Genomic DNA, 285,896 nt, shown 5'->3' with positions numbered 1-285,896 from the left:
TCTTAATCCGGGTTTACCTCCGGTACTGCTTTTCCTAGAATGTGTGTAATTGCTTCGAAGCGTGCCAATGGTCCCTAAAGAACAGTGGTCTGAGAACTCCGGTGCAAAAAAAAAGTTACATTAACATTTGTTTTCCAATCAAACTTCAACCACTTCCCATAGTTTAGCTGGGAATTCAGCCCACTTTGGAGCCCCTCGGGAGCTTACAGGTTCCAAAATAATTGGAGGGGGACCTCACATCTGGCTGCTATTTCCCTCCTAACTTGTATGTAACTTACTCTGTGCCAGACACTTCTAAGAACTTCACAAATATTAGCCAATTAAAATTTCCCCCACCGCGTGGTATAACGGATTTTGTTATCTCAGCTTTACAGGTGAGGCAACTGAGGCCCACGGAAGTCAAGTAACTGCCCCAGGCAGAAAACCTGTTGAATAGTATTGTTGGGATTTGAACTTAGCCTGCCACCGCACATATTGCCTCTCATTCAAGTATTATTGTTTCCATTGCTTTTTGTGCTTATGATATTAGCCATCAAGTGTTAATCCTTTCCTTCATTCAGACATTGGTGGTGGGGGTAGGGAGCAGAGGCCAGTGCCCTCATTGCAGCCTTCCATGGTCTGAAGGGCCAGTATGTAGCCTGTGTTACCACCCATAGTTGGGCCATCTCTGAGGCATTGCATTCCATCAAGGTCCAGGAGTCCACCACCCCCAGCTACTCTCCATATCACTCTTCACCCCCATACTTTCTTCCAGACTTGGAAAAGCTGAATCTTCTTCATAAGTTTCAGGCTACATCCTCTTCTGGAAGCATGAGCCATCATTCTTTCCATCTTTCAAGCAAGTCCAGCTTATTTTTTAAAATATTTTTTTTATTAATTTCAGAGAGGAAGGGAGAGAGAAAGAAAGACAGAAACATCAATGATGAGAGAGAATCATTAATTGGCTGCCTCCTGCATGCCCTCAATAGGGATTAAGCCTGCAACCCAGGCATGCGTCCTGACTGGGAATCAAACCTCTGACCTCCTGGTTATAGGCCAATGTTCAACCACTGAGCCACAGCAGCTGGGCTCTTAATTTTTTGACGTCTTGCCCTTCCAAAACAAGAAGCTTTCCCTCTTCCAGGAATGTTAGTTTCCCATTCACTCCATAATAATTCCTCTCTCCCAGTCTCAGCTCCATTGTCACTTCTTTAAGAAAGCCTTGTCTGAAGCCAGCCTCCCCTGCCCCACTAAGGGAGGTCCTTTGTCCCAAATGAAGGCTTTTACTGTACCTTAGTAGTTACCCCATCAAATTTCAAATGTATTTCTGTTTATTTGATCACATTTTCTCTCCACTATAAGCTCACTGAAGGTGACACTTTTGTTTCTATTTCTCACCATGATATTCCCAGCCCTTCAGTGCCTGATGTTCAATTTATTGGTGTAATATGTATTAAATTAATGAACAGCCTCACAGGAAAAGCAGCCCAGAACTCAGGTTAATGATCCAATTACTTTCTCTTTCTTATCCTATATAATAAAAGCCTAATATGCAAATTGTCCCCTCAACTGGAAGTTCAACCGGGAGTTCAAAAAGGGGGTGAGGCCAGCCAGCCAACTGCAGGAAGGGAGGCCTGGCCAGCAGCAGGCAGCCACTAGGGCCTACCCATGCACGATTTTCATGCACTGGGCCTCTAGTTGTTTATAAATGCCTAGCAGCACATACACATAAAATTAGCAAAAAACAGTGGATCACCCTGGCCAGTGTGCAAGTGTGGCTCAGTTGGTTGAAGTGTTGTCCCATACACCAAAAGATGTTGGGTTCAATTCTCTGTCAGGACACATACTGCAGGAGGCAACTAACAATGTTTCTCTTTTCTCTCTCTCCTTTTTCCCCTCTCTCAAAACCAATAAAAAAATACCACTGTATCAATAACTCATGCTATTTATGGAGGTTTTCCTGGTATAACCAGGTAGATGCATAAAAGTTAGCAGTGCATATCCTGGCAAGGTAGTACTATCTCCTTTCTTAAGTGAAATACACATACCACCCTTTACCTTTGCCTCCTGAACTTTGTATCCTCTCGGGGTCATTAACTTTACTGATTATCATGCTGCCCTTCAGAGGTGGACTCTGGTGTAAATATAAATATGGACATGAACACCTGTGCTTGCTGTCTTTTGGTTGATTGACTTTGACACACTAGGAGAAAGCTGAAATTTTCTAAGACTTTTACTCTAAAAGGGAGAACAACAAGAAAATAAACCTCAGGATTGCAAAACTGCAAGAGACATAAACACAACCCAGAAATTGTGCTAAGTCCCAAATCCACTAGAGTCTGTATTTCCCTGCTCCAGTCTGTTTCCACAATGTTACATAATCACACTCTGGTCTTGGGCTCTTTGTGGAGAAAAGCAAGAGAGCAAGGCCTTGTCTGCATAGCTCCTCGGGTTCTTTAGGTTCCAGTGTGAGGCCAGAGAAGAAGCTGACACCAAGAATGACCTGCCTGCCCTAAGCCAGATTCCACACACCGCATCCAAGGTGTGTGGCTCTCACCTCAGTCAGTCAGTCATCACATCCTATAGAATAAAAGGCTAATATGCAAATTGACTGACTTGCGAAATGACTGGTCACTATGACATGCACTGACCATCAGGGGCAGACGCTCAATGCAGTAGCTGCCCCCTGGTGGTCAGTATGCTTCCACAGGGGAAGCACTGCTCACCCAGAAGCCCTGAGTAGGACATCCCCCTAGTGCTCCCAGACTGTGAGGGCACAGGCAAGGCTGAGGGAGCCCCCTGAGTGCACAGATTTTGTGCCCTGGGCCTCTAGTCTTTATATAACAGGTCTGCATCTAATACAGCAACAATACACACAGCCTACACTTAAGAAAAGAAAATTGACACTGAATTGAATTGTAAAGGATTGTGAACAGGAAATAGAGGGGCAGGATAATAAGATATTGCCACCATTACATAAAGTTGTATTGGAAAATGTTGCTGTAGAAGTTTAATAGGTTTAGGTTTTACATTTAGGTTTATGATCCATTTGATACAGAAATATCACTCTTGGGTATTTCAATTAAAATGGAAATATGTGCACAGAAACATCTCAAAGCAAATGTATATAGCAGCTAAATTTTAAATTGCCAAAACCTAGAAGTAACCCAAATGTCCATCAACTGTGAATGGATAACCAAATTGTGGTAGAGCCTTACAAAGAGATGCTACTAAGGAATAACAAGGGAGAAATGAATAACATGCAACAGCATGGACAACTCTCAAAAGCATCATGTTAAGTGAAAAAAAGCCAAATTCAAAATTTGCTTGATTTCATTTATATCACATTCTGGAAAATGCAAACTATAGGCATAAAAATCAGATTAGATGACAGTGATGTGGGTGGAGTAAAGGATTGTTTACAAAAGAGCATGAGTTAGAAATATTCTATCTCTTCTTTGTAGAGGGGATTATATGACCATATATATATATATATATATATATATATATATATATATATATATATATATATTGTCAAAACTCATAAAATTGTACCCTTAAAAAGGATGAATTGTATTGTATATAAATTATATCTCAACAAACCTGACTTTAAAAAATAAGAACTGTAGCCCTGGTCTCTGTGGCTCAGTTGGTTGAGTGTTGTCCTGTGCACCCAAGGGTCACTGGTTTGATTCCAAGTCAGGGCACATATGTGGATTGTAGGTTTGATCCCTGGTCAGGGCATGTGTGGGAGACAACCAGTGGATGTTCTCTTTTACATCAACGTTTCTCTCTCTCTCTCTCTCTCTCTCTCTCTCTCTCTCTCTCTCAGTTCCTCTCTCTAAAATCAATAAAAACATGTTTTGAAAAAAAGGAGGGCTATAAACAAAAACAAGGGTATAGGTATATAATTATCTATTGCTATGTAACAAATTATGACAAAACTTAGCAGCTCAAAATAATAAACATTTATTATCTCACAAATTCCTGTAGATCAGGAATTTGGGAGCAGCTTAGCTGTGTGGTGGTGCTCAAGATCTCTCAAGAAACTGCAGCTAAGCTGTCAGCGGGAGCTGCTATCATCTGAAGGCTTGACTGGTGCTGGAGCATCTTCATGTTAAGCTACTTCTGTTTCTTGTAAGATAATAAAAATTTTTGTTGTTTTAAGCCCTTAAGTTTTGGGTTAATTTGTTACACAGGAATAGGCAAGCAATACACATATGAGTGGCAGAGAGAAAATGGGAAGGGTTCAAAACAATAGAAATACCTTAGTGCCTATAGAGGTTTGGTAGCAGAGGCAACCTCTCATCTCTGAGCTCAGCTGAGAATTTCCAAGGTGCTCAACTAAGCAGGGCTAAAGAGGGGTTCCCTTACTGTTTTTGGAAACAGTGGAGAATTAGGCACAGGATGAGAAGAAAATAATGAGCATTCTTGAGACTTTCCATATGCTTGGGCTTTACTCAGGTCCAGGGTCCTTTAAACTTGCTCATCCACCCCATGATGATGTGCATGGTAGAAGGTACCACCAAGAAAGTCATGGATGGTGAACTGGCAGGTAAATAGCAACTTAAAAAATAAAAAAGCAATAACTACAGAGCCTCTGAGAGCGAATTCATCTTGTGGGAAGAAAAAGTCAGGCACGCTGAGCAAGACTCAGCAATAAGCCTAAGGTTTGGAGGAGAGCAGCAGCTCCAGGTAAAGCACAGTGATCATTACATGAGCCTGTCCTAGGCCAGTCCCCTTGCTAACATATTAGCTCTAAAGAAGAAAAAGATTGTGAAAAATTAAACCATTCACCTTATTAAACTCTATAGTACCTGAGGCTAAAGATGTGTCCCGGAGGCCTCCTAAGAAGGTAAGCCAAGAAGAGCAGTATCCACAAGTCATTACCTATTACATAGGATGATGCCCAACCAACTGAACCACATCAGCCAGGGCAGCAGTCTGGTTCTTAATTGCAGCAATAGAAAGTAATTCTGGCTGATTTATTTAGAAAAAAAAATGAATGTATTTTAAAAAATATTGGATAAATAAATTCATAATAATTTGTTAATTGATAACAAGATAAAACATCTGGAGAGGCAGAATAAAAATGTAGAGCTTTATACTGTCTATACATAACTTTTGATGCAGAACAGGATATTTCAATATTTTCCAAGTACCATGCTAAAAAATACTTATTATGCCTAGTATACATCACCTAATCAAAGGGTTGAAAATAGACATGATCAGTAATGGGACAATCAGAACTTATAGGATGTAATCACTTCCAAAAATGATAACTTAAATTTAATAGTGAGGAAACATTAGACAAACCCAGTTGAAGGATATTCTACAAAATGACTTGGCTCTTATCTTTGAAAAGTATCAAGGTCATGGTCATGAAAGCCACTGAAAGACTAAGGAACTGCTCCAGACAGAAGGAGACTAAAGAAACACAGCAGCCAAATGCTTTACATGATCATGACCTGCATGCTTTAGCTGTGAAATTCATTATTAGGTCAAATGAATAAACTCTAATAGGTCTGAGGATTAGGTGGTAGTGATGTATCAAAGTTAATTTCTTGATTTTAATTGTTGTCCTGTAGTTATGTAGGAGAATGCTCTTGTTTGTAGGAAATATATACTAAAGTACTTGGAAATAATGGGACATCAGATCAGCAATTATTGTCAAATGGTTCATAAAGCTAATTGTGTGGTACTCCCAATTTTTCTGTAAGTTTTTAATTGTTTCAATATTTTTTAAAACATAAAAAAAGATCTTGGCTAGCAGCTCTATTATATCTGGAGTGGATGGTGGGGAGATAGCAGATAGGCAAAGAGCCTTTATTAGATGTTCCCTCTATTTTCGCGTATGTTTGGAAATTTCATATTTAAAAGTTAATAACAGCAAAAGAGTACCAGGTATTTCACAGAATCACTGGGACCAAGTTTGAGATCTCTGATCAGGAGCAATATTCAAAATCCTGCTACAGAAAGAACACCTCCATAGCCAGCCCCACTGGGAACCCCATCTGAACTTGAGCTGTGGACTCTGCTCATTCTGGATATGGATGCCGCCACAGCATCCCTTTCTCTCCTGCCCAGGGAGTTGAGCTTTCACACCCTTCACCACTGTCAGAGAGGTTCCTTCTGGCCCCTTCCTAACTCTGCCTTCCAAGTCCAGTGCAGGTGCCTTGGTCTGGCACTGTCTGTGGCTGTGTCCTGGGAAAGTGAGAATCTTGAGTCCAAGATAGACTCTGCCTCTTATCAAAATTCCTAAGGTGGGAGAATTCTCCAACAGTGGAAGCAGGTACAGATGCTGAGCACCCAAAAAAGGGGGCAGTATCCACTGTGACAGTAAACACCAGTAAGTGTTGTCTTAAATTGGCCTCCTTTGGTCCAGTAATGCCTCGCATTACACTAGCACTTCTACACATCTTGCAAAACACTGAGATGCTTGACAGGGATCCACTTGCCTGTCCATTGCTTCTTCCACATACTCTACTGCAGTTTCCAGACTAGACTCTTACATACTCCAAACCAGCTAGCATTTTCTGTTCCAATTTGTTTAATAGTATAAGCTTTGCTTTCAATTTTCTTGGTCAAGAAAACAACAAACAAAAACACACAAAACAAACAAACAGAAAACAATGGCAATGAGGAGACCCCAGACTTTTTGACACATAAAGACAGATTTGAATTACATCAAATTGTTCCAGTACATGCTGAAATCGGTTTGGCTCAGTGGATAGAGCGTCTGCCTGCGGACTGAAAGGTCCCGGGTTCAATTCTGGTCAGGGTCATGTACCTTGGTTGCGGGCACATCCCCAGTGAGGGGTGTGCAAGAGGCAGCTAATCGATGATTCTCTCTCATCGATGTTTCTAACTCTCTATCCTTCTCTCTTCCTCTCTGTAAAAAAAATCAATAAAATATATTTAAAAAAATATATTGTTCCAGTACAACCACAGGGAAATGAGCAGAAGGCAAATTCACAAGTGTCCACTTACTTTGATGGATTTGTCCTTTGGCAAAAACTTTGTGGTGGAAAAGGGATATATATTGTCCTTTGCTTGAATTCACAGGATGCCAAAACAGCGCTTAAGTGGTTCGCTTCCACTGTGGCAATTGGCTATCATGCTTCATTTAATGCTATTTGTATATTATTGCAGAAGAGATTTGTATAGTGCTTTATGAGTCTTAAGTGCTTTCAAATCATTAATAAGTTATTCTTTCCTGAATTTCCAGGTCAGTGTTAACATCTTCCACTTTAAATGCAGCCACTTGGACATGGAGGTTAAGTGACTGGCCCAAGGTCTGGTGGTGAGGCACTGTCAAACCTGGGGTTGCATAGTATAATTCAATAGAAAAAGAAGAGTCCAACACTATATCATTCATTGGAAGAAGGCTGCTCTTGAGCCAGGCCACTCAAAGGAAAGAGAAAGATTAAGTGATGAGCTGTTTAAAACTTGCCTTAGAGGAGTGTTAGCCAAGAAGGGCTGATAATCTTGCTGTGAAAGACTTGTAAATCAGTGCGGTTCAAAGCCTTAAGCTTAGACACTGAAACTGTTACTTCAGACATTTCTCCCTGCGTTTTTATATATTCACACTCATGTTCTGAGGTGACTTAGAATGGAAGAGGTGACTTAGAGCTAGGGTCACTAAAATTGATATTAAAGAGAGAGAATTTTAGCCCTGACTGAGTAGCTCAGTTGCTTAGAGCGTAGCCCCATAGATATGCCAAGGTTTCGGGTTTGATCCCTGGTCAAGGCACATACAAGAAGCAACCAATGAAAGCATAAATAAGTGGAACAACAAGTCAATGTTTCTCCCTCTCTCACTTTCTCTCTCAAAAATCAGTTAAAAACAAAATTTAGCTTAAGCTAAGGAATCATTTCTTAAGTGTGATTAGAAACTAATTTTCTATTATGCTTTTCCTAGTAGCAGTGTCTGTTTAAAACATATTTGGCAAAAAGTGCAATACATTTTTGTAGGACTCTCAAGCAAGGGAAGGTTAAAAGCACTCCCAGGCAGCCAGGGCCCTGCCATACAAAATCAATAGTTGCAACCTCCGGGCTTCAGCATCAGAACAGTGTTTGTCTTCCGATTTTCCTTCTTATGCTCCTCAGAGAGGCTGAAGAAAACCTTTGGGAGGGAATTCAAACTTGTTTCCTTTGCCTTTCAGAGAACCCTGTAATTAAGCAATAGGGATTTAATGAGAGAATTGAAGAAAATGGATCTTCTGCAGTGTCAGTAGGAAAAGCTTCAGCCTACATCAACTTCTTGGTTCACTCTTGCATTCTGTCCTCTGGATACCCATTAACCTCTTAGCTGTCCGTGGTTTATTTCTGAGACAGCAGAAAGCAGTATTCTAGAGAAGGCAAGTGGTATAGGGTCATTTGACCCAGGGCAGGTGGGAACAGAGCCTGTTGAGTGTGGAGAAACAAAACCCAGCAGCTAAACTAATGAAAAGTCATTTTCCAAATTGACCATCCAGTAATTCTGCTGCTGGCTCAAACAAACAAACAAACAAACAAACAAACAAACAAACCCCAACCAATTACTTTGGGCTTCTGCCACATTTCAGTGTCCAGGTCACAGGTAAGCTGTATGAGTGTTGGGAAAAACGCTTAACTGGAAGTCTGAGCTGAGCATCGCCATGTTCACAGACATATTTCCTGGTTGGTGAAATCCTCTTTTTGGGGAACTATGTTTAGTATCCAATGAAGGTGACATGAGACATTTAATTAAGCCATATAACTCCTTTCCTCCTGACAAATATTAAAATGGGGACAGGGAGGGAGATGGGAATGTATTTCTTCTTCAGGCCAAATAAGTAAAACAAAGCAAAAGTTCCCTTTTTATTTTTAATTTTTAAATATTGCATGCACTTTGGGAAAGATGTCCTAAAAATAATAACTATTATTTGTTGAAGGTGTCATAGGTGCCAAACACGATGCTAAACATTTCACATAATGCGTTAATGGAAACTTCCATTGCAAGAGGCAGAGACCTACTTCAAACCGGCTTAAGGAACAGCGACTTTTTGTCATCTAATTGTGGTTATGTGTGTGAGGACTTTCAGAAATGATAAAGTGCAGAGACATGCAATTTTTGCTTCTTTTTGGTTTTATTCTCAGGCAGGCTCTTTCCAGGCAGTGGTAAAGGTGGCCACAAAAGGTCTAGGTTTACACCGGTAGGAAGAGACTGTCTCTGCGCCAGTGATGCCACCAGATAGGGGCTGAATCTCATTGGCTTAGCGTGGGTCATGTGACCACCCTTCAAGTAATCACTTGGGCCAGGAGGCTGGAAGATGATGATTGGCCAGAGGTGGGTCACAGGTCCCCCATAGTGTGGAGAGGCAGGTCAGCTGCATCTAAGGCACATGCACTAAATAAGAATGGAAGGGAGTGATCACCCAAGAGAAAATCAATATACTATTAGAAGTCCACTGGGAAATGGAAGCTGGGCAGCCAAAAGCAACAGATGTCACTACAGAAGCTCATCTAATGTACGAGGAAACTAAGGCTCCGGCTGTTAAGTAACTTAGTTAAGGTCATAAGGTAGTGAGTGGTTCAACTAGGTTTCAAACAGCTCTGAGCAAGGATTAACAGTCTAAGCGTTGCCCCACTGGCTGCTCTGAAAAGACACATTTGCATTGATCCTGTGTCTGCCTCTCCGTTCGCTGCAAGCACCTCCGCTGACTCCAGCAGCTTCTTAGCCAGAGTCAATCCAATTCTCGCTTAAAAAAAAAAAAAAAAAATCCTCTGCACAGGATCACCTGTGTGCTCAACTAGGTCAGACACGGCCATGGACACCAGCTCCGAGATCACCACCAAGGACTTAAAGGAGGAGAAGGAAGTTGTGGAGGAGGCAGAGAATGGAAGCGATGCACCTGCGAATGGGAATGCTAATGAGGAAAACAGGGAGCAGGAGGCTGACCATGAGGTAGATGAAGAAAAAGAAGGAGGGGAGTAGAGGGAGGAGGAAGAGGCTGATGATGTTTACACCAAGAAGCAGAAGACCGATGAGGATGTCAGCAAAAAACAAAAACAAAAACAAAACAGAAAACAAAAAAAAAAGTTAAACTTTAAAAAAGGCCCCTGTCACCTATTCACCCTCCACTTCCGGTCTCAGAATCTAAACGTGGTCACCTTCGTGTAGAGACTCCCGCCCGCCTGCCCACTACCCACCTGGGCAGTGCCACCTGCAGTGACATGCCCTCGCCACCACCCAACCAAAACCACAGTGTGAATTTGCAGCAGGGGAGGGAAAAAACCAAAACTTCCAAGGCCCTGCTTCTTTTTTAAAAGTACTTTAGAAAGGAAAATTAGTTTGCATTTTTTATTTACATTTTATGTTTTTGTACATATTGTTAGGGGTCAGCCATTTTTAATGATCTTGGGATTAACCAAACCAGCCTTTGGAGCGTTCTCTGCCTACTTCTGACTTTACTTGTGGTGTGACCATGTTCATTACAATCTCAAAGGAGAGAGAGAAAAAAAAAGCAAAAACAAAAACAACAAAACATTCCAAGCGTTCCAGTAACTTTTTGTGTATGTTCTTAGTTGTACTATAAGTAATTGGTTTGTATGAGATGGTTAAAAAGGCCAAAGATAAAAAGGTTTATTTTTTCCCCGTTTTTTGTCTATGCAGTTGCTGTTTATTTATGTTTTTGGCCTGTTTGATGATGTATATGTGAAACAATGTTGTCCAACAATAAACAGGAATTCTATTTTGTTCTAACAACAGTTGTTCAAACAACAACAACAACAAAAAGAGTCTAAGCTTTGCCCTAGCCGGTTTGGCTCAGTGGATAGAGCTTTGCCTGCGGACTGAGGATCCCAGGTTCTGGTTGCAGGCTTGATTCCCTGTAGAGGGCATGCAGGAGGCAGCCGAACAATGACTCTCTCTCATCATCGATGTTTCTATCTCTTGCTCCCTCTCCCTTCCTCTCTGAAATCAATAAAAATATATATTTTTTAAAAAGTCTAAGCTTTGGTATTAGCTATGAATTGAAATCATGGTCCCACTGCTCACTGACTATGTGGACTTGACTAAATTAATTTCTCTGAGCTTTAGTTTCTTTATCTGTGTATGTTTGATTTCAAAATGGGAATAATACCTGTTTCACAGAATTGAATAAAATCATACATAAAGGATTTGTTAAGATGGGTGGCACTTAGTAAGCTGGTGGTAGTGGCTATAATTTTATATTTCTCCCTATCCCACTTTTAAATCTTTCTAAAAGCTAGGACCTTCCTTCTCTTTCCCTAAGCAGATGAAGGTACTGACCTCTTTTTGGGTTACATTGAAAATGGCCTTCACCTCTGAGCGAGGTTTTTGCAGAGCATTCGAGCTCTCACGGCATCCATTCTTAATTCGATTTTAGTAACAACTAAGGTTGTCAATTGTTGGAAAGAGAAACTTCCTGTGATTTAAAATGAAAACTACGTACATTTTTCAGGTGAAACAGCAGATATCAAGGCCCCTCCATTTTCCAGTCTCCAGCTCCTTTATTATTAGTTTCCAAAGTAATAATGGTGACCTCTACATCAGATACAGAGTGACATAGGCTTATAGCGCTATTATTTGTATTATTCTGATCTTTCCTGAGGATACTTTAAGGATGGGGGCATGCATGCTGTTCTCAGACAATATCTCAAATATTTTGAGAGTTACCTTACTATAAAGTGCATACGGGACTATCTGCTGACATTAATGTATCAACTTATGGCAATGCTAAATATTTTCACTGCTAATGACGGTTATTTTTGAAACTGGATGATCTTCAGGTCAATGCCAGCTTGTGAGCCTCACCTAGCTAGTGGCTGTGCCTGGAGCTCCTGGGCCTGAGAACTCAGTTCCGTCAGCAGCCAACCTTACCTCTCTGGCCTTGCATCTTTGTGTCAGCCTGTATCTACTCCAGGGAGAATAAAGGACACCCATCTCCGGGTGAGCCAAACTGTAGGTGAGGGTGCTAAGTGACGCTCAGCCCACCCTGAGGTTCTGGGGCCGGGGGACCGAGGACACAGACTGTCTGTCTCAGTTCAGAGACAATGCTTGAATGGGGACCTGGAGCGCCTGGAAGTAAGTTAGAGAGAAACACAGAGATGATCAAAAGAGTTAAAAAAAGAAAAAAGAAAAAAAAGTTGTTAGCTCATTTAACTTAGCGAGGGAGCCTGAGAATGCCCTATTAGAGATTTTAAATATAAATTTTAATCAAGAACTATTTATTGAGAGCCCACCATGCACTGGGCAAGCTCCTCAGGAGGAACAGTTGCCTGGGGAACAATGCCCAGCTGTTCTGGCTGTGCTGAGATGGAGCAAAGGCAACGGGTCTGCAGGGCAGAAGAAGAGTTTCACGTGAGCTGTTACGGAGAATGTTCGACTTCACATGATGCGAGCCCTTCCACCCTGGAGTGGCTTGCCAGGGGAATGCAGGAGCCAGAACTGTGCCCGGGGCTGGCTTGCACAAATCAGTTCTGGTTGGTTTGAAATCCACAGCTCACAGCAATCAATTTTTCAAGTAAAGCTGGGGTTGAGATAGGGGTATGTTGTTTTCCTCTGTGTTATTTTGAACCTTAATTTTTATAAATACTACTGAGAAATCTCTCACAAGTATTAAAAACAGTTTACTTGGAGAGAAAAAAAGGAGTGTCTGAACTCTACATTGAGAGACAGCACAATGGAAAACACCGGGAGGCTTAAAATAAACATTTCTAAATGTTATGACAAAAGTAATCAAATGTAAAAGAAAAATAGAAACCTGAGGACAATACTAAGACCATGACAAATGACTACATATTTACTATGTAATTATTCACTTAATTGGGTTGGAAAAACATTAAAACCCCCAATAAGTAGTTGGATGAAAAATTTCATAAAAAGAGATTTATTTCTGGCCAACAAATGAATTAAAATATTTTGATGTGGTTACTTATAAAGCAAAATTAAATTCAACCATTTAGTATAAATTTCTTTCTAAAAAGTCAACTAAATTATTTTTCAATAATAATTCCCATTGCTCATAAAGATACAGAGAAAGGGGCCTATTTGAACATTAGTGTGATTCTCTGAGTAGAACTCCTTACACACATTTCTAGAAATTCTTTTTTTATTTATTGATTGATTTTTAGAGAGAGAGAAACATCAATTTGTTGTTGCACTTATTCATGTACTCATTGGCTGATTCTTATATATGTCCTGACCAGAGATTGAACCCCAAACCTTGGCAATGCTCTAAACAGCTGAACTACCTAGCCAGAGAAATTCTATCTATTCTTAAAATCTAAAAATAATTTTGCTCAAAGGTATGTATTATATTATCCACAATCATAGGTAAATTTTAACATTACTCATAATCACAAGGAATTGGAAGCAACCCAAATGTCCAATGATAAATAAATGTTTTATAAATCATGATATAACAACTCAACATATTGACAACAATTAAAATTATGTTTAGAGTTCTAACAAGGAAAAGGTCATGTTCCAAGTTAAGTGTGAGAAAAGTAGGATATGCTTAGTTTTGCCACTTACTGTGTGGCTAGTAAGAGACTCGGTATCTAAAAACTAAGCTTTAAAGAAAACCTGGAAAGACATACATCAAAGGCAAGAATTGTGTCTGTGGGTGATCAACTATGGGTTCAAATATGGTTCAAGTATTATTTTTCTACTTTTAAATTTTTCTGAGTTTTTTCCCCTTACACATCTCTACTACCTTTACAATACATAAATAGATCAAACTATTTAAAAAATATCTAGACATATATGATTTAGTTTAGTTTACTATATTTTCCAATAGAAATAGATGAAGTCACTAAAGTTTGGATAAAAATTACAAACACTATCTGGCAGTCAATTCAGGACTTCACTGCAGACAATGAAGTCATGGTTGCCACGCCCACCCCCAAACCCCACCCCTCACTCTAAGGTTTTGTTACTTAGGCTGTGCTAGACCACAGCTGAGCCTAAAAGGGACTTTCCCAGTGTTTACAAAGCTGTGTGCAGTCTGGCTTTTATGTTTCTTGCATTCTTTTCTCCAGCAGGCAGAGAACTGCTAAGACAGATTTTCCAGAAAAAGCCAGGCTTTTGTATAACCAACAGCCTGATTCATCACACTTGACTTAATGATGCATTTTTAATTTTTAAATTCTCAAAAACAAAAAATGAAAAAACCCTGGTCTCTATCCTTGAGTCAGCAGTTAGTAATTTAAAAAAAAAAAAAAATTTATATTCTTTATTTTAAAAGTTAATAAAATAAAGGGGAGAAAGAAAACCTACCAGTAATTTCCCCCCCAGGAACATCAAAGCCCACAAACTGGGTGAATGAGGATCCGTGTTCATTCTGTTTGCAGACACACCAACATGTGTGAGAGTTTGCATTTCTGCTATGACCAGAGGTCTGCTGGGAGGGGAGGAAATTGCAGAAAAGGAGCGATGACCCTGAATTCTAATGTTTGGGCATTCACGTCAAGGACAACTGTGAATAGGGCTTGGGGTAAATATCCTCAAATAACCTCCCATGAATTTATACACCAGAAAACCTTCCCCGCCCCACCCCTTTGCTTCCTTCCTCTCTGTTCTTTTAAACGTCATATAACAGCTATGGCTTACCATCCCCACCTTCTGCTGCCTCTCCCTCCCGCCCCGGCCTGCAAAGAAAGCCTCTCTTCATGAGCAGTGCAGCTGTGTGTGGCCGGCCACGTCCCTCTCCTCACCACCAGGAAGGTGGGACTTCCCCCCTGAATGTGATGGGAAAGCTCCTCCAACCGCTCCCCTCTCCCCCTCTCCTCCAACCCCCGCCCCCAGCTCAGGGCTGCTTGTGAGGCTGGCATTACCAAGGAAAAGCTCAAGGAGCATATGCACACTGGCCCTGGTGCCAGGGACTTAATGCAAATGCTGTCTCCTCTTGGCCAGGGTTTCTGTGGTCTGCCTGTTAGCGATAGAACACTAAGAAGAATGTTTGATTTTTTGCTATGACCATGGAAAATAAATTTTGCTGAGATTTAAAAAATAAATGAGTGTGCCCCACCCTCAGCACAAAATGTCAGGCGGGAGGTTGGGTCTTTATTCTCAGAAGCTGAAAGGAAACAGCTTTGCCTTAGAGCAGGGTTTCTCAATCTTGACTCTCTTGCCTTTTTGGATCAAATAATTCTTCGTGGTGGGAGACTGTACTGGGCTTTGTGGATGTGTAACAGCATCCCTGGCCTCTACCCACTCTTGGAGTCGTGACAACCAAAAATGCCTCCAGACGTTGCCAAATATCCCCTGGGCATAGGGTTGCCAGATAAAATATAGGCTGTCCAGTTAAATGTGAATTTCAGATAAATCACGCAGTGTTTGAAACATACTTATACAAACAAATCATTCGTTGTATGTTTATTTGCTGAATTTAGCAACTACCTGGGAACAAAATCACTCCCCATTGAAAACCACTGCCTTAAAGATACCAGGAGCCAAGACAGTCTTCAGGCTTGGGGTCTCACTTATATGTGGAATCTAATAAACTGATGAATAAAATAGAACCGGTGGCATGAAAACATGGAACAAACTGATGAATCTCAGAGGAAAGGGGGGTGGGGGGAAGAGATTAACAAAAAACATATGCATATATGCCTTGGCCTTGGACACAGACAATAGGTGGTGAAGAAGTGGATGGGGACAATAGAGGGGAAAAGGAGACATCTGTAATACTCTCAACAATAAAGGTTTTTAAAATGCAAAAAGAGAACTATAGAGATACCAGCCCTGACCAATGCCCAGCATCTGCCTAACACCATATTTCTTGTTTAGTTAAGCTTTTTGTGACTTGTGGCTGAAAATATTCCTAACTGATACAGAGACCAAAGTAAATAATTCAGGAAACAGAAAAACAAATAAAACCTCCACAATTTACTCAAATCCATTTCATATCCTTAGAGAAATTAATCATTCCTCCCAAAGGGAATATATTTTATTAGTTTCTTACTGTTTCTTAATGTAAATAACAACAAATATAATAGATATTCTTATTTCACTATAAGTAGCATGTTCTATACATTCTATATACACTATTATTCACTGTTTTGTACCTTCATTTCATTACTTAATGATACAGACTTGTAGATAGGTCTCTATCAGATCAGTAGGGGGTTTTCCACACTACTTTTTATGGCTACATACCCTGTTTCCCCGAAAATAAGACAGTGTCTTATATTAATTTTTGCTCCCAAAGATGCGCTAGGTCTTATTTTCAGGGGATGTCTTATTTTTCCATGAAGAAGAATACGGTACACATTTATTGTTAAATGAAAATAAAGGAAATTTATTACCTGTATACGGTATGGTAGTATGGTAGTTGTCAACACAAACCAGACAAACTGTGAATCCTACAGTACGTATCAAGAATTTACTCACTTATTCAATGACAATCATGTAATCATCTTCTGGAACATCATCATAACAATCTAATTCCTGAATTTCCTGGTGAATTTCTTGTGACTCCATTTCTTTCAGAATCAGTGGGCCAAATCTCTCATGTTTAGCCTAGGGGGGCCTTATTTTCGGGGGGGTGCCTTATATTTCACTCAGAAGGAAACCTGTAAGTAGGTTTTATTTTCAGAGGATGTCTTATTTTTGGGGAAACACGGTAGTATTCCATCAAAAGGGTGTGCCTTCATTTATTTAACTAGTATTTAACCACTAAATATATGAGTTGTTCATAATCTCTAAATTTTACAAATTATGCCACAATCAATAAACTTGTGCATATGTTAAAACTTACTTATGGAAAAGATTGTGTAGGCTATATCCTATAGAAGAGAGATTGCTGGGTCAATGGGAAAATATATATGTATTTCTGGTAAAATTGCCAGATTCCCTTCAAAAAGCAGTTGAATGATTTTGCACTAACAACATATGGGAGTGCTTATTTCTCCCCAGCCTTTCTAATGAAGTGTGATACCAAATTTTTAGATTTTTTTTTTTTTGGGGGGGCGGGTGGTGTAGAGGGCCACTGGGAAGACACATGGGCATTTCTTTAACTTGCTGTCAAAGTCACATCTTGCCAAGATGGCAGAGAGTGTAATCAGCTTGGCCTTCATATCAGCCCAGGTGTCGGCAGGGGCGGGTCTAGATATGTAAATCCAGTCAAGCACTAGGAATGCTAGGGCCTACTCAATAATGCAAATAAGCTTCTTTGATCCTAAGTTTTGGTGTCTCTTCCTGGTATTTGGGGGTATAAAATAAATGTGCTGTGTGGGCTCAGGATCATCTCTGCCTATTCATCAGAGAGAATGGCATCCCATCTGGCGTCTTGCTCTCTTTCTTTCTTTCTTTCATTTCTTTCTTTCTTTCTTTCTTTCTTTCTTTCTTTCTTTCTTTCTTTCTTTCTTTCTTTCTTTCTTTTTTTTAAATATATTTTATTGATTTTTTTACAGAGAGGAGGAGAGAGGGATAGAGAGCTAGAAATGTCAATGAGAGAGAAACATCACCAGCTGCCAATGTACATGCCCTTGACCGAAATCAAACCTGGGACCTTTCAGTCCGCAAACCGACGCTCTACCACTGAGCCAAACCGGTTTCGGTCTTTCTTTCATTTCTTAATCCCCAGCTCCTCCACTCAGCAACCAGACCTGTTCCTTTTCAGTGCTGGATGCAGAAAAGAGAGAACACCTCCATAGGAAGGTCAATTTGATAGGTTAAAAATGGCATCCTGGTGCAGTTTACATTTATATTTTTCTTTTTATAAGTGAAGTTGTTCATATTTTCATATGTGAAAGGGTCATTTATATGCATTAGAAAAATTAGTCCTTTATAATATAGTTTACAAATATTTTCCCACTCTATCTTTTGATTTTTTTTTTAATCAATCTTTATTGTTCATATTATTACAAAGGTATCTTTTGATTTTTCTTTTGGTGTTTTTGCCATGTAAATGTTTTTTGTTTGTTTGTTTGCTTTCTATGTAGTTAAATGTATCAATCTTTTCTGTGGAGACTTGTGAATTTTTAGTCATAATTAGAAAGGCCTTCTCTATTTCTTAGTTTAAAAAAAAGCACCTCTATTTTCTTTTATTAGCTATTTGTATGCTATACAGTTTAATTCTTTACATTAAAACTTTGATCCATTTTGAGTCTGGTGTGAAGTATAAATCCAACTCTAGCTTATTCCAAATAGCTTCCCAGTTACTGCAATATCTTTTTCTAAAAAGCCTATTTTTACTATACTGGTTGGAAATGTTACCTTTTTCATGAATTAAATTTATTTATAAGATTGAACCTGTTTCTGGACTTTCTATTCTGCTAAAAGGCTCTATCTGTCTTTCCATGCATAATACCACATTGTTTTTATTATTAAGGCTTTGTGTATGTTTTAATATCTGACAAGGCTTGTCCCCTCACAATGTATCACTTTGCAGAACATTAAGGGCTTTTGTTGTTTGTTTATTTTCCCATATAAATGTCAAAATAAGCTTGAATATTTCCAATTTTTGTTGTGTTTATTTAAATAGCATCAAAAAGAAATTAAGTGTTGTCTGAAATAAGAAATTTGGTGATATGGTTGGAAAACAGTCAAAGACATCTTTGGGGGGTAAATGGAAAATTTGAAGTGAGAAAAATGTCTGAAATATCAAATCAGGAGGTCAAGTAATCAACAAGTAGGAGTCCAGAAAATGAACATAGAGAAAATGGAGAGAAGGAAATTATTAAGAAAATAATTTTTGAAACATTTGACATGAGTCTCCTCACTGAAATGGCCCAGTATATTCCAATATAATATATAAACACAATCTCTCTCTCTCTCTCTCTCTTTGTTCCTCTCCCTTCCCTTCCTCAGGCTTAATTTCTAAACACCACAGATAAAGAGATAAAACTTCCCAGAGAAAAAATAATAGATCCCAGTTAACTGAATGAGAACGAGAAAAGCAGGAGGCTTCTCAATAGCTTTATAGGATACTCTAAGAATCTCCAAGAAAAACCCAGGATTCCTGAGCAATGCTTTAAAATTCCGAGGGATCATTATTGTGACATAAATTTCTCTGCATGGGCAAACTCTTAGTGCATTAGTTCATATAGTGAACCATTAGTTCATCATACTTCAGTGAAGGGTGAGAACCAAATAAAGGCATTTCAGCCATTTTTAAGACTCAGAAAATGTACATCCTGTGCACCTTTCCTAAAAAGCTGCTGGAGAATGTATTTAATCAAAATGAGGAGGTAAATCAAGGAATAAGATGAGTAGAGGAACCAGTGGCTGCACAAGACCTCAGCAAGTCACATGATTCTTATCCCTGGCAGCACACTAAAACAGCCTGCAGAAACAAAGAGCCCAGATCCTTTGAGCTCTTCACCCACTCTCATCCCCCAAATTTTGATTGATTTAATTTATCTGGAGTGGAGCCCAGGTGTTTTCTTTTCTTTCTTTTTAAGTTTCTCAGGTGACTCTATTGTGCACCGATTATGAAGAAAAGAACTTTTAATCATGATGGTTGGAACAATCATCTGCTGCTCTCATGGTGTTTTTCAGCCAGATCTGCAGGTCAGAGCTTTAAAACACAGGCGAGTCCCATGTGCACAGAGCTTTTGTGTACTCACTTCTAGCTTTAAATGATCAAGACTCAAAGGGGGAAATAAAATTTTAGAGTTCTTCAATAAGCCAGAAAGGAAACAAAAAAAGATAGGAATAGGATGTAATGATTAGGCTGCTGCCAGTTCCTAAACTTTGGAAGAAAGTTGGGATGTCTTTAATGCTCCTCTGGGGAAGAAGACTCTTCTACCCTCCATGTTCTTTCGGCTGTTCTAATGGTCAGACAGACATGAGACAGATTAACAGAAGAAAACAACCAAATTTAATTACATACATAAGTATGGGAACTCTGCTAAGCACAGTTACTGGGGGATGTTAGAGGATTTTAGGCAAGGGACTAGTGTCACACTGTTGGACAAATACTGGTTTCTGTTCCAAAGTCAGATACTTAAGCAGACGAACTTCAGTGTCATCAGCTGGAGGGCTTGTCAATGCCCACAATGCTGGATCCCACTCCTAGAGTTTCTGATCAAGTAGGTCTGGTGGGGCCCAGGGAATTCCCATTTCTAACAAGTTCTCAGGGACCATACCTGGGGAACCGCTGGCCTAGAGTGTAAGCAGAGAGAACAAGGAAGGCTCCTTGTGGCCCGGCACCACTATTCTTAATTCTCAGTGTTCTCTCCCTCAAAAAGAATATTCACCAACCATATCAAAATTCTTTTACTTTTTTACATGCCTTCATACACAGGTTCTGTCTAATTAAATGTGTGGCAGTATTTTAGCAAATGATTTTGATTTTGGAGATTTTAAAGTGTGAAAAGAATGGTCAGCGTTAATTGTATCCCAATCTCAAGTGTACAGGTCCACAAATTTTTATAAGATTTTATTTGCACCAAACTGACCACAATGACTAGGAAACAAGATCTCAAATGCTCTGGAGAATGACAATTTGAAGTTTCTTTTATGAGTTTGGAATTAAGGAGAGGACATAAGGTAGATTACAGGAAGGAGGGAGAAAGAAAGGCCAGGATTGGATTACAAGACAGTTAACAAGATTGGGGCACCCCTAGAGCCAGCATTTCCAGAGGCCCCCACCGGAGAATTAATAGTTTGTATTCTCATGTCACCCAGGCCTGACTGGGCATGTGCCTATTGTCCAGTCCCTTTGTTCCTTTCCAGTTAAATAATAACCAGGTTTATTATAATGGTAACATTCTCTTGAGGTGTTATTTCAGAAGTGTGTTAACTTAGACGCACAAAAATAATGGACAGGCCTTGCTTAAGGCAAAGATAAACCTTTTACTAAAGAAGTTATATGCCTGGGGAATGACCACCCACCATGACTTGCCTAGCTCGGGATTTATGATCAGATCACCACATAGTGAGGTTATGTTCTCAGAACTTCTTTTGCATCCACACTTCCATGCCTCAGCTTCTTGATCTTTATTTATTTTTATTATTTTTTAAAAAATATATTTTTTTTATTGATTTTTCACAGAGAGGAAGGGAGAAGGATAGATAGAAACATCGATGAGAGAGAATCATCGACCAGCTGCCTCTTGCACACCCCCAACTGAGGATGTGCCTGCAACCAATGTACATGCCCTTGACTGGAATCAAACCTGAGACCTTTCAGTCCGCAGACCGATGCTCTATCCACTGAGCCAAACCGGTTTTGGCAGCTTCCTGATCTTTAGAATAAGGATAGAAATAGTACTTATCTCACAAGGTTATTGTGAAGGTTATGCCTGTCTAGAGCATTGCAGAATGTCCGGCAAATATGTATTGTCCAATAAATGTTTGTTACTACATACAATTCTTTCCCTTGACATTCATCTCCACAATGCTTTATTTGCAATTACCGAATTCCAAAAATCTCTGGATCCTAAATTTGGTGGTACAACCTGGCCTGATTGATAAAAGCTGCTCTGAGCTTTCTTCACCCCTTTGGTAAAAATATTAATATGTTTTGCTGCAGAAATATTAATGTTTTACTTTTCTAAAATCTCCCCCCACACACACACACATTTAAATTCCAAGCCACTCTGGCCCCAGAGGTTTTAACTAAGCAACTGTGGGCCTATTTTAACAGATGCCAACACCACACAGAGAAAATAAACCAAGTGTGGATTCACAGACACCTGGCTTTGAACCCAGTCCTGGCATCCAATTTGAAGCCTCAGGGAAGCCATTTAAGTTCTCTTAAGGTTCACGTGGCTGACAGAGGACTGATTCACTGCATAGGGTGAACCTCCTCAAATTTCTGCACGTCTCACCACTCCAACAAATGTGTCTTTCTCTTCATTTGCCCTCCCTGACAGCCTCCCAGTTTTGGAGGCTGCTACATGCCTGAGTTGTTCGAGGCCACTCTCCCACTGCATGCTCAGCTAACTTTACTCAGAGGATGGCGTATGAGCAAATGAGAACTTTCTGTGGAATTCAGAGAACTGGGAGAATGGTTCAGACAAAGGAATTGAGTTGATTTGCTGTTGTTCCTTGACTTTTTCTGCACTTCTGATAGCCAGTTAACTTCCCAAAGGGTTGATGCCCCAAAGATAAGGAAGGGGTCAAAGCACAAAAGTATATTAATAAATGGCTGACGGTTTCATGGACATGGACAAAAGCATGGTGATTGCAGGGGTGCGAAGGTGGGTAGAGGAATGGATGAGGGTATGGGTGGGATAAATGGTGATAGACGAAGACTTGACTTGGGTGGTGAACACACAATACAGTGTACAGATGTCTTGTAGCATTGTGTACCTGAAGCCTGTATAATTTTGTTAATCAGTGTCACCCCACTGGTTTTACTTCTCATGGAAATTAGCAGGGAAACAAAGTGGAGTTTCTTCTCACCCTATGATCATTGGTGGCAGAAAGCCACAGTAGAAAATTAGAGGTTGTGGAAAAGGTAAGACTCAAGGTTGGTTCATTGGCCTGGACTGATTTGATGAAGGGACCAGTTTTAGGCCAGAGATTCTCCATTCTGGCTACATAGTAGATGTGCCTGGACACTTTAATAAACTGTGCAGGTCCTCTGTTGATCACTTGGGTCAGAATCTCTGGAGAAGGGGCCCAGGCACTAATGTTTGTTTATTTTTAAATCTCTTCAGTCCAGCTGGTGTGGCTCAGTGATTGAGTGGCGACCCATAAAGCAAGAGGTCATTGGTTTGATTCCCTGTCAGGGCATATGCCTGGGTTGCAGGCTCAATCCCCAGTAGGGGGTGTGCAGGGGGCAGCCAATTGATGTTCCTCTCTCAATGTTTCTATCTCTCAACCTCTCTCCCTTCATCTAAAAAATAAACAAACATACAAAAATCCTCTCCAAGTGACTCTATATTCAGGGCTGCCCTAGTCTGTGAGCCACTTTGGAGACACCTAGGAACACCTTCTAACATCCCTGCCTTTCCCTCCTCTCCCTGGCCCCAATGTGCTGGACTTTATTCCCTTCTGGACCAAGAAAGAACACCCAGTTATTGTAGTTTGGGGGTAACAGGCAGGGTCTATTAAGTATCTTCATGTAAAACAATGATAACAATCATTGAAAAATGGCTGAGAATGTTTTCAGAGAGAACAAATTACCTCCAAATAGATTAGTGGTTGTGTCAAAGTGCCCAATTAAGAACCATTAGGGACTCCTCTTTGGTCATTTATTAGGACCAGATTGTATTCTTTGATAGACTTGGTTTAGAAAAAATTTCCTCGTACCTGTAGTGTTTTTCTGACACAGAAAAATGAAAACTGCCAGCACCAGGGCACCTTGGCCAGGGTAGTTTGGGGAGACATGGGGTTCCCTAGAGTTTTCCAGATCGCAAACTGGGGGAGCACTAAGTCAGTCCTCTCTGAGCATTTCAATCAACCAAGATTTTAGTGGCTTCTCCCGTCATCGGCAGTAGGACATTCCTCACCAGGTCCCCCTGGCTGGTACACCAGGCTGGGTGTCTAACGAGGAGGAAAGTCCTGTTTCCTTCCGTGGCTCTCTCTGATGGTGAGTCCTCACTTCTCCCGTACTTCGGGTCCTCCGCTTTAATGCCTGTCTCCAAAGGTCAGGAGCATGAAGAAATGTCTCCCCTACCTGAGACCTGTCCAGCCAGAGCACCCTCTCTCCTCTTGTCTTACAGCCAACCTCTCAAAGGAAGTGCCCAAGTGTGTCTCCACTTACCTCCCACCGCTCATGGAGTGCCTGAGATCTGATCTGTCCCCAAAACGCAGCTGAAAGCTCTGCCAAAGGTCACCAATGGCCTCCAGTTGCCGCATCCATGGGTTTTTTTCAGCTCTTCTCTTTCTTGCCCTCTATGCAGCATTGTGACAGAATGACTGCTGCTTTGACTGTTTTCTTCTGGTCCTCAGATCTCTCTCCTCCCCCCACCCCCTCTCTCTCTCTCTCTCTCTCTCCATGTTTAGAAGCACTCCCAGAGCCTCTTTACTGTTCTCTCCTCTGTTTACCCTTAAAGGTTGCTGTTTCTGGTTGCCTCCTCTCTTGATTATCTTGAAGCTTGCCAAACCCAGACCCCCAGCCTGGGTCTCTGCCCCAACTCCAGGACCCTGAGTTATGCATCTCCCGCACCCTAACTTCCTCATCTGAAAAATGATTGGCTGGACCCTCAATGTTTTAGGCATATTGTTTTTTGTTTTGTTTTTGTTTTTTTAATATATTTTAGTGATTTTGTACAGAGAGGAAGGGAGAGAGATAGCGAGTTAGAAACATCGACTAGAGAGAGTCATCGATCAGCTGCCTCCTGCACCCCCCCCCCCCCTGGAGATGTGCCCGCAACCAAGGCACATGCCCTTGACCGGAATCGAACCCGGGACCCTTCAGTCCCCAAGCCGACGCTCTATCCATTGAGCCAAACCGGTTTGGGCGTTTTAGGCATATTGTTATGTTTAAGCAAGACATAGCACAATCTTTATGAATGCAGAGCTTCATGTTGGTAGAAAAAGGCTACCCTTGGAAAATTGCAATACTCTCCGCATGCTAAGCTTTGGCTTATCTCAGAGACCTGCCTATGGCTGGGTAAGCAGAATTGAACTGTGTGCACACGTGTGATCCATTCACACATGCTAGTCGATATATATTAATACTTCTTTTGGGGAAATAAGAATTAAATCCCTAGTCCATTTATTATTCAACCAAAGTGTATGTTGGTTTGCTTAGGGGAGCCATGGTTTATATTGAGCTATGTTGGCATTTTAGCTTCCCTAGAAACAGGGAAACAAGGGTTTTATATTTTTTTATTAGATAAAAACATAATTCAAAATAGTAGGCAGGGCCTTTTAGGACCCTTGACTGATTCAACTCATTTGTGAATGACACAGTTGAAATAAATATGCCCTTTTTCTTTTCCAAAGTAATTTCATTAAAGACAAGTCAGAGAAAGACAAGTATCATATAATCTTACTCATATGTAGGAATTTAATGAACAAAATGGATCCAGAGACATAGAAGCATGGAACAGACTGTCAAATCTCAGAGGGAAGATATGGTTGGGTGGGTGGGGAGAGATTAAACAAAGAAGTTATCCACATATATGCATAGCCCATGGAAACAGATAATAGTTTTGTGAAGCTTTAAGGGGAGGTTCAGGGTGGGAAAAAGGGAGCATCTGTAATACTTTCAACAATGAAGATACATTTTTTTTTTAAAAAAGAAAACAAAATAGATACATAAAACACAATTGATATTGGATGGGTACACATTACTGAACCCAGACAGTGTGGGTTCCAAACCTGGTCCTAGTACTTATTAGTTTTGTGACTGTGGCTACACATTTATTTATATTTTTTGCCCCAGTGTGTGTGTGTGATGTGGGGTTAAAATTCTAAGCTCTAATGAACTGGACACCCACAAGTCAGGGAGTGGTTAAAGGGTTGTCACTCGCCCTGTGCCTCATCCATCACACCACTGTCCCTGGGAGAGACACCACAACCACGTGCTCGCTCTTTATACTATAATCCATTTCCTGTCCTGAAATTCATTTCCTCATTTCCTATCCCACCTGATGACTGAGTTAGAAAGCTAGAGCAAGCGGAGAGGGCCACTTACCTGCCTCTTTCTCTGAGCCCTACACCCATTCCTTTGGTTCTTAAAAGTATAAGGTATTCCAGCCTTGGCCAGGTAACTTAGTAACTTAGTTGCTTAGAGCCTCATCCTGATACACTAAGGTTTCAGGTTCCATCTCCAGTCAGGAAACATGTAAGAATCAACCAATAAATGAAGAAATAAATAAGTGTAACAACAAATCTCTTTCTTTCTCTCTCTCACATCAATCAATGAATTTAAAAATAATAAGCTATTCCAAACCCCATAATGTACTTCAACCCTCAGATTACAAAAGATTATTGTCCAAAAAGCCTCCTTCCCTAATATATATTAGCTTTAAATTTTTTAAAATCTTTCTTCAGATGTCTTACCTCCAGCCAATTTATTCAACCCACCAACCAACCAACCAACCAACCAACCAACCAGTTTGCCTGAGCACCATGCTCTCTATGAGAAGCCAATTCACACCCAGAGTTGTGTGCTAGTTTAGTAGTGAGCTCTGGTACCCGGGAGCACAGAGGAGGGACATCAAGCCCAGAGGAGGGGTGCAGGGGTGAGGGAGTAGGGGAACTGCTGTCAAGGAACGCTTAGTTGAAGAGATCACTGTGCGCTGGGTCCTGAGGCTCAGTGGTAATTAGCATGCGAGGGGAGGGGGTACGCAGAAGAGGTCTTCCAGGTGGAAGACAAATCGATCATATTTGAAGGTAGGGCCTGGCCTCTTCTGGGAGCTACAGAGCCTGAATTCAAACCTTGGTTCTACGACTTCCTTGCCATCTGACCTTGGGAGTGGTAGACACAATAACTAAGGCTACCTAAAGATGTCCCTGTATCCTGTGACTATATTACCTTACACGCAGGTGACCCAATTGTAGCTAATGAAGCAGGAGGGCAAGTTAGTCCACCCTCCTTGGAGAGCCACGGGAAGAGAAGGCCCCTCTTCTCCCTCTGGCCCTGTAATGTCTGAAGGCGGTGCCTGGAGCTGCTGTGGCCACCTTGCTTCTAGACTTAGTACAAAGCAAAATGAGATAGCAGAGAGAGACATGGGAAGAAACTGGGTCCTTGATGACAGTCTCGAACCACTGATCCTAAACCTCTGAAGTCTTTTCCACAACTGCAATTAAGCCAGTTTCTTTTACCTAACAGACAAAAGCAGCTTCACGCATACTCTGGGATTATTTTATTTGTTTACATATCGATTATTGCCCTACCTGATAAAATTGTAAGCTCCTGTGAGGTCCTTAAGCCTATAATCCCCCATTACCATGATTTTGCGTGGCACATCATAGCTGCACAATAATATGTTTTATTTGCCTTTTCAGTCAGACTTGATGACTGGTGGACTATTGCATGTTGGGGGAAAGGGACAAGTCCAAGATGACTTCCTGGTTTAGGGTTCGAGTGATGAGGCTGATAGGCACGTCATTAACAGAGCAATACTGAAAGTGGGACAGCCCAGATTTTGGCATGGGCATTTTATAGTGATCTTTTTGGTCTCTCTCTCCACCGTGTTAACCTAAATATAAAAGGACTTTCAAAGAGAGAGGCAACAAGCATTTACTTAATATCAGTAAGAATAGCTACTCAGAATGTACCGATTCAGGCAGAAACCCAAATAGTGTTCCAATTAGGAGACACAGACAGTGGTATTTATGAGAAAGGGAAGGGGGACAATTAATTCAATAGAAGAGAGGCATTTCTATTTGTGCAGATAACATAACACAGTGATACTAATTCTAAGCAATTAAAAAAATTTTCAGTTCAGTACTCATAATAACTGCTTTCTTATTATCTTTACAAACAGTTATTTGCAGGCACAATGTTGCTTTGGTCCCAATCCAAAGGTTATTTTGCATGCACTGTTTAACATGTCAAAGATTTGAGCCATAAGACATACAAGGCAGTTCCTCTGGCATGGCAGCTCCGCTCCACTTTAAAGTGGCTCCATCCATTCACTCACCCATTTGTTCATTCATCCATCCACTTGTTCATTCATTCATTCACTCATTCATTTGTTTATTATCACTATCATGGATCCTTTGTGTAAACAATGAGTAAAATGAAACATGTGGGACCCTTAAAAACCAGACTAGGAAATATGGTTGGGCACTTATGATTCCCTCCCCCACCCTCCCCCACACTCCAGTGTATGTGTGACTTGCTCATCTCTCATATGGGCTTCATCCTAACTTGCCATGTTGTATAATTGTTCTCCACTTATTGAGAACAATTCTTGAGAGCAGTTCTTGTCAAACATTATTAAGATTCTGATCTTCCAGGCATCTTGGGAGATGAAGCTGAGTGACAAGTCTAACAGGGAGGAAAGCCCCCCTTCTTCCCACAATTTAAATAAAATCCACTTTACCACTAAGAGATACAACATGGAAACTCCTCTTCCAGCCTGCCCCCTCCTTTGCCCACCTAGAGGCTGCAGGGCAGTTGTCACTTGAGTTGTGAGATCCTGGATCTTCTAAGGCCGGGCATGTGCCGGGAGCCCCCCCCCCCCCCCCCCACACACACACACACACACCTGCAGGCTGCTTCGGCCTGTGGCTCACACAGCAGTCCCTCCAGGGTGGGTATTTGTTTCAGGCTTGGAGGCTGCTTTTGTATAGAAGCTTACATCTTCTCTTCAAGTTCTCTGGATTCTCAGGAGAAAACCCTTCCTCTCCTCTTTCCGTGGTAACACACGGAGCTCTGCCTGTGACTCCCACCCTTTCCTTCCCTCTGTCCTCGGCTGAGACGCTTGGCAGGCTCACCTACCTGCAGATACAACCATAGTGCTCTCTACCCCACGACTATGTGAGCACAAAAGGCCTGGAAAGTCATTTGCTCTTTGTTGCTGCCTTCCCCTTGAAGTAAAGTGGTTTAAAAAGTTAGGGAAGCTAAGGGTTAAAAGACAGGTGCAGAGAAGAAAGACAGCTCTGGGATTTTGCTCACTCATCCGTGATGAAGTGGGGGAAGAACTCTCCTCTGGATGTCACTGGGTTGCGGGCTTTGCGGTGCTGATTGAAACCAGGAAAGTCCCTGGGAAAGAGACTGATGGGATTTGATGCTCCCTGTACTATCTGGTCTACTTAAAACAGCTGCATTTTGGGAGAAAGCACGAGCCAGAGCATGTTGGCTCTGTCAGAGGCAATTGGAGCTCCAACGCTGTCTGGCTTCAGTTAATGCCGTGTGTGGACAGACTCTGGCTGTTCTCCACTTGCTTGCCCCACCCCTTTATTCTCTGTCTTTTGCCCCGATGGTGGCCTGCGAGCTGCCTATGGACAGCCTCACTAAGGGGGGCTCTCTGCTAATGGAGGGCACCTTCAGGAGATGGGGACGCTCACTGCGTCTGCTAACACATTTCCTCCCTTTACCTCTACAGTCCTGGTGGTGACAGCTTCAGGCCTTTGGCGGTTCTTGGTGTCTCAGCACTCCTTGTCCCTTCCTGTAATCCTGCCCACCCTTATGTAAATAGCCCCTTTGTTAACTTACTAGAGGCCCAGTGCACACAATTTGTGCATGAGTAGGGTCCCTAGTGGCTGGCGGCTGCCATCTGGGGGGAACTCCCTTCCCCTGGCCACCTGCCATCACCTCCACCAGCCCTGCCCCTCATCGAACTCCCAGTCAACTCCCAGCCAAGGGAACAACTTGCATATTAGGCTCTTTTTATATAGGATTTTTAAACACTTAGGAGTATACCATCTGCTTCCTGCCAGGGCCCTGGCTGATACTCTCACCAAACCTTCTTCTCTTTTAGGTTAAAATGTATTTGTGGAGCCTGTACCCAGATCTAGCAGCAAACACCTACAGCTCACTGCTGTGGGCGGAGCCTCTGGACCAGCACCTGAGGGTAAATGACTGTTGATGTTGAATTTCCCAAACACTTAAATTGGGTCCTTATCTACCTCGTTGTTTCCCGCCTGAGTCTGTGATTTGCAATGAAGTGTGAATGACGAGGTTTTAGGCAGGCACTGGACTGCGTGATCTAGCTGTGTGATCTTGGGCAATTACTTATCTTCCTTGTGCCTCAGTTTTCCTTGTGTCTAAAATGGGGATAATAATATCATGACCTTATAGGGTTTTCATGTGGTTAACTAAATTTAATGTGTAAGCACATAGGATAGGGCATGGCACATAGGTAGGAAATCTCATAATTAGTAGCCATTATTATTTTTTTACTAGAGGCCCGGTGCACAAATTCATGCAAGAGTAGGCCTTCCTTCCCCTGCTGCTGGCACCAGCTTCCCTCTGGCACCCGGGACCCAGGCTGCCCTCACAGCCCTGGCTTTATTTGGAAGGTTGTCTGGGAGGACGTCAGAAGGATGTCTGGTCTAATTAGCATATTACCCTTTTATTACTATAGATTACTGGAGAAAGGATTTTACTTGGAATCCAATGATGAGGTTTGAAGTCCAGCACTGTCACTGGGTAACAGGGTGACATTGTAACTGTCATTTAAACTCTTTAAGTGATTGGTTCTATATTCACAGCAGGGGATTAATAAAACTTGCCCCCAGTCTGTAGTTGCCAGACCAAAATGTGCTGCTGTCTGGGAATGGTCTTTACCAACTTGAAAGCGTTGTGCGACTCTAAAGGCCATCTAACCCTGAGCCCTGTGGCAGCCTAAGGTTGCTGGGGGTAGCGGTGCTTGCAATTCCCCTCAGGTGGGCCTCTCTCCACCAGTCAGTGTGTTGGATGCTGCCTGCTGGGTCAGCTTCTCCTTGGAGCTCCGGCTCCAGTCTTCCATGGGGAGTAGCCAGTCCTTGCTGTTTCTGGGAAGTCCTGCCTGCTCAGCACAGGCAGTGCCCCGGGGCTCCTCTGAGCGAGAACCTGCTGGTTTCTCACAGCGTGGCCAGTGGCCAGGCCCAGCCGGCCCCAGTGCTTGCAGCCGGGCTGGTAGGCCTGGCGCACAGGCTGCTGCCCCTGGCAGTGAGCCAAAGGCTATCTGTGAGCTCTGCCAGCACCTGTCTCCTAAGGGCTGCCGTGCCCGCGTTTGACCCAAATACACGTTTCTCTGTCCCCAGGCTCTCCTGGCGCTGCTTCCTTTCCCAGTTAGCACTCTTCTGGGCCGGGATGCTTCTGTGCCCCTGCCATGGTATTTTCAGATGATAGACAGACCCCTTTGCCCCTTCCCTAGTGGCTTGTCTTTGTTTTAGTCAGCTGCAGGGACGCCTGCAGGTGCTGCAAGTACTGCTGCCTCACCTGTCACACAGCCCTAGCCACTCAGCGCTGTTCCAGATGCAATGCTGTCAGGCCTGCAGGACCCGGAGCCCAGGCCCGCGACCTGCAGGAGAAGCTTGGCTCTCGCCTTGCCTAATCCATGCCTCTCAGAACAGAAAAGGACAATCAGAGGTCGGAATCGTGGGCTGAAATGTCAAATCAGGGCTCTCGGACAGCAAAGCTCTTATTTTATGGGTCAAGCTTTCCTACCAAACAACTCCCCGCAAAACCCAATTTCCACTTTCACCCAGAAGCAGTTACGCTGAGTCCCATTTTCCAACCTGTCTGGGCCGCACCCATGGAGTGCCGGGGGGACAGAGCAGGTGGGAGACTCTCCCTTTTGGGGAGATGTTCTCTCTGACCCAGTTCTACCTGAGCTGAGAAATGGTAACCATTTTTTTATTTGCAAATTTTAACATGGAGTATGAGGGTTCTGAACATGCCTATTCTTCAAATAATGAAAATGCTCAACCTTCAGAGGGCATTTTTTATTAGATGAAAAGGCTTCTGTTACACTTAAAGGGGAAAACAAAAGATCGCAAGTAACAGCCTTGGTTCTGGTTGTTTTCTTACTGATGACACCCTTAGCATTCACTTAGGTAAAACAGAAATGTAGCAGTAGGAAGTTGTATTCGAGTATTTGTATTTATATACAATTTTAGGGGGAAATATTATTTTACTGGGCAAAGTGTGAGAAGTATAACTATGGCATCTAATGCATTTTGAGTCTCGTTACAGGGATTTATATGTTAATGTGGCCCATTATCTAGGTCTTCATTCCTATTAGCTATTCCCTTTCAGTTGTTGAAAACCCTGAATGACATGCTCTGCAGGAGATGGAATTTTTGGACAGTGTTCTTCCCACTATGTGATATGACGATCATTTTAATGAACTCTATGTCCTTGAGTTATATCTTAATGAGAAGTTGATGGCTGAATAGAAAAAAGGAAGCTGCAGATCAGAGCGGGACAAGAGTAAAGAATTTCATTATTAAAACATTCATATTCCAAGTATAAAGGGGCATGAGAATTCTTCCTGTCATTATTGGATTGGAACACGACAGTCTCTAGAATATTTCTTTTAAATTGTTTATGACAGAAAATTTCACATAATAATGTGATGAAACTCCACTTACCCATCACCTAGTTTTAACAATTATCAACATTTTGCCAATCATATTTCATCTATCTGTCCTGTTTTTCTTTGTTTGTTTTTAGTCTTTTTTAAAAAAAATATATTTTATTGATTTTGTACAGAGAAGAAGGGAGAGAGATAGTTAGAAACATCGATGAGAGAGAGTCATCGATCAGCTGCCTCTTGCACACCCCCTACTGGGGATATGCCCGCAACCAAGGTACATGCTCTTGACCAGAATCGAACCCGGGACCCTTCAGTCCCCAAGCCGACGCTCTATCCATTGAGCCAAACCGGTCTCAGCTGTTTTTAGTCTTTTAAAGCAAATTCAAGATAATATAAATGCCTGTGTGATGGTTAATTTTATGTGTCCAGTTGGCTGGGCCATTGTATAAGTCTGCTCAGGCTGCCATAACACAATACCACGGATTGGCTTAAACACCAAACATTTATTTCTCACAGTTCTGGAGGCTGAGAAGTCCAAGACCAAGGTGCCAGCAAGATGGGTCTCATTTTGAGGCCTCATCGGTTGGCTTGTAGGTAGCTGCCATTTGGCTGTGTGCTCACATGAGCCAAGTGTGCATCACCAGCTTCCACAGTGAGTGATATGTATACGGAAGATCTCGTTTCCTGTACACCTCCTTCCCCACCTCCACCTGCACCTCTATGCAATGTGCTAAAACAAGTCCCAGACTGTCCATAATTTCAAAGCTAAGTACTTTTAAAAAATGTATTGATTTGAGAGAGGGGAGAGAGAGAGAGAGAGAGAGAGATTAATTTATTGTTTCACTTATTTATGCAATCATTAGTTGATGCTTGTATGTGCCCTAACTGGGGATGGAACCCACAACCTTGTGTGTCAGGAAGACACCCTAAGCAACTGAGCTACCTGGTCAGGGCTGGAAAATCCTTCTGTATGTACCTCTAAGAGATCAGGAATGTGTTGTTGTTGTTTTTTAAAGCATAACCAGAACATCTTTGTCAAATCTACAAAAATCAATAGTAATACCTTCACATTATCTAGTATTCCAATAGGTGATACTAAGATTTATCTGATTGTCCCATAAATGTCTTTTGGCAGCTGGTTTGTTGCAATCAGTTTCCAAACAAGATTCACACATGATATCTGGTTGATATATGCTATGATCTGAATTATGTCCTTTCCCCCAACACTCAAGTCCCCGTGTTGAAACCTTAACCTCCATGTTGCTGTATTTGGAGACAGGGCTTTTAGGAGAAATGAAGGATAAGAGAGGTCATGAGAGTAGGGGTCTCAATCCACTAGGCTTGGTGGCCTTATAAGAAGAGGAAGAGAGATCAATCTCTCCATCCGTGTGCATATACTAGGGAAAGGCCAAGTGAGCACACAGCAAGAAGGTGCCATCTGCAAACCAGGAAGTGTTCTCCTGAGACCCAACCCTGCGGGCACCCCGATCTCAGACTTCCAGCCTCCAGAACTGTGAGAAAATAAAGTTCTGTTCTTAAAGTTTATGGTATTTTGTTATGGCAGACTGAGCTGACTAATACAATATACTTCAAAGTTTCTTACATTCCCCCATGATGACCCCTTTTTATACCATTTATTTGACAAAGACACTGGGTCATTTGTCCTATAGAAATTCTCACACTCCAGATTTGACTGATTGTATTTTCCTGGTGTCATCTAATATGTTCTTGTATCCCCTCATCTTTTTTTTTTTTTTTTAAATATATTTTATTGATTTTGTACAGAGAGGAAGGGAGAGAGATAGAGTTAGAAACATCCATGAGAGAGAGTCATCGATCAGCTGCCTCCTGCACACCCCCCACTGGGGATATGCCCGCAACCAAGGCACATGCCCTTGACCGGAATCGAACCCGGGACCTCTCAGTCCCCAAGCCGACGCTCTATCCATTGAGCCAAACCGGTTTCGGCATATCCCCTCATCTTTTTAAAACAGGTATTTAAACCTAGAGTCTTGAGTTGATTCAGGTTCATTTTGGCAAGCATTTTTTTAAAGGCAGTGCATGTGCATTTCTATGGCATCACAGCAAATAAAGGATGATGTCTTGTGTTTCTATCTTTAGTGATTTTTAGTTGACAGGTGGTTCTGGATGATGGCTGGCCTGATCGAATCATAATAAAGAACTCCATGAACTTTTCACCTAATGGCTTTAGCAGCCATTGGTGTCCACAGACTAGATCATTAATTCAATAAAGATTTGAAAAGATGAATTTTTAATTCTCTTCTTTCTTCTGATATTATTAGCTGTGATTCTTATATAAAGAAAGAATTTATCGCCCTAACCTGTTTGGCTCAGTGGATAAAGCATCGGTGTGAACTGAAGGGTTCCAGGTTCGATTCTGGTCAAGGGCATGTACCTTGGTTGCAGGCACATCCCCAGTGGGGGGTGTGTAGAAGGCAGCTGATTGATGTTTCTCTGTCATCATTGTTTCTAACTCTCTCTCCCTCTCCCTTCCTCTCTGTAAAAAAAAAAATCAATAAAATATTTTTTTAAATAAAAGAATTTCTCATATCACTTACTAGGTTATGCTGAAGTTCAGTTTATACAGAAAAGGTAGGATAAGACTTCTTTATTTTATTAGCAGCCTGTCAGGAGTTGGTACACTAGCAACCTCCAGAGAGTATCATTAATTTATTTTTAAATTATCATTATGTGAGCTATTGGGTTTTATTATGCTTGATGTGTTTTTTCTATTATGATTATTATTTTTTATTGGTGTTCAAATGGATTCAACCATGGCCGGGGAGAGCCCCTTTAAGGTAGTTTCTGTATCCTTTGCCAAGATCCCAGGAGTCTTTGACAGTGGCTTCAATTTTAGGCATAGCAAATATCCCAGCCCAGAGCTTGAATTAGTTGTTTCTCCAAGGATCCCTGGTTTCTGTTAGTGAGGAATGTGTTTAGAAACCACATCCAGTGCTAGAGTTGCTTACTGCCACTACTTTGTTCTTCTTGGTCTGATGAATAATGTTGAGGAAATGAAAATGTCTTCAATAATGAATGAAACTGCACTATCTCTTAAATTACTCAAAGATTGTTTAAAATATGCCTTATTTGATTAAGAAAAAAAGTAATTAAGGAAACAGTATTAGTAGAAAATAAGTTGGGAAATTAAACATAAAAACTTAGATTAATGTTTTGTAAAAATGATGGCACAGCCCTGGCTGGTGTTGCTCAGTTGGTTGGGCCATAGTCTTGTGTACCAGGAGGTTGCTGTTTCAATTTCCAGGTCAAATGCACATTTCTGGGCTGCAGGTTCCATCACAGGCAGGGAGCCTGCAGAAGGCAGTCAATCAATGTTTCACTCTCACATTGATGTTTCTCTCTTTCTCTCCCTTTCTCTTCTCCTCTCTCTAAACATCAATAAAGTATTCTTTAAAAAATGATGACACAGTATTGAATTAAAAGTTATATATTTTTGCCCTGGCCAATATGGCTCAGATGGTTGGGTGTCATACCATGCACTGAAGGTTCGATTCCTGATCAGGGCAAATACCCAGGTTTAGGTTTTGATTCTGGTTTGGGCTTGTACATCAATATTTCTCTCTTTCTCGCTCTCTCTCTTCCCTTTCCTGTCCTCTCTCTCTAAAATCAATTATATATATATTTGCTGAATGTTGTATTTCATATTATTTTATTCTTTCTAATAATGGTGGTTTATTCAAACATTATATATATTATAACTAGAGGACTGGTGCATGAAAATTTGTGCACTTGGGGTGGTCCCTCAGTCCAGCCTTCACCCTCTCATAGTCCAGGACCCCTTGGGGAATATTCACCTGCTGGCTTAGGCCGGCTCTCTGGGGAAACGGGCCTAAGCTGGCAGTCAAATATCCCTACATCCCTCTGGCAGCCTGGGAGCCCTTGGGGGATGTCAGACTAATGGCTTAGGGAAGTGGGCCTAAGCCATTAGTCAGACATCCTTAGCACAGCCATGGAGGTGGGAGAGACTCCTGCCACCACCACTGCACTGGCTTCTGGCTGAGCCGCACTCCCCTTGTGGAAGTGCACTGACCACCAGGGCGCAGCTCCTATGTTGAGCATCTTCCCCCTGGTGGTCAGTGGACATCATAGCAATCAGTCATTCCTGCTTATTCTGCCGTTAGGGCCAATTTGCATATTACCCTTTTATTATATAGGACTATATGATCATATAACATGGTATATTAATTATATTATTCAATTATATTATTATAAAGTTATTAAGTAATATTATTATGTATTATTGAAGGTCCGATAAAGACAAATAAATGAATGAATTAACTCAAAAATCAGGTTGCAGTTCTGTTAAGCACTGTGTTTTGATCTGGGGCCAAGAAAATATGCTTACCTCTAGTCACTAGAGTCTAGTGGAAAATGGTGCATTAAATGGTCATATCTGGCTTGTCCCAATTTCTGCTCACCCATTAACCTTCTGATTGGCATTTGTCTTCCCCTGTAGACTGTTTTATAGGGAAGGGAGTGAATTGAACAATAGACATTAACATTTCAGTTTGCAGGCAGGTGTATTTCTTATGGCAAATTCATACACAGGCATTTTGATTTATATTTTGTTTTTTGTGACTTAGGTCAATGTGACTCAATCCCCTGAATTTGATTGACTGAAGGAACTGGAAAAACTGAATCACTGGACATTCTCAGATAAAATTCTGGATTGACCACCTCACCGATATTCTACCATCATCAAGAGATGGGCCCTGTCTGCAAAGCCAACCTATTTTCCTTTTTGAGGTATTAAATTTATTTTTGTCCTCTTGGGAGGGGAACCTCTCACCATCTAGGACATTGAATGGTGCACTTAGCTTTATTTTATTTGTTTCTAATCACCTTAGCCTTCTTTTTTGGGCTCAACTGTATTTCCCATGGCCCTGCAGTTTTCAGCCTCCTTCCTCCATGGGTCCACCTCAGTCTTTGTTCTGCTGTTTCTTCAGCCTGAAGCCATCTACCACCTCCCCACACACGAACATAATAACCTCCTACTCACTTTTCAGATCTCAGCTCAATTGTCACCTTCGCAGGAAAACCAGCCCTCAGACCAGGTGATGTCCTTCTGTTCTATGCTCTCATCCCATGCTGTGCCCAACCTTCCCAACTCCTGTCACGGTTTGTAATTAAACATTTACTTGCATGATAATTAGTTAGGGTTGAGAGATAGGGACCACCTCGGCCGTGCTCACCTTTGCATCTTCCGTGCCTGTCACAGGACCCAGCACAACAACAGGTGCCAATCATTTATGTCAGTAACTAATTGAATGCCTGGCCTCTTGCTGGGAGAGGACAGTGAATGCTGCACGCTAGGAAACCACACAGCTGGGCTCACACCTGGATAAACTCTGCCTCATCCAGAGTCTTCCTTTCTCCACCTGTAGCTCAGCACCCCTCCAGACTTGGCCAAGGCCAGAAAAGGTTATTAGCATGCTTCATTTCGGCAGCTGGCTTGTCCACGGAGCGTGACCCTTTATCCTGAGTTAGTCTCATGCTGTAGCTGTATCCACTGTGTGTCGGGGGTACCTTAGTTCATGCTGACTTCTACTCTCACCATATTGGCCTCTGGTTTCTGACCAAATTGCCTCCTAAAGCTCCAATTTTCTTCTGTGACAGCCCACTGGATGCTCCTCTTATGGTCCATTGTCCCGTCCTTCTGGGAACAGGCTCCTATCGTGTGATGGGGGTTTTAGTCTGTCACTTCTTCGCTGTTTGATCTTGAACATAACACACCAGATCTCTGAGCCTTAGTTTCCTTAATTAAAATATAGGCTGAGAGCAGGGGTGTTTGGGGAACTAATTAGAGAAAACAGACCATTTTGCTGAAAGTAAAGAAGGAGAAACTGGCAAGTCTATATTTGGGGACCACATCCGCAGAGAGGTGACATTTGAAGGATAAATAGGAGTCATTTTGAAAGGTGTGAGATGGCTATGATGACAACTCAATTCATTTCAATAGTTATTTTATGGAGCAATTGCTGTTTCCAGACTTTGATTATTAGTTTGGAGAATGCAAAAGGCATAACCTGTTCCAGGCTTCACACTGCTGACAAGTTAGTTAAGATACCACATATAAAACAGTGATTCTCACCAGCGGTCATTTTGCTTTCCAATGGAGGAAAAGCTGGAGATTCTTCGTTGTCATAACTGGGGAGAGGGGTATGCTAATGGCATCTAGTAGTAGAGATCAAGGCTGCTGGTAACATCTGTACTGCACAGGACAGTCAGTACAACATATGTTCGTGGTATTGAGATTGAGAAACCCTGATACAGACAAAGCAATTAGCCAGAAATACAATACTGAACAGCAAGTGCCAAAAAGAAGACTACAGACATTACCATGGCTTAACATTTCACTCATTTTTCAAGATTTACCTCATATATCCTCTCTCCCTTGAAGCCTTCCCCCGTGGCCCCAGTCAGCCTCGCTATGGCTCGGCTAAGACATGGATGGCAAAGGCAGGCACACCTAGGCTCACATCCCAGCTGCACAACTGATTGGCTGGGGCAGAGGTTAGCAAACTCATTAGTCAACAGAGCCAAATATCAACAGTACAACAATTGAAACTTCTTTTAAGAGCCAAATTTTTTAAACTTAAACTTCTTCTAACGCCACTTCTTCAACATAGACTTGCCCAGGCTGTGGTCTTTTGTGGGAGAGCCACACTCGAGGGGCCAAAGAGCTGCATGTGACTCGCGAGCCGCAGTTTGCAGACCATGGGGCTGGGGGACTTTGGGTGAGTGATCTTATCTCTTAAAGCTTCTGTGTTCTCATACACGAAACAGAGATGATATTCCTATCTCGCAGCATGAAAGTGGTGATTGTACCCGTAGATGACAGTACTAGGTGTGTTTACTTTTATTATATTTCAGGTGTAGCTCAAAATGCCTGACATATTTCAATCCATTTAATTATCATAGTTAATAAGAACTGTAAGTCTGTGTCCTCCCAAAACCCATGTGTAGAAGCCCTGACTCCTAATGTGATGTTGTTGGCAGGTTGGCGTGGGAAGTACTTAGGGTCAGAGGAGGTCCTGAGTGCTGAGCTCTCATGATGGGATTAGTGCCCTTGTAAGAAGAGGAGGGGCCCAGAGCTCCTCTCCCCGTTAGGCTACAGCAAGAAGGTGGCCATCTGCAAGCCTCAGCAGGACTTGACACAAAGCCGAGCACAAGGTTGTTATTCCATAAAATGGTAATTATTACCGCTGATGATTTGAGGAGGCTTTGTACTCTTGAGTGAGGAGTGGCTATTTAACACCACCCAGGATTGTGTAAAAATTTGCAGTTAAGGTCAGCCCACTTTTCTCTCAACAGCAACTAGGTTTTTCAAAAAATACTGGACCATCACACACATAACAGAAAAACATACAAATCATAAGGATACAGCTTGTTAAGCTTTTACTAACGAGCTCACCCATGTAACCCATATTCAGACCAAGAAATAGATCCTGACCCGCTCACCAGAGTCCCCCCTCCGCACGTCATTCTGAGCTGGAAGTGTAAGTTAATTCTGGCTGTTTTTGAACTTCTGTGTTGGCTTCTTTCATTCCACATTATGCCTGTGAGCCATAGCTATGTGGTTCCTTGTAGTTGCAGTTCTTTCACCCCCATTGTCACCTAGTGTTCCATTGTGTGAATATACTGCAATTTATACATTTTAATCATACACTCTAAAAAACATTTTTTAATGTGGAGTACCTGGGCAATTTTCTTAACTTGCTACTTAGCCTTAATATGCTTTACACACACAAAAAGGTTAGGTTCTTACACTTTATTACTCTTGGCACAAAACCTGTTAAGAAACCTAGGGGGCACTAGTGAGCCCCTAGTCTCACAGTCCTGCCAGAGCTTGAATTCCTAGTCTCGCTGGGGAGGAAAGACAGCTCTACAGGAAGGATCCAGGTGGCAGGGGACAGCCCAGCACGCACTATAGTGGCCTTTGCAAAGCTTCTTCCCCTCACTCAATCGTTTGTTTCTACCTGTCTTTCGTATCAGAGAGAAGAAAACTTCCAATACTAGAAACTTTCTTTTCTTTTTTAATCTTCAAACCTGCCCCAGTTATTGGTGGAACTATGGCTATATTGAAAATGTTAGTTTATTTGCTTACGTTCACAGGGCTGACATTGTTGTTGATACTGTTGCAATTATTAATAACTAGAGGCCTCGTGCACAGATTTGTGCACTGGTGGGGGCCCTCAACCTGGCCTGCGCCCTCTCACAATCCAGGACCCCTCGGGTGATGTCAGACTGCCAGTTTTGGCCTCCGCACATCATTCTGATCTGTAGGGATGTAGCAGTGCGGAAAGCAGCAGGCCCCTGGGGAGGAGCTGGGGTCAGGTGCTGCTCCCACTCATCCCAGCCCTTCTGTGCCTGCCACTGCCACCGCTTGGTAGTGTTGCTGCAGAGGCGGGAGAGGCTCGCTCTGCCACAGCAGAACTCACCAGCCCTGAGCCCGGCTCTCCTGCTGTGGGAGCACACTGACCAGGGGCAGCTCCCACATTTAGTATGTGTCCCCTCATGGTCAGTGCATGTCATAGTGACTGGATGACTGATCATTTGGTCGTTTTGTCATTCGGTCGTTTGGTTGCCTAGGTATATATATATATATATATATATATATATATATATATATATATATATATATATAGCAAAGAGAAGTCCAGACATTATAACTATATTCCCTGCAAAACATTCGTGGAAGGGTGTAGGGAACAATTATAGGGTTAAGGCTTGGGCTGACCTGCTGGCAAAGCTGCAAACAAGTCCCAGCATGGAGGGTACAGCCCTCTAAGCATGATTAAGCTTGATCTTGTGACTGCTCCCTAGATCTTTCCTGAGTAGCTAGTGAGCTGTGGGAGGGGCAGAAAGTGATGCCAAAACAAGTGAAACTTATAAGAACATTGTAGATTACCTTGTTTGTCCCTGACTATAAAATAAAGCATCAGCCAAAACCGGTTTGGCTCAATGGATAGAGAGTCGGCTTGGGGACTGAAAGGTCCCAGGTTTGATTCCCGTCAAGGGCATGTACCTTGGTTGTGGGCATATCCCCAGTAGGGGGTGTGCAAGAGGCAGCTGATTGATGACTCTCTCTCTCGTCGATGTTTCTAACTCTCTATCTCTCTCCCTTCCTCTCTGTACAAAATCAATAAAATATATTTTAAAAAAATAAATAAAAATAAAATAAAATAAAGCATCAGCTTGCCGTCTGGATCTGTTCTATGGCCTCAACCAGGCACAGAAGGTCCACCTAGACTCAGCTTATTCTCTTTGTCTTTTCTTCATCCTTCACCAGCCCTCCCTCAGGCTCGCCGAACCTTTGGCTGTGCTGGTGCAGCACAGAAGGGGACTAGACAAAGGGAAGATAGACAAATGACCAGTAAAGTTGAAATGACTAGGGAAGGTGCTTACTGTCAGTCACACCTGGGGACAGAAGTGGTTGGCATGGCCACTGCAAGCATTTAAAGATTTGGGATACTTAATTCTTGGGCTCTCTTGGCTCCTCTTGGCATGCTTGGCTCATGGCTCATGCTTGGCTTCCTGGCATTCTCATGTGTGGCCCACGACCATGTGGACCTCACACACAATGGACTAATGGACTGCAACTAGTCTGAAGCTGTACTGGACCTGTCTCTAACATGGAGAGGAAACTCTGGACACGGGCTTTGCTTCTAGCTTACTGAAACCCCAGCCACACGTCCATAACTGGACTAAGGAAATGAGACTTTAGAAACACAGGGAGTTAATTCCACACAAATAAAAATCACTCGTTCTCCTGTGCAAGTCTCAGAAAATTCTTTTTCTTGGGATATAGTAAGAATCCCACCCCCAGCAGCACCCAGTGGGGAAGAGGATCCCCCACTGTGTCTGGCACCACTTTGATATTGGGGATCCTAGCTTCTCTCTGTATTTTGTTTGTTTATTTTATTAAAAAAAAATCCCAGGATGATGTGAGGTCAAAAGTTGTCCAGCCCAGCTGTGGATTATTTGAGCTGAGCAGCTGGAATTACTTTTCACATATTTTGGCAATAAGGAAATCCCAAATGTATTTTGCCCCAAGTGCTTTTATACTTTTCTTTTTTAAGTGTGTAGTTTAGAAATTTAATCCCTATACCCTTAATTACTTTAAGCTATACTCATTTGAGTAGTGTTTGTAAAAAGGTATTTTGTTCCAAGAAACCTGTAAGACATTAAAAATCCTACTTTATTTTCTCTTGCCAGAATAGAAAAAGAGTGACTGCCAAGAATATAAGAAGCTTCACAAACACTTTGTAAAACTGTTTGGCATTCTTTCTCAAAATCGAACATTCGTATAACCTATGACCCAGCAATTTCAGTCCTGAGTATACATCAACAGAAATCCATGCAGAGATGTGCACTCAAGTCATGGGCCTGAATGGTCACACCAGCACAATTTCTAACAAACTCAAATATCCATGAACAGGAGGATGAATGAATAAACTGTTGTACAGTCATACAATGGAATATTATATAGCAATCAGATGATAGAACTGTAGCCCAGCCAGTGTTGCTCAGTGGCTGAGTGTTGACCTATGAACCAGGAGGTCTCGGTTTGATTTCCAGTCAGGGCATATGCCTGGGGCGTGGCTCGACCCCCCTTTACGGTCACGGAAGAGGCAACTGATCAATGATTCTCTCTCATCATTGATGTTTCTATCTCTCCCTCTCCCTTCCTCTTTAAAATCAGTAAAAAAATGCATATATATATTTTTAAAAGAGTGTACTAGGTTGCCTAGGCTTTTATATATATAGATAGGAACAGAGCAAAGGGAAGTCCAGTATATAAATTAACACTGTGGATGAATCTCCAAAACATAATGTTGAATAAAGGAAGTCGTACAAAAAAAATACATTTTATATCATCCATAAATTTTTTAAGTCTTAGAAAAACTAATCTTTGTTGTTAGAGGTGAGAATAGTGGTTATCTTTGGGGAGTGAAAGGGAGAGAGATAGAGGGGGCTTAGGGAGCCTTTTGCAAAACTGGGAATATTCTACTTACTGACCTGGGAAATGGTTACACAAATGTGGGAACCTTGTGATAATGCACCATCCACTTTTGATTAGTGAGCTTTCAAAATATATTTTTAATTGATTTCAGAAAGGAAGGGAAAGAGAGATAGAAACATCAATGATGAGAGAGGATCATTGATCAGCTGCCTCCTCCACGTCCCCTAATGGGGGTCAAGCCAGCAACCTGGGCATGTGCCCTGATTAGGAAATGAACCAGGATCTCCTGGTTCATAGCTTTTCACTCATCCACAGAGCCTCACACCAGCTGGGTGATTAGTGAGCTTTTTAACTAACAAAAATTTTTTTAAGTAAAAAATTTTTAAGTAAAAAAATAAAAAAAAAATAGCATTCCAAACCTCATAAGTTTTAATATTTTAGGAGAGTGATCTAAATCTGAGAAAATAGATGCCTTTCCCCCAAATCTCATCTCTCTTGCTTCATCTAATTCTAAGGCAGCCTCCATTATAAAGTACATAATTGTGTATTTGAATCATTTGGAATAATCAGAATGAACATCACTATGACAGTATAGATTAGAAAATAATTAACTGGTTTCCTGGTTATATATAACTCTTATTACAGATAAGATGCAGTTTTCTTATAATTCATTAAAAATATCCTCTTCTCTATTAGTTAAAAAACAACAACAAACAACAACAACAACAACAAAAACACACCACACACACAAAATAATTCACCTTTAGAACAAATAATTCTACTCTTTACTAGTGCAATATGGTTTTCTGAATCTTGACACAATCTTGACATGGGATTGGAGCTCAAGCACATGTATAGAAACTTTTCAAGTTGTAAAATGACAAAATATTTTCTGGGTATTTTAATTTGCTTACTGAGGAGTTACATTCTCCTGCCCAGAGTAACTATTTATTGAATTCCTGAAGGATTAAAACCAACCACCCAAAATTTTCTTCCACAGCCACTATGTGTTTGGTAGCTCATGAATGTTAATGAGTTGGCATAGTGTCCAGGACAGGCATATTTGGGTAGTTAGGTCCACACAGTCGATATGGCAATAAGTGCTTCCATTGTTCTCAGAGAAAAAATGTGGTCACTGATTTTTGGAGCTTGTTTTCAAGGTGTGTTCTGCTTAACCACAAAGCCTATGCAGAGGTATAATAAAGAATATGTTGTGGTTAGAGGGAATCACAGGGAGAAAAAGTAAAGGAAGTCTTCGCCCTTCTAGCTCAAGACCTGGACTGGTCTGTAGTGACATCACAAACCACTTATTTGTGTGTTCATTACACAAAACCTGTTGGGTCCATTATTTTTCCAGTTTCTCTTCTCTTTTCCCCTATGGCATAGGTACATCAGAATGGTTAATACTGACTGCTTGTGGAATGAGTGGATACAAACAATGGATATTGGTTTATAAAAACTGGGTGGGACCTTGGATACCTACTAACACAAACCCCTAATTTTTCAGGTAAAGAGCCTGCAGGCCAGAACAGAGGCAGAGAGAGGCTGCAGGTTCCCCTTCTTGTTTACTTCTCTCTCTCTTGCCCCTCTGGCGGGTAGAATAGGGCTGCTGTATGTCGCTCTACTTAGCAGAATTTTGGGTAGAGACATGCTTATCTGAGAATCAGAGTCCACAGTAGAGGGTTTCTCAGTCCTTGTCACCCCTGCCCACACATACACAGTACAGCTTACTTTAGAAACTTCTCACCTCATCCTTCCATCCCTGGGGCTCTACCCAGAGCCCCTGTTTTCAAAAGTTGGCTTTCAAGTGGCTGTCTCAGATGTTTCCAATAGAAGTCCTACATTCGTCTCTACTGCATTCTAATGAACGCTACGGTTTCCATTTGCCCTCTTGTCTCCATTCTCCGGAGTGTCTCCCCCTCAATGCTGGACAGGTCCCAAGATGCTCCAGTTGCTGCCCTGAACTGTTCTACTGACTCTTTCTACTACATGAAATAAAAATGTGGCCTCATTTATGTTTCTGTAATGTCGGCAAGAAGAGAGAGGCTTGGCATTCAGGCAGAGTGTGTTGCAAGTTGAAAACGATTGAAAACAAAAGTTGTCCATAGAAGGAAGAAATCCTGAGCAGTTGAACAATTAATAACAATGAAACTGATGTTTCCACCTCTGGGGACTTTGGATAACATGGCAATGCTGCCACTGGGGTAGGTCTGGTCTTCAATCTCGGGCTCAGTAGTTCCTGGTCCACAACCTTGCAGGGGCACAGCAGGTCCTTTACACGGATGCTGCCACTAAAACCTCATAAAACTTCATGACTTTTATGAAGACAGGTCTCATTTAAAAAAGGAACCAGAATATGGTTAGCAATTCTAGGAGCCTTCAAAGAGTGTTTGAATGGAAATATATGACTTCTGCTCAGCTGATGTGGCTCAGTAGTTGAATATCCACCAATGAAGGTCATGTTTGATTTCCAGTCAAGGCAGTATGCAGACTCAATCCCCAGTAGAGGGCGGGTAAGAGGCAATAAATGATTCTCTCACATCATTGATGTTTCTATCTCTCTCTTCCTCTCCCTTCTTCTCTGAAATAAACAAAAATGTATTTTAGAAATTTATAAAATATATATGACTTCTAAAACAAAAGGAAATTCTGTTTGTTTAAGTGGAAATGGGACTTTAGGACTACCCTAAATGTACAACCAAATGCCAATAATTGTAGAATCATGAATAATTTTTACTTTATTCTTTATAATTTACTTTCTTTTTAATATTTTTTTGCATGAGGGCAGTTTTTAAATTTCTCAAGAACTTTAAAAAAATAGAGAATAAAACATTGAAGTTAAAGTTGCTAGTCCCACTCCCTTTACCTTATTTGGATAAACAAGCACAGGTATTTATTGTTTGTCTTGAATGTGTCAGGGTTTCTCAGAGGTGTGTGTGTGTGTGTGTGTGTGTGTGTGTGTGTGTGTGAACGTTCTATGGACCTGGGAGTTGATAAACAGATGTAAGATGCACATACGTATGCACATACACAAACACACATACATATAAAACAGAACCAATAGAATATATATGAGAGAGATTTATTATAAGGAAATGGCTCAGGGGGTTATGGAGACTGAGAAGTCCCAAGATCTGCAGGATAACTAGGCAATTGGAGACTCAGGAAGAGCTGATGTCTCAGTTCAAGGCCAAAGACAGGAAAAAATTGAGGTCCCAGTTTGAAGATAGTCTGGCAGGAAAGAATTCTCTCTTACTTGAGCGAGTCTGGCAGGAAAGAATTCCCTCTTACTTGAGCGAGAGTTAGTCTTTTTGCTCTATACAGTGTCCCAGTGATTGGATGAGGCCCACCCATATTAGAGAGCATAATCTGCTTTACTTGGTCAACCAATTAAAATGTTAATCTGATCCAAAAACACACTCACAAAAATACCCAGAATAATATTTCACCAAATATTTGAACACCCTGAGGCTCAAATTGACTCATAAATTAATCATTACAGTCTTCCCAATCTATTTTTAAAAGTCTCATATTGAAATTTAATTTGTATACTGTTTTAATGTATAGTCATAAGAGCTCTTCCAATGTTTTTTAAACATATGCAAACCACATATATGTCCATAAAACATAGAGAATTGTTTGCATGTGATTTTATTATCAATATAAAAGTAATTATATTTTTATTTTAATCAACATTATGTTTCTGAGGCCAATCAATATTGATATTAAAAACTGCACATAGCCAGGACCAGTTTGGCTCAGTGGATAGAGCGTCAGCCTGCGGACTGAAGGGTCCCGGGTTCGATTCGGGTCAAAGGCATGTACTCTGGTTGCGGGCACATCCCCAGTGGGGCGTGTGCAGGAGGCAGCTGATTGATGTTTCTCTCTCATCGATGTTTCTAGCTCTCTATCCCTCTCTCTTCCTCTCCGAGAAAAATCAATAAAATATATTAAAAAAAAACAAAAAACTGCACATAATGAATGGGCTTGCCTCAGAGTGGGAATGGCTGGAGCAAGGGTGGGGGTGTCAAGTGGGATAAAAGGAGACATATATAAAACTTTAGACAATAAATAAATTAATTAATACAAGACCAAAGCAAAACTGCAGTTTATTCCTTTACCCTGGTGTGGTATGTCATTTAAATACACCATCTTTTATTTATCCACTAGAGGCCCAATGCATGAAATTCATGCAAGCATAAGCCTTCCTTCCCCTGGCTGCTGGCACCAGCTTCCCTCTGGCACCCGGGACCTGGGCTTCCCTCGCAGCCCCGACTTCATCTGGAAGGTCACCTGGAAGGATGTCCGGTCTAATTAGCATATTATGCATTTATTCATATAGATTTTATTAGTGGACATTTATGTTGTTTTACATATTTCTATACCTCAAGTAATTCAGCAATAACTAGCCTAGTATGGGTCTTCTTGTGAATGGTGCCAGGGATTCTCTCTGGAAATTCTAGCATTGCTCTAGTGGAGTTGTCAGGTCACAGTGTATGTACATATTTAGTTTTACTACAGACTGCCAAATTGCTTCCACATGGCTACATACTCCCACCAGCTACGTATGAGAATTCCCATTTGCCCACATGCTGGTCAAACCTTGATATTTTTAGATTTGTTAATTTTTGTCATTCTGATGGATCAGAAATAAAATCTCATTCTGGCTTACTTTGCATTGCTCTTGTTACTAGTGAGATGTTTTAATGCTCATTTAGGTTGCCTCTTCCATAAATTACCTATCTATCACTTTTATCTACTTTTCTATTCAGCTGCTTGTCTTTTACTTTATTTGGTGGGTTTCTTGGTGTATTCTGTGTACTATATGTTGCAAATATCTTCTCCCTCTTTGTCATTTATTTTTAACCTTGATTAGAGTATCTTTTTCTTTGTGGCATGTGCCTTTGTATGTGTCTGATTTAAGAAATATTTTCTATAATCATAAGAAATATTGTGATGCACATACCCACAAACACAAACATATGAAACAGAACCAATAGAATACATGTGGAAAGTTCTAAAGTTTCGTGTGTGAGGCATGAGGAAGGATGCAATTCTATTATTTTGGTGGAGTGGTGGTGGTGGTGAGATACTGTATCAGTTATCTGTCGCTGTAAAACAAATTACTCCAGCAATCGGCAGCTTAGAAGCACTGAAATTTGTTATTTCACAATCTCAGGTGGTTGGAAATCTGGGAACAGTTTAGCTGGGAGGTTTTGGCTTAGGATCTCTCCTGAGATTGTAGTTAGATGTCAGTCAAAGGTGTAGTTGTCTGAAGGCTGTTCTTGCAAGATGGCTCACTCACATGGCTGTCAGCAGGAGGCCTCAGTTCCTCCCCATGGAGGCTCTCCACAGGGCTGCCTGACAGTCCTGATGACATGGTAGCTAGCTTTCCCCAGAGTGAGTGATCCACAAGAGAGAGAACGTATGTGCAAGCAAGAAGCTGCAATGCCTTTTATGATATAGTCACATGCTGTCACTTCCACTGTATTCTATAAATTTGAAGTGAGCCTCTTCACTAAGTCTAGCCCACATTCAATAGGAAGAAAAAGACACTGAACATCTTCAAGACAGGAATTTCAAAGAAGTTGAAAGCCACCATAAGTATAAAAAGTTATTTGCCTCTTCCCTACGTACTTTTAAAAGCTTACCTTTTCTCACTGATCTATAGTGACATTTCTAATGTTTACCAGGTTCTTGTCTATCTATAATAATAAAAGCATAATATGCTAATTAGTCCAGATGTCCTTCTGGACGACCTTCTGGATGACCTTCCAGAGGAAGCTGGGGCTGGGAGGAAAGCCTGGGTCCCAGCTGCCTGCAGGCAGCAGGAAGGAAGCCCAGGACCCTGGTGCCAGAGGGAAGTTGGTGCTGGCAGCTAGGGGAAGGAAGGCCTACTCTTGCACGAATGTCATGGATCGGGCCTCTAGTATATATATAAAAGTCTAAAGCATTAGGTCCAAATGATTGGAATGACAGGAATGACCCGTCAACCAGTCACTATGATTCATACTGACCACCAGGGGGAGCTGTTCCCTGGTGGTTAGGACACTCCCACAGCCAACCTCCCATGGCACCTCCCCGTGACTGGCCAATCCCCCCATCAGCCCTGATCAGAGGACAGCCTGCCAACCACCCACTGTCCCTCCCCCAGGACTGGCCAACCTCCCTCGTCCCCTCCTCCCTACCCACCTGCCCTCCCGATAGGTCCCGATCACCAGCCAAGCCGAGGGACTCCACCCATGCACAAATTTGTGTACCGGGCTTCTAGTTGTCTATAAGAGCTCTCAGCTTTGACCTCTTGATTTGTTTATCAGGTCCTGTACCAACACTATATGTTAACTTTACAAATCTTTATATATATTTTATTGATTTTTTACAGAGAGGAAGAGAGAGGGATAGAGAGTTAGAAACATCAATGAGGGAGAATCATCAATCAGCTGCCTCTTACACACCCCCTACTGGGGATGTGCCCACAACCAAGGTACATGCCCTTGACCAGAATCGAACCTGGGACCTTTCAGTTCGCAGGCTGATGCTCTATCCACTGAGCCAAACCAGTTTCGGCGAACTTTACAAATATTGATGTGTAATAGGTCCCTTGTGGTACATAGCCCACGGACCATACCTCCTATATATAAACCCTTAAGACAACTCTTAAATCTAGGTTGGCTTGTGATTTGCTTTAATCTTAGGATGAGACAGAAGTATACTGTGTCAATTCCTGGTCTAACCCTTAGACCTGTAAGTTTTTGTTTTGTGCTCTTGGGAGCTCTGAGCAACCATGTAAGTGTTTGCTTGCTGGAGAAAAACCTGAGTCTCTCTCTAGAGAAAGAGGAAGCCTAGTTATCTTAGCAGCTGGCTGAATGCAGCCCAGTGCTGAGCCCCCCGCTGAGCGTAGCACCTGAGTGACCACCTGCAAGGACAGCAGACGTGCCCAGCTGAGCTCATCCCAGACCCCAACGTCACAGTGATTGTTTTAAGCCATTAGGTTTTGGGGAGATTGTTATACAAAATAAAGAACTAACACATCCTTGCTCTTTTAAAAAAATTACCTCATATTGGAATCATAGATGAATTTGGGGAAAGAAATATAGAGCCTTCCTTTGTGTCTATGTATTCAGTATTTCTTTTTTTATTTTTCAACAGCTCTTTATATTTTTCCTATACAGTTCTAAACATCATTTGCTTAAATGATGCTTAGATTCAATATAATTGCTTGTTGCTATCTTTTTCTACTGCATTTCTGATCAGTTATCAACAATATAAAGGAATGCTAATAATTTTTATAAGTATATTTTATTGATTTTTTACAGAGAGGAAGGGAGAGAGATAGCTAGAAATGTCGATGAGAGAGAAACATCGACCTGCTGCCTCCTGCGCACCCCCCACCGGGGATGTGCCCGCAACCAATGTACATGCCCTTGACCGGAATCGAACCTGGGACCTTTCAGTCTGCAGACCGACGCTCTACCACTGAGCCAAACCTGCTTCGGCATTTTTTTTATGTTGACCATGTATGCAGCAACCTTGCTGAACTCTCTTATTCATTTTAATAGTTTGTCTGAAGAATCTCTTGGATTTTCAAAGAAGACAATTTGCAAACAAATTCACCCGGATTCTTTTGTCTCTTCTTTTCTTGTCTCTTTTCCTTAGTAAGGAAGGACCTCCAGTCCAGCGTTGGGTGGTACGGTAATAACTTGTACCTGAATGTAATAGGTATGTGTTTAAAATTTTATTACTAAGTATGATACCATTACAGGTTTTGTTGGAGGAAATATTTTTGTCAATTTAAAGAAGTTTCTGTCTATGTTGTTTGTTTAAAATTTTATTAAAAAATAAATTAGTATTGAATTTCCCCATATTTGTTGAAATAATCATGTGGTCTTCTTCACTTTAACTTAACATCTTCATATTTTATAGTAACTTGATAAAATTTTCTCCTGTTATGTCATATATATTTTTACAGGATAAACCTTAATTATATGATGCTAAATTAGATTTGCTAGTTTTTTATTTGGAATTTATATAATTTCAATTCTTATAATTATTAATGATAATGAACTAAACTTTTGTTGTTTCTAAAAAAAATTACTATTCTTTTCTGTTGCCACTAGAGACCCGATGCATGAAATTCGTGCCAGAGTAGGCCTTTCTTCCCCTGGCTGCTGGCACGGGTTTCCCTCTGGTACCCGGGACCTGGGCTGGCTTCCCTCCTGCCCGGCTTTGTCAGGAAGGACATCGAAGACATCTGGTCTAATTAGCATATTACCCTTTTATTATTATAGATAGGTAGCTAGGACTTAACAAAAGAGAAGGTAACTAGACTGGCTGGGCCTGGGCCTGATTAAGCCTGTAAGTTACCCTTAATCAAGCTATCAGGCTTAAGTCTGGAAATTATAGCTTCAGACACACCAGGGGCTAGCTGAATCCCTGCCAAGGGGATTAACACCCTCTGTTGTTTCCCCTCTTCTCTCCCCTTCCCTACACACCTTGTGTAGGGAGGAAGGATGGGTTTTCCAATTTCCCTAGGCTTCAACTGGTCCACTTACCTGGACTATGGGGGTGGGAGGGAGAATAAACTTAAGGGGGAAATTCCTCTACTAGGTACATGCCCAGTAGAAGCCAAGATGGCCCTTGGGGAGGTGCACTAGGAGCCAAGATGGCATAAAGGGGAGGTGTCTGGCCTGGGAAAAGGAATGGATTGGATGAGGGCATGAAACCTCAGAAGATTTAGGACAGAGACTAGATAAAGGGAAGACCCAACAGAAGCCCTCAAATGCCAGGAGAGATTGGTTAGTATGAAAGAAAGCTCATGCCTTCCCAAGCTGGGGTAATATAACCAAAGTTTAACAAAGGATCCTCTCAATAGCACAAGCATTAGTTCTGCGCTTACCCCTTCAGGCATTCTCCTTCTGTAGCAGCCAGGAAGGCCTGACAGCGGCATGGGCCCAAACTGTGGGTTCCAAGCGCAGGAGCGCAGCCAAGGACAGAGACTTAGCGGAACTGAGCTTTGGTATGACCTGAACTGAACTACAGCAGCTTCCTATGCCCTGCCTATGCCCAGTGATGACACAACATCTCTGGCCCCTGGCCCTTCTTCTGGGCTTAGAAAAGACAAAGCTGGACTTCTACAGCAGGATGGAGCTGAGCCACGTGGTCTTGGATAAGACACTAGGCACCTGGGGACAGCCCTTAGTGTTTGCTGCAGCTCTGATAAATCTTACCACTACACATCCTCCTCCTTGAAACGCTTTGCTTGCAACTCCATGGAAGAATCCCATTTCCACTGGTAATGTTTACACTCAGATTAACCTCATAAAATAAATTCTGTAGCTTTTCCCTTTTTTGCCTGCTGCTGGAATTATTTGGCTAAGATAAATTTTCTGTTCCTTGAAAATTTGGTTAAACTTGCCTATAAATTTGTCTAAACCTATTGCTTTCCTTGAGGAAAGATATTTGACTACCCATTCACGCATGTCATTTATTTATTTATTTATTTATTTATTTACTTACTTACTTATTCTTTTTGTTAATCCTCATCTGAGGATATCCCCCCTTTGATTGATTGATTGACACACACATAGAAAAAAGAGGGGTAGGGGATGAGAGAGAGAGAGAAAGAGAGACATCAATATGAGAGACACAAATTGATTGGTTTCCTCATGCATGTACCCTGAATAGAGCTAGGAAACAACTCTGCAACCCAGATACAGGTACACGCCTTTGACTGGGAATGGAACCTGAGACCTTCAGTACTTACTCGGGCTGAGACTGTCCTACTGAGCCACACTAGCCAGGGCCCTATTCACACTTTTCAAAAGTTACAGGCATATTCAGATTTTCTATTTCCTTGGGGTCACTTTTTGAATTGATGTGTTTCTACAAAGTTGTCCATTTCATGAAAGTTTTCAAAATTATAGGCAAAAATTTGTTTATAGCATTTTTATCCCTAGTTCATTTTGCTTTTTCTCTTTTTTTCTAATCAGACTTTCCAGAGACTGACCTATTTTATTATTGTTGAATTAACAGTATTTTGGTTTCATTGATAATTTTCATATTCTTGGTTTTAGATTCTATTATTTGTTTTATACTAATTTCTCATTTTAAAAATTTCTTTCTAGATCGTTGAGTGTTTAATCCAATAATTTTTTTAATCCAATAATTTTCAGATGTCTTTTGTTTAAAAAATTCATTTAAGCTCTAAATTCTCCCTTGAATATAATTTTAGTTGTATTGCTTTTATATACATTCTTTCATTGTGTTTCATTTCTAAATATTTTTTTTTATCTTCATCATGGTTTCGTTTATAATCCAGAGATTATTTAGAATATTTTTATTGTCTAGTTTATAAAATGGGAGACTACATTCCTATTGTTATTTTCTATTTTCAGTGCATTGTGGTGAGAAAAATATAATTGGTATGACATCATTCTTTTGGAATTTGTTGTAATTTTCTCTGTGGCAAAACAAATGGTCAAGTGTGTAAATGTTCTGGGTGAGCTTATAAAGGATCTGTATTCAGTGAAGATTTGTTTCTAAATCTCTATTATTATATGTAAATATCATGTATTGTTTTCATAAGTAAATGTTTCATTGTTTGAAAAAGAGGAGTTAAAAGAGGGATCCAGAAGCCAAACCCGAACAAGATCCTGGGACCACAGGGCCCTTAGCCTTCACCTCACCCTGGAAAAACCAGTCCCTCTCTGACTCCCAGTTTTTGAGGGTCTAATGTAATACTTCCATCCTTGGAAATGCCAAAGCACTTTATGGTGTGAGTGCTCTGTGCTCCCAGTGACCAGGCAGGTTGTGCGGAAGTACTGTCTGCCCAGACAGCACAGTTATGTTTCACAGGCTAATTGGACCCTGCCTGCTTTGACTATTTCTCCTTTGTCAGTAACTGATTGGGTTCTTTAACTTGGGATGTTATCTGATTAGATCAGATTGGATTGAAGCGAATTAAAGTGAACTGCATATTCATTTAGCCTGGCTGAAGGTTGGTGTTATACCTAAGCGTGGCTAGGGAAGGTCTGGGTCCTATAACCAACCTTTCCTTCAAGTCCATTGAGTCCTTGTCGGGCTGGTTCTTTCCTTTAGCTAAGAGAACTGTCACAAGGAATCCACAGGGCAGGGACTTTTTGTTAGTTTAGACTCGCATAGACTAGGCTTTCCTCAAGTATTGTTGTAGTATTCTTCAGTAGGCAGGGGCTCATTTGCTCGCTTGTATTTTCCTTTTATTTCTCTGGCTGTGATTTTGCACATGCGCTAATGCCACTCCATCGCTAGATGACATTCTTCCAGTTGGGTAGAAGCAAGCTTTCCAGCCCACAGCCAGCGGGGCCAGCATTCTCCAGTGGGTGAGAGACTTGATTAAGATCTGGTCTCTCCTCCCTTAGGGCACCTCATGGCCCCACCTTGTAAATGCAATATTTTTTCTGGCTTTTTAAACATAACATCCTAATATATATAAAAAGCCAGGGCCCTCACGACCAGACTGGATGACCGAACAGTAACAGTAACAACCATACAGCAGTTGTGTAGGGCAACCAGGCAGGCAGGGGGGTTAGTGAGGGACGACCAAAGGACTGACCAGCAGGCTGTGTGGGGTGACCAGGTCGGCAAGGGGAGCAGTTAGGAGCAACCCAGACCGGGGGTGGGGGGTGGGGGTGGGGGGCAGATGCGGGGAGAGAAGGGTGGCAGTTGGAAGCAATCAGGCCAGCAGGGAGGGGGTTGGGGGTGACCAGGCAGGCAGTGGGGACAGTTGGGGTGATCAGGCCAGCAGGCAGTGGTGGTTAGGGGTGATCAGGTAAGTAGGCAGATGAGCAGTTAGGAGCCAGCAGTCCTAGATTGTGAGAGGGATGTCCGACTGCTGGTTTATGAATGTCCCCGGGATGGTGCCTAAATCAGTAGTCAGACATTCCAAGAGGTCCTGGATTGGAGACAGTGCAGGCTGGGCTAAGGGGGACCCCCTCCCCATCCCCATACACAAATTTCATGCACCGGGCTTCTAGTTATGCTATAATCATTTTCCATGTCATTACATATTAGAAAAATGTTTAATGCTTATGTGGTTAATTTATTCATCCAGCAAAGATTTACTGTGTGTTATCAGAGAGGTACCATGTATTGTTTTAGCCTGTGAGGAGATTGCAATAAATGAGACCCACAAGACCCCTGGACCCATGGAGCTTATATTTCAGCCAGGGAGATAGGCAATGGTCAGGGGAGCAAACTCAAGAAGATTGTGTGGAGTGCTGTGAGTGGAATTAACAGGGTGGTGTTGGAAAGGGAGTTTGGTAGTAACAGGTACCATTATGGGGGGGGGGGGGGGTGTGTGTGTGGATGCAACATGTAGGTTGAGCCCTAAGGCTGAGAACAAGCCAGCAGGTGCATGAAGGGCTGAAGAGCATTCTTGGCAGAGGGAACAAAAAAGGCAACTGTTGTGAGAGAACCAGACAAGACCACAGAATCAAGAAGAGGTGAGTGTGCCTGGCACAGAAGGGCTGACAGTCAACTCAGGAGTGAGTGATATCTGACAAAGGAGTGGGGGACACAGAAGAGAACCTCCTGGGTCATGTTGAGGGGTTTAGATTGCATGATAAGAGGAGGAGGACAGCAGTGGAGGGTTTTAAACAAGTCAGTGACTTGCTTGGCCAATGTTTTTATATTTTAATTTATTGATTTCAGAGAGGAATGGAGGAGATAAAAACATCAATGATGAGAGTCATCGACTGACTGCTTCCTGCATGCCCCTGTGGATTCCTTGTGACAGTTCTCTTAGCTAAAGGAAAGAAGCAGCCCAACAAGGTCTCAATGGAACTGAAGGAATAGCTGTTTATAGGACCCAGACCTTCCCTAGCCACGCTTAGATATAACACCAACCTTCAGCCAAGCTAAATGAATATGCAATTCACTTTAATTCGCTTCAATCCAATCTGACCTAAATCAGATAATATCCCGTTAAAGAACCCAATCATGCCTGCAACTCAGGTATGTGCCCTAATCAGGAATAGAATCGTGACCTCCTGGTTCATGGATTGATGCTCAACCACTAAGCCACACCAGATGGGCTTAAATAATGCTTTTAAAAGCTCTGCTGAGTCCTGCTAGGAAATTACTGTAGGCATCCAGGGAGAGAGTGGTGGTATTATGGTCCCATCCATGCCCTTGTCCTGGAGAAGCAGCCTTTTCCTGACTGAATGGCTGCACTTGTGAACCTCTCCCAAGGGAGTCAGTTGAATGGAAGAGAAACCAAGTGTGCTTCTTTTCTCTAGAGGGCCAAGTGCCCAGTTGTGAAGGCAAATCAGGGCTGTGGGTATCTACAATAACAACTTCAAGGGCACCGGCCTCAGTGGTTACATACTCTGATTTTAGAGTCAGGTGATTTCACTCAAATTCTTGCCTGTATGACCAACCTCAGGCAAGTTAACATTTTTCTGCAGCAGTTTCTTTATTTGTAATAATGAGTTTAATTGCAGGTGTCTGAAAGAGCTGTGGAGGAAATGCAGGCAAAATGCTTAGCTTAGTGCGTCATCTATAGCCAGCACTCAAGACATGGTAGCTATTATTAACAACAAGAAAACCCCTTGTTGTTTTGAAAGTATAATGATTAATGGAGATTTTTAAAAAAAACCTCTGTTAATGAAAACCAGTTCAAGAATAAATTTCAGCACTATGCATATTAGAACTCCTCAGTAGAACTGCTCTAGGGTCTTCTGTAGTTTTTTTTTTTTTTTTTTTTTTTTTTTTTTTTTTTTTTTTTTTTTTTTAACTTGGCAAAGCTATATTTCAAAAATGAGCAAAAACATTTCATTCCACAACTATTAATATTTATAAGGATATTGTGTATTTACTAGAGGCCTGGTGCACAAAATTGGTGCACTGAGGGGGGAATCCCTCAGCCTGGTCTGTGCCCTCTCGCAGTCTGGGACCCCTTGCTTCTTACTGCCCATCTGCTAACTGCTCCTTACTGCTTGGCTCACTGCTCTTTAGTGCTGCCACTGCTGTGGAGGTAGGAGAGGCTCATGCCACTGCTGCTGCACTCATCAGCTGTGAGCCTGGCTTCTGGCTGAGCGGTGCTCCCCCTGTGGGAGCACACTGACCACCAGGGGGCAGCTTCTGTCTTGTGCACCATGGCAACCAGTTGTTCTGCCCTTTGGTCAATTTGTATATTAGGCTTTTATTATATAGAATACTCAGCTAAAAATAACTAAAACCTGTTTTTAATTTGTATTAAAAAGACCTATAAACAAATCTAACTAAATAGCAAGACTTTCCTGTTTATTTTTCATTAAAGTATTAAAATATTTCCAAAATTATGGAAGCAAATAAACCAAATTATTTACAGTGGCTATGTAAGAATGGAAAGATTAAGGTAGAAGGCATCTTATTTTCTGAAACTTCTGTAATATGTATAAGTGACTTTTACAATAAAAACATTTTAAATAATCATTAAACCAAATTATTATGAGAAATTTCATTGTACCATCATCCTAAAGCTAAGAATAAAAAATGAATCCTTCCTATTTTTATTTCTAAAAGGTTTAAAATGTCCTTTTTGGAGTCACATGACAATTATCTTTAACTAGAGGCTCAGCGCACGACATTCCTACATTCAGGAGTAGGGGTCTCTCAGCCTGGCCTGCACCCTTTTGCAGTCCAGGAGCCCTCAGAGGATGTCTGACTGACAGCTTAGGCCCTCTCCCCAGGAGTTGGACATCCTTAGTGCTGCCTTGGAGGAAGGCCACAGTGCTCACCAGCTGTCAGCCTGGCTTGTGGCTGAGTTGCCCTCTCCCTGTGGAAGTGTACTGACCACCAGGGGGCAGCTCCTGCATTGAGCTTCTGCCCCCTGGTGGTCAGTGCACATCATAGTGGCTGGTTGTTCTGCCGTTCAGTTGATTTGCATATTACCCATTCATTATTATCTTCAATGACATTAAAACAGGCAGAAAGTCTTCACCCAAATACAAATAGAAGTGGTTGAATCAAGGGAAAATGAGCCATATCCAATGAACGACCAGGCCAGGGAAATTTCATCTTCTTGTTATAGCACCAAGAGCCCTGTATTATCTCAAATACCTGTCCCCCTATGCCTGTCACCCTTGTTCAATCCTCCTCCCTTTGCTCTTAGGTTATTGCAGTGGCCTCCTTACAGGACTCTGCTAAATTTGCCCTTGCAATCCACCCTCCATAATGCAGCCTGAGTGATGGTTCTAACATGCTGAACTGATTGTTCACTGCCTGCTTTAAGTCTTTCAGGGATTCCCTATCACATCCTGGTCTCCTTCACATACACCCTCCACCCTGGGTTAGCCGTTTTTAGCTTCCCTCTCTCTAAAATATTCTCCCCTCTTTCTTCTAGCTAACTTCAGCTAGTCTTTCAAAACCTGGATCCAGCCCACTCCTCTCTCTGCAAGTCTTTAAAGGCTTCCTGTTCTGATTTCAAAGCCTTCCTCTGCTCCCAAATCTTCCCTGCAGCCCCCCTCCCCCAACTTTGGCATTTGCCACTCTGTATTGTCAACTCAAATCCCTAAGCAATAGGGCATCAGGCAGAAGCAACCTGAGGTCAGAGGCTCTGTCATACTCAGCCTTGCTTCCCAGGTCCTCAACTTTTCTTGCACATGGCACTTGGCAGAGTTTTCAGGAATTTCTAAATACTAACTCATACACTTCTCATAGTAATACATGGTTATTAGAAGAACACATATAGATTGAGCATCCAGCATGCATTGAATACTATTTTAAGTGGGGGAGGGGGGGAGATTCAGAAGTGAACAAGACACACAAACTTTGATGTCAGTGAGTTTATAGTATGTTGAGGCAAATGGATGAGAAAGAACAGGTATCTATATATATAAAAGGCTAAGTGACCATATGACTGTCTGACTGTTAGCTATGACATGCACTGACCACCAGGGGGCAGACACTCAATGCAAGAGCTTCCAAGCTGCAGTAACTTGGCAATGGTGGTTCTTGGGTGACACAACCTGGAATCAGAGAGGAGGGAGCCCAATTTTGGGGTGCATTACCCAAGAACCACCCTCTTGCAATCCAGGACCCCTCAGGGGATGTCAGAGAGCCAGTTTCTGTCCAATCCCCACAGGCCAGGCTGAGGGACTCTACCTGCTGGAGGGATCCAGCTCACTCCACAGATGCCCTTCGTGCCATTGTGCCACCACCCCAGGTGTGACCAGCCGGGGAGGGGCCATGGGAGGTTTGCCCAGTCCTGCCCTGCTGGCCACCTTCTAATTGATGCCCAATAGGCATTCCTGCTTGTGTTTTTTTTCTTTTTCTTTTTTCTTTTCTTTTCTTTTCTTTTCTTTTCTTTTCTTTTCTTTTCTTTTCTTTTCTTTTCTTTTCTTTTCTTTTCTTTTCTTTTCTTTTCTTTTCTTTTCTTTTCTTTTCTTTTCTTTTCTTTTCTTTTCTTTTCTTTTCTTTTCTTTTCTTTTCTTTCTTTCTTTCTTTCTTTCTTTCTTTCTTTTTTTTTTTTTCAAACGGTTCAAAAGAAGCCTGTCAGTGTTGTTGGCAACACCTCCTTTGGTCTCAGACCTTCCCAAACCGCTGGTAGCCACCAGGAGCACTGACTGTCCTCTGTGCCTTTCTTCTCACGCCTGAGGTCAGCCTCCTCCCCACATTGCCACACACAAGCTTTTTTATTTCTTCTTTTTTTGTTGGTGTTTTGCATGTGCCCTGCCTCATGCAAGTTGCTACAAGTTATTTTAAAGGCTTGTAAGTACTTATCACGTTTTCCACTCATGATTTGAAGCAGACCATGTGCCACATTGAGCTGAGTGGTGAAGAGATAACATGACAGGACCTCAGGTTCTCTGCCTTTCACTTTTGGGTCCCCCTCCCAGCACCAAGTGGGCACAAAGCAGGCATTCAACGAGTATTCATTCATTTATTTAGCAAATGTTTATTGTCTACTACATGCCAGGCAGGCAATGAGATAAGGGCTGAGAATGGCGGGAAATCAGACTTGCAGGGGGTACCTTGGCAAGGACCCAAGAGGAAAACGGGTACTAGGAAGGGGGTGGAGGCTAGTGTGGCATCTGGTCAGAGTGACTCGTAGGTCTCTAAACCGAGATGCAGACACACATGGGCGGCAGCAGCTTCCGGGACCCCTGCCCCGAAGTGGCCACTGGGCACAAGTGTCTACACAGGGGCCAGCCTGGGGAGGAAAGCAGAGCTGGTGGAGACAGATTGGATGGAGGCGGCTGGGCCAGGAGTGCGCGAACTCGAGGGCGGCGCACCACTGGAGCGGGCTTTTTTAGGAGAGAGAACTCTCCAGTTCACTGCTACCTCTGGAGCCTGGATTCTAATCCCGTGCCAGTTGCTTACCTGTTGTGTGACCTTGTCCAAGTCTCTACACCTCCCCAAGACTGTTGTTATATCATCGGTTAAATGGTGAGGGGGTGAAAGGAGAATGCCCGGAAAGCTTCCCCGCACGGTTCCCCGCGCGCAGAGAAAGCTCCCGGAACGGAGGTTGTCATTCCCCGCCGCCCACACCACATTGCATCCCCTGGCCTCCTCCAGCAGGAACCTTAGGCGGTCTTTTCGGGTACCCGCGGCGCGTCAGTGCGGGCGCGCCCTGTCTGGATAGATTTATTAGCTTGCTTGGGGCGGGGCTTGGAAAGAGGCGAGGCGGGGAAGGAGGTGCTGGAGGCAAAGAAAGGAAGAAGCTGAAGGGCCGGCGGCGAGTGAGGCGGGGCCGGGGAGGAGCCGGGCTGGGTTCCCGGCCCCGGGCTGCGCGCACCCGGAGCCCGCGGCGGCGGCGGGGGGCGGGGGCCGCGCGCGGCGGCCAATGGCGCGCGGCGCGGCGGCGGGGGCGGCGCAGGAACACCGGCCGCTGACAGCCCCACTCCCAACTCCGCCCCCGCCCGCGGGATCCCGGAGCCCAGCCGGCCAGGGCCGGGGCCGCCGAGCCGCGCCGCGAGCGAACATGGCAGCAGAATGAGGAGGCTGGCGCCGGGTTGTGGCCTCTGCCGCTGCCCCCGCCGCGCCGCAGTTTAAGATCCGCGCCCCACGCCCTCGGAGCCGCGTGCTCACCGGCCTCCTGGCGGCCGCTGAATTATTTCATTCTAGGCGAAGGGTGGGGAGAAAGGGACCCCGCAGCCCAGGCGTTCCGGGCGCTGGCAGCGTGTAGAGGCTTGTTCGCCGGCTGCGGGAAAGGCGCGGGAGAGAGCCAGTCCCGGGCGGCGGCGGCGCGGTGCGGGGATGAGCCGGCCATGGGGCGGCCTCCGCGGGGCGCGCGGAGCCGGCTGGCGCCGCGGTGGAGGTGCCGCCTGAGCCGCGGTTCCACGGCGCTTCGGAGCCTCGGGCGCCCTGGGTGGGTCTCCGCCGCCGCCTCCGGGAAGGACGGGAGCCCCGCGCGGCGGACACTGCCGCAGTCCCTGCCCTGAAGCGCCCCGAGACCGCGCTGTCCTGCAGCCGGGTGTGCTCGGCACCGGGCGCCTTGCCCAGGGCACGGCGGCTGGCGCGCCCTGGAGAGCCGGGTGCGGGACCGGCTAGAGGGGCGTGCGCGCGCGTGTGGGACCGGAGAGCCGAGCTAAAGCAGGACCAGGGGGACCTGAGCAGCCATGCTTCCCGGGGTGGGCGTGTTCGGCACCAGCCTCACCGCCCGAGTCATCATCCCTCTGCTGAAAGACGAGGGCTTCGCGGTGAAGGCGCTATGGGGCCGCACACCGGAGGAAGCGGAGGAGCTGGCCAAGGAGATGAGCGTTCCCTTCTACACGAGTCGCATTGACGAGGTGCTGCTGCATCAGGACGTGGACTTGGTGTGCATCAACCTGCCGCCGCCCCTCACCAGGCAGATAGCTGTCAAAACCCTGGGTGAGTGGCCCCTCCCCCACCTCCGCTCCTGCCTCCTCTCCTTGCCTTTCCCGCTGCCTTTTCTCCTCTCCCCCACCCTTCCTCCCAAGAGCTTACAAGGCATCTACGCTGACCCGAGCACCTGAGACCCCGCATTCCGTTCGCGGCGCCCTCCTTCCTCATCCCTGGCCCTCCCCGCTCTTTGCCTCCCTCCGCCCTCTGGCTCCACCTGGACGCGCTTCCCCACGTGTGCGGCGCCGTGGCTGTAGGAGGCGCATGTTGCGCGGATGGGGGGGGGGGGGGGGGATGAAGCGCATCGGCTGTTGAGGACTGTGGATGGCTGCTCTGAGGGAGAGAAAACGAAGCCCCCAGCCGTGTGTGTGTGTGTGTGTGTGTGTGTGTGTGTGTGTGTGTGTGTGTGTGTGTGTGTGTGTGTGTGTGTGTATTTGCGTGCGCGCCTGTGAGAGGCGAGTGCGCGCCCCAGAACGCCTGAATTAAGGGCCCCACACACCTTCCTGGTTTTCCTGGGGGCGGTAGACCTGACGATTAGCAGCTGTGGCTGGCTCCCTGCTAGGGTAGTTTGCTACTTTCCGCTATGAGTTAGTTTAGTGTGAAATTAAACGTCTGACTATCATCTCCTCTTGGCTGAAAGCAAGGATAGCGGGAGTGGTTGGATGTCAGGGGTTAGGGGTATCTCTGGGCGTCGTATGAGCCTGGGAGGTTCATAGGTTAGTAAAGACTGGTTTGGATAAAACCAGAGAGTTTTAACTTTCGAGTGCAGCACCTCAGAATAGTCTTCTGCGCAGAGTAGGAGTCATAGATCTTCGATTTTTAGGGCATGGGCGCTGTTTCCAGAGGCACTGAGGCTTTGTGTGGGAAAAGGCCCCACGCAGCCGATCTCACGTGGAGGCAAGCAATAATCCTCGTCAGGGCTGGTTTTGACAAACGGGTTGAGGATGAGCTCACCACCGCTCACTATCCGGTCCCCCCACCTAACCCAGGCAGTCTGAACAATCTCCGGGTACGGTACCAGCGTGTCTGCCATCCCCAGAGCAAGAACTGTTTTGTCCATCAGCAGTTCTCACTCAGACCTAAGACAATCCCAGGGAGCTTGTCCTCATTCTCCCAAGAAAAGTGATGGAATTTTATTAGTGAGGAAAGAGACAAAGCACAGGATGCCATAGGACAGAAAAATTACAAAGGAAGATTTGGGAAGGCACGGAGAAGCCAATGGTAATTTATGTACTCTCGGATGGAGTGTTTTATTTTTAAAAACAGGTATGGGTTTTGGGTAGGTGAAACACAAATGTATTTTGATTCTATCTTCAGAGACCTATGACCAGACTGTGGAACTCTCCTTAAAACACCATTCTTGTTAAGCCATTCTGCTATTAACTCAGATGGGACATCTGATATAATAGGTTGCCCAAGACTGTCAGTTTTCAGTTTACTTTTTATTAAGCTTCTGACCTTTGTTGCTTGGTTTCTTTGGCCTTGAATTGAATGTCACTGGATTCTGGCTAATATTTTGTTTCTGTTTCATATAATGTATGTGCTGGGTAGTTAACCTCTCTGCATATCAAATGGATTATAACCATCCTATAAAATAAATCTGTTTGGTCAGTTAGTATAACACAGGTCCATATTGAGCCCCATGTCTGCTAGAGGGCATATGACTGGTCATATCAGAAAGATCATGTTTGACATCACTTCTCCCTCAAGGGCAGCACGTCCTGCAGGTCAGACCCATGGAGCAGCCCTAGGGCTTGTCTTTAGGACAGTGGCGATTTGGGAAACAAGGATGTTTCTGTTCTCTGACCATCACTGGTACTTAGGTCATGAAGTGGGGGTACTGGTTTCAAGAGAAGCACAAATTATATATTTCTGGATATTTATTTTCTAACATCCCTATAATTTTTTTTTTTTTAAAAAAAATATATATATTTTATTGATTTTTTACAGAGAGGAAGAGAGAGAGATAGAGAGTTAGAAACATCGATGAGAGAGAGTCATCGATCAGCTGCCTCTTGCACACCCCCTACTGGGGATATGCCCGCAACCAAGGTACATGCCCTTGACCGGAATCGAACCCGGGACCTTTCAGTCCCCAAGCCGACGCTCTATCTATTGAGCCAAACTGGTTTCGGCTAATTTTTTTTTTTTCTTGACAAAACTAATGTGAGGAACATCTTCAAAAACCAAGTGTTAGAGGCACAGGAAATAGATTTGGTTTAATACTCATGACTTAAGGAAGAGGGCTTTGATCATGTCTTCATGGTAAGTCATAGGACTTTAAAATATATATATTGATATCAGGAAGAGGGAGGAAGAGAGAGAGCGAAACATCCATGATGAGAGAGGATCATGGATTGGCTGCCTCCTTCACGCCCCACACTGGGGATCGAGCCCGCAGCTGGAGCATGTGCCCTGACCAGGAATTGAACCCGGGTCCTTTCAGTCCACAAGCCAACAGGCTCTATCCACTGAGCCAAGACAGCTAGGGCTTATAGGACTTTTTAAAAATTTCTGAGTTTGCAGGTAATTTGAGGTCATCTGTGATCATAGAATTAGGCGGGGATTGGATTTAGGGAGGACTAGAATTTAGTCTCATTCGACTTCATCTACACTGGAAATTCCCTGGCGGTCACTCTCCTTTGCGTTGTGCTTGTGAGTACCAGGTGGGTAGTAGTCTGGGTTTCCTTTGTTGTCACAGTGAGAGGTTTGTCACATGCAACACAGGAAGTGAAAACCCCCGAACAGTTATCCGATGGTCTCTGACCGTTTGGGGTTTATAGATGCTAGAGTTTGTCTGGAATTGAAACAAGCCAATCTTGACTAGTCCTGGTGAATTGTCTGTTTAGCAAAAGCCTGGGCCCAGCAATGGTGAGATATCTGTTATCTATATCCAGAATTGTCAAGGAGAGGGGTTGGTCTAGGTATCCTAGATGAAATAAAGCTTGGAAGCAATTGAATAACATTATTTAATTTTTAAAAATTTCCTTGAAATCCCTTACTTAGTGAAGTAGCCATTTTTCTATAATGTATAATTTCAACCATGTCCAGAGCTGCTGCTTGTTAAGTACCTACTATGGGCCAGGCAATGTGATAGGTCCTGTGTATAAAATATTTCATTTCATGATTGAAGTAATCCTCTCAGATAGATATTAGCTCCACTTGACAAATGAAGCAACTAAAATACAGAGACTTAAATCAAACTGCTCAATACATGTACCTAGAGATTTGAACCCATCACTCTGCCTCCCCTGGAACTTATTACTTCCTCTCCTAACCCTAAACTTGCTCCTTTGCCTCAGTTTCTCCTCTCTGTTAACAGTAGCCAGGTAAGGTTTTTGGAGTTATCCTCTATTCCTGTTACTTCCCCTTGCCCCCAACCGTGGAATCAATTCCTAAATCTGGTTGATGCCAACTTCTTAATCCCTCTGGTCTCTGTTCTCTCTTCTGCATCATTGCTTCTTCCATAAAAGGAACCAGGTCCTTAACTGGTTTGTGAATTAGGTTCCAGTTGGCTCCTCTCCATCCGTGCCTCTGTCCACTTTCCACCCTGCTGCCAGAGTTATCATGAAGAACTGTGGACCTGGCCTGGCTGGGTAGCTCAGTTGGCTAGGTCAGTGGTGGACAAGCTCATTAGTCAACATAACCAAATACCAACAGTACAACGATTGAATTTTCTTTTGAGAGCCAAATTTTTTAAACTTAAACTTCTTCTAATGCCACTTCTTCAAAATAGACTCGCCCAGGCCATGGTATTTTGTGGAAGAGCCACACTCAAGGGACCAAAGAGCCTCAGTTTGCCGACCACTGGGCTAGGGCATTGTCTCCATACACCAAGGTTGCCAGATCGATCCCTGGTCAGGGCACATACAAGAATCATTCAATGAATTCATGAATAAGTGGAACAACAAATTGATGTTTCTCTCTCTCTGTCCCTCTCCTTTCCCTTCTCTCTAAAAATCAATAAATGAAAATGAAGGGAAGAAAAAAAAAAAAAAAAAAAAAAAAGGAACCGTGGACCTGATCTTGTCACTGCTCCCCCCTTTCATCACTTCTGAGAAAAGCCCCAACTTTTTGACATAACCGCAATAACTGCTGGTTTTTCTGGAACCCCATGAACTTTAGCTAACCAGACTACTGCTTGAATGGACCCTGTTGGATTATATGTCCATGCCTTTGTCAGATCATGGTTCTGTCTTGTGTTGGTGATGGATGCCTATTCTTTCTTCAAGACTCAGCCCCAGTGTTACCTGCTCTAGAATTCTCCCCCTCAGTTCTGTCCCCTACATAGCCTTCTGTGGTCTCAGCACCATAGGCCCCCATCTTATTTTGCATCTATTTTATTTATTTATTTATTTATTTATTTTATTTTTAAAATATATTTTATTGATATTTTGCAGAGAGGAAGGAAGAGAGATAGAGAGCTAGAAACGTCAATGAGAGAGAAACATCGACCAGCTGCCTCTTGCACACCCCCTACAGGGGATGTGCCCGCAACCAATGTACATGCCCTTGACCGGAATCGAACCTGGGACCTTTCAGTCCGCAGACCGACGCTCTACCACTGAGCCAAACCGGTTTCGGCTTGCATCTATTTTAATGCATTGTTTAAATTTTAAATTTTATTTAGCTATTTAAAATAGGTTATATATTAACATGGTACAAATTTCAAATGCTATAAAAATACACAGTGAGGAAGAAGTATGTGTCCCTCAGTGCCTGTCCTCAACAGTGGCCCTTTTTAGGTCGCCTTTTGAAGATTTTCAAGAGTGTACTGGCAAGTATACGCGTGAGAATTCTAAAATCTTTTTTACACAATTGGTAACATCCTATTATATATACAAATTATATATACACGCACACACATATAAATACTAGAGGCCCGGTGCACGAATTCGTGCATGGGTGGGGTCCCTCAGCCTGGCCAGTGATCGGGCCATTAGGGCCATCTTGCCCAGTCCCGATCAGGGCGATCAGGGCTGGCTGGCCAAGTGGAGGGATCCCAGGAGGTTGGCTGTGGGAATGCACTGACCACCAAAGGGAAGCTCCTGCATTGAGCATCTGCCCCCTGGTGGTCAGTGCATGTCATAGCGACCAGTCATAACAGTTGCTTAGACTTTTATATATATAGATATGTACATCAAAATCTCAGAATGTGAAAGTATCCGTGTTTTCATTTTTGGCTGCATAATATTTTATTGAATGGCTAAATCAACATCTATTTAACCAGTTCCCTATTACTCAACATTGAGGTTGTTTCTAATCTTCTACTTATACAAACATCTTAATGGACGTACACCAATCTGTTGTAGGAAAGACACGTGAACTGCTGGTCAAAAAGCATGTACTCATTGCATTTAACAAAGATAGTGCCAAATGAAGGGGCACCTGAGATGACAGCTATCTCAGACTTCCTTGTGTGCCTCTCTCCTCAGGCCGCTTGACTGCCAGGTGCCTCACCTTTGTACCCAGAGCTGCCTGGTGTGCAGGGCCCCGCACAACTCCCAGCCAGCCTTCGGGGTCAGTCAAAACATGTCTCAGTTCCTGCAATGGTCTAATCCATCTAGACTATGCACCCAACTGCCTCCTCATGTTCACTCCTGTTTCTTAATCAGGTTGTTCTCTTTAGAATAGCTATGTGGAGGACACTTCGTCATTCCCTGTTCCAAATCTTTCAGTGGCTCCTGTAGCACGTGTTCTTTGTCAGACTTAACTTGGTCTGAAATGGCCCTACCTAGTATTCTTTCCCACCTCTTCAGCAACAATACACTCTCCCAGCTCCCTACCCTCCAGTTACTTGGTCTTCTTTTTGTTCCTCAAACTCGCCAACTCCTTTCCCAGCCCTGGGCCTTTACAAACCGGCTCATCCCCTTGTCTGGAAGGTTCTCCCTCGCTCCTTTGAAGCTTCTCCTTCACACATTCTCACTTTCAAGTTTCAGCTTAAATGTTCTTTTGGGGGAGAAGCTCTTCTGGATCCTCCCCTTCCAACAAAATAATCTTTCCGCTCCACCTGTCAATTATTCCTCTGTTATCCTCTTTATCTTCCTAGTGACACTATCACAGTTTGTGATGATCTCTTTCATTTGTTTGCTTGTTCTCTTATTTGCTATTTGTCTCCCCAACTAGAATGCAAGTACTGTGACGCAGAGCCTTTGTCTGCGTTGCTCACCAGGGAGACCTTATCTCCCCAGACAGTGCCGGGCACTGAGTCAGTCATCTCGTAGGCACTCCAGAAATATTTGCTGAGTGACAGGTGAATGCCTTTTCATTGAGTGAATGCTTGGGGAAGGCAAAAGGTTATAAACAGGATGTGTCAGTCAGTTCATAGCATTTTTGTTCTGCATGCCCATTGCCTCTCAAACATTAACATGCAGTCACAGCACCTGGAGATCTTATCCAAAGGTTGAGCAGATTCCGGGTGGGACCTGAGATTCAGAATTTCTCTCCAGCTCCCAGATGATGTGGAGGCTGCAGCAGCCAGACAGAGATGTGACGGCTCTCTGCCTCTGGAAAAAGAAGTTCTCTACTGTGAGTAATTAACCTGGCAGGGGAACCGTGTTAAAATGCCTCTTGTCTTTGTGTGTAATGTGATCACATCTGTTTTCATGGTCTCTGCCCTGATATTTGGAGACAGTAATGCAGAGGCTCTTGGGGAAGCCTCTCGGTGGGACGGAAGGCTCCTTTGGGAGGGAGAACAAGGCTTAGGGTTTCACGGAGCTTTGATATGGCCGCACATTGATCTTGCCCCAACTTGTTTGGCATCATTAGCTGAGGGCCTGGAGCAGTACACCCTTTCCTGTCCTACTTCACAGTGGCAGCAATTGCTCAAGGTTGAGGAGGGCTGCTGGCACAGGGGTGAGAGAGCAGGAGGAAACCGGGTTGAGTCAGGGCCCCTCTGGTCATGGTTGCCACACTAGCAGAGATAGGGCTGCAGTGAGATAATGAAACGGCGCATTTGGACTTGAGACTATCCTTCTGAAATCCCAGCAAACCCCGCACTTCTGGTTCTTCCTGGAAGCCTCTTCTTGAGCTCTTTCTCTCTGAAGACTGTGTGGGCAAGGCGATTTCTGCCCCTCAGCATGGAGGGACATGATTTTTGTCTGCTGATTTGTTGTAGAGTTGAGGAAGCCCCAAGGCATTATGCGAATGAAAGAATCGACTCTATTTACTGTTAGGAAAAGTCAAGCTTCACCAACCTCATCACATCTAATTGGAATTAGGTGCAGTTGAGTGATAATTTTGTTGATGATGCCTGGCTTTGAAAATGAACAGTTGTGCAGAAGTTTAAACTGGAGTGAGACAAGCCAAATGAAGAAGTTGGACATTTTGATAACCTGAAACTGGATCAACCAAAAGAAAAATGTGGAAGTATATAGCATGTTTTAACCATTTGTATACCATAAATGTCTATAGACGCAAGCAGTGGACCTTTTATATTTATTTATTTATTTATTTATTTTAGGAGGGAATTTATTTATTTTTATTTTTTATTGTTAAAGTATTACATATATCTCCTTCTCCCCCCCCCCCCGTGACCTTCCCCCAGCCTCCCCTACCCCCTGTCGCATGCCCTCATCCCACTCCCACCCTCCCAGTGTCTGTGTCCAGCACTTGTTGTTTGTTGATGATAGCCATCCTTTTTAAATTAAATTCAAAATATCGTGGTAGTTAACTAGTTAAGGGTTACACACAGGCAATTAATTAGTTACATATTTTGATGCAGGACAATTGTGGTCTGGCAAAGAGCATCATTTTATAAGGTGTTGTGAATCAGAAGGCTAACCAATGACAGGAAAGGTTGGCAGGTGACAACTGTGTGACCTTGGGAGAGGTAAACACCCTTCCTGAGCCTGTTTTCTTGTCAACATAATGGAGTTAAAGACCCTATCTTATAGGGTTCATGTGACAATTAAAATGGGCGAGGGTATATAGAGACCAGCCATGCCCCTTTAGTTATCTGCATAAGTTCAATAAACATTAGTTTTACTTCTCCCCAGTGCGATCAATGCTTTAGCCTATTTCAAGTAATGCTTTTGGACATTTTTTTTTTTCTTCCTGATTTTCGGAAGACAGTTGAAAGTTTTCTTATTTTTAAAAAGGAATGTGCATAAGCTAAGTGTCATCTCAGAATCCAGTACTTGCTTCACAGATATGTGGTCTAGAAGCTACTGATGGGTTACCAGGAACTCACCTGGCTGCTGGGAAGATGGCGGGGCCATCTCCTGGAACTCGGGGGCAGGGATGTAGCTGGGCCTCAGTGAGTACATGGAAACCATGACCTCTGTGAACGTGACCGTTCTGTGTTCCTCTTGTCTTCACGCGTCGACTTCATCATTATCCCTCTTTAGACCAGCCTCCTCTCCTTCAAGGGCCCACGTGGTGGGCAGAACATTGTCCCACAGAGCTCCCAAAGACAAACGCCCATTCAGCCAGCTGAAAAGTGCCGCCCTGGCCCCGCCCCCGATCCCATTGTCCCTGTGTGTGCCTGATGCCTGTTTCTGGCTGAGTCTTTTTGGGATTATCTCCTAATGTGGGGGGTTTATCTCAAAATGCTACGGAAACCACTCTAAAGTGGGGCAGAGGGATTAAGAGTGGTCATTCCCAGCTGGGCCACACTCCACAAAGGTGCTGATTATAGGAACACAGGCTTAAGTGAATATTTTGCAAATGGAGACATTTCTTGATTTTGTAGGTTCTTTATCTGCTTTATGAAATACACATTTGGTATTTTGCTTTTATAATGGCCACAGTAAAACAGTGAAATGATGCAATCTTTTTGTCATAGCTTTTATTAGTAAATTTAGGATGTATATATTTTTAAAGTATATGATGGGAAAGTAGAAAAACATGATTGACTCCATGGAGTGTTGTGGTTACGTGTCGGCTTTACAAGCCTTTACCGAGCAGCACACACTGCATGGTGTGTACCCGCAGGGGGCTGAGAGGAGGCAGAGACCCCTTGTGCTCAAGTATCAGCATAAGGCCTGGAAGGAGTCAGGAATGAGGAAAAAGGTTCCCTGGAGGAAGAAGGATTTCAGCTTTCAGATTGCCTTTGCACTGGAAGCTACAGCATCAGTCCTTTCCTAGGTCTGATTGTTTGTTGTTTGTTGATGATAGCCGTCCTTTTTAAATTAAATTCAAAATATCGTGGTAGTTAACTAGTTAAGGGTTACACACAGGCAATTAATTAGTTACATATTTTGGACTTGTCAGTTTCTATAATTGTATGAACCAATTCCTTAAAAATTAACTTCTCTGTCTCTCTCTCTTCATACACACACACACACACACACACACACACACACACACCCTATTGGTTCTGCTTCTCTGGAGTTCTCTGACAAATACAAATTTTGGTTGGACCAAGGCCACCTGGCTAGACAAGCTGGGCGACGAGATAGCTAGCAGGTGTGTCGCACAAATGTAAGGCTGGAAAGACTTGTCGGTGGAGAAACTGTCCCAGTGAGTTCAGCTGGTGGGTGTGGGCATCCACCCCTAGGAGAGCATCTCTGAGCATTGTCCTCTACGCAGGAAGACCTTGAAGGCAGAAGTTCTTTCTGGTTTAGACTCAAGCCAAAAGAATGCTGGGGAAAAGGCTTTCACATCCTCACTGCTGAGAGCCAGTGACCCTTCACCCTGGGCAGATCTACACCTGTCAGCAAGGCTTTGGGGAGCTGGCCACTCAGGTTTGGGCAAGTCTGGAGTGCTTTAGGGTTTAGACTTTCTTTGAGACTTGTTAATGGCCTGTAGAGCATTAAAAATGCAGGAAAAAATAACTTTATATTAAAATGATATGGATGATATGTGTTTTTTTTAAGTTTCCATTTTCCAAATGTAATAGGCCTTGTGGTATTGAGATGATCTGTTCCCATAATATCCAAAAACTGAAGCTACAGAATTTTGAAGCCCCAAATTAAGTTTGTTTGCAGCTTTAACAGTGCTTTTAAAAAATAGCTTTATTGGGATATACTTTATATATATATATATATATATATATATATATATATATATATATATATATATATATATAGTATATATGTGATTTTGTGACTTTTAATAAATCTATATAGTTGTGCAACTATCTATGCAAAAAGTTTTAGAATACTTCTAATGTCACAAAAAGTTTCCTCATGTCTGTTGGTAGCCAATCTCCATTCTTACTGCTAGTCCCAGGCAATTACAGATCTGTTTTCTGTCTGCCTTTCTTAGAAATTTTATATAAATGAAATCATAATATTTAGTCTTTTGTGTTTGGAATCTTTCACTTAGCATTTTTTTGATATTCATCCATGTTGTTTCATGTATCATAAGCTTATTCCTTTTTTTTGTCACTGAGTAATATTCCAAGATTCCATTGTATGGATATATCACATTTTATTTATCCATTCACCATTTGATGGATGTTTGTATTGTTTTCAGTTTTTTTGCTATTATAAATAATGCTGCTGTGAACATTTGCATGCAAGTCTTTTTGTAGATCCATCTGTTAATTTTTATTGTATAGCTATCTAGCACTAACATTGATGGGTTGTAAGGTATGTACATATTTAACTGTTTAAGAAACTGCCAAACTGTTTTCCAAAAGCAGCTGCCCATTTCACAGTCAAACCACATATGTAGGAGAATTCTAATTTCTCTACATCATTACCAATACTTGGTATTCTCAGTCTTTTCTATTATGCCATTCTAATTAGTGTGTAGTGGTATCTCATTCTGATTTTGATTTGCATTTCCCTAACAATTAATGATGTTGAGCACCTTTTTAGATGCTTATTAGCCAGTCATGTATGTTTGGTGAAATGTCTATTTAAATTTCTTGACCATTTTTAAATCGGATGGTTTATCTTCTTCTTATTGGGCTGTGTGCATTGGTTTTGTGATTTTCGTTAAGTTGTTAAGCCAGGGGTAGAATTTTTTGGTTTTAAAATGCTTCCCTTCATTTTTGATTTTGGAACCAGATACAGTAGAAATAATCCCCAAGCCAAATGAAATGAGCTTTGCCAGATATTCATTGAAATGGTTCATTATTTAGAAGAGCAAGACAGCCATGTGAGCCGATGCTCATGATGGGCCCCAGCGTTGCCCGGGGCCCTGACAATGCACGGAAGACGCATTGAGGGAAATTTCCAATTTGAAGATTACCGGACATGCTCCAGATCTTTCAGTCACTTATTTTGCACAGGGTTTCTCTTTACCCCCCACTTATTTTTATTTAATAAAAGCCTTTGAATGGTTGTAGCACTGTCTTAGCTGTGGTGGGACATACCCCACATAGTAAGATATGATTTTTGTCCTTCAGAGAAGATAAGCCTGCACAAACACAACAATGCAATGAAATATATGATTAACTACAGGATGAATCGTTATACTGCAATCCAGGAAGTGTTTGCTTAAGACAATTGAGAAACCCAAAAATATCGGTATTGGATTAAGGGTCAGCCACCTGGGTAACTTCCAGTGCCAGCCAACAAAGGGTACTAAAGCAAAGGGAAAGAATAGAGAAAGGGTTTGAACAGAATTCCCCTTACAGGCATGATCTGTGTGTGAATGGGGCCTTGCAGCAGAGCAAGGGCTTCGTCTAATGGGTGGTGAGTTGTTGCTGAGCTGCTTTCCAGAAGGACTGGATCTAGTCACCGCTGAGCTTTTGTTTTGCAAGTGGGGAACTTGAGTTGAGGTGAGAGATAAAATGTGCTGGAGCTGTGAGGGGAGGCAGCATGGGTGCCTGAGGAGGTGGCCCTGCAGAGAACAGTGCTGCCTGGACTGGATGCTGGGGACAGAGGAGTTCCAGAGAGCCAGCATGGCCCAGGAGGCATTCTGGAGGAGGTGGGACTTCAACTAGATGAAGAGGAGTTGGAATTTAATAATTGAGAAAGAACACGTAGAAGGCTCTGTGATGTGAAATCGCCTTCAAGGAACCACCTGGTTCTGTAGCAACACAGGAAAACTGTGTTTCCTACTGTTGGAACTTAGGACAAAGTGAGAGTGGTTTAAGAATGTCCAAAAATAAACTTCTTTTCTTTTACTGAGAATTAAAAAAATTATTTTCTCAGCAATTCCCTGCCTCATACCCCTAATCAGCCGTAGTTCCATTTGCTTCTTTCTCTCCCTTCAGATCCCATGGTGACTGTGACAGATGACACAGCTCTGGGGCAGGCAAAGGAGAAAGCTTGCAAAATTTTTGGAAAGAACCCCGCGACAGGGGCACAACTGGCCACCTTAAAGAGTGTGAAAAGAGCTGCAAAAATGGAGTCAACAAGTAACACTGTGAAGACAAAAGCTCCCTGTGTGGTGGATCGGGGCAGGCTGTGGTGGAGAGGAGGGTCAGCTGAGGAGAGGGTGTGCTGGCCTCGCTCAGTTCCTGGTTTTGTGTTCGGGCCGGATGGTGGTGGAAACTCATGTCCCTTTGTTACATAGTTGAGTCCCTAATGGTCCAAGGGTCAATGCTGGATGAAAGACTCTCCTTGGGCAGGGACACTCAGTGCATGACACACAGACATGCTGTTCAACAGCAGGAGGTGGCAGCCCGTGGAGATTGTGAGGCTGCTGCCGAGAACTCTGCTGTCCTGGGAGGTGGTTTCAGGGAAAGGCCGCCCTGAACAGTTCTTGACTTGGGGTCATGCAGTCAGTCGACATGACGAGTGAGTGAGGGCACTGGGTAGGCTTCTAAAAGCTCCCAGACAAGACACACTGGGTATCTTTATTGCTCTACTTCAAAGGAAAAGGTCCTTGTTGAATTTGGTGTCACCCTGTAGAAAATTTAATGAGGCATGTTTTTCATCAGTGGAAAAGTCGACCAGTTTTAAGGGGCTGCCTGGGGTTGAATTCTGGCTTCCATCCTGCCATGTTCTATGTGTCTGTGGGTTCTCTACTTTTCTGAGCCCTGTTTCTTTATTTTTTAAAACAGAGATAATAAAAGTACCTAGCTCAGAAGGTTGCTGACTTAAACAGGGATATGTTTAAAGTGAGTGCTCAATAAACATGAGAATCTTGCTTAATCAGAACTTACTATGGTGAGCGGCTACTCTCCATCCATTCATTCTTCCCTTGAGCAAATATTTATTGAGCACCAGCTATATACCAGGCAGTCTCTAGATCTGTGCTTTACAATACAGTAGCCATTAAATTTACATACATTAAAACAATAAAATAAAGAACTCCGTTTCTCAGTAGCCCTAGTCACATTGCAAGTGTTCAAAGGCCCCGTGTGGCCGCTGGTGGCTGCCATGTTGGGCAGAGCAGCCCGGGGCATTCCCATCAGTCTGGAAGTTCTAGCTCATGGCACTAACCTAGAAGCTGGAGACCCAGCAGGGCACATAGTGGTTACTTATGCTTAATCTGAACATGGATTTCGAGAATTTCAAACTTTTGAATATGTTTTGTTTTCTCCCAGTTATAGGATGATAGGGCATCTACATGGTAGAATATTGGTGTGTCCTAAGTGTTTAGTACAGGTTTAACAAGAGATGGTTATTACTTTCTATTAATGAGAAGGAGAAGTGTGTGTGGGAAGTTTCCTAAAATCCCTATTAAATGTTGGGAATAAATGACACTCCTGCCCACCTTGGGGTCATCACGGGTACCTTAGGTGGCAGATGGCACAGATGAGGCTGAGTGGCCAGGGCAGCTTTTGCTCCTAAGAGATTTTTCCTCAGCCCTCTCAGCAAAGCTGAAAGGTTTTCCTTTCTTTTGCCAAAAGCACAGAAGCCAAGGAGAGCAGTGGCTGGAGGGGACTAGATGCAGGCCTCTGAGTCCCTTGAGAACCTGAGCGGACACTCACAAGCCGGTCCCTGAGGGAAGACCGACTTCACAGGGCGGTTGCTTTCTACCCTGTTGCCAGCACTGTGTGACTCTGGGGAAGGAGGGTTCCTACTGAATTCCTCGTCTCTCCACTCCCCCCTTCTCTTTATCCAAGGGAAAAGGCTCAACAAATAGGCAGTTACTATTTTCCCAATTATTATTGCTTTTTTCCCCCTTCAAGTCCCATTCACTTTGTGAGAGCAATATCCATTTGTGTAACCACTCATGACTGGAGTTCCAGCTAGTGGGAGCTTGGAGGGAGAAGTGAATGTGGGTGTGTGAGGGTGTGACACATAGCCCAGTGTGTCTCCACAGAAGGTCTCTTCACTGAAGTCAAGGTCGAAGTAAGGGTTTTGTATTATTATTATTATTTTAAAACATTTTTGTTGATTTTTTACAGAGAGGAAGGGAGAGGGATAGAGAGCTAGAAACATCAATGAGAGAGAAACATCGACCAGCTGCCTCTGTACCTCCCCCCCCCCCCCCCCCCCCCCCCCGCCCCAACCGGGGATGTGCCTGCAACCAAGGTACATGCCCTTGACTGGAATAGAACCTGGAAACTCCCAGTACGCAGAATAAAGCTCTATCCACTGAGCCAAACCGGTTTCGGCAGGGTTTTGTATTATTTGTTATTTAAATTTGCCATTGGTCTCTGGGCCTTAGTGCCATCTTCTTAGAAACCTCAGTGCCACGAGAGCCAAGTGGAGGAAAAAACAAATGTTCAGACTGGAGCGCAGAAGGGGAAGGATGAGGGAGAGGTCCCAGTAAAGCCCAGCTCGTGCCTCCATGGAAGCCACAGGAGCAGAAATAAGGGAGCCAGAGCCAGGCACACGGGTATCAGTTGTTGGACTGCATGCCTGCTGTATGGAACTTCTCGGTGGATCTAGAACATACATGTCATCTGATTGCTGGGACCACCTTTTGAGAGACCTACCTGCTCTTACAAAAATAGTCCCCTTTGGTCCTTTTCCCTGGACCAGTGACATTATGGACTGTTCTGTTCTCAGTTGTGGTTGAACGTAACATGTACAATAAGTCATCTCTTCTGTCTTAGCTGAAGAAAAAATTTGTCATTGGCAGCTCCTCTCATCTCCTACATGATTATGGGTAATGAAAAGTGGGCGGTGGAAAATGAGATTCTTTCCCTGGCCCTGCCTCTTCCCCTTTTCCAGGAGGTTTAGGGCACCGGAGGGGAGCACAGAGCAGGTATGGACGCTTCGGGGGAAACGCCTCACGGTTCTGTTTGCCTGAACGTCTGCTCCTTCCAGCACCACCCACGTGGGACATTTGTTTATGTCACACAATAATGTGCTCAGTGTGTCCTGGGGGACAGGTACAGGGCCCGTGGGGTGTAGCCTGTCTGACTTGATATGCACAGCCTTTCACATCTAGGGCACAGAGGCGGCCTGGCTTTCCCCGGGAGGCCAGAGATACCACAATGCTGCATTTGTCTGTGGAACGGAGACTGAGACGCAGCTACTTGTGCTTACCGGTTACCCAAGTGCCGTGGGCTGTGGTCCACGGCAGCGCGCACTGGGAGTTCACAGGGATATGCAGCGAGCAGCTGGCATTTGCTTTTCTCCTTTGTAGCCCCCATGCCAGGATGATACTGATAGCTGTGCTCATCCCTTCCAGGCCTGGGGGAGGGTGGGAGCGGAAGGAGGGGGTAGTGGGATTGCATGGGCCCCTCCTCCAAAGGGGGTCCCTCCTGCTTGGGTATTTGTCAGTTGTCCACTAGTTCATTTATATTCATCATCCATTTACTGAGTGCTTACAATGTGTATGGCAATATTCTACATCAGCATTCGCCAAGCAGTGGTCCGAGAGGTCCGAAAGATTGGCGACCGCTGTTCTAGGTAATGGGAGGTGAAAAGAGGTCAAAGATGTGTAACCTGGTATCTGCTCTGAAAGGCCTTGTAATCTATCCAGAACCTACCCATCACTTTGGAAATGAGAACTAATATTTTACAACTACTTACTGCGTACCAGGTGCAGAGTCAGGTGTGTTCAGTGTCCTCTCATACCCACCTCCCATCCGGCCTTCAAGGTGGGCATTTAGCATGGCCATCTTACAACTGAGAAGTTTAACTGGAGAGAGGTTAAATATCATTGATTCAAAGACTTTTTTTTCACTCTTGATAATCTAAAATCGATTTTCTTACAGTCAAAGCCATGTCATAGTTTAATTGGCAGAGACTTTTCTTTCTTGGTAGTCAGTAAAATAATTGTAGGTCTTTGCAGCGGTACGTTTGTTTCTGAAAAATTGTGTGTTTTGTCAGGTTCACCCAGCTGAAACGGAGTGGAATCAGAATTCGACATAGGTTTGCCTGACTGTAAAGCTATGTGTGTGTCCCCACAGCATGCTGCAGAGTCTGTGGTCCTGGTTTGCTCTTCTTTTAACGGTGCAAAGGCCTTACAATGTTCACAGACTACATATGAAAAGGGGGAAATGACTGGGAGCCACGCCATTTAATTCCATAACCCAGGAGGCAGTGGCACGAGGATCTGCACATGTCAAACAGGATGTTGAAAGACTGAGAAAAATGTTAATTATCTTCCCTTCTCTAGTGATAAGAACTCTTTGTTTTAAAATCCTCACCTAAGGATATGTTTTTTGTTGATTTTTTTCTGAGAGAGAAAAACAAACATTTGGGTTGCCTCCAGTATGCACCCCAACTGGGGGGTTCGAACCTGCAACCTGGGTATGTGCCCTTATCAGGAATTGAACCCACAACCCTTTGGTGTATGAGACAACACTCCAACCAACTGCGCCACGTGGCCAGGGCTAACTCATTTTTTAAAGACCAACTATCAATGGCCAACTGTGGGGAGGTTAAGATAGAAATGAGAGTACTGCTGCCTTCCTTCGTTTGTTCTGGTGTGCTCTGCAGTGTTTGTACCTGCAGGGATCCGCTAGGGATGTGACAGTGACCTCTTTACTGTCCCAGAGCACCGTGATAGCAGACACAGACCAGCTCCCTCCCCGCATGACCGAATTCTGGGAGGTCCCCATGAGCAGGCCTGTGTGTGTGTATCATTGTCACGATGTGCTATGGGCAACACTCCCAGGTATGAGGCAGGGTCTGTTGAATTCCACGGCTGACCTGGATTCAGAAAGTGGTGTCAGGACTAGAGACCGCTGCCAGCGTTTGCGTACCCTAGGCTTCCTCTACACAGCCCCGCCCCCGCAGGCTTTCAGAAGTCTCTTCCTGAGCTGAAAAGCAGCTGTTGTGAACCACAGAGTAGATACAGGGGTCTTCAAACTACGGCCCTCGGGCCACATGCGGCCTGCAGAGGAGTCTGATCCTGCCCGCCAGGTTTTTTGGGCAGTGAGCGCAGCCGAGGTGTTACAGTAGGAATTAGTAGTTCATATAGTCCGGCCCTCCAGCTCTCTGAGGGACCGTGATCTGGCCCCCACTTTAAAAAGTTTGAGGACCCCTGGCAGTAGAAAGTGAATGATTGGGCATCGCATGGGAGGGGGTGAGAATCGTGGAGAGAGGATACTCAATCCAGAGGATGCCCAATCAGAACAGCAAGACAGGCCTGGACGGACCTGTTCTCTAATGCCCGAGGGAAACCGAGTCTCAGGAGTTGAGTGGCTTGTCGGTGTTCACACAGCCGAGCGGTGAGAGCCGAGTCAGGACTGGAGTCTGGACTTTAGAGAGTGTTCCTTTTCCCTCTCAGATATTTAATCACCTGGGGTGTGCGTTTCTCCAACAATGAGGACAATGGAGAGGCTGACTTCTGGGAAGCTCTCCTATGGAAATTGCCTCAAACAATAACTATGAAAATACCAGAGTACACAAGAGTGTTCAGTGAAATCTTATTTATATTTCTGAAGCACTAGAAATAAACACAAATGGTCCAAGGGAGGGAAATGGTTAGGAAAATATGGTGAATACAGTTGATTAAATATTAAATAGCCATTGGAATTATATATAGGGAGACTGTAGCCAATATAGGGATTTTTAAATTATATAATTATAGGCAAAGAAAAAAAGGAAATATTTGTATATCATGGTAGCCTTGTTTAAAACACACATGACCAGAAAATTAAAATCTGATAGGTAATAAGCCCAAATACTAATGATGGTTATTATGGGATTATGAGATTTGATTTTTTTCTTCTCCACATTTTCAATTTTTAAAACTATGATCTGAATGGAAAAGAAAGAGACGGTAACGTGGGACCAATTGTTTGTCTGGGGTGACTCTCCAGTGCTTGCATTCTGTGATGCTTTGAATCTGGGCTGTCCCAGGCGCCTGCAGACATTATGGAGGAGCAGGAGTTAGTCCAGCAGTGGCTGAGGGGCAGGAGGGTCCTCCAGGGAGTGGAAGTGGGTGTTTAAAGATCCAGGACTTGGCTATTGTTCCGGGGATGATTGGGTGTGACCCTGAATTTGGGGACAAGCAGTAGGCTCTTGATTGTAGGGTAATTTATTTGTAATTCTAACATTGCATAGCCAGACCCACATGCCGGCTGAAAGGGCTGTAGGGCCCCATCCTGGCCCCTGCCTCCTGGTGGGGGGGGGGGGGGGCCGGGGGGGGGAGAGAAAGGAAAGGTCTTGTTGGCTCCAGACTTCCAAAGAAATGGGAATGGTGCATCTGCAACATTTCCAGCTTTCATGTCCCCTTTTCTTTGCAGGTACTTTTTTTTTTTTTTTTTTTTTTTTTTTTAAGCCAAACCTGTGCTGGGGTGGATGGTGAGTGGCTTCTGCTGGAACTGCAGTCTGGGATGGCGATGTGGGGCAGCCATAGGGTGTTGGTCTGGGAGCCTGGACAGGCTGTTCTTGTCCTGGCACCACAAGTAATTAGCTGTGTGGCCTTGGGCAAGTGACCTCACCTCTCTAGACTTTCATTTCCTTCCCCATAACATGCAGGCGCCAGGGTGGGTTTATGAGTCCCTGCCAGTTCCTACCTTATCCATCTAGTCCTATAACTTTACTTCTTTTCATTTTTTAACTTAAGCAGCAGACATTTATTTCCTCACAGTTCTGCAGGCTGGAAGTTTAAGATCAAGATGCTGGCAATTATGGAATTTTCTGAGGCCTCTCTCCTTAACTTGTGGGTGGCCATCTTCCCCCCCCCACATCCTCACGTGGTCCTTTCTTTCAGTGTGTACACCAAGCATGTCAAACTCGCAGCAGGTGGGCCGCAAGTTTGACATGCTTGGTGTACACCCTTGGTCTCTCTCCAATAACTCACTTTAAAAACTTGGCACTGGCTGGGAAAAATGATTTGGTTTGGTAAATATTTTTAAGTGCTGTTTTATTACCATTGCTATCAACTGGTTGATCAGCCGTTTTATTTATATATATATATATATATATATACATATCATGTATATATAATATATATGTGTATATATATATATATTTTTTTAATGTGTTACACAAACACACAAAGCTCTCCTTTGTAGCAGGAAGCAGTCTTTTCTTTATCTTCAAGGGAAGTGATGCATGCATTTTGGGGACAAAGTGGCATGGATGGTGTGGCTTAGTGTGATAGTTGCTTGTCGGCAGTTGGTATGTGTGAGTGTGTGTGTGTGTATGTGTGTGTATAGGTGTGCACTGTGCCCATGATGGTGTGGGTTTTCCCCCTTTAATGTCACTGCTGAGAACACATCTGTATGGGTAGTTGCTACTACCCGCTGTCAAGCTAGGAGTTTAGTGGTGTTTGGTATAATTTCTGGGCACAAATTTATCAGCACAGTGGGTGTTGGGGTTAGCTTTTCGGCAGGTGCCCATTAAGCAGATGTGCTCCACTGCTCTAAGGAAGATGTAGTTTTGCTCAAGAACTACTGCACTGACAGCAGCAGATCAAAGTGGGGATGTTCATTCCAAGCCACTCCAGACCAGAAACTGTAGTGGGACAGTCTATAGGAGACCAGAGGGAGGGAGACCTTGGAGAGTCACCCTGTCACACTTGAGCCGTTGGCTGGGTGCAGCCGCTTGTCATGCTGGTGTCCGTCCAAGTCGGGCCCCCTCTGCGTGTCATCACCATAAAAGGTAGAACATGTGACATGAATGCATTGTGCGTGGGAAACTTGTTGTTACTGACCACCCCCCTGGCAGAGGGGTAAGTAGACTCACAGGTTGGCATAAACACAAACCCCAGAGAGGGTCTTGAAAGGAAAGTAACTGTTGACTTCTCTCATCTTTTCTCCGTTACCTCCTGACTCAGATGGAAAACCCACGCCACCTGGGAACACTAAGAGGCACAATAATACCATGTGTAGCACCCACAGAGTTACATGAGCAAAGGCTCAGGGGCCAGTGGAGAATGAAGAAGCTGATCCGGCCAGGATCTGTGTCCGTGGGGCATGTTTTGGGTTTCCCTGTGGGAGGCGGGGGCAAGGGGCTCATGTCTTTCCCAGCACTAATTTACACCTGGTTTCCATGTTTGACGGTCATTATCAATAGAAGGGCTCCGGAGATCCAGTCTAAACTCAGAGGACCTTTGTGTTCACAGAGAGCCCTGTGGGTTCTTACCGAGGAGACACATGGTGCTGACAGTGTCCTGCATCAGATGGGTGTTGGATGACCTGGGTTTCGTTTTACATCTGCTAATAGTGCATATGGATCTCTTTCTCTCTCCTTGACATTTTTAGAGAGACAGAAAGCCTTGATGGGGTCCTCTTTTTGATGCTGACTTACGTTGTGGCCTGACACGGTTTCCTAACATTGCCGGTCCCAGTTCCTCTTACAAACACGAGGGGTTCATTTTCACTGGTTCAGCTCAGCTGCACATCGGGCACCCAGGAAGATTTTGAACATACTGACGTGCAGGCTGCACCTCAGAGCAATTACATAAGATTCTCTGAGAGTAGGAAATAGGCACTGGAATCTTTGAAGGTTAAGGAGTTTTGTTTAAAAGAGTGCTTCCCGCCCTAGCCGGATTGGTTCAGTAGATAGAGAGTTGGCCTGTGGACCAAGGGTCCCAGGTTTGATTCCGGTCATGGGCATGTACCTGCATGTGCAGGAGGCCATCAGTCTGTTTCTCTCACATTGATATTTCTGTCTTTTCCTCTTTCTTCCACTCTCAAGTCAATGGGAAAATATCCTTGGGTGAGGATTAAAAAGAAAAAGAAAAAATAAGGTAATTTATTTAAAAAGTAAAACAGAAGAGTGCTTTTCAAACTAAAACCTAATCTGACCATCTTGTTAAAATGCAGACTCAGAGTCCTTAGGTCTCTGAGATTCTGCATTTCTAATAAGTTTCCAGGGTTGCTGATGCAACTGGCTTACAGACCAAGCTTTGAGTAACAAGATTCAGGATCCAAATAGGATCCATGGTACAAGGCACAATAATTATGTTTGCAAAAATGTGGCACAAGCACTGCACTAGGAAATGAGCACAGAACTAGCAGGAACGCCCTGGCAGATACATCAGGGGCTGCTGCATGGAGGAGGTGGCGGTGGAGAGCCCCGTGAACAACGAGGGGCTTTCTTTGGGTAGAATCTGATTGTGTCCTGCTTCTCCAGAGAAACACAACCAATAGGATGTGTGTGTAACAATACTAATTTTAAGAGACTGGCTTATGCACTGTGGACACTGACAAGTCTGAGGTCTGCAGGGCAATACTGCAGGCTGGAGACCCAGGGATGGTCAATGTTGCAGCCCAAGTCTGAAGACAGTCTGCTGGCAGAATTCCCTCTTCTTTAGGGGAGAGCACTCTTTTTTCTATTAATATCTTCAACAATAACCTGCTTTCCTCAGAGTCCGCTATTTGAATGTAATCTTATCTAAAACTGCTTTCACTGAAACATCTAGAACAGTGGTCGGCAAACTCATTAGTCAACAGAACCAAATATCAACAGTACAATGACTGAAATCTCTTTTGAGAGCTAAAATTTTTTAAACTTAAACTTCTTCTAACGCCACTTCTTCAACATAGATTCTCCCAGGCTGTGGTATTTTGTGGAAGAGCCACACTCAAGGGGCCAAAGAGCCCCATGTGGCTTGTGAGCCACAGTTTGACGACCACAGATCTAGAATATCATTTGACCAAATATCTGGGTTCCGATCTAACATAAAATTAACCATCACAAAGAGGGGGGTGGTTTTCCAGTGTCTTTCGGCCTTTGGGGACTATAGCTGGAGAGGAGGGAGCTGTGGGCCAAGGGAGCAAGAAGGACTTCTAGGCTCTTCTTAACCTTTGGCGGGAGGGGTGGGAGTGGGGGGGGGTGTGATACTCCGACATATCTTGGTTCTGCTGTCAGTGTAGAAGAGCCACAGAATGTTGAGCTTCACTGTGGGTCTGTCTGTCCGCCTCTCCTCTGCCCCTGTCCCTGCACATGCCCCTGTGGGCACTGGAGCAGACTAATGTCTGGATCCTTCCAGTTGCCTGGCTGCATGCCCATGTGAAATGATTACAGGGCAGAGCACATGGGGAAAATCAGGTCTGGAGGAAAACCCATGTGCGGGCTGTGCAGCAGGCACTCTGCCTCCTCACTCTCTTGTGATCTGAGTCACCCCGAAAAGGGGAAGGTGAGTGGGGGCAGAAGCACCCACATGTCTGTAAGATAAGGAGCACGCTCTAGGGCAGGGGGTCTGACTTTCTTTGACCTTGAGCCACAGGAAGAAAAACCTTTTACATCGTGGCCCAGTAGAAACATAACTATAAATGTATAGCTATAGATAATGTGTGTGTTTGTGTGTGTGTGTGTGTGTTTGTGTGTGTGTGTGTGTGTTTGTGTGTGTGTGTGTGTGTGTGTGTGTGTGTGTGTAAATAAAGTGGCATAAAATTGAAACAGTTTTATGACCTGAAACTTACTTTTATTTCATTGGCATGCGAGGCACTACGACAGTTTCTCTTCTGTTTCATTAAGAAGAAGGAAAGCTGGTCCCGTCCCGCTGAGCTGATCTCACGATGCTTAATGGACGATCCCTGTGGTAACGACGACCCACATCCTGGGAGAGAGGAAAGAGCGTGCAGGGCTGTGAACTGGAGCAGCTGCCCAGCAGAGCTCCTGGGGCGGCGGGCATGGTCTGTGCAGCACCGTTGTTCGACGTGGGGGCTGCTGGCCCCCGGTGGCCGTTGAGCACGATGTGGCTAGTGCAAATGAAGAACTGAATTTTACATTTCATCGCATTTCAATGCACTTACATTTAAATAGCTACATGTGTGGCTCATGAGAGGCTGAATTTTAAATTGTGTTCTGTTTTCATTAATTTAAATATAAGTAGCTGCATGTGGCTAGTAACTCCTACGATGGATCTGGGACACTGCCTTTCTTCTGCCTCTAACTAACTGTGTGGCAGTGAGCCCCACCCCATACACTCCCTGTTCTGGCCTGTCCCTAACCAGCAGGCCTCCCGTGCAGCCCTGTAACTGAAGACTGGACTCAGCTCCACCTTTCTGGGTCCTGGTGGTTAGGAAAACCAGGCTTAATGCTTACCTGGGGCAGGTAGTTAATTAAGTGCCCCTTGCAGTGTTCAGATAACGGCGCTTTGCATTTGTAAATGATCCTTCAGAAACCTTTCCCTTCTTCCCTTTCAGTGGCTTGATTGCTCACCTGTGTGACTTGACAGTTTGAAAAGAGAGATGCTTTCTGCTTAATGAAATCTTAGCAGCCCATCTTCACCTACTCGCTGGGCTTCTGGGATGGCATTTGCAGTCTGAACATGAGGTGCTTTGCTTTCCCCAGTTGCTTTCTTCTTAAGTAAAAGAAACCTCCCTCTAGGCAGATGTAATGGCCAAAAGGAAGCTGGCAGTGGGAAGTTGAGTGTATAGGTTACCATCAGGGTGCGTTGGTTTGTTTTTGTTGTTTGCAAAGCTAATGCGTACCTTTGAGGTTGGAGGACAGACTTCTAGGAGTTGGCATTGACCTCAAGGCCCTGCTGAAAAAATGAAGGGGCCCAGGAAAGGAGGGCGATGATTTTTTTCTCGCTGGGTCTCAGAGAGTTCTGGTAATCAGAGTCAACCTTGAGGGGCTTTGACAGGGCACATAACTCCGCTTGTTTTACTTGTCAGAAAATGATTTCTCCTCCCAGGCCCTCACAGCGGAGAGGACTGAAGGTGAGATGGGTGGGAAGCTCACAGCCCACTCATTTGTGCTGAGCCAGCAAGTGATCTGAAGTGTTCTGCCCGTCATTTGACTCTGACAGGAGAAGTAAAAAGAAGGACAGAAATTATGTCTGGGAAGAGCCCTAATTCATGACATTCAGAAACTGGGAACAAGATCACCAGCTCCCATTGGAATTAAATGGCTCCAGGCTGCTTGAAGAATTTATCTCGTTCACTTCTGTGTTTTTTTTTTTGTTTTTTTTCCCCCTGTGACTAGATAATGAGAGGAGTTTTAAAAATGGTGCAACGATAGCATTCAGATGAGCTGTGTCAGCTCCTCCCACACATAAAGGCAACCTCTTTTGTTAAGAGTGCAGTACGTGTCATGTACCAGGAATCTCACTTAATTCATACTCGAAGTGATTAGCTTCATTTACAGATGGAGAAACAGAGAGGTTAAGTAACTCGCCTAGTGGTGCACAGCTAGCAACTGCCAGCATCAGAACCTGCACCTGCCCTTCGGGGGGCCATTAAACTGTGCTGCTTCTCAACATCAGGCCTGGTGAGTGGGAGGGACCTGCCGTGCTCCTGGGGTTTGGTGTCTCAGGGCACCATCCTTGGTTCTCGCAGATGGAGTGTGAGGCACTCACTGGCATCCTCGGTGCCCATCACTCCGAGAGGAGGGACATGGGCCCTTTGCTTGCTGGCATCCTTGGAGGAGGTGGGGTGAGATGGAACGATGGAGGAGAAGCATCCTTCTCTCTGAAGTCAGAGGGAGGAATTCATGGTGAGGGAGAGGGTGTACCCCATCCATACCAAATAAAGGGAAAACCAACAGCACACCATGGCAGATTCGGCTGACAGGAAACAGCTGCCGAAGGAGGAATGGGCAGTGTGAGGGCAGAGTGGTGCTGCCCTGCTCGGGAGGGTGGAAAGTGTGAGCTGGCCATGGATGGGTAAACAAGGGGGAGGCTGCGCTGACTCATTAGCCGTGTGAGGCTGTGCTGGAGGAATCACAGCTGTGGGAGGGGACTCGGGAGACCCAGGGTGTGCAAGGGTCTGTATGGGGGCTGAACGGGGAGTGCAGAGGCCCTCGGAGAGGCTCTGACTCAGTGACACCAGGAAGACAGCTCGAGCCCTGAGGGCTGCCCATGATGGTCAGGAGAGCAGCGCTGATGGAGGGACCACCGTGAACAAGACACACGGCCAGGGGACTCCAAACATGATGACATGGCCTTCCTGCTTCCAAAGGGTCATGTCAGGAGATCAAAAGTGGACATTATACAAAAACAGAACAAAACTAAGAGTCAGAGTCACAGTGTGAATGTGCTGTTGGCCTCTTACAGCACTCTGCTGCCTCCTGACCTCAGGCGTGACCCGCTCAGGGTGACCCCTGTGCCCCAGGTGCACGCGTGACTCACCATGCACATGGGCATCGCGGGTGCCCATCGCCATGAGAGGTGGGAAATGAAAAATAAGGCAGACTTTGGTGGATTGATCCAATCTCCCTTTTTTATCCTTTAAAAACTCCCATCCAGCACCACTCAGGAGGCCCCTGGGATTCCTGAAGGCAGCTCCGCAGCGATTCAGCAGTTGCTTATTTTGAGTCTGTTAGAAGCGGAGTATATTGGGGTCCCTGCCCTCCAGGGGTTACAGTCCCTCGGGGAGATGCTGTGACAGAGTTACAGGGCTGTGCTGGCCTGGGGTAACGGCCACAGCGCCTCAGGGGAGAGGAAAGGTGTGGCGGCACAAAGGGGGATGTTCAGAAGTGGTGATGTCTGAGCGGAGCTTTAGTGGGAAGCTTTCCTGGCGAGGAAGCGGTCTGAGCTGAGGGGCAGCAGCAGGAGGGGCATGGTGGGTACAGGACGGATACTCTGAGTTCAGGCTGCAGTTGGAGCCATTGGTGGGGAACAAAGCCAGACACGCAGAACAGCAAAGGGCTTTCACACCACCCAAGGAGCAGCTGTTCTCTGGAGGGAGGCGTGACCCACCGGCCCTGTGTTAGATGACCCCTCAGGTGGCAGTGCAGAAGGGCCTGGAGCGGTGGGCACCAGCAGGGAGGCCAGCGGAGGTGGTGGGACTCACCATGGCGCCTGAGCAAACGTGATGTTATAAACAGGCAACGGAAAAGTGGACATGCAGATGGCAGAACTAGGAAGGGGAAGGGGAGAGGAGAGGAGGGGCTGAAGCAGTGGGGACCATTGTGCAAATCATTGGTGGACTTGAAATAATCACGAGTGGTTCTAATGATCTAGAGCTACTGACACTCCTCTCCAAAACGGGCTTTAAAACGATGCCGATCATTTATTTTGTTCACCAACCTGGAGGTTGATTTTGGTAGGTGGCTGGTCCTGGCATCTTCTCAAAGGTTCCTCATCTGGGCGGGGAAGGTGAGCTCCACTGGGGCCGGAACAGCGGGGGCTCCTCGACTCCCACCACCTTCTCTGTCATCTCTCCACGGGGACTGTAAGGGTAGCTGGACTTTTCCCACAGTGGCTGGCGGCTCCTGAGTGAGTGTCCCCAAAGAAACCAGCAGCTGCTGCTGTGTGGCCTTTTCTCGCCGGGGCTCATTCTGTTTTAGGCATCAATGTGATTAAAAGGCCCGGGCTCGGGGAGAAGGGACTATATGGTCCCTTTGATGAGAGGAACATCAAGGGATTTGTTTCCAACCTTCCCCACAAGTATATAATTAAATGTACCGAGGCCTTTTTAGAGAAATAAAGTAGAGAACTGAACCCTCATCTACCGCAGGAGGAAGTGAAGAGAGAAGCTCTCAACTGGAGATAGCAGCATGTTCTTTGGAGATACGAGGGTCACCGCCAGAGTCGATTGTTATCCGAACTTGACCTGTTCCCTCAGAGGAGCGTATTGCCCGATTCCATGTCAGAGTTCAGAGGGGACAGAATCTGAGGGCATTGCTGGCAACTGTGGCACCAGGATGGGAGCCAGTGGGGACAAACAGACCAGTCAGTGCTTCAGAGAGTTGAGCTCAGCATCGATGGAGGGAAGAGTGTTTCAGAATCCAGTCTGTGAATAGTGAGGACGTGTCCAGGAGTGTTAACTTGGTACCGGGTGTGACTCCAGTGTGGGGTCAAGGGCACTGATGAGGAGAGCTATAGAAACCTGGACACCAGTTGTCCCCATGGCAGTGATGAGGGCAGAGCTAAGGCCAGCATTTCTCAGCATTGCTCTAGTGCCCAGAAGTGTTAAAATATAACAACAACAATAATACAGACTATAATAACAATCGTCTCCTCTCCATTGGAGTCTCAGTTTCCCAGGCTGCTGTAACAAAGTACCACAAAACGGGCAGCCTAAACAACAGTCCTAGAGGCTGGATGTCCAAGGCCAAGGTGTGAGGAGAGTCTGGTCTCTCTCCTGCTTTTGGTGGTTGCTGGCCATCTCGGGTTGTTGGCTTGTAGATGCATCACTCATATCTCTGTCTTCTTCTCCTTGGGGCCTTCTCCTTGTGCACGTGCCTGCCTTCAAATTTCCCCTTTTTATACTGGTCACATTGGATTAGGGTTCAAACCTAACGACCTCATCTTAATTTGATTATCAACAGAGACCCTATTTTCAACTAAGTTTATATTTCGAGGTATATCCTTTTTGGGGGGACACAATTCAGTCCATGACACTTGGTAGAGATGGGACAGAATCTCTGGGTCTTGCCTCAATGGCCCTTTTCCTGTCCATCTTGCCTTTGAGGAGCAAAGTACTGGTCTCAGCCATTGGTTACTGTCATGGCCGCCTCGGGCTTTCCTTCTCACACTCCACATCACTTCTTACAGGAAATCACACCAGAAACGCCCCCTCACCTCCCTCTCAATTCACTTCTTTTGCCGGAGGGGCAGTGGGATCTTTTTCTGGCTGCCTTAGTAATAACAACTGGGGCTGTACCACCCCCACAGCAATCTTGTGTCATCTCTTTTTATCCTCATAACACTTGTAATATAGGAATCAGCACTGTTCTATAGAGGTGGGAAATGGGGCTCAGGGTTCAGGTCACTTGTGGAAGGTCATACAGCTACCAGGAGGGTTTGGGACTGAAGTCAGGGTCAGTCTGACCTCTCTGTCATACCAGGCCACCATATGAATTCAATGGGGAGCATTATTGGTTACATCTCTATTTCAAAGGAGTTTGGAAATGGTTTATAGGATGATATATAATCCAAAGAAGGTTTTTAAATATATGGATGAGGAAAACAGTGCCAAGAGACTAAGAAAGATCAGTTAGATTTGGGTTTTAGTTGTCTCAAGTTTAGATACCCTCATGGATAAGCTGAGACCTCTAGGCTTATAGACTGGGCTGATGGGAAAGATCAAAGTCATCTGGCCCCCGTCTGAGCTCCAGGAATCGTATCTGGAACCAATGCTGTTGCCTGGATAGGAGGTGCTTCTTGGTAAAACTGAAGGCTGTTGCTGGAGTCGCCCACGGGAAAGGTTTCAGAGCTCTGAAAGCTGAGCCAGTGCAGCTCCATGTTTATTTACTTTTTGCCAGAACAGGCTGGCAGCCACTTCCAAAGAACAAAAGTTAGAGGCCTGTTTAGAACTACACCGAGGATGTCTTTCTTACTCTGAACCAGCTGCAGGAATTACAGATGGGTGGTAATGCTTAGAGGAAATACCCAATATCCATCAACAATCAGTAATGCTCTAGCACAGAAGTATCAAGTGTGGCATTATCCAGGCCCACGCTCCGCTCCCAGCTCCATCATTGCCTGGGCATGTGCCTTTTTCTCTGCATTAACTCCCCTAAGGGCTTCTGAGGCCCCTGAGTTGGGGGTGGACAAGGGACCTGTTAGAAATGGAGACTCCTGGGTACTACCCCGCAGTATTGGTGCTAGATCCATGGTAGACAGGGGAGACAAGTTGCTCCTTACTCCTTTCAGGTGTCATTGAACCAAAACAGCAGCAAACCACAAGTCCTGCCACTGCCTGTTCGCAGAGCCCTGCACAGGCCGTCTGACATTCTGCTTAGACCAAGGAAGCCCAGGCAGAAGAGCCATAAATGTCTAAGCCAAACTCAGCACAGACACCCCCGCAAAGAGCTACATTAGATCAGCAAGAGCACAAAAGGTCAAACTGCCTGAACCCTTCCTGCATGTTTATTAATCATCATTGGTAGCAGGCTTATTAATCGTCATTCCCAAACATTTATTGAGTACCTGCTGTCTGTACAGCACAATTTGGCATACTGTAGAGCATTTACAGACTGCGCCTTCATTGTACACTCTGGAAAATTACAGCAAGTCCAGGTCACCTCTCGAATTCCTGGCAGGTGCCCATTTGCTTCTGGCAGTTCTGACTCAGGATCCGCAGGAGAGAGTGTCGGGGAAGGTTACGCTCCCCTTGCAGTCGTGCACGGTCTGTGCCTGGCGGCCGTGGGTTTGATCTGCACAGCTGTGCGGTGTGGCCCCTTTGCCTCCTGTGTGTGGTAGAAAGGCCCATCTTTGCTTTTCCTGTGTGGGCCGCTAAAGCCACCTATTCATCGTCGGAACGAGGAGGAATGGGAATGTTCCCCGTGTGTTAGCAGAATGGGCGCCCTTGCAAAGGGTTCCCAAACTCCTCTGTTCGGGTAAGAATAGCTCAGTCCCTCCTGCAGGACAATGAAGCCTCATTTTAAATAGCCATGTGAACTTTTCATTCTATTCAGCGAAGTCCCGTGGTTGTCTGAATGTGAACGTGTTTATTCCTAGGAGGCTCCCATCTGCCTGGCGTGTGTGGGGAGGGGTGCGGTGCCCAGTGTAGGAAAGGCCCAGAGTCAGGGCCCAAACTCCTGATAGGGATTGATCATCTGCAGCAAGAGAGCCATCAAGATCCATCCATATACTTATTTAGATTCTTGCTTTAGACTAGAAACTATTACAGGTGGCTACAATGGGTGGTTTAAAGTTAACTTGTATTTAAATGGGCAAAAGACAATATTTATTAAAAGTTTTAAAAAGCTGCCTGGCCAGTGTGTCTCGGTGGTTGAGCGTCGACTTGTGAGCCAGGAGGTCACGGTTTGATTCCTGGTCAGGGCACATGTCCAGGTTACAGGCTCCATCCTCATTAAGGAGCATGAAAGAGACAGTCAATCAATGATTCTCTCTTATCATTGATGTTTCTATCTCTCTCTTTCCCTCCCTCTTCCTGAAATCAATTAAAAAGGCTAAAACCATAAGATGAACTCTAAGAAGCCCCACTTCCTCTCAGCCGTTTGTGATCTTGCTGCGAGGTGGCTGGTTGTGCTTGGGGTCACCATGGGATGAGAGCTCCCAGGACTGAGCTGGGCCCGGCCTGACAGGGCTGCTGTATCTGGACCATGCCCGGCAGTATTTTAAGAATAATAACGGCTGAGAGGAAGTGGGGATGGTTCTACTACACTCCCTACCTGACAGTGCTGTCCACAAAGGCCTGACCAGGCAGACGTTAAACCACGCCTGGCTTCCAGGTGAGGGTGGGCCAGTTGGTCAGTCTCCCCTCCCGCACCCAGTGCCAGCAGGTGGGTGTGTGAACACAAACATGCAGGAGGGTTCAGGCAGTTTGACCTTTTGTGCTCTTGCTGATCTAATGTAGCTCTTTGCGGGGGTGTCTGTGCTGAGTGTGGCTCAGACATTTACGGCTCTTCTGCCTGGGCTTCCTTGGTCCAAGCAGAATGTCAGATGGCCTGTGCAGGGCTCTGCGAACAGGCAGTGGCAGGACTTGTGGTTTGCTGCTGTTTTGGTTCAATGACACCTGAAAGGAGTAAGGAGCAACTTGTCTCCCCTGTCTACCATGGATCTAGCACCAATTCTGCCTGGGCTTCCTTGGTCCAAGCAGAATGTCAGACGGCTACTGTACAGGGCGCCACAAATGGGCGGTGGCAGGACTTGTGGTTTGCTGCTGTTTTGGTTCAATGACACCTCCTTGCCCCCAGTTTCGGACATAACTCATCATTCTGTCAGTCTCTGGTGAGCTCTCAGGAGGATTTCCTCCTTCGAATAACGTGTTCACATCTCTGGGGTTCCTGCAACCACGTTCAGACGGGGATTTCTCACTCATGGGCAGTTCTCCGTGGCTTCTCTGAGCTGGGTTGGCCTCCCTCTCAGGAAACAAAACCCAGATGGGCGTCTGGAATTACCAAGGTGATTTAGTGATAGGGACTCCTGAAAGAATGAACCCTGAGCGTAAAACTCAGTTTGGATCGAGTCAGAAACCTGAGCGCCACTCACCTCGCTGGGTGTATCTGCTCACTGCCAGGCTCTCAGAGTGTTTAAGGAGATGTGTGCTTCTCCTTAGACACTTACAGGGACAGGAGCCTTGGTGGCTGGGTGTGTGTGTGTGTGTGTGTGTGTGTGTGTGTGTGTGTGTAGGGCTCCAATGTGAGACAGGCGCACATGCAGGGAGATTTAGATCAGAGGGGCCTCAGATGACTAAACCCTAGACTCTAGCAGGAGCCACAGTATCCGATGGTATAAAATCTCATCCAGATGCATTTATAATCTATCTGTGGTTTTTCGTTTCGCAGCAGCCAGAGGTTTGCTATGAGGGAAAGTCAGAGGATGAAGCCAGGGTCCGGGGCTCTGAAGAAGCCCCCACTACCACCTCCCTGACTCCGGCTCTGGTCTCCCATGTGGGGCCACCTCTGTCCCCTGCTTGCAGCCACAGGAAGTGTTGGCATCTGCCTCTGGCTGTCATCTGTCGTCTCTGATTCACGAAGGGGCCCGGGCCTGTGGGAGGTGGAGGATGCCAGCAGTGGGCTTGTGAGTGAGAAGGAAGCTTCCTTGTGTGGTGGCGTGAGGGGGGACGAATGTGCTCGTGGGCAGGAATTGTGCTATTGCTCCTTCTAGGGAGCTAGTGGGCAGCGTGGAAATGAGTCTCCTCTTGGTTTCTTAAAAGGAGTAGTCGCTGGAAGGCAGGCAGTAGGATGTGGGCACCTGCCAGGGAGCAGGAAGCCCCAGGGTCCTGGATCTTGTGCTCCGGCTCCAGCCAGGGTCCTTATTGCATCAGGAGGACGTGTGCCTGGGCAGGGCTCCTGTGAGGAGACGTTGGCTGTGCTGGCTCCAACCTAGTTCCTCTAAACGCCCTGCGGGCTGTCTGTACTCTGCTAGGGCTGCCGTAACCAAGAACCACACACGGGCTGGGTTAAGCCGCGGAAACGGGTTTTCTCACAGATCTGGGGGCCAGAGGCTGGATCCGGTGTCGGCGGCTGGTTCCTCCTGAGGCTGTGAGGGAGGTGCTTCAGGCCTCGCTCCTGCTGCTGGCGACTGGCTGGCCACCGTTCACTTCATTTCCACTTTCATGCCCGGTGGCATTCTACCTGTGTGTGTGTCTGTCTCCGGGTCCAACTGTCCTCTTTTTATAAGGATACCAATCATACTGGATTAGGGCCACCAGTTACCTCACTTTAACCTAGTTATCTGCAAAGGTCTCTTTCCCAAATAAAGTCACAGGTGCCGGGGGTTAGGACTTCAACATTTTGTGTGAGGGAAAGGGTGACACAGTCAACTCCTAAGGGGGTGAAGGGGTGTTTGTGCTCACCTGGGTGAGAGGCCCTGGGAATATAGGTGGTGGGTCCCGTGCATGGAATTGAAAGTCGCCGCTTACTAGCGGTGTGTCTTTGGGCAAGTTGCCTACCTTGCTTCCATGTTAGTAAAATGGGTGAAAAAATAAATAAATAAAAGGCTCACAGGATCAAATAATTTAACACATATGAAGTTCTTAAAACAACACTTGGCATATTGTAATCCTCCCTGAATGAAAGTTGCTGCTGATACTACCTATACTGTGTATCTCTCATTTGTTTGAAGTTAGGAGAACACAGTACATATTATCAAGGGTGCTTTAAAAAGGGGTGAATTGAAAGGAGTAAGGATGCTACCACCTGAATTTCCAGATGTATACATCTTTCAATGACTGAGTAATTATCTCCCCCAGAGACTGGGCAAGGATCATTGTGTTTTGAATACTGGAAAAAAAAAATGTATCATTTAACAAACATTTATTCAAGCTTTGCTGTGCACAAAACACTTCCCTTAGGGGCTAAGGTGGATTTATAAGAAAGGCTGATGAAGATAATATCTCTGGGATTTAAGGAGCTTGCAGCCTGGTGAGAGGCAGACATGGAGTGATGTAATCACAGGTGATAATGGGCATTGTGCTACCAGATTAACCCATGTAATCCTCACAATAACCTGAGGGGAGAGAGGACCATGCTCCCTAATCCTCAATTCTGAACACTACCCTCCCCCCCACCCTAAAAAAACCCCACAAACCCAAACCCAAGTCTGTAAATGGAATGTCTTCTTTGGTTTGCTGCAAACTCATTGGATTACAGAACCTGAGCTGAACTGATGTGAGGCAATTGTTGTTTTGTTGTTGTTGTTGTTGTTTATCTTTTGTTTTTCAACATCATTCCGAATGCTCACAAATTTCTCTGCAGTAAAATGTACCATGATACCTTTCTAAAACCTGGAAAATTCTAACCAGAATCTGGCCCAGAGATTTTGGAAAGAGGCTGGCATGTTGGGCCAGCCTCTAGGTGAGAGCCTCACTACCATCAAACCTGGCCTTAACCTCCTAAAGGTAGTAGCCAGACTGAGCTGGAGTCTTCAGTCCAATCCAGATCCCACAGGTCTACTTCCCTTCTGTGTGTGAGGACAAAGAGTTGGGGGTTGGCTAGAGGGGGAGCCAGTTAAAGAGACCATGTCCTGTGTGACTCACCTGGCAGACGAGTCTTGGAAACCGGTTCCCCTAGACTTCGCCCCATGAGCCTTTCCTTCTGGGCTAGATTTGATCTAGGATGCTCAGTTTTTCTGACCTTAACCTAGTATACATCTTGAACATTCCCCTGACCTTGGTTCTTACTGCTTCAGTCCATGCCTTCTGTTCCCTTTGCTGATTGGACTTCCTGCTGCCCTGAGATGACAGTGCAGCCTGTTTACGTGGGGCCATGACAAGCTGAGTGGCCTTTGACTGTCCTTGTTCCTCAGGCTATTGGCTTCAACTTTCAGACCCCCTGGAGCCACCACACCCCCACCTGCTTGACAGCTACCAGGAGGGCTTTGCTGTAAGGTTTCAGCATGTCTGCAGAGTGACTGCTTATTTAGATAGACCGGGCTTGCCCCTGCACGCTCCCTGACCTCTCGTCTGTCATGACCGGATGGTCACACAGCCAGGCTGCTCAGGCGTCCATGTTGCTGTCTGTTCCCCTTCTCTCAGGGCCTGGTCAGTGTCAGAGGAAAAGAGGCTTTCAGATCCAGACTTACTCTGGGCAAGTCACTTAACCTCCCGGTGGCTCTCTTTCTTCATCTGTGTCCTCAGGGGAATGGACCAGATGTTCTTCCAGGGCCTCCGGGTTCTGAGCAATTCCATGCTGTCCACTAAGAACTTTGGCAGGAGTTGCCATGGGTGGACAGAGAAGGAGCGTCGGGGCTGAGAAACGGGAAGGCATGTTGGGCCAGCCTCTAGGTGAAAGCCTCACTAACGTCAAGGCACCAGTTGTTCCCTATTCCATCGTAAAACTTCCCTACGTGACCAGCAACGGCTCCCTGTGCCCAACCTGCTTGTGCAAACAGTATGGTTTTCTGAAGACCTGCCTTCCTTCTGGGAGACTGGGATTGTGGTACAGGCCAGGCAGAGGCTGCCTAAGGGACCAGCCTCTAATAAAACCCCGGACACGAAGTCTCTAATGGACCTCCCTGGTGGACCACTCACCTGCGGTCACCCCTTGATGCTAGAAGAGTGAAATGTGTCCTGTGTGACTCCCCTGGCAGACGAGTCTTGGAAACCGGTTCCCCTAGACTTCGCCACATGAGCCTTTCTCCTGCTGGTTTTGCTTTGTCTTCTTTTACTGTAATGAGTGGTAGCCATAGGTATGACTGTATACTGAGTCCTGTGAGTTCTTCTACTAGTTCACCTCCTAGCAGGCCTGGAGTGGTCTCTGGCACCCCCACACTCATGGACTTTATTTATTTATTTTACAGAGAGGAAGGGAGAGGGATAGAGAGCTAGAAACATCAATGAGAGAGAAACATTGATCAGCTGCCTCTTACACACCTCCCCTGGGGATGTGCCCGCAATCAAGGACATGCCTTTGACTAGAATCAAACCTGGGACCCTTCAGTCTGCAGGCTGATGCTCTATCCATTGAGCCAAACTAGTTAGGGCACACTCATGGACTTGAGAGTGACTGAGAGCAAGTGAAGACAAGCCCCACATCTCTGCCCAAGTCCCCCCTAATTCATGGCGCAGGCTCGGTTCCTCTCCCTGTTTTCTAGGGGGAGCTGCAGCCTAGTTAAAATTCGTGAACGTTGTGTCCTGAGCACTAAAGTCCCCACCGGCCCGGTGAAATCCAGATGTTGCACTGTCCGTTGAGAGGCCAGACCATTTTTTGCCCACGTGTAAAACTCAGCAAGGACCTCTGGGCTCAGTGGGATGCCCCAGAATGCAGCAGGGACGTTCCCGAGCTGCTGGCATGTTTACCACCCAGGGCCTCTCTGGAAGCAGCTTCGGGCTTCTTCATGAATGAGGTTCTAAATTCTCCAGAAGCATGCTGGGAGAGCCAGATATTCTTACATAGGTTAGGGAGAAATCACTGGAGGAAAGGTCAATGGAAAGGAAATCAAGGTCTTAACCTTGGCCTGTTGGTCTGTTTCTGTGAACTTGGAATATAATAGAAACACATACCTTCTTCTGAATGCGTCAGGGAAGCTTTCTGTTTAGAACAGAGTTCTCACTGGGAAGGTAGAGACTTGCACCCTTACTGGTAAGAACTGAGTCTCTGAATAAGGAGAGGAGAGTGTGGGCTATGTTTGGCTGTCATATCTTTAAGGACCAGGAGAACCCAAGTCACAGCACTTCATTCTCTAAGCAGCTCTCCTTTCGTTTGCAATTGGCCTGGGTTGCCTCAGTGGCTGAGTGGTTGGCTCTCCAAGGACAAAAGGATTACTCTATCATGTGTCGTGTTCCAGCATTTAAAGTGTGCCCCTGCTTTAGAGAGGCTTGGGCCCTGCCTCTGGAGCAAGATTGGAAGTCAGCAGCCTTAAGTACAGAGCATCTCAGGTGGTGCTCCATGCTGCACCCACCGGACTGCGAGAAGACGAGAAGCATGGCGCCCTGTTCCGAAAGCCTGTGCGTTCCCTGGGGGCAGTGGCCTTATGTATATGTGGCTTAAGCACAGTTGCCTTTATCCTTGGAAGAGTGAGACAAGGCACTGAGTCACGCAGGAAGCCACTGCCGGCAATGTGCAAGGAGTAGGCTGATATTCCGCCCGTTGGCATTTGAGAAGAGGTCTGAGTGTTGCTACAGCATTTGGAAGTTATCATTTCCTTTTCAAAATTGTTCACAAAATCCATATTTGGTAGGAGATCAGTAAGAGTGCATCCTTTCCTTGGGGCTAAAATGGTAAGAAGGAAACCGTTGGCCATCTGCTTGTTGAGCACTTCCTTTGTGCAGAGAACGCTCTGTGCTGTGCTCTGTGCTGGGTGAGGGGCAACACTGCAGCCCCTGCCATCGCCTGGGAGAAAAGACTGATGGGCACTTGCAAAGCAAAAATGTAAGTGAATGGAGAGTACCTGCATACCCGAGCATCCCTGTGTAGGGTGGACTGTAGCCAGAGTTAGGGGTGGCCGAGTGGAGGCATTATTAAGGAAGAGATTTTCTGAAGGAATCATGGAAGCCAGCTTTTATTCAGAATCACCTCCTTTTCCTCAGAGGTCAGCTTGCTCTCTTTCTTTCTTCCCTGTACCAGGAGCCCCATCCCACACCACACACACACCAGAGACTTGGAAGTTATTCCAGATGTCCCGTTCCCTCATCCCCTCAAATTAGACCAGTCTCTCAGACTTTACTCCCTTCATTCCTCATTGATGCCAGTGCTGCCTCGGTTCGGGCCCTCAGTATTCTCCCCGCAAACTTTTTATTTGGAATTAATTTCAAGGTTACAAATAAGTTGCAAGAATAAGAATAGTGCGCTGGGACCAGTTTGGCTCGGATAGAGCGTCGGCCTGCGGACTGAAGGATCCTGGGTTCGATTCCGGTCAAGGGCATGTACCTTGGTTGCGGGCACATCCCCAGTGGGGGGTGTGCAAGAGGCAGCTGGTCGATGTTTCTCTCTCATCGACGTTTCTAACTCTCTGTCCCTCTCAATTCCTCTCTGTGTAAAATAAATAAAATATATTTTTTAATTAAAAAAAAGAATAAGAATAGTGCAAAGAACACCATCTACTCTTTACCCAAATTCCCCTCTTGTTAATATTGTATTCCTTTTGTGCTTGCTCACTCTGTACACACACACACACACACACACACCCCTCTAACCTTTTTAAATATTTGAAAATAAGTTACTTACCTTATGGCCCTTAACTCCTAAATACTTCAGTATGTTATTTCCTAAGAACTGCGATGTTCTCTTATGAAGCCACAGTACAGTTACCAACTTCAGTGAATTTAACCATCGATACAATGATTTTCTCCAGTCCACCTCTCCTATACCAATTTTGTCAGTTGACCTAATAATACCTTTTATAACATTTCTCCTCTAAGCAGGATCCAGGCCAGGGCCAGGCATTATGTTTGGTTGTCATGTATGTTTGGTCAGTATCAATGCCAATGTCTGGAACATTGCCCGACCTCCCTTTGTTTTTTATGATATGATGTTTGAATATAGTTTCTTTCTTCTTTTTAGAAACATTTTGTATTTGTCTGGGTTTTCTCCTGGAAAAATTCAGGTTATGCATGATCAGTGGGATCACATCTGGAGGTACACCAGAATTGATGGTGTTAATTTTTTAAATTGAGGTTTAATTGATATCTAACATTATATTAGCTTCAGATGTCAAACGTAATGATTTTATATTTGTGTATGTTGCAAAATGATTACCTGTAAGTGATCATTTATAGTAAGTTTAGTTAATATCTGTCCCCATACATAGTTATAGAACATTTTTTTCTTGTGATGATGATTTTTAGATCTATGTACTCTCTTAGCAATGTCCAGATAGGTAATACCATATGAACTGTTGCTGTGCTGTGCATTACATCAACATGACGTTTTTGTTTTATAACTCGAAGTTTGTATCTTTTGACCCCCTTTACCCACCCTCTATCCTTCTGGTGTTGTTCATTTTGATCACCAATTTTGGGCACCAGTCAGGGAGTGCCCAATTTATCCTTTGGGTATTACTATTATTTTAGTTGCAACTAAGCAATCTGTGGGGAGTCTGGCTCACCTTCAAAATTTCTCCCTAGATTTGCACCCATTGGTGGTGAGTACCTCATCCAGTCTTTATTCTGATGGCTGAAAAAGTATGATTTTCCAACTCCAGCCTCACCATAATTTCTGAACTGAATCAATGTAACAAACAGCTTCCTGAGGGCCTCCCTGCCTCTCTTCTTGCCTATCCACCCCAGTCTGCTCGGGTGTGCTTCTGATTCTGCCACCTCCATGCATAAATGCCTCCCGTGGCTTCCCCTCACACCCAGGATAAACTGAAGCTCTCCTTAGCCTCTTCATCTTTCACTTCCTACCCTGCTTGCCTTGTTCTCGGTCACCTAGGAGTACTCAGCTTGTGATGCTGCTTTAAATGTGTGCTGTCCCATACTAGTTCTCTTTACTTTCTTGATTAGAACGTTATCCCTATGACCTTGACTGGCAACCTCCTAGGCACTCTTTAAAACCCAGCTAGTTTTCCCCTCCAGAAAGCCTTCTCTTATACCTTTCCCTTCTCCAAGGCTAAGGCACGTTTCTGTCTTCTGGGCTCCCAGGGATGTGTGTACACCTCTGCCATAGCACTACCATATACAATGGCATTTGCAGTGTTGTACCCTTCTCCCCCCGCCACTCAAAAAACCTGGCTCCTCAGCAGCAGCCAGGTTTTGTTTTGTGTTGGAGCCTCAGAGCTGAGCTCAGTGGCTGACAGAGAGGAGGTGCTTCATAAATTTGTGTTGTAATAATGAATCTCTAGGCTAGAGTGGGAACATTTCTCAAACTTATTGGACTGAAGGATATTCTCTTTCTCTCTCTTTATATGTATTTTATTTTTTTTAAAACCACTTAATTGCTTGACATGTAAAAAGCTATGCATCATTAATGTGTACAACTTGAGTGTGGGATAAGTATATACCTGTGGAAGGATTCTCCTTGTGCAGAGCATTTTTTAAATCTCTAAGATCCATTCTTGAATTGTGTCTCTCTACAAAAAAGATATGTTAGAGTCCTAACCCCCAATAACTCAGAATGTGACCTTATTTGGAAAATGAGGTTAAAATGAGGTCATTGGGTGGGACCTAGTCCAGTATGACTGGCATCCTTTTAAAAAGAGGAAATGTGGAGATGGACATGTGGGCAGGGAGAACGTCATGTGAAAATAAAGGCTGAGATTGGGGTGACTCATCTTCAAGCTAAGAAACACCAAAGATTGCCTGCAAACCACCAAAGAGAGGGGCCTGGAACAGGTACTTCCTCTGAACCCTCAGACAAACCAACTCTGCTGACACCTTGACCGTGGACTTCCAGCCTCCAGATCTGAGACAGGACATTTTTGTTATTTGAGCCGCCTTGTCTATGGTACTTTGCTATGACAGCCGAAGCTGACTTGCTATACCTCATAACCGAACCTTTGATTTTTGTTCACTTTACTATCTAGGAGGGCACACAGGCTCCCCAAATGTCCCTTCAACACTCCCTTTCAGATTAGCAAATTTTTGCCAAAAGACTTTGACACCTAGAGCCGGTAGGCCTAGAATTTGGAAAGCCACTTCTGCGTTGGGCCCCTAGGAGGTGGGTAGCAGAGAGTCTGGTGAGGATAACGGACAGGCTGCTGCTGAGTGGTGAAAGGAGAAAAGGCTCAGATGTGTGCTTCCGGCCTCCAAAAGCACTTGCCACCCTCAGCAGGATGGGCTAGTGGGGTCCTGTTGGCCTCACCCTCCTTCTTAGGACCCCCATTTCCTTGCAGGGCCTCCTCTGCTGTAACTGGCTATGTAGATGTGTTTGGGGAGTAGGTGCCACCTGCATTTGTGATTTGCTGCCATTCTTGGGGCATGTGTCTTCTGACACTACTTGAGACTGTCCCTGGGATTGGCAGGTGGCCTCAAGCCTGGATCGACTCTGAGGCCGTCACCAGAATCTCCTGGCTTCACCCTCCTGTCCTGGGGCTGCACACCCAGGCCCTTTCTGGGCTGAATGGATTTTCAGAAGGGCATGCTGTAGCCTCCAGCTTAGCAATCAAAGCAACCACGTGATACAAGTAACCACCCCACCGTGGTCGCTGAGTTATAACACATACAGGTCTCTGCTTTGATGTTTTGGCTTCATTCTCCTGGGGCAGCCTAGAAGTGCTGGTTCTTAGGATTTGATTTTAGGACTGCAGGGGAATAGACCTGTGTTTGGTGGTTTTGAAGGTGGTTTGAAGTAAATTTCATTTAATGATAGGGCTGTTTCAAAAGCCTGTTCCCTGTTGTGTGACAGACCCAAAGGTTGTAGTTTTGTTCATGGTCTTGTTATGATGCTAGGAATGGGGCTGTGCTTGTTAACAAAGTGGACAGAGTGGTAGGTCTGAACTCCAGCGTGATGGCTTTGTGGTCCCCTCCACCTCTATTAGTCTGTTTTGGTCCCTGCCAGCATCACTTTCCCCTTTGCTCTTGAACAGACATTCCCCAACCATCCTTCTACTACCCTTTGCCTGCTTCTAATTGAGGCTGCCACACTTGGCTGGCTCATTGGTATGATGCTCTATGAGAGACCAGACCTGTGCTGAGAGGTGTAGCCCAGGAGGCTTAGGAAGGCCAAGGTTGGACATGTGGACTGTGCAGCCCTCAGGGTGGGCTGTGTGATGTGTGGCCTGAGGTTACCGGTCCCTTCAAGATTCAACCTGGACTTTATTATGTTTGCTCCTTGCTCTAAGCGGCAGCATTAAGCTGTCATCTTATAAAGTTCATCTCAAATTCATCTCTTGGTTCTGTAGGAATAAGGGAGAAATGTTACCTCTCTCTCTCTTTTTTAAAAATATATATTTTAATTGATTTTCCACAGAGAGGAAGGAAGAGGGATAGAGAGCTAGAAACGTCGATGAGAGAGAAACATCGACCAGCTGCCTCCTGCACACCCCCCCACTGAGGATGTGCCCGCAACCAATGTATTATATATGCCCTTGACCGGAATCAAACCTGGGACCTTTCAGTCCGCAGACCTATGCTCTATCCACTGAGCCAAACTGGTTTCGGCTGTTACCTCTCTTTTGAAAGCGAGCTTGTTAGGAAGAGCAGTAATGCCAGACCCAGCTGTCATTGCCTCTGCTTCTTTGCTGGTAGGAATCCTCTCTCCTACCGTAGCCCTGAGCGGAAAGTTAGGCATCGCCAGAGGACAAGATCCGTTTGCTTTTGCCTCTGAAACAAGAGCTCGTTTTCCCAAATCATTGGAATTTTATGGATATTCTGAAAGGGAAAAATGGGGTTGGATCTTGGTCTTCTTTGATGAAGGGCCCAGTATAAGTGCACACATGATTATTGTGATCAAATAGATGATGGCCACAGCATCTATTGAGATGCACATTAATTCTTGAATATTCGTATGTGACTATGAGGAGTGGTGCTCAGCAGACATCAGGAAATCTGGTCCTTTATGGAGACAAGTATTGTGGAGGATCTGCAGGCTCAGAAGGCTGCCAGTTATTGCCTTTACCAGAATGCCCCTCCCCCCTTCTCCCTCCTCCCACCTTCCTCCTTTCTCTCTCTCCTCCATTCCTCTTCCTTGCCCTCTGCTGGGGCTGAACTGGTTCTTTGGTGTGTTTAGCCCCATCACTGTGAGGAGAAGCTGATGTGTCACTGTGTTACTGACAATGAGTATGCTGTTACAGAGGGACAGGTGTTCGTCTTATTAATCAGGTTACCTTTGCGGATGCACTTAATTAGAGGAGGTTGATCTTTACAGTGGAACTGAGAGATGATTACAAGATACACTATGCACAAAGTATGAAATTAAAGAAAACTCTAAATTCAAGTGTTTTCTCCTTGACTCTCAAATAAGTGTTTCTCTGTGGGATGTGTCACTTACATGTGCTGCATTTCATTTTAAAGAGATCTGTTGTCGGTAAGGATCTCAGAGCTGTTGTTTTTCAGGAAGCTTTTCACCAAAAGCTGCACCAGAAAACCGGGAGGCCTGAGACCATCTGCCTGTGGGGCAGCATGGGTGTCAGCAGATGGAGGATGAGGTGGACATCCGTGCTGGCGAGTGTGGGCCTGAAGAGCTGTGCCCCCAGGCAACCCCGGGACCTGAGGTCACAGGTAGTTAGAAAGACAGTTGACCTTTGAGCAACACAGTTGGAGCATGACATATACCCCCCCCCCCCAAGGCAGTCAAAAATCCTCTTATAACTTTTGACTCCTCAAAAAACTTAACTACTAACAGTCTACTTTTTAAAAAATAATAAATCTTTATTGTTCAGATTATTACAGGTGTTCCGTGACACCATGGACTTGGCTGGTTCTCCATGAACAGGAGCAAACCATTTGAACCTGGAGCAGGCAGTGTCAGCTCTGGGCTACAGATGCATCCCCTTTCACCCCCCTGTCCTCCGAGCTTGCACAGACATGATTGTAACCCATTTCCCTCTCATTGTTGAAGGTGCCATTGGGCACAGCCCTGTCCCAGCCACTGTAGAGAAGGTGGTGTGTGTGTTGGGGGGAGGACAGGACTTAAGGTGAAATGCTTATAATATAATGACAATATACAATGGCAGATGTGGATGGTGGAATGACATCTTTGGAATGGTCTGACTACTTTTAGATGAGCAGATGAAGTAATCAGTGTAGCGGGCCACGCCCTGTTCTTTTTATTCCTATCCATCTGAAAACCCTGGTAATTGGCAGTAGGGGAGGGAAGAGAGTAGAGAATGCATTGGGAGCAGGACAGGGGTTCACCAGGGCAGTTCTGGCAAAGCCGAACGAAGCACTGAAAGATAACAACATAAGCGCTTATGTTAAAGCATTTAAAGGGTTCTATGTTTCTTAAAATGAACTAGGGTTGTTTGGGTAATAACCCAAGCACTGTTTACATTAAAAGCTGTTCTCTGATTTAATGGGAAACGCATCTGGTTTTGATTTCTGAAAGTATTTGTTAGCAAAATTGCTGCCAGGAGACCAAGCCAGTCCTGGAATGCAAGGAAGTCGAGCTCTTGGTTTTCTAGAAATGAGGAGTGCTGCCCAAGGGCAGGCCTGGAGAGCAGTCATCTGGAGATTGATCCGATTACAGCCCAGGAGGTGGGCGTGGCTCACAGGGAACTCATGTTAACTCTTAACTAGGAAGACCTGGAACTGCAGGGAAGACCTGGCCAGCTTGGAACAGAAGGGTTGGCCTAGCTTGGATTTTCTATAATAATTATGGCTTCATAGCACCTAATGTTCTTCATTTCAGCATGGAGGAAACTATAGGTAAAGCAGTTAAGATCACAGCCTCGGAATTAGAGAGACCTGGTTTAGATCCCATGTCCCCCACTTGTCTTAGTGCAGAGGTTCTCGATCTTGTGTGTTAGCATCACCCAGACAGCTCTCAAACTCTGCACACCCAGGCTGCATCCTAGAGCAAGTGGTTATACTGTAGTTGCTGGGAGTGGAGCACGGGTGTGGGTATTTTTTGAAAGTATCACCGGACCCAGGAACGGATAGCCATATTGGGAACTACTGGTCAGGAGAGTCCGTGGAGAAATTGACTAGCTCAGTGGCTGTGCTTCCTCATCAGTTAAGTGAGGAAATATTATCTAACATATATGGTTCCTAAATGCCAGCTGCTAAATGCCAGGGGCTCAGTCCAGTGCCCGGTACATAGCAAGGGCTCCAGAAACAGCACGCTAATCAGTACTCAGCTTCACCATGAGCAAAGAAAATTCCTGAAATGCAAATGGGATATTTGTCACATCCATAAAAAACGGCTCTGGGGGGCAGTTTTGCATTTTTTTTTTTTTGAGACAGACAGACAGTCAGACTGGTATCCTCTCTCCTGCAGTGGGTGTTGCTGAAGAGGCTGCAGAGTCGGAGCCCCTGCTGGGTAGGTCTGCTCAGGGCAGCCATGCCACATTGTCTGAATTTCTCAGATGCAGGCACACCCAAATCCATTTGCAGTCACAGAGATGAGTGATCTTTTATTTTCAATCTTTAATTCTCAGGTTCTCCCTCTCCTTTGCCTAGTATTGCTGCTTAAATCGATCCTATTATAGAGTGTCCTGAAAATAAAATATGAGTAAAGTTTGGGTAATCTATCTCTAATCTTCTACCTAAAACATCTGGAACAGTCCATTCCCAAGTGATTGCTGAGATGGTGTCTCTAGAAGTCAAGAATGCAGACTGGCCTCTGCGTCTATGATTCTGTTCTCATTCACTGATGTGAAATCATGTGCACTTATGAGATAGTAATCTGTGTCTGTATCATCTCCAAAAATATTAATTATAACAAATTAATACCTTGTATCTGGGTTAGCAATTCTGTTCTCAGAACATCACCACTCCCAACTTCACCTTAGTACCAATTCCCACACATCTGTAACCCCAGAGCCTAGTTCCGGAGGTTATGCAGACATCTGCTCAGGGCCAGATGTTCACCACTGTGCTTGGGGCACTGCAATGACGAGGGCTCATTCCCAGAGTGAAATAGAGTTTATAGCACCTCTATGAGGCTGCCAGAAGCCACGGAATGCATGGTCTTCAGACTCAGGAGCTCTGGGTTAGGTCCTAGATCAGTACTTAGCCACTGAGCCTCAGTTTCTTCATTTGTAAATTTCTTCATTTCCCAGGATAGTATGTGGTAAAGGTTAAAATAATATATATGTCTTGTCTGTGCTAAGTGCTCAGTAGTGTAGATTAATATATTAATATATCTAATGTGCATAATATATTTCATATACAATGTTATATATTATAATTAACATATTATCATTAAGAGACAAGTCATTCATGTTTTACAATTAAAATTTTTTTGCCTTCTTTTTGATAAGGTATAATTTTATGTTCATAGATGATACTGAATTTTCTCTGAGGCTTGGGAACTGGTCTCGGAGGTTGCAAGATCTGATAAAAGTCTGTGAGGGATTGCAAGCAGTTCCCCTTGTAAAGAAGGTAATTGCATCCTCAGTTCCTCAACATTTGAACACTCATTTATGCTCCTTCGTATGTGACCACTATGTGCAGCGGTACCAGAGTATAGGTTTGAATAGAGGGAGTACCACTGTGGATGGGTGGGGTGAGGGTGTGTCCAGTACTAAATCTACGGGGTCAAGTTTTGGAATGAAGCAGAGCTCAACTCATGGCTGCCCTGGAGGCTCCCTGACTTCCTCCTCCCCACACGTGCTCCCTCAGCATCTCATGCATCTGTGACCCCAGAGCCTGGCAAAGCACAAGTGGAACAGATGTTTGTTATATGAACGGGAAATGAGAGTTCCCTTCTTCTCAAACCCCAGCACACAGTGGTGCACTCCTGTCTGGTGTCTGGGGTGCAACCAGACAGGAGCAATGCCTGACAAAGGTCACGATCAGCATTTTGGCCCCTGGAGTATTCATTGCTGTACATCCATCTGTGATGTGGTCATTTGTCTTTTTATTTTATGTATTGTTATTTTTAATTTATCCCTGTGTTGAAGTATTACAGATATCCCCTTTCCTCACGCTCCTCGTTTGTCTTTTTAAATGGGCGATTAAGAGGGATCAGGACTAAAGGGGCACCTGTACTTTGGAACCATTATAGCTGCTCTGCCTAAGACAATGGACACCAGCCACATGCGACTACTTATGTTTAAAGTAATGAAAATAAAATAAAATGAGAAATTCAGCCCCTCAGTGGCATTAGCCACATTTCCAGTGCTCATGGTCACAGGTGGCCCGTGTCTCCCGCACTGGACAGCACAGACAGCGATGTCCTCACTGCAGAGAGGTCTGTTGCCAATGTTGCATTAGCGGGTGGGTGCTAAGCGAGTTCTAAAGTGACTTTTAGAGGCAAGAGGGTCCTCTTCGAGCCTGTCTCCCGCATTTGCCATGGATAGAGGAAGGAAGTTTTCAAAGATAAAACTGCAGTGAGGCTTGGCATGTTATCATGGGAACTTAGGATAGAGAAAAGCAGCAAAATCCCCGCTTTCTTGGATTTTCCCAAAGCTCGGCTTTGGAGCTGGAATTTTCTTTTACTTTCCATCACTGCCTTCACAGAGACCCATTGCCTGTGGGTTGGCCTTCTATCTCTCATAGCCTATTCGTGACAACACCCTTTTACTCTCAAAGTAATTTTAGGAGGAAAATATAAAACCCTCCTGGACGCGGCAGACACAGCTCTGGATTGAACACAAAGCCTTGGAAAGGATGTCACCTAAAATGATCCTGCTTTGTATTTCTCAGGCTAGCCAAGCCTTTTACAAAAGTAACCTGATAGCCCATCAATAGTTCCTGATTGACCAATGGAGAAAACAAAGCCACAGAATGATTATGGCCCAGCAATTCAGCAGTAGCAACTGAAGTGAAAATCTTTCACCCCTGCAGCTGCACACCTGGGATTTATTGGCCCTAGTGGCACAGCTGTTTACCCAAGCATTAGTTATAACATTGAATACATGGAGACACCACAAGTGTCTATGTACAGGGGCGTGGGTGTGTGAATTGTGCCACGGTAACACAATGTAATCTTATGCAACTTACAAAACTATAATTTGGATTTGGATATGCTGATATGGAAATATATCCAAGATGTATTAAGTGGAAAATGTAGATATAAAATAGAATGTATAGCATGACCCCGTTTGGGTTAATTATTTTAAAAAGATAGATATTCCTGAAAGTTGTATAAGAAACTGTTTACAATCATTTTATTTAGGGGATGGTCAGGAGTTGGAGAGGGGAAAACTTATTTTCACTTTATAGTCTACTATAGTGTTAGACTTTTAAAAAAGAACATGTCCATAGTTTGCTTTCATTATACAATTAAATTTTATTTACATACTTTCAAAACTTAAGTTTTAAAAACTTGTTTCATTTGTATATTTTTTGCATGTGATTCAAAGTTCAAAGATACAAAAGATAAAGCTATAAAATTCTAATATTCCTCTTTCTCCGTCCCCCGACCCTCTACTTCTTAGAACACCCACTTTACATATATTGTGTATATTCTTCCAGACCTACTCTTTGCATGTATTAACATTTAAAAAAAAATACATATTGTTATTGATTTGAGAGAGAGAGAGAGAGAGAGAGAGAGGAGAGGGATATATATATATATATATATATATATATATATATATATATATAGAGAGAGAGAGAGAGAGAGAGAGAGAGAGAAATATCTATGAGAGAGAAACACTAATAGGTTGCCTCTGCACATCCCCCACTGGGAATCAAGCCCTAAACCTGGGCATATGCCTTGACCAGGAATCAAACCAGTGGCTTCCTGGTTTGTGGGCTGATGCTCAACCACTGAGCCACACCAGCTGGGCTACAAAAAAAAATTTTTTTAAAAGTAATTTTCTAATGACACTTGTACCAGTAAACATGAATGCATGCTAAAACCCGTCTGACCATTGCTCCCCTCCCTCTTCCATTCCTGTATATATAATATTAGGTTTTCAAAAAGAAAGTTTGTTATAGAAAATAACCACCTTTTCTAGGTCTATTAGGCCATAGATAAAAGACAACAGTTCAAAACCTTAGGTTTAGCCCATTACATAGGGCCTGCACTGTGTCCACAGGAAGTATAATGAAACCCATTTATGAAAAGTCATTGCAAAGTTTGGACTGAGTCTAGGTTCTGGGGAAGGCATGCAGTGGGTTAGGCACAATGGCTGTTTACCAACCAGCATAGAAGAATCACAGCAGCGTAATCACCTGCTTGGTTGTACTGGGAGTGATACCTGGGCAGATCTGCCTGGAGATGTGGTGCCCAAGACTGCTATAGGCTTGTTTGTTTAGGGATAACAGTCTGGTGGAGGAAAACACACAATTGCTTCTTTAATAAAAATTATATTGAGGAGCTGAAGAAAAAGCAAGAGCATCTACCAGGGGTCTGAAGCAGGTCATCTGTAAAAGAAGTCTTGTTTGAAAAGACAGGATGAGGAGGACATTAACTTGGAGAAGCAGTGAGGGCAGAGGTAGGAATGGGGAGCAAACTGCATTCCAGGCAGAGGGAACAGCATGTGTGAAGCCTTCACATGGTAGGTTTATCATGATGCAAGCAGAAGATTTGAGCACCCCTACCACAACCTTCTTCCCAGGCTCTGACCCTCCATGTTTGCCTTAGGCGCTTGTTTTTTCTTTAGGAGAACTCTCCTCTCAGGTGGGTAACTAGAGATAGTAGCTGTTGCCTAGCTACAGGCTTTCAACCCCTTACATCACATGTGTCAAACACAAGGCCCGCGGGCCAAATCCAGCCAGCCAGGCCTTGCAATGTGGCCCGCACCGCGCTGTCATCACTGCACTCCGCTGTCAGTTTATGACATTGTCAGTTTATGACTGTTCAGTAAACCATTCGGCCCGCGATTTAGGCTGGATTTTAGATTTTGGCCCCTTCTCTGATTGAGTTCGACACCCCTACACATGAAGGGCAGGGGGTTGGTCATGAGTGCAGCGCAGCATGTGCTTGGAAATGAGAAAGCTATAGAAAGGGGGGTGGTTGGTGGGAGACATGTGCCCCCCAGGATGTATGAGTTGGTGCAGTGACCTTTTGCTGCTATGAGTGGGCTGTTGAAGTGAGTCAGATGCCAGCTGAGCATGTGGAGAATTCTCTTGGCCTCTGGCTTTCCAGCGACATTTGCCTTGTGTTTGTTCCTGCTGCTTCCTTCGCTGCACAGTGGCCTCCAGCCTGCTTTTCTGAGAACATGGGCTCCCCTCCATGGCGTCTTCAAGGAATGCCCTCCCTGCTCCGTCTGTCCTGCTGATGCCTACTGGCCTTTTAAGAAGCATTTGACCATTATCTCTCTGGGGGACATTTACTCCTTCCTCAACTCCCCCAAGCTCAGAGTCTGGCACTTGACCCCCAAGTGTCCACAGTGCCTTTCACTTGCCCCGCACCTTGTAGTGACAGTGTCTGCCTGTGACTTCCATGCTCTCCTAGGACTTGTGCTGTTCAGATCTGTGCTGGCTTCTCGTGGTGTTAAAGGGCTGGCACAACTGTTTGTCTGTTGAATGAATGATCCGCAGACAAGCACCGTTAGGAACCAGAGCAGGTGATGCTGTGTGGACTGGAAGAACCTTTGGACCTTTAGTGGAGGGTCTGTTCTCTGCTGACCCTCATGAAAGAATGGGGAGGAAGCCATAGGCACCCAGGTCATGGTGGTAGACACACTGAAGAGATAGAGAGATAACGTGATGTGGAGTGAAGTGGAGGTGGAGAGAAAGGGAGCACACTGCCCGTGAAAGCTCCCTGACAGGCTTTCTGCCCTGGAAGCCCTCCTGCAGGTCAAGCCAGTGGTCCTCCTCTGAGAGAGTTTGCCCCCGTGGGAACATTTGACACTATCTGGAGACATTTTTAGTTTCCTCAACTGAGGAGGTGCTACCAGCATCTAGTGAGTGGAGGCCAGGTCAGCCAGCCCCACAGCATGGGAGCATCCTGCACCATGGCTTAGCCACGTGTTGATGGCACAGACTAGGGCTGGATGTGTCAATGATGAATGTTTCTAATTAACCTGGACATATGACCTTTGACATGCTACAGGATGTTTTATGACCAAAAAGCATTGAGAGGAAGTCGGTTTGTGGGCAGATTGCTACTTTGTTCATTGAAGCCTTTTGCCTTCTCTCATGGTTTTGACCCAGGTCTGGTAGGGTATACAGTCAGGGGGTGGGACAGAGTGGTACTCTGGAGGTAGAGGCTGTGCTGCCACTCCCAGAGCAGCCACAGTGGTGAAGTGCCATCGTGCACAGGCCTTTGGCAGGCATGGGATTCCAAGAAAAACCAGATAGGAGGGGGTCCTGATAAGAGGAAGGTGCTCTAGACTGAATGTTGAAGCTCTTACCCTCTTTGTGAGGGTATTTGGAGGTAAGAACTGTGGGAGGTCATTTGCTTTATGTGAGGTGAGGGGAGGGAGTTCCCCTTGATGGGATTAGTGCCATTCTAAGAAGTGGCACCAAAGATGCTCTCTCTCCCCATGTGAGGGTACAGGGAGAAGGTGGCTGTCTGCAAACTGGAAGAGGGCCCTCACCGAGAACGTGACCACACTGATTTTTGCAGCCCGCAGAACCATGAGAACTGTTTGTTGGTGAAGCCACTCAGTCTGTGGAATCTTGTTACAGGAGCCTGAATGGATGAGACAGGCCAAAGGACTGAATGGGGAAACTGTTTTTTTACTTTGCCTCTCCTAAAGTTTCCTTCTCACGTGGGGGAAAGCCCAGTCCTTCCTCCCTGTGTTTACTCTGTGTGAGTCTTCTTTTTTCTTTTCTTTCTTTCTTTTTTTAAATATATTTTATTGATTTTATACAGAGAGGAAGGGAGAGAGATAGAGAGTTAGAAGCATCGATGAGAGAGAGTCATCGATCAGCTGCCTCTTGCACACCCCCCACTGGGGATATGCCCGCAACCGAGGTACATGCCCTTGACCGGAATCGAACCCGGGACCTTTCAGTCCCCAAGCCGACGCTCTATCCATTGAGCCAAACCGGTCCCGGCTGTGTGAGTCTTCTTTATTGCTCATACCAAACACTATTTCTGACCTTTCTGGTCATCAAAGGTGTGGAGGTGTTTTTCTTTCACACCAGGCAATTCTGTGCAGTACCATCTGGGTGTCCTACAGTTAACTCAGCTCTGATGCCATCTTCCCAGAGATGACATCAGATCTCACAGGTTAAGGGTTTAGTCCCACAGGATCTCCCCCAGCCCCCGCATACTTCAGGTGCCATTCACCAGCCAGACACCAATGCTTCTAACCAACGGGCTACAGATTGGAGGTTCCAGTGACCCCCTTCTTGGGTTCAGATAATTTGCTAGAGAGGCTCAGAGCTCAGGGATGCTTACTTAGGTTTACTGGTTTACTAAAGGATTTGATAAAGGGTACAGGCGAGCAGCCAAGTACAGGAGCTGTTGTCTCCATGGAGTTGGGCTGTGTTGTTCACCCAGTACAGATGTGTTTGCCCACCTGGACGCTCTCTGAATCCATCTTTTGGGATTTTTGTAGGCATGGTTGATAATTAACTTCTCCTTCTTCAAGAAAATGGGGGGCAGGGCTGAAAATTCTAGCTTCTCATTATGGTTTTCTCCTGCTGACCAGCCCTCATTCAGTAGCTATCCAGAGCCACCTCGTTAGAGCAAAGGACACTCCTATCACCCAGGAGATTACAAGGGTTTTAGGATCTCTGTATCAACAAGAGGGGGTGGGGGGAAGAAACCTGTGTGTATAATCTCACTGCAGCCTAGATGAAGCAGGACAGAGAGGTTAGGATACGTGACTTTAAAGAAAGAGCACAGAGAAAATGGAAGTCTGAACAAGTAATGTGAAAGTGTAGCTAGCTAGGTGGGGTTGACCATGCAGTCTTCGGATGATGAGAGGATACAAGAGGCAGAGAGCAAAGACTAAGAGGTGTGGAGCTCACTCCTGACTCTGGCTAAGTATTTCTGAGCCTCAGTATCCTCATTTGCAAAATAGGCAAAAATAATAATCCTTCCTTGGCTAGACTGGTGAAGATTAGAAACCATGACCCCATAGCACCCAACACAGACTGTGATAAAGCAGGACCTGCCACCATCACCACCACCAGCATCACCACCCTTGGGCACCACAAATTTCAGTTTCCCTTCTCCAATTCAAGTTTCTTCATGGGATATTGCATGGTGATTCAAAATAAGCAAACAGCTAATAGGTGCTGGGAGTGATCAGTCCCACTCCCAGCACCTATTAGCTGTTTGACCTTATGAATATGTCTTAACCTCTTGCTCTGTGCTTCAGGTCCCTTAAGTATAAAGGAGCTGTGAATATTAAACAAGGTAAAGCACATATAAGGCTTTTTGGCACAATGACTGGGTAAGAGAAAGAACTGACTCTTGCGAGTCACATAGCACCATTTCCTTGGCATTTTTAAAAATTATTGCATCAGTTAGCCAAAACCGGTTTCGGCTAACTGATGCAATAATGGTAGAGCGTCGCTCTGCGGTCTGAAAGGTCCCGGGTTCGATTCCGGTCAAGGGCATGTACCTTGGTTGTGGGCACATCCCTGGTAGGGGGTGTGCAAGAGGCGGCTGGTCGATGTTTCTCTCTCATCGACGTTTCTAGCTCTCTATCTCTCTCCCTTCCTCTCTGTAAAAAATCAATAAAATATATTTTTTTAAAAAAGAAGAAAAAATGAACAGTGTTCATAAAAAAAAAAAATTATTGCATTAGTTACAAAGACCCATCCAAATTCAAGGGGAGGGCCATAGATTCCACCTCTTCATCAGGAAGTGGCAAGGCTCTGGAAGAATATGTGAGACTTGAAATATTCAGGATGCTTACTTAGGTTTACTAAAGGGTTTGATAAAGGGTACAGCTGAGCAGCCAAGTGCAGGAGCTGTTGTTTTCATGGAGTTGGGCTGTGCCGTGCATCCAGAGATGTGTTTACCCACCTGGAAGCTCTCTGAACCCATCAGTTGCGGGCTCGTTCTGGTGAGGGATCATGCAGAGGGTGGCCAATGGGTGATTCTCTCTCATCATTGAAGACACTTTTTCTCCCTCTCCCTTCCTCTCTAAAATCAATTTTAAAAAAACAACACAAAAAACATTTTAAAAACAGAATTTGCCACACTGAGATATATGTGTGTGTGCATGTGCATATTTGCAGTTGTGTATAATAATCCTATATAATAAAACCCTAATATGCAAATGGACCAAACAGCAAACATCTGGTCGTTATGACGAACCCTGACCACCAGGGACAGATGCTCAACACAGGGCTCATGGCAACGCGAAGGAGCCTGGCAGGTAGGCGGTAGGAGCAAGGGGTCCCGGACTGCTAGAGCCCCAGACTGTGATAGGGCCTAAGCTAGCAGGTGGACATCCCCAAGGAGTCCTTGACTGTTAGAGGGTGCAGGCCAGGCTGAGCCCCTCCCCACAGTGCACAATTTTCATGCACCAGGCCTCTAGTATTTATATAATTATCTATGACATATGTTCATAATATATAAATATATGAATATATAAAACAGATAAATGCTTTATAAGATAATACTACCCTTATTACACATGATATATTCTATTTTCTGTTCTATTCTTTCAAGAAAAACATTCCTCACCAGTCCACTCAATCAATTTCGTAGCACACTCTTGTGCCCTGGTCTGAGTCTTCCAGAAAGCCCTGGGCCAAGAGCAGTTTCCAAGAACCACAGTGTCTGAGCCAGGCCCAGAGGCCGGGGAAGCACCGAGTTTCTGGCCAAGCTTTCTGTGGCAGCAGCACCTGAGCAACTCCTAGTTCCCGGCCAGGGGGGAACTCAGGCCGTCTGCCCAAGAGGACCATGGAGCTCACACTCTCAGACGTCCTCTTCCTCCCCATTAACAGGTAGTGGGCAGTTCTGAGATGGCAACCGGTGGGCAGATTATCCGGTTCACAGTGTGCAAAGGCACCAACTCCCGAGTGCAGCCATCCTTTCATGCTGCGGCCACATAGCCCCTTGACCGTGCCAGTGCGTGCCACGCAGGAGCCAGCTCCACCTGTGACCCCTGTGTCGCTTCCTGGCAAGAACCTGTCTGGGAGGTGTGCCGTGGCCAGCCAAGGCCTCTGGTTCAGCAGGTTGATATCCTTAGTTTTCTCTATTTTATGGAATTGACGGAGCCCCATCCACCTTGATTTCTCTTGGGAGAGCATCTTTGTGGCTGCAGTCTGGGCTCACTTTCTTAGGAGGCTTGTCTGGGTTTCTACATGTATTTAGGGACTTTGGTACTAATCAAGCTATTTAGTCCCACTTTTTGGGTGTCAAGGACCTTCTTGACAGGGGGAAGGGGAGGCTGGGGAAAGGTCAGTGGGGGGTGGGGGGAGGAAGATATATGTATTACTACCGTGTTTCCCCGAAAATAAGACATCCTCCGAAAATAAGACCTAGCGCATGGAAAGATAAGACATCCCCTGAAAATAAGACCTAGCGCAACTTTGGGAGAAAAAATTGTCTTATTTTCGGGGAAACAGGGTATGTGTAATACTTTAAACAATAAAATAAAATTTTATTTATTTATTTTTGAATTAGTAGGATTTTTATTTTTTTATTTTATTTATTTATTTATTTATTTTATCAATCTTTATTGTTCATATTATTACAAAGGTTCCTCATTTCTTCCCCCTTCCACCAGGTTCCCACCCCACCCTCCGCCCCCTCCCACCCCCCATTGTCCTCATCCATAGGTGCACAGTTTATGTTCAGTCTCTTCCTCCCTCCCTTTCCCCCCACCCCCCCAGAACAGTCAGTCCACTCCCCTCCCATATCGCCTCTACTACAATGAACCGCTATTATTGTTCATCAGGTTTTTCAATCTCCTTTTCTTTGTTGTTGTTGTTTTTGTTTTGTTTTTAATTAATAAACTTTTACACTTCTATTGTAAGAATAAATTTTAAAATCTAATAATTTTAAACCTTGTTTTTTTTTCTTTTTCTGCCCTGGGAATTGAGAGCAAACTTGTTTCATGTAAACTTGCCCTTAGGCTATCAAAAGGTGTAGCCATTCAAGTGTAAATGGAAACATTGTTTAAACATAGCTGCTGGTTGGAATTGGATTACTTGTTCTGGGTGGGAAGGGCTTGTCATTCCCTTTCTCCATTAAAATTAAGGTGTTAGCTTTAAAACCTCTTTTTGGCAAGAGACCTTAAACTTTCAGAACTTTAAATATTTCAGATAGTAAATCAGTTACTTAGCATTTTCTCAAATCAATAATACCTCCACATGCCCAAGGATACACTTCACACAAAAGACATTTCCAAATAGATCAACCAACCTCATCCAGGCCCCACACCAGGCACTCACAGATCAACACCCCAGCACTATACTTGATCTAACTCAACACATCCAGATCTAAGCCTTCCTCATTTGATTCAGCAGACCCTCAAGTTCCCCCAAAAGTTTCCAGCCATGTCTGAGAGGCAGCCTTGGGGCGGAGGCAGGCGAGGAGCGAACTGTTCCGGGCCTGGCTGCTCCGGGCCTGGCCTTTGTTGCTCTGGTCCGTTCCACAACCAGCTGCTCCAGGTCTGGCCACTGCCGCTCCCAACCTGGCTGCTCCGGGTGTGGCTGCTGCTGCTCCGGGCCTGGCCGCTCCCAGCCTGGCAGCTGCTGCTCTGGGCCTGGCCGCTCCCAGCCTGGCAGCTGCTGCTCCGGGCCTGGCCGCTCCCGACCTGGCTGCTCCAAGCATGGTTGCTGCTGCTCTGTGCCTGGCTGCTCCCAACTCAGCTGCTCTGGGTCCGGCTGCCCCGGGCCCGGCCGCTCCGAGCCTGGAAGCTCCCGGCCTGGATGCTCTGGGCTTGGCTGCTGATGTTCTGGGTCTGGCTGCTCCCGACCCGGCTGCCCTGGGCCCGGCTTCTCCGGGGCCTGGCCACTCCGGGCCTGGGTGTTCCTGGACTGGCCACCCTGGGCTTTAAAATAAAATTTTTAAAAAAGAACCTTCTTGTCCACCATGGTGCTTTTTATTATTTATTTATTATTATTATTTTTAAAATATGTTTTGATTTTTTTATAGAGAGGAAGAGAGAGGGACAGAGTGTCAGAAACATCAATGAGAGAGAACCTCCTGCACACCCCCTGTGGGGATGGGCCCTCAACCAAGGTACATGCCCTTGACTGGAATCGAACCTGGGACCTTTCAGTCTGCAGGCCAACGCTCTATCCACTGAGCCAAACTGGTCTCAGCCACCATGGTGCTTTTTTAGCCAAGCCAGAGAGAAAACGGGCAGGAAGCTGTACACAGGGGACTGGTAGGAGACCTTCTTATTAGAAACACGGAATAATCAGAAAGTGCTCAGCTCCTGTGCTGGGCCCCGGTGTTGAGAGAGGAAAGCATCCTGCAGAGGGGCAGGTCATCAGCAGTGGGCCCTGCCCCTGCCCCTCCCCCTGCGGGCCTGTACTCTGCCTGCTTCATGATATACAACCTCCAGCCTTCAGCTGTTTTGAGGCGTCTTTAAAGTGTGGGGTATAAAAGGGAGTGGAAACGAAATGCTGGCGCAGTCCCCTGGCAGCCTGAGGTCAGGAGGCGACAGGAAAATGAAAACGTCACGTTTGCGTTTCCACTGCTGGCCGCAGGCTTCGGTGGCACCTCCTCCCCTCTCTGCTCACACGCCCTCCCCACTTCCTCCCCACCCCCACTTTTCCCACCACTTGGTGACTAGTGCCACCCTGGGCTGCGCTGGTAAGGCTCGCATTTAGTCAGAAGAGGTGCCAGGGCCAGAGCAAGGGAAGGTTCACGTGGGCTGCAGGGCCCAAAGCAGAAAGGACCGGAAGCGGGCTGAGTCTCCTTTCCTCTCTAACACCAGGAAGACGTGGTTGATGGGGAGGGGGCTGCTTCCTCCTGGGCTTCTCTGTCTGTGGTGCCCGGGACTCCCAGGCTGGGTGCCTTTGCATGTTGTGGCGCTGGAGTGGGGTGTGGCGTCTGGCTTTGTGGGCTGCCGGCTGGGAGTCATTGGAAGGGAACGGTCAGGGACTGGCCATTTTACTCTTTGGCATTGTTGACTTTAAAGTTTAGTGGTCCCTTCCCATTTGGGGGCCACGATGTCAGAAGGGTCAGTTTGGGGCCCGGGGACCTGCTCATGATGGAGAGGCGCCCATCAGGGCCCCAGGCATCTGACATGAGCTCACTCCAAGGAGCTCCAGGCCTAGCAGATGACGGCCTGGACCTTCCTCTGTTGCCTCATACGATGGTGTCGTTTGTGAAATGTGGGTATCTTAGACCTTTGGAAATGGAATGTCCCAAAGGCACTGGAGAAGTTTGCTACAAGCAGTACTTTGTAGAATCGGGTTTCTAATGGTTCACAGCTCACTCATGTCTATTTTCTCCCTTGAGCCTTCCGTTGGTCATTTTTGGTTTTTGTAGTTACTGGATTTTCTGAAAGTCAAGCCCTCATAGAAGCATTTTCTGTGCAGAGGCTTGAGGTGTACAGAAGACACGTGGCCCTGGGTTCTGGGCAGACTGCATGACCTTGAGATGTAATTTCAAGATGATTCACTCAAACTGGAAAAATTCAGTGTGCAGTGAGCCCGTTACCTCGAGTTTGTTCCGTGGCCTCCCACAACACATGACATCGGGTCATTTACAACCTCCTTGTGGTTTTCAAAAATGCTTTCCCATAGTTTACTCATCACAGCAACCACATAAAGTAAATACTGTTATATTCCTGCGCTGCAGAGGAAAAACTGAGGCCTGGCGTGTTAACTAACCTGTCCTAAGACACAGGTAAGAAGAGAGGAAGCCGAGACTAGAACCTCAGCCTTCGAGCACTGGGGCCACGTTCTGTCCCCAGAGGGCACTGCCAGCCATTCCCAGAGCAGGAGAGAGCTGCGGAGAGCTGCAGAGAACTTGCAGCTTCTGGCAGTGGCTCTCTGTCCTCTGTCTTCTGTCCCAGCTCAGTGTCCAGTGTCCATCCTGCGTGTTAGGTCCTGAGAGGCTCCTTGTTCAGGACCTACCTCATCACTCCACACAGCCCCCTGCTTCCGCTCCCCTCCTGTGTGCCTGCAGAACACCAGTGGGTATTCATTCAGCATCCCAGGGGGGCCAAGGCAGCTTCCCAGACTTCACAGGGGCAGGCAATGGACCTGGGTCCTCGGCCTGCTTCAGGAAGTCAGAGGAGAGATTGTGGTCATTTTCTGGTAGACAGGCAGGTCTGTGTCTCACCCCAGGTACAGCTTCTACTTCACCTTGTGACCAGATGACACAGTAAGGGCTGGGGTAGGATGGACCCGGGATTGGCTGTTTCCATGGCTTCCTGGCACTCATGTCTTCTGAATTGTAGGGCCAGGCCGTCTGGGCCGTGGCCTGCCTTGTGTGTAATCTTCTTGGCTCAGAACTTTGTTGTAGGAGGCACAGCAGAACCAGAGGGCAGGGGAGAGAGCTGGAGACCCAGTCCTGGCTCACTCACCTGCTTTGCACAGGGTATGGCTCCCATCAAACCTGGTGACATGTGCCTGTGCCTCGACTGTGAGCAGAGTGGCCCAGCCCTGGCCTCTTTCTGGAAAGCACTGGTGAGCGTAGCTGTCATTTAATTGTAATTTCTAGAAGAGCCACACATGTATTCCTTCCAGCTGTCTTTCTGGTGGGATTTGACAGGGGCCGAGGTAGGAGAGCTCAGGGCAGGTGATGAGCTTTTATCAGTCACATACCAGCTTTAGAAGTTTTACTTTTCAGATGCATATTTCAAAATTTATTTGGTCTAATATTTTTAGTTAGATCAGGAATAGTTCATTAGCCTGTTTGTTTTTTCCTGAATAGAAGTGCTTCTCATTGTGCTGTGCATATTTCCATAAAAGCTGGGAAGCTAATTTTATGGCTTACCTAAGAAAATAAAGGTCTGTATTTAATATATGAAAATAAAACATGCATGGGATGGAGACATTTGGTAACCTCTCTGAGTAACCAAAGTCACAGTCCTCATTCAGGTCTGTGGGGACTTTAACAAGCTCACAATCTTCCTTTTTTTTTTTTTTTATGATAAAATTTTTTCCAAAAAAAATTTTTGAAGTTGGGGAGTGTCTTCCAGTGAGACCTAGAAGACTTACTAGACAAATTCAAGAACTGTAAGCACTCCTCTCCCCCTCCCCCCAATTTTTATTGTGGTAAAATACACATCATATAAAAGTTGTCTTAACTTTTTTAAGGGCACAGTTCAGTGATATTAAATACCTTCTTAATGATGTGCAACCATCACCACCGTCCACCTCCAGCACTCCTTCATCTTATAAAACTGAGGCTCTCAAACCAGAAACAATAACTCCATTTCCCTCTCTCTCCAGCACCTGGTAGTCACCATTCTATTTTCTCTATGATTTTGACTATGTACCTCATGTAATGACTGGCTTAATTCATGTAACGTAAGATCCTCAAGGTTCATCCATGAGGACTGCTCATGCTATAGCGTGTAACAGGATTTCATTTCATTTTAAGGCTGAATAATATTTTATCTATCACTTTTTAAAAAAATATTTTTTTATTGATTTCAGAGAGGAAGAGAGAGAGGGAGAGAGAGAGAAACATCAATGATGAGAGAGAACCTGGACACACGGTACTTTGTGAGTGCCAAGTTCATTCCCATGTACACTTCCTCCTGGAGGATATTCATTTAGAATGGCATTAGGTATAGAAGAAATAGCCAGGTACAGCAAGCTGGATTTAAAACAGTTCCTGGGTGAAATTCCTAATCACACACAGTCTACCCTGCTGGCTGAGTTCCCAGAATTGTCAGCCCACGGTTAGGCATTCCCACCAGAGCACCTCCTGCTTCCCTAGGAGAAAATTCTTGTTGGGAATCCCTGCCCGCTGGCTCCTGTGGCTGCCAGGAAAGCCTTTTTATTAAAACAAAGGACCCAGCCCGCTGGTATCTGGGTGAACACAGGCCTCCTTCTGAGATGGAAAGGATCTGGACCAAAGGGCAGTGGGTTTCTTTTCCTCTCTCCTTGTTTCCTTCTTCACCTGAAACAGCTGCTGACTTACTTGCAAAGGGTCAAGTATAGACAGGAAAACATTTCTGCTTTTTTGGGAGGAGTTTACTTCTGTATCGGGAGGCATTATTTCACATAGGTGCCAAATAAGTGGGGGGATGGAGGAGGGATGTATTGGGGAGCACCTGGGATCGGAGCTGTGGAGGGAATGGAGACTCATTGCTAGCACCTGGGACACTAAGCCTCACTTAGTAAGCCTCAGCATCCTCTTCTGCGGGCAGTGCTCTCCCAAGTCCCTTACAGCCGTATGGTTCCTGCCCAGTCCTTCTTTCCTGAGAACCTCGTTGGGCAGCCTGTGTTCCACGGGCCTCTGTTTCCACTGGGGTTTTCATGCATCACAGAGCATCAGAGTGAACTTGTTATTTTTATGTTGCCAGAACTTAGCATTGATTTCAGCCCTGATTAAAGAAGGGGTGATTAGAGGAAAGGGAGATTCTGTATGTTTGCCAGTGTGTGTGCCTGTATGTTTACGTGGGTTTATACCTGTCCATGCATTGTGTTTGTCTTATGTATTTACACGTGTATTTTGGTACATGTGTGCGTTTGGTATGTATGTGAGTATGTATCTGAACACTTGGGTAGAGAGGTGTAAAGGGGGAGAGGTTCCCACCAATCCCTAGTATTCTGAGAGCCTGTTGATTTATTTGGCTCCATCCTTGGGTATATTTCTCCTGAAAGGAATTATAGTTCAGTCATTTTAGATTTTGCCCCTTGGTGATTCCCAGAGGAAGAAACTGGATATTGATCTGCCCATCATATGCCGCTGCTGTTGATTAACAGCCCTGCAGAAAGGCTGAACTTGCCCAGCAAACCCTTTTGGACTCTCATTAGAGACCCTCCTTCAGCAGGACAGGCTTCCAGCCCAAGTTCGAGCAGTTCCCACTGCGACGATCCCCCTGCCAGGGCTTGGAGCAGGGCAGATACTGCAACATGCTGACTGAGCACAGAACGATTTTTTCCACCTGCCTCTCAGAGGGAAGGCTAATACAGCAGGAGTTCTTGTGGAGAGAACAGATCTCATGGGTGACATGTGCCTTTTGAGCAATTGGCAAATACAGAGGTTGAGGTGGTAGAAAAAAGATAGATGCGGCTTTTCTGAAAATATAGGTGGATATACAGTCTCCTGCTGAAAGGTAATTAAGTATTTCTTTTACTCAGATTTTTATATGCATGTGACACCACCAATGGAAAAAAGCTTAAAAGATGATCCATTTTATAGATATACCACACTTTCTTTAATTATTCACAATAAAAATGTTCTGTCTACCCCTTATTAAATATTCGCTGTGTGCCAGGCAGTGGGCTAAGAGTTTTATATGCATTATGATTCTTTTTTTAAGTCATCACTGGAGGATATGTTTATTGATTCTAGAGAGAAAGGAAGGAAGAGGGGGAGAGAGAGAAACTTTGATCAGTTGCCTCCCGTATACACCCTGACCGGGGATCACACCCACAACCTAGGTTTGTGCCCTGATCAGGAATCGAACCTGTAACTCTTTGGTGCATGGGATGATGTTCTAACCATCTGAGCCACCCAGGCCAGGGCTATCATTCCTATTTTTAGATATCTAGGTGTATCCAGCCTTTTCTTTCTTACAAATAGTGCTTAGGATGTTTTTGCACATAACTCTTTGCCTGATTTCGGACATCCTGTTTAGAGTAGATTCATCTAAGCACCGTCACTGGGCATGGGATTAAAACAAACACTCTGCAAACACACTGCAGCATTGCGTTGGTGCCACAGTAGACTCCCACACGAAGGAGGCGCATGCCTATGCCTACTCCCTCCAAAAGACTCTGAAAAATCAGTCTTTCGTTGAACTAGGGGCACCAGACTGCTGCATCAACAGAAGTCCCAGAAGTTAAGATAAATATCCCACAACGTTTATTCTAGGGGCGTAGGAAAAGAGACAGCAGCCTCTCCCTGGGTTGCCATATGCTGCGAGTTAGAGGCATTGCTTTGGAAAGGGGAAGCATGCCTTTCTTCCCACCGAGCCGGATGCGTTCAGAAGGGCACTGGGGCCGTCTTGGTCCATGGCAGCTCTTCTTCCCTCTGCTCTTCCCTTCCTCTCGGCTGCCTTGCAAGCCACTCTTAAGCTGGAAAGAGGTAGGGTAGATCTTCCCCTGAGAGAGGCCTGAGAGCCTGGGCCATGCTTGGGACCTGAGCAGGCGGAGGCCCTCTCCCTCGGCAGGTTGACTGCTGTTCCCTGTCCCTCCGTCTCCCTGCCTGGCCTTGTGTGGCATGCCCTGAGTTTGGCTGTCACCTTGTAGAAGGACTGTGTGGATAGATGGGAGGATATAGACTTGGAAACAAATCTGTGTATACAAAGAAGCCAGAGGCTGAGCTGGCCTTTGGTTTTCTAGTGGAAACTGTGTTTTCTCCATCCAGACCTAGTTTAATGCATGGGTGTAGTCCATGCTAGCTAAAACATATGTACTGAGTGCCTTCTCTGTGCCAGCCATTGTCTCGGTCACGGGAGACAGGACAGCAGCACATCAAGTGCTGCCACATGGAGCTCACACCTTTCATGGGGAGAGGGAAATACTAAAGGAATGACTGCAGCCCCTTAGCTGGCCATATGTGCTCTGTCCAGGAGCGGGCCAGGGCAGAATGGGGAGTGATGGGTGTTGGGTGAGGGAGGTGCTGGCTTCCCTGGGTGGTCAAAGAAGGATCTCAGTGTTTCAGTAGAGATTTGAAGGAAGCTAGGGAGTGAAACACGAATGTTTTGGGGCAGTCCCAGAATGAATGGTCCAGGTGGAGGCAACAGTAAACCCAAGGAAAGGGAGTGTGTTTGGCAAGTTCCTCGACAGTGAGGAGGTTGTGGGCAGGAAGGGCATGAGCAAGGGGGAGAAGTTGGAGGAGGGAGACTTGGGGCTGTGGAGGAGGAGGCACTGTGACGGACTCAGGGTTCAATGTCATATGCACTGCAGAGACCTTGGAAGGTTGATAGGGTGATGTGATCTGACGTTCGAAGAGGCTGGCTCTGGCTCTGGTTTGCATTTGGCAGGGGTGGAAGCAGGGATACTGCTGCCACTGTCCAGGTCGGGGAGGATGGTGGTAGCTGGGGGCATGAGGACTGATCCATCTGGGAGCACACACTGTAGGGAGGTCAGAAGCTAGTTATCTTCACTCCGTCCCTGGGGAGCAGAGCTCCGGCTGGTGGAGGCCTGGACATCTTGGCAACCTTCCTTCCCCAGGGCAGAGTAGGAACCTCTAGAGTAGTCTGTTCCCTCTTTGGAATATTGACCTCCAGGTATGTCACAGTTTTTACTAATGCCGCATCCATGTCCTTTTGGAAAGATGCTCACCTCTCAAATTGGCACGAATCTTTCCTTTCTAGTTCTTTCTTCAACAGGAAATGCAGTGGCAGTCCAATGTGACAACCATCTGTTCCTTTTCCTCCATGCCAAGCCTTCTGCGGGGATGGGAGAGGGGGTGGGGGGTGGAGACTTAAGAAAAAACACACAAACAAACACAAAACCAGGAACCACCTGCTGGAGTTCCCTAGCTACCCCATCTCACCAGGAAACACTGAACAGACAATCATCAGGATGTATTTCAATGTCTGTCAGCTTCAGCACCTGTTTGACTTCCTTCTAGGGCTTTGCATTATTGATAATATTAGTAAAACCTGCCTGGAAACTTTTCCCAGGCTAACAGGAAGGCCTCACCGACCAGTGTTCGGGAGACCGTGGTTTTTGTTCTACCTGCCAGCTGAGTGCCTACTAGTGTTCGCCCCCGCTGAGTCTGCTTCTTCATCTTTAACACGAGTCCTAGACAGCTTGATCCTTAGATGCCTCTCAGTTCTAACATCTTACAGTTCTAAATATGAATGAGAAATAAGGAGCAAAGGTGACTGATGGAACCACTACTCTGGGCTTTAGGAAAGAGATTCTTTCAAGTGGTGGCCCAGGGATGAATTTAGGGCAGGCTCCTGGGTGCCACCCTTTAGGGCCTCCTCATTCATTATTTGCAGGATATCAGAAGCTGTACGACTTCATTCATTCTGTTAAGGAAAGGTGAGCCAACCGTAGGCTGGACATAAATCTTCTTCCATGCAAGGAGAATCGTCTCTGATGGCTGTGTATTCTGCACAAGGATCTAATTTGATCAGTCCTGTGTCAACCAGGCTGTGTGTCTGGCTTGGATTTTTGTGTCTCAGAAGAGAAATTAATGAGAGGACAGTTACCCACCCAAGTGGTGGCTGTTTCCTCCACTTCCAACCTTCAGTCCCCGGTCCCCCATTCCCTGTGTTGTTATGATTTATAGGCTTGCCTGTCCTCTGCAGTGGTTTTGGTGTAAGGTTTTACCAAGTTAGCAAGTGGCTGGCTCCCAAAGATGACACGATAGACTTAGTCCAGGCTGAAGCCAGGTAGGCCCGATGCCTTTCTCTCTTCTTACCTACAATTCAACATGTTCTCCTAGGCATAAGAGGTGGGAGACAAGGATTCTCCTTAAGAAAGTCCCTTTCTGCTCTTATTATGTTTTCTTTTCCTAAGTACTCCTGCTGCACATTGTGTGAAGTTCATTTGTATGTTGATGAAAGTAGCCCAGGTTTTCCAGAATGCATTCTTACTAGAACGAGTGGGTGTTTTCTACTCTGAGGGGAGGGATTATACTATTTCAGCGTAATCATTTCCCAGCAGGTTCCCAATCCAGGCATGCATTATTGTTTCAATGATGATGTGGTGACTGATAGTGTTATTCATGCTGTGGTTGAAAGAACCCATGTTCCGGCAATTCTTTTCCTGCTGCATTTATGAGAAGCCGTCCCTGGGCTCAGGGCTTTGTTGCTGTTTTGAGCCTGCCATTGTTCCGGGCCTTTGTCTGACAGGCTGCGTGATGCAATGGGAACCTCCATGCTAGGTGACGCCATCTGCACTGGCAGCATTGCTGCGGTGGAGAACAGAACTAGTACTTTGTGTTTTCAGGTTAGTTCTCTGGCTTTGTTCTAGGAACTGAGTTAAATCAATTGGACCAGTCAGCGATTGTCAGGTTCTTTGGGGAACTATTTCTAGACTTAGCCACTGGAAGTAGGTAAGACAATGTACCCAAGCATGGAGCAAGCATGTCAAGCTCAAAGGCTAACCCGGGCCAAATAAACAAGGTTTAAGTTTATGTGGGCCACAAAAAAACAAAGGCTTCAATTTTCATAGAAACGTAGGTTTATTTTGATAGAGACATGCTGAATACAAAGGGATGAAATAAATGAGTAATTGTTAAAATAAAATAATAGAACATTTTAATAAAAATAATATTTTTTCTTGAACATTAACTTATCAAACACTGAATAACTGCACAAATTAATAAGCACAACACAAATAAACCTATTTTTCCTGCTCTCCAAAAGTGAAATATTTCCTGTTGTGCACACCAAACAAGTCAGTACAAGATTAATGCTGTGGCAATTGCCTGCTAACATATTCGCTGCTAGTATAAGTGGAGAGAAATAGGTGCGTCTGCACAGAAGGCGCAGAAGGGAAATGAATGCAACACGATTATAGTAATCAGTCATTAGCAAACGTTGTAGTTCGCCATTAATAATTATGTGCAGCAGGATATTGTAAAAATTAAATTACGAAATATTTTATTAAAATGTTTCTTACATACTGTTATATTGGCTGATCCGCAAAAATATTCGTTGTGGGCCAGGAGTTTGACAGCATGCTTGCTCTAGTCTTTCAAAGTGCATGTGTATAATTTCTATGAAGAAATTGACTACTTAATTTAATCCTGTTCTTTGGTTAAATGATCATTATAACTTAGAATGATGAATGATAATGCAATAGTTTGAGAAGTCAGTGGCAGTGTCTGAGCGAGGTTCTTCCCTGGGCCCCATTCATTCTATCAGCAAAGCCTGATCACACACTTATCTTGCATGTACTTCTCAAATCTGCCACTTTTCTCTGATCCCATTGCCATTACCCATCACTACTATGCCATGCTTGGACAATGCATGTAAAATTCTTAGTGCAGAGCCTGGCACATAGTGAGTGTCAATGAAGGGTAGGCATAAAATGTTTATTGTGAATTGAAGAAAGTGTGATAGATCTATATGAGGTAACATGTCTTGCTTTAACCATTTCAGAGACTCCCTATCACCATAGTAGCCAAATAAGTAATAATGCTAATGATTGGTTAGGACAGTGGTTGCCAAACTGCGGCTCACAAGCCACATGTGGCTCTTTGGCCCCTTGAGTGTGGCTCTTCCACAAAATACCACTGCCTGGGCGAGTCTATTTTGAAGAAGTGGCGTTAGAAGGAGTTTAAGTTTTAAAAATGTGGCTCTCAAAAGAAATTTCAATCGTTGTACTGTTGATATTTGGTTCTGTTGACTAATGAGTTTGCCGACCACTGGTTTAGGAGTATGGCCATCGTGTGCCAGAATCTAAATTTGTGCTTTGTGTTCATTACCTCACTTAGCCCTCTCCACAGTCCAGACAGATACTCCTCTGATGAGGAAGTGAGCCCTCGAAGAGGCCAACTTGCCTCACTGTGGCATCCAAATCCACAGAGGGCTGCTGTAGTGCTTGATACCCTGTGGAGATTAAGCCAATCCTTCTCCCCAGATCCAGGCCATGGACAGATGCACCACCTTGAGGAAAAAGGGGGTGAGGAGGCAGTGGCCTTGTGCAGCTACCCTGGGGCTTGCACCAGCCAGTAGCATCCACTTTCTGAGAACATTGTTTTGTGCTCTTATGTTTGAGTGGCCAAAGCAAGGTGGGTGGAGGACAAGGGGTGACTCAACAATACTGCAATACTGCATTCATTAAAATAAAGATAACGCCCTCCTCAGAGGGGACGTCAGTGTGGAAGTGGCTCAGTGGGGAAGGGCAGGAAAAACTAGCTGGCAAAGAAAGGTCATGTTTCCCTAGTCAAGCATGTTCTAGAACTCTCATGAGAAGACCTGTATGTTCAAGTTCTGGAAAGGGTGGGAGAGGGGAGGGGACTGACTTGAAGAGGATGTGAGAGAAGTGGGGTTCTTGGGTTTAAGTGTTCTCACCCAAAGGAGAGCAGTGCTGGGAGTGGTCTGAGCCTCGCAGTGGAGGGTGGAGGGCAGCTGTGCTCCCTCCCTGCTCTGGGTGTTCTGGGGCCGCATCACTGATCGCTTCCTCTTCAGCGCCACCTCTGTTCCCACTCAGACGCTGCAGCCTCTCGCTGATCAGCAGCAGGATCAGCAGCAGGGTCAGCAGCAGGGTCAGCTGGCCTCATTCTGTTCTGGCCTCTGCAGTAGCTGGGGTTACCACGGCCTTTACTCTGAATTATAGCTTCTTCTGACGAACACCATACTCACAGGAATCTAGGGCCCTCCCTCCTTCACCCAGGATAATCTAGCTTAAAATTAAAAGTACTTTCTGCTACTGAATCTATCCTCTGATTTAGGCTGCACTTCCTAATTCCTGCTATTAAGTGAGGAGAACCCCTTTAGAAGTTCAGGCCCATGATAATGACAGCCAACATTCATCACTGCCTTCCTACGTGCCAGGCACTGTGCCAAAGCTCCTTCCACAACAACCAATGATATCAGTACTATTTATTGGTCCCTGTTTTATAGGTGGGACTGTGGGGCTCAGAGAGATCATGTGAGGGGCCCAAGGTCACACACCTAGCAAGTGTTGGTGCCAGGAATTGAAGACAAGAAGAGCGGCTCTTGGACTTGATCTCTTCAGCTCTGTGCTAGGCAGCGGGTCCTGCCAGAGGCAGCGGGTCCTGCCAGAGGCAGTGGGTCCTGCCAGAGGCAGCCGTGAGAACCCGGGGCTCCCAAATGCACCGCCCTCCCCATTTAGGGCAAGCAGCTCAGCTTTTGGTCTCTGCTGTCTCTGCTGGCTGATTTTACCCAGTGGGTGGGATTCACAGCGGGGCTGGCTAACTCTGGCACTGCAAATTCTTACAGCAGATGTGTGTCACACAATCGGGCACCCATCCAGGGTGACTATACGGCCATCGCGAGTCATTTCCAAATATGCACATCTTTTCTCCCCATCTGGATTGTGAGATGTTTATGAACAGTGGCTATGGTTTGTCTTTCTCTGGTTTACCCCAGAGCACATGGCATGCTAGCAGGTGCTTGGGAGTAAGTGGTTTAATGCCACTTAGCCTGACTACAGGACAGAGTAGCCTCCTCTTAAGCGGCAGCCTTCTGATGTGGATAAAACTTGCCATAGTCTGGTATTAACATACTCTCATCTCTGGAGAACAATTTGGCAACTGTCAGGCAGAGGAAAACACCGCCTGTAGACTCCCGAAATGCTTTCTGACATTGTTTCCGGGGCTTGGCCACCTCGTGCATTTTATATTGGCCTCTTTCTATTGGACATCCTCGTGCTGTCTTATTCCTGAGGTGCTGCTGTTCTCAGGGATCTGCTCAAATGCAGAACCAAGTGGAGCTCTGAGATTGGTCCTGATTTGCTCAGCAGAGACTTGGGGTCTGATCTGCAAGTTGTCTGCGTTTGGTTTAGCCGTGAGTTGATTGGCACATGCCCTTGTTTGAGAAGGAGCACAGGCTGCTGTAGGGGTCAGGGGGGTAGCTGGCCTGGTGCAGCCTTGGACAGAAGGGGGGCCATGCGGGCTTCAGAGTGGTTTTTAATTTCCCCCCCATTTTGGCCAACTTAAGAAGTTCTTTTCAGCTTGCGTCACCCTTGGCTTACCTTGGGTGAGGAGAGGAAAGAGCCAATTACAGCCATCTGAGTGCTCCCTGCCTTTTTGGAGCTGAATGCACTGTGGATCTTTTCCATCAGAAAGGATTTTATTGGTTTTTCTTGGATCTGACATCTTTTCTTGGGTATCCTTGGACGAGAAAAGCATGCTTATACTTGCCATCATGCATGACGACGCTGGTTGTGCTAAGGAAGCTTTGTGGCAGGAGAGAGAATGGAAGCAAGTGGCAGGCTAGACAACCCTAGCAAGCGATGACCCCATCCCCACGGTGCCTGTCCCAGGCAGATTTTTAAGACAGCTCACCTCTGCCCCTTCCTGCTACCACCCAAGAGAGTATGAAACAGGGAGGGCACCGTGGGCAAATGCTACACCAGAGTGTGGCTAGCAAACTTGTAAAAGAGAGAGACTGTTGGGTAAAAATGGTACGTAGTCTCAGATGCAGGCATTCCAGGGGGACATGTTGTCAAAGGCAACAGTTGAGATTTCTCTGGGCTTCTGGTGTCTACAGTGGATGCTGCTGAGACCACATGAAAGACAGGCCTGTGCTGAGCCAAGCGTGAGCGTGCGCATTGTCAGAGCAGCCCTGCCATAATCCTTCCTCAAGTGCACACACTCTGAAGCAGACAGTGAAGATCGGGGGATGGCTCTGCTCAGAGGAGCCCCCTTCACCCGCCTCTGTATTTGGTCACTGCATCTTCCCTGCTGAAAAGGAAGGAGGGAGAGGCGCTCAGAGCACACAGAGCACTGGCTAGTGTGAGCCCAGAAGGAAAGGCAAGATGAGGGGGGTGGAGAATGGACACCGATTTCTGTAGCCTAAGGCTGATTCTCTCATTCAAGGGTTAGCACTACTGGGATAAAACTAGTAAGTGTAGGGAGAGGACAGATGTTAAAAATATTTGAAATAATTTATAACAGATATTACTAATAAGATGTGCCCCAGGCTCTGTTTCCATAAGGGTTCATACTATGTGAACATAAGCTCTGCTAAAATAGGAGTCTCCCCGTATGTGCGTCAGAGTGCTGGGGCTGCCATAACTGAGCACCGGAGACCGAATACACAGCAGAATCTGTTCCATCCAGTTCTGGAGGCTGCAAGTCTGAGGTTAAGGTGCCAGTGGGCTTGGTTTTTCCTGAGGCTTCTCTCCTTGGCTTGTAGACGGCCGTCTTCTCCCTGTGTCCTCACAGGGTCTTCTCCCTGTGCCTGTCTGTGTCCTAATCTCTTCTTCTGAGGACACTAGTGATAGTGGATGAGGCCTACCCTCATGCCTTCTTTTACCTTAATGACCTCTTAAAGGCCCTGCCTCCACATGCAGACATATTCTGAGGTCCTGGCGGTTAGGACTCCAACACATGAATGTTCAGGGACTCAGTTTGGCCCATAGCACTTCTTATGTGTTTGGTGGTGGCGCTGATCACCTTCCTGTGGCCTGGAACTGCTCTCAGCCTTGTGTGAGCCTCTGCTCTGATCCCTGCACTGGCTCTAAGGCGGCGACTGGCATTTCCCTTGCTATTCAGAGGAGGAAACAGAGTACTTGGGTGCTTTGCCTCCAGCAGCCAGGAAGCAGGGGCTAGTGCTTTGCCTGGGCGCTCCAAACCCACGTCCTGGGCCTCTGCATCCGCTGCAGCAGACGCCTTCTCAAGTTCTTCACTGGAGAGTATGTCCCTGAGCAGCTTGGGGAAGGGTGCAATTTCAATTCATTGGAAAGAAAATATTGAGGTGCTCTTTCACATTCATGGCTACTTCCTGTCCCATACTGGATGACACGCCTCCATCCCATGGCCACCCACCAGCCTTCCTGTGTGGGAAGTCGCTCCTCCGGGTGACATGCTTTACTGCATCTGAGAAAACAGGCCACAAGTGAGAGCTAGATGGAAATGGACAGCTGATGCCCAGCAGGCCCAATAGCCACAGGTTTGATCTGTCAGCGCTTGGAGTTGCTGTTTTCACACTGGCTTCCCAGCTAGGTGTCCCTTTGCCTGGAGCCTTCCTCCTGTCGCTCTACCTTCCTTCCCATCCTGCTGTGACATAGTGGCTGCCTGTGCAGAGGATGCGTAGATGCTTGACTGTGTGTAAGGCCTTGGGCTCATTCCGAATGAGAACTTAAGGTGTTACTGTACAATTATCCCCGATCCTTTCAAAGCATTTCCCACTGACTTCTTGAAGTGAAACTGCTCTGTAGTGTTAGTAATTATGTGGCCTTCGTTGCCCACCAAAGAGGGTGAGGAGTGGTTTTGGAGGCTAGGTAAAGATTTTATTTCTCAGTGTCATCACATGTGTTTTTCTCCTACTTTCCTTCCCCTTCCTCTTTATATTCCCTTTTTCTTCTTTGATCCAAACTGATCAGACTTCCATTGGTCTGTCATGGGCATCTGAGCTTTCAAATTAGTCTCCACTTTCCTCCTGCCACTTTATAATGTTGTGTGAATAGCACCCTTCTTTCCACCTTCATTGTAATCATCAGACTTACCCACGGCTAGATGCTCCCTTTTTAAGAGGGTGGATAATCTATATTAACACAGGGCCAGCCAGCCGCATTGTCAGAGGAGGGGCTCGGGCTCCCAGAACACTGACTGAGTCCAGAGTAGCTCCCTATCCTTATCTGCAGGCATCTCTCCAGAGAGCCAAGGCAAACATTTCAGATCACTTAAGGTTTTGGATTTTATTTTCCTATGTTACCTGCTTTGCAATGTCATTTACATGCACCTGCCTTCAGAATACTGCCAGACAAAAACTCTGCATCTTTTCAGAAACTCAGCAGGTTAATTTTATTTCAGTTTCTTATCTCTTAAGTTCAAACAATGAAATCATCTTAATTAAAATTTTGTACATGGCAAATTCCTTTGAAATTATTTCTACCTATAAATCTATCGCTCATCCCAGCTGCATATTTGCATAAAGATATAACTGAATTAGGGTCAGCTAACCTGATAGATGCTGGATGGATAGTAGGATTTAGAGATTCATTCTCCTTTATAGATTTTTCTGAGTTGCTTAATTAAAAAGCAAAACAAAAGGCAGCGTGGCTCAGTGTTTGAGCATGGGCCTAGAACCAGGAGATCACAGTTCAATTCCTGGTTAAGACATATGCCTGGGTTGTGGGCTCGATCCCCATTAGGGGGTGTGCAGGTGGCAGCTGATCTATGATTTTCTCTCATCACTGCTCTCTCTCCTTTTCCCTTCCTCTCTGTAATCAATTAAAATATTTTAAAACGAACAAAACAAAACTAATACATGTAATTGCTCCAAAAAGCAATAAAGTAATTTCAAATTAATCTATACTAATAAAAGGGTAATATGCAAATTAGTCAGAATGCCCTCACATTAAAGACTGAACAGCATGCTACGTGGGGCAACCAGGCTGGCAGGGGGGGCAGTGAGGGGCAACCAAATGACCAAACAACTGGCTATGTGGGGCAGCCAGGCCAGCGGTGGGGAGGGCAGTGAGGGGCAACCAGGCCAGCAGGGGGGGCTATGAGGGGCGACCAGGCTGGCAGGGGGGATGGGGGGAGGAGGAGGAGAGACAGTTGGGGGCAACCAGGCCAGCAGAAGGGCAGTTAGGGGTGATCAGGCCAGCAGGCAGAGGTGGTTAGGGGTGATCAGGCAGGCAGGCAGGTGGAGCCAGCAGTCCTGGATTGTGAGAGGGATGTCTGACTGCCAAATTTGGCCCAGGATCTAGCCTAATCTGGCATTCGGACATCCCCTGAGGCGGTCTCAGATTGGAGAGGGTGCAGGCTGGGCTGAAGGCCACCCCCATGCATGAATTTTGTGCACCAGCCCTCTAGTAACTATATAAGTAAACAAAGATATGCACCCAACAGATTTTCTTTTTTAAAAAAAATATATTTTTATTGATTTTTTACAGAGAGGAAGGGAGAGAGATAGAGAGCTAGAAACGTTGATGAGAGAGAAATATCGACCAGCTGCCTCTTGCACACCCCCTTCCGGGGATGTGCCCAAACCAACCTACATGCCCCTGACTGGAATTGAACCTGAGACCTTTCAGTCCGCAGACCGACGCTCTACCACTGAGCCAAACCGGTTTCGGGCCAACAGATATCCTTAACAGAGCTGAGAACCAGGTGAGCACTGGGCACTGTTGCCAATGGAAGCACTGAAGTTAGAGGGCCTATGCAGCATCAGATTATCTCCTGCTTATTAAACTTTGGTTTGCTTGTGGCTGGATTTTATTTCAACCCACTGGCCTACTTTCCTTCAGGTCCTAAGTTGTTCACCTAAGCTCCTTTACTCACCTACTTTATTTCCCTGCCCCTTGCCAGGTCACATGGGGAGGTCCCTACAGGCAAATACCTATTTTTACTGGAATAGCCACCACTAGAAAAAGTACTTTCTGTTCCCAATTAATGCTGTTTTTTTTTAAAAGCAAAATGTGCCCCTTATCAAACTTCCACTTCAAACCATTGGGAGGAACAAGGGGAAGCTTTTGCCTCACTGCCCAAGATAAGGCACTTGCTATATTGTGCAGAAAATTTAATTAGGCAAAGTGAGATAATTGGAACTGGGTCCTGTCCTAAGCAGGAAAGGAAATTAACCTCTGCCTGTCATAGCTGGGGCCCAAGGTCATGCTCAATTGTATTCTGATCAGGTGGCTATTTCCGGGGCTGGACAGAGCATGTGTCAGTTCATAAACACTTTCTATATGGAGGACAAATGCTCTTGGCCACTCTCTTCAGCGTTGGGTAGGGAGGGGCACATTGCTCACATACCTTTGCCAAATCACAGTTTTTCTGGGAGCAAAGCCAAATGCTCCCAACCTTTGGGAGCTGGCCCAAGAAGAGAAATATTCTGAGAACTTCTGCACCTTGATTGGGCAATTTTGGAGAGTTGGTTGGGTAAGTATGAGGAGAGAGGTGGTTGAATTGGAGTCATTCTATTTATTTCAGCCCCATCTACCTTAAACAAAGAGTATGTGTTTGCAACCCTCTCCTGATGAAATTGAGTGACTCAGGAAAAACCATCTGACTAAATCCTGTTGTGATAGCTGATCCTCTGAGCCCCCTTTTGTTACAGGCGCCTCTCACAGACACCAGAGAGGTGTTACTGGACAGCCCCAGAGTCATAGGGAGAAAGCTGTCCCCACCTCAATTCTTGTCATGCTCATAGGAATGAATTCAAATGGGTGTCTCCAGATGATTGCATTGTGGTAAAGCCAATTTATCAAAAAATTAAAGCATGCACATTTATTAAAGGGCAAGCCCAGCCGGTGTGACTCAGTAGTTGACCTATGAAACAGGCAATCACAATTGGATTCCTGGTCAGGGCACATGCCCAGGTGGTGGGCTCTATCCCCAGTAGGGGGCGTGCAGGAGGCAGCCGATTGATGATTCTCATCATTGACATTTTTTTCTCTCTCTCTCCCCCTTTCCCTTCCTCTCTGAAATCAATAAAAATACATATTTTTTTTAAAAAGAAGCAAGACAAGCAAATCTATTATCCAGCATAATGCACAAATGGGCTTTTAGCTAATCTGAAGAGCCAGGGGGGTGGAAGTGTAGCTAGCATTTATATACTTTTCTGCTAAATATTTTTAAATTCCTCTGCTAGATATCCTGGTACAGGTTAACTCTGAAAGTCTCTCTCGCTTTCACTTAGTTATGGCTTTCCCAGAATTGATGAGAAGCACCTGCCAATTAAATCCCAAGACTGCTGGTCTCTCTGTTTAGCAGTGGGGTGAAATAAGACTGCACTCTTCCTTCCCCTGTTTTTTTGGGAGTTCCAGGGTGGTTTAAGCTATGCCCTCTCTGGTTGCATTAAGATTCCTCCTCCTCTCCCTCCAATCTTTGAAGAGAGACATTAACCATTTGCTCTCAAGTATCCTTGGCTAGGGGAAGTTAAGGACTTGGTATTTGCAAACTGGCTGCAGGCTGCCAGACTGTTTGGCCTTATTTAGTTTTGTCTCTTTTTCTATTTCTCCTGCCTTGAAATTTTCCTAGATCCTTACTGTCCTATAACAGTTTGATCTTAATTTCCCTCAAAGTTTGCTACCCAGAAGGTATTTACACAAAAACCAATGTCTGCTTTGAAAAAGGTTTTGGTTCTAAGAAAGACCCTTTGAACTTGGCCATTTTGGACAGTTTTCTCAGCCATTATAACAGGTGTTTCAAAGATACTTCAAAGAGACATGACAAAGGCTTTGTTCTCGCTTTTTTTTTTTTTTTAAGGCTTTGTTCTTAATATGATCCTTTATTTAAGTGTCTAAGTCAGTGTGGTCAAGGCGAGCTACTCTGCATCAGCCCTGGAGTAGGCAGCACATAAAAGGAGGTGGAGATGAAAGGTGATGAAGAAGATGCTCTGTAGTCTAGTTAGGGATGTGAACTTCTTTATCAAAAAGAGGCAGGAAGAGTCGGAGGCTGGTGCTCCAGAACTGTTAGTCAGAGTTCTCCAGAGAAACAGAACCAATTCTATATATGGTGTAATTACACAATGCCTTATCTATCGTCTCACTGGCTGTTGTCAGGGTTGCATCCCACACACTATTCTGTCTCTAGTGCCTTGCCTTGCCAGAGTTTGGCAAATCATAGGTGGAGCACAGATCCCTAGCTCTTTCCCTCCTCCCCTTCATTTCTTCTCTAGTAACAAAACCTTTTAGCTGGACCTCTGGTTGCCAAGAATAAAAGAGGAGAGTTATTGCAAGGAGTTAGGTCATGCAATTATGGAAGCTGAGAAGTCCCAAGACCTGCAGTTGGCAAGTTGGGAGCCCAGGAGAGCCATTGGTATCGTTCTCATCCACGTCCACAGGCTGAGAACCAGAAGAGCCAATGGGATAAGTTCTAGCCTAAAAGCCAGCAGGCCTGAGACTCAAGAAGTGCTGATATTTCAGTTTGAGTCCAGAGGCAGGAAATGACTGATGTCCCAGCTCAACCGTCAGGCAGGAGGAGTTCCCTCCTCTCAGCTTTTTGTTGTTCTTCAGGTTTTCAACCGATTGGATGAGGGCCACTCACATTGGGGAGGCCAACCTGCTTTGTCCAGTCTGTCCATTCACATGTTACTCTCATCCAGGTACACCCCGGATAATCTCTGACCTAACGTCTGGGCACATAAAATAACGATCACAGTGGGATTATCTGTTTTAAGGGTGTCCTCCTGTCTTCTCTTCAATAAATAAATCCTAAGCATATGATTTTAGTTACTATAAACCAGACCCAAATTAAACATTTCTTTCTCACATAACAGTCCCCCTGAAAGCATTTTGGCAGCTCCACAGTGTCTAGTATCCAGGACCCTCTGTCTTGTTGCTCCACCATCCCTATGGTGTTGTCCTTGCCTACATGGTCCTTTATGGCCTCACCCCATCAGAATTCACACAAGAAAGGGAAATGGAAAATGGCACCATGAGACATTTATGTATCACTTTCATCACATCCTATTGGCTAGAACTTAGTCACATGGTCACATTTAACTATAAGGAAATGTAGTTTTAACTCTTGCCAACCATGGGTCCAGGTAAAAATGAGTGGTTCTGTTACTAAAACCACTGGGGTGAGGGAAGAGACAGCCAGCATTCTATGCTCCCCCTCTGATTTGCTGAGACCCGCGGCACCCTGGGATGTGTTGTGTCAGATGTGGTCCTGCCAGTGGTCATTGGGGAGATGGGGACTGGCTATCACATTGTGTAATAAGTTCTAGCATGGGGGTAAACATAGGCAGCCAAGCTAGAACAGGACTGTCAAAGAAGCCTTCCCAGTGAATTTCCATAAATCATTCTAAAGAACAACCGTATTAGGCCAAATGGGTTGAGAGTCCATTTTCTTAAACCCAAATTTCAGCTGGACCTGTATTTTTCCTTCTTTGGCAGTCAAACTGAAATCAGAGGTTGAGTTTCAGATCTTGTATTTAATGGCAAGTAGGGAGATCCAAAATATTCCTGGTTACTTGCATATAGGGAAAGCATTTATTAAAAACAAGTACGATTCCTTCCCTTTCCAGTCGTTCTCTCTTCTTCCTGCCTTCTCCCTCCTTTAGTTTAGGCTTGAGGAGTTCCGCTGTCCTAGTGGGAATGCAGACATCCTTTCTGAGCCTCATTGCCCTGCCCATGTGGAACCCCTGCAGGCTTTGTGCACATGTCCTTCAAGGATTTTAGAGTGGGGGTTGGGGGGAGGAGTGGTGTACAGAGAGCTCTTATGTAATGTGGTAAACAGACAGCAAATGGACGTTTCATTTTCCATTAGCCAGAGAGGCATTTTATTTCCACCAGAAATGGGAGCAGACGTGAAAGCAATTAGTGTTAGTGAGTTTACAGTGAGGTCCCTGGAGCCAGCAAAATCCCAGGGCCAGATGTCTGTACTTTACTGGTTCCTTGTTCAGAGAACATTTGTGAGTATTTCCACCCCTGCCCATCCTACCTCCTGCCAAAAAGACCCAAAATATCACAGTTAAGAGAACATAACATTCACTGAATAACAGAGGCAGAAGGCCTGTTCTTTGGAGATAGGGAAGGCTGCCTCAGAAGTTGGGAGCAGCAGGAAAAGTCCCCCCAGCATCCTCCTGGCCCTGGGAGACCACAGGACACTGACCCATTGGGGCCAGGGCTTGAGGCGGAGATAAAATTAGGGATTGTGATCTCTCAGCCCACTTTTTACTCTTGTTTGTTCACTTTTTCTTCATCGCTGTTCAATTCTACCCGTTATGGAGTAGGAAAGACAGAAATAGAAACAGCAGAAATAAAAGCCCCAAATACCCACATTCCCCATCTACACTATTATAATGTGATCTCAGTTTTATCCAATCTCATGCTTCAAAATGACCACTGTCACCACCATAACCACTGAAGCTTCAGACTCTGCCACTTCAGTACTTTCCAATGGAGATGTTCTTTCCCTATATACAAGTAACCTCACTCTTTCCTTAAAAATCTTAAATTGCATTGTTTGTCATTGGCTGACTGTACCTGCACAGTCCAGTTTGAGAGCCACTAGCAACATGTGACTAGCAAGCACCTGAAATGTAACCATTCCAAATTGATATGTACTGTAAGTGCACAGTACACACTGGATTCCAAAGACTTAGCTTGAAAGAATAATATAAAACATCTCAACTTCTTATACTGACCATATGTTAATAATATTTCAGATATATCGTGTGTAAAGGAAATGTGTTATTAGATATAATTCTACCTGTTTCTTTTTACTTTTTTCATGTGGGTATTAGAAAAATTTTAATCACACATATGGCTTTCATTTCTAGCTTACTTCTGTTGGGATAGTGCTGGTCTGTGTTATGTCTTAAAGTCCTTTAGCGCTATATTTTTGAAGTCATTGAAAATATTTTTAAATGATTAAAAAAACCTACTACTGCCCTAGCTTTTTTGGCTCAGTGGATAGAGCGTTGGCCTGTGGACTGGAGGGTCCTGGATTCAATTCCAGTCAAGGGCACATGCCTGGGTTGTGGGCTCTATCCTCAGTAGGGAGCATGCAGGAGGCAGCCAATCAATGATTTTCATCATTGATGCTTCTATTTCTCTCTCCCTTCCTTTCTGAAATATATATATATATATATATATATATATATATATATATATATATATATATATATATATTATAACTTGGAAAGTCTTTAAGAAAAAAGAAGAGGTTTTCCATACCTTTGTAAGCAGGAAGTTGGGTAGCCAAAAAAGAGAACAAAGAAATTTCATGGAGTTTGAGTCCAGAAACTTAATCACCGCCAGGAGCCAGACAGTGATGTAAACAAATGAGGTACACCTGGGATTATGTCAGAGAGAATGGTGGGGCTAGTGGTTCTCTGGGATGAGGTACCCTATATAAAGGCATCCAATTTAAATGCTTAAAATGCTGGCTGCTCCATAAGCAAAGTCTTCCAATGAAATTTGGCTCAGCATGCTACTTTCGGAACCTTCAAATCTTTAAAACACTGTTATACACTCTAGGTCCCATGAAAATTACCCTTTGCAAATTGGAATTTCTTTTTTGAATCTTGAAATGACATTGTTTTAAGTTTTGCACCCAAATTTACACGTAGGTTCCACTCTGTAGCCTACATTCTTTTTACTAAGAACGTGGCTAACCATGAACTCATATTGCCCAAGTTCATATTCTGGGAGATGCCAAGATAGTATCATCTCATATAGCTCTTTTAACAACCCTGTGAGTTTAATTGTATCTTCATTTGCATTGAGGCTTAGGGAAAGTACGCCATCCGCTTGGCCATAGCGAGAAAGTGGCAGAACTCTCTGTGCCCATAGGGCTCTCACAAACATGGCGGGCGTTCCTAAAGCCCCTGGCCTTTCTGTAGGAAGTGTGGCGAGCATCAGGCCCACAAAGTAACACAGTACAAGATGGGCAAGGGTCCTCTGTATGCGCAGGGAAAGTGGCGCTATGGCAGGAAGCAGAGTGGCTATGGTGGGCAGGCTAAGCCAATTTTCTGCAAAAAGGCTAACGCCATAAAGACCGCTGAGGCCTGAATGGATTGAGCCCAACTGCAGATCTAAGAGAATGCTGATGGTTAAGAGATGTAAGCATTTGAACTGGGACCAGATAATAAGAGAAAGGGCCAAGTGATCCAGTTCTAAGTTTCATACTTTGTTTTATTTTGTAACAATAAAATCTTGAGAATATGTTTATTTTAAAAAAGAGAAAGAAAGATAGTGGCAGAACTAAGGTTCAAATCCAGGTATTTTGGATACCACTGTCATAATCTACCAAAACAATTTTCAAAGTTTTACTTTGTTTTCTTCTAAAAGTTTTATCACTTTAGGTCTTCGATGCATTTTGAGTTAATTTTCATAGGGGTATTAGGCAGAGTTCCAACTTCATTCTTTTGCATGTGGATATCCAGTTGTTCCAGCATCAATACTTGCTGAAAGAAGTATTCTTTCCCTATTGAATTCTTTTCCCAAGTCTTGGCAGCTTTGTTGGAAATCAATGAACCACCAGTGTTTGGGCTTATTTCTGAATTCTCAATTCTATTTCATTGATATATTTGTCTATTCTTGTCTCAATACCACATCATCTTGATTATAGTAATTTTGTAGTAAGTTTGAAATCACGAAGTGCAAGCCTTTCAACTGTTATCTTTCAACATTGTTTTTGCTATTTTGGGTTTCTTGCATTTCCATATGAATTTTAGGATCAGCTTGCCAATTTGTATTTAAAAAAGGCAGGTAGAATTTTTATGGGAATTATGTTGAATCTATATATCAATTTGTGTAGTGCTGCATCTCCTCCCCCCCCCCCCCCCCCACACACACACACACTGACCCCTCTCCAAGATGCTGGAACATGCCAATTGCCTCTGCCACCAGGCAAATTTGTGAAAACACATAAACACACACAATATTATTTTGCAGCTAAACGTGTATAGAGGTAGGACAGTCAGTCAAGATAGGTGATGAGTCTGACGCCCTCCGCTCGCCCAGCAGTCACATCTGGAAACATTTTGGGTTTCCATGGCAATAGAATGGGGCCCTACTGGTACTGTTACCAGCAAGACAAGGAAACTTTGGTCCTTGTTTTCTTGAGGGAAAGATTTTGCTTAAGAGACAAAGTGTAGAAAAGCAATCAAGAATTTATTGACCACAGCAAAAATGTACTTAGGCTGGGCTGCTTTGGCTCACAGGGAAGTCATAGAAAAGGGGGCTTTGGAGACAGGTTCAGGGGGTTAGGCCAGGATGAGCTGCTGCTGCCCATTGCTCCCCTGGTTGCAAGTCTTATGGGGTCCCTTAGGAGTAGGGGATGCATGCCTGTGGGGGAAAGAGAGGAGCAGCGAAAAGGGAAAGTGCTGCATCTTTTTTTTTTAAATTTTTTAAATTAAGGTATTATATCTGTACATATCTTTCCATTGCCCCCCCCCATGCACATATATGCCCTCCCCTCCCCCTTCCAGAGTTTTTCATCCATTGGTTTTGCTTATATGCATGCATACAAGTCCTTCGGTTGATCTCTTATCTCCCCCATATCTCTCTACCCTCCCCGCTGTAATTTGACAGTCAAGTGCTGCATCTTAACACCATTAAGTCTTCTGGTCCATGGCTACAGGATGTCTTTCTAATATGTAAGTCTTCTTTAAGTTCTTTCAGCAATGTTGTTTAGTTTTTAGAGTTCAAGTTACACATTTCTTAAATTTATTTCTAAGTATTTTTCCTCTCTGATGCTGTTATAAATAACTTATTTTCCTAATTTAATTTTTAGTTTGTTTATTTTTCTGCAAAACTTAAAATAGTGTTCACCATTCAAAATACGTATATGATATTCTATCCATAAGTGCCCAAGCTAGCATCTGTTAGTTTCTTTCTTTCTTTCCTCCCTCCCTTCCCCTCTCCCTTCTTTCTCAGTCTCTGTGCCATTTCTTTGGACCCATAACAGTTAGCAGGAATTTTCTGTTCCCATCCACTATACCGCCCAGATTCAGATTTCTTGGATTGTCTGTAAAATATCTTCTCATGGTTGGCCTTCTCAAACCAGGATCCAAACAGTCCTTCTATTAGAACTAGCAATGATACCTTTCAAGTCTCCTGTATTTTCTAATGCCCTCCCCCCTTTCTCTTTTTCCTGTGTTGAGGCTTTAAATCAGGGGTCCTCAAACTTTTTAAAGTGGGGGCCAGATCACGGTCCCTCAGAGAGCTGGAGGGCCGGACTATATGAACTACTAATTCCTACTGTAACACCTCGGCTGCGCTCACTGCCCAAAAAACCTGGCAGGCCGGATCGGACTCCTCTGAGGGCCGCATGTGGCCCGCGGGCCGTAGTTTGAAGACCCCTGCTTTAAATGTATGTTATTCTGCCACAGTGCATCTCCAACCTCATACAAGGCTAACATTTACAGTTGACAGTCCTCATTCAATGAACCTCAGATTCCCCCTCATCTCATTTTATATATAAGGGCATTTGGGCCATACAGTGATTTCCTCAAGCAGTAGAACCACTGGTCTACACAGGTGTGTGATGCTGTTGTTGGCTCTCCCGGCACCTGCTGAGGAGAGAGCATCCTTGCTGAAGATACTGACAGGACATTGTTGTTTCCTATCCCCAGCCCTAGTACCTGAGCGCCAATGACTGATGGCTATACGGAGTGACAAAGAGGGCTCTTGGCATCTCACTTTACTTAATAGAGTGGAGAGCTAGATTCCCTGGGCTCCACAGAAGAGTTTCTCACCCTCCTGCCCTCTTCTCTCATCCCTGCCCTCCAATCACCAGATGTGCCTATACTCTGTTCTTCCAAGATTCTTCCCTTTCCCCTTCATTTTCTATGTTGATCTGTTTTAACCCTAATTATAGACTCATGTATCACTTCCAGATCAACATGGTACATACCTACCAACACCCTACTTTTTGTGTGCATTTTTTTCCATTGACAGTACTCAGTTCTGACAAAATGTGGGTTCCTTTAAACACTATATGCTGTGGATTACTCCTAATTTGTGTTTGTCTACAGTGGGGGATTGGTGGGAGCAATTTAAAGTATTTCCCCATCCAGTATGGCCAGGCACCAACCCATGGGCACAGAAGCCACCTTGGAGCTGGAGTAGAGTCTTGACTGTGTGGCTGCCAACCCTTCAAGTGCTGGACCATGGGGTGGTGGGAGGGTCCTTGAATGATAGGAATCTCAGGGTAGCAGCTCTTTACCAACTGAGAATACATGTTTTCCACCTCTAGTGTGATTACCTGGATGATTGTGTGCTGGCTGGATACTGGCCCAGGGACTGTGTGTATTTCAGTGTAATAGCTTGTACGATGTTTATTCTGGAGCTCCACCTTCCATCAAATCTTCACTATCTATCTCCAATAAATCCACAAGTGACAGGTGTTGGCAAGGAAGTTGAGAAAAAGGGAACCTTTGTGTGCTGATGGTGGGAATGTAGATTGGTGCAGTCACTGTGGAAAACAGTATGGAGTTTCCTCAAAAAATTAAAAATGGAACTGTCTATGACCCAGCAATCCCATTTGTAGGTGTACATCTGAAGAAATCCAAAACACTAATTTGAAAAAAATATATACACCCCTATGTTCATTGCAGTATTATTTACAATAGCTAAAATATGGAAGCAACCCAAGTGCTCATCAATAGATGAATGCATAAAAAAGCCATCTTACATGCACACTCGGCCATAAAAGAGAATGAAATCTTACCATCTGAGACAATATGGCTGGACCTTGAAGGTATTATGCTAGGTGAAATGAATCAGACAAAGACAAATACCATATGATTTCACTTATATGTGGAATCAAAAAAATAAAATAATAAAAAAGAAACAGACTCAAAGATGCAAAGACAGACTAAGGGTTGCCAGAGGAGAGAGGGCTTGGGGGACTGGGTGAAAAAGGTGAAGGGACTAAGAAGTACAAATGGGCAGTTACAAAATAGTCACGGGAATATAAAGTACACATAGGGGATAGAGTCAATATTATTGTAATAACTGTATGTTGCCAGGTGGTAACCTGAATTATTTGGGAAATCACTTCATAGATTATATAATTGCCTAATCACTGTGGTGTACCTCTGGAACTAATATAAAATATATTGAATATGAACTATAATTGAAAAAAATAAAAATAAATACAGAAGCTTCCAGAAATGACTTAGAACCCCCAACTGTCCTTTGAGGAGACTGCACAGGCAGCTGAGAGGGGCACGCTGCTCAACAGCATTGTGCTCTGCCTCCAGGTCCTGGGATCCAGAATGACCCTTTCTGCGTGCAGGAAGCTTTTCATCAAAACTCGTTCTCATGTCCATTGTACAGATGAGGGAACTGAGGCCCAGAGAAGTGACTGGCATGATATTCATGTACAAAGTGTACATGTCATTTTATATAACTTTATGTTATACTAGATGCCCGATGCATGAAAATTTGTGCAAGAGTAGGCCTTCCTTCTCCGGGCTTCTGGCACTGGCTTCCCTCTGGCACCTGCCTGCAGGCACCCAGGACCCTGGCTGGCTTCCCTCTAGTCCAGGCTTTATCAGGAAGGATGTCCAGAAGATGTCCTAATTAGCATATTACCCTTTTATTATTATAGGTAACATGTAATACATCATATATGTTTATATACTATATATGTTACAAATACCATATGATTTCACTTATATGTTAATATATAGCATAATATTTTACAGTATCGTAACTAACATTATACAGCTAGTCAGTTGCCCGCTGTGCTAGGAGTTGAACTCAGTTGGGAAGGCTCCAGCGTTGGCCCTTTTCCCTAAACCAGGCCTCTCAGACTTTCTTTTGAAATACTTGCTAAGAACAGAGGAAAGCGAAGGCACACTTTGGGAATCAGAGGGAGTATCTTGCACGTGGCCCATAGTCAGAAATTTCTTCTTTTAAAAGTTAATGTAACATTTGTATTTGGTTTCACATGGACCTGTGTTTATTTTAGTATAAAGCACATTTAATATAAAAGTTCACTCCCCCAGTGGTCACGTCAAAGGACACTCCAGAGAGTTGCCAGGTGAGCCAAGTGTCATTCCTGGCTCACCTGCTGAAGGACACCGCCATCTTCTCATAACTCCTAAGATTGAATTGGTTTGGCCAAATATATTTCTTATTCCCACCTGCCCTCCTGGTTTGCATTGGCTTGTAGCAAGGAAGCAGATGGAGGCAATGTTTGCCTGGCCGGAAGGTAATGGCCCTCAGGTCTCCCCTGCGGTCCACATCTAGATTTTTTTATGTAACTCTGGCTCCCACCCTTCTGGACATGACTGAGGCTGCCCCAGAGGGGATATCGGGTCTGGGAGGGAAAGGCCATCCAGTGGGGGTGCAGGGAAATTTCTCACAGCTGGCTGTCCGCGGTGGAAGGGCGAGGCCCTGAAGCCTGACCTCCCCTTTTCCGTCTAGGGCCGGCTTCTGTGGGGCCCACAGTCCCCAGTCACTGCTATGCCTTCACTGAGTGACAGTCGGGGTGTCCTTGTCTGTCCCTGGGCGCTTTCCTCCACCAGGCCTCTCTGTGGCTCTGCAGGTGTGGCTCCTCCAGTGAGCCAGTGCACCCCGTGCTAGCTGCCATTTGGGGAACTTGACCCCCCTCTGACACAAAGCATCCCAGGCTTGTGAATTTCCTGTTGCTGCTGTAACAAATGATCAGTCTTGGTGGCTTAAAACAATACAGATTTATTCTCTTAACAGTTCTGGAGCTGAGAAGTCTGGATTTAAAGTGCTAGGAGGCTTGCATTTCTTCTAGGAGCTGGAGGGGAGAATCCAATTCCTTTCCCTTTCCAGCTTCTAGACACCAGCTTGTCTGTATTTGTTGGTGATTTTCTCGTATCACTCCAGCCTCCTGCTTACATACCACATCTCCTAACACCCATGCTGATCCCCTGCCTCCTTTTAATAAGGACCCTGTGATTACATCGGGTCCACCTGAGTAATCCAGGATCATCTCCCATTCCTAGATCCTTAACTTAATCACATCTGCCAAGTCCCTTTTGCCATCATGTGAGGAATCATTCACCAGTTCTGTGATTAGGATGGTGACATTCAGCTGTCACAGCGGGGGACACCAACTGCTGGGAAAGCTACCCGCCCTGTAGGTGACAGTGAGCTGGTGTAGCTCTCAGACTCTTAGTGTGGCACTCACTTTGAGAGCCGCCTTTGAAAGCACATGGGCACTCAGATTTGAATTCAAATTCTGACTCAGTTGTTTGCTCTGTGACCTCTCACAGGTAAGATGTATTATCTCTGAGCCTCAGTTTCCTCATCTGTAAAATGGAGGCAGTAATCTAACTTTGCAGATAAATGATGCCTATAATTATTTGGGGAATTTCTAGTGAGCTACGTAGAGGTAGGACTAATACTGTCCTTTAGCTTAGTTTGCATGTTGGGTGGCTTCATGGGTACTTCTGTGGTTATGAAAACCAAACTAAACATATAAGTGCTATTCCCCAGGCTCCCAAATTCTAAATTGGGAAAAGGGAAATTGGGAAAGGGCAGGCAGTAGTGCCATACTAGGGTTACATTCCTGCATTTTCCTCTGCCTGCCCCTTACCCCTCGCTCAGTGGCTGGCAGGTTTAGTCCCAAGGTCAGATCTCCCTGGAATGAACGGACCCCAAACTGGACCTGGAATTGCCTCAGCTTCTGGAACTAGGGTGACGGAAGCCTGAGTCGCTCCCCCCCCCCCCTCCCCCCCGCCAAGCTTTCTTTGTTCATGGCTGAGAACTAACTCCGGGACGGGTGGGAGCGGTTGGTGTTTATGCAGAGGAAGTTTCTCTTTGGTAGGGAGCAGCGACCAGGGAGCTCGTGATGTCTCCCCCTGGGCTGGCTTCTGGGGTCTTTATCTCGAGTGGAAGGGGCTAACACGTATGAGTGAGAACTGGCAGCAGTTACTTCACATAAGTTATCTTTATTCCCTTCTCAGGATATTACTGTCCGCATTTTCATGATGAGGAAGCGAAAGCCCTGAGAGGTTAACTCCCTTATCTGAGTTTGCACAGCTACTAAGAGGCAGCCCTGGCACCTGTCCAACTTCTAAGCCAACCAGCCTGTGAGACTGCAATATCTGAATTTCTGGACAATCCATCCATCTATTGTATTACAAGGAAGGGAAAACAAGCCTCCCCTATCAGAGGCAAGGCCATGATTATGTGTTTTATCAGATGATTTATAGGCTCTTTATCGCGTCCCCTGTGTCTGCTGGCAGCGGGCCAGGGCTGTCATGCTGCTGCTGCTTAGCCCAGTCCTTGTCCAACCTCTCCCTCCCTCCGGACACCTAGGCCCCCACGTCCACCCAAAGGCATTGTAAGGGTTATTTGTCCTTTTTGAATAAAAATTGTAGTTTTTTTCTATTCATTTTTGAATTGCTAATGCGGTTGCCCAATTCTAAATTCAAAGGATACAGAACCCACCTTCCTTCCCAGATGCAACCAATGTCCCTGTTGGCAGTGTTCCCTTCAGAGTGTTTTACATAAATACAAGCAAATAAACATTTATGCCCTTCTTTCTATACCATACATCTTATTCTGCATCATGCCCTTTTTGTTTAATTTCCCATATCATGTATGAAGAGCATTCTTATTTTTTATGTGAAATATAAAATTTATATAAATCATGAAAAAGATTGTTTAATGACAATTAAAGTAAATCTTTAAAAACCGGGCTTCTAAATTCTAAACATCCATGCTGATCTGCCTCCTTTTTATAAGAACCTGTGATTACATCAGGCCCTCCAGGATCATCTCCTCATCTCTAAATCTTTAACTTGATCACAAATGAAAGTCCCTTTGCCATCATATAAGGGAACTTCAACACAAGTTATTTTGAATCAACATTTAAAAAATTTTGAAACTCAAACACTGGTCTTTATGGAGCCAATCTAATTGGTAAAGATAAAATGAGTATATAGTTGCACAGCTCTAATTGGACAGGGCATGTGCTAACATGGTTCTCACAACTCTCCAATGATGTTGATTCTGTTATGATCCCATTTTATAGATAAAGAAACTGAGGCTTAAAGAGGTAAAGTTACTTATCCAAATAAGTGGTAGAGCATTGCGGTCAGACTCAGTCCTTGGTCTGGCTTCCCTACCTGTGCCAACATACTCTGCTATAGCTTCATTGGCATCATCACAAAGTTCCAGCTAAGATTAATGAAATTTAAGCCCATGTCTAATCTTCTGCCTTTAAGGAAACAAAAAACCTAATATTTGTGTCCTTTGTTAAATTAACCCTTTATGTCCTTGGAAACTATAATTAAGTATCCTTTTCACTTTCCCTCCTCTGATTTTTTTCTCTTTCCCTTGTTGGGTAAATTTCAAGCAATAAAGATTTATTGAAAATGGTCACTGTGCTAGGCCCGTGGTCGGCAAACTGTAGCTCGAGAGCCACATGCCACTCTTTGAACCCTTGATTGTGGCTCTTCCACAAAATACCATGGCCTAGGCAAGTCTATTTTGAAGAAGTGGCGTTAGAAGAAGTTCAAGTTTAAAAAATTTGGCTCTCAAAAGAAATTTCAATCGTTGTACCGTTGATATTTGGCTCTGTTGATTAATGAGTTTGCCGACCACTGTGCAGCTAGCTAGGCCATTGTAGGACACCAAGAAGTAGATATGGTACCTGATTGTTCTAAAGGGTTTCATCATCTGACTAATGATACTAGCACTTATTACACACTGACTATGCTATGCATTGTGCTAATTACTTCATTTAATCCTCATAACAACCTTTTGAGGTAGATACTATTGTTATTCCTCTTTTATAAAAAACAAAAATAAACTGAATCCTAGAAGGTTTGGGGGAATTTGTTCATAGTTATAGAGCTCACACAGGTGGTTGGGAACTTCAGTATTACACCAGTATTTGAGTTTCAAAATTTTTTAAATGTTGATTCAAAATATGGCTAAGAATTCCAGATGTTTTATAATAAAGTCTCATGAAGTTATAACTGACTCGGGCAGCAAGTATTAGAGGAGAGATACCTGAGGCATGGGGTCCCCAGGGAAGATGTCTCAGAGAACATGGGAGTTAAGTTGGACCTTGAAGAGGGTGTTGACACAATGAGGACTAGGGAGGCAGGAGCAAAGGTATGAGAGCAGGAAAGTGCCCAGGGAGGCTGAACCTGTTTGCCCTTGAGGAGTTAGCAGAAGGAAAGTGGAGAATCCCTTTGGAGAGGTAAGCAGTGGCCAAGGTATAGAAGTCTCAAATGCCTTGAGTTATCTAGGCATTTGATAACTTTTAAAAAGGAGGTGTGTGTGTGTGTGTATGTATGCATATATATGTTTAATGATAAGATAGACTGGAAAGGGTGTTAGATATTTTTTAAAGACACAGTATTCACACAGTGTAGACCTTTAGAATATTGTTTGCATATCGGCAGTTGGCAAAAGCACCTCTGTTTGAATTTTGCAGTGAGTTATTTACATGTCTAGTTGCTGAGATATTTTCTGTGCAGTTTACCATACCTCTTTCTTTTCTACTCATCAGCTTAAAGGTTTGATGTGATGGAGTGTAGGTAGCATGTGCTCCCCACCATGTGAGGTGCTTTCATATCCCTACCTTCCATGAATTATAGCTTTTAGAACTGCTAACGTGCTCTCCTCTCTTGAGGCCATCTGGAGGGCAGCTTGGCACCATGGGTAACCCTGACTTAGCATCAGAGCCCCTCTGAGCCCTCATCTCCAATCTGATCCTACATTCCCCACATAAATGCATATTGGCTATTTAGTTAGCAAGGTACCATATAAGGAATATAAATCATGGATGTTATACTCGGAGGCACACTCTAGATTCTGATCCAAACACAGCTTTCCCGCTTCTCCAGCATGCTTTCATCTAAAAGAGAACGGTCAGATAATTTGGGGATCATTCCTTGTTGATTCCGTGGAGATTTATGTAAATGTTGATGGCTCAAGGAAGTGCCGTATTAGACAAACCATTTCCTTATGGAGAGGTGCTTGCAAATTCAATTTATTGTGCATGTGCCTACGTAGCTGGGCACTTAAAATAGCTTTAAAAACCATCCAAACAGAAACACAGACTCATCTGAGGCAAGGGCGGTGATGGACACGTCTGTTCTCTCCTGGGACTGTGAGGAATGAGATCTAGACTGGGAATGGGGATGGAGCATGGAGTTGAAACCTCTTAACATTTTTAACAAGCGCTTTCCAAACGTCTTGGCTTGGCTGGAATCCCCTCGCATCTGACACAACAGTGAACACTCCAGACCTGGTGATACAGAAGCGCATTGGGAGGTGCTGCTTTAGCCCAGTCCCCTCACTTCGCAGGTGGGGAAATGGGTAGTGGCAGAGCTGGGACTGGATTGCAGGAACAGGAGTCACAAGAAGTCTCAATCCTTGTCACCTTCCTCAGGTCCATCCACACTGAATACTCAACCTGTACTAGCAGAGGTCTGTGTGGAGGTGAATGCTGCCCGTGGGAAGCAACCACGGAGAGCAGCAGAATGGGGCATTTGGGGAGAAGTGCTTTGGGGGGGGGCTGGTGCTCACTGGTGGGGGGCAGTGGTAGTGGCCACTGAGAGCGGGGTCTGTCAGGTGTGTGACACTTCTGCTGACTTTGGATGGTGAGGTTCAGCTGTGTCCCCCAAGGAGGACGAGGTTCCCCTGCAGCAGGCCAGGGGCACCGCCTTGAGGCAGCTTTCCCGGCTGTGGCTCTAGGACTGCTGACTGGCTGGGCGTGTGTCCAGCACAAATGCAGGGTATGTGTTTGCCTGTGTTTAAGAAGCGGTTTTGGGGCGAACTGCAGACTCTCTGGGACTTTCATTGTAATGATTGTTCGGGGCCTGGGAATGAAAGGAGAAAAAATGACCTGAACACCAAAGCTATTGTTTGAGAACGTAAGGGTAATTGCCCAAACTCACTGGCCTAAGATAACGGATAAGATAAGGATAAGAAGCCTTACAAACTGGTGTTTGAGGGGAAATGGGTGGGAAAACAACTAAGGGAGGGGTGAGCTGCAAAGACCCGAGTCCTTTTCTGTGGAACAGAGAGGTTACTGAGAAGAGGACAGTTAATGACTTTATTCTGGTGCGTTACTTATTGTTAAATTTTTTATTTATTGTTTTTCTACTCTGAGTGCTATAACTTTCATCAAGTCCGTTCTTCATGCTTCAAGTCCTTGAGGAGGGTTTGGGGTTTACCCGCCCCACACCTATACTACTCGATGTAATCCTTGCCTCTCTTCCCCCTTCCCCTCAAGAAACTGACCTGTATACAAAAGGCACCCAGTGGTTCAGTGAGCTAATTAGAACAATTTGGCCAGTTCTACTCATAATACCTTGATGACTATTTAACCTTCACGCACTGAACGAACAGAAAAACGTTCTGTTATTTCCTTTCCTGGCCCTGCAGAAATGCAGGATGGGAGTTTCCTCTCGGCCCCAGATCCCTATCTTCCCACCCCAGCTCCAAGCAGGAGTACATCCATTCCTTGTTGCAAAATTCTTGGTCTTTACAGAGCAGTCCCACCATTACCACTTGCCAGTTGTTGTTTTTTTGTTTGTTTGTTTTGTTTTGTTTTGTTTTTAAATATATTTTATTGATTTTTTACAGAGAGGAAGGGAGAGAGATAGAGAGTTAGAAACATCGATGAGAGAGTCATGGATCAGCTGCCTCTTGCACACCCCCTACTGAGGATATGCCCGCAACCAAGGTACATGCCCTTGACTGGAATGGAACCCGGGACCCTTCAGTCCCCAAGCCGACGCTCTATCCATTGAGCCAAACCAGTTTCGGTGACTACTTGCCAGTTTTAAAAACAGTTCCATGAACATGGTTTCCAATGGCTTTAGGGGGTTGCTGATGTAATCTACAGTTTATTAGAACGGGAGCCGCGTGGGAGCAGGTGCCTGGGTGGGTCCCCTCCTGCCAGCCCTGTCCTGAGATACTCACACAGAAGACGGTCGCATGCCTGAGATTAGAATGCCAGCCTCATACTGACACACACCTCCCCTGCTCTCCCCTGGCAGTGGGGCACAGCTGTTACTAAGCAACCAGTTCATCTAATGGTCTCCTGGTCAGCAGACACAGAAGCAGCCTGTAACCCCTGGAAATGTCCAGCTGGGGATCCCCAGGGGCTAGAACTTGAACTCTGAGGCTGCCCACCATCTCGAACCCTCCCCTGCATGCTGAGAGTCTTGGAGGTAGGGTCAGGACTTTGGAGCCTGGAGAGAATGATGGAGATCAAGGACATGAGAATAGATTGAGCTTAAATAGAACAAGATCTCAACCTCAGGGTCAAAGAAGTCCCCTAATTTTAGAGAAGTTTGAAGTGATTTATACCTAAATTTTATATCTTCATTTGAATTCAAAACCTGTTGGGGGAGCCGAAACTGGTTTGGCTCTGTGGATAGAGCGTAGGCCTGCAGTCTGGAAGGTCCCAGGTTTGATTCCGGTCAAGGACATGTACCTTGGTTGCGGGTACATCCCCAGTGGGGGGTGTGCAGGAGGCAGCTAATCGATGTCTCTCTCTCATCAATGTTTCTGACTATCTCTCTCTCCCTTCCTCTCTGTAAAAAAAATCAATAAAAACTTATTTAAAAAAAAAAAAAAAAAAAAAAAAACCTGTTGGGGGAAAGCCCCAAACGTCTAAATTCAGGATCAATTTTAAAGAATTGGCCAAAACCGGCTTGGCTCAGTGGATAGAGCGTCCGCCTGCAGACTGAAAGGTCCCAGGTTCGATTCCTGTCAAGGGCATGTACCTTGGTTGCGGGCACAAACCCAGTGGGGCGTGCGCAAGAGGCAGCTGATCGATGTCTCTCTCTCATGGATGTTTCTAACTCTCTATCTCTCTGTAAAAAATCAATAAAATGTATTAAAAAAAAAAAAAAAAAAAAGAATTGGCGTGTGGCCTTATTCAAACTTCAATAGGAGGAACTTATCTACATAGGCAAGACAGCTGCTCCCAGTGGTGGCCGGCCGGGAAGAATCCACACCCCTCCAAGGAGAGGTCTCTTTTTATGGGGGGTTAATAGTACGTCCATATGGTGGGTAGTCACATAGAGCACTGGAGAGGACAATGCATTTCTAAGTCAACAGATAACACCAGGCAGCTATCACACTCTATACATGCATTATTCTCCTATCTGAGGGCATGACGTTTGAGATCAGAGAGCCCAGAAAAGTGTCTTCATTCTCTAGGGGTAAGAAGGTGCCACACATCTCTGGCCCCAGCTGGGACCTGTGAGCTGCAGAGTGAGACATCCCCATGTCCCTCTCACCTCACTGGACGTCTGTGGGTCTGCAAGGGCTTCTCATGACAGGTTCAGTCTTTTATTTTAAACTAGGAATACATACTGAAAAGCATCTACAGCAAACCAAGTACTATGTTGAGGGGAAACCAAAGTATTTACCAGTATAATGGGACTCCTGCTTTTAAAGAACTTGTAATTTATGGACGAGGGAGGGGAGTACACAGAATGTTGTAGAACACAGGTTCCCAAACATTCTCATGGTGCAGTTAGTCTCAGTAATTTTCTCATGGTGCTCCTAGACCAGAAGAAAGAGCTAGTGGCAGGTAGAGGGGGCGGGAGGGGGGGAGCAGCGAGTGGGTGGTGCCAGGTCAGCCATGGCATGTGCCAATGGGCAGAAAGAGGGGATGGCGACTGGGGGCAGCAGAGGGGCAACTGGGAGGCAGGGCTGGCCACTCACAGGCCTGTGCTGTCCTCTGATCGGCCTGTTGGTCAGTCCTGCAGAGGAAGGCCAGACTGTGGCTTAGGCCTAAGCTGTAAGTCAACATCCCCTGAGGGCTACAGACTGCGAGAGGGTGCAGGCTGAGCTGAGGGACACCCCTTCTCCCCCTCCCCCACAACCTCCTGCCCCTGAGTGCATGAATTTTCATGTACTGGGCCTCTAGTGTAGTATAATCCAATATAGAAACTGAACTTCCTCCAACTAGTAGTTCCCGGAGTGCTGATAGATGCTGAATAGCACTGTGTTTCCACCAAAATATAAAACAACTGCAGTGCCCTGTGAGTTTCCTGTGGGACCTCGGATGCCTCGGGCGCCCAGGCATTCCGCTGGGAACCAAGGTTCTAACGCGAGAAAACCAGTAATGGAGAATACCAGATCCCATTTCTTCTCAGTGGTCCTGCCTTGATAAGTGATCGTGGAACATCTGTGATTACAACTTGATTCCTTTGCGACCGTGTTTTACTGCCCACCAAGCTGCGTTTGGAATGGCAACATCAAGTTCAAGATGAGCCATGGATCCAGGGAGCCAGAATATGTGGGTTTGAATGGGGCAGGGCTCTTGCACGTTTGGCTTCATGGCTTGTGACATAAGAATGACAGGGACCTCCCAGGATCTTGGGAGGATTCAAACGTGCAACTGCCCTTGACCACGTGCTTCAATCAGTAGTGCTAGTTCTGCTCTTCTTTCTCCTGGGCGGGCATTTAGACTTCAGTGAGATGGAGCACAACAAGCTTTTCTCAGGAAGAGGTGCTAATTCCAGGAGGGGAAGAGGGAGGTGGGAGGTGGCACCCTGTTGAGAGAAAGGGACAAGCTGCAGTCAGGCCCCTCCACAGAGGCCGGCCTCGCTGCTGTGTAGGCCTGAACGGCTGACGGAAGAGCTGCTCACTGAGGGTGGAGACCAGTCGTACTGCCCAGGTGCCCAGCACCTGCCTCCACTGTGGAACAAAGCAAACCATGCCTGGCTCTTGTCCTCGTCCATCTGTGTCTGGCACGCCTCAGAGCATCTGCTGAGTCAGAGACATCTGGGCATCTCCCCACAGGCTCTGCCAGAGTCCTGTGTGAGTCCTGTGCAACTCCCATGAGTGATTAGGTGTTCAGGAGCCCTAGGCCAGATTTGTTCCAGTGCTGGACCCATGCAGAGCCCTCTCCTGGGAGTCCGGACAGTGCCTTCCCTGCAGGAGCCCCCTCAGGATGGGCGGGGAGTCAGTACAGCCCACTTTCCCCAGCATCTGGTGCCTTCAGAGCTTCCACCGCCTGTGTGCCAGGCTCCTGGCCTTCTCAGGGCCTCCCAGCAGAGTGAGGAAATGACCCCCAGCCCATTTCCTCATTGGTGAGGTGGGACTGCTGCGGCCTGGCCTCATCACCAGGCCCTGGGCTTTTATTTATTTTTATTTTTTAAAAAATATATTTCATTGATTTTACACAGAGAGGAATTGAGAGGGATAGAGAGTTAGAAATGTCGATGAGAGAGAAACATCGACCAGCTGCCTCTTGCACACCCCCCACTGGGGATGTGCCCGCAACCAATGTATATGCCCTTGACTGGAATTGAACCCGGGACCTTTCAGTCCCCAGGTCGACGCTCTTCCATTGAGCCAAACCAGCTTCCCCAGGTGCAGCTGCAGACTGCTGTGTCCAATTTTCTGGGAGTTCCTACTAACAAGGTTTCTTCCTTGAAAAAAAGTTTGCATTGTTTGCAAATTGTTGTCCCAACAAATAAACAAACAACTTCAGGACTCACTTTTCATTTTAGCCAGTGCCTGGGGCAGTTGCCTGGGGAAGTATGACTGGTTTGCACCCAGCAGTGAGCGGGTTCTTCAGCCTTTCAGCACGGCTTGCTGATGCCTTCACCATCCTGAGAACAGGCTGTTGTCATCTGGTCCCAAGATGAAAAACTGAGCACTGTGCCTTTAAGAGAGAAGGCTAGAGGAGGGAAGAATCCCTGGCTTCCAGGGGAAGCCCAGATTCTGTGTTCAGTTAGTTGCTTTGTAAGCTCCCCCTCCAGGGCACACAGCTCCCCTGCCCCCTCACGCCCCACATCTTGCTCATTCCTGAGGTTCTGAGCTCTGTGACAGGATCCTCATTCTAGTGACGATGGTAGTACAGATCTGTCAGAATATCAGCTGCAACCAAGGCTGAGGTTGGTTCTCAGGAAAGAAAGGTTCTGATTTGTAGTGTCATCACTAGCTGAGCTTCAGGCGTTTATTAGCAGAAGCTGATAAGGTGCTCAGCTAACCGCCCCAGTCCGCCTTTGCCTCACATTTGCCCAGCCAGGCCTCTTTGTTGCCACTCTATTCAACCAATAATGCCCGCAGAAGTCCCTGCCTGGGGTGTGTGGTGGGGTGAATGGGCACCCCAGCCTGTACCTGCAGGCTCTGTGTGTTGTTTTCATTCATGAGACAGCTCTGCGAGGTTTGGCTTTTTAGGTTGGTTGGTTTATCTTTTTTGCTGTTGCATCTCACAATGACTTTATTCTTCTAATAGGCTTATGCCTTCCAGCAGCCTTTCTATTCATTTCATCCCCTCTGCAGTCTTACAAAGTGGGCAGGGTCAAGGATCTGCCTCCTTTCACAGATGGATTTTGCACACTGAATCAGTGGCAAAGCCAGACTTAGACCCCATTTTGATTTCAAGTCTTGATATCTTGCCCATTCACCATGCTGCCTTGCTCTTCCCTCCCTGCCCCCCACCCCCAACTTGTTTTGAACTTTATAGCTCTGAGAGCCTATGTGAGTAGGTTTTAATTGGATCATTACTGACTTCTGCAGACACATCTAAGCACATTTCATTTGTCAGGACAGTAGCTATACATCATTTTATCCTCAAAGCAGCCTTTGAAGGTGTTACTATGATTGTATAGACAGTGATCTGAGCTTCTTCCACATCAGATAGCTGGGGTCACACAGTTCCCAATGCCAGAATCAGAACTTCAGTCCACGTCCCCCAACTTCCTCCTACTTCCCTTTCCAGTGAACACTGCTGTACCTCGGGGGCTGCTTTGTTAAAAGGCCCTCAGCGGTTCTCAGTGCCCAAATCAGTCTTCTCAGAAAGGGTCCAGAGCTTGTAAACCTTTTGTCCTAGAGAAGCAGTGAATGGCCAACAATAGAAACTACCTGGCTGGTTTTAGCAGAATGGAAGTTTTTGAAAGAACATTAGTTCATCATGAGATGTTAGACAGGCTGGGAAGGAGGAGTAATGGATGGCTTAGCAGCTGGAGTCGCAGTCCATGTCTCACTAGGAAACCCAGCTGATGTAAACAGACCCCTTTGCTTGCGATGGTGGGGACAGTGGACTGTAGGTGCCATTGTTGGCATCCCTGCACCCCAGCTCTGGTAAATTGGGTGTTGCTATCCCCACTGCCAGACTGGATTCTCCACCTTCTTCCCTCCTTGTGTACCAGGCCCCGATGGTATCCCTGGTTGGCCAAACCCAGATGTGTGCCCAGGCCTTCCCTGCAAAGGCTGCTGGGAAAGCAAGCCCCTGGTGTGGCTTCCACAGTGGGAACAAGCTCTTCCTCTCACCAAAATTCACACAATAGGGAGTTTCCCACATAGGACCAGGAGATTCAGGTGTTGCATGGCCCCAGGAAATTATCAGTCTCCATGACACGCCCCCAAACCCACACAAACACCTAATTCTAGGTTACATTTGTTTCTCACCATCACCACCTTCCCACCACTCCCCAGGCCTTATCGCAGACTTGGTCTGAGTTGTGGAGGTGATGTATATGAAAGTGCCTGGGAAGTGGCTTGTTAATAATGACCCTGATCAGGCAGGAGCCCGGGGCCTGGTCGCCTGCTGCCTGTGGTTTCTTGCTTCTGTCTGGCCACATCAGCAAGAGCCCTGGGCTTTGGCTGTTGGATTGAAGATGGTCTCACAGCTGACTTTCCCTCCGCCTCTGGCTGGGAGGGGCGGGGGAGGGCTTCATTGTTTCTTTGTGAGGAAGCATGGAGCATTGGGCTACTTTCCTTTTCTGGGCAGGTTTTGGTCACATTGAGGTGTTTATTCTTCCAAGAATCTGCTCTCCTGGGCTGGTTAGGTGAAGGGGTCAAGGGGTGGCCCCGCTGTGGTTCTGCTGCTGGCACACTGCTTGCTGGAGGTGAAGTGTCGTCCGTTCCTTTTGTGCGGAAGGCTGGAGCCCATCCGTGCAGGACTTACTTTGTTCACCCATGAGAGTCCAGCCACCACAGTGGCCATTTCCTCAAGCCACTCTCCTTCCTGATAAGACTCTTTCAGTTGCTATTGGTCTATAGCCATAGTTGTGGGGCAACTGGACACCTGCCTTCCAAGGACAACAGCCATGCTGGTTCTCCTACTCTCTTTCCTCCCAACTCTTCCCCCTTGCAAGCACTGACTAGCCTGCCCTCCCCGCTTTCTGCCCCAAATCACTTCTCAACTCAGGGCTGGGGGCCAGTGGGCCCAAATGGTTTGGGGCTTCTTTTAATAACGTGCCTGGTAGTGCTGAGCCCAGTCATTGAATCCTGCTCCCGCCCTTCCACTTGTAGCAGTTCCCTGGATGGAAAGTGGAACATGGGGGGCTTTGGGATCACAGACCTAAATTTGCGGCAGGACCTGCCACATAGCTATGATCCTGGGCAACCATAGCTTCTCTTGGCCTCTGGGTCCTGATCCAGACAAATGGGGATAGCGGTGCCGAGCACACAGAAAGCCCTGGCGGCACCTGGTGGGCACATTAGTTTCAGCCCTTCCCGGTGCTCTGTTTGTGCCCCACCCTGTTCCTATTACGGGGCCTACAGGGAGCCCTGAATTGGGGACACAATCTCTCTGGAACAAGGAGACTATTAATAGGTTTTTAAAAGTCTAGACTACCCCACTGATTCTTTCTTTTTGGTGGAGTAAAAACTATTGAAAGAACATAGGAATGTCCACATGTGTCTGAGGCATTTTATTGGCAGGATGCTTGAGACTATTCCTCCTGGCGAGCTTTCTAAAGCTCATGTCCAAATGAGTGGACTGGGCTGGGATCATTTTAAGATTCTTCACTACCTCCTCCCAATGTCACTCCACTGATTAGTTATATGGCAAGAGGGAGATGACCTGGCTGGGCCTAATCTAATCACAGAGCCTTTTAAAGATATGAGTTCTCTTTAGTTGGTGGCAAAATAGGAAGTCAAGTGATGATTCCGATCTGGTAATCACACCCCACCCAGTCATTTACATTTTCTTTAGTTAGCCCAGTCTCTTTTAGATGACTCTGGTGGCCCAGCTGTTCAGCATTCTGACCTTTGCACCCTCCACTGCAGAAGTGGCTGCTCCTATGGGGCAATTGTGGCCTATGGGGCTGGCTCTGTTCCCTGGGTCCAGGTGGTGTCCTCTGAGTCCTGGCTTGCCCAGGTGTGAAACGGTGGTGCAGGCCCAGGCCACTCCCCAATAATGACACTACAGTGTCCTTTAACTAATTGGGACAAATGTAGCCAGACTCAAGTGATGAGGCCCACAGTCCTGACTTTTTTTCTGTTCCCAAGTCCCTGAGCATCCATCCCCAGGCCTCTGTTCTCCCATGGCCTCACCGCCTCCCTGCCCCTCACACTCTGATTTCGATGTGCCACCTGCAGGCAGGGTCAGGCTGCCTCAGACCCCCTACCTGGGAAGTTGGCCACTAGTCTGGATGGTCTCTGGCTCCGACATGCCTACCCGCTGCTTCTAATCACCTCTTCATGGTCTCCCTGGGCTAGACGTGGCGAGCCTTTCTCTTCTCTCCTGGGGAATGCCCAGGCTGGGAGGAGCTGACTAGTGACTTCCCAACATCAGATTCTCATTCTCAACAAATGGAAGCCATAGTGTGGAGATGTGTGGGATGTACCGATGAGGAAATAAACAATGAAACATGTTCCCGGAATACTGTCCCTGTTACGGATGTTATGGGCTCCATGACTAGATGATGCTAAGGTGCATGAAGACATCTGAGGACATTTAGATCCTGATGGATTTCTGTGCAAAGGAAGGCTGAGCCCACAGGCTTAGATAGCAGGGGAAGCCCATGGAAAGGCTTGGTGGGATAGGGTGGGCCTTCAAGGGTGGGTTGGCTATGGAAAGCACTCAAATGTCTAATTCAGTTCAGTATCAAGTCCCATCCACATCAGTGCGCTGACTTCCTTTCTGTGGCCGTCCCCTCTTTCAGAGCTGGCATCAGGGACCTTGACGAAAGGAGCCGAATATGGGTCACCCCGACCCATTTCCATCTCAAGTTTGAAAGGGAAATAGAAACTTAATCAGGCTCCTCTGAGACTTCTGACTGTGCCACAGTGCCACTTCTGCTGAGCATTAGGCATTCCCACCCCCAGCGCCCCGGTTTCTGAAGCTCCCCACAGTTCCTTACACAGCTCTCCTCAGAGCCCGCCTGGGGGACCCTGGGGAGCAGGCCCTGCACGTGTGCACAGGTCCATGTAGCCAGCAAGGATGGTAGCAGATATCAGGGAGGTGATTGTCATCCCTGGGGGTGTATACAATTTGGATGTGGGTACAAAGAATAGCCTAGCCAGTCTCAGGACCAGGAGAAGGCAGAAGGAGTGCAGAAGTTAAGGCCAGGCTTGCTCTGGAAACATGGGTCAGATCCCAGCTGCACTACTCACTGAGATGTCTCATTGTGGGCGAGTTGCTTACCCACTCACAGGCTCAGTTTCCACCGCTGTGAGTTGGGGACGGTATTTGAACCTGCCTCATGGGATTGTGCATAGTAGGGAATGGAAGTACATGTAAAATACGCAGCCTCTTCTGGCACAAAGTAAAGTGTTCAAAAAGATGGTCGTTGCTGTTTTAAGTTTTGTCCTTGTTGTTGTGAAGAGGTCAGATTCGTGGTTTGAGTTGGGAAGTTGTTCTCCAGGAAATCCCAGGGGACGGGGATGAGGGATTTCTCCAAAGGGCCTTTCCTCCCAGTGTGGATGGAAGGAGACCCAGAAGACACAGAGTGGGGTTCAGACACGTCACCCTGCTCTTGCTGCCACTCCTCTTGCCCTTTCTAAGCTGAAGGAAACTCATGTGGTGCGGGAATGGAGGGGATACAGAGGGGTGTGGAGGATTAAGGAAGAGAGAGACCCCAACTAAGTGGTGTGCTGCAGTGAGTGAGTGAAACTGAGCAAACGCCCTGCATCTCAGGTGCAGCTAAGAAGCTGTTACAAATAGCCTGTCTGTTCAGATACTTAGCTCTTTCTTCTCTATAAACTCCAATTCTGCTTGGTCTGCTTTGAACCATTAGAGTCTTTTAAGACTTGAATCAACCTCACCCTCAGAAAATTGAGTATCAGAAAATATGCATGGCCGAAACCGGTTTGGCTCAGTGGATAGAGCGTCGGCCTGCGGACTGAAAGGTCCCGGGCTTGATTCCGGTCAAGGGCATGTACCTTGGTTGCGGGCACATCCCCAGTAGGGGGTGTGCAAGAGGCAGCTGATTGATGATTCTCTCATCAATGTTTCTAACTCTCTATCCCTCTCTCTTCCTCTCTGTGAAAAATCAATAAAATATATATTTTTAAAAAAGGGGGGAAAAAGAAAATATACATGGAATTTTTGTAAAAAGTCCAAGTTTAGCAGTTTCTCAGGTCCCAGGGTAAACACCATTTTTTAAATGGGACCCGAAGCTTCTGAAGGAACAGGTAAACTCTTACACACAGTTAAGAACCCTGCTCAAATGTCACCTCTCCTGCACAGCTTTCTCCCATGCCCACGTCGGCCGGGAGCCTTTCCTTTGTACTCTCATTGCTCGTCCCTCTATTACGTCTCATAATCTATTAGCTTCCATAACTAATTAACTCTCCTAATCACTCATTTCCTCCACTAGACTGTGAGCTCCTGTTCGTCTTTCTTACCGTACTCCTTTTTCGGTCCAGCGGCCAGCACAGAAATGTTGAAGGAATGGAATATCAATGAACATAACGAGTTCCCTGCTTGGATTGCAGAGAACGTCTTCTCTCCCTTCCGTGCCTGGGAGGAAAGCTGAGGAAGCCGTGTCTGATGGCTCTTCCCGAGGGCTCTGCCAGTCTGCCAGGATGGCTGCAAGCCCGCCTGCAGGCCAGCATCCATTTTGGCTTCCAGGAGATAAGGCCTGTCAACACAAGAAGAAGAATCCAGAAGAACTGGTGGGAAGTAGCATGGGCCTTCTAGATCCCCACCATTGATTAGATAAGGGAGTGTGTCCTTGGAAGTGTGTGGCAGGCAGGGATGCTTTGAAGTTCCAGGCTGGGTAAGGATGGGCTCTGGTCTCTAGGTGCCCAGCAGCAGCCATACTCCAGGTGCCCAGGGGTAACCTCTCTGATCAAGGACAGGGAAGGGCAGCTGTTCTGCGGGGCAGCAGGGAGCATGTCTTTCCTAGAGGTGTCAATGGGAAGCCCCGTGTCCCAGCTCCTGGGGGGGAGAAGGGGGAGGTCGTCTATTTGGATGGAGCAGTGCCCTGGTTTCTGGAAAAGATAGAGATGGATGCTTGGCCACAGCTTGGAGACCCTGAGCCTGAGGGTGTGAGGGGAGCAGCTGTTTGAGGGGGGCTTTGAAATCTGGTTGGAATGGCCTTCCGATAGCACTAATTCCCCACAGGGCTGTGGGTGTTTGGACTCTGTCACAGAGAACACACTCAGCAGGCTTTGCAGGAAGCCAAATTTCCATTTCCCCGGAGGAATCTCGGAGTGCAGTGAAGGTCCCTCTGAAATTATTTAATTTGAAAGCTTCTGACAAAGAGCAGGCATTCTGCCTTGCACACTGCTCGTCGGCCCTCCAGAATTTCCCATCCAGCTCATTTTCTCCCCAGGACATAGGTGAGAAGATTTCCAGTTCCACCAGGGTACAGGCAGGGACCTCTTGCTTTATTTGCTGGTGAGGGGTACTCCTCTTGAAAAATAAAGTTGGTTCCAGCCCAAAGGACCCTCTCCCCTCCCTCAAAAGACCCAGCATTCTGTTCTCATGCAAAAGGGTAACGGTCTCTGTGGATGTGGGCTATGAAGACTTCCCCAGAATGTGCAGGCCAGTGCTGATAGGGTCTCTGCCACACCCACAGTCCCACCGTGCAACTTTGACAATGTGGTGGGATTCTAAGACATCCCTTTCTGGGGTCAGGGGTAGCCCCCTCGGTGGAGCGAGCTGGGTGCAGCATGACGGAGTGATGGCTCGCACTCTGCGAGGGAAGCAGCAGGGTCACCGCCATCCGCCAGAGCCCCAAGTGCCCAGAACGCTCCCTCCCTCTCTGCACAGCATCGTGAGAACCAGTGGGCTTTGCTGAAACTCCAACTGCTCGGGAAATGCTGGGGTTGGCAAAACACAAGCCACTTTTTCTCAAGCATTTAGTATTTTTTCCCCCTGCTTTCCATTTGTACCGCTTGTTTATTTAGAGTAAAATTGTGTCCATATGGTTCATGTCCCTTGGCCTGATTCTCCACGGCATGGTTTTCTGTAAGACTGTCTGAGGTCCCAGGGTTTTTTATCTTTTGCCGTAGAAAGACACAGCATCTTACCACAGAGAATCCGAAGCCTAACCTAAGGGGAGTGTGTTCTGCCTGATACCCTGAAAGGTACACGAATGCAGGCTGTAAACGTGGCCCTCAAGTGAGAAAGCACAGGCTCTCCTCGTGGGGGATGCGGATCAGGGACCCGGCTGTCTTTCCCCTCATGCTTTCCCCTCATGGCTTCCCAGTAGGACTCAGCTGGGCTGTGTTAGAGGCAGGCTCCTAAGGGCTCTGCCCCACCCCCCCCCCATGTCTCTCCCCAAGAAACCAAGCCCTCCGCTCTCTGTCTCTGGGGTATGAGGGAGGGCACACCCATGTGCTTAGGGGGGAGTGCAAGATTTTGCCCTTACTACTTCCTTTCCAGGGCAAAATGGACAGGGAGGTCTTTTCTCTGTGGAGCCCATTCCAGCATTTTCTCTGAGGTTGGCAAGAAGGCAATGTGGTAAGACACATGAACATCATGAAGACAACAAAGACTTCAACTTTCTAGAGCACTAAACCCAAAGCTCGGGCTGACAGAGGCAACTTGAGGGCAGGTGTTACCTGTGTGCTTTCTTTGGGAGAAATTCAGTGTATGTGCAATAGCATCTGACACGCCCAGGCGTGTAGGCTATGTCTAACCTCTGCCTGCACAATACAAGTTCCTGTTACCTTGCATGTGATTTTAGGGATAAGAGAAATGCTCTGCACGACACTAATGTACCTACACATACCTGCATGGATACACATTTGCATACACACACACCTGCATACTCGCTCAAGCACGTACACACATATACACACACCTGTATACACACACTTGCATACACATGCCTGCACACACACTCACCTGCATACACACAGTGTCTAATGATTGGAAGCCTACAATTAAAATTGTATTCCTTTAAGTATACTTTCAACTATCAGATGAATAAGGTCTAAGGTGGTGAAAACATGGTGATTGTAGTTCATAACTCTATATTATATCATTGAAGTTGGCTAAGAGGGTAGAACTTAAATGTTCTCACATGCACACAAAAGATAACTATGAAGAGTGATGGAAGTGTTAATTCAATAGATAGTGGGAATCCTTTCACAATATATATATGAATATCAAGTCACTATGATGTACATTTTATTTTATTTAAAAATATATATATATATTATTGATTTTTTTTACAGAGAGGAAGAGAGAGGGATAGAGAGTTAGAAACATCGATGAGAGAGAATCATCAATCAGCTGACTCCTGCACACCCCCTACTGGGGATGTGCCCGCAACCAAGGTACATGCCCTTGACCGGAATCGAACCTGGGACCTTTCAGTCCACTGGCCAACACTCTATCCACTGAGCCAAATCGGTTTCGGCCATGATATACATTTTAAATATCTTATAACTTTATGTCAATTGTACTTCAATAAAGCTAAAATACAGTGGTGCCTCGCATAACGAACGCCTCGCACAGCGAACTTTGGACAGGTTTTTCATGAAACCATCGGCCAAAGAGCAGAAAATGGATGAAGATGTGCAAGATTCGGTAGACTCTACTTAGTCTGTCTTAAAATTAAAAAAATGTGTGTTTTTTTTAAAAAAAATTATGTTTTTAGATGTATCTAAATAAAAATATGTCATCTTAGCATATTTTTTTTATGTCATCTTAGCATATTTTATGCTACAGAACGAATTATTTTTTTTAACATGTATTGTTATGGGAAAACGCGTTTCACATAACGAACTTTTCGCATAACAAGCTTGCTCCTGGAACGAATTAAGTTCGTTGTGTGAGGCACCACTGTAAAGCAAAAACAAGCAAACAATGACAAAAATAGAATTCCATTACTTTAGTTTAAGCCCTATTAAGTCACTGAGAACCTTGGGATTTTCGTAGGGCATATTTGGGTGGGAAAGGGCAGGGAAAAGGAATCTAAGGATCTTGGGGATTCCAGAGTGGGCTTTGCAATGTCTCACCAAGAGGTAGGGTTGAGGAAGATATCCAGAAGGGAGAAAGCAATCTTCGTCTTATACATCTGTGAAGGGTCTGCATTTTGGATTTCTTTTAAAACTGGAAGAATTATCCTATTTTAAATAATATGTCATAAAGGTTTCAAGAAGTGATCCAACACGTTTCCATGGAGATTCCTTTTCCTTAGAACCTAAGGGAGGGTTGTGCATGGGCTTGGGATATGGGCAAAGTTTTGTAGGTATGTTTGAGATGCATCTTCTGGAGAGAGATGTAGCTTTCATCAGGATCATGAAGAGGTCCTGATGAATTGGAGCAGAAGAACTGGCCACATAGTCTGAGCCTCTGGAATAGTCCAAGTTCAGGGTCTGTGGCGTTTTCACCAGCTTGCTGGGGCACAGGTGTAGGGGCAGGTCTGTTAGCTCTGGGATATGCCTGCCCATCCGAGCTGTGGAGGGCCCTCCTGCTGTTCCACGAACTCTGCCCTTCAAAGGTCTGTTTGTCTCTTTTGTGCTTACAAAAGGAAAAGTGTTGTTGTTGTTTTCTGACTATAAAGTAAACACTTAGAAAATGTAGAAAAATGTAGTGAAGGAAATAAAAATCAACCATAATCTTACTAATGAATTAATCATTGTAAACATTTTGAGATAGCCCCATTCAGGTTTTTTCCTCTTGTCTTTATAAGAGAATTGACATCATAGTATGTCTATGAATGGAGCACTTTTCACTTAACATTACATCACAATCATCTTGCCTGCCATTAAAAAGTCTTTATAAACATCATTTTCAGCGGCTGCACAATATTCCATTGTATGCTGTACTGTGGTGTACTTACCCATTATTCTAGCGTTGAGCATTTGTATTATTCCCAGCTTTTTATTTTAATAAATAATGCATGAGAAGCATCTCTGGCAAGAAGCTGTGCTTACATTTTGAATTATTTCTTTATGAGAGATTCCTAGAAGTCTCTTTAGACTTTTGATGATACTGTAAGTTAAGGTGTTGCTGAGACCTATCTATAAAGTGTGGACATCACAAAAGACCATGGGCAGAGAGGTGGGGCCAAGCATCGCTGGATTCCTGCAAAACGCATGCCTTGCCTCTAGGTGCTGTGGGCTCAGTGAAAGACCCCGCCGTTATCCTTAAGGGACTTACTGTGCAGTGTGAGCCCACAGCATACATACATAGCCTAAAGGAAGAGGTGCCTGTATCAGAACCGTGGGGGGAGAGGGGCATGCATGAGTTCAGAATGGGGCAGAGGTCTGCATCATGTATGTTCATACTGCATTTTCTGGAGAGGGAGTCTAGCTTTCATCAGAATCTTTTCATCTAGAGAGCTGCAAAGAATTTACCATCCGATGATCATTTACTATAAAATAGTAAATATATATATATTTACTATTTTATAGTTTCTATAACAAAACTAAGATAATTTTTTTTTCATGCACCATTAATTTGACCTTAGAGTATAACTAGCAGATTGCAGTCAGGGGTCCTGGTTTTGGGGACCTCGAGGTAGGATATAGGAGAGGCCACAGCACAGCCTCTACCCAACTGGTATGAGGCATTTTGGGCAGCATTTGTCACCTGTCCCTGCAGTGGCCTACCAATGCATTTACATGTAAATCTGCTCCAGCCCACATGAGCCGGTGTTACAGGAACCTAATGCCTACAGGATCACATTATTGGAACATTAGGGTATGCAGGTGCATGGCACTTCTGGTTAGCCAAACCAGTGCTTCCTCATCCCTCTGCTGGAGCCTGGTTGCTGAAAGTTAAAGGTGCTTCTTACTGCTCACTCATGGTCATCAGGAAGCCGCCAGCTTTCCTAATAAGGAGATGTGGTCACTGTGCAGGCTCCAGGCCTTTCACTCAGGGCCTGGATGAGATGTGCACATGGGAATTCATAGCCACTGATTATATTTATTTCCTACCGTGTGTGTTGTTTGACTAGTTCTTCCAATGGGAAGAGAGATTCCAGGCTGTGGCCTTGTCCAGGTGTCCTCAGAACCCTATCTCAGCTCACCTTGTGGTGAGATTCCATGGATTTTTCCAAGTCAGGTGCCCACAGTTGGGACAGGCATGGGTGTGTGTTTCTCATCATCCCACAGCCCTGTGGTATCTCCCGTGTCTGTGTTGAGAGTGCCCGGGTCCTCATTAGAGGGTCTAGGTGGGGAGCATGACAGGACAACAAGGCCCTACCATGGGTAGCCGCATGCTTTGACTCAGAAGCTTCCCAAGTCATTTTTTTAAATGTGTTTTTAATGATTTCAGAGAGGAAGGGAGAGGGAGGGAGAGAGACAGAAGCATCAATGATGAGAAAAAATCATTCATCGGCTGCCCCACACTGGGGATTGATCCTACAACCCCGGCATGTGTGCTGACCGGGAATCGAACTGTGACCTCTTGGTTCATAGGTTGTCGCTCAACCACTGAGCCATGTTGGCCAGGCTCCTTAAGTCTTTTTACCTAGCTTCCTGGCTTGCTAACAAAATTTGTATAATTCTGTTATTGTTGTGTTATTCTGAGTTCCAGCTGGCTGTTCCTCCAGGTTCGGCTGAGTTGTTTTTCTTCCTTGACTCTTGGCTTCTGCAGAATGAGTCCCTTTCTCCTTCCTTGTCATCCTCTTTCCCTCTAGTCCTTTGTTTTCTCTATACCCAGAACTCAGTCTCTTCAAGGACTTATATCCTCCTGCAACTTATGCACTCATTCAATTCATCACATAAGCCTAATTCTTCTTGGGCCTTCGCTCCTTTGGCCAAAAGCAGGACACCTCACTGTGAGACAGATGGCAGTCAGGGAGGAACTGGTCACTGCCCACCCTCAGATAATATCTGTTCTTCCCATAAGGAGGCAGAAAACATTCAACTAGCACATCTGTGACCACTGCCAGCCCTAATCCATAATGCACAGTAAACAAGCAAGGTAACACTCAAAATATAATCCTTTGTTGGTGGCTGTGGGGGAGGCAGCTAAAAGCTTAGGCCTTTGAAGGCTATCATTAAGAAATTCTTCCTCATACTTAATCAGAAATGACCTTGGCCTTGATTTAAGCTTATGTATTCTGCTTTTGTCCAGATAGAGACCTATTCTTTTCTCTCCATATGATGCTTTTAATAATGCATTTGAAATAAAATTTTAGTTTACATAAAAAATAAAACTTAAAGAATTTCTTATGTAAGATAATTGCAAAACATATTTCATATTATTTGTAAAAAGATTATATTGCATAATTTAATAGAACTCGTTTTATATTTAAATATTTTAAATATATTTTATAAGTAACATATTTGTATATAAAACATTATAGACTTATGCCGAGACCGGTTTGGCTCAATGGATAGAGCGTCGGCTTGGGGACTGAAGGGTCCCAGGTTCGATTCCGGTCAAGGGCATGTACCTTGGTTGCAGGCATATCCCCAGTAAAGGGTGTGCAAGAGGCAGCTGATCAATGACTCTCTCTCATCAATGTTTCTAACTCTCTATCTCTCTCCCTTTCTCTCTGTACAAAATCAATAAAAAAAAAACAAAACATTATAGACTTATATACATAAAATATTAAATGAGGTCTTTTATATTTTAAACATTTATAAAATATAGGCTACTTAAAATGTCTCAATAAATCAATATTTAAATCATTGCAGATGGTTTATACTAAAATTATGTAAATCAACTTAGCTGTTTAATAGCTATAAAATATTGAAATATATAGAATATACTATTTTTGCATAAATAAAAGGTGTTATACAATATTTAGTTGTAGCAAGGATATCCGATCCGGTCTGGTTCCCATTGTAAGAATTAACATTTGAGGGCATAGCACCCCTACCGCTCTCTGCTCCCTCCGCACCCAGCACCCTGACCCGCTGTCCTTCCTCCTGCCCGCAGGCATCGGCAAGAACGTCATCTGCGACCGCACCGCCACGCCCCTGGACGCCTTCCGCATGATGTCGGCCGCCCACTACTACCCCAAGCTCATGAGCATCATGGGCAACGTGCTGCGCTTCCTGCCGGCCTTCGTGCGCATGAAGCAGCTCATCGAAGAGGGCTACGTGGGCGAGCTGTTGGTGTGTGAGGTGCAGGTGCACAGCGGCAGCCTGCTGGGCAAGAAGTACAACTGGAGCTGCGACGACCTGATGGGCGGGGGCGGCCTGCATTCGGTGGGCACCTACATCATCGACCTGCTCACCTTCCTCACCGGCCAGAAGGCCCTCAAGGTCCACGGGCTGCTCAAGACCTTCGTGAAGCAGACCGACCACATCAAGGGCATCCGCCAGATCACCAGCGATGACTTCTGCACCTTCCAGATGGTGCTGGAGGGCGGCGTGTGCTGCACCGTCACCCTGAACTTCAATGTGCCCGGGGAGTTCAAGCAGGACGTGACGGTGGTGGGCTCCGCCGGGCGCCTGCTGGCGGTGGGCACGGACCTGTACGGGCAGCGCAACAGCGCCCCGGAGCAGGAGCTGCTGCTGCAGGACTCCACGCCCGTCCGCAACTCCCTGCTGCCTGAGAAGGCCTTCAGTGACATCCCCTCGCCCTACCTGCGGGGCACCATCAAGATGATGCAGGCCGTGCGCCAGGCCTTCCAGGACCAGGACGACCGGCGCACGTGGGACGGCCGGCCGCTCACCATGGCCGCCACCTTCGACGACTGCCTGTACGCCCTGTGCGTGGTAGACACCATCAAGAGGTCCAGCCAGACGGGCGAGTGGCAGAACATTGCCATCATGACGGAGGAGCCGGAGCTGAGCCCCGCCTACCTGATCAGCGAGGCCATGCGCCGGAGCAGGATGTCCTTGTACTGTTAGCACAGATGGGGGACCGAGGGGACCTGGGCCTTCTGCGTGGGGCCCGGAGGGAAAGGTGTGGGAGACAGTAGCCTCCGGGAGTGTGGGGATGGGGAGGTGGAGGGACAGTGGGAATAAGTGGCATCCGAGAAGGTGAACTGCAGTGCAGGTGAGGGGCCCCAAATAAGACTTGTCAGGATGCTGAGTAAATAGCTGGAGAGTGTTCAGAGGGCCTGCCTCTCCTGAGACCATCCCTGCTGGGCATTGGCTCTGGAGGGAGGAGGTTTAGCTGCCTCTGCTGCCCTTTCCTGTGAGGAGCAAGGCGGGTGCCTTTCCCCTTCACCTCACCCACTCCCCATACCTTGGCCTCCTTCACAAGGCAAATGCTCCTGTGAGGTCAAGCTCAGTTGGTGTGGCCTCCCTGTTCTGCCCCCCATAAAAAAAAAAATCTCTCAGAAGGCACAACCTCCCATGTCCACACTAGCCTGTTGGCCTGGGGAGTGGTGGGGGTACAATGGGCTACTGAGAAAGTTCAAATTCCAGGAAGCCACTTTAAGTGTCCGGAGGCAAAAGTACTTGGCAACGAAGAGTACAGCTTTCCTGATTGATCGGTCTTCCTCAGAGGAAGCAGGAGGGAGTGTCTTCCTAATGGGTCCACGGCCCCTGACCTGGCCTGAGGTGGAGTAAGGAGTGCCGGGAATGCCAGCAGAGACAGGGTTTCTTCAAGCCAAAATGAGAGCAAGAACATACCCTGCGTGGAAACAGATGAGGCAGAGAATAGCCTATCCCTTTGAACTTGTCAGAACTGAAAAAACTGCAAGAAGCCACCTTGTAACACTGCTTCTGGTGGAGCGTTGAGTGTAAGAGAGATTCCATTCTAAGCATCGAGGTTGTCCTTTCACCCAGTTAAGGCCAAGGAGACAGGAGGAGGTTTGGGCCTGACTGCAAGCTCAGCGCTGCCCTCAGGAAGGGGGGCAGCTGTGTGCCCCAGTGCTGCAGTGGGAGTTCCCCCCAGAAGGGAAGGGAGCCAGCCCTGGATTTGCTTTGCGTTCCAGCACCCATGCCTCCTACAAGCCAGGGAAGGGCTTTTAGGAGTTTCACGCAGCTCTGTGGATGGATGTAAAAGGGAAGTCTTCATTGCCACTCAGATATAATCCACTTCCCTTAAAAAGAAGTCAAGGCTCTTTTCTCTAGCTTTGACCTTCGTTTTCATAATTCTGGTACCTGAAAAAATAGGTGTAAACAAAAGGACAACAAAGAACCTAAGTTTCAATGTTTCTAAAATGGGTTTTAGAGGCTTCTCAGGTGTATCTTATGTAGGATTGAGAAGCTGATGCTGGAAAAACATATTCTTCGACTCCTTGGTCTCTTGTCTCTCTTGTCACCCTCTGCTTACAGAGCTTTTATTGGAGATGGCATGGCGAACTGCAGGCTCAGCACAGGCAGCCAAAAGGGAACCACCTGATACACACACACACACACACACACACACACACAGTCAATGCTCACTGCCACCAAATGTCACTAAAATCACTCCTAAAAACTCAGGACAAGTCTTGAAAGAAAGGCCAAGTCAAATAATTTTGAAAACAGAATTATCCTTTTATCTTTTCTTAGTCCTTCATCCCAGCAAGACATTTGTCAAGATTGGGTGTAGAAACTAGGACTTGTTCATAGCTCACACAACTGAGGCTCGGGCTTCTTTTCATATGACTGGCAGTACAGCTAGAAGGGAATTTAAGGGGTCAAGAGCTCACTCCCAGGCTCTGCCAAGGCAGAATCTGAAAACAGTGTCATAAGTTGCATCCTCCATACTTCTCCCCGAGCCAATCTACTGTGCAGCCCCGGCCGCCCGTTGATGTGGTGTGGGTGTGCAAGCATCATGGGGACCGTGGTCATTCTAGCTCAGAGGAGCGAGGACTGCCTCCCTGGAAACATCACTCCACGTTGGGGGCCTGACTACGAAACAGTGAGGTTAGTCAGCTGAAACTCTCCAGGTATCTTCAGACTTCATGATGACGTGTTCAAAGCTAGAGATTTGGTAGGATGGAAGTCTCCCAGTAATAATTTGAGCAGAGGGTCATACCATGGGCTGTTTTGGTTCAGGTTCTCCTAAATTGCCCTCTGGACAGCTTTTGTGGAAACTGAATGGAACTTTTTGTGTGTGTGTTTCTTTTCCAATTTTTTTGTGGGGGGGTGGGGGGTGGGGGGGTGTCCTAGCTAGCCTGAAGGGCTGTGATTAAGGATGAAGGAAAAGGAAACTAGATGACTTTATGGGCCTCATTTTTCTAAGTCATTTATAATCTAGGGATTTTCCTGGGGTTTAAGTTTCTGTACTTTCGCAAATTACTTGGGAATTATTTTCCCCTGAAGGTGTCTGAGCTCTGCGAAAAAATATGCAGTGTCTAAAACAAAAAGTCTTCTTTGAGGCTGGGGTATATAGAAAGAATATACTTTTTAAAAGCATGGAAAATATTTTATTAAGTGTAGTCAAATGTTATCTACTGACATGCATGTAGTAGGTAGATGCAGGAATGAGAGGAAGAAAGGACTGAGATAGTTAATTTTTTTTAATTCAAAAATTGTAGTAAATGGGGTTAAGCTGCTTCTTTAGTGCTCCTTTTGCTCCTGTCCTACCACTAGCAAAGACTTAATTGCACAATGAAGCTAAAATCTCAAGCTTTCAGCAGAGCTTGCTGAAACAAAGCCCCGCACCGAACAGCACCCCCAGGGGTCTGGGTACTGTCAGCTGAGTTTGGCCCAGGACAAGTCCCCAAAATAATCCAGCTTTTTCCGCTTGTTTCGTGTGTTTCAATGAGCTGGTGTAATAGGGGCACCACTTTAGGGTCATCACATTTAGTCCCATTTTTGTGTAGATGCCTCTGCTGCTGGAAGTTTTGGCTCATGCCACCGGTTGCCTCTGCTGGTGTCCCAAATTCCAAATTCTGAGAGGGGGTAGGCCAAGGGTTCCTACATGGCATCCACAGAGTGTGGACATGCTCTGGGCTGGTTGGGTTCTGTTTTCCTCTGGAGAGAGAGTCCATGACCACTGTCAACTTCTTCATGACTCTAATAGAAGAAGTAGAGGAGGATCCACAGAAACTCCTCAGCCAACCTGGCAGCAAATACCATTGTGTTGGTGTATCTGGACCCTAGCGGTAGTCTTGGCCAACTCCAGCTCATGATGAACTTCTCCCAGAGCCTTTTTCCTCGGCAGAGCCATCAACTACTTCCTGTGCTCCACCATTTCTTGATATCCATTGTGTGCAGGGGCTTTAAGTTCATTATCTCATTTAGTCCACAAAAACAACCCTTTAGCATTAGGGGTTGTTACTCCCATTTTACATGAGGTAATCAAGGCTCTGAAAGGAAGAGGAACTTGCCTGAGTCACACAACTATGAAGCAGAGGCAGGGTGACCCTGTGGTTTTATTGTCGGCCCTGGCCACCCGCCCAGGCAAGCTTGTGATTGCCACACTAGGCACAGGGCCACCCGCAGGACACGGTCTTGTTATTCTTCTGCTCGCTGCTGGTGTAAACAGAAAAGGGCGCAAGAGTCAAGATGCAAAAGTGTAACACTTCAGTAGCCTGAGAGCCAGACACTTCAGTGGTCCTCCCAAGGGCGCCAGAAACTGGGACAGTGATGTGAGGAAGGAAAAGGTTGGTAGGCCACCACTTTCCACTGTTAGCTAAATGGTCACTCAGACATGGTCCTGGCTGTACCTCCAGACTCCAATGAGAGCACTTGAGCCTATCATCTCTTAAAGCAGCATTGGGGGGTGAGGGTGTGGTGGGGAGGGTAGCTTCATTTGTCCCAGAAGCTGGACTCAGGGATGTCCCCTGAAACCCAGTGTTCCCACCTGCACACTTGCCCACCAGGGAGAGAATGCCTGCTACTGGGAAAGACAAAGCCACAGAGCAGACGCAGACAGCTTTCCTTCCGTTGTCCTCCTCCCTGGTCTCTAAAGGGAATTGAAATGTGGGGCTTTGATAACTTTTTAAACATGAGCTCCCCAATGTCATGGCTTCTGTTCCATAAACTTCAGGACTTTGATGGCCAATAAATGTGGGCAGTGGGTGGAGCAGGAGTCCTAAGCCAGATCTGTATCTAGGAAAGGTGTGTGTGTGTGTGTGTGGGGGGGGGGGGGGGGGGGAGGTGTGAGGGAGGAATGTTAGTAGAACTGGCCTCAGGAAATCCCAAAGGCCCACATCTGGATGTATGTCTCCATCCTTGACAAGTACCATACAAATCAGAGATAACTGTTCACATTACAGTCACAGTGGGAAATCTTAAACAGTTTTTATGATACCTTTGAGACATAAACAAGTTTCTAGAAAATTGATTCAGCTGCAACAACTTAGGGAGTATAGTCCATTTGCAGGTCTGAGCTCTAATTGCAACTCTTCCAATAGGTTGCCAAGAGACCTCAGACATGTCATTTCATCTCTCTGAGCCCCCATCTCCCCACCTGAGAGCTATGAAGGTGCTGTGAGAAGCAGGATGTGACTTAGACAGAAAATGTGGCTTCTAGTCCTGGGTCTACCACTGAAAATCGGTGTGGCCATCATTTAACCTCTGGTGAATAGGAGATAAAGTCCCTTCAGATGCAACTGGACTTCCTTTCACCGAGGATGTCATTAGAATGCTGAATCCCACCCAACCCCCATTACCAGAATAAAGATAATGGAATCAGAAACCGAATTTACAACCACGGGTCAAATTCAACAGCTGTGGCTATGAGAGGGGGTGAGAGTTTGGAGGGTGTAAAGGTAAAAATGCAATGCATTGCTAAATTTTAAGTCACAAACAAATGAACTTAGAAAGCCCACTCCTTAAGAAAATACATTTTCCTATGTTATACTCAACCACCAGGAGCAAACTCCAAGGCTATCTATAATCGGCCAATGACATTTTGAAAATCCCCAACTCTGTGGTTTGCTGCATCACCTACAATCAAAATCGACTTAGAAAGTCGATTTTAAAAGAAGCTGAGTATATATGTATGTATATGTATAAAACCAAACTTATGTATAAAAAGTCAAGGCATGTATACTAGATATTTTAAAGAATTATTTATCAAGGGAAAAAGATGTGTGTTATAAAGAGTCTATATTTTCTATATAATGTAGATAGCAAAAATAGCTTATAAATTATAGAAGGTTTTTTTTGTTATTAAAGAAATAAAAAGGACAAAGAGTGCAACTGTTCTTCATGTTTCATTGGCCCAACTCCTGTGGGAGGTGGCCTCCCCTCCAGGCCCAGGCGCTGATGCCCACTGTTACCTCTGCTAACATGGGGCCATGGTTACCATCACTCAGTCAGCTGGCACATGCCACTTCACACATGGATGACCTCCTGCTGTCCGCCACAGTTTGCATTGATGGGATAAAGGAATTAAAGTAGCAAATAAAGACTGAAGAGAACAACAATTCCAGCTGTTTTTCTGTTTATTAGACCCAAGTACTCTAGCTCATGAGTTAGTTATGTGGCCAGTCTGTGGAATGTGAAGCAAGAAAGGGGTTGGGAAGGATGGTGGTGCATCCAGGGAGAGAGAATGTGTGTGCAACGTGTGTGGGTGTGTGTGTGTGTGTGTGAGAGAGAGAGAGAGAGAGAGAGAGAGACAGAGACAGAGAGAGAGAGCTTACTAGTCAATATAAACAAGAGGACAACAAATATTTTAGGTTGGAGAGCAAATTTTAGAATTTCCTATTAATTTAATACCTTAACCTAATACCTCACATCAAGCTCTGAAAGACACTTTCTAACGGGTTCAGATGACTATTCACAATGAGTGCTGCTTGCTTTGTTCTAGGCAGTATTCAATGGCAAGCATCTTGAACTAAGCTCAGCCTAATTTCCAATCTGCATGACATGGACAGCCTGCATTTCCTTTCCACTGTGCTGTTTTAGAAAATGCACACAGGCAACTCTTCTGGTCATGCTTTCTCTTCATTTAAAAGTTAAAAATGAGGAAGAATAATACAAAAGCTGAGACCTTGTTATTCATTCCTTCAGGAGTAGCTTCTAATGTTAATGCATTCAGAACAGCCATCCAGTGAGAGAGTAAATTGCAGCCAATCCCTGCGTTCATCTGGATTATTGTAGTGCACACATAACATTCTCACCTCATGATGCTGTGTAAACACCTTATGATACTGTCATAAATCTAAGAGTAGATCTGAAGAAGGAAGTGAAAGGAGAGAGTGCACTTTGTCAAAGCTGAGCATGCCAAGGTATGGCTGCAGCGGGGCCCCGCCCTCTGCCTGGGAAGCAGGCCCTGATGAAAGACTCTGCTCTCCAGCACATTTGTGTACGTTTTAATCCAGGACTAGTTGTTCCTTCACGGATTTGGAATCTCTTTTTGATGTTGGTTTCTCTCATGTTAAACTAGTTCCTTGTTTTGTAAACCGGGGATTATACTGCCTCCTACTAAATCACAGGAGATGATCAGCGTTGCTTCCCTGGTCTCTGAAGTGTTGCTTAAAAAGAGCAGATGCAATGAAGTCATTCAGTTTATTGTTTACCAATCAAACAAAGAAAAATCTTTATCTTCATATGCTCACTACCTCTTTCCTCTACCCCCAGCCTAGACAATCTCCTGCTTCGGTTATCTTGGGCATTTGTAGCTCCTGTCGTGACAAGTCAGGGTGATCTAATCTCCAAAAATAAAATGACTGCTATAGTTGTTATGGGAATGAATTACACATAGAGTTGCAGAATTCTGTATAGACATTAAAAAATATTTAAGTTCACCTCAAAGTATATAAGTTCACCTCAAAGGCTCCATTTTATTAACCCTCATTCACCCTCAGGTTGCCTACGCATAGCAGATCCTGTGCCTAGTGTTCCTTGGCAGCCCTACATGCACTCAGCGGCAGCAGTGCCCCTGTGCTGGAAGGCTGTCCAAGAAGTGTACACAACAGAAATGGAAAGGACACCTGCTTACGGACTCTGAGCCGAGTCACAACCAGGTAAATGGCATTACAGCTTACTTGAGCCAAAATCACTACAAAAAAACAAAACAAAACTGATGTAAAACATTCAAAATCCTTTGCTTTGTTCATTCAAGTTCAGGCTTCCTCTTGAATCCTATCTCTGAGACTGTCTGCAGGTAAATTCCTGTGAGGACTTGAGTATTGATGGAGTCCAACAACAGCTCTGCAAAATGAGCTGTTGGTTTTTGGACTTCCTCTAAAAAACCTAATTATGGGAACACCTTTCTCTCCTAATTTTACACAGATTCTGCTGATTTTACAGATTCTGCTTGCCTCGGGTCAAACTAAACTCTCCCCCTTTAGCAATGAGTGAAAATTCTTGTGCAAGTATAGATTAATTCATTTCTTGGTCAATTATTTGTACATTGATGGAGCTCAATCCTGGAATTACGGTCTGGAACTTACATGTATGTAAGCCCTATTGGCCACCAGTGCCTTGGAAGAACACCTGGCAAGGAGGAACTCTAGGAGGATCTTGAGTGCCTGCAGAGGATGTGAAGACCATGTCCACAAAGCCCACAAGGTTTCAGGCAGTCCTCAGTCTTGAATTTCCCAGGGCCACTAACTCCCAGGGGTCTAAATCAGGCTGAAGTCAGACCAGGCTGACTTGAGTGATGAATCACTCCAGACTCCTCCAAGTCCCAGACCCAGAAGGTATAGCCAGTGAGACTAAAGGGAGGGAACAAGTTAAGAGTCCCCACTGTCTTTTCAGTCCTCCTGAGGTTGCTTGTTGGGGTATGGGGGCTAACAGGAGAGCCTGGAGAAGCCAGTCACTCTTCAGTGTGTCAGGCTAAGGGATCTGGACTTGACATTCAACTTCTCACCATGAGGGCCAAGAGAGCTAGCCTGAGAAGCACAGCTGTGAATCATGGGCTGTGGAGTGCTAAAATTACATGCAATGCCATGAAAGCAAGAAGGAGAGAAGGGATGGGAGAAAAAAGAGAAGGACCTAGGAGTAATTGGGGGGGGGGGGGGGTGCAGCAAGAGGACAGGGGGTGGGAGCAAAAGTGGTAGTTTACGCCAAGAGTAAATAAATATAGATGAAGGGGGAAACAGATGAAAAGGTCAGAGCTACGCATTTAAGCTGTGGAAGGTTCTGAAGATAAGTAAATGTTACATAAGATATCTGAAATGTGGTTCCACTGTGGCTGACAGTCCTATCTGTGTTCTAAGAACAGCTTGTGTGAGGAGGAGGAGATCAGATGGGAAGGAATGAGGGAAGAATTCTTGCAGGAACTTCAAAAAGCCTGTCTGGTTCACTTCTAAAGTTATTCGAAGATATCAAACTGTTTGCATTTGCTAGAAAAGTGTAAATACAAACCATTGTGTTACATGAGCACCTGACCCCAAGGCACATTTTCTTATTTGCAGTTCCCTCAAACCGGAAGTCCTCAAAGCCATTAGTATATTCCTGGGACCATTGTACAAACTCTTCACTCAGGAATCTGACATTTAGCCTTTCCTTGCACACACAGGGTCTCTTACCGCTCCTCGGCTTTCAGAGGCCCTGTTCTCCCGGCCTCACTGCATTTCCTCCCTCCTCTTTCACCTGAGCGTTTCTGAAGACAATCCCAGGTGGAGCAGGCCAGGCCAGCAGGGCTGGTGCTCACCAGCTACGGCTGGCCCTGGCCTCTGCCTCTAGCTGGCCTTGGACTTGCTGGCTCAGTCCTCAGGTCAATCCTGGATCTTCTCTCTTTTTGTAAAGCCCCGTAGGTAACTGAGCGGCAGTTCCCCACCCAACCCCCATCTTCTGCCTCAGGCAGCACCCTGACATGTAGGGGACACCTACTCTCATTTGCCTCTTTGCCGCCCTTTGGAGCCCTCTCATTCTGGGGAATCTGAAAGCAAAATGACGATTTGTATTTCTTTTTGGAAACAACTGATCTCCTTTCCACAGGTAGCTGTTAACACAGTGTTAATGGCATGAAAGGGTTCTTCCCTAAGCCTGTCAGCAGTGGCAGGCAGCTGGCATCACCACGGACAGCCCTAGTGTGGCTGAGGACAGAATCCTTTTCAGCCCCGGAATGCCTTTCATCTCGGTGTTGAAAGCTTTGCAGAAATTAGGCCAGAGCCTGCGCAACAATGCAAGCCTGGTCACAAACAACCAGAAAGTCTGGGCGGAAGGCTCCTTGTACTTTCTTGAACCGGTGTTTCGGTGTCCTTGACCCAGCTAGAAGGCTGGGAGAAAGTCTTTTCACAGAGACATGCTCAGGTAAGTGAGAGCACCTGGAAGTCAGGCCATATGGTAAGTCTGTAGGGTCTGATGTACTCCATTGATCCACCGACTCTGGAGAGGCTCAGATCTGAGGGAGCAAAAGCTGGTCCAGAGTGCAGCATTATAAAACCTTCGGCCCCACGCAGGTCGTCCCAGCGCCTAGTCCATCCTCTCACGGAGAAGTCCTCGGGAAGTATTGCCTTGGCTATGGCAGACTGAGGGCCATCACTTCAGTAACCTGGGAAAGTTACTGTGTACCCAAATTCTTGTCTCCAAATTATATTAAAGAATGGAGATGGAGAGCATTATGCTAAGTGAAATAAGCCAGGCAGAGAAAGATAAACATCACATGATCTCACTCATTTGTGGAATACAATGAACAGCATAAACTGATGAATAAAAACAGATCCAGAGACAGAGAAACGTCGTGCAGAACGTCAAACCTAAGGGAAGGTAGAGGACGGTGGAGGTAAGAGGAAGAGGTCAGCCAAAGGACTTCTGTGCATTCACATAAGCCTAATCAATGGACACAGACAACAGGGGGGTAAGGGCATGAATGGGGATGTCGAGGGGAGTGGGGGTAATGGGAGAATAAGGACACATATGTAATACCTTAATCAATAAAGAAAATTTTAAAAAATAATCACTTATAATCTCAATTTTAAATCTCAATACCATCGATGTTCAAGCACCCTGACTCCCTGAGTGTGTCCGAGCCTCAGCAGTGGGGTCTTGAAGGTGAGGTGACGGCTGGAGATCATAAGTTTCCCAATGTCATATTACTCCCTAAAGTGTTATCCCACATCACTGCTGGCACCTACAGGTCAGCACTTCATGGAAGGAGTCTTTGGTTTGGGAAGGAATTACTCTGAATTTATCTCATTAGTTCATTGGTGATTTTTTTCTAATATTCTACTTACTACATTGTCACTAACATCAATTCTCTAGACTGTCTCACTCTATACTCCTCTCCCCCTGCCCTGTTGTCTGTGCATTCGTGAACTCAATTACACTGTCCCCTCCATTGGATTTTTATCTGCTCACACACAATTCTTTTGAGCCATTATGGCCTTGCCTGTTCCAAGCATGGTTCAATGTAAGACATGGAATCCAGAAGGGGCAGTGCCCTGGCTGTTATATTCAGAGAACTGTGGGCCACATACCAACTGTATATCCAATTCACTGCTGTCTTTCCTCTGAAATCCGGTTGTCCTCAGACCTCATTTTGTGACTGACATCCTGGCAATTACCCTATAAGGTCAATAAAGCAGTCAGGACAAGCCCTATGGAGGCCAAAATGAGTCCCTTATTCCTGGCAGGCTGGTTTTCTTGAGATAAAGCTCTTGCCCTCAATTGCTGGCATACTCTGATGCCTGAGAATAGACCATTTATAGTCTTTTTAGAGATGTTTTCCAAATGTTTCCTGCTTCAGAACACCTGAGAAATAGCACAGACTACAGTGGGAGTTATCTGCTCTGCAATCACTTTTGATTGGATTCTTAATCAAATCTACGCTCTTCTCTACCTGTGCACCCCAAATCCACTCTAAGGGGTGGGGGGGGCGGTCAACAGACTTTTAGGCTGGAGACCAGACAGGGTAGTTTGTTTGAAAAGTAGCCTCTAAATCAGCAGTTCTCAAAGTGTTATCCAGCATCACCCGGGAAGCCTGTTAGAAATGCAAATCCTCACCCTGGCCAGATGGCCCAGTGGGATGGATGGAGGTTGAAGGTTTGATTACCGGGTCAGGCATCCCTACATTGCAGGCATCCCTGGTGGGGATGCATCAGGGAGGCAACCGATGGATGTCTCTCTCTCACATGGAGGTTTCTCTATCTTTTCTTCTCTTTCTCTGTAAAAATCAATGAAAATATATCCTCAGGAGGGGATTAACAGAAGAGGAAGGAAGGAAGGAAGGAAGGAAGGAAGGAAGGAAGGAAGGAAGGAAGGAAGGAAGGAAGGAAGCGAGGGAGGGAGGGAGGGAGGGAGGGAGGGAGGGAGGGAGGGAGGGAAAGAAAGAGGGAAAGAAAGAAAGAGCAAATCCTCATTCTCAGCCCAGACCTACCAAATCAGAAACTCTGGGGGCGGCCCAGGATGCCATCTGGATGGGATGACGCATGCTCACTGCCCCACGCCCTATGCTGAGTCTGCCTTCCATCTATCACCCTTTAAGAATCACCGTTCTGGAACAGTGGCTCTCAGCCCTGCATCTTAGAATCACCTGCGGAGTTCACAAACTATGGGGACAGCTTGGCTCCACTCCAGAGGTTCTGATTTCACTCATCCTCCAACAGCCCCATCACAGCTGTTCAGACAACTCTAATGGACCGTCTGGGTTCAAAACCACTCATGCTCTTCTCTGCAGATTTTGGCAGCCTTGTAAGTAACCACCTGTTTGTTCCCACTGCCTCCTTCCAGCACAGAAGTAATTTATTCCTGGTGATTCATCATGATCACTCATCAGCAGAGAGACTACAGGATGCTGTTCCTACCTCCCCGCCCCCTTACTGGCTGCAGGACTTGGAGAAAATTAAGTCCTCTCATCTTTCCATGCCTTGGTTACCTCATCTCTAAAACAGAAATTATATTAATAATTATTTCCTTTCTTCAAGTGAGAGAGCCAGTTGATAGTCTCATGGTATCTTTTCTAACAGAAAAATAAAATCTTAGATTATCAGAGCTTTTAAAAAGTCAGAATTTGTCTTCAGCATAGAATTGCTAATTTTGATTTTTACACCCTCAAGGATGGACAGGAAATATTGTGAGCTGGTAATCTTTGTTTTTTTCAGTATTTATAAATATAAGTCGAGTCTAAAAGAAGTTAGTACCCGGGCAAACAGATGCCAGAAAGGAAGCCCTTACAATGGTTTGTATTCTTACTTTGCCCTAAAATGTCCCGGTGGGCACTTGGCAGCCTCTCTCAGGAGAGCACACTTCCATGCTCAGCCTGACTCCTCCATGTTCAAGGACACACACGACCTTTCACTTCCACCTAGCTACCCATCTTTCCTCCTAACTCCTCTTTTTCTTTTCTTTCTGACCCTGAAAAAATTGTACAATATTGAGCCTATGATGAGTTTCCAGACTCCCAGGAGAAAGAAGTCACACGGGCCAGGAAGGAGGAAGCAAATAGGTCAATTGATAGTTTTGCATTTCTCTCCCTCCCATCTCCCAACAGTAAGTAATGAGATTAGGAGGCTAAGGAAGGTGGTAATCCGATTTAAGATGATATTGTATCCACCATACTATGTAAATAGCCAAGAAAACCTGTAATATCTAGGAATCCTTCAGAAAGAAAAACTAGAAAGAAACCCAGGAAGTTGGCCAGAAAGCACTTCCAGGTCTTCCCAGCTGTGGCCCAGGTCACTGTGGGGACAATGGTGTTATGTTCCATATCCTGGTGTTCCACCTTCAATTCTTACCCCACTCCCTACTCCCTTTCTAACCAGAGATGTGCAGGGAAAGGCGCTCACAGCCAGGGAGCTGCTCTAAACCAGCAGCGGGTTCTCAGCAGGAGCTCGGGAGCCTGGAGTGCAGCTGGCCGAGAGTAATCATCAAGCTTTCTATTGGGTGTTCTCATCAGGAAGAGTGCCCTTTCTTCTTTTACATGTTCCCTTGCTGCTGAGACTTGTGTCCTGGACCCCAGGTCTGCAGTCCCACCACAGCCCCCAGAAGTCTCTCAGGGAGGCAGGTATTTACATGTATAAATGCTACACAGGAATTCCTGGAGTGCCTACAGCCGCATGACTAATGGGATTTTTGTGTTGTTTAGTTTTTGGTTGGGTCTTTAATTCTTTTTTTTTCTAATTGAGGGGATGTTTTGAGTTCTAACTGCTGTTAAAGCCTGATGGACAGAGTCATCTCCAGGACTTCTCCATCCTTCTGCTTTTATTTATTTATTTATTTATTTGCCCTTTTTCTTCTGCTTTTATAATATGTGTCATGAGACATCTTTTTAATGCTACTTAGGTGACAAGCTGGCTATACAATTCTACAATGAATAGAACCTGTCTCATGGTAAAATAAGCTGCCATATATGATTTGAAGGTTCTGGAACTGCTGGAGCCCAAATTTCTCTTCCATCCTATTCATACTTGAAACTTTATCCTACTGGTTAGTGACTTACACACCCTGAAGTACAAATACCTCAGGAGAAAGGAGCCTTTTGATTTTGCCTGAATGATACTTATCAGGTCCTTTTCAACATGGCTTCCTTTTGAGTTTCGGGGAGTGGGGAGAAGTGGCAAGAACTCTGCCCATGGAAAGCTGGGCTCTGCTCAGCCAGGGAAGTGTGAGGGTGCCTTCATTTAATCCTCACAACCACCCTAGCTACTGCTAACCCTCTTTTATATGTCCCAGAAAGGTTAAGAAACTTGAAAAATATAATTCCCTTCTCATCAAATCAGCAATTATTCCTGTGCTACCACACCATTTCTGTAACCATTCACACGTGCTGTTTCCTCTGGGCTTTGCTCCTATGCTATTGCCCATTTCTTCTCTTTGCCACACAGCTTCTCAGAAGGGCTGTTGATGTGCTGTCTCTCCAGTTCCCTCAGTCTCTGGGGGAGTGGCTGTTCCCTAGAGCTGCTATTCTTATTCCCGCTGCTGGTTTAGAGCAGCTCCCTGGCTGTGAGCGCCTTTCCCTGCACATCTCTGGTTAGAAAGGGAGTAGGGAGTGGGGTAAGAATTGAAGGTGGAACACCAGGATATGGAACATAATACCATTGTCCCCACAGTGACCTGGGCCACAGCTGGGAAGACCTGGAAGTGCTTTCTGGCCAACTTCCTGGGTTTCAACCATTCTGTTCAGGCCTTTGTCCTCATCCATATTGTCAATGTCATCAATGACACCCTCTTTCCCCTGTGGGTTCCTGATCTTATTTTACTTGACCTGTCAGCAATATTTGACAAAACAGATCACTCCCTCCTTGGTAAACTTTTTAAATTTGGTTTCCAGGAAAATCTCTTGCTTTTCTTTCTACCTAAGTATTCCTGATCTCTTATGCAAATTCATCCTTTTCTCTTGTCCTTTAAGTGTGGGAGTGTCATCTTTTTTTCCCCTCCTCCATCTGCCTTGGTGGTCTCATGGATCTAAGTAGCCTTTAAATGTTGACAACTCGCCCTAGCTCGTTGTTCAGTGGTTTTAGATCATCGGCCCACAGACTGAAGGGGCACAAACCTCGGTTGTAGGCTTGATCTCCGGTCTGGTCAGGGCACATGTGAGAGGCAATCAATCTATGTGTCTCACATTTTAATATATATATATATATATATATATATATATATATATATATATATATATATAGTATGTATTTACTGATTTCAGAAGGGGAAAGGGAGAGAGGTAGAAACATCAATGATGAGAGAGAAAATCATTGATTGGCTGCCTCCTACATGTCTCCTACTGGGGATTCAAGCCCACATATGCCCTTGACTGGAATTGAATTTGAGACCCTTCAGTCTGTAGGATGATGCTCTATCTACTGAGCCAAACTGGCTAGGGCTCTCTCATCTCTCTCTCTCTCTCTCTCTCTCTCTCTCCTCTCTCTCTCCCTGTATCTCTCCCCCTCCCTTCCACTCTCTCTAAAAATCAATGGGAGAAAATGCTGACAAATCCCAAGTTTCTATCTTCTGCCTGGACCTCTCTCTGCTGAACCCCATCCATCAGTCAGGGCTCAGTCAGGAGCCAGACACCACACAGTAATTTGATCATGGATAGTTTAATATGATTGTAACAAGGGATTAGAGTATGGAGGATTGGTAAGTGGCTAGCAATTAGTAAAGAAAACTCTAAGCATAAGAATAGCAGCTCTAGGGAACAGCCACTCCCCTAGGACTGAGATGCAGCTAGTTGGAGAGGGTACAGCTATAGCTCACAAGATGCTGGAGAAGTCTGCCCAGGTGCTGCATTAGTGGGGCTCCTCTTGGGCACTGGGGAAGCTGCCCGCTGCTTGGGGCTGCACCCTAGAACTTGCAGCAAAGCTGCATGAGAGGGTACTGGGGAAGCCATCCATGAAGAGATATCTCATGCTGCTGGCTTCCAGGTGCCAACTATGCGGACACTATACCCACTGCAGGAACTGGGCACTGTGGGCACGTACCCACTGCAGGAGCTGGGCACTGTGGGCATTGTGCACATTGCAGGCGCCTGCCAAGAAGAGTTCCCAGGAACTAGGAAGAGTACCCCTTCCTCCTGCAGTGTTGCCCCGGTGCTAGGGCCGAGAACTCAGTACCATGCCAGAGGGCAAAGTAAAATTATTCACAGGGTCTGGCTCCATTACCACAGAGCCAGTGGTCTTTGGAGCTGAGAGGCAGTTAATTGATTAACTGGTATGTTCCAGACTTGTGATCAACCATCTCAAATTTATTTATGTACATGGATCTGCCCTAAGCACTTAGAAAAGTGCCTGGAACTTAGTAGGAACTCAATAACATTAGTTGAAAATTAAAAATCTGGTGCATGTCCTCAACAAAACATTGTGTTCTGTGGCCATATTTCAGCTCATAACATGGCCAGCATAAAGTTACTTTCTTTTCCTGTTAAAAGCTTGTCCTTGTATCAAAGTCTCTTTATTTTTTAACCCTCACTTGAGGATATTTTTTATTTATTTTAAAGAGAAGGGAAGGGAGAGAGGGTGGGAGGAGAGGGAGAGGGAGAAAGGGAGAACGGAGAGAAGCGAGAGTGGGGAGAGTTGGGGGTGGGAGGGAGGGAGAGAGAGCGAGGGAGCAAGAGAGAGAGAGAGAGAGAGAGAGAGAGAGAGAGAGAGAGATCAATGTGGGAGAGAAACATCCATTGGTTGCCTCCTGAATGTGTCCCTATACAGGATTAAACCTGAAACCCAGGTATGTACCCTGACTGGAAATTGAACTCAGACCTTTTTCTTTTCTTTTCTCTTTTCTTTTCTTTTCTCTTTTCTTTTCTTTTCTTTTCTTTTCTTTTCTTTTCTTTTCTTTTCTTTTCTTTTCTTTTCTTTTCTTTTCTTTTCTTTTCTTTTCTTTTCTTTTCTTTTCTTTTCTCTTCTCTCCTCTCCTCTCCTCTCCTCTCCTCTCCTCTCCTCTCCTCTCCTCTCCTCTCCTCTCCTCTCCTCTCCTCTCCTCTCCTCTCCTCTCTTCTCCTCTCTTCTTCTTGCTTGCTTGCTTTCTTTTTTCTTTTTTTTTTTTGCGAATGGGACAACACTCAACCAATTGAGCCACCCAACTGGGCCAAGTCTCTTCTTCGGTGTCAGCTTCTAATCTGGGGAACATCTCTGGCCCTGTCAATGGCTCCAACCTCCCTGCGATTCATTCAGGTGTCCACATGCTACTCCTTAACCCCAACCCCTCCAAACTCTGGGACTATTGTATTCACAGAGTAAGAGAAGAGGTTCCTCCCCACGGACACTCATATGACCAAACTACAGGGTGTGATCTCACACATAATTAATTATAGCAGTTTACGTATTTATTTAATCTTCATGATAGTCCTATGAGGGAGGTTCCATTATCCCCATTTTACAGAAGAGGCAAATGAGGCACTGAAAAATTATTTGTCTAACTAGCAAATTGAGAGGCCAAAATGTTTCTGTGCCCTGTTGTCAGAGACTTTTGTGTCATGAAAATGACAATTACTGATTTGGAGGGAGCCAAACCTGATTTGAATTAAAAATTGTTTCTGCGTTGAATTACCAGTATAGAGAGATGGAAGTCAAATGAGATTTTCCAAAGTACACCATCCTTAATCAGTCTAAATAGGCCCAAATGGAATCAAAACAGCCTGACGTCCTCCTGAGCTACCCCAAGACTGGTGAACATCAGCTCAGGCTCCCATTTCTATCCCAACTGTGCCACCTTTAGACATTACCCTCCAATGCCTTCCCACTGCTCTTAGAGCAAATCCCTCATTTCTTCACTTTTTATGATCCCTCCCAGTGTGAATGATCCCACCTAGTCGCTAACTGGTGGTCTGCGGACTACTGGTGGTCCGTGAGGTCTGAAAGGTTGGCGACTGTTGCTATACACCATCTATTATATGCATTAAAACACCATATATCTGTGTGGTTTCTGGATTCATCTGTGTCTCTCTCAGTAAATTATAATATAAGCTCCTTGGGGGCAGGGACAAGTATTCCCAGTGCTTGGCACATAGTGGGGACTCAAAATGTTTGTGGAGGCCGCTGGCCAGGTGGTTCAGTTGGTGGGAGTGTCATACACCAAAAGGTTGTGGGCTCGATTTCCTGTCAGGGCACATACCTGGGTTGTGGGTTCAATCTCTGATGGGATGTGTATAGGAGGCAACTATTCAATGTTTCTCTCACATGGATGTTTCTCTCTCTCTCTCTTCTATTTCTATCAAATTTTTTAATATCATGCTTTCTGGGAGAATCTGACAAACTCTTCCATACCAGTACACAAATGATCCATTTGGTTGAAAGTGTTGCTCTTTCCAGGGCTCTTTACTATTAGAAAAGAGAATTCTCCTTTCTAATAATAAAGAGCAGTAGCCAAAGAAATCGCTTTTCAGAGCAGGACAGAAGAGGAAAGATTTTGGGGGAACTGGGAAAAACTTACTGGCAAATCATGTTGTGTGGATGGACATCTATCCCGAGTTTGTGCTAAGCAGGTACTCCTGAATCAAGACAGAGCTCGGCATTCCCCAAGAGAAGGAAAAACCTGCAAATGAACAAAAATGGTGCATTTTTTTTCTCTTTTACTCAAACAAACTTCCCCCTCTCCATTACTTATGCCTTGAAAAGTTCTTTTTGTTTTTCTCTGAGAAATGCCACTTCTCCTGGAACTTTCCCCCCTTTATTCCTAAATAGCAACTCTTTGATGTCAAATCTAGAGTGAGGGCAAAGGCTCATTTTTCAGCTGAAAATCAGGCATTTTTCATGGTAAGTGATGAAGAATAAATCAGTGAGAAAGCTTAGTTTACTACAAGGATCTCAGGATCCTTTGCTGTATCGAATGTACATGCAAAAGATGCATCCGCAATACCTAAGTGCAGGTTTCACACAAGATTATTCCATACGCCACCCCTTTCTTCCAACTCCGTGCTTTTCCTATCCCCATTGTAATGATTTGGCCCAAGGCCAAGAAGCAAAGAAGATCCTATTTCTTAAGTCTTATTAAGTTTCTCCATTCTTTTCCCCCCTGTTCCTTCTCCCCCTCCTATTTCCTGTTCTCCCACCTCCCGCTTCCCCTCCCACCTCATCCCTCTTCACTACATTTTAATCATGATCATTAGTGGAGCTGTTGGAGGATTTAAAAGGGTAGCTCCCCTGTGATTTAATACATATCTAACAGCCTACAGACCTTGACATATGTGTCATGAACTCTACTGCAGTGCTTCTCAAGTAATCTTGTGGCAAACCCCCCAACTTTATATATATATATATATATATATATATATATATATATATATATATATATATATATATATATATATATATATATATATTGATTTTTTACAGAGAGGAAGAGAGAGGGATAGAGAGTTAGAAACATTGATCAGCTGCCTCTTGCACACCCCCTACTGGGGATGTGCCCGCAACTAAGGTACATGCCCTTGACTGGAATCAAACCCGGGACCTTTCAGTCCACAGGCTGACGCTCTATCCACTGAGCCAAATCGGTTTCAGCAGCTTTTTCTTTTTAAATTCTAATCTGCTGTGGATATATCTTCTCTCAAATATGAATTGCTAGAAAAATGAAATAAAAAAACAACAACATACAAACCCACAGTTATTATTATTATTAGGTTCAACAGGCATGAAATGACTGTCACGTTGCTGTAAGTATCTCATGCTTGCTCTGAATTCCTGTACCTGACTGTTGCAGACCCATAACAAGTAGTTTTTTTTTTAAATAAATCTTTATTGTTCATATTACAAATGTTCTTCATTTTTCCCCCCCTCCATTGCTCCCCTCCACCAGGTTCCCACCCCACCCTCTGCCCTTTTCCTACGCCCCATTGTCCTCATCCATAGGTGCACAGTTTATGTTCAGTCTCTTCCTGCACCCCCCACTCCCCTTTTCCCCGAGAATCGTCAGTTCACTCCCCTTCCACACCTCTGACTCTATTATATTCACCAGTTAATATTGTTCATCAGATTTTTTAATTCCCTTGGTTTTTAGATTTACTTGTTGATAGTTACATATTTGTTGTTCATAATTTTTATCTTTATTTTCTTCCTCTTCCTAAAGAACCCCCTTCAGCAATTTATATAATTCTGGTTTGGTGGTGATGAACTTTAGCTTTTTTTTTTTTTTTTTTTTTTTTTTTTAATTTGTGAAGCTCTTTATCTGGCCTTCGATCCTGAGTGATAGTTTTGCAAGGTAGAGTATTTTGGGCTATAGGTTCTTGCTATTCATTGCCTTCAATATTTCTTGCCATTCCCATCTGGCCTGCATGGTTTCTGTTGAAAAATCAGCTGACAATTGTATGGGTGCTCCTTTATAGTTAACTACCTGCTTTTCTCTTGGTGCTTTAATGTTCTCTCTTTGTCTTTTGTTCTTGGAATTTTAATTATGATGTGTCTTGGTGTGGTCCTCTTTGGATTCCTTTTGTTTGGAGTTCTGTGTGCTTCCTGGACTTGTAAGTCTAATTCTTTCACCAGGTGGGGAAGTTTTCTGTCACTATTTTTCCCAACATACTGGAAGAAATAGTGACAAGTAGTTTCTTGACCAGCACCAGGCAGAGGGCCACACTTCCAAATACTCTGCTCCTGAATCTTGTTTCTGCCTTACAGTGTTTGGTTTAATAGATAAAAACATCCATAAGTTCCCCGTCTTAGCCTAAATCTAAACAAACTAACAAACTCTCCATGCACCAAAGAATAACACTGCACATACACCTACACTCACTCCAATAACAATACCACTTCACAGGGAGGTAACAGAAAGTAACGATTAAGTATGTGGACTCAACATTGACAAGTGGTAGCCACTAGAACCCATTTCCTATAAAATGTGGATGGTAAATATATTACTTCTTCAAATTGTTAGGACAATTAAATGGTGTAATATACACGCAAGCGCTTGGACGGCAGGCATTCAATAAATTTAGTTGTTATTCTTTTTGCTTGAGGGAACAGAGATGCCTTTTGCTTTGCTCAGCATTTCCATCTGCAAGATGAACCTGTGGTTTATCTGGCAAGCCAGGGCCAGTCTTCTCTTCCCCAGCATCTGGAAATACCTGCTGTCCCTTGGTGGAGGCAGAGTCCTACTGCCCCTTAGGACTGAAGTTCCCTTAGCTTAGTGAGAGGAGCATTCAAACCACCTACTTTTGCTGCCCTCTGCTGCTGCCATTGGGAATTACACTGAGCTGAGTTTCTACTGGAAAACTGGCAAAAATCTGACCTCAGGTGGAGGTAATTGTTCAGGATGTGATTGGATATCCTAGATTTTGTTTTTGACAGTGTCTCTAACACTGTAGCTTTGCATTTTTACATGACACACAACCTATAATTGCTCCTGGACATTGCCCTCATACCCAGATCTTGGTCACCTCAAGCTCAGCCTACTTGCAATTGAAAACAGCAAGTTCTCAAACCTGCTCCATACTTGCTTCCTCCATATCCAAGAGGTTCAAACCCGAGGCTCAAGATAGCTGTGACTCTCATATTCTCTCAACTGCCCAAATTCTTCTCTTCTCCCTCTGCAAGGTCTTCATAGCACCTCCAAAGAGGCCCTCCTGCCTCCAAGTCCCTCCCGTTTCCAGGTCTCCGATCTGAGTCACCTCTCCACTGCCCACACTTGGTCCAAGCTCCTTTGGCCTTCTACGTGTGACCTTCACTGCTCTGCAGCCTTGTCTCACATGACACCCACACGGCTGTGCAGGCCAGCTCCCGTTCCATACACACATAGCATTTCCTTAACGGTTTAGTGAGTGCTGGTTCTTTTGTAAAAAATGCCCTCTTTTCTACAAAAATCCTTTACTCCTCAGCTCAAATGCTGTTTCCTCCACAGTCTCCTCTCTCACCACTCCAAGCAACAGTGCTTCCACGTCTAAATATTTCTTAGGTACATCACAGGTTGCCCTTGTCAAATGCATTGTTACCTGAGTAAATTCCTTTTTAAGATTTTTCCTGATAAAATGTTTTGTTGAAATTCTGGGAATTAATAAAAAGAATGATACAATTAAAAACGGTTTTTGGCTTTCTGCTTTTAACCATGATGCAGAACAAGGGCAGATTTATCTCTCACCTAAAACAAACAAACAAAAAAAAAACTGGAGAAAATCTGTGATACAATGGTTTTCAGGACATGGGATATCAGAAAACAGAAGACTGATTCCATGAATGGGAAACAAACAGCCATGCCCATAACTCCTCCAGCTCTCGGCCTCCAGAGAGTTTCTAAGCTGTGCTCCAGGGATGCCCTGTGGAGCCTGGTGGACTCTGAGCTGAGAAGTAGTAACTGAGAGACAGGGAGATGATGGCTGGAGTTCATGGGGCAGAGTATTGGCGAGAACTGCCCAGAGAGTGGACCCAGACACTCAGAGGATCCCCTTCAGGTTCTCAGCAGAGTACTGGTGAGTGCATGCAGGACAGGAAACAACCTGAAGCTGGGAAAGAATCACCCAAAGGATCAGAGAGAACTCTGCCCAATGGGTTGGGGGAAATTAGTGTCTTTTCCCACCACCCAGACTAGGAAGCTTCATAGTTCATGGAGCCTCAGGTAGAGGACTCACTCAGAAGGGTCTTGCTTCAGTAGTGAAGAATAATCAGCCCTGAAATAAATGTCTCCGGTTCCACCTAGCAAATCTTAAAAGCAAGACCCAAAAGAATCAAGCTGTTTCCAAGTAACTGAGCAGAATTTCAGAACAAGGCTCACGAATATTTACAGCTTCTCAAATTATATTCAACACCCAAAAAACTTCACAAAGTCTGGCATCCAATAAAAAATTACCAGGCATTTAAAGATGGAAGAAAATATGACCCATATGAGAAGAAAACTTGATCAATTCAAACTGACCCAGAACTGACACAGATGATAAAATTACCAGACAAGGACATTAGTGCAGTTATTATAACACTATTTCTTATATTAAAAAGCTAGAGGCATGGAAGTTATAAAAAAAAGACCACACTTGAAATTCTAGTTTGAGACACACTGCACACAATCAGTAAGGATACAGAAGACTTAAATGACAGAATCAATGTATACCAAATCCTAATTGATGTGTATCAAATCCTCCCCTGATAACAGCAGGATATACTTTAAGAACACTTGGGGCATTTAATAAGATAAACTATTAAACAATTCTCAATAGCTTCAAAATAATTCAAATCATAAGAAGTCTATTATCTAACCACAATGGAATTAAATAAAAAATAAAAAATGGGCTCTGGCTGGGTGGCTCAGTTGGTTGGAGCCTCATCCTGTACCCGGTTGCTATTTTCATTCCTGGTCAGGGCAGGTTCGATCCCCTATGAGGTGCATATGGGAGGCCAGCCGATTTATGTTTCTCTCTCACATTATTTCTCTTTATCTCTCTCCCTATAATCAATAAAAACATATCTTCAGGTGATGATTAAAAATAAAATAAATAAAAAACAGAGCATCTCTGCAAAATTCCTCAAGAATTTGAAAACTAAATAACCCACTTCTTAATAACTGATGAGTCAATAAAGAAATTAAAGGGAAATTAGAAAGTATTTTGAACTGAGTGAAAATGAAAACACAACATACTAAAATTTGTGGGATGCTGTTAAAATCATACTTAGGGGAAAATTTATAATACTAAATGCATACATTAGAAAAGAAGAAAAGTCTTATCCTAACCGGTTTGGCTCAGTGGATAGAGCGTTGGCCTATGGACTTAAGGGTCCCAGGTTCGATTCCAGTCAAGAGCATGTACCTTGGTTGCGGGCACATCCTCAGTAGGGAGTGTGCAGGAGGCAGCTGATCAATGTTTCTCTCTCATTGATGTTTCTAACTCTCTATCCCTCTCCCTTCCTCTCTGTAAAAAAAAAAAAAAAAAAAAAAAAAATCAATAAAATATATTTAAAAAAAGAAGAAAAGTCTCTGAGTGGTTTCCACTTTATAATCTAGAAAAGAACAAAATAAACTATACAAAGCTAAAGAAAGGAAAAAATAAAGACCAGAGTAAAAAACAATGAAATAGGAAACAGAAAAATAATATAGAAAATCAATGAAATGAAAAGCTGGTTCTTTGAGAAGATCAATTAAATTGATAAACCTCCTGCAAGACTGACTAAGAAAAAAAGAGCAGATACAAATTATCAATATTATGAATTAAAGAGGTGACATCAGCGTAGGATATATAGCTACAAATCTCCAGTCACTAAAAGGATAATAAGGGTACATTATAAAGAATTTTATGACAAATTTATAAAGTTAAATGAAATAGAAAAATGTCTTGAAAGACCTAAACTATCAAAGCTTAATCAAGAAGAAATAGATACCCTGAATGCCCTGTATCTATTAAGGACATTGAATGTATAGTTTAAAACCTTCTCAAAAAGAAAACTCTAGGCCCAAACGGTTTTCCTGGTATATTCTACCAAACATTCACGGAAGAAATAACACCAACTCTACACAGACTGCTCCACAAAATAGAAGAGGAAGCAACATTTTCCAACTTGTTCTGATACTAAAAGCAAATAAAGGTCCTGACTGGGTGGCTTGGTTGATTGGAGTGTCATCCTGAGGAGCCAGAGTTGCAGGTTTGGTTCTCCAGTCAGGGCACCTACAGGAATCTACCAATGAATGCATACATAAATAGAACAACAAATTGATGTTTTGCTCTCTCTCTCTCTCTCTCTCTCTCTCTCCCCCTTGCTCTCTCTCAAAATCAATTTTTAAAACCCTAAATACTTTACAAGTTAAAGAAAACCACAAAACATTATCCCTCATAAAAATTATGCAAAATTTATAGACAAAATCTTAGTAAATAAAATCCACCAATAAATAAAAACAATATATCATGATTAAGAGGAGTTTATTCCAAGAATGCACAACTTGTTTAACATCTAAAAATCAGTCAATGTAATTCACCATATTATCAAACTACATATGAAAAGCCATGTGATTATCTCTACATATGTGAGATAACTCCAACATCTGTTCCTGATTTGGCAAACTCCAACATCTGTTCCTGATTTTAAAAACACCTGGCAGAGGTGCGGTTTTTCTGGCTCTTTCAGAGATCTGCAGCCCAGGAGCCCCTCTCTCTTATATGTACCCTGTTTGATCACCACCACATTTGGAAATTTCTTCACCTATTTTATAATTCTTTCACTGAGGATGGAGTTTTCATTTTACCCATTTGACCTTAAATAACATCTTGACACTGGAAGGGTCCAAGATTCATGGAAGATATGACATAGGGCCAAGGCCAAGTAATGGTATCAGTGGGTAATGGATTCATTCTTTGTTAAATGACTTTATATGCACAAGGCACCTAAAGCTCTACCCAGAGGTGTCCATGTACCAGGGCTGCATTGGAAGTCCATAATCACATTTACAGAATACACATGCCACCAGTTTTGTTCCTTGCCTCTAGTAGGACTTTCCTGTATACAGTGATGCATCCTGAAAAAGGGTCATGAAAGCACATGGCTAATGCCAAATGATGTAGGTATAAAATAGGGTTTATTAGAGGAAAAACTTACAAGTAGAAAGTAGTGGGGTAAAGGCAAGCTCCCAAATCTAATTATCCCAATCTTAGGCCAGGCACAGAGAATCTGCATGCACTGTGGCCAACATGCCAATCTAGCCGAGCCCCTGCGCCCTTATTTGATGAGGTCTTGTGAGTTAGAGAACTGCTATGACACTAAAGGAAGGCCACCTGATCAGAAAGTTGGAGCCTCTGGAGTCCCATGGCTGGTATCTGTCTATTGATTGAGCCAGTTCACACCTGCTGAGCCAGTTCTCTGCCAAATGACTAAAATGAAGAAAAAAATGAGTATCCAGGACCACCCAGATTTGTCTCTCTTCAGATGTCTTCGAGAAGTGATTTGACACATCAGTTCCCTGAATTTATATATGTATTCGTCAATCATGCTGTAATATATTTTTTACTATACTAATTTTAGTTACTACTGAAAATGAAGACAGTTGCCTCAGCTATAACCTTACTGGGTCTCCATTTCCTTATTTTTTGTTAAAGGATGAACAAGATGTTGAGGTTAATGTTATTTGATAATTTCCTATTACAAGTGAATTTAGTAATTGAAAAATGTAATGCCATTCCTAAATATATTCTTCTGTCTTCATATCATAAAACCTAGCTCTCTACACTGCACTTAATGGGATGGCTAACCTTTGAATCCTTTTCGACCTTGAAATTTGATTGACTAATTTAATAACAATTAACCACTAGAGGGCAGTCAGGTTCCAAGGTAGTAAGGAGTGTCTCAAGCCACAAATGGACAGCAAGTGCATTCACATGCAGTGCACCTGTTGTAACCCACCCACCATTCTTGTGACATGTGTCTGTAAATGCTGACTCTGACTAATATGTAACTTGTAGATAAAGAGCATGTTTGTATAAGCATCCCAGGAGCTAACTTTAAAGGATGCAGACTCCAACCTTCAGACATTCCAGCACTGGGAGATTTGTTGACCTTCAACTGTAGAACCAGGATGCCGAAAACCAGGGTGACACACACCAGCCCATTGCTTGACCAGTTTCAAGGTCCTTATCAGAAGAGACTCTGCTGGTTTGCTTATAGAGAATTTTTCAATCCTCCCTTCCCACTTATTCTCTGTTCCTTCTCTTCCATATACAAACCTCTGCCTGCATGAAGATGTTAAGGTTGTCTTTGGGACGATGGTCCCCATGTTCTTAAGCTGCCAGCACCTGAATAAACTCTCTTTCCTTACATCATCACCTATCTCTTAAGTCTTGGCTTTTAAGCAACAGGAAGCTGAACCTGAATTTGGTATCACTGTGACTTTAAAAATTCTTATTTCAATTAAATTTCATGAAAATGTTTCATGATTTCAGCTAAGATTATGTCACCCAATTCTGATGTGTTCATGTATGCTGGGGGAGGGGTATGTATGATGTTTCCCCACACCACTGAGCAATTCTCAGACACCAGTTGGGTGTCCTACAATTTAACTCTACCAGACAGACCATCAGATTCCATATAGTAAGGGCTCTGTCCTACAAGACTGCTCCCCCACCCTCACTTCAAAATCCAACTGCAAGTCCATGTTGTCACCTGCACTTCCAACCCAGCATTATAGATTGTAGGTTCCAATGGCTTCCTTTTGTTTGATTAATTTGGTAGAATGGCTCACTGAACTCAGAAATATTTTACTTACTAGATTACCAATAGATTACAAAAGGATATAACTCAGGAACAGCCAAATGCAGGTGGGAGAGATGCACAGAGCAAGATATGGAGAAAGGGGACTTCTCACCAAAATTGAGGTGAGGGAATAGACCATGTGGCTCTCTGGGGAAACAGAATTTCATGCAGAGTGATCAAACATGAGACAGGAGCGTCCCTGGTAGTAGATGAGGTTGAGGTAAAAAAGACTTTGTTTTTTACTCTGAGTGAAATGCAGAACCTTCACAGGATTTTGAGCAGAGGAAACATTTTTAAAGGGTCACTCTGGCTGCAGTTTTAGGAATAGTCTCCAAGAGACTTACCTCTTATAAAAACTTCCAAATATTCTATTTAACAGCTCACCAAAAAGCACAGACTACTAGGCTGTAAAAAAAGGAAATATTACCTTTTGCAACAGCATGGATGGGTCTGGAGAGTATTATGCTAATGATATAAGCCAGTCAGAGAAGGACAAGTACCATATTATTTCACTAATATGTGGAATCTAATGAAAAAAATAAATTAACAAACAAAATAGAGACAGACTCACAGAGAACAGACTCACAGATAGCTGTCAGATGTGAGGGGAGTTGCAGGGCTGGGTGAAAAAGGTGAAGGGATTAAGCCAAAAAAGAAAATTCATAGACAGACAACAGTATGGATTACCAGAGGGAGAGGGGGTTGGGGAGAGGTAGGAGCGGGTAAAGGGAGGATAAATGTTGATGAGAGGAGATTTGTCTTGGGGTGGTGAACACAATACAATATACAGATGATGTATTACAGAATTATACACCTAAAACTTATACAATTTTATTTACCAATGTCACCCCAATAAATTTAAAAAAAGCAGAATTTCAGTTAAAGGCAACCATATTCTGTCACAATTTAGCTTACAGCAGTGAATTCAGATATTCTCACTGTGCTAAGTGCTATGCAAATCTTATTTAGTCTTTCCAATACCTCTATGGTACTGTCACCCCTACTAGCTTTGTTTTAAAGACAAGAAAAAGGAGGTAGTAACATTTTTTTGACTGGTCCGAGGTGTGGATTAAGAACATGGAATTTGTAAAAGCTGTTAACTTGAAGAGCTCCACTTCCACATGTGAAGAAACACAGCCAGAGGCTTAGTGCCCTAGTGCCGGGGAACTAAAGAAGGTGATGGTAGGGAAACTTCGAGGGGCATGATGTTTGATTTCAGCCACTTCTTTCTTTTCAAGTTTCGTCTAGCCATTACACCACAAACTTGCCAACATGGTAACTGGACTGACTTTCTGTACTGTTGATTTCTAAGTTTCTCTCCAGAGCCTTGCCTCTGTAGTGTCTGTTCTGTACATGTTTGGGCTTTTAAGGAGGCAGCATCCATCACTTTTCTCTAGGGCAGTGGTCAGCAAACTCATTAGTCAGCAGAGCCAAATATTAACAGTACAATGATTGAATTTTCTTTTGAGAGCTCAATTTTTTTTAACTTAAACTTCTTCTAATGCCACTTCTTCAAAATAGACTCATCCAGGCTGCGGTATTTTGTGGAAGAGCCACACTCAAGGAGCCAAAGAGCCGCATGTGGCTCGATAGCCGCAGTTTGCCAACCACGGCTCTAGGGGATTTCTCTTAAATCTCAGTGGTTTAAAAACCCACTCAGGCAGTGCTGTTCAGAGGAATGTTTCAGAACTAGTGCTAGTTGGTAACAAGGTAAGAAAAAAAATTTTTTTGAAAGTATTTCTAAACTTTAATAGCCATGTTAAAGAGTAATTTTATGTCTGCTGGAGCCAATAAATTTGGGCTTATATTTAGTATATTGCATTTTTAAATTTCATTATTCATATAATTTTTTACAGTGTCTTACTTGAGAGACTGAATGTACAGAACTCTGACCCACAGCCTGAAGCAGCAGCCTGCCCAAAAAACCACCTCTTATCTAAGATAATCAGCCTGGGAAGGCAGCCTTCAACTTTTGGAAAGCCAGATTGCTAGCTTTAGTACCAACCCAGGAAGCTAAACAGTAACTTCTCTGGCAGGTGGCCCCAAACGGCCACAACAAGATTAGTAACTCTCAGCTGCCCTAATTGTTGTCCCAGCTTCCAGTTTAGAACCAGAGAAAGCCAGACATGGCTAGCCAATGGCATAGGCTGCCCTGCCTCCAACAGGTCTACCTACAGCTTCCCCAGGCGCACAGCCTCCACTGAAGGCACACCTGAAGCCTTCCCTTCTTCCTTTTTAAAAATACATTTCTATTGTTTTCAGAAAGGAAGGAAGAGGGAGAGAGAGAAACATCAATGATGACAGAGAATCATCCATCAGCTGCCTCCTGCAGGCCCCACACTGGGGCTTGCAACCCGGACATGTGCCCTGTGTGCCCTGACGGGGACTCGAACCGTGACCTCCTGGTTCACAGGTCCAAGCTCAGCCACTGGGCCAGGCTGGCCATGCGCTTCTTCCCTTCTTCCCACTGCCAACCCCTCCCACGCCTCTGCCAGCCTTTCAGTCTCTGCCAAAATGCAAGCGACGGGATAGCAAACTCTGAATAAAGTGGCTCTACTTGGGGTTGGTCATCATTTATTTCCACATACCATGAAAAAAAAGTTAAGAAAAACCAAAAACAAAACCAAACGGGTCCCCCACAGGCAGCTTAGCTCGATGAGTACTGATGAGTACCGTCCTGGGGTGCGGCGGGCGCCTCCGGGCAGGGACCTGGAGGGGGGGGGGGGAGCACCGGGCATGCCCCGCCGGGACAGAGAGGTCCTCGGTGAGGAGTGGGCGCGGGGAAGAGGGGCCGGAGTTTGCGTCGGGGAACACTGGCCACCGCCGGTCTCTCACGTGCCAGGCGCTGGGGACCGCAGAGCCCCGCGCAGTGTGGCGGCAGCTTCTGCGCACGCTCTCCGCGCACGCGCACTCTCGGCACCGAAGGGCGGGCTGAGTGACGTCACGTCCGCCGAGGCGGAGTCGGCGGCGGCGGCGGGTGTTTCCTGGTTGGGCCGCGCCGGACGCTGATACCCCGCCGTTTCCCTCCGCCCCGCGGGCCCGCTCGTGCTGCCCGCGTCCCCAGGCCGCCCCCTCGTCGCCTGCCCGCCCGCCCGCCGGTCAGCGCCCCCGGCCTGCTTTCCGCGGCCTCCCCCGGACCACCTGGTCTCAGCCCGGGTTTCCACCGCTGGAGGTGAAGCGCCAGAGAGATGGGACGGGGTCCGAGGCCAGGTGTTGCGGTCCAGGGCTGGAATTCGATTTGCAGTATTTCCTCTGCCGTGGTGCAGCCGGAGCCTGGTTTCTCTAGACCACAGACACCTATCGCCGTGTAGCTATTTGGATGCTTCTTTTAAATAAACCTCCAAATTCAATTGGGTTTTTAATGCTTTGACATTTTGTCCTTAAAAGAGCATTTGGTCCCCAAAGGTCGGAACCTTCTAGAATTTCTCATTTTAAGCAAATCCTAATCTTTCCTGTGATTGCATTGACTCAGCATATCTTTTTTATAAGGAAGACCTTGGCTGTGTGGAACTCAACCCTCCTGTGCCAGAATTTCTGAAACCTGAGGATTATTTATGTTCTTGTTTGCACTCACATTTGAAGCACATTTGAAGCATTTGGGTTGAGCAGTACAATAACTTCTATGGAAAATGCATTGCATCCACTATATTCTTAAAACAGCAACCTAATTTGACCTTTTCCTGATGACTTGCCATCAATCCTAGGAAGGTTATTGTGAAAGAACCTAAGACTATTAAACTTTTTGAGTTCTGAAGGCAGATCATAAATTGTTCTATCTCCAACTTAATGCCATCTCTTTATCAACCAGCTACATTCCTGCCCCTCTTCAGGTTTATCATTTAATGGTGTTAAGCTTTATGAGTTTTGAATTTTGATAATTACCTTTGGTAGAATGGCATTTAAAGGAAAACTAAGTGAAGGATTTGCAGCTTTTTATAGCTTGTTTTTTTTTTCATTTTACAAAATGCCCATTTTAGAGAAAACAGCTAAGCAAAAGAAAATTTAAAATCATTTGGAATTCCACTACCTAAAGATAACCATTGCTAACATTTCAGAATATAGTCTAATTTTTTAGTGCATAGTTTTATAAAACTACGGAATCATAGTGTATATGTTTGGTAACATCTTTTGTGTGACATCTTGTCTTCCTATTTCATTTTTTTTCTTTGAACATGTGGTATGGCTAGGTGCTCTCATAAGTAAAATAGCATCCCTAGGCCTTGAGCCTTGTGCCATCTATTTTAGCAACTCAGGATGCTCGTTTTATGTCTTGGTTTTTGGCCAGGTGCATAGGTGAGGTGGTGGTAGAGTTGTGTGAAAGGAAAGATTTAATATTGAGTCCCATGCAAAGGCAGACAGTTTGTTATATCAGATTCACTGAAAAGTTGGAGAAAATCACTGAAAAGTTTTAATTCTTCGTTCTTTGTTTCTAAACTCCCTCCCCCCCTTCTCCAAGAATGAAACATGACTGAGGATTCTCAGAGAAACTTTCGTTCAGTGTATTATGAGAAAGTGGGTTTTCGTGGAGTTGAAGAAAAGAAATCATTAGAAATTCTCCTAAAAGATGACCGTTTGGGTGAGTTTATAAGTAAAATTAAGCCTACTACTTCTCAGTCCTCCCAAATGTTCTGAAATAAATGTTACCTGAAGGGGCATCCAGAGGTATTTGTTACTTGATGTATTTTTTAATGATAGGATGACCACAGAATGGTGTGTGTGTCTGTGTGTGTGTGTGTGTGTGTGTGTGTGTGTGTGTGTTTGTAGAGAAGTTATGGATTTTTCAAGTTTAAATTTCTATTGAGACAGAATTAGATGGTTTTGAAAGGCCTCTTAAGAAGTCAATATTTTATTCTCATATTAGACCCACATATTTTCTTTTCTCAATTTTCAGAGGTATCATCATAGCTTCTGGGTAATTTACAACAACTCTTGCCATGATTTTCCTTTATGGAAATATTGAGACTGTATTATGTATTTACATTTTTGTTTCTTCCAGGCCAGTAATAATAAGGTCTATTCTGTGGTTGACTCAAGTAAAATAAACTGAACCATAGTTAAAAATAGTACTTTACTTGCATACAGTGCTTTTAAAGTTTCAAAACCATTTTCCACCTGATCTTTGATCCTGGCTAGACAGTCTGTGCCTTAAGCATGTCTGGTATTGTCATTCTCATTTGACAGGCAGGGGAATTTAGATCCAGGACCAGATGAGTGTGCTTTCCGGGAGAATGTGGGATTTGAGGGCTGACTATGCCACTCACTTGCTGCTAACTCAGCCAAGTGGCTTAACTGCTTTGAGCTTCAGCTTTTGCATCTTTAAAACAAGAACTAGCCAACCAGCTTGCAAGGTGAATTAAATGAAATAAATTCTATAAATAGTGTCTACTGCTAATGTTATTGTAAATGTAGTAATATATGCAAAATGTATTTCCTGTGCTGTCAAACACTAATTGTTTTTAAATAACTAAAAACAAAGTATAGTAAGACAGTTGGTGGAACCTCTTTCTTACAGTACTTTAACTTGTAAACAATGACATGCACAGAAAGCTTCTAACTATTGTGTTTTTTCCTCCTTTAGATATTGAGAAACTTTGTACTTTTAGTCAAAGGTTTCCTCTCCCGTCCATGTACCGTGCATTGGTGTGGAAGGTGCTTCTAGGTATGAGACCAAGAGTTGGAAATTTATCTTCAAAAATGTTCATTTGTCATTGTATCAGCCAGGAAAAGGGAGAGTTACTGAATATTGGGCCCAATCTCAGGAGACTGAGATCCTGCTCACTATGATTACCTTGAGGAGGTGGCTTCAGTGGGAAAACATTAAATGTTACTCCTGAAGGTCAGTTTATTAATGATAGAAGGGAAAATAAAGTATTTTCCCGAGACAAGGTGTGGGGAGAGTATTGTACTGGGAGAAATAACTGGTCTGGCCTTTGCTGTCAACTGGGTAACCTTGAGGAAGACTTAGCTAGGCCTCATTTTTTGCTAACTTGACTTTTCGGTTTTAGCTTTCAATTCGTCATTCCTGTGATTCCTAGCCACAGATGTGTACTCATTAGAAGCCCAAATGAATTCAATTCCAGTGGTGAGTGGCTAAAGAAGGAAAAGGGACCTTGCTCAGTTTCTGTGGAAGAAAAATATATCAGGTTCCACAAGTGACTGACGTTATCCCTTTTAGCCATGGTCTTTTTTTCTTTCTTTAATTGCTGAGCCTGCTGAATATATACCACCCTCCTTTTCTTTCTTAAAAAACAATTGCCCTGCCCTGTGTGGCTCAGTTGGTTAGGTATTGTCCTATGCACTGGGAGATTGCAGGTTTGATTCCTAGCCAGGGCGCATGTATGGGTTGCTGGCTGGATCCTCAGTTCAGGGCGTGCGGGAGGCAAGTGATCAGTGTCACACTCTCACATCGATGTTCCTCTCACTCTCTCTAAATCGGCGGACTATTCTTTAAAAAAAAAATAAAAATTAGACTGCTGAAACTGGTTTGGCTCAGTGGATAGCATCCTGGGTTTGATTCCGGTCAAGGGCATGTACCTTTGTTATGGGCACATCCCCAGTGGGAGATGTGCAAGAGGCAGCTGGTCGATGATTCTCTCTCATCGATGTTTCTAACTCTCTATCCCTCTCTCTTCCTCTCTGTAAAAAAATCAATAAAATATATATTTTTAAAATTAGAGTAATCCTAGAATTTCCCTGTGAGTTAAGTATCAATATCCTGATTTTGCACATGGGGAAAAAGATCGTGAGGCTAAATAACTAGTCTAAGGCCTTAAAGCCTGTCAGTGGCAAGGCTAGGTTTTGAACTCAGGTGTGTAGAGCCCATTTGAAGGTAGGATAGATTACAGACCTTGTCTTTACAAAATGTACTGTATTTTCGGGCCTTGGCAATTCTTAGTCCTAAGTCTGACTACAAACCATTTCAGAAAGCACTGCATAATGACTTTGGTTATGCATCTTTGTACTTATGTTTCTATTAGGTCGCTGTGTAGTTGAAATCTAGAAAATTAGTGACAGTTATTTTAGTTCCTCCCCCCCCCCCCCCCCAGCATTTTTCTTAATGTTTCCAATAGTCATCCAAATAAGGCTGCTTTTTAGGTGGCATTGCAGATATTACCTATTTCTGTTGGGAAATACTATGTGTCCTATTAACTAATAATGCCAGTGGATTAATGGGAGAGGCACAGTTGTACTTTGTGACACTTCCCGAGGGCCAGGCTATCTGGCTTATTCCTCACCTGTGTTTCCCTACCTGTTTTTCTCAGGTAAATCTTTGTTGTTATTTTTGCGGTAGAGGCACTGGAGGTTTAGGGCTGCCACGCTGAGTAAGAGACAGGCTGACCCTTCCTAATTAGGCTGTGGATTATTCAGGGACCTTGTCATGCCCACTTCATGATATTGTTTTAGATAAATATCAGAAAAAGACTTCTAGGACTAGGTCTTAGAAAACAAATGTGAGGTTTGACATGGAACATTGTGCTGCCTCTAGTAGTATGATAAGAATTTAATTACACCTATTTAATCTGTACTATCTTAGTCTAAATTTGGAGGACATTTCAGTGTATTTTTCTGGTTTTTCTGGAAGCCTGGCACAGAGCCTGATAGCTAAGGTAAATAAAGATTTATGTCAGGAAAAAAGAACATTTAAGCAAGTTTGGTTGTAGCATTACATAGCATCATGTTAGCTAGAGTTCTTAAAGCTCATCCAACTTTTGTTTCCCAGAATGTTCTTTAGAATATTGGATGTGTGGCGTTTTGTACCAAAGAGTGGTCTATAGTTAGAAGTACTTTCTAAGTGCTTTATGTATATAGCTTTTTTATTCATCACGACAACTGTGTACTTTCCAAGTGCTTTATGTATATAAACTAGAGGTCCGGTACACGAAATTCATGCACAGAGTGGGGGTCTCCTTCGCCCAGCCTTCACCCTCCAATCCGGAACCCTTGGGAGATGTCCGACTGCCGGTTTAGGCCCGGTCGAACATCCCTCTTACAATCCAAGTTTTAATTGTTGGGGAGAGAAGGATTTGATGGGTAATTGATGTTTCTGAGATGCAGAGGGCTATATTGTCAGCTAGTGCTGCCATAACAGAATACTACAGACTGGGTGGCTTAAACAATTTATATTCCCATGGTTTTGGAGTCTGGGAAGTCCAAGATCAACATGCTAGCTGATTTGATTCCTGGTGAAGCCTCACTTCCTGACTTCCGATGGCCACCTGTGACATGGAACACTGGGGAGAAACTTTAATCCCACGTCACTGTGTCTTCACATGACAGTATAAGAGCACTCTGGGATTTCTTTCTTTTCTTAGAAGGCACCAGCCCTATTGGATTAGGGCTCTACCCTTGTAACCTCATTTAACTTTATCTTCTTATAGGCCCTAATTCCAAATATAGTGTTGTTGGGGATTAGGGCTTTCACATATGAATTTGAGGGGAAACAAGCCAGTCCATAGCATGGGCCAAGTGGGAAAACTGGACATGGGCCTCCAGGAGCTCAGGGTGGCCCCAGGCTGGCAGCCATAATTGAATTAAATCATTATCATTGATATGGTTATTATCTTGAATTTGATGACATGCTTATTCAAGGGCTTTATGATGCCATTTCATTTCTCTTTTATATCAATGATACAGTTGCCTTTCAAATTTTGAGGTTATTTAAAATTTCTTTATAGTGAAAATTTCTAATAGAGAATCTATATGGTAAATATTGTGTGAGCTTTAGTTTAAATTTGATGGGCGACTTCTTCCAGGATTCTCTTTAATGGAGGAGGGATTTGGATTGGTGTCTCAGTATTTTGTCCTTTATTTTTCTGGGTCTCTGTATAGGGATCCTGCCTCCACACCATGAGTCCCACGCCCAGGTGATGATGTATCGTAAGGGGCAGTACTCGGATGTCCTTCATGCCCTGAAAGTCGTTCGCTTTGTCAATGATGCCACACCTCAGGTTGAAGTCTATCTCCGCATGTATCAGCTGGAGTCTGGAAAATTGCCTCGAAGTCCCTCCTTCCCCCTGGTTAGTGATACTTTTGTTCGACACTTAGCTCAACTCTACACTGTCGCATCTTTCTAGCCTTTGATTGCATCATGTTTTGCCGTAGGAACTTTCAATGGCTCCCCTTTGTCTATAGAATAAAAGCAACACATATTTCCCCAACATTCATCTGACCCCATCTGCCTAATTATTTCAAATACTACATTTTATTTTGAAGTAATTTCAAATTTATAGAAAAGTTGCAAGAATACTGTCAAGAATTCCTATATACTCTTTACCTATGTTTCCCAGTTATCTACAATTTTGAACAAATGCTTTGTCATTTTTCCTATATTATGTATACACTAGAGGCCCAGTGCAGTCCAGGAGCCCTGGGGGATGTCAGTCTGCCGACTTAGGCCCACTCCTTATGGCAGACAGCAGTCTGACTGCCGACTAAGTCGGCAGTCTGACATCCTCAGTGCTGCTGCAGAGATGCGAGAGGCTCCCACCACCACTGCTCTGCTCACCAGCTGTGAGCCTGGCTCAGGGCTTCTGGCTGAGCTGCACTCCCCTTGTGGGAGTGCACTGATGACCAGGGGGTAGCTCCTGTGTTGAGCGTCTGCCCCCTGGTGGTCAGTGTGCGTCAGAACTGGTTGTTCTGCTGCTTGGTCGATTTGCATATTAGCCTTTTATTATATAGGATATTTTTTTGAAACCATCCTATGTAATAAAAGGCTAATATGCAAATTGTCCCTTCAACTGCAAGTTTAACCAGGAGTTCAACAAGTGGGGGGAGGGGACCAACTGCCCGCAGCCTCTTCTGTGGCCTGCCTCACCCCTGATCAGCCCCTACCTCCCACCCTCCACCCCAATCGGAGCAGGCCAGCCAGACCTCAACCGTACATGAATTCATGCACTGGGCCTTTAGTTTGAGAATAAGATGCAGACATGATATTGCATTACTTCAGATTCCTTCAGTGTATACTTCCTAAAGATAAGAATACTCCCCTAGCTAACCAAGAAGTTGCCATTGATACAACATAAATATCTAATCTTCATACTTCATTAACATTTGACCTAGTGTTCCAGTAATGCCTTTTATTAAAACAAACAGTAAAAGTTTTAATTCAGAACCTTTTCAAACTTTCCATCAAACTTTTACCCACTAATTTTATGATTTGTTGATTCCAAAATTCTTAATGTTTTAACCATTTAGAAATCATTTTAAACATAGAAAAAAGTTGCAAAAATAGTCTAGTGTTCCCATATACCTTCACCTATCACCTCAAATGTTACATTTCACATACTGTAGTACAATTATCAAAACCAGAAAATTAGCATTGACACAACACTGTGAACTCCTTGGTGGTATTACTGACATTGTGCTGATTGTCCCACTGATGTCCTTCTTCTGGCCCTGGATCCAGTCTGGGATCACCCTTTATATTTATTTCCTTGTCTTCTTAGTCCCCTTTAATCTGGGACAGCTCCTCTGTCTTTCTTTGTACAAACTTTCAGAACCTTGACATTTTTTTAAAATATATTTTATTGATTTTTCACAGAGAGGAAGAGAGAGGGATAGAGAGCTAGAAACATCAATGAGAGAGAATCATCGATCAGTTGCCTCTTGCACACCCCCCACTGGGGCTGTGCCTGCAACCAAGGTACATGCCCTTGACCGGAATCGAACCTGGGACCTTTCAGTCTGCAGGCCGACGCTCTATCCACTGAGTCAAACCGGTCTCGGCGAACCTTGACATTTTTTAAGAGTACTGGGCAGTAGAGCATTGCTCAGTTTGGGTTTGTCTGAGGTTTCCTCATGATTAAAATCTGGTTTTGCATTTTTGGCAGGAGTATGATACTTAGTACTGTTGCTGCTAACTTTGATCACTTGGTTAAGGTGGTGTCTGCCAGCTTTCTTCAATGTAAAGTTACTATTTTTCCTATTATGATTAATAAGTAACTTCTGGGGAGAAAGTTTCATACTATGTTAATATCTAACCGATAATGATTTTTGCTTGAAACAATTTTTGCTGATTGCCAAATAGTGATTTTCTGACTCTTTTATTCCTTTTGCATTTATAAGGAAGGTTTCCCCCTCTCCCTTGTTTGTTTATTTATATCAGTATACTTTTATGTCTTTTTGACAAGTCCCCATCATTTTGAGCATTCTCTTACTTTCTGGTACAAAAATTTATTCCAGGTTCATCTTGTGCTTTCCCTGTGTTGGACCTGGAATCTGCCGCTCCCACCCCCATGGAGTGTGGCATTTAGAAACCAGAAATAGGGCACTAGATATACTCATTCATTGTTCGTAGTGCATCATTGCTTCTAGGCTCTCTCAGCAGGTGCAAGGAAATGTATGTGTACACACACAGTCACATACACATACACACAAACCTGTGTATGTATGTATTTATCTCAATATATTGAAAACCCTTAGTTCATACTAATACTTCCAAATACAATCCATTATCAAGTTTATTCTTGCCCTTACCCTTTCTGTCTTGTAAATTTTTCCTCTGACAGTTGCAAATACCCCCAGTGTACTTACTACTTTGCTTATTCCTCTGTAACCAACCCTGCCAGCCACCTCTTGGCCCTGACACTCCTCGGCCTCAGCTCCACAGGCTCCAATCTGCTTGGTAAACTTCATCTTTGATAAACTCCTTACTCTAGTTACTTGGACTACTTGTTGTCTGAAAAGGGAAGAGATGGGGAGGAGGAAGAGTTCAGGCAAAGGAATGATTATGGGTCTTGAGCGTTGGCTATTTTAATGCAATTTGCAATTTATTTTAGGCCCTTTAACAATTTGGGGGGTGAATTGTTCAAAATAGGGATTTGCCTGCAAGCTGTACCATCTATAAAATTTATTCTTTTATTGCATGCTGATTGCAAGCTGCCACTATAGTGGTTTGAGCTTTGAATTGTTCTTTCTTTTTTAAAGTTAATAGTTCCCATGGCTGCCCATAAATCACCATCTTTATTAAGTATATCAAGAGAATGACCCTGGAAATAATTGGAAATAAACTCTTAACAAGTTTCTTTAAATTTTGCTTATCTTTGGCAAAGTGAAGTTGGTAGTACTGTGCAAGTTCTTAAAATATATGTCAGAGTAGCTTAGATTATTTATTAGTTCAAGAATGATAGGTTAATATTATACTATGTTAGTACAGTTTCGGTAATATAATAATTTTTTTTCTTGAATATTAATTTTTATTGCATGTAACAGTATTATATTTAAAATCGTTTTTCTTAAAAAAAAAAAAAAAAAAAAAAAAAAAAAAAGAATGATAGGTTATGGTTATCACCTCCTCCCTGCTCGGCATGTCCATTCTTCAAGCCCAGACACCGTTACTGCATCTTGGGCAGATGTCCTGTGAGTGTTTGTGTTGGGCTCTTTGCCACGTTTCCCTGGTCACCAAGCCCCCCTCAGCCTCATTTTCTTTACCCATTAATGGGAATGTGTGACATTCCCTGCTTGGCACAGGGCCGGGAGCACGTCAGTCAGAATGTCGGTCCTCTTCCCTGGCCACAGTCAGGAGCACCAAGCCCTGTGCCCAGTGCACAGTGCTAGTCCAAGAAAGGGGTTTCCTCCCTTTTCTTCCTCTGACAAGCTATTTTCTACAGTTCTGTTAACTTGACATTTTATAGAATATTAATAGGTTGAAAGAAGGCCTGAAATTAAGTATTTTTATTAGAATAAGAATTTTGATTTAACTTGGAATTTCTTAGGAGAATAGAAAGATACTTTTAGTTTCTTTTTTAACATTAAAATCACTTAGCTCTTAAATCCTAGATGAAAATGTATTTTCATGTAAGATATGGCGTTTGGAAACAAAATTTTGACAGGTTTTCAACAGATTTCACTTTTTATAAGATTTCTTTTTGAAGTTTCCTTGAGCGTTTACTTTCATGTTCTGAGTCTTGACACGAAAGTTTGAGAAATGCCATTCTTCTGAATCCTAGCATGCTGATTCGAGGGACATTTTAATGTTTTAGGTGCTTAAAGATAGAACAAAGTTCTAAAGGTCTATATGAACACTTTGAAATAAAGAAAATGCTTTCTTCGTCCTTTCCAAGCCAGTTAGTTTTGCAAATTGCATTATTGGCAAATGTCTCCAGTTATTATGTGTGCTGTGTAGCACATGGTTTTGAAAGAAATGCACCTCAGTACCGAGAATGTTTTTGGGTGGAGAGAATCAGCACCTTCTGGCGTGTGCTGATGGATGCTTTTATGGGCACCTTGGCGTTAGAAGCTGGAAAACCTCCGAGTGCAGCCCGAGTCTGGACACTCATCACTAGCACGCGTTTCCATAGATTTCTGTGCTGGTTCATTCTCACCTCCTCCATGCTCCTCTCCTTAGTGAAGGACTGGGTGCTTTTTCCATTTTGACTTGTTAATGCAGCCTCTTCAAAGTTTAGGGGGTAAATCTTCATTTTTATCAAAAAATATTGCCGAAACCGGTTTGGCTCAGTGGATAGAGCGTCGGTCTGCAGACTGAAAGGTCCCAAGTTCGATTCCGGTCAAGGGCATATACATTGGTTGTGGGCACATCACCAGTGGGGGGTGTGCAGGAGGCAGCTGATCAATGTTTCTCTCTCATCGATGTTTCTGGCTATCTCTTTCCCTTCCTCTCTGTGAAAAATCAATAAAATATATTAAAATAAATAAATAAATACACATAATCTTTTAAAAAAAATACTTATTCCTCTCTGCTCCCTCCCTCTTGAGATTTATTATTAATCTTTCAGAAGCCAGAAGATGAAGTGTTTCTTGCCATTGCTAAGGCCATGGAAGAGATGGTGGAAGATAGTGTGGACTGTTACTGGATCACCCGATGCTTTGTGAACCAGTTGAACAAGTACCGGGACTCCCTACCCCAGCTGGTGAGGGACTTTTTTGGCTGTTGGTGGGAAGGGGAGGGGAGTGAGCAGTGGTACTGGGAATCTTAGGGAAATACTCTAATCTCTTGGTGCTGCTACAATTGGGAGTAGACCCCCTCTAGAAGGAGTCAGCACGTGTTTTATGTAAAAGGCCAGGTAGTAATGCTTTCCAGCTTGGTGAGCAAGGTGGTCTCTGTGTCTCTATTGCAGTCATTCAGCTCTGCTGTTGTCACACAGAAGCAGCCATGGACACCACATAAAGGAAAGGTCATGGCTGGATTTGGCTGCTGCAGGTCACAGTTTGCCCACTCCTGCTCTATAGTATTCCTTATGCTGGTCTAGAATCCACTGGCTTTATCTAGATTTTTCCCTCTGTATGAGGTAAGGTTTAAGTTTGGCTGCACACAATAGGCTGACCCCTAAACAGAAGCCTTATGTTTTCTTTCCTGTAACTAGAAGTACAGAGGCAAGGCGGTTCAGAGCTGGAGCCCCAGCACCACGGTCTCAGCAGGGACCCAGGCTCCTGCCTGCTGCAGGTGCTCAGGTGCGATCCTTCCTCTTGGGCTCACCAGGTGGATGCTGCAGAAACAGTGGTGACATCTAGACAGGCAACAAGAGCAAGTCGAAGAAAAAAGCACAGGAGCACAAGGGGCAAGGCAGCCAGGCCTGTCCTTCTGTAACAGACTTTCCTGCTGCATGGCGGTCAGTGGAGGACGGTGTTGTTCGTCCCTGTCTGCTGCGGAGGCTGGGAAATGTGCTTTTATTTAACCGGGCACACTGGGACCTCCCATTAACACAGGATTCTGTCTGCTGTACTCTCACTTGGGAATCCAGAGAACCGAATGGCATTTACTTCATCTGCTTAAGCCAGTGGGTCTTTGCCATTCTCTTTGTCTTTTCTTTCCTTATTTCTCTCATTATAAAAATGAATTTTTTTTTTTTTTAAATAATTGAGTTGTTTTATTTGAAAGTTCTGTTGAAGCAGCCACTGAGACTTGGGTTGCAGGGCTGAGGAAGGGCACCACGGATGAGCCCTGAGGCTCACGGCTCCAACTGAGTCAGTCAGCCGGGCAGCCGTGTACCAGAGAGGGTTTTAAATGTTTAAATTAAGTCAAATATGATTTTTAGAATCTTAAAATTTAATTCATTTAGTTTATTACAATGAAAATAATTTAAGCATGGCATTGGAGCATCTGTAAATATAATGTTGCCTCATTAAATCAAGATGTCCAAATTATTCTATGATTTAATTAGCCTTCTTATTATTGGAGTAAATTCAGTAACATTTTTAAAGGTTCTTTTTAAAAATTCATCTTTATTTTTTATAACAACATAAGTAACAGAAAAATATATTCTTGAAGTATTAAACAATCCATATGAATCCTGTGTTCCCATAGATATGTGACACCATACCTCCTCATCCCCCATTTTCTAAGAAGAAAACCCTGTCATCAGTTTTGTGTGAATTCTTCTACACTATTTTATGTATATTAGGATGGATGTGTGTATGTGTGCATGTGTGCATATACACACATGATATATATTTTTACATATATAAATATTTGTAAAAACATAAATATTACCCACTGCTCATATAACCCTGCAATTTGTTTATTTAAATAATGTTTTTATTGATTTTTAGCAACAGAGGAAGGGAAAGAGAGAGAGAGAAACATTGATGTGAGAGGGTAACATGTCAGCTGTCTCCTGAATGCCCCCTACTGGGGATCGAGGCCTCAACCCAGGCATGTGCTCTGACAGATAATTGAACCTGCGATCTCTTGGTGCCTGGGATGACGCTCAGCCAACTCAGCCACATGTGGGCCAAGGCCCTGCTCTTTATTTTTAATTTAATGTCTTGGATGCTTTCCAAGTTAGTACAGATAGATCAGCAGTTTTCAGCTCTGAATTCTTATTAGTACCGTATGGGAGCTTTTAAAAATTTCCTCTATGCAGACCAATTAAGCCAGAATCTCTGGGGGTGGGGCCCCAGAATTGTAATTTTTCTAAAACTCCAGATGATTCTGAAGTTTGGCTCAGGTTGAGAGCTACTCATTTAGAACCAGTGTTTTTTTTATTTCCTTCTAGTATTTCTTGTTAAGAATTTGCCATAATTTACCATAAGAGGTTCATGCTGACCTTCAACATGCCCTTGTCCATGTTCCTTTGTGTAAGTCTGTGCGTGTTTCTCTAGGATGGGTTACCTATAAGGGGAGCGTGCATTTGAAGGAGAGACACATTTAAAATTTTAACTGCCAGGTTGCTCACCAGACCAATTTTGCTTCCTCCAAGAGATTATGAGATTTCCTGTTTTCCACTCCATTGACAGTACTTGATAGTATCTGTCTTTTAAATTTTTGTTAATCTGATAGTGAAATGGTACCCATTTTAATTTGCATATCTTCATTTTCTAGTGAAGTTGAGCAGCTTTAAATATCTACTGGTCATTTTTATCTACCTTTTTTATTACATTGTTTGGGTCCTTTTTCCTTTGTAAGAGTTAACGATAACTCTGGATGTTTATCCTTTGTCTGTTACACGTGTTGAAAATATTTTGTCACTGTCTATTGTACAAAGATTTTAAGTTTTGATACAGTTGGATTTATCAATATTTTCCTCTTGTTTATTTGTATCTTATTTAGGAAGCTCTTTCTAACCTCAAGATTAAAAAAGCTGTGGTTTTTTTTTTTTTAGTTGCCCTCAGTAAGAAATTTACTTGTTTTTTGTTTTGTTTTTTAAATCCAAATGCTGGCATTGTGCAAAAAAATTTGACAGGTTTACTTATATTATTATAAAGTTGAACTACTGAAACTTGTTCACTGAAACCTTTGACTTGCTTTAATGCTTTGTCTCCACATTTATATTATAAGAATTCACACACAGATGAAAGTGGGAAAACTATCTTAGCTTGTGCTGCAACCCAAGTGTCTGGCATGGGCCCTACGCATACAGTAGAGGCTCACTGAGTAGCTGCTAGATGAACAGATGAATGAGTGAGTGGATGAATGGATGGGTGGGTAGATGGGTGGGTAGGTATCTAAGTTTAATATAAATCCCTCTCAGGGTAGTTAAGTCTCTGTTTGGTCAAGTTTTGCTTTCTATTGATGAGGTATGCTTTATTTTCTTCATAAAGTAAGAATTTAGGGTCAAAGAAACATTGTAAATAACCTAAACCTATTATATGTAAAATATAATAATCACACCTACCATTTGCTAAGTACTAAAATTTCAGGTAATATAAATGTTATCTCCTTCCACTAAAAAGCATACAGATATATAATTTCTGTTCACCCTCTTAGAATTAGCAGTAGCGCATGATACCCATTTCATCCTGCTGTTTTCACTTGATTTATACAGGAAATAATGCCATAATAGTATAGAGACATTCCATATTCCTTTTCACGGCTGCACACTACTCCATTGTGTGTATATATGCTTGTTTACTTAACCCATTCTCTAATATTGGCTATTTGGGATGTTCCCTGCCTTTTACTATGATACCATGTTATAGATCATTGTTTGGCAACCTGCAGTCTGGGACTATGGTGGTCCATGAGGTCCGGAAGGTTGGTGACTGCTGTTATAGATAATATAGTTTTGTGTGTACATCTTCTCATATATCTGCCAGTATACTTTTGGGATAGATTCCCTAGAAATGGATTGACTGATCAAAGGGTAATGCATACGTTACTTCGCTAGTGAGCAAAACAGAGACAGCCCCTGCCCTCACTGAGCTTATAGTCTGATAAGGAAAAAGACAATAAATAGTTTTAGATCTTTGTTAATCTATATTTTTGTTTGTTATTTGTATTGCCTTTTGGAAGAAATTTTCTTTGCTGTGAGGTGTAATATATAAATGTGTTTGTGTGTGTGTTTTCACCCATGTCACTTCATGGAAAAAGCCCACCTACTTGTCACTGGCAGGACCTACCAGAATTCTAGAATAGAGTTTCAGAGGTGAAAGGCTAGAGCAGGAGCCCTCTGGCAATTTGTACTTAGAGAAAAGCTCCTGGTTTGGGGAGCTGTGTGGGGTGTTCTTGAGAAGCTCTAGGAAATGTTAAGTAGGAGAGGTAAGGTAGATAAATAGAAAAGGTTAGAGATCCTCTGAACGAGAGAGGGGAGAACTGGACCAGATGTTAATACACAGGCCCACTGGGTGAGCTTCTGTGCATTCTGTGGGCCACCTGAAGCCGGGGTCAGGATTCCCAGTTGGGTGTACCCACATCGTCTGGTTATCCCCATCATAGCTTTATTAAGTATGTTCCAGTTACCGCTTTCCTGGGCTCCGTAAGCTCCTCGAAGGCAGGACATGACCTCAACTTTTCTTTTATTCCCTGTTTGTAGCAGTGTCTGGTTATAATGGACACAGCAGGGTTTTGAGTCACCTCTTTGGCAGAAGCATAGAGATGCATGTGTTTAGTACAATAAACCTTTGCATGCACTTGGTGATAAGGTTGTGCTTTTTCAGATAGGGAGTACAAACATTAGGGTTTAGCCCTTCAGCCCATTTGTAGCCAGTGGACCTTAAATAGAGCAGCGTGGGCCAGCGGATGGGGCCTGGTCCGGGGAGCCGGCTTTGTTAGCCTCTCCATAGAGTTGGCTGCTGCTCAGCCTTATGTGGGAGAGGCTACCAGGCACTGTTTCCCCTGCGGTATTCCTCTGATGACAGAGTTCTCACGCTCCTTTTGTTGGGTACAGAGCTCCTCCTCTGGACATTCCTGGTGGCTGGTGCGCAGTGGCGCTCAGCACATGTGTGGTCAGTGACCCATGGGCCCTTTTCACCTCCAGCTCTTTTTCTGATCCTTCCTAGTTCTTGCTCCCACGTCATTCCCTTTCTATTTCTCTGGTCCTCTCTCTCCTTCTCCCGCTTTTCCTAGAGCAGCCAGGAATATCTGGGGCCTTTCTAAGCTCCCCAGGACAATTGAATTTAGCTTTGGACTTTTGCCTTAGGTCGTTGAATCTGGTTAGGGCCGTGGTTAGCAAACTGTGGCTCGCGAGCCACATGTGGCTCTTTGGCCTCTTGAGTGTGGCTCTTCCACAAAATAGCACGGCCTGGGTGAGTCTGTTTTGAAGAAGTGGCGTTAGAAGAAGTTTAAGTTTAAAAAATTTGTCTCTCAAAAGAAATTTACATCGTTGTACTGTTGATATTTGGCTCTGTTGACTAATGAGTTTGCCAACCACTGGTAGGGCAATTAACATTAGGGTGACCCACTGTTCACTTGCCTGGGACTGTCCTGGGAAACCCCTCAGTCCGAGGGGTAGTGGCTCCTGATATGCTGACTTGGGAAGCGCTGCATCACCAGCGACTTAGACAATTCTGAAGTTTTGGTTCCTAGCACTTCCTTGCATTCATTATGTACATTTTTTCTTCATAGGCTGTAAGAGGGGGTAATGTTATGTCATGGGAAGTGAGTAATCTCTTCCTTTTTCATCACCAGCCAAAGGCTTTTGAACAGTACCTGAATCTGGAGGACAGCAGGCTGCTGAGTCACCTGAAGATGTGTTCTGCAGTGTCCAGGCTGCCTTACGATCTCTGGTTCAAGAGGTGCTTCGCGGGGTGCTTGCCCGAATCCAGTTTACAGAGGCAAGTTTTTCTTTCAAATGTACTGAAGCTGGAGTCGGAGAAGAATCCTGGTTTTCATGTGATTATCCCTCACAATATAAATTTGCTCTAGAACAACACAGTAATATAAAGCTAACTTCTCTAGTAGCTAACATAATAACACATGATTCTGTTTGTTATATATATAATAGTAATATTAATTTTAATTTAATAGTAACAAATTTATTATAAATATTAGAATACAGTATACAATTATAAAAATTGAGGGCCCTCAATAAGACAGATGATGTAAAGGATTTACATCTGAAACCGTCTCCAGGAGTTTATAATGGCACAGCCTTTTCTTTTCCAGGAGTGTGGTGAGTCCTAATCAAGAGAAAATGTTGCTACTTTTAGTTTCATCATGACATCGTGAAAGTGGCTGAAGGCAGTCAAGATTTGAGACTCAAACACAGTGTCCTAAGTTTAATGAAAGCTCTGGTTTCAGACATGTCATTAGGGTTATTTTGGAGGCCTGGCCCTTCCCCTCCACGGTGGTAGTTGGTGGTAGTTACACTGTAACTGCGGAGAGAGGGAACACAGAGAGCGTTACAGGACAATACACTACTAAGCATAGACTGCAGTACCCATTTTAAGAGTTGTAGGAATTATGAGAGTAATTATTTTAGAGTGATTGCAGATCAATAACTAGCTCCTTAAACGCCATTGGAGAAGTTGAAGGAATTTGAACCACTGGAAAATGAAATTGAATTTATCTCATGTCATATGCTTCTTTTGTTTTTCCTTAATGTGTTATGATTATATTAGCATTACAAAATGCTGTAAAAGCTAAGCTTTGGTTAGGATTCCCTTTCCTCCTTGAAGCCCTCAGTGTGAAGCATTAGGGAATGGGCATTGGGTAGATTCCTAGCAGAGCAAATACTCTCAGTGACCGTTCCTTTCAAATGTCTGATATATTTTGTTGTTTTTTGGTGATTTCATTATGGTTCTATAATGAAGCTTATACTTTAAAAAAGTGATTTGATTTAATTTTGTAATTTGAGATGTCTAGGTAAACAAATTTTAACCTCACCTAATTTGATTGTACATCTCTTCATTTTTGTAGGGTTTGGGATAAAGTTGTAAGTGGATCCTGCAAGATCCTAGTTTTTGTAGCAGTGGAAATTTTATTAACCTTTAAACTAAAAGTAATGGCACTGAACAATTCAGAGAAGATAACAAAGTTTCTGGAAAATGTAAGTATGTTTCATTTTATTTCATTTTGAATCCAGAAAGGAAGTCTATTTATCAAGCTGGATTTTCCTATTCATTAAATTATTTCAGGGAAATAGCACAGTATATTTTTACATTATAAGCAACAGATTTCCCCTTGAAACCGTGTATCTTACAGTTGTTCAGTGGATTATAGTTTGTGTCCCCAGCGAGACTGTCACTGTGACTGTGTGCACTCTGCCCTGTGGGGCAGCTCTTGGGGGAGTGGGGGGGGCGCCGCGAGGAAAGGGAGGGGTGAGAGCTGTCACTTTAGGATGAGTCATCCTCGCTGATGGAAGAGGAGTCCTGGTGTTTGGGGGACTTAGTAAGCCCTTTCATTTCTGTTACCCTCGCTGGTGGAATCCCAGTTGGGTTTGTTAATGTGCTTAAGTATAAACTTAGCGTGTGTTGGGAAAGGTCTGAAGGAATCAGCTTCTCCCTCTGTGTATCTCAGAATACCTTTAACCAGGTAAGAGGCAGAAGTGAGGAGGCTTACGATGCCTGGAGAAATTTCACGGGATCCCAAATCTGGTCTTTTATTTTTATCAGTCAGTATTACCATTTAAACACTGGTCCAGTAAGTGATAACTACTACATGAATCTGTGTTGAATAAATTACTCACATTATAATAATTAATAGCTAATAGTGCCAGGGCTGTGTTAAGTGTTTTTTATGGATTATTGTATGTAATCCTGTAACAGCCCTATGACGTGGGACTACCGAATGCCCCGTTTTAGGGATAGGATCTGAACCCACGTAGCATAGGTAACCTGCCCAGGTGCACACAGCTCAGTGGGCTGTGCAGGGTTTGAGCCAGGCCATCTGAGTTCCTAGCATGTCCTCAGGTGGCCTGTGAAACAAAGATCCTGGCAGCAGCCTTTTATGCGATCACTTTCTGGAAACCAGGGAGAACTCCTTTGAAAGTAAGGTTTATGCACAATGAGAGAGGGAGAGGCTGAAGTTATAAGCCCTGAAACCTCACGAAAACTGGTTTGCTTGTTCACAGATTCCTCAGGACAGCTCAGATGCAATTGTGAGCAAGGCCATCGACTTGTGGCACAAACACTGTGGGACCCCAGTACATTCAGCCTGAAAGCCATGGACAGCACACCGGGCCTGCACTAAATGTTCTTTGTGGGACTGGTCTAAGACGATTGAAACAGGATTCTTGCTTTGGTGCTCAAAGTGTAATTGCTTTTCCAGTAAAATTATATAATGAAGATGCCACAGCATCTTTTGGTCACACAGATGTACAAAGTTCCACTCCGAATACAATTTAGAGGTTGTTGGAGTATCTAAGCAGTTCAGTGGATGCGGAGGGCAGGGGGTGGTGGTGTGGGGTGTAGATGCTTTAACAAGCATGCGTGACCACACCCTGCCCTGCTTCTTCCTAATTAGCACCAAGCCAGTGACCTGCTAAGGTCTATTTCTGGAATAAAGAATAACTTCCTTTTGTTCACAACTCTGAGTCCGCTTTTGTTGACGTGGCATTTGTTTAAATCTAAGCTGACTGCTTTCTGAGTCTTCATTTTACTAATAGATTTAAATGAAGGACTTGCATTTTTCCCCCTCTTTGTCCCGTTTGTAGTGAAACAGATATTGAACAAAATATGTCTAAATTTACCTCCCAGGAGAGAGAATATTTGTTGATATTTTGCTGGCCTCATGCTTTTCCATGATGGGTCAGTAAGTGTTGGGTGGGCTTCGGGGAGCACTGTCACCCAGAATAGGAGTGGGGGGAAGAGCAGGTTCACGTTAATAGCTGATGACCCACGCCCTGTGGCACCACATAATGGCAGCTGTTCTCTGGACAGTGGCAGGCCCTAAGACCCATTCAGCTATCAGACATGCAGGAGCCTGTGTAGGGAGCTGGATTCCTCACCCCACCCAACCCAAAAGGGGAGGGAGACTATGCATTTATGGAGTTATAAATCCGAGCAATCATTTCTCCTTAATGTGTGAAATAACTGTCAAAAATGAGTTCAGAGCAGCCTGAGTTGTTAACCAGCATATCTTTCTGAATAGTATTATAGCATATCTAAGAGTATTTAAGGTGTTTTGTTTTGTTTTTTAACTTTCATCTGGGGATATGTTTTTATTGATTTGAGAGAGAGAAACATTGATTGTCTCCCATATGCACTTTCACCAGTGATTAAACCTGAAAGCTGTGTATGTGCGCTGACTGGGAATCGAACCCGTCTTTCAGTGTACAGGATGACGCTCCAGTCAACTCAGCCACCTGGCCAGGGCCTAAGAGTATTTAATTTTTTAAAGCAACAATAAAGAAATACACTCAGGCCAAAACCGGTTTGGCTCAGTGAATAGAGTGTCAGCCTGCGGACTGAAGGGTTCCGGTTCGATTCCGGTCAAGGGCACGTACCTTGGTTGCGGGCACATCCCCAGTGGGGGGGTGTGCAGGAGGCAGCTGATCGATGTTCCTCTCTCATCGATGTTTCTAACTCTCTATCCCTCTCTCTTCCTCTCTGTAAAAAAATCAATAAAAAATATATTAAAAAAAAAAAAGAAATACACTCAGATTGGGGGACATCTGTAATACTATCAACAAATTAAAAAAAGAATTATGCCTTCTTAAATATAACACAGATACAATATAAAGCTTACTTACATTGTGTTATTCCTACACTAGGGGCCCAATGCATGAATTTGTGCACCTTGAAAGGAACTGTGGGCCAAGAGGCTGCAGTGGGCAAAGGGTGAGTCAGCCCACCTTCCATGCCCCCCCCCCAGCCCCTCCCACTGTCTGCTGGCAGTCCCACTCCCGCCGCTGCCACTCCCACACTCTGAGGGTACTGAATGATTGGGTCTGGCACTACCCTGTTTCCCCGAAAATAAGACAGTGTCTTATATTAATTTTTGCTCCCAAAGATGCGCTAGGTCTTATTTTCAGGGGATGTCTTATTTTTCCATGAAGAAGAATACGGTACACATTTATTGTTAAGTGAAAATAAAGGAAATTTATTACCTGTATACGGTACGGTAGTATGGTAGTTGTCAACACAAACCAGACAAACTGTGAATCCTACAGTATCAAGAATTTACTCATTCAATCATGTCATCATCTTCTGGAACATCATCATAACAATCCAATTCCTGAATTTCCTGGTGAATTTCTTGTGACTCATTTTCTTTCAGAATCAGTGGACCAAATCTCTCATGTTTAGCAATAGCACTGTCTTTAAGTGATAACTTCTTGAAAAGGTAGCCTGCTCGCAGTGCATTTGCAATGCAACTGTCAGTGATTTTCTCCCATGAATTCTTCACCCAAGTTACAACTTCTTGCAGTTTAGGTTTCACAAAGTTTCCATGCTGATTTCTCTCCATTCTATTTTCAATGTAGTCATTAATTTCCATGCACAAATTGTCTTTGTTTATTGCAATAAACAAATTGGCTTGTTTATTGCAATATCAAGAGTCTGGAGATAGGCCGTCATTCCTGTGGGAATCATTATCTGATCTATTTTTCTTTAGTGAAGAAATGTCTACATGTCTTTAGTGTGGTGAGTGCTGGCTGCATCCCAGACTAGCAGACCTCTTTGGCTCCCTTGCATAACAAGCAGCAGCATTAAATCGACCCACTTCCTTATAACTGTTTGTGTGGCCCAGGCTTTTTCAGTTCAAGAATAAAAACGCCCAAAACACGTTCAATCTTTTCCTTCTTGCTCTTATAAATGATTAAAGGTGGGATTTTAGTGCCATCCAGACGAATTGCCAAAATACAGGAAACACGTGCACTTTCGTAAGCAGTGGAGGGAATGTACACTAAGGGGCACCCCGTTGTTCAATTGTTGTTTGAGATGATTGGCCCATAAACACTGCAGTTTCATCCATAGCAATCATGTTGGAAAGATTGTATTTAGAGAAGTCAGCATCATCAATAAAGGACTTGAATGCAAGTGCTCGCTTAATAACTTGAGTATCTTCCAACCTAAACAATGTTGTAGATCTTAAAGACAGTTCACTTCGCTGAAGGAAATTATCCAGCCAATGTTGTGATGCTTTGAAGTGTTCGGGGGCTATGTCAAACTGTGGTGTCATTACAAGGGCAAATTCTTGAATTTGAGCCCTATTCACAACCAAAGCCTCTGCTCTCCTGTCAACAACCCATTCACAGATCAGGTCTTCCAGCTCGGAAAATAACGGTTGCCGACCTGATCCACACTTGCGCTTTTTAGCATTTCCCTTGTCCACTTGTTCAATGAGGTTATCATACTCTGCTCGCCATTTTCGGACCAATCTGATACTCAACATCTTGTCTTTGCAGAAAGCAGTAAGATTTTGGCCCCAAGAATCTTCCACGATTCCTTTCTTGTACTCCACGGAGTAGCTTTTTCTTTTTGCGCTCATTTCTAGGGGTAAAAAAAAGGAATTGGGGTATCAAGGTGGGAGGGGGATCACTTAAAATGACCCAGGGGAGATCAGAGGGGGGAATCAAAATGGCACAGGAGAATCAGAGGGGGCAATTACCATTATCAAAGGGAATCCCCCCTTTTGATCCTCCTGTGTCATTTTGATTGCCCCCTCTGATCCTCCTGTGTCATTTTAAGTGACCCCCCTCCCCCCACCCCTGTGCCACTGAGCACCTTCACCAGACATCCCCCCTACCCCTTTATCAGACATTTACCCCCTGGGGCCTCCCTGGGGACTGCCACTGGGCTTGCTGGGCCCTGGATCTGGGCTGGAGCCGGGTCTGCCACTGACAGAACCTTCAGTCATCATGAGGGCGGCCATGAGCATCAGGTGGTGTCACCAGAGACAGACCAGCACTCAGCACCTTCGCCGCGTCCCGTCCACTCTAATCCTCCTGTTATTCTACATGCATCTGCGAAAGTCTCCTCCTCTCTCCCGCCCGGCGCTCACCGCTCACTCCGACCTCCGTTCCGCCTCCACACAGCAGTGACCTCAGGAGTCCGAGTAACATCACTGATTGCTAGATGCCAGTCAGGGTGGCCCTAGCGACCAGTTTACAGTAAATTAATTTTCATTCTGAGACAGAGCCTGGGGGGGGGGGGGGGGGCTTATATTCAGGGGGATGCCTTATATTTCACTCAGAAGGAAACCTGTTAATAGGTCTTATTTTCGGAGGATGTTTTATATTCTGGGAAACACGGTAGTAACTGGTGCGAGCAGGGCCTGGCAGTGGGTGTGAGTGGGGCCGGTGCTGGCAGCAGGTGCAAGAGGCAGTTGCCGGCCCCAATCATTCCTCAGGAGCAGGGGGAGGTGGAGAAGCCCTGAGAGGTAATCAGGGCCGCCAGCCGCTGCTCACACCTGCTGACAGTGCCAAGTGATCCGGGCTGGCGCCAGGTACCAGCAGCAGGTGTGAGTGGTAGCTCTGGTGCTAGCAGCGGGTGTGAGCAGGGCTGGTGCTGGTAGCGGGTGTGAGCACCGGGTGGGACTGCAGTGCGCAGGAGCAAAAGATTTTCAGCCACCACCAGTGGCTCGCCCCGATGACAGCAATCAGTGCCCTGCCTTGGTCCTGCATCCTTGCTCACCTGCTCCACCATCCCGCCATGGCTGACACCTGCCACATTCCACACGTGCCCCCTGGTGGTCAGTGCACATCATAGTGATCGGTTGTTCTGCTGTTTGGCCTATTTGCATATTAGGATTTTATGCAAATTTAGATTACCTTCTTTATTACAATTAAACTATAAGGTTCATTTTTTAAAAATATACTCAGAAGAAACCCTCTTAAAGCCACTGCTGCCTACAGTTAATGCTTTCACTTTATTCATTGATTCCTCTGCCCTGAAGAACTTCCAGTCCAGTTAAGGATGTATAATAAGAAAAAAGCACGAGGGGATTCCTGCTCCAGTGCCTGCTCTCTGGGGATCTTGGGAGATATGTGAAATTCAAAGAGACGTCATAAAGCAATAATAATCTTATGTCTGTTTAATTTATGCAACACTCATCATTTTTATAAGTAGTAAAATAGAGATTAGAAAGTTAGTGATGTTAGTGAATTTCTGTTACAGAAAAAAGAATTAGCCATCTTTCAACAAGGGGATAATTTCAAGATTTTTGGTCCTGCTTATGCCTAAATGCTGGGAGAAGATTAGCATGTCCGAGGGGAAGGGTGGGAGGCAGGGGAGACCGACCTGGGCTGTTGGTGGGGAGGAAGCTGAGGGCTGAGTGTGGGTCTGCACAATCGGGGGAGGGTCTGGGAGACCTGGGAGGGGGGCCGCGGCTGTGCTGCTGAGGAATGGGAGCTCAGCACCTGTGCTGCCAGTGGGCCTGCACGCCTCCGGCAGAGCCCTTCCGGCTAGAGGTGGGAATTAATTTTTAAGTGAGTCATCCTGAAACCAAAAGAATTTTCTTTATTAGAAAACTAAGCGCTTCACCTCAGGAGGAGGATTTTAACGATGCACTGTGAGGACAGTGATAGAACTGTGAGAATTCAATTTCACTTTAATATCAGAATTCTCTTTAGCTAAGAGCTAAGTAGTTTGAAAATGTTTCTGCCTTCTTCCTTTGGTGAGAAGCACAGCTCCTGACAAAATAACCCCATACTTTCCTTTATGCAAACATTTGGTCAGGATTCTGCAGAATTCCTCCTCTCTTAAAGCCCAGGTTGCTGTAGCCAAACTTGTGGAGTTCTCCCTTAGAAAACCGCGATTTAACATTAAGTGTACTTTCTAGTCCTTCCCTTCTACTGTGTTTTCTTCTTAAACACAGGCGAGAGAATCTCTAAATCTGCTCTGATGGGAGACTCCCGGGGAGTGTGTGTGTGTGTGTGTGTGTGTGTGTGTGTGTGTGTGTGTACGTGCCTCTGCATGCGTGTGTGTGCATGTGTGCAGCTTCTGCCCAATGATAGATGGAACTGGTAAATTGTATATACATAGGCTTGTGTGTGTGTGAGGCTACTTCAAAAATGAGGTCAGGGTTCATTCACATGAAGTGCTTTTTTGTTTATGGAAAGTTTGCCTGAAAATCATGGGCAACACTGAGCTCACATGGCGTGTAAAAAGCGCTCTGCAGGCCTCCGTCCCTGCTGCTCTGGGGTGAGAATTGCTAAGAATCCGCCCTTGCTCTGACCAGCCTCTGGCATGCGTGGGTCATCACCTCCTTACCGTGCCTTGAGGTTTCTTTTTTGTCCCTGAGAGAAGAATCTGGAGGGAAGTCTGTGGGGATGAGGAGGATAAAAATAGTGTCTGCTGAAGGTGACAGCTCTGCAGGGGCTGGGAAGTCTCAAGCAGGAGCGGTGTCCCGAGTTCTTCAGCCAAAGGCATCTTTGTGGGGGTGGGGGTGGGGGCGCTGGCAGGGCGTCCAGCTCTGCATCGGCATCTGGCCCCGTGGCAGGTAAGGGCTTTGTCTTCAGTGGCTTTGGCAGGGCTAGAGGACCTGTTCTCTGCCTGCCTGACGGGAGTATGGGAATTTTTGTAGCAGGAGTTGGTGGCATTCTCTCTGGTGGGTGAAACAAAGGGCTGTTTCTCCTTGAGAGCCTGTGCCAAATGAAACTGCTGGTGGCTCTTGGCAGGAACTGCCTCTGCATCAGCTGTAACTGCTCCAGCCAGTTTGAGTGGGCGGGAGGGGTGAAGGGAGGGGGGGTGATGAGAGCCAGAGGAGGCGGGACTTCTCCTGGAGGCCATGGCTCTGGGTGATGGTGGTGGTGGTGGTGGGTGCTGCCTTCCACTGCTTCCCTGCACTTCCTCCCTTGCCAGTCTCTCAGCCTTATCTTATGGAGGTCAAAAATGAAGTGGACAGTGAGTTGCTAGTGATGTTACCGTTCCTCCTTCCCTTCTGGGAATCGGTTTCATTGTAGGGCAACCACAGGGGGAGTGGAGAATGTGATGTGAGAAGGACATGGGAAAGAATCCTTCAGGAAGCCTGTTCTGACAGAGGGGAACTGCAACTGGAATATCACAGCAGACGCTTAGTGTTCAATCCCCAAATCACAACTAAGTTTAGGCATTACTTAGTGCTTTACCAATAAAACATTCTCTCTCTCTCTCTCTCTCTCTCTCTCTCTCTCTCTCTCTCTCTCTCTCACACACACACACACACACACACACACACACACACATGCTGGAGATAACTAGAGCTCTCGCTGGCTTCTAGTCTCTTCCTAGTCCCTCCTATCACCCTCCTTTTCCTGTCCCTTGTTGGCTTTAGCATCTCTCTCCTCCTTCTGCCTGCCCGCTGCACATAGCGCCATGAAGCTGTGCGAGGGAGCCAGCAAGGCCGAGGAGAGCTTTGATGATTTGCTTCTAAATGTCAGAAGGCTGCACTGTCCTCCATGAGCCTGCATCTCCACCTCCCATTCCTCCCTCTTCTCTTCTGTTTAGCTCATTTGTTCGTGTATATAGTCTCATTCAATCATGATAAATGTGAATGCACTCCTTGATATGGGACAGTACTGGGCTTCATTGCTGACCAAGCCCTATGCTATCTGCCCTCTGGAAGTTTATAGCCACTCAGGGAAGACAAATGTTACATTAAACAAGGACATACTTTTGTCCGCTGTGCATTTTGTCCTCTTAGTCTTTCAGTGAAGCACCTTGCAACACAGGGAGGAGCTCACTGGGCTGGCCCAGAAGCTCCAGGGAAAGGTTAGAATACTGTGAGACATGTGGCTCTTTGTCCCCTGCTCTTATTAATGAAAAAGGTGCCAGAAAGAACCTTCGCTGGAGGAAGACAGGGTGGGGCAGGGCCTGAGTCTCTGCCCACTATGCCTGTGCCTCAGTTTCCCCACTGTCAAGTGGCAAGTCTATTACATTCCTTACCCCACAATGTGCTTCAGAACATCAAATGCATTTAATGTGAAAGTCCTGGCTGGCTTGGCTCAGTGGATGGAGCGTCGGCCTGCGGACTGAGGAGACTCAGGTTCATTTTCGGTCAAGGGCACATGCCTGGGTTGCAGGCTTGATCCCCAGTAGGGGGCGTGCAGGAGGCAGCCAAGCAATGATTCTCTCATCATTGATGTTTCTATCTTTTTCTCCTCCCTTCCTCTCTGAAATCAATAATATATATATATATATATTTTTTTTTTTTAAGTAAGAAGCCCAGAGCTCCATGGATGCTGGCTATTTTAATAGTCGGTTTGCCAGAGCGTGGCCAGTGTGGCCCCTGTTGGCATCTGCTCTGTGCTCCCAGGCCTGGCTTAGCTCGGCTGGCACTGCATGTCTCCTGTCCACTTCTAAGCGGAAAGCACATTCTTTTCCTCTGGCTTCTGTAGTATTTCAGGCCCCTCATGTAGCCAGAGTTGTGTGGAAGCCTATCATCAGGTGATCTTGAACTTGTATTAGCCTTCCCATGCGGTTTCCCTCTGCGGCCAGAGACTGTCTCTTTCCCTCCCACACACTCCAAGATGCCTCGTACAGTTCCTCAGGCAGGTTTCCCCCCTGAAACCAGGCCCCCACCCGTACTTGGGTACATTGTCATCTCTGTCAGGAACTTCTGCTTCCTACAGCGGGGCTACATCCTCCGATCTCTAAGATTCAGCTCAAGCACTCCCTCCTCCAGGAAGCTCTCCTGGCTCTCTGCCCTTTCCTTTTTCCTTCCATGGCGCTCTGTATCCTTTTCACCACAGTTAATGCATTAGTTCAGAGTGACTGGTGTAGTTATGTCCCACTCTAGCCTGCAAGATCCTTGAGGGTGGAGATCCTTGAGGGTGGAGTTCCTTGAGGGTGGAGATTATGTCTTATTCTCTCCTTCACTCCCTCAGTGCCAAGCACATCCCAGCCTGCCTGGGCTCTCTGTAAATATTAGCTGAATCCATGAATGCCTGGCTCAGTGTTAAGATGTCTCTGGTGACAAGTAACATAATTGTTCTGGTGCCAAGTCTATTACATTCCTTACCCCTCAATGTGCTTCAGAACATCAAATGCATTTAATGTGAAAGCACTTTAAGGAACCCTGGCAAGCTTGGCTCAGTGGATGGAGAGTCAGCCTGTGGACTGAGGAGTCTCAGGCAGGGTAGACTTTAGTGTCGGGTACAAGGATGACGCTCAGACCCAAGGGAGTAGGGCTGGGATCTGGCCCTCTTTGTTCTCTCTCTCTCTCTCTCTCTCTCTCTCTCTCTCTCTCTCTCTCTCTCTCTCTCTCTCCCTCTCTCTCCAGATTGCTATGGTGAAAGATGCCTTACTCTCAGATCCAAACCTTGTATGGTCCAGGTCCAGCCTCTCACCTGGAGGCAGAGGCTGTGTCCAGTGTGGATCATCCACAGCCATGGAGACAGAGAACTTATACAATAAACACACGGACACCAGAACACCCCCCCCCCCCTCGTGTCCATGGAGTGTGGGGTGCTGAGTGAGGGGCATTGTCACAGGGTCCACTGAGAACTGGAAGGACTCTCGCAGAAGCTTTCCACTCCATTTAGCAAACAAACCCCTTGCCTGCTCTGTGCCCTGCAAAGGTGCTTCTGCCTTGAACTAAGTCCTTCATCACTTACTCCTAGTTTCCTTCAACCAGTTTGAGGGTGGCACTCCAGTCCTTTGTGATGAGGGTGGGCAGAGGGGGCGTACCCCACTGACAATGCGGGAGACTCTCACATGGCAGGTGTTTCCTTTGCCGAACATTCCACATCAAGTCCAGTTTATTCTGGAAGTCTGCGGAAAGTCGGCTTTGCCCGGCTCCTTCCCTGGCCCCGGGTACTCACTGTGTTTATTGCCGCTGGTTGCTGGGGAGGGTGCATGGGTCCCTGAGGGTGTCCAGCATTTGGGTCTGTAGAGCAAGTTGGGCTCCGGCCAGACCTAGTGACAGTTGGGTGAACCCGAAGGAGGTCAGGCAGGGTAGCTGCTGCTAAGGCCGACTGATTTAAGACCCCCGAGGCACACCTGGACCTGAGGAATGTGGGAGCTGAGGAGACCATGCTGGTCCCTCCCAGCACACAAGTAAGAAGAGTGAGCTTCCTGGGGACCAGGGTCACACCAGGTCGTGTGGGTAGCCCGCAGCCTCTAGAACCCAGGCATTCCAGCTTCCTGTCCAGGGTGCACTTCACTTCAAGCTGAAACACCACCGAGGCTGTTCTCTAAGCCTTAAAAACCCTCCACCTAGCCAAAATCGGTTTGGCTCAATGGATAGAGTGTCGACCCATGGACTCAAGGGTCCCAGGTTCGATTCCTGTCAAGGGCATGTACCTTGGTTGTGGGCATATCCCCAGTGGGCGTTATGCAGGATGCAGCTGATCAATGTTCCTCTCTCATTGATGTTTCTAACTTTCTATCCCTCTCCCTTCTCTATGTAAAAAATCAATAAAATATATTTTAAAAAAACACACAAAAAACAAAAACCCTTCACCTGAAAGGGTGGGGTAGGGGGAAGAAAGAGATCAACCAAAGGACTTGTATGCATGCATATGAGCCTAACCAATGGACACAGACACTAGCGGGGTGAAGGCATGAGTGGGAGGGTGGGAGGGGCTGGGGAGAGGTAAATGGGGGAAAAAGGAGACCTATGTAGTACTTTAAACAATAAAAAATTTTGAAAAAATTGACAATGATAAAAATCCTACCTAATAATAGAGTAATATGCAAATTAACCATCACTCTGCTACACCCACCAGCCACACCCACCATCCCATAAGAGCGAGTATGCAAATTAACCCAACAAAGATGGCAGTTAATTTGCATATGCGGAGGGAAGGAGAAGTGAAGGCTGAAGACAGCAGGAAGAGGGAGGCAAAGTGGAAAGCAAGGAGGCTGCTGGAGGGAAAACACTGGGAGTGAGTGTGGGGTGGGGCAGGGTGAGGCACACAGCAGAGGTGCGTGCGGCCATGGAGGCAGCAGTGGCGGGACAGGAGGCAGCAGGGGTGGTGGGTGTGGTGGGTTGGGTGGACAGGGTGGGGCGCGCAGCAGTGGTGGCAGCGGGGTAGCTGCAAAGGTGGCCAAGCCCCACTTGTCTTGCCCACCCTGCCCCGTCCTGTCCACTGCAGCAGGAGAGGTGGGGGCGGGGGGGGGGGTGGACAGGAGGGAAGCCTGCCAAAAGTCTTGCAGGAATATTCCTGCAATAGGTCCCTAGTAAATAAATAAAAACCCTTCACCTGGACAAAGCATTGTAATAGTCACATCACAGACTTGTTAGAGGATGAAGTGCAGAAGGACACAGAGCCCTTAGCTCAGTGCCTGGCAGGAGCAAGTCCTCAGTGGCCATTAGAGTTACTGCATCACACATGATAATTGCATGTTCTCAGGGAGAGGCAGCGTGACTCACAGGGTTACCAAGACCTTGTTTGAGGAGTTTGCTTCAGGAGAAGACATCCAAGGCACATCACAGGTCCTTAAGTCCTGCATAGGGAAGGGCCTTCTGACACTAAGGGCACAGGACTCCCGGGCCCTGATTAAGGTGCAGCTCCCATGAGCAGCTCTGGGTGGGGCAGGTTCTGCATTTCTACGTCTCCCTGAGGCTGCCAGTGCTGCGAGGACCTAGGGAATGTAGATTTCACTGAGTCCCAGGTTTAACCTTGATTGCTAAGAAAGAAATGAGCCACCGAATGCCACCTGCCCTATGTCATCTGACTCCATTTCTAGGTGATGGTAGGGATATTGCTTAAGTTTATAAAGCACTCCATCAAAATCAGAAGACAGTCTCAGTATGAGATATGGAAGTTCTCTACGTGTTGTCTTCCTGCTCAGTCACTGAAAGTGATTTCACTATAACCTCATCCCAAGGCCGCTCATTACCAAGGGTAGCTCTGGGGCAGCTAACCAATCATATGCACCCTCTCCTTCCTTACTCACCAGACCTAAATGTCATTTGAAGTAGGAATGTGTTAGAAAAACTTCATTTCCCAGCCTCTCATGCAAAGAAGAGTGGACAATAGGATGGAAGGCTAGGTCATTTGGTAGGATTTCCAGAAAAGGTTTTGATTTAAAGATGGTTTTCTTAGCCAGCAGGTAACCTTTCCTCTTACTTCCTGGTTGGAGCACATATTAATGACCGGAATGCCAGCAGCCATTGTGGAACACGAGGCAACTTCGAGGGTGGAAGCCACATGGTAAGGATGGTGGGGCAGAAAACCAGAGCTGTGGCACAATTGATGGTGTCACAGCTCACCCCTGCTTAACTCCAGACTTCTTTTGCATTAAAAAAAAAAAAGAGCCGAAACCGGTTTGGCTCGGTGGATAGAGCGTCAGCCTGTGGACCGAAAGGTCCCAGGTTCGATTCCGGTCAAGGGCATGTACCTTGGTTGCGGGTACATCCCCCGTAGGGGGTGTGCAAGAGGCAGCTGATAAATGATTCTCTCTCATCGATGTTTCTAACTCTCTATCCCTCTCTCTTCCTCTTTGTAAAAAAATCAATTAAAAATATAAAATAAAATAAATCCGTTGTTTCAGTCACCACTTGGGTTCCCTGTTTCGTGAGGCTCGATGAACCCAGTGCTGACTGACAGCAGTTAGCAGATGCAGCTTAGCGGGGCGGCCACAGGTTAAATCTGGGTCTAAAACTATCATCCTTCTGAGAGGCTTTTGTGGAATTCCCTCCTAGCAGTGTGATCCTGTTCCTGGTGTCAGTCCCCTTCCTTGTGGGATGGGGATGATGATGAAAGTAGTGCCCGCACTGAGCCGGTGCAGAGCTCATTCTGCAGGTGCTGGGCGGGTGGCTCAGGGAGAGGGTGTGAGGACATATGGACCAGCTGCAGCAGTGAGTGGTGCTGAGGTGGGCAGTGAGGGGACCTGCAGGGGTAATGCTTAGGTACAGGCAGCGATGTGCCTCCCAGCGCTTCCCTCGTGGTGCCCACCTTGATGTGCTAGGGGCAGCAGAGCACTGCTGTCTGCTGTAACCAAGAGTTGAACTAAGAGCCCATTACCATTCATTCATGTTCTGTGAGTGCAGTTTTGTTCAGGGGAAGTGGGGCGAGGGGGAGCACAAGTAGCCTTCCTTTGGGTCTTGAGAAACCCCCCTCAGTATCTTCCCTCCACCAGCTTGTGAGCTCCCAGCTGAGGCCTGGGGGTGGGGGTGGGGTCTGATCAGTCAACATCTCAACTCCGATTGCTTTGCTGCTGAAACCCAAGGACTCTACCCCAGCTCCTTGCACCTGAGCCAGACGCGTGGTGTTCTCTCTCTTCTACTGATTGGCACCTACAGCAAAAGGTTTTCAACCACTGCAGAATGGTCCACATCTCCTCTGTCCAAATCAGAGACCTTTTTTCGATTTCAATTTTGCAAGACCATCCTCCAAGCCTGGAGCTACTATTTTTGTCCTTCCCTCTTCTTCACCCCAATTAGTTCTGTTTGGCACCTTGCTCTGTTTCAGGCAGAGCCAGCTGGTCCCGGGTGGGCAAACCCATGTCCGTAAAATGACCTGAAACTGCCCAGGGCACCCGTACCTCTGGTGAGGAGGTGGTGGCAGGGACCTGCGATAGGACTGCTGGCTGCGGACCTCTGCCTCCTGTGAGGCTCCATTCTGACGAGCTGTAGATGGTCTGAAAAATGCATGCCTTTCCTTATCATGGCCTTTCCTAGATTTTAAAACTTAATATGATTGAAATAGGTTTCTCTGAGTAGACATGTTATACACAGGTAAGTGTCATTGTTCAGTAAGACTAAAGGCAACCAGCAGTATATATACTTTTAAAAAGTGTAACTAAAGTTTTTAATGGAAAAGGGATATGTATATGTGGGGATATAAGGCAACCAGGCCCTAGCCGGTTTTGCCCAGTGAGTAGAGTGTTGGCCTGCAGACTGAAGGGTCCTGGGTTCGATTCCAGTCAAGGAACATGCCTGGGTTGTGGGCTCAATCCCCAAGAGGGGTATGCAGGAGGCAGTCAATCAATGATTCTTTCTCATCATTGATGTTTCTGTCTCTCTCTCTCTCCCTCCCTTTCTCACTGAAATCAATTAAATAAATATATAAAATCTCCTAATATATAAAAAGCCAGGGGCCATCACAACTGAAACAAGAGGACAGACGACCGAACAGCAGGCTACGTGGGGCAACCAGGCAGGCAGGGGGATTAGTGAGGAACGACCAAATGACTGAACAGCAGGCTGCGAGGGGCAACTAGGCTGGCAGGGGGGGCATTAGGGGCAACCTGGCCAGCAGAGGGGGGCAGTTGGGGAAGATCAGGCTGGCAGGGGGGCAGTGAGGGGTGACTAGGCTGGTGGGGGGGGCAGTGAGGGGCAACCAGGCCTGTATGGGGGACAGTTGGGAGTGACCAGGTCTGCAGGTAAGCAATTAGGAGCCAGCAGTCCTGTATTGTGAGAGGATGTCTGACTGCCGGTTTAAGCACAATCCCTGGGATCGGGCCTAAACCGGCAGTTGGACATCCCCCGAGGGGTCCCGGATTGGAGAGGGTGCAGGTTGGGCTGAGGGAACTCCCCCCCCCCAACCCCCATGCATGAATTTCGTGCACCAGGACTCTAGTGTATATATAAAGTCCTAATATGCAAATAGACCAAACAGTGGAACAACCAAACAATTGAACAATCAGTGGCTATGATGTGTGCTGACCACTAGGGGGTGCATGTGGGACATGGTGGGCATCAGCAGCAAGCAGCAGACTGCAGGACACGGCAGTCGTCAGCTGCGGTGGGATGGTGGAGCAGGTGAGCAGGGGCACCAGACCAAGGCGGGGCACCGGTAGCTGTCATTGAAGCGAGCCTCTGGTGGTTACTGAAATTTCTTTGCTCCCATCTGCCCTAGTCCCGCCTGGCACTCACACTCACTGCCAGCACCGGAGCCACCACCTGCACTCACTGCTGGCACTCTGTGCCAGCTCTGATTGCTTGGAGCCATCAGCAGGTGTGAGCGGGGAACACTGACCCTGATCACCTCTCAGGGCTTCTCCACTTCCCCCTGCTCCTGAGGGACGATCAGGGCAGCAGCAGCCACTTGAACCCACTGTTGGCACTGGCCCCAATCGCTCGTGCCATCAGCATGTGGGAGTGGCAGCAGTGGGAGCAGGGCTGCCAGCAGACAGGGAACTAGGGGCTGGGGAGGGAAGGGCTGGCTGGGGGGTGCAAAGAATGGGCTGAGACCCACCCCTGTGCCCACTGCAGCCTCGTGGCCCACAATTCCTTTCAAGCTGCACGAATTCATGCACTGGGTCCCTAGTAGCAATGCTTTATATAAGGCAACCAGGACAAGAGGTCTTAGAATAAATGATGACTCTTCACATCCTAGCCCAAGTTCCCTTGCTCAGAGCCATGTCTGTTAGCCTGCCTAAGAGTGTGGTATTGTGTGTATCTTTCCAGAAAGGATGAAGGGACAGCACAGTGGTTTATCCTGGCCATTTTTGGGCTGTTGTGAGCGAGCAGTGAGAGAACCGAAGAAAACCCAAGATAGTTAAACTACAGCAAGGGGCTCTTGTTGCCCCAGCTGGATGAGTGTTAGCAGTGGGGTGAGGCTGGCCTGGTGCAGGTGACGGTAAGCATTTTAATGTCGGCTAGGAAAAGTGTCTCCTCCATCCCATCAGCCTCTTGCCAGGTGATATTGTTGCTATTTTACCCCCAGGGCCTTATAAAGCCAGCACACTGAACTTTTTAAAAAATCCTGAGGCTATGTTTCTATTGGATTTAGAGAGAGAAGAAGGGGGTAGGGAGGGGGGGAGGAAAAGAGAGAAAGAGACAGGAGGAGGGGGGTAAAGAGAGAGAGAGAGAGAGAGAGAGAGAGAGAGAGAGAGAGAGGGAGAAGAAGAGGGAGAAGCGTTGACCTATTGCCTCTGGTATGCACCCCAATGGGAGATAGAACCACAACCTAGGCTTGTTTCCTGACTGGAAATTGAACTCATTAACCTTTTGGTACACAGGACTATGCTCAATCAGCTGAGCCACTGGCCAGGGCCACACTGGAGCTTTTGTGAGGCTGCCAAGGACTTCAGTGGGGCCCAGGTGCCAGGTGAATAGGCTGTTCCAGGTGGCACAGTGGGGCGGGTCCTCAGAGATGCTGGGACCCAACCCTTTACCCTGATCCAGTCCATGGTGGAGCTTTCTGAGGCAGTAAGCTCATCAGATGCGTAAAGCATTTTTACCTGCATAGCTGAAGAGACAGGTATTGGAATGGAGGTGGGGGTTGGGGGGCGGGGCTCTGGAATCACAGCCTTGTATAGACATGGCCTCTCCTGGATCCCGAGACCCCCTCCCAACAAGGTGTTGGTGACCACAGGTGGAAACTTCCTCCTTCCCTTTCACCATTTGTCTCTTGTTTTTTATTAAAGAAACAACACCAGTGGCGACATTACCCTGCAGGAGCCACTGAACCTCCGAACCTCGGTGAGCCCATGTGAGGTAGGCCCCGTCCACGGTGAGGGAGGAGGAGGAGAGGGTGTCTGGAAGTCCAGCTCAGCACACACGTCCTCACTGGCTGCCAAGCCTGAAAGGACAGCGGGTTCAATTCTGCTTTCGCGGTTTCCTCTTCCTGCCTCTTCTGCAAACGGGTTCATTAACAGGGCACCTCGCCGTCACCTGGGGCGTTGCGCCATGAAAGTGCTGGATGACTTGCTATTATGACCTCAGGAGCGTGTCTTGACCAATGGCACCTAAAGGGCAGGCCCTTTCTTACCAGAAGTGGCCTTTAGGACAGGGACTGGCTGTATGCCTGCGGTTGATTGACAGATGCTCTTCCTGTCTGGCGTCAGCCACATGCTGTTCTCTCTGCCTGCACCGCAGCTCTAGGAGGGCCAGTGCCCTGCACGTGCCTCCTGTGACGTTATTTCCCTCGCAGGAAGTCATAAATATTGGCTGACTTTCTCATGGTTGTGGCCGGTTCCCACTGCTGGGAGCCTCAGCCTGCCCAGGGAAGGGCAGCGCACGGAGGGGAGTGGGGAGCTGGGTGAAGGAACAGCTTCTGCGACCTGCAGGCTTGGTGAGAGTGGGTCTCTTCTGATCTGGGTTCTCAGTCTCAGAAACTGATGGGATTGCTTATTTATTTTTATTTTTTGTAAATATATATTTTATTGATTTCTTACAGAGAAGAAGGGAGAGGGAAGAGAGAGAGAAACTTCAATCAGCTGCCTCTTGCACACCCGCTACTGGGGATGTGCCAGCAACCAAGGGACATGCCTTTGACTGGAATCAAACCTGGGACCCTTCAGTCCACCGCCGATGCCCTATCCACTGAGCCAAACCAATTAGGGCGTGATTGCTTAAGGTGGGCCGCTGGGATAATAGGAGAGAAGCTGAGAAGCATGAACAGAGAGTGTAGGCCTGGCAGGGAGAGGGAGAGCAATGCTTTAGCATCAAACAGACCTGGGTTTGGAGGCCACAGGCATTGTAAAGATTAAGTAAAATCGCATGTGAAAACGGTGTAGCACAGAGCCGGGTGTACTGAGTGTCTCTTGTTTGGGAGCAGCCAGTGGTGGTGTGAACAGGAACCAAGGGCCCAGAGAGCCAGAGTTAGAAATCAGGGCACACGCATCAGACACCACAGGGGACAGCCGTTTGTTCGTGCTATTTGATCTCAGTTGCACGCATGAGTGCCCTGGCCGCCCACTGGAGTCCACGGTCACCTGAAGGAGGCCTCTCTCGGACTCCATCCGGGGCAGCATAGGCCCTCAGTCCCCGAGGCCCCTTGTTGGACCTGGTTGTTCCTGCGGTGATTGGTACAGCACAATACCTCCTCTTCCCTCAACCCCCCACCCCCCACCCCCCAGGGCTCCAGAGCCACACACTGCAGCCTACCCAGACTGTTGTGCAGGAGGACATGGCTGGGCAGCCCACATTGCCACCAGGGTGCACACCGGAGCTGGGTTTTATGGGGAGGATATGGGGGCCACGGCAGATGCCAGGTGGCAGTGTGGTGTGAGCATGTCTGCTTGCTACAGGACTCAGGCGCCTGGATGGGAGAGGTGGCCGCCGCAGGCGAGGAGGCACTACCACTGTCATCAGGTGGAGAGGAGGCCTCAGTGAGAGGGGGTGGAGTGGCCCCCAGAGCCAGGTGGCAGGTGTCTGTCACACTTTCAGCTGGAAGTGGAGAAGAGGTGACTTTTGGGTAATGCCTTTCCCCGGAGAAGGGAGTAAGAGGAGACCCAGGAGGGGCGGAGGGGTGGGGTTTGAAGATATGGAAACAATCGTTTAGGCCAGTGGTTGGCAAACTCATTAGTCAACAGAGCCAAATATCAACAGTATAGCGACTGAAATTTCTTTTGAGAGCCACATTTTTTGAACTTAAACTTCTTCTAATGCCACTTCTTCAAAATAGACTCGCCCAGGCCAGGGTATTTTGTGGAAAAGCCACACTCAAGGGGCCAAAGAGCCGCATGTAGCTTGCGAGCCGCAGTTTGCCGACCATGGGACTAGGACATACCGAGTTTGAGGTGTCTGTGAGAGACACACATGCAAAGGAAGCATAAGAGCTAACCTGTACTAAGAGCCTACCTTCATGTCAGACACTGCTAGGTCCCTTTTATATATCGCTTCATTTTACCTACAAAATAGGTGCGGTCATTCCCATTTTACAGATGAGGAAGTTGAGGCACAGTGAGATTAAGTAAGCTGACCAGTTACACAGCTCATAAGGGGAGAAGCCACAATTTGACTCCGGGGGCCTGTGGGCTCAGCACCCTCTTCGGCTCTTCACGACTGACAGCTGACCCCTGGGTCAGGAGCTCAGGGCAGAGTCAAGCTGCAGCTGCAGTTACAGTCACCCGAGTCCAGGATTGCTCCGAGGACCCACGGAGAGCCAGCCAGGGAGCATTCATCAGATTAATGAGCAGGTGCAAAGACCACGTCTCTGCAGTGCCTCGCTGGGCTGAGGAAGAGGGCAACAGGCTGTGTGTGAGCGTCACTGCGCGAGGCCCATGAGCCCCTCCAGGGTGCTTTGCTCAGAGAAAGGGACAGGCAGGATGAGGCAGAGTTACCTGCAGCTTCAGGACAAGCCCCAAAAAGATGTGTGGGAGCAGGCAGGTCTCAGTACCAACCAGCCCCCCAGGCGGCCAACCCAGGGCCGGGAGGGGCGCAGGCAGGCACAGCAGACCTGCAGGTGATCTGGTGAGGAACCCAGCTGTTCTTTGAGAGGCTGCCTTGGCAGGACTCAGCCGGAGCTTACTCTTTCCTAAGCACTAAGTCTAGTGTCTTAAAAATTCAGATGAACCCAAACCTTAGAAATAGGGGACATCTAATTCAGGACCCCCACATTCCAGTCAAGGCCATAGAGGCCCCGGGAAATTCAGTGACTTGGCCAAAGTTGTCCAGTTAGATGTCGCGACCGGGAGACCGCTCCTCTGGCCGAGGACGGTGTAAACAGGTCTGAGGGGACACACCAAGCGCCTCCACCTTCTGAGAACGTGCAACCACGCCCTCCCTCTCCTTCTGGATGGATGCCAGTTTCCTTCCCTATCACAAGGCAGGGCCTGTTGGGGGTTCTGCCGAGGCTTTTCTCTCTGGCCCTTTCCCTCACCTGGATACCGGCAGCCATGCTCTGACAGTTACATGTATGAAGTGGGAGCTCTGGAGGTGAGAAGGCAGACTGAGGAGGAGCCTGGAATGGGAAGTCCTGCACACCCCACGCCCTCCTGCTGTGGCCACTCCTGCCCAGCATCTGGGCCCAGAGCCCGTGGGGCTGAGCGCCTGCAGACACTCCGATGCGGTGCTGCAGGATGCCGACTTCCCACAGGGCTGTGCTGCTGCTCTCAGGCTGGAGATTCCCAGGCAAAGGAAGAGCGGCCCCCCTTGGATTGTTCTCCCAACCTCTTCCTGGATTAGGGGCCCCAGCATGCTCTGGGAGCTAGTTAGAAGGACGGACTCTCAGGACCCCACCCTCCACCCCCAGACCTACCGAGTTGGCACCTGCACTTTGACAAGCTCCAGGGTGATTCCCAGTGAGGGTCAGAGGGCAGCGCTGTGCTAGGTTCCTCCTTCCCAGAGCCACACTCCTGTTTGCGGACCAAGGCTATGTTACCCAGCAATTTCACCCCCTCAAGTGCAGCCAGCAAGTACTGCAGCCCCTTTTGCTCCCTCCGACCTTCGATTTACAGGACAAACACCCAGGATGCTCCAGGAAGAAGTCAGACATCAATATTCAAAGAGTAAAATGGTCCGAGGCTCTGGCTTCCGGGCAGTGTCACTCCAAAGGCCCCCCAAGGCACTGCTGTGACCTAAGGCTGTCTGATGCCTGATACTACCCAGATGCCTCTGAGCTGTGAGTTAATGCCCATTCATTACTCCCAGATTACTAAAGGACAGTTGGACCGTGCATTCTTAAGAAAATGTTTGGAACAAAATAGTTGTGGCTTACAAATGTTATCTAGACCACATGTGTCAAACACAAGGCCCGCGGGCCAAATCCAGCCCGCCAGGCCTTGCGATGTGGCCCGCACCGCGCTGTCATCACTGCACTCCGCTGTCAGTTTATGACATTGTCAGTTTATGACTGTTCAGTAAACCATTCGGCCCGCGATTTAGGCTGGATTTTAGATTTTGGCCCCTTCTCTGATTGAGTTCGACACCCCTACTCTAGACAGTTAATTCACGTGCAACAACCCTTCCCTCCCCAATCACACCAGATGTATGAGGCTGTCCTGTTCCCCCCTGCCCCCCCCCCCCCCCCCCGCCTTCCCCAGGCAAGCCAAATACAATATTTTCTGTGGTTCCTGCTGTTCATTAATACAACACACAGGAGGCAATAAAATGGTTTTTTTTAGACTTTTTTTTTTTTTGGATTTGTTTTTAAAGAAACTGCATACATCATCAGAGACAAACAATAATTTAAATACCATGCAGTTTCTGTATGTACAAAACCTAGGCCGTAGAGATCCAGTTTAACTTGTGTTCTATTTACATCGTCTTCCTCATACAGCCGTCATCTGTGGGATCAGAACACGAGCGCGCGCTCCTATACAAAGACAAACTATGTACAGACACCCGGGGAGCAACCGGCAAAAGCAACCGGTTTGGGGATTAACAGACAAATGGGAAGAAAAAAGTCATTTCATTTAAGGTGACCTTCGCACACTGGCTGTGCACAGGGGGAGCGGGCATCCACTCGTCAAGCACACAGCACGGTTTCCATTCAGCAAATGTACACGTTCGGAAGCAGGAGAAAAATAAACTCGGGTTCTCACCACAACTAGCGTCACACCGTTTGGTTTCTCTAATCTGACATGAAGGCTAAAGTTTTAAAGGTTTTCCAGGGCTCTGAGGGCCTTTGGGAGGAACACAGCAATTTCGAAAGAGCACGCAGGTCTGGCCGGTCCATGGCACTGCTCTGTGGTGGGCGGGCGGGGGAGGGCGGGGCGCGGTCTCATTTTCAGAAGGGAAACATTTTGATCTGAGGAGTTTCACACTTTTCCTTTCATGACAAGAGGCCCACTTGGAAATGTATATACACAAACTAAACCTGTACTTGAAAACCGCAGCTTTTCCAGACAAGGAGAGCATTGTAAAACAGCCAGACCATCTCTCCCAGGATTCCCACCTCTAGTTAATGTTGATTTGTCATCTTGGGAATTAACACACATTTTTCAACTGTCAAATCAATGTGGCAAAAAAGAAATTTGGACAGATTTCTACAAATTTCCTCCAGATTTCAGGAAGGGAAAGGGACAGCAGAGGGGCTACGCTGTGGTCCACGGCGGTTGCTGAGCCCCATACAGTGGGTTTGAAGCTACCCACATCTGGGTGGGTGCTCTCACTGGCATGGCAGGTGCAACCCGAAGTCCTGCAAGTGGAAAACGGTGCTCTGCAGGAAGCGAAGGGGAAGGTGTCGGATTCCTTCCGTGCAGGGGACTGCACAGGAGAGCACTGTGGGAGGAAGGTGGGCTGCAGGGAAACTGACTTGGGCCTCATGTCCCCAGGGAATCAGAAAGGCCCAAGCAAGGCCAGCAGAGAAGCCACTGGCCTTGGTGGGAGGAGTCCAGGTCAAGGAATGAGTTCCCCTAGGACTCTCTCCTGGGCCAGGGGAAGGCCTGCCCATCCTGCCAGGGCACTGCCAGTGGCCTGAAGCACAGCAGCCCGTTAGAGGAAGCGCAGACTCGGCCCTGAGCAAGGCAGGCAGCTCCGCCCGGAACACGTGCCCGCTGCAGAGAAGTCAAACGCAAGAGCCCTACATCTTTCGCCACACCATCTGCACATTCAGACGTCAGGAAGCCTTTTGGGAAGAGAATGCTTACAGCCACACATTTCCCCTGAACAGTCCTTCTACTCACATCAAGAACCATTAAGATTCAGCAAAGAAGAAAGGATCGAGTGATGGCAGCGGCATGTGCCAGGCGCTGTGAGGAAAGCACAGGACAGCTGTGCAGCGGCTGGTGGGCACTGCCTGAGAGCTGCCCGTGCCCCGCGCACACGCACAGCCCTGGGTGGTGCTGGCCGCAGCAGCGGATGCCTGCAGAGGGTAAACGGCCTGCCGGGTCAGGGTGGGGACTGGTTAACTCTTTGCTGTGAAGGCCAGGCTGGCATCCTTCTAAATCCTGGGCATGTGTGGTAGAGAGGGAACCATCACCTGGAAAGACTGTGGTAACTGAGACCACACTGATTGTGGGAGGCCGGGCAGAGCTTCGTGATGGGGGCCCTACAAGCTGTCAGGAGGGAAAAAGGGGCTGCAATGGGCCCCATGACAGCTCTCAGGGTTTGGGGGTTGTCCTTCCTCTCACTGCACATGTTACCCTCGGGGTTCCTAAGTCAACAGAGCACTGCTTCCCATGGTCCCAGGTGAGGGGGGCAGTTAGAGAGGCCTCTCCAATCACCCTTGCCAACATAATGAGGGAGGAAGGGCTCCCCCTGGAGAAAGGTGAACAGGGAAGAGCAGCACAAGGTGGGCATGGCTGCTGTCTGCCTGATTCTAGCCTCTGCCAAACCCACAGAACCCCGCAGTGCAAAGAGAGGAGACTGAAGGCCATCACGTGTTCTAGAGTACCAGTCCGTCAGTGACCGGAAGTCCGGTCCTTCAGGAATGGTTTCTGGCCTGCATGTGGGGGGGCCGGTTCTCGGGAGCCATTAACTTCCGAGCCACAAGGTCACCAGCCCTGGGGCAGGCAGAGAAAATGAAGACCACCAGCCAAGAGGAGTTCTCAGCCCAGTTTTATGCCCTCCAGGTGGTCCTTATGCCCATACACATGATGCCATAGGCGCACCGTAGCAGTGGCTGTTTGTGTGTGGACGATCACCTGTGCCACGGCTGTTCACTGAGCAGAACCAACTCTCCCCTTCTAACCCAGAGCTTCCCGCAGGCAGCTCAGTGGGACAGGATGGGTGTGACCGCCACCCAGACTCCCCCAGACAAGGGCTCCTCCCTTTTGTTCACTGGAAGGTGGGTGACTAGAGGGAGAGGACCGGGCAACTGAGACAGTGCTCCCTTCTCAGCACCCTCCTCCTGAGGGGACCCCAAACCAGAAGCCAAGCCTAACCGGCCAACCAGATAATTTGCTTCTCGAAGTCATTCCCAGGCCACGCCCAGTGCCTCAGCTTTCTTTGGACTTAGGTGACAGGTGCTTTTGAGGAAAGGTCGCTGGAGCCTCAGTGAAGGTGGTGCCCGAGGGCAGGGGCTGAAAGTCTTCCGAGAGGCTGCAGGTGCTCTCGGCCGGCTGGGGATGGGCACGGTTCAGGACCCGTGGCGGTGCCAGCAGCTCTGACCACGGAGCGGTGACCATCGCGTTTCTCAAACAGAATCCTGATTGTGTTTCCTTTCCTTCTCCTTCTTTTAAAAAAGGCAGTTCAGAAGATTTACACCATCATGGGAAGTGAATAAATACCAGCACTTATGGTTCTTATAAATTTATGTTTTGAAGACAGCATAGCACTCAAGAGGAATCTGACTGTTAAGGACGGTGAAACCTGGGAAAAGAAATAAATGAATCAAGACCAAGTGACTGCCGGAGGTGTCCAGTTCCATGGCCCACTTCATCCGTCCTCAGAGTTCTTGCCTCTGACAGCAGAGGGGGGTATACATCTCCTATCAGGGCACATCCACAGAACCCCTGAGGCCCACTGAATCCACCTTCGGTTTTGGAATAGTTTAATTAGAATTCCTACAGACTAGTCAGTAGGCCCTGGTGGCCTGCAGCCCGGACTTGGCAGTGAGGTGGAGACCTTGTGTTGTCACCTTGTATCTGTAAGTCTAGGCACCATTTCTCAGAATGCTCCCCCAAGGGAGTGTCTAAAAATTGTCAGTTATTCTCTCACTGAATGACCCTACATAAGCTCATTATCTCTCTGAGTTCAGTTCCCCAAGCAGCACTACACAAGACCACCTGGGAGAATGACAGGGAATCACAGAAGTGAACTAGGGTTGGCCCCTGCCAACTGGCGGTCAATTGACAACTATCTTTTCTCCTCGGCTTAAGTTTTGTGAACCCCACCTCAGGGTTATGGCACTTGGCTCTTCAGTTTGAATGAGTTAAAAGTGGCTATCAGCCTGGGCCTGAATGCCCCTCACCCAACCCCAGTCTCAGTGGCCACAGTGGGAACTGAATGCGAACATTTATCTTCTCCTTCACGTGCCCACCACACCACTTAGACCGAGAAACAGGTAGGTCGTTTGGAAATAGATATTACAACTTGAGAAGGAAAAACACACTTCGATACTAACCTTGTTAGATGTCTACTCAGCTCATGAACTTCCATCTCAGTGCTTTTAAATTCATTCAGCTCCTTCCGAATGGCAGCCTGGAATGGAGAGAAGCCCATGAGTATGCTGAGGGGGCAAATGGGATGGAGCTCACTTCTTATTTTATTTCTTTTTTTTTTTCCTTTGACAAAGCCATACAAAGTGGAGTTTTCACTGGGAGAAAAAAAAAAACAATCACCTGAGATATCCGTTACACCTACTGCCCTTAAATCTAAATGGCGAATGAGTGTGTATAGGCTATTGCCCAGGGCACTGTCTTCTTTCTTTCTTCAGAGCTGTTTCCTCCAGTATCCATAGTGTGCACACCTGCCCACACTCCTGGGCTCCTTATATATGTATACACTTAAATGTCCCTGACCAATGTAGCTCAGTGGTTGAGCATTGACCCAGGAACCAAGAGGCCACTGGTTCGATACCAGGTCAAGGGCTCAATCCCCTGAGAAGGGTGTGCAGGAGACAGCTGATCGATGATGTTTCTGTCATCAGTGTTTGTCTCTGTATCTCTCTCCTTTCCTCTCTAAATAAATAAATAAATAAATAAATAAATAAATAACATACTTTTAAAAATAATGTGCCAACCTCTCACCTTCCTTAGGTAAACAATCTGAACTCATCACAGCCACTCAGTAGATACTTCTGAGTGCCTCACAGTAGATACTTCTAGGAGGGGAGGGTCGCCCTCCTTCCCTTTGATTTGTAAACCCTCTGCTCTTTCATGGCTCTTGAAGCTGAGGCAGCCTTTTTCACCATTATGGGTGGATGGGATGTCTTGAAGACCCTAGTACACTCTGCGGTAAACTTGAGTAGCCTCATCCTTCCAGCATTGCCACCCACGTGGCTGCAGCCCACCTGCAGGGCTGGGGAACCAGGCATAGGGACAGGTGAGGAGGGTCTGGAACACAGGAATGCCAGGGGCAGGAGTTTTAAATGTGTGCCCTTCCATGGAGCTCTTTCTAAGTTCGGCATTTGCTTTCGTGGGAATGTCAAAGCACTGAGAGTCAGAGGCTGGAGAAGTCTTCAGGGAGCGTCACAGTGGCTCCTCTTGAAAGGAAGGCATGTGAGCATCTAAGGGCCAGTTAGAAGGAAGACCCTGTTGGGTTTCCCATCCCCAGCAGCCTGGGTGGCGCTGGGTCCACTCCCCACCCAACAGCTCCTCAGAGCTGGAGTTGCCCTTGACACCTGTGGCTCCCCTGCCCGTGGTGAGCAAGCACACGGCAGCCAGTGTGAGCCAGAGAACCAGGGCCAGGACCCTCCTCTGGGGACAATACAGACACCACCACCTGGGGGGCAGGTTCTGTCTGGAAATGTATACACACAAATAAACTCAGAGGTTATAGTTATATTAGTGTGATGTTTGATTTATATTTTAAGGATTTAAAACAGTGTGAGAATAATTATTTGTGTGATTTAAAATAGGAGTGAAAACATTTATTTTTATGAGTTTAAGTGTGAATTGTATTTCTGATCTTATTCTGATTTTATTTTAAGTAAAAGAAATTATTTGAAATGTTTTTGAAGCTTAGTATAAGTAACTCCATTTAGTGTGACTTGAATCCATTTTGTAAAACTTAAGTTTTAAAGTGACTCTGAGCCCCGACTGTGTGAACGCCCTAACATGTGCTTATCTGGAAAGCTGAAAAGCGAGGCAAAAAGTACCTGGAGACCCCCGATAAGACACACTGAAGACCCATTGGTTACACCCAGAAGGAACAAGGGAACACCCAGAAATGGCCATAAAAGAAGGGACCTAGACGCACTGGTCAGAGACCACAAGGCCTCCTCTACCCGCCGTGTTCTCTCCACTTCCTTCTTTCCCTGTCCGAGATACAGCGTGAAGCTCTGCGGGAGTGAGCTGTCCCTCTGCCCGTGAGCCAAACTCTGAGGCCTCGATCGGGACTGAGATGCTGCCGTGGCGTGCTCCTGTCCAGTGTGTGTGTCTGTCGGCGCGGATCACCAGGTGACCTGCCTAGGCTTCTGGAAACCACCAGGACTCTGGTAAATAAACCGTGTGTGATTTGTGCATCTTAATATTTGTCTGTGTTTAGTTTATGCTCGGTCAAATTTAGTTAAGTACTGTGGGCAACCGGTATAAATCCAATCCTTTGGCTGAGGGACCCCAGTCACCTGTGCATACATTCCCACCTGAGGGTGAAGTTGGAACAGCCAGTTCCTGGGCCTCACCGAGTTCCGGCACAGGGAAGAGATGTGCTGCATTTAAGAGGAGGGCAGAGTTTCCACTCTTCAGGATCTGGGGGTTGACCCCATGTGGGAGGCTATTTCCAGGCGGTCTCTGCCTCTGACCTCATCAGTGTCCTTACATGCAGTGGCTCCCCTGCCCTTCCCATCCCTCCAGTTCCTCATGGGGTCTGGACTAGAACCCCAAACAATGACCAAGCAGAGTTTAATTCTAATATGAGGTCTGATGGGCAGGGAAGAATGGTATCATGTGCATCATTGCGTTTCTTATAAAACAAACTCAACTTTAGATTGTTTGTATTCTGCTTTCTAGTCGATAGAGGTTTAGTGCAGGGACATGTTTTGCTGTCTCTGGGCTTTGTCTTTGCCAGGACAGTGGCCTCAGCCCCTCTTGGTTGTGGGTCACCCCTGTGGTGCTACAGCCAGTGGCCCTGCCCAGAAGGTCAGCTGGGTGCCCCACAGATGCCATTCTTTTCTCTGGGCAGTATCACCATACTGCCTTTCCTTCTACCGTAAAATGGCACAATATTACGTGTCCGTCTTGCTCCTTCTCCGGAGCCCTGAGGAATCCATTCAGTGACCGCTCCCAATTATCTGGGGCCCTGGTGAAAGGTGGTGGGGACACGGCACTCCCAACCTGCCCCGTGGGCACTGAGTGCTCCATTCCCGAGACCCTGGCCGTGGCTTTGCTGTTCGTTTTAATGCAGCATCCCAGGCAGCAACGAGGAATCCAGGGCAGGGGCGAAACCTGGGCGTGGGCACCTGCCCCCCTCTCCTCGCCCCTCTCCTTACTTTGTCGGCAGCGGTGAGGCGGGTCCACGGCTTGTCGGCCCTGCGGTCATAGTCCTGGGCGTCAGCCACTTCCACGTAGTCGCTGAAGCGGATGAGGATCTTCCTTTCCCGGAGTTCTTCCACTGTGGGCCTCTGGCTGAGCTGTGGGCGGAAGAGGGGGGCACGGTCACAAAGAGGAGTTTGGATCACTTGCCTATCTGTGGATTTACAGGTCCCGAGAGGCCACTATGCATCACGCAGCGAGGGAGGGGCAGGGCTTCCTGCTCCTGCACCCACACTTTTCTAGGAGAGAGAGAGAGTGTTTTACTGTTCACCGAGCTCCATTATTGCTGGAGCCTCCTCCAGGCCTGTGCTCAGCCTCGCTGTCTCTGGTAACATGCCAGTGTCTTGGTCTCTGCAAGCAGCCTGTCCGGGGGTGAATGGGTGTCTGTTGAGGGTTTCCCCACATTTGTCTCACTTCTCGCATCACGGTGACAGGAATCTCACACAAAGGTTTTACCTTATTTTGGATTTGTGAGTCCACATCCGTGTCAAATGTAGTGCTCTCTGAAAGACGAGCTAGTGCATCATTTCACATAAAAAAAACGTTTCAGACACAAAAACATGGTCTGAAGGTCGGAGAAGACTCCAGTCCTCAGGAAGGTCAAGTGAAATTAAAGGCCAGCCCAGGAAGGCAGAGCTAGGCCCCGTTTGTGCAAAGGAAGCCTCGAATGGGCCTTTCAGATTGTTCTGCGGTGAGAACTCAACCATCTCCCGATGTCGCCTACCGACACCCGCTTTTGAACTTCCGTTACCTAAGGCTGATGTTTCTACTGCCTCCTCCTGTCCCTGGGCTCCTTTCTTCTGGAGCAAAGCAGCTGCCCTCTCCTTCGGATGCGGTCAATTCACGTTTCACCCATATTATTTAAAAGCAACTTTTTCTCTAGGCCCTGGACTGTATTTAGTCCTATTAATGGGAGACGCAGTCAGATGCAATCCTACTGCAATGGCCTAGAGAACACACACACACACACACCAGGGAGCCCAGCCACCTGGCTGTTCACTGTCTCATGCCGCTGTCACGCACCTCCCTGGTGCCGAGCGATCCACTCACTGCCAACGGCCCACAAAGGCAGGCATGACTAGATGCCTGACTGGCTGGTACTGAACGGGATGGAGAAGGGTTTGCAAGGCTGCAGACAGGACCAAGGCAGCCGTAGCTCCCTCCAGGCCAGTGGAGGAAGACCTGGGGATCAGAGGCCTCTGGGGCCAGGGCAGGGCCCAGCTGCCTGGACTATGGAGCTCCCCCTCCAGGTGGTTCTGGTCTGCCCTAGAGCAGCCCTGGTTCTCCTGGGACAGGACATTTCAACCTTCTGGGAGCTCACATCTCTCTCCACAAAAAGAGAGGTGAAAGCTGCTTCTAGTCTCTCCCTTAAAACTGACCCCTCAACTCAGCTCATTATTTCTATTTCCCCAAGCCAGCCCCGGGGAAGGACAGGAAACCAGGAGGAGGAAGAGCATTTACCTTCTCTGGGAGACCTGCAAACATGACGGGCTTTCTGAGGTCCCTGTCCCTGTGCCACCCACCCCAGGGGAGATGGTGTGAGAGGAAACCCTCCTCCCTCTCCCGGAGCCAAACGATGCAGTTCTTCTCTACAAAACTATAGATACTCCTAAAACAGGATTTCTTAAAGTGATCTTAGAGAGGAAGGGAGAGGAATAGAGAGATAGAAACATCGATGAGAGAGACATGGATTGGCTGCCTCCTGCCTATCGGGGATTGAGCCTGCTACCCGGGCATATGCCCTGATCAGGAATCAAACCGAGAACTTGGTTCATGGGTTGATGCTCAATCATTGAGCCACACCGGCCAGGCTATATATTTCTTTTAAAGAGATAAAAATTAAATGGGTATTTAAATGTTTACCTATTATTAGTTTTTAGAAACCCTGAACTTTAGGAGAATTTTTGGGTGCCAGCAACCAACTCCAATGAACTTTATGAAAACTGGATTTTCAAATTTTTCTGAATGTCTAGACCTTTCTGTATCAGAAATGAACCACTTTTTGATACTGTAGCCATTTCAAGGTTATACTTAGAACAAGCTAACATCCTTTCCCTCCCATCATCCTCACTCCTCACTCTCAGGACAAAGGGTGCCTGTGTCCAAAGACTGGATGGTCATAAGGTAAAAAATCAGATGGTGGCTGAGGTGAGGGCACCTTAATGAAGTGAGCTCACTTAGCTCTTGCTCTAGTTCCCACCAGGAGCATGCCAGCCTGTCACTGGCTTCAGGCACTTGTGTATCCTGCTCCTTTTCATTGGGATGGCATTTGGCTCATCGCCAGAAGCCTGGGATGTGCTAAGGGAGAGGAGAGCATTGAGAAACAGGAGTCATCACCTTTGTAATTGGTGTGATATTTTAGGATCTTTGAATGTCTTCCTTTGCATAATATTTCTAGGGAGAAGCATCCATTAATAAACCTTTTAAAAATTAATTTTAATGGGACTCTTAACTGTCTCTGAGTTTTGAGAACCTTGGGCACTGCAGGAGGCTGACTGCAACCACTCTCATCTGACAGAACATACTATTATATCTTGTGTGTCATCAATTAATTAAACTTGCCAACAGCATCCAGGAACAGCCTCAATAAGAGTTTCTTATTAAAGAGACCACTCATGTAGGATTAAACCCATTTGGGTCTACAGTGCATTGCCAAGCCATCTATTTTTGGGGTTAAAAATATATAAAAATTCTAGTTTATGTCTTCTATCTTAAGTGCTTTTCAAACATCTTCAAAAATTTATCAGTACTTTAGGCTTTTTCCTGATTCAATACTCCAAATTGATTTAGCATAATCAAGTTAAACTGCTCTTAGTTTAATAGTTAAGGAATAGTGTCAGAGAGGCAAGGAAAATTCAAATGTTCCCAAGGTCATAGCAAATAACTTATATTTGAACTACTGCTTTGACTATGAGTTTCTGATTGCTTGATGGCTAATGGTACGCTTTTAAAAATAAAATACACACTGTCATTGAAAATGTAATGCACTTGACATCAAGTTGCTTGGGGGCGGGTGAGCATCACAAAAATCAAGCAACACAGAATGTCACCAGAAAGACTGAAGGTCATGCAGCTGCGTTGACCATGCTCCCGTGGAGAGGTCCTGGAGAGCCAAGATAGTTGCCCACTCTGCCAGGGGAGATTCTCCCCGTGGGCCAGGCAGCTGCAGGCCACTGAGGCCAGCAGAGGGCACAGGAGCAGACGGCCTCCCTCCCTCTCCTGCCCCAGTGCTCAAGAACTTTCTCACCTTTCGAGTTAGCCTCCTCTTGATCTCTCTTTTCTCCTCTTGTTCCTCTTGTTCGTTCCGAGCTGAAAGAAACATTTAAGATGCTTTCGATTCTGTAGACAGTGTTGCACACAGGGGCATACTATGAGCCTTCGAGGCTCCGGGCCGAGCACCTTACGGTCAGGAGAGGGGAAGAGAAAGCTTGTTTCCTACCCTGGCCTTGCTTCTGCCTCTGGGGGCACTTTCAAACTGGTGGTGAGCAGGCTGACCTGCCTATTTTGTTTCCTTTCTGTCACCTGGGGTTTCCAGTCTCCCGGCAGCATTGCTGGGTGAGAGGTGTAGCTTGTAAGACAAGGAGGGAGGTCCTAAAAGATCAGGGTGCTGTCAGCAGTGAGGTGGGCTTCCATCCACTCTGCCCCAGCCTCATAGTCCCCGCAGGGCTCATTGTGATGTGGCCCTCGGGTCGGTGCCCTGTGGGAGTCGGGGTGCCTGTCACCTGTGCAGAAACAAGAGGAGGAATGCAAAGGCCAGCCTGGCTGCATGAAGAGGAATTTCAAAACGCTCACCTTTCGCAAGCCCTGCTTCCATTAATTCTTTGAATCTTCCGAGAAGTCCACTGAGCATGCATGTGGCCAGAGTGTGGGGCACAATTGCCTGCATTGGGACCTTTAAGGAGTGCCTTAGGGGAGCAGGCCCGGAGCCTGCACCTTACCAGCTTAATATGTGGGTGACTTGCTCATCAGATGTTTATAGAGCCGCAGCTAAGAGGGCCCGGGGAAGGGAGCAAAGGTTTGCAGGACAGAACCCGGGGGCTTTTTTTTCTCCTTTCCAGCTAACGGAATGACCTTGAACATCACTTCTTTCTGGGGAAGGAATGAAAGCATGGCTCTAAGTTTAATATTGTTTAAAAGCATGAGAGGCAAAGGTCTCTGCTTCTCACCTGCTGGATCTTGAGAAAAATCACTAGTGTTTAATTGTATTTCAATAACTGAATTAATGTATCATATCATGCACACTTGCAATTCAGTTGTTTCAATATAGGGCAGACCTTTAACAGAGGGAAGCCCCTGTGCACAGAAGTGGGTCCCACCCTGCCCTCCTGTCAGCCCTGACGGCAGGCAGCAGCCACAGCCACTCCTCCTGCGGGAGGAACCATGCTGTTCAGTGCAGAGCTCAGGGGCAAGGTCCCTGTGGGGATCAGGATGCTGTATGGGGGCAGCACCAGAAGTGCCATGGCCTGCCATGGGCCGAGGTCCCCACAGTAGCCTGCCCCACAGTGCCCCTAGCCACCCACACAAAAGCTCCTTCCTTTAGATGTAAAGATCTGATCTCCCTCTCAGAGTTCCTATAAAAATGCAAATTTCTTTTGGATAAAAGCCCATTAAAATAGTTAGCCATTAACATCTTAGTATGCACTAACCTTACAGAGATAAATAAGTTGGGCGGCAGACAGCAAGACTCAGAAGGGGAGAGCTCAGACAGCTGCATTTGCAGGTGGCAGGGAGGGAAAGGTCTAGTCTGGGAGGGGGTGCCAGGGGCCGCTCCGGCACTTGGTTAAAATGTGCAGAGTATTAAGGACACGAGGGGCTGAGAAACCACCTCCCACTCTGGGTTTGTAAATGAGGATGGGAAAGCCCAGAGGATGAAGTGGCTGCTCACAGGCTACAGGGCCAATGAGACAAATAGCACCACTCTTTTCTCACCAGGGAGACTGCCCTAGTGTCTGGCCCTCCTCCTTATTACTGGTCACTGGCCTCAGGCTCTAGTCAGGGCTTCCTCACCCTACAGGCCCCTTTCCAAACCTTGAGTGGCATTCTGTGACAGAACACAGAGCTGTCATCTCCTATGTGCAATTCCCAGGTCCCTCTCAGGGACAGAGCCCCAAGACCACCTATGGAATCTATATCTTTAGTTCAAAGCCATTTACAAACGCAGGGTAATGTTTTCTCAGGCCAGTGATACCAAGGCAACCCCACTAGGCAACTGGGGAGAGAGGCCAGGACAGGCCCATGATGTCATCACACCCGCTGCCACCATCAGTGTGCTCATTGTGTGCTCAGGTGTGCACAGTGCCTCATTGGCTGCTGACAAAGCAAGCACTGACCACGGGGCCTGCGGGGTGGGCTGGATGCCAGCCCCAGACCTGCTTCATTAAGTGCCCTCCCTAGCACCTTCGGAGAGATGGCTCCTCACAGGATTTAAACTCAGAAAATAAGCTTTAGAACGGTTCAATGGAGGGTCTACTAAAAATTTCTTGTTTCACAATCAGATGGGAATAAAGAAAAACATGTGTAGGAAACAATGTTCTAGAATGAAGGGGAAAAATGGGTTTATTTTCAACAAGTTTTGGAACTGTGAAATGATCGAGCTGTTTGAATCAAGTGGTTCTTTAATATTCAGCTATTTGAATAGGACAAGGAGGAACTAGAAGGAAACATGGACATAATCTAAGCTTCCTGGATCTCCTGAATCTAAGCCTCCCCCAGGCTTCCTCGACATGAGCAACTGCCTCTAAGATGTATTTTTCTGGATGGCGATAAAAACCCAAGGCAAGGAGCCAACCCACGATCTCCCAGGGGTCTGGGTTAGAGGGGGTGGTGGGGTGGGGAAGGATAGAAAGGTTGGGGGTAGTGAGCTGTGGGGTGTGAGCAGTGCCTTCGGGAAGCCGAGGTGAGCTGGAGCTTTGGCACCACCTCTTTTCAAACCCTCGCTTTTGCTGAGAACAAAATTCTGAAACCTGAAGTTTTTAGCCTCTTTGGGTTTAGGAGTCCGTCAGAGGCCCCCAATATAGTCTAGCCCATGTATAGACATTCCTTCAGAAGCCAACAGATCCCTGTAGGCCTGTGCGTGGGGATGAAGAGGCGAGGGAGGAGAAAGCACATTTATCCGATTTGTTATTTTAAGAATAAACAGAAGCTTTTCTGTTTTTCTTTCTCTCCAACAGAGAGTTTATAATAGATCAGGTGTCTGGTTGGGGCCAAACGTGCTTTCTTGACCATGGAAATCATCTGAAAAAAGTTCTAACTTTATTTACAGCATATTAAGCTTTCAAACCTTAGTGGGTGCCCCTTGTTAGAAATATATACATAAATTCCTAGAGACCTGGGAAGTCTGTGAGGTGCACTCTATACATAAATTTCTAGAGACCTAGGAAGTCTGTGAGAAAGGCCAGACCTAAATATAGCAGCAACTGAGGACGGAAGCAGCGGCCTGAGGGCACAGGTGGCAGGCAGGGTGCCAAGGGCAGTCACCACGCAGAGAGCTCTGGAGGGGCTGCCCCGGCCCCAGTCTTCCCAGGGGAAATGAACAGCTCACCCTCAGTAAATACCCCAGGCTGACCAGGTCAAAGACCACAGGGACTAAGGGGAGAAAGGTAAAACCAAGAACATTTCAGTCTGTTTTAAGTGGAAATACCCTCCCACGCAAACAGCTTTCAAATGATTGGAGCGTGTGTGAGCGTGGGCACACGTGCACAGCTGAGCATTTCTATGAAATTCTAGTTCTCTTTTCTGGAGAGAAATTAGCAGGGGATGTACGCGTAGGAAGACAGGGTAGTGAATTACACCAAGAATACTTGTTGGCCATCTTGCGAAACGTGTTTGTGAGAGTGGTAGCAATAGCTGAGTAGAATGTGAGCAGAGATTTTACTGTTTAATTGCTGTACCCGTGTCCATGATATGTGGTTTCTTTTAATATCATATATACATTATGCAATATTAAAATTATATATCTATACATTTTTAAGCACCAAGTGGATTCTCTGGAGATAGTCAAATATCTCTGTGTCCTAAGCCAAACAAGGGGCTGGTTTGTTTTTCTGTCCACAGCCACAGCCACAGTGAGGGAGTTTTTCTTGAATGAGGGCATTAGGTAATATCCCAGCAGCCAGCTTTTGGGGAGGGGGCAATGAGAGATGAACATAAAATATTTTTTTTTTGGAAACACTTCCCTAGACTTTAAATTAAGTGTTCAGAGGGAGGAGGGTTTGATCAACAGCAGCCAGATGCAACGGAAAGTCACATTTTCTAGTCCCAGGTGTCAAATGGCCATTTGCCTTATTTTTGCTTTCCATGTAGTATTTGCAGTTTTCAAGGCAATTCTGGTTTAAAGGTCACACTAACTCACCTCACAATCCTTGGGTGGCCAGTGCTCTCACAACACATTCTCAGCTTCTCTCTGACTTACAGCCCCCCACAGGAAGGAAAGGGGTGTCTGGAGCCACGTGGATTGGAACCTGCCCTCGGTGGGGAGCTGGCCTTGGCTGGCCTGACACGCAGGGATGGAGCCTCAGCCGCCACCTTCCCAACCATTTCCACCCAGGCACAGAGGACAGACCTTGTGGCCGGCCACTAAATCATAACGAAAGCCACCTCACAGACATCGGGATTGCCATGGGCTTAGTCACTCACGTTTCAAAATGTTCCTCTGCTCCAACTCCTCTGCGGTAGGCCTCTGGCTTAGCCGCCTGCGGAAAAAGTCCAGGAAAAGTTTTTGGACCATATCATATCCTCCTTGGGTCATTAATCTCTCCCCTCGTAGGTACATGAGGCAGAGCCGGTGGCCCAAGTTCCTGTTCCATCCTGGGCTGTGAGGGACTGACTAGACCATAGCCTCAGTTCCTCAATTTCAACCCCAGGACAGGCACCCCACGTCACATCACCGCACCAGTGGACCCTCCCCCTTCCTCCTGCAGGCCCCTCCCCCGGCTCCTCCAGTGCCTCAGGCAAGGGACTGCTCCCCACAGAAGTCCCTTTCTTTCCTTGTGGCCTCCACACTTGGGACCTTGGCCTCTGCCTTTCTCTCCAACCCTGAGGCTAGAGCCTGCTTCCTGCCACGACTGTGCAAAGCTGTTAGAATAGAAAGAGGCCCATGGCCCCAGGGAAATGCAAGAGCTTGTCTGTCTGCAAAGAACAATAGCTGCTCTTCTTCTCATCTCCACCCATCACTATGGGGCTATTGGCCCTGGAATGTCAACTGAACAGGAACCCAAGGGACACTCCTATTGCCCGGCACATAATTTAACCACATCTTAGTGAAACACACCAAGACCTTGAACCTGAGATGATGCAACAGCAGGGGGTGGGGACAGACAATGGGCAGGCTCCACATAGTGACTGGGTAGAATTCACCAGAGAATGGGAAGGGCACCAAAGGGGAGAACTACACCTGTGTGACGGACGTTCCAGGAATGGCCAACACAAACCCAGTGGGCCTCAGCAATCAGAGGCATTTGTATTTTTGAAGTTCTTAGGAATTCTTTAACAACCTCTCCATTACCCAACATTCTCTATCCCCCATTGGGATGAGGTGTGCTGGGTAATTGTGGAAGTGCTGGAGGCTTCTCACAGTCTTCCATCGGGGCTTACAGAAAGGAGTACTCTCCTCGCAGTAGAGGTTCTGGTCCCTCCCCAAGTATCTGCAACTAGTGTCTAAAGTGCCAGATCTTCACACGTTAGGATCTGGACACCCAGATGTCAGTGTAAATATTTTAAATTTGATGCTATCGTTACTTGCAGTTCTCTTCATTGAGCTGGGCCAGAAAACAGTCGGCTCGTGATACCCCAACATCAACACCACATGCTAGGAGTGGGCTTCATCGCCAGAAAAAGAACTTTTGGTCACCATTCTGGAAACTGCTAGAAACTGTATTCCAAAGCATTTTAAGTTACAGCTGCACGTTTGGAAATTCACAGTATCGGAGGTTCTAAACTCAGCAGTCTTGAAGTCCTTTCTGAACTGGGTTCTCATCTGCAGGAGGAGACTTGAGATCACACAACTGAGCAAACGTCAGGGGTCTGGAATGCAGCCACTGGCTCCGCTGAGAATGAGCTTCTGAGAGGCTCTTAATTTATTTTCCCTAAGAAGACTTGCTTCTTTTACAGGGATGCTTAGTTACCTGGATGGGGCCATTTGGTAGCACTCAGGTGTTGAATGAAGCCAGGGTTCTGAGACAATGTTTTGAACAAGTCCTCCAGAATCAAGGTGGAGCTGGCTTCTTGGAAGTCAGGCTACTGTTTTGGAGTCTAGGCCAGAAGTGTCTGCAGAATTCCCCCATTGGCTTGTGCCAGGCAGCCCATCCGTTCCATTTTAGGTGCGCTGCCTGGTTCTGTCTGGGTTTCATTTTTCTTATGGGCTATGTTTGAAGGGGACAAGACAACAGTGACTCAACTATAGTCAGAGGAAATTCTTCCCCATTAGCTTGGTTGAAAAATTCTTCCCCATTAGTTAAACACACATGATTTCTAATGAGGGCCTTAATGTTTCTTTTCTCTTGAAAGGGTATGAGGACCTCCAGGCTAATCATAGCTGTAACATGTAGCTAAGCCCTCCTGAAGGGCATGTGCTATAATTACTATTTGACTTTGAAAATGAGATTCGGTAGGAAAGTGATATTGAGGCATTGTAATGACAGAGCTCTAATCAGCACAGGGGCTAAGTGGTCTGGGTTCTAGTTCTGGCTCTGCTCTGAACTTGGACAAAGTATTGGATCCTGCTGGGTCTATGCTTTTTTTTCTGTAAATAATAAATAGTAATTTTATAAGCTAATGCTGATGTTATGCCTAAAATATGCAGGCATGGTTCTAAGAACTGTATATGTGCTAATTCATTTAAACTTCATAGCAGCCTTTTGAGGTAGTATAGACTATCATTTCCATTGTACAAATGGGAAAACTGAAGTACAATAAGTTGCGTACCTTGCCCCAGGTCACATGGCTAGCACATAACAGAGAGAGAACTTAAATCCAGGCATTCTGTCTGTAGTCTCAATACTCTTAACCAGTGTATTAGCTTCCTATGGCTGCTATAACAAATTAGCACAAATTTAGTGTCTTAAAACAACACAAATTTATTATCTTACAGTTCTGGTGGTCAGAAGTCCAAAATGCATTTCATGGGGCCAAAAAACAAGTGTTAACAGGAGTGTGAGCCTCTGGAAGAAGGGCAGAGTGTTCGCTGGCCTTTCTCAGCTTCGAGAGGCTTCCCATACCCTCTGTGCCCGTTCCAAATCAGCAGAGCTCCACCTGCAACCCCTCTCTGACTCTGGCCCTCCTGCCTACTCAAGGACCCTGGTGATAACAATGGGCCCACCCAGGTTATACAGAGTAATCACAGTTGAATCACAGCTGAAAAGTCCCTTTCCTCATTAAAGATTACATGCTCATAAATTTGGGGATTAGGACATGGACATCTTTTCAACAATAACGCCTTACTAGTCAGAAGCTGCAAACTGATCTCTGCCAGGCTAAGTTTGACTCTACAAGTTCTCTTTAGCAGGCTCAGATGCTAGAATTTTCCACCTGAATGCCTCTAGATTGAATGATAGCCCAGTCCCCAGCACTTAGATATCATGTGTGAGTATAGTGACCTTTGTCCTAATTCTTCCTTTCCAATCATTCTGGCCTCTTGGGCTCTGAGTTTGAGAGCTTTGGATGAGATCACCAAGTCATAAGAATTTTAATCTTTGTTTTCCTTCTTTCATCCACCAATCTACCCATCATCTACTTAGAGTTCCATTGAGGACTGAGCACCCGAGTTCTTAAGGAGCTGACAGCTTAGAGGAGCACAATAGTGATTAAAATTTGCATGTTAAAACTGGGTCAACAATTTTCAGGAGCTGGACTATAATAATAAAATGATAAGGAAGTTGGAAATGATATAGACTTCCATGGCAGTTTAGATGGCACTCTAGATTCTTGTAGCACCTCAGGTTATCACTCTGGAGAGTTAGCTAGATTAGTACTTACGAGGAAGTAGAGCTGGGTACACGGCAAAACTGTGAAGGAGATAACCTGGGAGTTCTGTCTTGACTCTATGCGGGGAACCAAAACCTAATGTCACTGGTAATAAAATGTAAAAAGAGCTGGCCAACCTTGATGGCTCTGAATGGTCAGAGCTATTAACTCATCATCTAGTTGAGATAGTGGTGGTTGAGGCAACTTTAATTTGTTAATCATATGTAAATTCTTGTTGATTTTCTGTTGTTGGAACTTCCTGCCTAAGAGATGTCTTTGTCTCAGAATCTCAATAAAAGGAATGGTAAAAGGCCAGAGCAGGGGTTAGTCTTCCCACTAGAGGTGGACTTCCTGCCTGACCCCATTTTCCCAAATTAACTCTTTTCCAGTCTCTCTCTTCATTTTAGTGTGCGGTCTTCTCCAGAAACCGGACCCTGAGTGGGCCCTGAACCACGCGGGTCGTGTTAAGGGATCCCACAACTCCACCTCCTGAACACCCACACCCCCCCACCCCCCCACCGCCCCACCCCCGCCCAAGTCCCTGGAATTAAGTCATCAGTACTATCTCATTCCTGTCCAGATCTGTTCTTACAAACAAATGCTATATACTCAGCCATATTCAAATGTAAATTCATTCTTTCATTTTACAAATTATTTGAGTGCCAGCTCTGAGCCAGGTTCTGCATTAGGCACTGGGGTACTGAGATGGGCAAAGACTGATCAAGGCCCTGCCCTTTTGGAACTTAAAGACTGGAAGGGCTGGGGGAGACAGTCATTAACCACATACAGAACTATCTATAAGATGTAACTGTAGGAAGGGCTTCTATGGTGAGTCACTTGGGGCAGTAATACTGGGATCTCACCAAATTAGGGCATTGGGAAAAGCTTCCAAGAAAAAATGACACTGTGCCCAGATCAGAAGAATGGAGGACACCTGGATGCTGGAGTGGAGAGAGCACAGGAAGAAGAATGGAGGGAAACGAGGCAGGGGCCAGCCAAGTGGCCACACAGGTGGTTCTTCTTCTTCTTCTTTTTTTTTTTTTTTTTTTTTTTTAATGTTTTTTATTGATTTTTTAAGAAGAGAGGAAGGGAGAGGGATAGAGAGATAAAAACATCAATGAGAGCCGAAACCGGTTTGGCTCAGTGGTAGAGCGTCGGTCTGTGGACTGAAAGGTCCCAGGTTTGATTCCGGTCAAGGGCATGTACATTGGTTACGGGCACATCCCCAATAGGGGGTGTGCAAGAGGCAGCTGGTCAATGTTTCTCTCTCATCGATGTTTCTAGCTCTCTATCCCTCTCTCCTCCTCTCTGTAAAAAATCAATAAAATATATTTTAAAAAAAATCAATGAGAGAGGTTCATCATCGACTGGCTGCCTTCTGCATGCCCCCACTAGAGATTGAGCCCACAACTCGAGCATGCAAACCAGGCATGTGCCTTGATCAGAAATAGAACCAGTGACCTCCTGGTCCCTGGGCCAATGCTCAACCACTGAGTCACATGGGCTGGGCACCAAATAGGATCTTGATCTTTTTTTCTTTTCTTTTTTTTTTTTTTAAATATATTTTTATTGATTTCAGAGAGGAAGGGAGAGGGGAAAATATCAATGATGAGAGAGAATCATTATTAGCTGCTTCCTGCATGCCTCCACCTGGGGATCAAGCATGCCACCCGGGCATGTGCCTTTGACCTGAATTGAACCTGGGACCCTTCAGTCGAAAGCTGACGCTCTATCGGCTGAGCCAAACCAGCTAGGGCAGGATCTTGATCCTTAACCGAGGAGCAATGTGAAGCCATCAAAGAGTGTACATTTTAAGGTGGGTGAGGAGAGGAGTGAATGAACATTTCAGATTTATATGACACCACATTGATCATTATATGGAGAATAATTGGGGGAGGCAAGAGGCAGTTTGAGTAGAGGCCTCAGAAGGCTGTTTGCACACGTGGTAGAGGCTGATGGACATGTGGGCTAAGGTAGGCAAGCAGGTTTTTAGGCAGACACGTTGACAGATTATGGAGACAGCCTAAATGAACGTAGGGGGAAGGAGGAGGTACACAGGATATCTCCCAGGTCTCAACTTACACAGTCATTGACATGGGGAACACTGGGAGGGAGCCAGCACATTCAGGGAAGAACTGAGGGAGGGTGGAAGAAAACCATGAGTTAGGGTTAGGATCTGTTGAATCAGAAAGCTTTTGTGATATCAGAGTGGAGATATCAAATAGGCAGCTAGATATTGAGCTCAGTGGGTGGACCTTTGGGCCAGCGATAGAAATTTATGACAAGTCTGCAGGAGATGATATTTGAAGCTAGGAGTTTGGAGAGAACATAGAATGACAAGAGATGGGAGCTTAGGATTGTGGATGAAAAGGGGAAACATGCTAACCTGACTAACTCAGGGAAGGTCTGCATGGTGGTCTTGCAAACTCAAGAGACCTAAAGTAACCACAAAGGATGGTCTGAAATTAAAACCTTTTAATTAAAAAGCAGTTTTTAGTGGGTAGTCATGTCCTAGGCCAGTATCAACTTTACTGGGCCTATTGTCTTTTTGCATCTAAGATGATATATCTATGGGATGTCAGGGTAACACGTAACTTCTCTTTTTCCGAACCCTTCCAGGCACAACAAATGGCACAAGGGCAGCCGCAGACCACAAATTCCATCATGGTTGGTTGTCTGGTTAATTGCTGACTGTTAACTATTCTATGCCCACCTATGTAAAAGAGGTATGTGCCATCATCTTAATTTTTATCCAATCTCAGAGTTTCCCCGCTTTGCTTTCTGCCACCTGCCTAATCTATCACCAGTGGGTTTCATGTAACCCATTTATGTCTCTTCCTTTGATTGTATAAAACAAGGTGAAAAACCACCATTCTCCGGAGCATTATCCCAATACATTGAGATTCTGCTTCCCAGCAATTGTCAGCAGTCTGGCTCAAGTGAACCCACAAAAATTCCTTACAGGTTGAAATGTTTCTTATGTTATCAGGATGGAGCCTGATAGAATTCTAATAGTTAATGCTAAGACAACAGAAGACAAACCTGCCAGGAAGTTAGAGGAAAGGCTGTGCATGGAGGCAGATAAAAATTAGATTGTCACACCAGGAAGACTGTCCCCTCTTTAAGGAAGCAAAGCGATTGGTGTGGCCAACAGAGTGCCCAGTCTGCATGCTGCTCAAAGGTCGGAAGAGGCCTGAAAAAATGCCCAGTGGGATTAGCACCAGGTAGGTATTAGCAACCTCACCTGGCGCTCTTTCAGGGGCTGGTGGGACAGAAACCAGGCTGCAGGGAGTTAAGAACAGAGGTGAGAGAAAGGACCTAACAAGTATGGAGGACTCGTCCATGGAGCCTGACTTTAAAGGGACCAGAGAGTTGGAACTGAAGGAGGCTGTAGTGAGGTTTATATTTTTTCATGGGAGAAAACAACACATTTAATGAAAAGAATCCAGATTAAGTGGTGGTGGTGGTGGTGGTGATGGTGGTAGTGGTGAGAAACTATATACCGAGGGAGAAGTCTCAACTGATAGTACAGGTGCCCTGAGAAGGCAGAGGGGGTTGGGATCCAAGGGACAGAGAGGGTCTTGCCTTTCACATGGAGGGCAGACAGCCCTCCTAATGTGACAGGAGGAAGGAGGGTAGAGGGTGTTGTGTGAAGGTCTGTGTACTTGGGTATTGAATTAAGAAAGGAGTTCCCAATTGATGGCTCTTTCTTACTCTTTCAAGTTGGAGTATAATAAAGATGACTTACGTTAGTTGAATATATTCCCTTTCCTTGAGGGATATGTCTTTGAACAGAGCTTAATTCACAGACCAGAGGGAGAAAGCTCTAGGTTCAGAATTCTAATCAGAATTTTAGGGGAACACCCAGAGCTGCCTGCCACCAAGTAGAGCAGCCATTACTGGGTTCCTTGTAAGACCTATCTGGTGCATAAGTTTTGGTTAATAGAAAGCTGACTAACAGCACAATTGCTATGTTAACAACGTGATAGCTTTATAATTCCAAGGAGCCCAAAACTCCAAGAATAAAAGTAGAGATGTCTTCTGATTCAGAAGTTCTGAATGTCCTGTCTCTTACCCCCGACTTGCTAATAGATTTAAGTAACTGTATCTGATTTAGGTTAATATTAAATAAAAAGAAAATTCTGACTATATAATTTAGACATTACTATTTGTATGTTAGGTGGCAAGGGAAACCTTTTTGGGAATTAAACATTTATATGAAATGAATCCAACACATTTGCCCCGGACAGCATGGCTTAGTGGTCAGAGCACCGGCCTGCACACTGGAGGGTTGTGAGTTTGATTTCCACTTGTGAGGGGAAGAGGCAACAAGTCCATCTCTCTCTCTTACATGGATGTTTTTCTCTCTCCTCTCTTTTTTGTTTTCTTTCCTTCCCTCCTCTTTCACCCCGCCCCCCCAACTTTCCACTCTCTCTCTCTAAAAATCAATGGAAAAAATATTCTCATTCCTTGGGTGAAGATTAAAAATAAATAAATGAATAAATCCAACACATTTATGTGAAATAAACCCAAAAGTAAACATTTAATATTACTTTCAAGTGCTCTTTTAAATAACTTTGCAATTACCTGGTTTATAAGATACCTCTGAGTAGCAAAGTTGTTTCCATGGCTCAAATTATTTCTTTTCTATTGTGGACCACAGTTAGAAGCTATTTACTGTGAACTGAAAAATCACTGAATTTCCATTTCAATGCCACATGCCATCAATCACCATATATGAGATTTCTATTTTATTTCAACATTGAGAATGGATCTTTCTATCAGTCTTAACAACTATTATCACACCAACAAACCATAAACAAGCAAACAAACAGCACTTCAATTTGGCCTTGGGAAAAGGAGAATGCTAGAGAATGTAGTGGCAAGATGCTTTAAAAATATGCAAAGCCAGGGAGTGCTGTCTTTATGCATCACAGCATCTCCCCAAGAAGTGACAAAACCCATGCCCTTTCTGCTGGCCTGACTCTTGGGAGCCCACAGGATTCGTTCTGCTGTGTGTGCTAATGAGCCTTCTGCAGGCTTTAGCACAAGGTCACAGCTTTCATTAGCCTTTACAGCTGCTTACTGTTTTGAGAGCCTTAATTTTAAAGTTTGGATCTCTGAAGCTGTATCTCATTTCAGAAAAAATAGAAGCAGAATTAACTTAGGTTTTCTCCATCTCAGCTCCAGAGGGAGATCATGCCTTTTCAGACAGATGGAAAAAGAAGATACAAAGCTATCTCGTGGAGAAGGATAGAAACAAGGTCTTGTCTCCTAAGACAGGAGGAGACAGGTTTTCCAGAGATGCCCTACATGGGAAATGCAAGTGGACACGGGTGTGGGGAGAAGAACTGAATTTTCTCCCCTCCACCTCTTTCAGAACTTTCCTGAGAACCTGTCTATAAGAACCTTTCTATAAGCATATATTGATTTTAGAGAGAGGAAGGGAAAGCAGGAGGGAGCGGGGGAGAGAAACATCAATGATGAGAGAGAATCACTAATCAACTGCCTCCTGCACACCCCCTACTGGAGATCAAGACCACAACCTGAGCATGTGACCTGATCAGAATTGAACCATGACCCCCTGGTTCATGGGTTGATGCTCAACCACTGACCCATACCAGCTGGGCAGAACTGGATCATTTCTGTCTGACCTTGGTCATCACTACATCACCACTTCCTACAGGGCCATGGAGAACATAATCGGTTCTCATTTGCAATTACACATGCTCCTTGAATGATCCTAACAACAAGCATGACTTCAGGTAGCATCCAGATGCCAGTGACTCCAAAATCTGTACCTCCAGCTGTATTTCTGAGTTCCAGACCATCTTTCTTTCCAGCTGCTGCCTTTCACTCCTACAGGCTGTCAGACTTAAAGGGTTCCAAATGAAAGAATCCATCTTTTCTCTCCTGTCAAGATAGTTCCCACCCGCAGTGAGCTGCCCAGGCCAGGACACTGGGCATCATCATCATCAGTACTTCCTCCTTGACAGCCAATTAATCAAGTCCAGACCATTTCTCTCATTCTGTCCCATCACCCGGGAGAGCAGGCCACCGGCATCTCTCCTGGCTGCTGTCAGTCTGTCCTACTCTGGTCCTCTTTCAGCCCAGAGAGAATGATCTTTCTAAGAGGCAAGTTTGATCACACACACTCTGATTGAAAACTGCGTGCCTTCCCAGTGCCTGTAGGAGGGAGTCAAAACACTCCATGTCCTGTAAGAGTCTTCATGATCGGGACGCTTGCCAAGAATCTCCCCCATCCTGTCCTTCAGACATAAAGGTCCATTCTTGCTTCATTCTGGATTTGCACGCTCTTCCTTATATCTAAACATTCTTTCCATTCCCCTTTGTCTGGTTAATTGGTGATAATCCCCACTGCAGTTTAAACCTTGCACATCATTTCCTCTGTAACCAAGCTTTTGGTTAAGGTATGTGCTAGTAGTCCTGCACCCCTTATCCTGGAGCTGCTTTTACTTCCCCTACTGTCCACCTCATGCCCTGGACCCTGGGGCTGAAGCTCCGTAAGTTGGGGCCAATGCCTACTCCATTGGGTCACTTCATGGGCATATAACATGGGCTCTTGCACAGGGGCCTCTGCTTAGAAGGGCCCTACACTTGGGGTTTAGCGCTCTGCTGTCATTTTGAAAAGTTCCATAGTTTTTGAACCAGAAACCCCTCATTTGCTCACCGTGGCATCTGTAGAGTCTAGCACTGAGCCTGGTAACTGGAGATATTTAACGTTTGTGAAGTTATTAAATGAATGATGACCATCCCTTGTCTTTAATCTTTCCATCTTTCTAGTTCTTTCCCTAGGGCAAACACATGTGTTTTTGTTTGACAAACAACAAAAACAAAACAATACCATTCCCCTAACTCTACCTCCCTCCAGTGAACTCCATCTCCTGCCTTTCCTGGCTGTCACACCTCTCAAAAGACCCATTGCAATGTGACTTCTGTAGCTACTGTGCCACACTGGTTCTCAACAGTGGATGATGTTGCCACCACCCCCCCCCTCCCCCCCCGGGGTACGTGTGGCAACATCTGGAGACATATTGGGTTGTCATCACTGTGGAGGACGCTACTAGCATGCAGGGGGTTAGAGGCCACTGATGCCGCCCAGTATCCCAGGATGCACAGAACAGCCCCTACAACAAAGCATGGCCTTGTCCAGGGCTTCAGCAGTGCTGAGGGAGAGAAACCTTGCTCTCCTGAACCAGTTCTTGTTAAGGTCATTGGTGAGTTAACTGCCAAATCCTGTGGCCTCTGCTGGGACCTCCATTTTACTTGATCATTATCATCACACCTTTGACTAATTGCTACTTCTTTAACCTTTTTCTTCCCAAGGTTTTTAGAGGCCTCCCATCCTCTTTTCCCACCTCTTTATTTCCTGCTCCTCAGGTTTCACTGATAATGGGAGCCCCAGAGGTGCCCTCATTCAGGATGACTCAAGGGTCAGGCTCTGGATGAGTGCCAGGGACCAGAGTGAGTCCACTACAGGTATGGCCCCCAGACTGACTGGTGCTCCTCTCTGAGCCTCGGCCTTCCCATCTCTGTGCAGTGGAGAAGGGAATTGATGGCCAGTCTCTCAGACTCCCTAGAACTTTGGTGCCAAGAACGGGCAGAGGAGGAGGATGGGGGAAGGGAAGGTCATAGCTAGATTGTTTCATTTCTCTGCTAACAGCCTTCAGCAGCTTGACATGACACTGAGTCAAGTTTAAACGGCCTCCTTACCATGCCAGGAAGCGCTGTGTAACATGCTTTATTCACCTTCACTTTCTTATTCACCTTGAGATAAAGATACCCTGTCACACACACCTGTGTATTAGGGAAGCTGTCATTCCCCCTTTTGGTTCTATCAGACAGACCAGCAGCTCGCCTCTGTGTTCCCACCTTGATCGTGGCCTCATCCATCACGCTGATAATACACATTTACAAGAAGATCTCCACCAGACCTCGAATGCCCTGAAGGCAAAAATAATGCCTTATTTATCTCTGTGTTTACAGACGTAATATAGCACCTGGCACCAGGAAGGGCTCAAGAGATGTTTGATAGTTAAATAACTGAATATTCTTTAACCCAAGAGTTGTGCCCCTGGGTATGACCAGAACCGAGGGCATGAAGTGTCCCCGCCCACAGAGAGGTTCCTCCGGGCAGGCTGAGGAGCAGCTTTGCTTTTTTACCTCAGTTACTATGCCCTTCCGCCTCTTTTCTCTGTAAACCAGGGAGCATAACTCTTAAAACTGTTGCTCCATACCCAACAACTTCCAGGTATTGTGGTAGGCAACTAGACAGACATGAGCAGAGCAAGGACGATGAGCCAGGTACAAGAAGGTCACTAGGGTGGAAAGCCCCAGGTGCCAGGGGTCAGGGGGGAGGAACCTCATCCTCAGGATGGCCTTTCCTCCCCAAGCATATTGCTGGTTATAAGGTTTGGATCCCTGCCCTTTCGTCCCTAGAGATAACATCTAGGCCTTAGTTGTATTTCAGCTCCAGGCCCAGTTAAGTAACAAAACCAACCACAGCTGATCACAGGACCAGCTGCATTGAATAATGACCCCCTGCCCTAGTTCTAGTCTATCGATATCAGTGGAGACCACAACCTAGAAAGGACAACCTGGAAAACCGCATGCATGCATGTCTGCATCTATCCATGTATTCATCAATCCATCCATATGTGAGTCCATCTATCGTCCAGCTATTATATACTAGACTTTGGTCTGGGCCTTCAGAACTAAGTATAAGAACTAATAATACCACTCTTGCCAGTATGTCTAGTTGGTTGGAGAGTTATCCCGTGTACCAAAGGGTGGCATATACCCAGATTTTGTGTCTGATTCCTGGTTGTTGGGCTTGTGGTAGGCATTCAATCAATGTTTCTCTCTCTCTCTCTTCCTCTCTGTAGAATCAATTAAGAAAACAACAACCACTAATAATATTAGCAAGAATGACTGCATATAGATGATACAATAAAGTTCTGCCATCAAATACAGAGTGTTTTATCTTTTGCCATTAGTCTCTAACGAACACTAAAATTTAGCTTTTCTCTCCCCCCCCCCCCTTTCTTTTTTCCTTTCTTTCTTTTAATCCTCTAATAGATAGCACTACTGAGTTTCTATTGTAAAAGTTTACATTTTCCTTAGGAGCACAAAGCATTTGTTAATAACCTTCTGTTAGCCTTCAACAAATTTAATACGATCTGGTAAGAGGTCAAGGCCAAAGACTGAAATTGTGTCAAAACCAGTGCATTAATACTGTCCTAATTCCATGCTTCACTAGTCTGGTGGGAAAAACACCATCCTTCAGTTATAGCTTCACACTTATCCTTGGTCCTCCCCCTGTAGCATTTTGTCTATTTTCCTAATCTTTGTCATTTCCATGGTTTCTGAGTGAGTGTTCTCGACCCTGTAGCATTTTACAATAACCCATATTACCTTTAAAAATACCACTGGCTGGGCCACACACTTAACCAATTAAGTCAGACTATAATAGGGCAGAGCTCAGTTACTTATACACATTTTTACAGCTTCCCAGGTAATTTGAATTGCATTCAGGACTGTGAGGCACTCCTTTAATTCAGTGTGGTCCTTGGACCAACAGCATCGCATCGTCTGGAAACTCATTAACTATGCAAATTCTTGGATTCCAGACCTATGGAATCAGAAACTCTGGGAGTGAAGCTATCTGTGTTTTTTTGTTTGTTTTTTTTGTTTTTAAAATATATTTTTTATTGATTTTTAGAGAGGAGAAGGGAGAGGGATAGAAACATCAACATAGATTGGGTGCCTCCAGCATGTCCCCTACTGGGGATTGAGCCCGAAACTGGGGCATGTGCCCTGACTGGAATCAAACCATGACCTCCTGGTTCACAGGTTGACACTCCACCACTGAGTCACACCGGCTGGGCTGTCTGTGTTGTTTTAACACAGGAGACACCATACAGGAACCTTCAGGAAATTTGCATGCACATTAAAGTGTGAGAACAAGGCCTCTGGATGGTTTTACAGAAAGGTGGAGGAAGCTGCTTCCATGGCTGGATGGGCTATAGTAGAGGCAATAGGTAAGCTTATAGAGCATGTGAGGTTTTGAAGATATTCTGTATATCCTGAAAGGGGTTCAGTCATTATCTTCACTGAAGTTAGGAGAGAAATGAAGCAGGCAAGATATTGGTCTTGCACAGAAGAGGAAGACTTCAGATTTATTTTCTATCTTATGGAAATAAAAAGATCTGGAAGGAGGTAGGAGCTATAATTTAGACAAATAGGCATAACATTTATTTAGTATTTATTTTACTTCAATGTGATTAAGGATATATCTGTTGAATATTTTCTAGATAAGGTGCCAGGTAGGTGGGAATTAAAAATATGAATATAATATATGTCATAAAAATTTGTAGAGTTAGAGATGCATTAGCCTACTGGCCTTGGGGAGCTAACAGGTAGGTCTTTCTTGGTTCAGAACTTCTTTCTTAACTATTGTATCTGAGACTCTCCCACATATCTTTTTAAATAAAAGATTTTTATTGACTTCAGAGAGGAAAGGAGAGGGAAGAGAGAAAGAAACATCAATGATGAGAGAGAATCATTGATTGGCTGCCCCTGCATGCCCCACACCGGGGTTTCAAGCCCACAACTCAGCATGTGCCCTGACTGAGAATTGAACCATGACCTCCTGGTTTATATTGTAGGTTGACACTCAACCACGGAGGCATGCCAGCTGGGTTTCCACATATCTATAACTTCTTTATGTAGAAAGAGAGAGACAGTCTATTGCTTTCTTAGTTCTAGTGGAAGATGTAATTAATACAATAGTAATCTACATGAGTCACACTGAGAAACAGATTCCTATCACTTGTCAACTCCGGTTGGTGTTGCTTCTTTAGCATGTCCACATCTTTGTAATTAGTCCTATTGTGAATAACTTCTGAAATTATCTAATAAGTGAACCCTCTGTTTCCTTGATGGATGGGAAGATCATAGTGGGGAAAGTCTTTGATGAAGCTTTTGATGAAGCTATTCAAATTTGAGACACTGAGAAAAACCAGGGGAGAAGGAGACACTTGCTTTAATAGTCACTTAAACATATCAAGCTTGCTGATCAAGATTGACAGATGGCATTCTAATTAGATTATCTTTGTTCATTTTCTCTTTAGAGGTAGAGGATCAAACTGGGTACCAGGTGCCAACCAAGAAGAGTAAGTCAAGAAAAATATTCAGATGATTTACATACAATATCCTGTATCACACAAACATATAATCTCCAATCTCGGAAAATTATTCCAATTATTTCTGGGAGTCTCCACTTGATTTTTAACATGTTGCCCAAACAAGTCCTGCTGCTATCAAGTGTCACTGGCCATTTCCCCCCTTGTATGCATTGGCCCCTTCAGTGAGGTCTCCTGCCTTCGCTGCTGGAAAAGCCATGTGAGATACTGGTCACCTTACCGCTAAATGATGCTTGCTCCACATGAGGGCACAGATGTCCATGTCAATGAGGCTGACCTCCCACAAGAAAGCAGTCGTTTGGTGGACGCAGGACATGCTCAGCAAACATGCCCACAGCTGTCTGAATCTCAGTGAAAGATCTGATTCAGGCTTATGCAGGAACTTCTGGTATATGTTGGCATCTAGACTTGAGCCTTACCTAGGTATCCCTGTATGTACTGTGTGTGCTGCTGCTTTAAAGAATAATGCTTCTGATGAACACAGGTCTCAGGGCAAGAACAGTGATTCAAATGAAGGAAGAGCACTCTGGGGTCACTGCTGAGTGAAGGACAATATCATGGTTATGCGGGTGTTCTCAGCTCAGACAACACAAAGATGTGATTGAGGATATATTTAACGTATTCATCCACTCATTCATCTACAAAATATGGTGGTTCCAGATTTCCCCGATGCCTCTGCTTTGTGGTTTCCCTATAAACAACATATTCAGCCCTTGATTACTTGCAAAGGAAGGCAAGGGATGGAAAGTAGAAAGTAGGGCCCCTGGATGTCCCCTCTCCTTCCTGCCCTGACACCCTGACACCTCCAGGAGCCTCAGAGTATGGTGCAGCCCATTCCTTTTTACATTCACTCCCAAAGGGCCAGTCTCGCCCTGGTTGCTTCCCAAGGAGGGTGAGAGGGTGGAAGCTGAGGCAGAGCGCCCGGGCAGCAGGCAGGAATCCCTAGCCTCCTTTGCCCTGCAGTCATAGCGGCTACAGCTCTTTTCTCCAGCTGCTTCCCAAGGCTTCTATTCCTCTCCTACTTCTGAAAAAAAATCACAACTCGCAGATGAGACCCCAACCTATTTAGAAATTTGGAAACACAAAAACTCCAGAGTCTCAGATGCATGAGTGAGTTTCGGTCAAATTCTTTTGCAAAGCTCTCTGTAATTCTCCTTTATCAAATGTCTCATGCTCCCTACTGCCTCCTGATCCATCACTCTACAATTTTATTTTTTATTTATTTATTTATTTAAAATACATTTTATTGATTTTTTACAGAGACGAAGGGAGAGAGATAGAGAGCTAGAAACGTCGATGAGAGAGAAACATCGACCAGCTGCCTCCTGCACACCCCCAACCGGGGATGTGCCCACAACCAATGCACATGCCCTTGACTGGAATTGAACCTGGGACCTTTCAGTCTGCAGACCAACGCTCTACCACTGAGCCAAACCGGCTTCGGCATCACTCTACAATTTAAAATATAATGCTTCATTTTTAAACCAGCAGCCCTAGGGCCCAAAGGAGTGACATAGGGTAGTTATTCTCATTAAACACGACGTGCTTTCCCACGCCTGGCAATCTTTCAGAACTACATTTTTCTCTATGTGTGGCATAACAAAAAGAAAAGACTCCCCCACGAAGACCTTTTGGGGGAGGTTCCAGCAGCATGATGGATTTTGGGAACGTCTCACCAATCTGGATTTGCATTTTTGCATTCTTTGAAACTCTTTGCTAATTCTAAAAAGCTCAGGAAACATGGAGTTCTGAAAATGGGATGGCTTTGTCTGTCCAGGAAAGGACCTGCTCACATGGGAAAGGGAAAGAGAAGCAAAGGACAGAAACGGTGACCGACACGGGCTCTGAACAGACTTTATGCTGATTTTACAGGGCTCTTCATTTCTTGGTCTTACCCATCCAACACATTGGGAGATCCCCTGTGAGAAGACACTGTCTCCCCTTAAATATGTTCCCCAAAAAGGACCGCGAATTTATAGTACAACACTAACTGAGGATTGTTAGCTCCAGCCTGATGAATACTAGTCCCTATAGTTTTCTTAAATTTCCTCACATTCTTGTCACAAAAGATACACAGCACACTCATTCATATCACACACACACACACACACACACACACACACACACACACACACTCTCCTGCATGTGCAATGTGATGAGTGCAGCCAAGATCAGAGACCACAGACACTTCGGCCACCACAGAACACCCCACAGGACGAACGGGGGCCAGCCTGGGAAGAATCCATTAGCAGCCCTGGGCTGAGACTGGAACGCCCCTCTCAGGAAGCACCAGGGCAACCAAGCCTGAGGTGTCAGATGAATGCCCAGTGCCATCGTGAGGGAAAGGGCTGACTGCACAGCAGTCCCCTCAGGATCAGGAGCCACCTCCTCCTCCCAAGAGCGCCTGAGGCTGGCCACCCCCTCCGGACAGCTTACCCAAGAGGTCACCGTGAGGCTGAGCTTGTCTACAAGCAGAATCATCACACAGCAGTCAGGACTCTCAGCCCCTCAGAGTCCTGAAAGCCACCCTTGCTCCCTGTATAAGTGAGGGCCAGGGCCAGGGATGGCCACCACAGCAAAGCACAGTACCCTGCTCCTCTATGAGATGACAGACACTGCTGACTTTGGGAGTGTGGGTATAAAATACATGCTTTTCTTCATGCAGTAAGTGTTGTGCGGAGGCTTTGCCAGTCTCTCATCACCACAGCCTGACAGCTGTGTGACAGTTGCCTCAGGTGTCACCTGCACCCCCTGTCCTTATGTTGAGCTTTGAGGTTAGGCCTGTCCTGTGTCCAAGGAGTCACATGTTAGCATTGGACTCTTGTGGCTGTGGCCCCTCTGTCTAGCCCATACCTTTTCCCCTAGGGCCTGGAGTGTAGCTTCTGCAGCGGAAACAAGAAGACATTTGTCACTCCTGTTGGTGGTTATGGTGTGTGGCCTTCTGTTCTTGAGGAAAAACCCACTGCGGAAACACGTTCCCTCTCTCATGTGGCCCGCAGAGCCAGGCCCTTGGCAGCTGCCGACGGCTGAGCTGCACTGCCTGGGATGCCACCTGGTTGTCCCTGAAACAGCTTTCTAGCTGCTCAGGTAACAAGTCAGGTTTAAGAACGAGACTGTGTGCCTGGTACACATGGTAAAGCAACACAGTGCTTCTGATCTGGACTAATAAGTAAGAGTAAGTGCAATTGTTTTGATGATTAGGGAAATTAGCACAAAAAATCCTATTTATGTTGATAAACTTAATTTACCCCTCTAAGGGAGATGCACTTTCTCAATGACTCCTCTGCCAGAAGGCCACCTTCTCCAACCGTCCCCACTCTGAACCCTGACTACACCATCTCTTTTTTCAGAGGGTCCCACAGGAAGTACTGTAGGTTTGATGGAATATGGTCTCGGTCACAGCTAGTCTACTATACGGGGAAAGTAGCTACAGACAACACAGAAATGAATCAGCTTGTCTGTGTTCCAATAAAGTTTTATTACCCAGACAGGCAGCAGGCTGGGTTTGGCTTTCAGCCTGTAGCTTGCCAGCTCCTGCCACAGAGTGTCACCAGAGCCAGGACACTGTCCTTGAAGCACCAACCATTGCAGTGGAATCACAGAACTGCCACAGTTTACTCAACGTGCGTTATTTTGGTGCCTCACTGCACAATGAAAGTGTGATTAATTAATCACATGCTGGGTAGTTGTTAACCCCATAAGCAGGATGGAATGTGCTGGGCTCTTCAACACATTAGGTAAAAAATATGAGTACTAGACAAAGAACAATGGTGACTGACAACACGAATGCAAGTCTGTAATCATTGTACAGTCTGATTCACAGACTGTGGGTGGCAAGAAAGGAAGGAAGGTTAACAGCTTATCCTCTTCCTTTTCATCATCATCACGATGAATGAAACTTAGGGAAGCTGTCATGTCTCTTATGCATGGGCTTTTCTTACTAGTAGCTGGCACACTATTTTTTTTTTTTTTTTTTTTTTTTTGTAAATTAAATCTTTTAAATAGACTGACTATTTTGATAACTGCTAAGGAATTTTGTTAGTTTGTTTGTTTTTCATACCAACCCTTTCTATGCTGAGTGCTCATTCTCCACTCTGGCATCTGGCCTTCTGTCCCTTGCTTATGCGTTGGCCACAGGAGGATTTGTTTTGGTGGCTCTACAGGATTTTGCGGCAGCTGTGAGTTGCTTCACACATGGCAGCTAGAAGCATGCTTCACTTACTAGGATTTATTGCCTCATCTAGTAATTTGCCTTACAAGGATTTACTTAGGGCTCTGCCATCAACTTCACATGAGGATGACTGACATACATTAAGGAGATCAGAACATCTCCCTTGAATCAAGTTGGCATGTCCAATAGGAAGTTTGAAATTTTTCATAGAAATGTTTGATGTTTTAGAAAATGTTTCATATATTTTTATATACCTCAGCATTCTGTTATTAATAAATTAGTAAACAGATATCCTGTAACATGTGATATAAATTTAAGACAAATTTAAACTAGTTTCTTAGGTAGTCTAAACCTGACATTATACTCTAAGTGGCCAGATTATTATGATCTCTGAACGCATAATAATCTGGCCACTCAGTGCTTATCCTATATATGCAAATTGTCCCCTCGACCAGGAGTTCAACCAGCAGGCAGGCTGGCCAACAGCCCAAGTCCCCTCCCCCTGGCCAGGCTAGCCCCACCCATGCACAAATTCATGTACCAGATCTCTAATATATATAAATACACACTCACACACACACATTGAGTGGCCAGATTATTATGTGTTCAGAGATAATAATAATCTGGTCACTCAGTGTATATAGGCTCTTTTAAAAACAGCTTATTTTATTTTTGCCTAGACAATGTGATGTGAATTTACAGCTCCCTCATGGGAGACGCCCAGGCATATCCTGGTGGCACTATTTGTTGACCATGAGGTGAGAATCAGATTTCACAGGCTTTGGCCCCAATGGCTCTGTTGGTTAAGGACTGTGAGGAAAGGGGCAATGTGACAGGGAATCAAAATGGAGAGCCAGGCTGGGTAGGAGAGGTGTGCCAAAGATGGGCTCTACTCACAGGGCAGGCTCCCCTTCAATTTCCAGGAACACAAAGGCAAGCCATGCCACTTACCATGAGGATGTTGAGGGTGTTCCTTTGTGAAGGACAGGGACCGGGCTTCTTGGGGTGAAGTGTACAGGAGGCAGATACATTGGTTCAATCAAATTCGGGGAGGGCAGCTTCTGCATAGTATCATTCTAATATGCAGGAAGATGCAATTACCTGTCTTAGCATCTTTGAAGAGAGAGCTTGATAAGTTACAACATAAAGATGAGCAAAACAAGGGGAAATTGTAACAGTCAAAAGGAGAATTGTATTTCAGGTAGGTAAAATGCTTCAACACACTGATTACTGTTAGCACCACTATTTATCTGCCTGCCTATTTTTTCCCAAAGGAACTAACAAGGCTGCTATTAAAGAGCTATTGTTTTAATGATTCAAGGACACAGAACATGAAATTTTCATGATCATACTTCTTAAAATAGAAGCATATTCACTTATATTTCAAAGGAATTGCATGAGAATCAGAGAGAAAAGCAATTTTCCAGGCTTTGTATCTCTGGATGATTTTTCCTGTTTATACCTTGTCTAAAAATGACTACTTAGTTAGCATATATGCAATTTTTGTGGTCATTATAAAAATCTTTGCACTCTAACCAAGAAGAAGGAAAAGAACATAATGGAGACAAATAAAATGAATTACTCTTGTTTAACATTTTGCATGAGATTTGAGATATTTTGCCAGTAAACAAAGATGAAAAACAACTGCATTGAAAATTTCTGTTATAAACCACTTGTGCTATTTAAATATTCAGGATGGAGTGCAAGCTTTATATAGGAGCTGCAGAAAAATCACATATAAGTAAAAGCCAACTTTGGTGGGTGAGGGAGAAAGAGTACTGCAACCGTGCAAATTATCCTGCTAACGTCACCACTGAAATACGAACAAAGAAATCTTCTTACGTATAAATGATTAGAGCATCATTGATCTAAATCTGAATAACAGAATAGGGCAACTTCAAACTCCAGCTAAAGAATCTTCCAAAGCACCTGCTCCGTTTTAGAAATTACTAATGAAACTTTCTCAGCTGTCATGAACTATTAACTGTGAAGAGGGGAAACATCTCTTGCTTGGACATCTAATTTAAATGTCCTCTTAGCTAAGTGGGATGGAGGAGGAAACAGTGCCCATGAAAGAACCATGGGGGAAAGTCAAATGTTACTGTAATTTTAAATTTATACTGAAAAGATCTAGTAAATTTGTACATTTGCCAGTCACTGTGAATAAGTAAATGTACAAGGCTGGGGCAGTGTGGACTCTTGGCCAGCACACATTCAAACTCCTGCAGAAGGTCACGCCACAGGACAAGAGAACAATGACCTCACGAGATGTGATGTGATCATGTGCTAATCATTCCCCAAACACTGTTTACAAGCGGTGGCTTTTGGGTTTAGATATGTACACTATAGTTATAGATATGCAATATTTACTTATGTTGGTGAAATTACTATAGTGTTTTTTCCAATATTTGGCCTATTTGCTAAAATTTGTTAAAAATGACAGTGAATTAACACAAAAAATCTGTTAATTTAATTAAAAGCAAATCTTGGTTAAAAGTATTTTAAAATTAACAGGGTGATAATTTTCACATATGATGTATAAACTGGAAATTTTGTTCACTAAATGCGAAGTCTGTTAAATCGAGGTCCGCCAAGTCGAGGGTTCCTGCAGTTAGGTCACAAGCCTAGTTCTGGATAATGGATTGTGAACAGGAGTGATGTGTGTGCCTCCTCCACTACCTCTTTCCTTGCTATGGAGATGTTGTAGCCATGTTTTCTAGAAGATTCTAGTGGCTACATGCTAATAAAGACCATCTGACCCACCTAAGGCTTTACCCCAGTGAAAAACCTTGACTGCCTTAAGTTATTGGAATTTAGAATTTTCCGATTAGGGCAGCTAGCATTATTTATCCTGGCTAATCAGAGTCTAGTGTAATATAGCACTTAAATTCTCAATGAGAATGAATAGTGTTCATTATTATCACAATTGGGAGAATTACTCATTTGTGTCCTTGATGACCTTGGGGGGAATGTCATCTGACAGATATGGAAACAAAGGCTTGACAGGAGCCCAGTTAGTAAGTGATGCATGGGACTTTCAATCTATATCCAGTTTCGTAGACCCCTGCTCTCACAATGTTAGTGTGCATTACAATCATGCTTGTTAAAAAGGCAGATTTCTGCCCGGCCAGCATGGCTCTGGGTTGAGTTTCGACCTATGAACCAGGAGGTCACGGTTGGATTCCCGGTCAGGGCACATGCTCAGGTTGCAGGCTTGATCCCCAGTGGGGGAGTGTGCAGGAGGCAGCTGATCAATGATTATCTCTCATCATTGATGTTTCTTTCTCTCTCTCCCTCTCTCTTCCTCTCTGATTTTTTTTTTTTTAAAGGCAGATTCCTGGTCCCCTCCCTCAGAGGTTCTAATTCAGTCTGTGTGGGCCTGAAAACATGCACTTTTAACCAACTCTCAAGTGGTGCTGATGTCACTGACCCAGGGACCACAGCGAAGGAACCACTGCACTGGACCACTTTGCTCTCACACTGCATCAGGCACAAGGGCCGTTAGTCCCAAACCTCAGTGTCAAGTGTTACAGCTCTTCCTACTTATCATGAACAGTGTTACCGAAATGCAATAAAAAGCCCACTTAAGTTCAAGGCGGGAGAAAATTTCCTATTCCCTCTTTCTTCCATTGCTTATCTCTCCCTTGAGCACATTTGCACACATGAGCCTGAGCCACCAATCAAGAACTCCATTATCCCACGCTATCCTTATCCAACCAGGGGAGACCTGGGAGGAAAATTCTGTTCAACACAAACACTAAACAATCAAAAAATTTTGATCAGCATGTCTTCCTGAAGTAGGAAAGTCTTAACTTTAGAAGATGTGCTTCTCTTTGTTTCTCATCTCGAAGATCATTAGTTCAGTTTCCTCATCTACAGAATGGGATTTCCTACAGCAGCCACCTTGCAGGGCTGTGGTGAAGTTCATCAGATGAGGCACGGATGGGAGAGCCTAGTGTCAACAGCAAAGGGCTCTAAAGTCTTAGATACTGTTATGTCAGTGATCATCTTTAAACAGAGACAGGCTGATTTTTCTTTTAGCCAAGTAATCCAAGAAACAGGGCCTTTCTTCCTGCCATGTACTAAGATGAACAACAAACAAGAAAGTCATTGCAGATTACTCCAAAAATGATCAGAAAAAAAAATCACAGGAAAACTAAAGGGCTTTCTTTATTCCAGACCAAGTGGAACTTCTTAAAATGTGGCCAGAGATTAGCCTGGAGGATTTGCCTACTTACTTAGTTTGTAGTTGAGTATGGTAGTCCCCTCTCCACCTCAATTTTGAAATGCTGCTGGATAATCAGCCATTTATAAAAACTATGAAATAGAAAACAAAATAAGACTCCCTATCCACCTATGATGCTACTTAAAAAGCACATACACACAAAAAAAAACTTTCCAAGTTTTAAACACTGAGATCAATTCTGTTTCTGTTGTGTAAAAAGCAACTCTTTGTCCTCCACACTTACTATGTCACTGAAAGATGCACCAGGCAGCTGCAAGTCACAAACTCGGAGCTCTGGAAGTGCCTGACAAGACGTGGCTTTGTTCCCTGACACCCAGTGCGGGGTTTGCACTGTGACTCCTCCAGTATGCACACTGTCAGGCTCAGAATCCGTCTTAGTAAAAGGATGCCAAGAGTTCAGTCTTGACTGCATTTCCTAACAGCTGGAAGCTGGGGTGAGAGGGCAAGAGGCTATGTGTCTCTGTAAGGCTCTAGGCATGTCCTGTGGCTGTGGGTCCCTGTGGTGAGCATAGCTCAGCCTCAATGCTCTCTACTCATGTGGTATTGAAGTTTTATTCCATCTCCTCTCAATGGCTTCACTCAAACCTTACCGGGACAGATTTCTCATCTTTTATTTAGAAAACACACCAAACAATCAATGTGGTTGTCCTTAACCTTCTATAAGACAGGTAGTGCTATGGTCCTGACTCAAGTCAGCACCTTTCAGAAGATGTCAGCTTTTCTAAAGGGCTTTTAGAAAGAAATTTCTATTTTGTGTAGCGAGGTAATGGGAGGTGTCAAATGATCTGAAAGCCGTCGAGCTACCTGAACAGCTGGCGTGTTTGTTATGCAAATGCTATAGGACTCAATAATTATATTCAAATCATATTTCACTCTGATTTCACTTGTTCCATCCCTTGGTCTCAGCTTGGAGACTAGTATCCAATTTCAGTTTCCTTAATGGGCGATCTCAGGATCCACAGGAAAAGCACACACCCTGAGCCCTTCCCATCCAGGCTCTGCGGATGTGAGGATGAGCAGGTCCAAGAGCCCTTTCTATATTTTTCCCTGAGCCGCTCTGTGAGGTGATGTGAGCCGAGTGAGGAGGATGAGGATGAGGAGGATGAAGGGTCAGATCTACTTCAAACCTCACTCAGGTCTATTCTTTCCCATTCTTTCTTCAAGTGATTCCGTAATGCATGCCCAGGGTGCACCAGTCAGTCAAAGTTGGATTGAATTTATAGTGCCTTTGATTGTTATTCCTATTTTTAGAAAGTGCTTTTGTAGCAGAAGTAATGACCTGGCTTGGGAGAGGCTAGAGCACACTTAGCATAGGTCCTTAGATTTCTGGGGAGATGCCATTTGCTACTTTGGAATGAAACTCTGGGGTGTCGATTTCCCCAAACTACGAACGGTTTGCCAGCTATAGTGAGAAGTCAGCATTATTGTATTTCGTTACCTGTGCTATCAGCATAAAAATGGATTTCAATGTTCTCCCTTGATCATTGTATTATAATTTAAAGCGGCACAAAATTCTCTGTACATATCATTTTATAACTGCCTGTAGTGACTGCAGTGTGAACTCCTTGGGAACATAAAACACATATTCAAAATATACTTTCTTCCTAGCACATTATTCATTACTAAATAAGAAGGAATACCCTGTTAGGTTCCATGGGATGATCAGGCCATTACTTGTCTAATTTCCCATCTCATCTGCCCCCCTCCGGCCATCAGAAAGACAGCAGGTTTTTTTTTTACATTTTTAAATTAAATTATTATTTGTGTACATATTTTAACATTGCCCCCCCCCCCCATACATACCCTCCCTCCCCAGAGTTTTGTGTCCATTGGTTGTACTTATATGCATGTATACAAGTCCTTCGGTTGATCTTATTCCCAGACTCATGGGCAGTAAGGAAAAGAAAGCAGTTACATCTATTGATATTTCAGCCAAATTCTTCACCCAGCCTAATGTATTCTTCAGCAGAGTAACTTATAAATATTCTGCAAACCATCTGACTAAATCCCTGAAACAGAGAGAGTTGGAACTCAAATTCTTTTTTTAGGAATATAGTATGTTGCTTTAGTGATCAACCCATAACTATGTTCAAATTAATTTAGATACTATAAGATGTTAATTTCAATTTACTACAGAGGCACACATGCACATTCGCACATTTACATTCACTGTACACACAATAGTCTGTCTCATCTCACCTAAATGTGTAGAGCACACACATAAAATTTATAGTCTAGATAGGAAACACATGACTTCCAGGTCAGAGATTAAAACCAGGGGCCCAGGCTGAGGTGCAGTCTTTGGGCTGAATGTAATCCATAAATATATTCTGATTGTCTGTACAATGTTTAATAATTTTGGAATTTTCATTTAAAAAAATCCTGATTTTTTTTTTCAGAAAATCTGACAAACTGGACCTTTATTTCTACAAAACAAAGGGGCTGAAGGTGAATAGTGACAGGCCCCATAGATAAAGGGTGAACTTTTCACCTCATCCTAGTTCTCAACACTCCCTATCAACAATCTTAGAACTGCCTGCTTTGCTTATGTTCAACATCTATTTTGCCTTGGCATGCATTTAAGGTTGAAGCCCCTGTTCTAGGTATATTATACTTCCCCAAAGATAAATTGTGTCCCCCCCAAATTCATATGTGAAAGTCCTCATCCCCAGTACCTCAGAATATGACCTGGTGTGGAGAGAGGATCTTTACAGAAGTAATCAAGGTAAAACAAGTCATTATGGTGGGCCCTGATCCAATCGGATTAGTGTCCTGACACACACACGGGGAGAAGTAAGACGAAGGCAGAGACTAGGGTGTTGCATCGATAAGCCAAGGGACACCAGCAATGACCAGCAAGCCACCGGTAGCAGGAGAGAGGCTGGGACAGATTCTCCCTCACAGCCTCAGAAGGAACCAGCCCGGACAATACCGTGATCTCCGACTTCTAGTCTTTAGAGCTACGAGACAATACATTCCTGTTTTGTAAGCCATTCAGCCTGTGGTAGTTTGTTATGGCTGCCCAAGAAAACTAAGTCCGCTCCAAGTAAGCTCAAATTAAGTTTCTTCAATCACTGGCTGCATCTCATCTAGAAAAAGGACATGACAAGGAGAAACATTCTTTCCAAAACCTGGAAAGGTGCTGACCAACTTCTGGTGAGTCATGACCGTCAAAAGATGTAACAGTTCACCTCTGAGAGGGTGGGTGATATCAACAGGGAAGAAACATTTTAGGGGAACAAGCGTGTCAGGGAGGCAGAGTGTTTGTATCCTCATTTACTCCTGAGCTTAATTTAGATGACATATGCCTACACATGTACTTGAAGACACCTTCTGCTTTCTTTTTCTTCCCACGTCTTTTCTCCCTCTGGCTGATCTAAACATTACAGAGGGTACTGGAGGCGGTTGAGGGAGAGGAGCACAGCTTAAGAGGAGCTGGGTCTGAATAGCTAGCTACTTCCCAGCAGGAGGCCTGAGAGCACTGGTTGTGGAGTAACCATGAGCTGATAATGTTTCAGAGTCTTGGTTCCTTTCTTTTAAAATAAGTATTTCTGCCCTGGCTGGGTAGGGGTAGCTCAGCTGATTAGAACCATCTTAATAAGCCAAGGTTGTGGGTTTGCTCCCCGGTCAGTGCACATACAAGAATCAACCAATGAATGCACCAATAAGTGGAACAAACATATCAATGCCTGCCTGTCTGCCTCTCTCTTAAAAATCATTCAATCAATCAATCAATCAATCAAAATTTAAAATAAGTAGCCTTGGTGACTTACAGAGTGATTCACCTTCTGTGATGTTTCAGAAACAAAAACATTACTTCTTCATGCATCAAACTTCCCTCTAGTACCTGAAACCCCATTCCCAGTGGTCCTGAGCTCTATCCTCTGGGGACTTTGCTTTTTCAGCCAATCAGTGTCCCAAGCTGGGAGGTGGCAAAGGGCAGATCTCTGCCCTAGCTGATCAAGGGGTCACCCTGACAGGTTGCCTGGTCAACTTTGAGAAGCATGGCTCCATGTCTAATTTTTTCATTTTTAATCCACATCCAAGGGTATTTTCCATTGATTTTTAGAAGGAGTGGAAGAGAGAGGGAAAGACAGAGAGAAATATTGATGAGAGAAACACATGGATTGGTTGCCTCCTGCATGTGTCCCAACCAGCGTTTGGGCTGGGAGGAGCCTGCAATTGAGGCCTGTGCCCTTGAGGAGATCGAACTCAGGACTTCTCAGTCTGCAGGCCGATGCTCTATTAACTGAGCCAAAATGACTAAGCCTCCAGGTTTAATTTTTAAATGATGAAATTTTTAGGGGTGGTGGTAAATGGGATTTCAAATAAATAAAATGGAGTCATGTGGATTAAATATGACTTTGGGGGGGATAAAAGGCTTGGTAACAGAAGGGAACCAGAAGTGGAAGTGATGGTTAAGATCACAGTTAGGCTGACCACTTACTAGGGTTCAGGTTGAAGGGTTCTGAGAAGACACCCAGAGAGAAAGTAGTATGGTCTTGCATTTGGGGGAACTCTGGTAGGGGGAGGAACTGTCCTGAGATTTCTACACCTTCCCTGACTGGAGCTCACTGTAGCTGAAAGGACCTGAGAAGGGATCCTCAGACCTGTGGACTCTCAGCATTTTGAGGACTCCATTAATAAGAATCTAAGCATGTACCCTACATACTCCACGTATTTATTTAGAAGTTATATACAAGCACTCCTGCACTAATATACCATGTATACCATAAGAGAGGGAGAATCAACTTAAAAAGAATGATGTAAAACAAACAGAAGCTCTACTATTTTCATCTCCCATATAACTAAGTAGGTCACCTTGTTTGTCCCTTTGTTCTCTGCACCTGTCCTGAGTCTGTGCAGCAGGCCCCCTTATCTGCGAGGGATATTTCCAGACCCCCTAGTGGATGCCTGAAACTATGTGTGGTACTGGGACTTATATACTGATATTATGTTTATTTTCTCTACATACATTCCTATGATAAAGTTTCATTTACAAATCAGGCATAGTAAGAAATTAACAACAACAACTAATTATAAAATGGAACAAATACTTTAGTACATTGTAATAAAAGTTATGTGAATGTGTTTTCTCTCTTTCCCAAAATATCTTGTACTGTACTCAAACTTTTCTTTTAAAAAAATATTTTATTGATTTTTTTACCGAGAGGAAGGGAGAGAGAGTTAGAAACATCGATGAGAGAGAAACATCTATCAGCTGCCTCCTGCACACCTCCTACTGGGGATGTGCCTGAAACCAAGTACATGCCCTTGACTGGAATCGAACCTGGGACCTTTCAGTCCGCAGGCCAAACTGGTTAAGGCTATATTCAAACTTGTCATGTAAAAGAAGCACTTTACGGCATCTCTTTGGCATATCTCAATTTGGCACTACTCTTATACTTTGGGACCATTATTAAGTAAAATAAGGACTTTTTAAACATGGGACTGTCCTGCCTCTGTAGTAGATCTGGTAACTAAGGCAGCTACTAAGTGACTAATGGGCGGGGAGTGCATACAGCATAGGATTCACTAGACAAAGGGATAATTCACCTCCTCGTCAGGAGAGAGCAGGTCTGCCTGAGATTTCATCACACCATTAGAATGGCATGCAATTTAAAACCTATAAATTGTTTATGTCTGGGATTTTCCATTTACTATTTTCTGACCGTGGTTGACTCTGGATAGCTGAAACCAGGAAAAGCAGAACTGCGGATAAGGAGGGGTGACTGCATACATAAGGACCAGAGTAACTGCACCCAGTTGATCATGTTCATGTCTCACGGGCAGCCCATACTTCTCAAATGGTGGTTGATTGAAATGGTTATGATCACAACATCCAGGTGACTTGTTGACTGAGGTGTAGGAGACCTGCCCAATAGCATCAATGAGAAAACTTTGGAAGAATGATATTTTTGTGTTCTACTGTAGAAACTCTGCCTACAAGCTTCACCTCATTTTACTAGACATTTCTGCTCTTCACTTCCAATGTAGAATTACTCCTGGAGTGATGAATTTTTTAGTGCTATTCAATCTGTCGGGCTAAAGTTAGGTTTTATATCTTGCTTACGCCATGAAGATTACAGATTTGACCACATTTTTCAAGGAGTTAAGATTTTCAGGACATTTCCTCTACCTTAAATGGCCAAAGAATTTCACAGCCTTATAGCTTCAGAAATGCAAACTGACAACAGATCCCCACATTCTTTTAGTTACTTTTTACCGTAATGAAGTTCACTTTTTGCACATAGTGATCAGGTGATTTAGTCACACCCTCTCAGATTAAGAAAGGAAGGCCCAGGGAGGGCAAATGACCATGTAGAAAACAGACGAACCAGAGCTAGAGCCCAGGGTTCTGACCGTGGACTAGTTCTCTCTACACCACTGTCACCTCTGGGTCTCAGCTCTCCTCTTCAACTGCTTTGGCTTCCGGATAAATGAGTATGTCCCTTGGGTGTGAGTCAGTGGCCGCACTTCCTCAAAGAAGACCTTGGGCACAGACTTGGCCTATCCACCTGGTTCCCTGAACTCTGTACAACACTGTCAACCTGTGAAACACTCTTAAGTCCTCTCTTTTAGGCCCAGTTTCTATAAGCTGCCTAGAGATGCCCAGGGTCTTGATACAGGAAGTAAACTCCCTATAAGAAAGAGTGCACAGGAATGAAGTAGACTTAGAGTGAGGATGCAGGCCAGCTAAATACCTTGACCATGCCCAACACTGCCCTTGGTATTCCCGTCTTTCTCTCTTTCCTCAGTGTGTCTTCTCCTTCTCATGACCAGGGTGAGAGGGTTGGAGGTGGATGCATACTGTGGTAAGCCCACAGTACTATGGAGTTTATGAATTCTAAGCAGTTCTGAAGTGTAAGAATACGAAGGGTTGGGAAAGGGTAGATTTTATAAGGATAAGGCTTCAAATGCAGCGAACTTTCCCAGTGCATGGATGCTCTAGTCTCCTCCCACCTTTGTGTTTTGTCACCATTACTGTCAGCCAGCCATGGTTGACTTATGTGGATATGGATTCAGGCAGGAAAAGCAGGAAGCTGTCTCTCTTTTCGGGGGTATGTCCTGAGACAACAATGGCCTTTTAGCGAGTGGAATGGCTCTGCAGTGGGCAAGCCAAATGGCTAGCCACACACATCTGCACCAGCTGCACACACATCCGCTTTCTATATCTCCCATCTTCCTCTCTCCACAGAAGATGCCAACTTGGACAGCCAGATGTGCTGGCATCGCACATCTGCAGAAAAGTCTTCCATTTCCCATATACCTAGAGCTCTGCTTGCACTGCAGCAAAGCTGGGGAAATGAGACCCGAGAGCACATGGTGGAACTGAACTTTGAGAAGTGGGGCTGAAATCAAGGATATACTCCTTCTCTTTTTCCTGCACTCCTCATCCCCCCACAAAACAGCCCTATTTATATTAGATATAAAACTGAAGAGCTGGTCAGGCATCAGCCAAGCACTGTATCCACTCACCCCACCCACCTTCAGAGAGAAACCTGGCCATCTGCAGTGGAGGAGAGGAGACTTGGGAGTCCAGATCCTTGTCTCCAGTTCCCTAATGTATGCATGTTAAGAGGCATGAAACTATGAGTAGCTTCAGAAAAAAGAGAATAAGACCCATGGTGGGAGTTTCATGGATAGAGAGTTCAGGTCAGCAGAAGGTAGAATGTTTAACAATAAGCCTCTGCAACAATGGCACCGGCCCTCCAGAGGGCTGGGAGTAACTATCACCAAGGAATTAAGAGAGATTGGGATGCCAGCCTGTGGATGTGCACCATGTTCACTGACCAATGGGGAAGAGATGGGGAGGAGTAGATGGGTAGATATTTCATCCCATGATTCTAAAGACTACAGAATTCAAGGACAAATCATCTGTCAGTGTAACTATTCTATACAGCTCTGTAAGATTAAAATAACATCCTCCAGGAGGAAAACAAATTAATTATGGGAAACTGTCCTTAAGTAACAAAATAAATCAGGTGGCAGGGAAGAACCCCAGCAGCTCCCGTGGATGGCATCTGTGGCCCCGTAACCTCTTTGGATACCAGTTGCCTCAGTTGTCCTGGTGAAGGTGATAATGAAAGCTACTGATGGGATTGTGGGGAGAAGAAAAGGACATAACAGATAACTGAATGTTTACTATGGGCGAGGGACTGTTTTAAATGCTTTGGTTATATTGCTTATATCCTACAACTGCTCATTTTATAAATACAGAAACACAGGCAGAGAAATTAAGTGAGTTTCTCAAGGCTGCACAGCTAGGAAGAGGGAGAGGAGAGTGAAACCCAAGAGATGTCTACACGTTGCACCCAAACACTTAGCACAGCGCCTGGGTCACTGTGGGGCTCGTGATGAGTATTATTACAGAGGCAACACAATATGGTCATTGAAAGGGAGCGTTCTGCAGCCAGTCTATGTGACATCAGTCTATGTGACACCATACAGGAAACTGTTCTCTATACCTGGTGTTCTTATCTGTAAAATGGGCACAAAATGTCCATTTCATAGGGAGCTTCGGAGATTAAGTGATTTAATGCATGTTAAATGTTTAGAAGAATACCTGGCAAATAATCAGCGCTCCATAACATAAGCTAATACCATATAAACATGCTCTAGATTACACACACATCCAGGTGTTTAGTATGTCAATATAACACACTCTATGTTCATGTCTGTAATGTACACAAAGGGCTATCACTCAAAAGTCACAGCTTAGAGACGAGGCATCATTAACAGCCACTGACATCTTCTGGTTGCACAGTATCAGAGAAAGTGCATGTATTAGATTGCTTTATGCTTAACCAGACTCCAATTGTACACAGGCCCTCAATTCCACTGGACGGTGGCAATTTTTCTACAGGAGGTTCTTGTCTGGAAACCCTGCCTCTCAGGTTCTCCTTGAAACTCAAGTGAAATTTCCCAGATTTGTATGAGTGGAGGGGAAGGGACTGAGAAGAAATAGAATGTTTTCCATAGACTTTCTGCTGTAAACTCTCCGAGACACCAGGGACTGGTTTGGGGGTGGACACCTTCTATCCAAATCTGCAGAGCTGGTGGCCCTGCTGTCCTACCTGGTGAGCTTGGTGCCGATCTGCTGCCTCAGCTCCAGCCTCTCTTCATCCGTCTGCCTGGGAAGGATGTTCTTTTCTTCTAGCTCTCGCTTGGAGGGCCTGTTGCTGAGTTTGATGGCTAGGGAGTCCTTTCGGCACACCTTCATGGCCAGGGAGCCTGCGGGAGGGGGAAACGAGTTAATAAAGCTGACACCCAGCTGCCCTGGCTCCCACAGGAACAACTGTGAGTCACAAGATGAAAGGCAGGAAGACTGGCTTCACACCTGAGAGTGGGGAAGGACCCAAAGGACACTTCCATAGAGTTCCTGCAAGCAATATGTTGGGTACACCTCACAGTGTTGAGCATGTGAGGAGCACAGGGGAGCCTGTGATTGGATCTTTGCTCTCCAGGGACTGCCAGCATGCAGGCAACACCATAAAGGAGGGACAGACTGGAGATAGAAGCAAAGCGGGGAGAAAGGACAGGGGCCTTTAGTAACCACAGGGAGCTTCACAGAGGAGGAGGGGCTGGCACCGGCAGGACAAATGAGATGCACCCAGGCAGCACGTTGGTGGATGTCTACATGTGAGAGAAGCTCAGAGGAGATAGATAAACCAGGTCATCACAGGAGACAAAAGAGATCAGTGACCATGGAGCTGG

At 45.2% G+C, this 285,896-nt stretch overlaps 3 protein-coding genes across 11 annotated transcripts in view; 2 read left to right on the top strand and 1 right to left on the bottom strand.

Annotated features, from left to right (window-relative positions):
- Positions 1-60,603: 60,603 nt before the first annotated feature.
- GFOD1 (Gfo/Idh/MocA-like oxidoreductase domain containing 1) lies at positions 60,604-171,722 on the top strand. Of its 2 annotated transcripts, none has more exons than XM_084872740.1 (2): positions 60,604-61,633; positions 169,036-171,722. In XM_084872740.1, exons 1-2 carry the CDS (start codon positions 61,381-61,383, stop codon positions 169,953-169,955), a joined length of 1,173 nt encoding a protein of 390 aa, XP_084728866.1. In that variant the 5' UTR covers positions 60,604-61,380; the 3' UTR covers positions 169,956-171,722. The 2 variants fall into 2 exon arrangements, with proteins under 2 accessions (XP_084728866.1, XP_084728867.1); XM_084872741.1 differs by lacking the exon at positions 60,604-61,633 and adding an exon at positions 68,008-68,152.
- Positions 171,723-200,861: 29,139 nt separating this feature from the next.
- TBC1D7 (TBC1 domain family member 7) lies at positions 200,862-218,547 on the top strand. The gene is made up of 7 exons (XM_084872751.1): positions 200,862-200,981; positions 201,984-202,064; positions 205,235-205,422; positions 210,139-210,273; positions 215,709-215,854; positions 216,939-217,068; positions 218,092-218,547. The coding sequence occupies exons 1-7, from the start codon at positions 200,870-200,872 to the stop codon at positions 218,176-218,178; spliced, it is 879 nt and encodes a 292-aa protein (XP_084728877.1). The 5' UTR covers positions 200,862-200,869; the 3' UTR covers positions 218,179-218,547.
- A 20,070-nt stretch (positions 218,548-238,617) lies between these two features.
- Positions 238,618-285,896, bottom strand: part of PHACTR1 (phosphatase and actin regulator 1) — a 520,404-nt gene continuing 473,125 nt past the window's right edge. For all 8 annotated transcript variants that reach the window (XM_084872731.1, XM_084872730.1, XM_084872734.1 and 5 more), the window contains 6 exons: positions 285,257-285,413; positions 253,214-253,269; positions 248,826-248,887; positions 245,536-245,676; positions 242,509-242,585; positions 238,618-241,754 (listed from right to left, as the gene is read on the bottom strand). In XM_084872731.1, the coding sequence (XP_084728857.1) occupies positions 241,739-241,754; positions 242,509-242,585; positions 245,536-245,676; positions 248,826-248,887; positions 253,214-253,269; positions 285,257-285,413 (509 nt within the window). In that variant the 3' untranslated portion in view covers positions 238,618-241,738. The remainder of the gene's footprint in view (positions 241,755-242,508; positions 242,586-245,535; positions 245,677-248,825; positions 248,888-253,213; positions 253,270-285,256; positions 285,414-285,896) is intronic.

This window comes from Pipistrellus hanaki (assembly GCF_964339955.1).
Source record: "Pipistrellus hanaki genome assembly, chromosome: 2".
NCBI classification, from domain to species: domain Eukaryota; kingdom Metazoa; phylum Chordata; class Mammalia; order Chiroptera; family Vespertilionidae; genus Pipistrellus; species Pipistrellus hanaki.
The sequence above is the reverse complement of the archived record's forward strand: the minus strand, read 5'-3'. Positions and strand labels throughout refer to the sequence as shown.

Coding starts and splice junctions, on each gene's coding strand:
- GFOD1 (XM_084872740.1), top strand. CDS start 61,381: ATGCTTCCCGGGGTGGGCGTGTTCGGCACCAGCCTCACCGCCCGAGTC. Junction 61,634..169,035: donor GATAGCTGTCAAAACCCTGG/GTGAGTGGCCCC, acceptor TCCTGCCCGCAG/GCATCGGCAAGAACGTCATC.
- TBC1D7 (XM_084872751.1), top strand. CDS start 200,870: ATGACTGAGGATTCTCAGAGAAACTTTCGTTCAGTGTATTATGAGAAA. Junction 202,065..205,234: donor GGTGTGGAAGGTGCTTCTAG/GTATGAGACCAA, acceptor GTCTCTGTATAG/GGATCCTGCCTCCACACCAT. Junction 215,855..216,938: donor CCCGAATCCAGTTTACAGAG/GCAAGTTTTTCT, acceptor TCATTTTTGTAG/GGTTTGGGATAAAGTTGTAA.